Source organism: Pleurodeles waltl, chromosome 5, assembly GCF_031143425.1.
Source record: "Pleurodeles waltl isolate 20211129_DDA chromosome 5, aPleWal1.hap1.20221129, whole genome shotgun sequence".
In the NCBI taxonomy this organism is placed as follows: Eukaryota; Metazoa; Chordata; class Amphibia; order Caudata; family Salamandridae; genus Pleurodeles; species Pleurodeles waltl.
The window spans coordinates 22,459,181-22,747,538 of record NC_090444.1 but is presented as its reverse complement, the minus strand read 5'-3'; the positions used below and the strand labels follow the sequence as shown (position 1 = coordinate 22,747,538).

The 288,358-nt window shown below is 48.6% G+C and overlaps 1 protein-coding gene across 3 annotated transcripts; it reads right to left on the bottom strand.

Moving 5' to 3' along the window:
- Positions 1 to 74,504: 74,504 nt before the first annotated feature.
- On the bottom strand, positions 74,505 to 273,752 carry LOC138295304 (zinc finger protein 37A-like). 3 transcript variants are annotated; one of them, XM_069233515.1, is made up of 9 exons: positions 273,503 to 273,752; positions 252,494 to 252,588; positions 242,377 to 242,503; positions 234,743 to 234,856; positions 228,534 to 228,647; positions 188,174 to 188,272; positions 157,198 to 157,281; positions 87,620 to 87,730; positions 74,505 to 76,643 (listed from the first exon to the last, which is right to left on the bottom strand). In XM_069233515.1, the coding sequence occupies exons 2-9, from the start codon at positions 252,515 to 252,517 to the stop codon at positions 75,877 to 75,879; spliced, it is 1,440 nt and encodes a 479-aa protein (XP_069089616.1). In that variant the 5' UTR covers positions 252,518 to 252,588; positions 273,503 to 273,752; the 3' UTR covers positions 74,505 to 75,876. The 3 variants fall into 3 exon arrangements, with proteins under 3 accessions (XP_069089616.1, XP_069089617.1, XP_069089618.1); XM_069233516.1 differs by having other exon boundaries at positions 273,318 to 273,533; XM_069233517.1 differs by lacking the exon at positions 188,174 to 188,272 and having other exon boundaries at positions 273,503 to 273,600.
- Between the last annotated feature and the right edge of the window lie 14,606 nt (positions 273,753 to 288,358).

Sequence of the window (288,358 nt, the reverse complement as noted above, 5' to 3'; positions counted from 1 at the left end):
AGGGGGTGACCAAAAGAAAGGGGTCACAAAGCCTCCCCAGGGGAAAGGTGTTGAGACATCCAAAAACAAAAATAGTAAAGAGTCTTCTACAGGCCCCCAAAAACCTGCTCAGGAGGGTGGGCCCAGAGCCTCTTCACAATCCAATTTTGGGTACAAGGGTAAAAACTTTGATCCCAAAAAGGCCTGGTGTCGTAGCTGTAATCAGCATGGACACCAAACTGGAGACAAGGCCTGTCCCAAGAAAGGTTCCACTTCAAACTCTACTCCAGCTAACACTGGAATGGCCAGTCTCCAAGTGGGATCAACAGTTTGCCCAGAGCAAATCAGGGGTCACACTGAAGCTACATTAGTCTCTGAGGGTGGGGTGGATTTAGCCACACTGACTGCCTGCCCCCCTAACATGCAAAAATACATAACTGACTAATGGGACAAGTGTAGAAGGCCTGAGGGATACAGGTGCCAGTGTCACCATGGTGACAGAGAAACTGGTTTCCCCTGGTCAATACCTGGCTGGACAAACTTATCCAGTCACCAACTCTGACAATCAGACTAAAGTACATCCCATGGCTATGGTAACTTTAGAGTGGGGAAGGGTCAATGGCCTGAAACAGGTGGTGGTCTCCTCAAATATCCCTGTAGACTGTTTGCTTGGAAATGACCTGGAGTCCTCAGCATGGGCTGAGGTAGAACTGAAAACCCATGCAGCCATGCTGGGTATCCCTGAACTGGTGTGTGTCAAGACAATGGAACAGTGCAAGACTCAGGGTAAAAAAGTGGTGTTGGAGCCTGGAAAAGGGCCCAAACCACCAAGAGAAAAGGAAAGAAGACTGGGGAACCAGTGTGAGAAAGTAGCCTCTTTCTAGCCTTGTTACCCCCACTTTTGGCCTGTTTGTGAGTGTATGTCAGGGTGTTTTCACTGTCTCCCTGGGATCCTGCCAGCCAGGGCCCAGTGCTCATAGTGAAAACCCTATGTTTTCAGAATGTTTGTTATGTGTCACTGGGACCCTGCTAGTCAGGACCCCAGTGCTCATAAGTTTGTGGCCTATATGTATGTGTTCCCTGTGTGGTGCCTAACTGTCTCACTGAGGCTCTGCTAACCAGAACCTCAGTGGTTATGCTCTCTCATTTCTTTCAAATTGTCACTAACAGGCTAGTGACCAATTTTACCAATTCACATTGGCTTACTGGAACACCCTTATAATTCCCTAGTATATGGTACTGAGGTACCCAGGGTATTGGGGTTCCAGGAGATCCATATGGGCTGCAGCATTTCTTGTGCCACCCATAGGGAGCTCTGACAATTCTTACACAGGCCTGCCACTGCAGCCTGAGTGAAATAACGTCCACGTTATTTCACAGCCATTTTACACTGCACTTAAGTAACTTATAAGTCACCTATATGTCTAACCTTTACCTGGTAAAGGTTAGGTGCAAAGTTACTTAGTGTGAGGGCACCCTGGCACTAGCCAAGGTGCCCCCACATTGTTCAGAGACAATTCCCTGAACTTTGTGAGTGCGGGGACACCATTACACGCGTGCACTACATATAGGTCAATACCTATGTAGCTTCACAATGGTAACTCCGAATATGGCCATGTAACACGTGTAAGATCATGGAATTGCCCCCTCTATGCCATCCTGGCATTGTTGGCACAATTCGATGATCCCAGTGGTCTGTAGCACAGACCATGGTACTGCCAAACTGCCTTTCCTGGGGTTTCACTGCAGCTGCTGCTGCTGCCAACCCCTCAGACAGGCATCTGCCCCCTGGGGTCAAGCCAGGCTTGTCCCAGGATGGCAGAACAAAGGACTTCCTCTGAGAGAGGGTGTTACACCCTCTCCCTTTGGAAAATGGTGTGAAGGCAGGGGAGGAGTAGCCTCCCCCAGCCTCTGGAAATGCTTTCTTGGGCACAGATGTGCCCAATTCTGCATAAGCCAGTCTACACCGGTTCAGGGACCCCTTAGCCCCTGCTCTGGCGCGAAACTGGACAAAGGAAAGGGGAGTGACCACTCCCCTGACCTGCACCTCCCCTGGGAGGTGTCCAGAGCTCCTCCAGTGTGCTCCAGACCTCTGCCATCTTGGAAACAGAGGTGCTGCTGGCACACTGGACTGCTCTGAGTGGCCAGTGCCACCAGGTGACGTCAGAGACTCCTTCTGATAGGCTCCTTCAGGTGTTAGTAGCCTATCCTCTCTCCTAAGTAGCCAAACCCTCTTTTCTGGCTATTTAGGGTCTCTGTCTCTGGGGAAACTTTAGATAACGAATGCAAGAGCTCATCAGAGTTCCTCTGCATCTCTCTCTTCACCTTCTGATAAGGAATCGACTGCTGACCGCGCTGGAAGCCTGCAAAACTGCAACAAAGTAGCTAAGACGACTACTGCAACTCTGTAACGCTGATCCTGCCGCCTTCTCGACTGTTTTCCTGTTTGTGCATGCTGTGGGGGTAGTCTGCCTCCTCTCTGCACCAGAAGCTCCGAAGAAATCTCCCGTGGGTCGACGGAATCTTCCCCCTGCAACCGCAGGCACCAAAAAGCTGCATTACCGGTCCCTTGGGTCTCCTCTCAGCACGACGAGCGAGGTCCCTCGAATCCAGCAACTCTGTCCAAGTGGCCCCTACAGTCCAGTGACTCTTCAGTCCAAGTTTGGTGGAGGTAAGTCCTTGCCTCACTTTGCTAGACTGCATTGCTGGCAACCGCGACTTTTGCAGCTACTCCGGCCTCCGTGCACTTCCGGCGGAAATCCTTTGTGCACAGTCCAGCCTGGGTCCACGGCACTCTGACCTGCATTGCACGACCTCCTAAGTTGTTCTCCGGCGACGTGGGACTTCTTTGTACGACTTCGGGTGGGCACCGTTTCACGCATCCTCGTAGTGCCTGTTTCTGGCACTTCTCCGGGTGCTACCTGCTGCTGAGAGGGCTCCTTGTCTTGCTCGACGTCCCCTCTCTCTCCTGGTCCAATTTGGGACCTCCTGGTCCCTCCAGGGCCACAGCAGTGTCCAAAAACGCTAACCGCACGATTTGCAGCTAGCAAGGCTTGTTGGCATTCTTTCGGCGGGAAAACACTTCTGCACGACTCTCCACGGCGAGAGGGATCCGTCCACCAAAGGGGAAGTCTCTAGCCCTTTTCGTTCCTGCAGAAACCTCAGCTTCTTCTGTCCAGTAGAAGCTTCTTTGCATCCACAGCTGGCATTTCTTGGGCATATGCCCATCTCCGACTTGCTCGTGACTTTTGGACTTGGTCCCCTTGTTCCACAGGTACCCTAGATTGGAAATCCACAGTTGTTGCATTGCTGATTTGTGTCTTTCCTGCATTATTCCTCTAACACAACTTCTTTGTCCTTAGGGGAACTTTAGTGCACTTTGCACTCACTTTTCAGGGTCTTGGGGAGGGTTATTTTTCTAACTCTCACTATTTTCTAATAGTCCCAGCGACCCTCTACAAGGTCACATAGGTTTGGGGTCCATTCGTGGTTCGCATTCCACTTTTGGAGTATATGGTTTGTGTTGCCCCTATCCCTATGTGTCCCCATTGCATCCTATTGTAACTATACATTGTTTGCACTGTTTTCTAAGACTATACTGCATATTTTTGGTATTGTGTACATATATCTTGTGTATATTTCTTATCCTCTCACTGAGGGTACACTCTAAGATACTTTGGCATATTGTCATAAAAATAAAGTACCTTTATTTTTAGTATAACTGTGTATTGTGTTTTCTTATGATATTGTGCATATGACACCAGGTGGTACTGTAGTAGCTTCACACGTCTCCTAGTTCAGCCTAAGCTGCTCTGCTAAGCTACCATTATCTATCAGCCTAAGCTGCTAGACACCCTATACACTAATAAGGGATAACTGGGCCTGGTGCAAGGTGCAAGTACCCCTTGGTACTCACTACAAGCCAGTCCAGCCTCCTACAGGAGGCTTCTCTATCAAGGCATCCAAATGCCAGATAGGGCAGGGAACTGTGGTTTATTTGGGACACCTTGTAGGTGGAGGCCAAGTGCAGCCACTCCAGCCTAAGATTCAGACTATTCTGGACTGGGCAGCTCCAAAAACCCAGACTCAAGTCAGGGCATTCCTTGGCTTGACTGGGTACTACAGGAGGTTTGTGAAGGGATATGGATCCATAGTGACAGCCCTCACAGAACTTACCTCCAAGAAAATGCCCAAGAAGGTAAACTGGACTGTAGAATGCCACCAGGCCTTTGACACCGTGAAACAAGCAATGTGCACAGCACCAGTTCTCAAAGCTCCAGATTACTCCAAGCAGTTCATTGTGCAGACAGATGCCTTTTAACATGGGATAGGGGCAGTTTTGTCCCAAACAAATGATGATGGCCTTGACCAGCCTGTTGCTTTCATTAGCAGGAGGTTACTCCCCAGGGAGCAGCGTTGGAGTGCCATTGAGAGGGAGGCCTTTGCTGTGGTTTGGTCCCTGAAAAAGCTGAGACCATACCTCTTTGGTACTCACTTTATAGTTCAGACTGACCACAGACCTCTCAGATGGCTGATGGAAATGAAAGGTGAAAATCCAAAACTGTTGAGGTGGTCCATCTCCCTACAGGGAATGGACTTTATGTGGAACACAGACCTGGGACTGCCCATGCCAATGCAGATGGCCTTTCCAGGTTCTTCAACTTAGAAAATGAAGGCTCTCTTGGGAAAGGTTAGTCTCATCCTCTTTCGTTTGGGGGGGGGGGGGGTTGTGTAAGGAAATGCGTCCTTGGCATGTTTACCCCCTGACTTTTTGCCTTTGCTGATGCTAAGTTTTGATTTGAAAGTGTGCTGAGGCCTGCTAATCAGGCCCCAGCACCAGTGTTCTTTCCCTAACCTGTACTTTTGTTTCCACATTTGGCACACCCTGGCATCCAGGTGAGTCTCTTGTAACTGGTACCCCTGGTACCAAGGGCCCTGATGCCAGGGAAGGTCTCTAAGGGCTGCAGCATATCTTATGCCACCCTGGGGACCCCTCACTCAGCACAGACACACTGCTTGCCAGCTTGTGTGTGCTAGTGGGGATAAAAAGACTAAGTCGACACGGCACTCCCCTCAGGGTGCCATGCCAACCTCACACTGCCTACAGGTATAGATAAGTCACCCCTCTAGCAGGCCTTACAGCCCTAAGGCAGGGTGCACTATACCATAGGTGAGGGCATAAGTGCATGAGCACTGTGCCCCTACAGTGTCTAAGCAAAACCTTAGACATTGTAAGTGCAGGGTAGCCATAAGAGTATATGGTCTGGGAATCTGTCACATACGAACTCCACAGCACCATAATGGCTACACTGAAAACTGGGAAGTTTGGTATCAAACTTCTCAGCACAATAAATGCACACTGATGCCAGTGTACATTTTATTGTAACATACACCCCAGAGGGCACCTTAGAGGTGCCCCCGAAACCTTAACCGACTACCCATGTAGGCTGACTGGTTTTAGCAGCCTGCCACACACCAGACATGTTGATGGCCACATGGGGAGAGTGCCTTTGTCACTCTGTGGCTAGTAACAAAGCCTGTACTGGCTGGAGATGCTTATCACCTCCCCCTGCAGGAACTGTAGCACCTGGTGGTGAGCCTCAAAGGCAGCTAGTGGAGTTGCCCGCCCCCTCTGGCCACGGCCCCACTTTTGGCGGCAAGGCCGGAGGAGTTAATGAGAAAAACAAGGAGGAGTCACTGGCCAGTCAGGACAGCCCCTAAGGTGTCCTGAGCTGAGTTGACTCTGACTTTTAGAAATCCTCCATCTTGCAGATGGAGGATTCCCCCACTAGGGATAGGAATGTTCCCCCCTCCCCTCAGGGAGGAGGCACAAATAGGGTGTAGCCACCCTCCAGGACAGTAGCCATTGGCTACTGCTCTCCCAGACCTAAACACACCCCTAAATTCTGTATTTAGGGGCTCCCCAGAACCTAGGAACTCAGATTCCTGCAACCTAAGAAGAAGAGGACTGCTGAGCTGAAAAACCCTGCAGAGAAGACGGAGACACCAACTGCTTTGGCCCCAGCTCTACCGGCCTGTCTCCCCACTTCTAAAGACACTGCTCCAGCGACGCTTTCCACAGGGACCAGCGACCTCTGAAGCCTCAGAGGACTGCCCTGCATCTAGAAGGACCAAGAACTCCTGAGGACAGCGGCTCTGTTCACCAAAGACTGCAACTTTGCAACAAAGAAGCAACTTTGAAACAACACGCGTTTCCCGCCGGAAGCGTGAGACTTGGCACGCTGCACCCGACGCCCCCGGCTCGACTTGTGGAGAACAATCACTTCAGGGAGGAGTCCCCGGTGACTGCGAGACCGTAAGTAGCCAGAGTTGACCCCCCTGAGCCCCCACAGCGACGCCTGCAGAGGGAATCCCGAGGCTCCCTCTGACCGCGACTGTCTGCTTCAAAGACCCGACACCTGGTAAAGACTCTGCATCCGCAGCCCCCAGGACCTGAAGGATCTGACCTCCAGTGCAGGAGCGACCCCCAGGTGACCCTCTCCCTTGCCCAGGTGGTGGCTACCCCGAGGAGCCCCCCCCTTGCCTGTCTGCATCGCTGAAGAGACCCCTTGGTCTCCCATTGATTCCTATTGCGAACTCGACGCTTGTTTGCACACTGCACCTGGCCGCCCCGTGCCACTGAGGGTGTACTCTCTGTGTGGACTTGTGTCCCCCCCGGTGCCCTACAAAACCCCCTGGTCTGCCCTCCAAAGACGCAGGTACTTACCTGCTGGCAGACTGGAACCGGGGCACCCCCTTCTCCATTGAAACCTATGCGTTTTGGGCACCTCTTTGACCTCGTCACCTGACCAGCCCTGAGCTGCTGGTGTGGTAACTTTGGGGTTGCTCTGAACCCCCAACGGTGGGCTACCTTGGACCCAAACTTGAACCCCGTAGGTGGTTTACTTACCTGCAAAAACTAACAAACACTTACCTCCCCCAGGAACTGTTGAAAATTGCACTGTCTAGTTTTAAAATAGCTATATGTCATTTATGTGAAAACTGTATATGCTATTTTGCTAATTCAAAGTTCCTAAAGTACCTACATGAAATACCTTTCATTTGAAGTATTACTTGTAAATCTTAAACCTGTGGTTCCTAAAATAAACTAAGAAAATATATTTTTCTTTACAAAAACCTATTGGCCTGGAATTGTCTCTTAGTGTGTGTTCCTCATTTATTGCCTGTGTATGTACAACAAATGCTTAACACTACTCCTCTGATAAGCCTACTGCTCGACCACACTACCACAAAATAGAGCATTAGAATTATCTCTTTTTGCCACTATCTTACCTTTAAGGGGAACCCTTGGACTCTGTGCATGCTATTTCTTACTTTGAAATAGTGCATACAGAGCCAACTTCCTACACAGTGCACATGGCCTGTTCGAGCTCCTCAAAAGCTTTCTGACAGCTAGCTGCCCACAATACCTTTTTCGGCATCTTCTTACTAGTGAGATCATTAAGTGGGGCTGCAATGGAGCCATAGTTTTTAATGAATCTCGTGTAATACCCAGTGAGGCCTAGGAAGGCTCTCACCTGGGTCTGAGTTGTAGGGGGAACCCAATCCATGATTGTCTGGATTTTCCCCTGAAGTGGTGCAATCTGTTCTCCACCTACCAGGTTGCCCAGATAAATCACTTTCCCCTGCCCTATCTGGCACGTTGAAGCCTTGATAGTGAGGCCTGCCTTTTGCAGGGCCTTCAAAACTTTCCACAGGTGGACCAGGTGATCATCCCAGGTGGAGCTAAAGACAGCTATATCGACCAGATATGCTGCACTAAAAGCTTCCAACCCTTGCAGGACTGTATTCACCAACTTTTGAAAAGTGGCAGGTGCATTTTTCAAACCAAAGGGCATTACTGTGATTGGTAGTGCCCCCCAATAGTCGAAAATGCAGTTTTTGCTTTAGCATCCTCTGACAATTTGATCTGCCAATACCCTGCAGTCAAATCAAAGGTGCTTAGATACATGGCAGATGCCAGTGTATCTATGAGCTCATCTTCCCTGGGTATAGGGTGAGCATCAGTTTTTGTTACCTGGTTGAGACCTCTGTAATCTACACAAAACCTCATCTCCCTTTTTCCATCTTTTGAGTGAGGCTTTGGTACAAGCACCACAGGAGAGGCCCATGGGCTTTCAGAATGTTCAACCACTCCAAGTTCAAACATTTTCTGAACTTCTTGCTTTATGCAGTCTCTGACATGGTCAGGCTGCCTATAGATTTTACTTTTGACAGGTAAGCTGTCTCCAGTATCAATTGTGTGTTCACACCAAGATGTGGTGCCTGGCACAGTTGAAACGAGTTCAGAAAACTGACCAAGGAGATTTATGCAGTTGTCTTTCTGCTCAGCAGTAAGACAGTCTGCCAAAACTACTCCTTCCACTAAAGCATCATCTTCAGTGGAAGAGAAGAGATCAGGGAGAGGGTCGCTCTCTTCTTCCTGTCCTTCATCTGTTGCCATGAGCAGGGTGAGATCAGCCCTGTCATAGTAGGGTTTTAGGCGGTTGACATGGAGGACCCTAAGGGGACTCCTGGCAGTGCCCAGGTCAAGCAAGTAGGTGACCTCGCCCTTCTTTTCAACAATTAGGTGGGGTCCACTCCATTTGTCCTGGAGTGCTCTTGGGGCCACAGGCTCCAAAAACCCACACCTTCTGTCCTGGTTGGTACTGAATCAGAACAGCCTTCTGGTCATGCCATTGCTTTTGGAGCTCTTGGCTGGCCTGAAGGTTTTTACTGGCCTTTTTCATGTACTCAGCCATTCTGGATCTTAGGCCGAGTACATAGTCCACTATGCCTTGTTTGGGAGCTTTTAAAGGTTGTTCCCAACCCTACTTCACAAGTGTTAGGGGACCTCCTACAGGGTTCCCAAAGAGGAGTTCAAAGGGGCTGAAGCCAACTCCTTTCTGGGGTACCTCCCTGTAAGCAAAAAGGAGGCAAGGTAACAGGACATCCCATCTCCTCCTGAGTTTTTCAGGGAGTCCCATTATCATTCCTTTGAGAGTTTTATTAAACCTCTCTACCAGTCCATTTGTTTGTGGACGATAAGGTGTGGTGAATTTGTATGTTACACCATATTCCTTCCACATGGCCTTCAAGTATGCAGACATAAAGTTGCTACCCCTGTCTGATACCACCTCTTTTGGAAAACCCACCCTGGAAAAGATTCCCAGGAGGGGTTTTGCCACTGCAGGTGCTGTAGTGGTCCTTAGAGGAATTGCTTCAGGATATCTTGTGGCATGGTCCACTACCACCAAGATAACCCTATTGCCTGAAGCAGTAGGAGGGTCAAGGGGGCCAACTATGTTAACCCCTACCCTTTCAAAGGGAACCCCAACCACAGGTAGTGGAATACGGGGAGCCTTTGGAGTGCCACCAGTCTTGCCACTGGCTTGGCAGGTCACGCAAGACTTACAAAAATATTTTGTGTCCTCTGACATCCTAGGCCAGTGAAACAGGGGGAAAAGCCTTTCCCATGTTTTGATCTGGCCCAAATGCCCAGCCAAAGGAATGTCATGTGCCAGAGTTAGGAGGAACTCTCTGTACTGAAGGGGAATGACCAATCTCCTGGCTACTCCAGGTTTTGGGTCCCTTGCTTCTGTGTACAAGAAGTTGCCCTCCCAGTAAACTCTATGTGAGTCACTGACATCCCCATTTTGCTGTTTGAAAGCTTGCTGTCTGAGATACTCTAATGTGGGACAGGATTGCTGTGCCACACTCAGCTCTTCCCTGGCAGGCCCCCCTCCACCCAAAAGCTCGGCAGTGTCAGCTGCCAGCTCATCTGGTGAAGGTTCTGCACAGGGAGGAAATTCTTCTTCCTCAGAAGGTGATTCATCTGCAGAGGGAGGGATAGTGGGTAGGGATTTACCCTTGCTACCCCTAGCTTTGGGGAGCACTTGGTCCATTGTTCCAGGATCCAAGTCACCCTGTCCTTTTTGCTTTTTGGCCTGAGCCCTTGTCAAAGCAAAAATATGCCCAGGAATGCCCAGCGTTGCTGCATGAGCCTCCAACTCCACTTCTGCCCAAGCGGATGTCTCTAAATCATTTCCTAGTAGACAGTCTACAGGTAAATATGAAGCAACCACAACTTTCTTTGGACCAGTAACCCACCGCCCCCCCCCCCTACCCTCCCCCCTGTTGAGATTCACAACAGCCATGGAGTGGCTAAGAGTATTGTTATGAGCGTCTGTCACTTGGTACTGCTGATCAAGGAGGTGTTGTTCAGGGTGTACCAGTTTCTCTATTACCAATGTAACACTGGCACCTGTGTCCCTGTAGGCCTGAACCTCAACACCATTTATTAGGGGAAGTTGCTTGTACTTATCCATATTAAGGGGACAAGGAACCAAGGTGGCCAAATCAGTGGCACCTTCAGAGACTAGCACAGCCTCTGTGGTCTTCCTACCAAGACCAACCCCAACTAAATTACCAAAAGTGAGCCCAGCTACTCCCTTGGATTGGCTATTAGTAGGTTTGCTCCCACCACCACTGCTATTACTAGGGGCATTAGAGATTGCAGTAGGGGTTGTGGTAGTGGGAGATTTGGTGTTTTTCTTTGGACAACTGGCATCCGTTGTCCAATTGCCTTTTACTTTACATAAATAACACCAAGGCTTTTTTACTTGATTAGAAGAAGACTTGGACCTACCACCCCCACCAGAGTGTTTTTGTGGGCCTGGTGAAGACTCAGTATGTTTACTTTTGTCCCCACCCTTGTCAGAAGACTTACCAGCTTTCTTCTTGCCATCCTTGTCACCCCCTGTATGAACTTTTCTGTTCACCCTTGTTCTGACCCATTTGTCTGCCTTCTTTCCCAATTCTTGAGGAGAGGTCAGATCTAGATATTGGTGTAACAGGTCAGACACACAGTTATTCAGAATATACTCTCTCAGAATAAGATTATACAGGCTTTCATAGTCAGAAACTTTACTGCCATGTAACCACCCCTCCAAGGCCTTCACTGAACAGTCAACAAAGTCTATCCAGTCTTGGCAGGACTCTTTTCTGGTGTCTCTGAACTTAATCCTGTATTGTTCAGTGGTTAAGCCAAATCCATCCAAGAGTGCATCCTTCAAAACTGCAAAATGATTGGCATCACTTTCTCTAACAGTAAGGAGCCTATCCCTACCCTTTCCATTGAAAGATAGCCATAGGATAGCAGCCCACTGCCTTTGAGGGACCCCCCGTACCATACAGGCCCTCTCAAGTGCAGCAAACCACTTGTTAATGTCATCCCCCTCCTTGTAAGGGGGAACTATCTTGTGCAGATTCCTGGAATCATGCTCTCTCACGGGTTTACTATCAGGAATACTGCGGTTGCCACCATGGGGTCCAAACCCCAATCTCTGACTCTCCTTCTCCAGGTCTAGGGATTCCCTGTCTAGAGCCAGCTGTTGCTGTCAGCCTGGTCTCTTCCACTCTCAACTTTTTGAATTCCCTTTCTAACATGTTGTCTTCAGGGTGGGTGGGTTGGGAATGTTTAGACACTGAGGATATATTGGAACCAACAGAGGGAGACCTGTCCCTAACAGCTTGCACTCTAACAACCTGGCCTCCAGGAACAAAAGCGTCCCCACTATGATGGGAGCTCCTATTACTACCAACATTGCTAGGTGGTCTGCTAAGGGGCAGATTTGGAAGAGAACCCTGTACACCTCCCTCAAGGGGTTCCCCTGAGTCATAGTGTGAGCTATCTACTAACTTCTCAGATGATGTGCCACCTAGGGACTTATCATTCTCAATGAGCATGTTATACAGAAATTCTCTAGAAGGGTTCTTCCCTACCACTAAACCTCTATCAATGCAGAGACTCCTTAGGCTCTTGAAGTTTAAATTGTCATAAGTTGTATTGAATAATTTAAGAGCAGTACCTACATCAGACATGATAGAAGAAGGTTTAGAGACAGTGAGAAGAGAGAAAAAGTTTCAGGACTTTTTTAAGAACAGGAAAAAAAACGTTTTCAAACTTTTTGGAAACTTTTTAGAAGTTTGGAAGTACTTTTCAGCACTTAGCAGAAAGTGTAAGAGAAGAAAAGTAAAACTTTTTGGTTAGGTGTACATACACTGAACTTGTTTTGTATATTATTCTCTTATGAAAAGTACAAAAAGGCAAAGTGGTAAGTAGTTACAAGTACTTATCCCACCGCTGCACAACCAATGTAGGAGGCTGGCCTGGCTTGTAGTGGGTACCAGAGTTACTTACACCTTGTGCCAGGTCCAGTTATCCCTTATTAGTGTAGAAGAGGTGTTTCTAGCAGCTAAGGCTGATAGAAGGTAGCTATTGCAAAGCAGCTTAGGCTGAACTAGGAGACATGTAAAGCTCCTACTAGACCACTGGTGTCATATGCACAATATCATAAGAAAACACAATACACAGATATACTAAAAATAAAGGTACTTTATTTTTATGACAATATGCCAAAAGTATCTCAGTGAGTACCCTCAGTATGAGGATGAGAAATATACACAAGATATATGTACACAATACCAAAAATATGCAGTAATAGCAAAAGGAAGTAATGCAAGCAGTGTAAAGTTACAATAGATTGCAATAGGAGCACATAGGTATAGGGGCAACACAAACCATATACTCCAAAAGTGGAATGCAAACCACAAATGGACCCCAAACCTATGTGAGCTTGTAGAGGGTCGCTGGGACAGTAAGAAAACAGTGAGGGTTAGAAAAATAGCCCACATCAAGACCCTGTAAGGTAGGTGTAAAGTGCACCTACAACCCCCAGAGAGCACAGAAGTCGTGATAGTGGGATTCTGCAAGGAAAACCAACACCAGCAATGCAACAACATTGGATTTCCGGACCTGAGTACCTGTAAGACAAGAGGACCAAGTCCAAGAGTCGCGACAGTGTCGAGAGTGGGCAAGAGCCCAGGAAATGCCAGCTGAGGGTGCAAGGAAGCTGCCAACAGATGGAAGAAGCTTGGTGTTTTGCAAGAACGAAGAGGACTAGGAACTTCCTCTTTGGAGGATGGATGTCCCACGTCGTGAAGAAGCTTGCTGAGGTGTTCCCACGCAGAAAGACCGCAAACAAGCCTTGCTAGCTGCAAGGGTCGCGGTTAGGGTTTTTGGATGCTGCTGTGGCCCAAGATTGACCAGGATGTCGCCACTTGGATGAGGAGACAGAGGGGGCGCCCAGCAAGTCAGGGAGCCTTCACAGAAGCAGGCAGCACCCGCAGAAGTACCGGATCAAGCACTTAGAAGAGGAATGAACTGGAGTCCACCCGAAGTCAGAAAAGGGAGTACCACGACGCCGGAGGACAAGTCAGAAGGTTGTGCACTGCAGGTTAGAGTGTCGTGGACCGAGGCTTGGCTGTTGTAGGAGGATGGACTGGCTTGTAGTGAGTACCAAGGGGTACTTACACCTTGCACCAGGCCCAGGTATCCCTTATTAGTGTATAGGGTGTCTAGCAGCTTAGGCTGATAGATAATGGTAGCTTAGCAGAGCAGCTTAGGCTGAACTAGGAGACGAGTGAAGCTCCTACAGTACCACTAGTGTCACTTGCACAATATCATAAGAAAACACAAAACACAGATATACTAAAAATAAAGGTACTTTATTTTTATGACAATATGCCAAAGTATCTCAGTGAGTACCCTCAGTATGAGGATAGCAAATATACACAAGATATATGTACACAATACCAAAAATATGCAGTATAGTCTTAGAAAACAGTGCAAACAATGTATAGTTACAATAGGATGCAATGGGGACACATAGGGATAGGGGCAACACAAACCATATACTCCAAAAGTGGAATGTGAACCACGAATGGACCCCAAACCTATGTGACCTTGTAGAGGGTCGCTGGGACTATTGGAAAATATTAAGGGTTAGAAAAATAGCCCACCCCAAGACCCTGAAAAGTGAGTGCAAAGTGCACTAAAGTTCCCCAAAGGACATAGAAGTCGTGATAGGGGATTTCTGCAGGAAAGACACAAACCAGCAATGCAACAACAATGGATTTCCAGTCGAGGGTACCTGTGGAACAAGGGGACCAAGTCCAAAATTCACAAGCAAGTCGGAGATGGGCAGATGCCCAGGAAATGCCAGCTGTAGGTGCAAAGAAGCTTCTACTAGGCAGTAGAAGCTGAGGATTCTGCAGGAACAACAAGGGCTAGAAACTTCCCCTTTGGAGGATGGATCCCCCACGCCGTGGAGAGTCGTGCAGAAGTGTTTTCCTGAAGAAAGACCGCCAACAAGCCTTGCTAGCTGCAAATCATGCGGTTAGGGTTTTTGGATGCTGCTGTGGCCCAGGAGGGACCAGGATGTCGCCAATTGCGTCGGGGGACAGAGGGGGCGTCGAGCAAGACAAGGAGCCCCCTCAGAAGCAGGCAGCACCCGCAGAAGTGCCAGAACAGGAACTATGAAGAGGAGTGAAACAGTGCTCACCCGAAGTTGCACCAAGGAGTCCCACGTCGCCGGAGGGCCACTTAGAAAGTTGTGCAATGCAGGTTAGAGTGCCGTGGACCCAGGCTTGGCTGTGCACAAAGGATTTCCGCCGGAAGTGCACAGAGGCCAGAGTAGCTGCAAAAGTTGTGGTTCCCAGCAATGCAGTCTGGCGTGGGGAGGCAAGGACTTACCTCCACCAAACGTGGACTGAAGAGTCAATGGACTGTGGGAGTCACTTGGACACAGTTGCTGGATTCAAGGGACCTCGCTCGTCGTGCTGAGAGGAGACCCAGGGGACCGGTGATGCAGTTCTTTGGTGCCTGCGGTTGCAAGGGGAAGATTCCGTCGACCCACGGGAGATTTCTTCGGAGCTTCTAGTGCAGAGAGGAGGCAGACTACCCCCACAGCATGCACCACCAGGAAAACAGTCGAGAAGGCGTCAGGATCAGCGTTACAGAGTTGCAGTAGTCGTCTTCGCTACTTTGTTGCTGTTTTGCAGGCTTCCAGCGCGGTCAGCAGTGGATTCCTTGGCAGAAGGTGAAGAGAGAGATGCAGAGGAACTCTGATGAGCTCTTGCATTCGTTATCTAAGGAAATCCCCAAAGCAGAGACACTAAATAGCCAGAAAAGAGGGTTTGGCTACTTAGGAGAGAGGATAGGCTAGCAACACCTGAAGGAGCCTATCAGAAGGAGTCTCTGACGTCACCTGCTGGCCCTGGCCACTCAGAGCAGTCCAGTGTGCCAGCAGCACCTCTGTTTCCAAGATGGCAGAGGTCTGGAGCACACTGGAGGAGCTCTGGGCACCTCCCAGGGGAGGTGCAGGTCAGGGGAGTGGTCACTCCCCTTTCCTTTGTCCAGTTTCGCGCCAGAGCAGGGCTGAGGGGTCCCTGAACCGGTGTAGACTGGCTTATGCAGAAATGGGCACCATCTGTGCCCATGAAAGCATTTCCAGAGGCTGGGGGAGGCTACTCCTCCCCTGCCTTAACACCATTTTCCAAAGGGAGAGGGTGTAACACCCTCTCTCTGAGGAAGTCCTTTGTTCTGCCATCCTGGGCCAAGCCTGGCTGGACCCCAGGAGGGCAGAAACCTGTCTGAGGGGTTGGCAGCAGCAGCAGCTGCAGTGAAACCCCTGAAAAGGCAGTTTGGTAGTACCCGGGTCTGAGCTACAGACCCGTGGGATCATGGGATTGTGCCAACAATGCCAGGATGGCATAGAGGGGCCAATTCCATGATCTTAGACATGTTACATGGCCATATTCGGAGTTACCATTGTGAAGCTACATATAGGTAGTGACCTATATGTAGTGCACGCGTGTAATGGTGTCCCCGCACTCACAAAGTCTGGGGAATTTGCCCTGAACAATGTGGGGGCACCTTGGCTAGTGCCAGGGTGCCCACACACTAAGTAACTTAGCACCCAACCTTTACCAGGTAAAGGTTAGACATATAGGTGACTTATAAGTTACTTAAGTGCAGTGGTAAATGGCTGTGAAATAACGTGGACGTTATTTCACTCAGGCTGCAGTGGCAGGCCTGTGTAAGAATTGTCAGAGCTCCCTATGGGTGGCAAAAGAAATGCTGCAGCCCATAGGGATCTCCTGGAACCCCAATACCCTGGGTACCTCAGTACCATATACTAGGGAATTATAAGGTTGTTCCAGTATGCCAATGTGAATTGGTGAAATTGGTCACTAGCCTGTTAGTGACAATTTGGAAAGAAATGAGAGAGCATAACCACTGAGGTTCTGGTTAGCAGAGCCTCAGTGAGACAGTTAGTCATAACATAGGTAACATATTCAGGCACACTTATGAGCACTGGGGCCCTGGCTGGCAGGGTCCCAGTGACACATACAACTAAAACAACATATATACAGTGAAAAATGGGGGTAACATGCCAGGCAAGATGGTACTTTCCTACACAACCCCCCCCCCAAACGAAGGACAATAAGACTAGTCATTACCTGATGGGTCTTCATTGTCTAAGTGGAAATATCTGGAGAGTCCATCTGCATTGGAGTGGGTACTCCCAGGTCAATGTTCCACTGTATAGTCCATTCCCTGTAGGGATATGGACCACATCAACAATTTAGGATTTTCACCTTTCATTTGTTTTAGCCAAAGTAGAGGTTTGTGGTCTGTCTGAACAATGAAGTGAGTGCCAAACAGGTATGGCCTCAACTTCTTCAGTGCCCAGACCACAGCAAAGGCCTCCCTCTCAATGGCAGACCAACGCTTTTCTCTAGGGGTCAACCTTCTACTAATAAAAGCAACAGGTTGATCCTGGCCCTCAGAATTAAGTTGTGATAGGACTGCCCCTACTCCTAATTCAGATGCATCAGTTTGGACATAGAATTTCTTTAGAGTAACAAGGGCTTTTCAGGACAGGTGCAGAGCACATGGCCTGCTTCAGCTCCTCAAAAGCTTTCTGACAGTTTGCTGTCCATAATACCTTCTTAGGCATTTTCTTTGAAGTGAGGTCATTAAGAGGGGCTGCAATCGAGCCATAGTTCTTTATGAACCTCCTATAGTACCCAGTGAGGCCTAAAAAGGCTCTCACCGGAGTCTGAGTAGTAGGGGGAACCCAATCTATAATAGTTTGGATTTTCCCCTGAAGTGGTGCAATCTGTTCTCCACCAACAAGTTGTCCCAGATAAACCACTTTCCCCTGCCCTATCTGGCACTTTGAAGCCTTGATAGTGAGGCCTGCCTTTTGCAGGGCCTCCAAAACTTTCCATAGGTGGACCAGGTGATCATCCCAGCTGGAGCTAAAGACAGCTATATCGTCCAAATATGCTGCACTAAAAGCTTCCAGCCCTTGCAGGACTGTGTTCACCAACCTCTGAAAAGTGGCAGGTGCATTCTTCAATCCAAAAGGCATTACTGTAAATTGGTAATGGCCTCTGTAGGAGGCTGGACTGGCTTGTAGTGAGTACCAAGGGGTACTTGCACCTTGCACCAGGCCCAGTTGTCCCTTATTAGTGTATAGGGTGTCTAGCAGCTTAGGCTGATAGATAATGGTAGCTTAGCAGAGCAGCTTAGGCTGAACTAGGAGACGTGTGAAGCTACTACAGTACCACTTAGTGTCATATGCACAATATCATAAGAAAACACAATACACAGTTATACTAAAAATAAAGGTACTTTATTTTTATGACAATATGCCAAAGTATCTTAGAGTGTACCCTCAGAGAGAGGATAGGAAATATACACAAGATATATATACACAATAGCAAAAATATGCAGTATAGTCTTAGAAAACAGTGCAAACAATGTAAAGTTACAATAGGATGCAATGGGGAAACATAGGGATAGGGGCAACACAAACCATATACTCCAGAAGTGGAATGCGAACCACGAATGGACCCCAAACCTATGTGACCTTGTAGAGGGTCGCTGGGACTATTAGAAAATAGTGAGAGTTAGAAAAATAACCCTCCCCAAGACCCTGAAAAGTGAGTGCAAAGTGCACTAAAGTTCCCCTAAGGACAAAGTAGTCGTGTTAGAGGAATAATGCAGGAAAGACACAAACCAGCAATGCAACAACTGTGGATTTCCAATCTAGGGTACCTGTGGAACAAGGGGACCAAGTCCAAAAGTCACAAGCAAGTCGGAGATGGGCAGATGCCCAGGAAATGCCAGCTGCGGGTGCAAAGAAGCTTCGACTGGACAGAAGAAGCTGAGGTTTCTGCAGGAACGAAAAGGGCTAGAGACATCCCCTTTGGTGGACGGATCCCACTCGCCTTGGAGAGTCGTGCAGAAGTGTTTTCCCGCCGGAAGGACGCCAACAAGCCTTGCTACACGCAAATCGTGCGTTTGGCGTTTTTGGACGCTGCTGGGGCCCAGGAGGGACCAGGAGGTCGCAAATTGGACCTGAAGAGAGAGGGGACGTCGAGCAAGACAAAGCGCCCTCACTGAAGCAGGTAGCACCCGGAGAAGTGCCAGAAACAGGCACTACGAGGATGTGTGAATTGGTGCTCGCCGAAGTTGCACAAAGGAGTCCCACGTCGCCGGAGACCAACTTAGAAAGTCGTGCAATGCAGGTTAGAGTGCCGTGGACCCAGGCTTGGCTGTGCACAAAGGATTTCCGCCGGAAGTGCACAGGGGCCGGAGTAGCTGCAAAGTCGCGGTTCCCAGCAATGCAGCCCAGCGAGGTGAGGCAAGGACTTACCTCCACCAAACTTGGGCTGAAGAGTCACTGGACTGTGGGGGTCACTTGGACAGCATCGCTGGATTCGAGGGACCTCGCTCGTCGTGCTGAGATGAGACCCAAGGGACCGGTAATGCAGCTTTTTGGTGCCTGCGGTTGCAGGGGGAAGATTCCGTCGACCCACGGGAGATTTCTTCGGAGCTTCTGGTGCAGAGAGGAGGCAGGCTACCCCCACAGCATGCACAAGCAGGAAAACAGTCGAGAAGGCGGCAGGATCAGCGTTACAGAGTTGCAGTAGTCGTCTTTGCTACTATGTTGCAGGTTTGCAGGCTTCCAGCGCGGTCAGCGGTCGTTTCCTTATCAGAAGGTGAAGAGAGAGATGCAGAGGAACTCGGCTGAGCTCATGCATTCGTTATCTAAAGTTTCCCCAGAGACAGAGACCCTAAATAGCCAGAAAAGAGGGTTTGGCTACCTAGGAGAGAGGAAAGGCTACTAACACCTGAAGGAGCCTATCAGCAGGAGTCTCTGACGTCACCTGGTGGCACTGGCCACTCAGAGCAGTCCAGTGTGCCAGCAGCACCTCTGTTTCCAAGATGGCAGAGGTCTGGAGCACACTGGAGGAGCTCTGGACACCTCCCAGGGGAGGTGCAGGTCAGGGGAGTGGTCACTCCCCTTTCCTTTGTCCAGTTTCGCGCCAGAGCAGGGGCTAAGGGGTCCCTGAACCGGTGTAGACTGGCTTATGCAGAATTGGGCACATCTGTGCCCAAGAAAGCATTTCCAGAGGCTGGGGGAGGCTACTCCTCCCCTGCCTTCACACCATTTTCCAAAGGGAGAGGGTGTCACACCCTCTCTCAGAGGAAGTTCTTTGTTCTGCCATCCTGGGCCAGGCCTGGCTGGACCCCAGGAGGGCAGATGCCTGTCTGAGGGGTTGGCAGCAGCTGCAGTGAAACCCCAGGAAGGGCAGTTTGGCAGTACCAGGGTCTGTGCTACAGACCACTGGGATCATGGGATTGTGCCAACCATGCCAGGATGGCATAGAGGGGGCAATTCCATGATCATAGACATGTTACATGGCCATATTCGGAGTTACCATTGTGAAGCTACATATAGGTAGTGACCTATATGTAGTGCACGCGTGTAATGGTGTCCCCGCACTCACAAAGTTCAGGGAATTGGCTCTGAACAATGTGGGGGCACCTTGGCTAGTGCCAGGGTGCCCTCACACTAAGTAACTTTGCACCTAACCTTTACCAGGTAAAGGTTAGACATATAGGTGACTTATAAGTTACTTAAGTGCAGTGTAAAATGGTTGTGAAATAACGTGGACGTTATTTCACTCAGGCTGCAGTGGCAGGCCTGTGTAAGAATTGTCAGAGCTCCCTATGGATGGCAAAAGAAATGCTGCAGCCCATAGGGATCTCCTGGAACCCCAATACCCTGGGTACCTCAGTACCATATACTAGGGAATTATAAGGGTGTTCCAGTAAGCCAATGTAAATTGGTAAAAATGGTCACTAGCCTGTCAGTGACAATTTGGAAGTAATGAGAGAGCATAACCACTGAGGATCTGGTTAGCAGAGCCTCAGTGAGACAGTTAGGCACCACACAGGGAACATATACATGCACACCTATGAGCACTGGGGCCCTGTGTGACAGGGTCCCAGTGACACATACATATAGGCCACAAACTTATGAGCACTGGGGTCCTGACCAGCAGGATCCCAGTGACACATAACAAACATACTGAAACATAGTGATTTCACTATGAGCACTGAGGCCTGGCTATCAGGATCCCAGTGAGACAGTGAAAACAGTGACAAACACCCTGACATACACTCACAAACAGGCCAAAAGTGGGGGTAACAAGGCTAGAAAGAGGCTACCTTCTCACACAACCCCCCCCCAAACGAAGGACAATAAGGCTAACCTTGGCCAGTTGAGACTTTATTGTCTAAGTGGTGATAAGTAGAGAGTAGCTCTGCAATAGACTGGTTACTCCCTTTATCATCCACTATATGGTTACTTCCCTGTGGGGATGTAAACCACCCTGTTTGAAGTTTTTTAGCTAAGCAACAATGTGAAGATGTATTTTCAGAGTTTCTATCAGTAAGTTTTAGTTTAGAGCAGTGGGAATTGTCCACTGAACCTATTTGTAGTGATGGAAATGCCAGACAGGGATGCTGTCTCAGAAAAGCCATAGCTGGGCAAAAACTTTGTCCATCTGGCTGGAAGAGAGAACAGGGATGCTGTTTCTCTTGAGTTGGAGCAGGGCAGGGATGCTGTCCTATGAGCTCCACACTAGGGCAGGGATGCTGTCCTAAGTGTTGTGAGGTAGTGCAGGGTTTCTGCACTAAAGTTTCTCTGGGAGGGTTGGAGGGATGCTCCATGTTAACTAAAATGGTGCTGTTTTTCTCACCAATGTTAGTTATCCCACAGAGAGGTACTTCCACCTCAGGGAGTCCAGCTTTGCCAGCTGATGATTCCCTTGGAACAGGTGCCACCCCAGGAGAGGTTTCTCCCACCACAGGAATGGTATGCTGAATGGTAGGGTGGTTAGGGGATACTGTGATACCCTTTTTACCTGTTGATGGAGAGGGATCCTGAGTTTTCAGGCCTTCTCTCCTTTGCTTTTTCATTTCACTTGAAATGAGAGGGAACAATTCCTCAGGGATGCTCAGCATGGCTGCATGGGCATAAAACTCTACATCAGCCCAACCTGAGGCCTCTAGGTCATTACCTAAGAGACAGTCTACCGGTAAGCTAGGTGATACCACCACCTGCTTAGGGCCAGTAACTCCACCCCAACTAAACTGAATTATAGCTAAGGGAAGAAACTTAGTGGAGTTATGGACATCAATAATTTTATACTGTTGTCCAATGATGTGTTGTTCAGGAGGCACTAGGTTTTCAGTCACCAAAGTGAAACTGGCACCTGTGTCCCTGTAGGCCAAGGCCTCAACACCATTTATTGAAACTGTCTGCCTGTACTTATCCATTGTAAGGGGACAAGCAGCCAGTGTGGCAAGGCCAATGCCACTAGGTGTGACAGAAACTGTCTTGGGACTGATTACATCAGTTTCCACTATGGACCCATAAGTGAACCCAACTACACCCTTTGCTTGACTGTTGCCAGCAGTCCCACACTAGTACCACTACTGCTAGGGGCACTAGAGCTTGATGTATTAGTGTGGTAGGCTCAGGGGGTTTACCTGGACAGGACTTATCCCCTGGCCTATGGCCTCTGTTTTTACACACAAAGCACCAAGGCTTTTTAATGTGTGCAGGTTGGGAAGAAGAGGAAGAATTTGTTTTATCCCCACCCTCTTAAGAGTGTTTAAGATTTGAAGTGGGATCTTTGGTTTTACCCTTATCCCCACCCTTATCTTGAGATTTTTCACCATCTTTCTTCTTATTGCCATCTTTGTCACCCCCTGTATGAACTTTTCTGTTCACCCTTGTTCTGACCCATTTGTCTGCCTTCTTTCCCAATTCTTGGGGAGAGGTCAGATCAGAGTCTACCAGGTACTGGTGCAACAAATCAGACACACAATTATTAAGTATATGCTCTCTCAGGATTGTGTTATACAGGCTTTCATAATCAGTAACTTTACTGCCATGTAACCACCCCTCCAAGGCCTTCACTGAATGGTCAATGAAATCAACCCAGTCTTGTGAAGACTCCTTGTTGGTCTCTCTGAACTTTATCCTGTACTGTTCAGTGGTTAAGCCATAACCATCCAGGAGTGCATTCTTAAGAACTTGGAAATTATTGGCATCATTTTCTTTCACAGTAAGGAGCCTATCCCTACCTTTTCCACTAAATGATAGCCATAGGATAGCAGCCCACTGCCTTTGAGGGACATCCTGTACAACACAGGCCCTCTCAAGTGCAGCAAACCACTTGTTAATGTCATCCCCCTCCTTATAAGGGGGAACTATCTTGTGCAGATTCCTGGAATCATGCTCTTTTGCAGGATGACTATGGGGAATACTGCTGCTGCCACCATGGGTATCTAAACCCAACTTCTGTCTTTCCTTCTCTAATTCAAAAGACTGTCTATCCAAATCCAGCTGTTGCTTTTTAAGCTTCAGTCTGGTTTGTTCCACCCTCAACTTATTGAGTTCCCTCTCTAACATTCTGTCATCAGGGTTGGTGGGAGGGACATTTCTAGAAACAGAGCTATGATGGGAATGAACAGAAGGAGACCTGTCCCTTACAGAAGCCAACTTAACAGCTTGGTTTACAGAAACATTACTACCAGCATGGTGAGAATAAATGCTTTTGCTATGATGTGAGACAACACTATTTCTTTGGTGTGGCTCATCATCATTACCATCTATGCTAGATTGTCTAGTAATGGGCAGGCTAGGAAGTTTCTTTCCTGAATCTTTTCCTGGGGGAGTCCCTGAATCAGATTGGGAACTATTAGGTACTTTTTCAACAGATGGGCCACCTCTGGCCTTATCCTGTTCTCTAAGCATGTTAATTAACAGTTCCAAGGCAGGATTCTTCCCTACACTCAAACCTCTCTCTATACAGACTCCTTGCTCTTTTCCAGCTAAGGTTGTCATATGTAAGTTTGGACAGATCAACACTTTGGCCTGTGCCAGACATTTTTTAGAGAGAGTTAAAGTGATAGAGAAAGAGACAAAAGTTTTCAGAACTTTTTGGAAAGACAGAAAAAAACTTTTTAAACTTTTAAGAACTTTTTGAAAGTTTAGGAGTACTTTTCAGCACTTAGAAAAGAGTGAAAAGAGGAAATGCAAAACTTTTTGGCTATGTGTATATACACTGACCTTGTTTTGTATATTTTTCTCTTATGAAAAGTACAATGACAAGAGTGGTAAGTAGTCTCAAGCACTTATCCCACCACTGCACAACCAATGTAGGAGGCTGGACTGGCTTGTAGTGAGTACCAAGGGGTACTTGCACCTTGCACCAGGCCCAGTTGTCCCTTATTAGTGTATAGGGTGTCTAGCAGCTTAGGCTGATAGATAATGGTAGCTTAGCAGAGCAGCTTAGGCTGAACTAGGAGACGTGTGAAGCTACTACAGTACCAGTTAGTGTCATATGCACAATATCATAAGAAAACACAATACACAGTTATACTAAAAATAAAGGTACTTTATTTTTATGACAATATGCCAAAGTATCTTAGAGTGTACCCTCAGTGAGAGGATAGGAAATATACACAAGATATATATACACAATAGCAAAAATATGCAGTATAGTCTTAGAAAACAGTGCAAACAATGTAAAGTTACAATAGGATGCAATGGGGAAACATAGGGATAGGGGCAACACAAACCATATACTCCAGAAGTGGAATGCGAACCACGAATGGACCCCAAACCTATGTGACCTTGTAGAGGGTCGCTGGGACTATTAGAAAATAGTGAGAGTTAGAAAAATAACCCTCCCCAAGACCCTGAAAAGTGAGTGCAAAGTGCACTTAAGTTCCCCTAAGGACAAAGTAGTCGTGTTAGAGGAATAATGCAGGAAAGACACAAACCAGCAATGCAACAACTGTGGATTTCCAATCTAGGGTACCTGTGGAACAAGGGGACCAAGTTCAAAAGTCACAAGCAAGTCGAAGATGGGCAGATGCCCAGGAAATGCCAGCTGCGGGTGCAAAGAAGCTTCGACTGGACAGAAGAAGCTGAGGTTTCTGCAGGAACGAAAAGGGCTAGAGACTTCCCCTTTGGTGGACTGATCCCTCTCGCCTTGGAGAGTCGTGCAGAAGTGTTTTCCCGCCGGAAGGATGCCAACAAGCCTTGCTACACGCAAATCGTGCGTTTGGCGTTTTTGGACGCTGCTGGGGCCCAGGAGGGACCAGGAGGTCGCAAATTGGACCTGAAGAGAGAGGGGACGTCGAGCAAGACAAAGAGCCCTCACTGAAGCAGGTAGCACCCGGAGAAGTGCCAGAAACAGGCACTACGAAGATGCGTGAAATGGTGCTCGCCGAAGTTGCACAAAGGAGTCCCACGTCGCCGGAGACCAACTTAGAAAGTCGTGCAATGCAGGTTAGAGTGCCGTGGACCCAGGCTTGGCTGTGCACAAAGGATTTCCGCCGGAAGTGCACAGGGGCCGGAGTAGCTGCAAAGTCGCGGTTCCAAGCAATGCAACCCAGCGAGGTGAGGCAAGGACTTACCTCCACCAAACTTGGGCTGAAGAGTCACTGGACTGTGGGGGTCACTTGGACAGCGTCGCTGGATTCGAGGGACCTCGCTCGTCGTGCTGAGAGGAGACCCAAGGGACTGGTAATGCAGCTTTTTGGTGCCTGCGGTTGCAGGGGGAAGATTCCGTCGACCCACGGGAGATTTCTTCGGAGCTTCTGGTGCAGAGAGGAGGCAGGCTACCCCCACAGCATGCACAAGCAGGAAAACAGTCGAGAAGGCGGCAGGATCAGCGTTACAGAGTTGCAGTAGTCGTCTTTGCTACTATGTTGCAGGTTTGCAGGCTTCCAGCGCGGTCAGCGGTCGTTTCCTTATCAGAACGTGAAGAGAGAGATGCAGAGGAACTCGGCTGAGCTCATGCATTCGTTATCTAAAGTTTCCCCAGAGACAGAGACCCTAAATAGCCAGAAAAGAGGGTTTGGCTACCTAGGAGAGAGGAAAGGCTACTAACACCTGAAGGAGCCTATCAGCAGGAGTCTCTGACGTCACCTGGTGGCACTGGCCACTCAGAGCAGTCCAGTGTGCCAGCAGCACCTCTGTTTCCAAGATGGCAGAGGTCTGGAGCACACTGGAGGAGCTCTGGACACCTCCCAGGGGAGGTGCAGGTCAGGGGAGTGGTCACTCCCCTTTCCTTTGTCCAGTTTCGCGCCAGAGCAGGGGCTAAGGGGTCCCTGAACCGGTGTAGACTGGCTTATGCAGAATTGGGCACATCTGTGCCCAAGAAAGCATTTCCAGAGGCTGGGGGAGGCTACTCCTCCACTGCCTTCACACCATTTTCCAAAGGGAGAGGGTGTCACACCCTCTCTCAGAGGAAGTTCTTTGTTCTGCCATCCTGGGCCAGGCCTGGCTGGACCCCAGGAGGGCAGATGCCTGTCTGAGGGGTTGGCAGCAGCAGCAGCTGCAGTGAAACCCCAGGAAGGGCAGTTTGGCAGTACCAGGGTCTGTGCTACAGACCACTGGGATCATGGGATTGTGCCAAACATGCCAGGATGGCATAGAGGGGGCAATTCCATGATCATAGACATGTTACATGGCCATATTCGGAGTTACCATTGTGAAGCTACATATAGGTAGTGACCTATATGTAGTGCACGCGTGTAATGGTGTCCCCGCACTCACAAAGTTCAGAGAATTGGCTCTGAACAATGTGGGGGCACCTTGGCTAGTGCCAGGGTGCCCTCACACTAAGTAACTTTGCACCTAACCTTTACCAGGTAAAGGTTAGACATATAGGTGACTTATAAGTTACTTAAGTGCAGTGTAAAATGGTTGTGAAATAACGTGGACGTTATTTCACTCAGGCTGCAGTGGCAGGCCTGTGGAAGAATTGTCAGAGCTCCCTATGGATGGCAAAAGAAATGCTGCAGCCCATAGGGATCTCCTGGAACCCCAATACCCTGGGTACCTCAGTACCATATACTAGGGAATTATAAGGGTGTTCCAGTAAGCCAATGTAAATTGGTAAAAATGGTCACTAGCCTGTCAGTGACAATTTGGAAGTAATGAGAGAGCATAACCACTGAGGTTCTGGTTAGCAGAGCCTCAGTGAGACAGTTAGGCACCACACAGGGAACATATACATGCACACCTATGAGCACTGGGGCCCTGTGTGACAGGGTCCCAGTGACACATACATATAGGCCACAAACTTATGAGCACTGGGGTCCTGACCAGCAGGATCCCAGTGACACATAACAAACATACTGAAACATAGTGTTTTCACTATGAGCACTGAGGCCTGGCTATCAGGATCCCAGTGAGACAGTGAAAACAGTGACAAACACCCTGACATACACTCACAAACAGGCCAAAAGTGGGGGTAACAAGGCTAGAAAGAGGCTACCTTCTCACAGCCTCCAATGGTTGAAAATGCAGTTTTAGCTTTAGCATCTTCTGATAATTTGATCTGCCAATACCCTGCAGTCAAATCAAAAGTGCTTAGATACTTGGCAGATGCCAGTGTATCTATGAGCTCATCTGCCCTGGGTATAGGGTGAGCGTCAGTTTTGGTTACCTGGTTGAGACCTCTGTAGTCTACACAAAACCGCATTTCCTTCTTTCCATCTTTGGAATGAGGTTTTGGTACAAGTACCACAGGAGAAGCCCATGGACTTTCAGAGTGCTCCACCACTCCTAGTTCTAACATTTTCTGCACCTCTTGCTTTATGCAGTCTCTGACATGGTCAGGCTGCCTATAGATTTTACTTTTGACAGGCAAGCTGTCTCCAGTATCTATAGTGTGCTGACACCAAGAAGTGGTACCTGGCACAGTAGAGAAGAGTTCAGAAAACTGACCCAGGAGATTTATGCAGTGGTCTTTCTGCTCAGCAGTAAGACAATCTGCCAGTACAACACCTTCCACTAGAGCATCTTGTTCTGTGGAAGAGAAGAGATCAGGAAGAGGATCACTGTCTTCTTCCTGTCCCTCATCAGTTGCCATGAGCAGGGTGAGATCAGCCCTGTCATAGTAGGGTTTCAGGCGATTGACATGGAGCACCCTAAGGGGACTCCTGGCAGTGCCTAAGTCAACTAAGTAGGTGACTTCACCCTTTTTCTCAACAATTGTGTGGGGTCCACTCCATTTATCTTGGAGTGCTCTTGGGGCCACAGGCTCCAAGACCCACACTTTCTGCCCTGGTTGGTACTGAACCAAAACAGCCTTCTGGTCATGCCATTGCTTTTGGAGCTCTTGGCTGGCCTGAAGGTTTTTACTGGCCTTTTTCATGTACTCAGCCATTCTTGATCTTAGGCCAAGTACATAGTCCACTATGTCTTGCTTAGGAGCTTTTAAAGGTTGTTCCCAACCCTCCTTTACAAGTGTTAGAGGACCTCTCACAGGGTGACCAAAAAGAAGTTCAAAGGGGCTGAAGCCCACTCCTTTCTGGGGTACCTTCCTGTAAGCAAAAAGGAGGCATGGTAGAAGGATATCCCATCTCCTGCGGAGTTTTTCAGGGAGTCCCATAATCATGCCTTTGAGAGTTTTGTTAAATCTCTCCACCAGTCCATTTGTTTGTAGATGATAGGGTGTGGTGAACTTGTATGTCACCCCACACTCCTTCCACATGGCCTTTAAGTAAGCAGACATGAAATTGCTTCCCCTGTCTGATACCACCTCTTTTGGGAAGCCCACCCTGGAAAAGATTCCCAGGAGGGCCTTTGCCACTGCAGGAGCTGTAGTGGTCCTTAGAGGAATTGCTTCAGGATATCTTGTGGCATGGTCCACTACCACCAAGATAAACCTATTGCCTGAAGCAGTAGGAGGGTCAAGGGGCCAACTATGTCAACCCCTACCCTTTCAAAGGGAACCCCAACCACAGGCAGTGGAATAAGGGGTGCCTTTGGGGTGCCACCTGTCTTGCCACTGGCTTGACAGGTTTCACAGGACTTACAAAAATCTTTTGTGTTCTCAGACATTCTAGGCCAATGAAACAAGGGAACAAGCCTGTCCCAAGTTTTCATTTGCCCCAAATGTCAAGCTAGGGAAATGTCGTGAGCAAGAGTTAGGAGGAACTTTCTGTACTCCTGAGGAATCACCAATCTCCTGGCAGCTCCAGGATTTGGACCCCTTGCTTCAGTGTACAAGAGGTTGTCCTCCCAGTAAACTCTGTGAGAGTCACTGACATCCCCATTTGCTTGTTTGACAGCTTGCTGCCTTAGACCCTCTAGTGTGGGACAGGTCCGCTGTGCCACACTCAGCTCCTCCCTGGCAGGCCCCCCTTCACCCAAAAGCTCAGCAGTGTCTGCTTCCAGCTCCTCTGGTGTAGGTTCTGCACAGGGTGGAAATTCTTCTTCCTCAGAAGTAGAATCCACTGTAGAGGGAGGGATAGTAGGTAGTGCTTTACTTCTACTAGCCCTAGCTTTAGGGAGCACTTGGTCCATTGTTCCAGGATCCAAGTCACCCTGTCCTTTTTGCTTTTTGGCCCGAGCACTGGTTAAAGCAAAAATATGCCCTGGAATGACCAGCATTGCTGCATGAGCCTCCAACTCCACTTCTGCCCAAGCTGATGTCTCTAAATCATTCCCTAATAGACAGTCTACAGGTAAATCTGAGGCAACCACAACTTTCTTTGGGCCAGTAACCCCCCCCCCCCCCCCCCCCAGTTGAGATTTACCACAGCCATGGGGTGGCTAAGGGTGTAGTTGTGAGCATCGGTTACTTGGTACTGGTGACCAAGTAGGTGTTGTTCAGGGTGGACCAGTTTCTCTATTACCATTGTAACACTGGCACCAGTGTCCCTGTAGGCCTGAACCTCAACACCATTTATTAGGGGTAGTTGCTTGTACTTATCCATGTTAAGGGGACAAGCAACCAAGGTGGCTAAATCAATAGCCCCCTTAGAGACTAACACAGCCTCTGTGATCTCCCTAATCAGACCAACCCCGACTAAGTTACCAAAGGTGAGCCCAGCTACTCCCTTAGATTGGCTATTAGTAGGTTTCCTCCCACCACCACTGCTATTAGTAGGGACACTAGGTGTAGCAGTAGGGGTTGTAGTGGTAGGAGGCTTGGTGCTTTTCTTTGGACAACTGGGATCTGTTGTCCAATGGCCTTTTATTTTACATAAATAGCACCATGGTTTCTTTTCTTTGTTTTGATTAGAAGAGGATTTGGGTCCACCACCCCCACCAGAGTGTTTTTGTGGGCCGGATGAAGACTCATTTTTAGATTTGTCCCCACCCTTGTCAGAAGACTTACCATCCTTCTTCTTATTGCCATCTTTGTCACCCCCTGTATGAACTTTTCTGTTCACCCTTGTTCTGACCCATTTGTCTGTCTTCTTTCCCAATTCTTGGGGAAAGGTCAGATCAGAGTCCACCAAGTACTGGTGCAACAAATCAGACACACAATTATTAAGAATATGCTCTCTCAGGATCAAGTTATACAGGCTTTCATAATCAGTAACTTTACTGCCATGTAACCACCCCTCCAAGGCCTTCACTGAATGGTCAACAAAATCAACCCAGTCTTGTGAAGACTCCTTTTTGGTCTCTCTGAACTTCATCCTGTACTGTTCAGTGGTTAAGCCATTACCATCTAGGAGTGCATTCTTAAGAACTGTAAAATTATTGGCATCACTTTCTTTCACAGTAAGGAGTCTATCCCTACCCTTTCCACTAAATGATAGCCATAGGAAAGCAGCCCACTGCCTTTGAGGGACATCCTGTACAGCACAGGCCCTCTCAAGTGCAGCAAACCACTTGTTAATGTCATCCCCCTCCTTATAAGGGGGAACTATCTTGTGCAGATTCCTGGAATCATGCTCTTTTGCAGGATGACTATGGGGAATACTGCTGCTGCCACCATGGGTTTCTAAACCCAATTTCTGTCTTTCCCTCTCCACTTCTAAGCACTGTCTACCAAATCCAGCTGTTGCTTCTTGAGCTTCAGTCTGGCTTGTTCCACTCTCAATCTATTGAGCTCCCTTTCTAACAATCTGTCATCAGGGTGGGTGGAAGGGACATGCCTTGAAACAGAGGTATGGTGAGAATGAACAGAAGGAGACCCATCCCTTACAGAAGGCATCCTAACAGCTTGGTTAACAGAAACATCACTTCTACTGTGGTGAGAAGGAATACTCTTGCTATGATGTGAGACAACACTATCAGTATGGTGTGACTCTACATCAGTACCAACTATGCTAGGCTGTCTAGTAATGGGCAGGCTAGGAAGTTTCTTTCCTGAATCTTTTTCTAGGGGAGTCCCTGGATCAGATTGGGAACCATTAACTACTTTTTCAACAGAAGGGGCACCTCTGGCCTTATCCTGTTCTATAAGCATGTTAACCAACAGTTCTCTGGGGGGATTCTTCCCTACACTCAAACCTCTCTCTATGCAGAGACTCCTTGCTCCTTTCCAGCTAAGGTGATCATATGCAAGTTTAGACAGATCAACAGTTTGGCCTGTGCCAGACATTTTAGAAAGTGTTTAAGTGATAGAAAAAGTGAGAAAACGTTTTCAGAACTTTTAGAAAGACAGAAAAAAAAAACTTTTACAACTTTTTAAGAACTTTTAGAAAGTTTAGAGGTACTTTTCAGCACTTAGAAAAGAGTGAAAAGAGGAAATGCAAAACTTTTTGGTTAGGTGTACATACACTGAACTTGTTTTGTATATTTTTCTCTTATGAAAAGTACAATGACAAAAGTGGTAAGTAGTTACAAAGCACTTATCCCACCGCTGCACAACCAATGTAGGAGGCTGAACTGGCTTGTAGTGAGTTCCAAGGGGTACTTACACCTTGCACCAGGCCCAGGTATCCCTTATTAGTGTATAGGGTGTCTAGCAGCTTAGGCTGATAGATAATGGTAGCTTAGCAGAGCAGCTTAGGCTGAACTAGGAGACGAGTGAAGCTCCTACAGTACCACTAGTGTCACTTGCACAGTATCATAAGAAAACACAATACACAGATATACTAAAAATAAAGGTACTTTATTTTTATGACAATATGCCAAAGTATCTCAGTGAGTACCCTCAGTATGAGGATAGCAAATATACACAAGATATATGTACACAATACCAAAAATATGCAGTATAGTCTTAGAAAACAGTGCAAACAATGTACAGTTACAATAGGATGCAATGGGGACACATAGGGATAGGGGCAACACAAACCATATACTCCAAAAGTGGAATGCGAACCACGAATGGACGCCAAACTTATGTGACCTTGTAGAGGGTCGCTAGGACTATTAGAAAATAATAAGGGTTAGAAAAATAGCCCACCCCAAGACCCTGAAAAGTGAGTGCAAAGTGCACTAAAGTTCCCTAAAGGACATAGAAGTCTTGATAGGGGATTTCTGCAGGAAAGACACAAACCAGCAATGCAACAACAATGGATTTCCAGTCGAGGGTACCTGTGGAACAAGGGGACCAAGTCCAAAAGTCACAAGCAAGTCGGAGATGGGCAGATGTCCAGGAAATGCCAGCTGTGGGTGCAAAGAAGCTGCTACTAGGCTGTAGAAGCTGAGGATTCTGCAGGAACGACAAGGGCTAGAAACTTCCTGTAGGAAGTTGGCTCTGTATGTGCTATTTCAAAGTAAGGAATAGCATGCACAGAGTCCAAGGGTTCCCCTTAGAGGTAAAATAGTGGTAAAAAGAGATAATACTAATGCTCTATTTTGTGGTAGTGTGGTCGAGCAGTAGGCTTATCCAAGGAGTAGTGTTAAGCATTTGTTGTACATACACACAGACAATAAATGAGGTACACACACTCAGAGACAAATCCAGCCAATAGGTTTTGTTATAGAAAAATATCTTTTCTTAGTTTATTTTAAGAACCACAGGTTCAAATTTCACATGTAATAGCTTGTTTGGAAGGTATTGCAGGTAAGTACTCTAGGAACTTTGAATCATTACATTAGCATGAATACTTTTGTCATAAAACACAATAAGCTGTTTTAAAAGTGGACACAGTGCAATTTTCACAGTTCCTGGGGGAGGTAAGTTATTGTTAGTTTTCACAGGTAAGTAAGTCACTTACAGTTCTCAGTTTTTGGTCCAAGGTAGCCCACCGTTGGGGGTTCAGAGCAACCCCAAAGTTATCACACCAGCAGCTCAGGGCCGGTCAGGTGCAAAGGTCGAAGAGGTGCCCAAAACACATAGGCTATAATGGAGAGAAGGGGGTGCCCCGGTTCCAGTCTGCCAGCAGGTAAGTACCCGCGCCTTCGGAGGGCAGACCAGGGGGGTTTTGTAGGGCACCGGGGGGGACACAAAGTAGCACAGAAAGTACACCCTCAGCAGCGCGGGGGCGGCCGGGTGCAGTGTGCAAACACGCGTCGGGTTTCCTTCAGGTTTTAATGGGAGACCAAGGGGTCTCTTCAGCGATGCAGGCAGGCAAGGGGGGGGCTCCTCGGGGTAGCCACCACCTGGGCAAGGGAGAGGGTCTCCTGGGGGTCACTCCTGCACAGAAGGTCCGTTTCTTTAGGGGCTGGGGGCTGCGGGTGCAGGGTCTTTTCCAGCCGTCGGGAAATGGAGTTCAGACAGTCGCGGTCAGGGGGAGCCTGGGGATTCCCTCTGCAGGCGTCGCTGTGGGGGCTCAGGGGGGACAACTTTGGTTACTCACAGTCGTAGAGTCGCCGGAGGGTCCTCCCTGAGTTGGTTGTTCTCCACCAGTCGAGTCGGGGTCGCCGGGTGCAGTGTTGCAAGTCTCATGCTTCTTGCGGGGAATTGCAGGGGTCTTTAAATCTGCTCCTTGTAACAAAGTTGCAGTTCTTTTGGAGCAGTGTCCTCTGGAGTTTCTTGTCTTTTTCGAAGCAGGGCAGTCCTCAGAGGATTCAGAGGTCGCTGGTCCCTTGGAAAGCGTCGCTGGAGCAGGTTTCTTTGGAAGGCAGGAGACAGGCCGGTAAGTCTGGGGCCAAGGCAGTTGGTGTCTTCTGTTCTTCCTCTGCAGGGGTTTGTCAGCTCGGCAGTCCTTCTTATTGTAGTTGCAGGAATCTAAATTCTTAGGTTCAGGGGAGCCCTTAAATACTAAATTTAAGGGCGTGTTTAGGTCTGGGGGGGTTAGTAGCCAATGGCTACTAGCCCTGAGGGTGGGTACACCCTCTTTGTGCCTCCTCCCAAGGGGAGGGGGTCACATCCCTAATCCTATTGGGGGAATCCTCCATCTGCAAGATGGAGGATTTCTAAAAGTTAGAGTCACCTCAGCTCAGGACACCTTAGGGGCTGTCCTGACTGGCCAGTGACTCCTCCTTGTTTTTCTCATTATTTTCTCCGGCCTTGCCGCCAAAAGTGGGGGCCGGGGCCGGAGGGGGCGGGCAACTCCACTAGCTGGAGTGTCCTGCAGGGCTGTGACAAAGGGGTGAGCCTTTGAGGCTCACCGCCAGGTGTTACAGCTCCTGCCTGGGGGAGGTGTTAGCATCTCCACCCAGTGCAGGCTTTGTTACTGGCCTCAGAGTGACAAAGGCACTCTCCCCATGGGGCCAGCAACATGTCTCTAGTGTGGCAGGCTGCTGGAACCAGTCAGCCTACACAGATAGTCGGTTAAGTTTCAGGGGGCACCTCTAAGGTGCCCTCTGTGGTGTATTTTACAATAGAATGTACACTGGCATCAGTGTGCATTTATTGTGCTGAGAAGTTTGATACCAAACTTCCCAGTTTTCAGTGTAGCCATTATGGTGCTGTGGAGTTCGTGTAAAACAGACTCCCAGACCATATACTCTTATGGCTACCCTGCACTTACAAGGTCTAAGGTTTTGCTTAGACACTGTAGGGGCACAGTGCTCATGCACTGGTACCCTCACCTATGGTATAGTGCACCCTGCCTTAGGGCTGTAAGGCCTGCTAGAGGGGTGTCTTACCTATACTGCATAGGCAGTGAGAGGCTGGCATGGCACCCTGAGGGGAGTGCCATGTCGACTTACTCATTTTGTTCTCACTAGCACACACAAGCTGGTAAGCAGTGTGTCTGTGCTGAGTGAGGGGTCTCTAGGGTGGCATAATACATGCTGCAGCCCTTAGAGACCTTCCCTGGCATCAGGGCCCTTGGTACCAGAGGTACCAGTTACAAGGGACTTATCTGGATGCCAGGGTGTGCCAATTGTGGAATCAAAAGTACAGGTTAGGGAAAGAACACTGGTGCTGGGGCCTGGTTAGCAGGCCTCAGCACACTTTCAATTCAAAAGATAGCATCAGCAAAGGCAAAAAGTCAGGGGGTAACCATGCCAAGGAGGCATTTCCTTACACAACCCCCCCCCAAACGAAAGAGGATGAGACTAACCTTTCCCAAGAGAGTCTTCATTTTCTAAGTGGAAGAACCTGGAAAGGCCATCTGCATTGGCATGGGCAGTCCCAGGTCTGTGTTCCACTACAAAGTCCATTCCCTGTAGGGAGATGGACCACCTCAACAGTTTTGGATTTTCACCTTTCATTTGCATCAGCCATCTGAGAGGTCTGTGGTCAGTCTGAACTAGGAAGTGAGTACCAAAGAGGTATGGTCTCAACTTCTTCAGGGACCAAACCACAGCAAAGGCCTCCCTCTCAATGGCACTCCAACGCTGCTCCCTGGGGAGTAACCTCCTGCTAATGAAAGCAACAGGCTGGTCAAGGCTATCATCATTTGTTTGGGACAAAACTGCCCCTATCCCATGTTCAGAGGCATCTGTTTGCACAATGAATTGCTTGGAGTAATCTGGAGCTTTTAGAACTGGTGCTGTGCACATAGCTTGCTTCAGGGTGTCAAAGGCCTGTTGGCATTCTACAGTCCAGTTTACTTTCTTGGGCATTTTCTTGGAGGTGAGTTCTGTGAGGGCTGTCACAATGGATCCATATCCCTTCACAAACCTCCTATAGTACCCAGTCAAGCCAAGGAATGCCCTGACTTGAGTCTGGGTTTTTGGAGCTACCCAGTCCAGAATAGTCTGGATCTTGGGTTGGAGTGGCTGAACTTGGCCTCCACCTACAAGGTGTCCCAAGTAAACCACAGTTCCCTGCCCTATCTGGCATTTGGATGCCTTGATAGAGAGGCCTGCAGATTGCAGGGCCTTTAAAACCTTCTTCAGGTGGACCAGGTGATCCTGCCAGGTGGAGCTGAATACAGCAATATCATCAAGATAAGCTGCACTAAAGGATTCCAACCCAGCAAGGACTTGATTCACCAACCTTTGGAAGGTGGCAGGGGCATTCTTTAAACCAAAGGGCATAACAGTGAACTGATAATGCCCATCAGGTGTGGAGAATGCTGTCTTTTCTTTTGCTCCAGGGGCCATTTTGATTTGCCAGTACCCTGCTGTTAAGTCAAAGGTACTTAAGAATTTGGCAGCCCCTAATTTGTCTATTAGCTCATCAGCTCTAGGAATGGGATGAGCATCTGTCTTGGTGACAGAGTTGAGACCTCTGTAGTCCACACAAAACCTCATCTCTCTCTTTCCTTCTTTGGTGTGAGGTTTGGGGACTAAGACCACTGGGCTAGCCCAGGGGCTGTCAGAGTACTCAATTACTCCCAATTCCAGCATCTTGTGGACTTCCACCTTGATGCTTTCCTTAACTTGGTCAGACTGTCTAAATATTTTGTTTTTGACAGGCATGCTGTCTCCTGTGTCCACATCATGGGTACACAGGTGTGTCTGACCAGGGTTAGGGAAAAGAGTTCAGCAAACTGCTGCAGGACTTTCCTGCAGTCAGACTGCTGTGGGCTAGAGAGGGTGTCTGAGTAGATCACTCCATCTACTGAGCCATCTTTAGGGTCTGATGAGAGGAGATCAGGGAGAGGTTCACTCTCAGCTTCCTCGTCCTCATCTGTTACCATCAACAGATTTACATCAGCCCTGTCATGGAAGAGCTTAAGGCGGTTCACATGGATCACCCTCTTGGGGCTCCTGCTTGTGCCCAGGTCCACCAGGTAGGTGACCTGACTCTTCCTCTCTAGTACTGGGTAAGGGCCACTCCATTTGTCCTGAAGTGCCCTGGGAGCCACAGGCTCCAGAACCCAGACTTTCTGCTCTGGTTGAAATTCAACCAGTGCAGCCTTTTGGTCATACCACAACTTCTGGAGTTGTTGGCTGGCCTCAAGGTTTTTACTTGCCTTTTCCATGTACTCTGCCATCCTTGAGCGAAGGCCAAGTACATAGTCCACTATTTCTTGTTTAGGCTCATGAAGAGGTCTCTCCCAGCCTTCTTTAACAAGAGCAAGTGGTCCCCTTACAGGGTGGCCAAACAGAAGTTCAAAGGGTGAGAATCCTACTCCCTTCTGAGGCACCTCTCTGTAAGCGAAAAGCAGACATGGCAGGAGGACATCCCATCTCCTTTTGAGTTTTTCTGGGAGCCCCATGATCATGCCCTTTAATGTCTTGTTGAATCTCTCAACAAGGCCATTAGTTTGTGGATGATATGGTGTAGTGAATTTATAACTCACTCCACACTCATTCCACATGTGTTTTAGGTATGCTGACATGAAGTTGGTACCTCTGTCAGACACCACCTCCTTAGGGAAACCCACTCTGGTAAAGATACCAATGAGGGCCTTGGCTACTGCAGGGGCAGTAGTCGACCTAAGGGGAATAGCTTCAGGATACCTAGTAGCATGATCCACTACTACTAGGATGTACATATTTCCTGAGGCTGTGGGAGGTTCTAGTGGACCAACTATGTCCACACCCACTCTTTCAAAGGGGACCCCCACCACTGGAAGTGGAATGAGGGGGGCCTTTGGATGCCCACCTGTCTTACCACTGGATTGACAGGTGGGGCAGGAGAGGCAAAACTCCTTAACCTTCTGGGACATATTGGGCCAGTAGAAGTGGTTGACTAACCTCTCCCACGTCTTGGTTTGTCCCAAATGCCCAGCAAGGGGAATATCATGGGCTAAGGTCAGAATAAACTCTCTGAAACCCTGAGGCACTACCACTCTCCTAGTGGCACCAGGTTTGGGATCTCTTGCCTCAGTGTACAGGAGTCCATCTTCCCAATAGACCCTATGTGTTCCATTTTTCTTGCCTTTGGACTCTTCAGCAGCTTGCTGCCTAAGGCCTTCAAGAGAGGGACAGGTTTCTTGTCCCTTACACAACTCTTCCCTTGAGGGTCCCCCTGGGCCCAAGAGCTCAACCTGATGAGGTTCCAGCTCCATAGGCTCAGTTCCCTCAGAGGGCAGAACTTCTTCCTGAGAAGAGAGGTTCTCTTTTTGGTGTTGTGTTGCAGCTGGTTTCCCAGCTGACTTTCCTTTTCTCTTGGTAGGTTGGGCCATTTTTCCAGACTCCAGCTCTACTTTTTCACCCTGTGCCTTGCACTGTGCCCTAGTCTTGACACACACCAGTTCAGGGATACCCAGCATGGCTGCATGGGTTTTCAGTTCTACCTCAGCCCATGCTGAGGACTCCAGGTCATTTCCAAGCAAACAGTCTACTGGGATATTTGAGGAGACCACCACCTGTTTCAGGCCTTTGACCCCTCCCCACTCTAAAGTTACCATAGCCATGGGATGTACTTTAGTCTGATTGTCAGCGTTGGTGACTGGGTAAGTTTGTCCAGCCAGGTATTGGCCAGGGGAAACCAGTTTCTCTGTCACCATGGTGACACTGGCACCTGTATCCCTCAGGCCCTCTACACTTGTCCCATTAATTAAGAGCTGCTGCCTGTATTTTTGCATGTTAGGGGGCCAGGCAGCCAGTGTGGCTAAATCCACCCCACCCTCAGAGACTAATGTAGCTTCAGTGTGACACCTGATTTGCTCTGGGCACACTGTTGATCCCACTTGGAGACTGGCCATTCCAGTTTTAGCTGGATGGGAGTTAGAAGTGGTATCTTTCTTGGGACAGGCCTTGTCTCCAGTTTGGTGTCCAGACTGACTACAGTTTCGACACCAGGCCTTTTTGGGATCAAAGTTTTTACCCTTGTACCCAGAATTGTTTTGTGAAGAGGTTCTGGGCCCACCCTCCTGTGCAGGTTTTTGGGGGCCTGTAGAAGACTCTTTACTATCTTTGTTTTTGGCTGTCTCACCACCTTTCCCCTGGGGAGGTTTTGTGACCCCTTTCTTTTGGTCACCCCCTGTGGAAGTTTTGGACACCCTAGTCTTGACCCAATGGTCCGCCTTCTTTCCCAATTCTTGGGGAGAAATTGGTCCTAGGTCCACCAGATGCTGATGCAGTTTATCATTGAAACAATTACTTAATAGGTGTTCTTTCACAAATAAATTGTACAGCCCATCATAATCATTTACACCATTGCCTTGAATCCAACCATCTAGTGTTTTTACTGAGTAGTCTACAAAGTCAACCCAGGTCTGGCTCGAGGATTTTTGAGCCCCCCTGAATCTAATCCTATACTCCTCAGTGGAGAATCCAAAGCCCTCAATCAGGGTACCCTTCATGAGGTCATAAGATTCTGCATCTTTTTTAGAGAGTGTGAGGAGTCTATCCCTACACTTTCCTGTGAACATTTCCCAAAGGAGAGCACCCCAGTGAGATTTGTTCACTTTTCTGGTTTCACAAGCCCTCTCAAAAGCTGTGAACCATTTGGTGATGTCATCACCATCTTCATATTTAGTTACAACCCCTTTGGGGATTTTCAACATGTCAGGAGAATCTCTGACCCTAGTTATGTTGCTGCCACCATTGATGGGTCCTAGGCCCATCTCTTGTCTTTCCCTTTCTATGGCTAGGATCTGTTTTTCCAAAGCCAATCTTTTGGCCATCCTGGCTAACTGGATGTCCTCTTCACTGGGGTTATCCTCAGTGATTTCAGAGAGGCTGGACCTTCCTGTGAGGGAGCCAGCATCTCTGACTATTATTTTTGGAGTCAGGGCTTGAGAAGCCCTGTTCTCCCTAGATAGGACTGGTGGAGGGGATTCTTCCTCCAGTTCACTATCATCCTCCTCTGTGTTATCCACAGAGGGGTTGGCTCTATCATACTCTGCCAACAGCTCCTGGAGCTGTACTTTGGTAGGTCTGGAGCCCATTGTTATTTTTCTTATGTTACAGAGTGACCTTAGCTCTTTCATCTGGAGATGGAGGTAAGGTGTGGTGTCGAGTTCCACCACATTCATCTCTGTACTAGACATTATTCTTCTAAAAGTTGGAATGCTTTTAAGAATCTAAAACTAGTTCTAGAATCTAATTCAAACTTTTACAAACTTTGAAACTCTAAAGGAAATGCTAACACAAGGCCCTAGCAGGACTTTTAAGAATTTAGAAAACTTTTCAAATTGCAAAAATCAATTTCTAATGACAATTTTGGAATTTGTCGTGTGATCAGGTATTGGCTGAGTAGTCCAGCAAATGCAAAGTCTTGTACCCCACCGCTGATCCACCAATGTAGGAAGTTGGCTCTGTATGTGCTATTTCAAAGTAAGGAATAGCATGCACAGAGTCCAAGGGTTCCCCTTAGAGGTAAAATAGTGGTAAAAAGAGATAATACTAATGCTCTATTTTGTGGTAGTGTGGTCGAGCAGTAGGCTTATCCAAGGAGTAGTGTTAAGCATTTGTTGTACATACACACAGACAATAAATGAGGTACACACACTCAGAGACAAATCCAGCCAATAGGTTTTGTTATAGAAAAATATATTTTCTTAGTTTATTTTAAGAACCACAGGTTCAAATTTCACATGTAATAGCTTGTTTGGAAGGTATTGCAGGTAAGTACTCTAGGAACTTTGAATCCTTACATTAGCATGAATACTTTTGTCATAAAACACAATAAGCTGTTTTAAAAGTGGACACTTAGTGCAATTTTCACAGTTCCTGGGGGAGGTAAGTTATTGTTAGTTTTCACAGGTAAGTAAGTCACTTACAGTTCTCAGTTTTTGGTCCAAGGTAGCCCACCGTTGGGGGTTCAGAGCAACCCCAAAGTTATTACACCAGCAGCTCAGGGCCGGTCAGGTGCAAAGGTCAAAGAGGTGCCCAAAACACATAGGCTATAATGGAGAGAAGGGGGTGCCCCGGTTCCAGTCTGCCAGCAGGTAAGTACCCGCGCCTTCGGAGGGCAGACCAGGGGGGTTTTGTAGGGCACCGGGGGGGACACAAAGTAGCACAGAAAGTACACCCTCAGCAGCGCGGGGGCGGCCGGGTGCAGTGTGCAAACACGCGTCGGGTTTCCTTCAGGTTTTAATGGGAGACCAAGGGGTCTCTTCAGCGATGCAGGCAGGCAGGCAAGGGGGGGGCTCCTCGGGGTAGCCACCACCTGGGCAAGGGAGAGGGTCTCCTGGGGGTCACTCCTGCACAGAAGTTCCGTTTCTTTAGGGGCTGGGGGCTGCGGGTGCAGGGTCTTTTCCAGCCGTCGGGAAATGGAGTTCAGACAGTCGCGGTCAGGGGGAGCCTGGGGATTCCCTCTGCAGGCGTCGCTGTGGGGGCTCAGGGGGGACAACTTTGGTTACTCACAGTCGTAGAGTCGCCGGAGGGTCCTCCCTGAGTTGGTTGTTCTCCACCAGTCGAGTCGGGGTCGCCGGGTGCAGTGTTGCAAGTCTCACGCTTCTTGCGGGGAATTGCAGGGGTCTTTAAATCTGCTCCTTGTAACAAAGTTGCAGTTCTTTTGGAGCAGTGCCGCTGTCCTCGGGAGTTTCTTGTCTTTTTCGAAGCAGGGCAGTCCTCAGAGGATTCAGAGGTCGCTGGTCCCTTGGAAAGCGTCGCTGGAGCAGGTTTCTTTGGAAGGCAGGAGACAGGCCGGTAAGTCTGGGGCCAAGGCAGTTGGTGTCTTCTGTTCTTCCTCTGCAGGGGTTTGTCAGCTCGGCAGTCCTTCTTCTTGTAGTTGCAGGAATCTAAATTCTTAGGTTCAGGGGAGCCCTTAAATACTAAATTTAAGGGCGTGTTTAGGTCTGGGGGGTTAGTAGCCAATGGCTACTAGCCCTGAGGGTGGGTACACCCTCTTTGTGCCTCCTCCCAAGGGGAGGGGGTCACATCCCTAATCCTATTGGGGGAATCCTCCATCTGCAAGATGGAGGATTTCTAAAAGTTAGAGTCACCTCAGCTCAGGACACCTTAGGGGCTGTCCTGACTGGCCAGTGACTCCTCCTTGTTTTTCTCATTATTTTCTCCGGCCTTGCCGCCAAAAGTGGGGGCCGGGGCCAGAGGGGGCGGGCAACTCCACTAGCTGGAGTGTCCTGCGGGGCTGTGACAAAGGGGTGAGCCTTTGAGGCTCACCGCCAGGTGTTACAGCTCCTGCCTGGGGGAGGTGTTAGCATCTCCACCCAGTGCAGGCTTTGTTACTGGCCTCAGAGTGACAAAGGCACTCTCCCCATGGGGCCAGCAACATGTCTCTAGTGTGGCAGGCTGCTGGAACCAGTCAGCCTACACAGATAGTCGGTTAAGTTTCAGGGGGCACCTCTAAGGTGCCCTCTGTGGTGTATTTTACAATAGAATGTAAACTGGCATCAGTGTGCATTTATTGTGCTGAGAAGTTTGATACCAAACTTCCCAGTTTTCATTGTAGCCATTATGGTGCTGTGGAGTTCGTGTAAAACAGACTCCCAGACCATATACTCTTATGGCTACCCTGCACTTACAAGGTCTAAGGTTTTGCTTAGACACTGTAGGGGCACAGTGCTCATGCACTGGTACCCTCACCTATGGTATAGTGCACCCTGCCTTAGGGCTGTAAGGCCTGCTAGAGGGGTGTCTTACCTATACTGCATAGGCAGTGAGAGGCTGGCATGGCACCCTGAGGGGAGTGCCATGTCGACTTACTCATTTTGTTCTCACTAGCACACACAAGCTGGTAAGCAGTGTGTCTGTGCTGAGTGAGGGGTCTCTAGGGTGGCATAATACATGCTCCAGCCCTTAGAGACCTTCCCTGGCATCAGGGCCCTTGGTACCAGAGGTACCAGTTACAAGGGACTTATCTGGATGCCAGGGTGTGCCAATTGTGGAATCAAAAGTACAGGTTAGGGAAAGAACACTGGTGCTGGGGCCTGGTTAGCAGGCCTCAGCACACTTTCAATTCAAAACATAGCATCAGCAAAGGCAAAAAGTCAGGGGGTAACCATGCCAAGGAGGCATTTCCTTACACTTCCCCTTTGGAGGATGGATCCCCCACGCCGTGGAGAGTCGTGCAGAAGTGTTTTCCTGAAGAAAGACCGCCAACAAGCCTTGCTAGCTGCAAATCGTGCGTTTAGGGTTTTTGGATGCTGCTGTGGCCCAGGAGGGACCAGGATGTCGCCAATTGCGTCTGGGGACAGAGGGGGCGTCGAGCAAGACAAGGAGCCCTCTCAGAAGCAGGCAGCACTCGCAGAAGTGCCGGAACAGGCACTACGAAGGAGTGAAACGGTGCTCACCCGAAGTTGCACAAAGGAGTCCCACGTCGCCGGAGGGCCACTTAGAAAGTCGTGCAATGCAGGTTAGAGTGCCGTGGACCCAGGCTTGGCTGTGCACAAAGGATTTCCACCGGTAGTGCACAGAGGCCGGAGTAGCTGCAAAAGTCGCAGTTCCCAGCAATGCAGTCTGGCGTGGGGAGGCAAGGACTTACCTCCACCAAACTTGGACTGAAGAGTCACTGGACTGTGGGAGTCACTTGGACACAGTTGCTGGATTCAAGGGACCTTGCTCGTTGTGCTGAGAGGAGACCCAGGGGACCGGTGATGCAGTTCTTTGGTGCCTGCGGTAGCAGGGGGAAGATTCCGTCGACTCACGGGAGATTTCTTCGGAGCTTCTAGTGCAGAGAGGAGGCAGACTACCCCCACAGCATGCACCACCAGGAAAACAGTCGAGAATGCGGCAGGATCAGCGTTACAGAGTTGCAGTAGTCGTCTTTGCTACTTTGTTGCAGTTTTGCAGGCTTCCAGCGCGGTCAGCAGTCGAATCCTTGGCAGAAGGTGAATAGAGAGAAGCAGAGGAACTCTAATGAGCTCTTGCATTCGTTATCTAAAGTTTCCCCAGAGACAGAGACCCTAAATAGCCAGAAAAGAGGGTTTGGCTACCTAGGAGAGAGGAAAGGCTACTAACACCCGAAGGAGCCTATCAGCAGGAGTCTCTGACGTCCCCTGCTGGCCCTGGCCACTCAGAGCAGTCCAGTGTGCCAGCAGCACCTCTGTTTCCAAGATGGCAGAGGTCTGGAGCACACTGGAGGAGCTCTGGGCACCTCCCAGGGGAGGTGCAGGTCAGGGGAGTGGTCACTCCCCTTTCCTTTGTCCAGTTTCGCGCCAGAGCAGGGCTGAGGGGTCCCTGAACCGGTGTAGACTGGATTATGCAGAAATGGGCACCATCTGTGCCCATGAAAGCATTTCCAGAGGCTGGGGGAGGGTACTCCTCCCCTGCCTTAACACCTTTTTCCAAAGGGAGAGGGTGTAACACCCTCTCTCTGAGGAAGTCCTTTGTTCTGCCATCCTGGGCCAAGCCTGGCTGGACCCCAGGAGGGCAGAAACCTGTCTGAGGGGTTGGCAGCAGATGCAGTGAAACCCCTGAAAAGGCAGTTTGGCAGTACCTGGGTCTGAGCTACAGACCCGTGGGATCATGGGATTGTGCCAACAATGCCAGGATGGCATAGAGGGGGCAATTCCATGATCTTAGACATGTTACATGGCCATATTCGGAGTTACCATTGTGAAGCTACACATAGGTAGTGACCTATGTGTAGTGCACGCGTGTAATGGTGTCCCCGCACTCACAAAGTCTGGGGAATTTGCCCTGAACAATGTGGGGGCACCTTGGCTAGTGCCAGGGTGCCCACACACTAAGTAACTTAGCACCCAACCTTTACCAGGTAAAGGTTAGACATATAGGTGATTTATAAGTTACTTAAGTGCAGTGGTAAATGGCTGTGAAATAACGTGGACGTTATTTCACTCAGGCTGCAGTGGCAGGCCTGTGTAAGAATCGTCAGAGCTCCCGATGGGTGGCAAAAGAAATGCTGCAGCCCATAGGGATCTCCTGGAACCCCAATACCCTGGGTACCTCAGTACCATATACTAGGGAATTATAAGGGTGTTCCAGTATGCCAATGTGAATTGGTGAAATTGGTCACTAGCCTGTTAGTGACAATTTGGAAAGAAATGAGAGAGCATAACCACTGAGGTTCTGGATAGCAGAGCCTCAGTGAGACAGTTAGTCATGACACAGGTAACACATTCAGGCACACTTATGAGCACTGGGGTCCTGGCTGGCAGGGTCCCAGTGACACATACAACTAAAACAACATATATACAGTGAAAAATGGGGGTAACATGCCAGGCAAGATGGTACTTTCCTACAGCTGTGTGTAGGAGGCTGGACTGGCTTGTAGTGAGTACCAAGGGGTACTTGCACCTTGCACCAGGCCCAGTTATCCCTTATTAGTGTATAGGGTGTCTAGCAGCTTAGGCTGATAGATAATGGTAGCTTAGCAGAGCAGCTTAGGCTGAACTAGGAGACGTGTGAAGCTACCACAGTACCACTTAGTGTCATATGCACAATATCATAAGAAAACACAATACACAGTTATACTAAAAATAAAGGTACTTTATTTTTATGACAATATGCCAAAGTATCTTAGAGTGTACCCTCAGTGAGAGGATAGGAAATATACACAAGATATATATACACAATAGCAAAAATATGCAGTATAGTCTTAGAAAACAGTGCAAACAATGTATAGTTACAATAGGATGCAATGGGGAAACATAGGGATAGGGGCAACACAAACCATATACTCCAAAAGTGGAATGCGAACCACGAATGGACCCCAAACCTATGTGACCTTGTAGAGGGTCGCTGGGACTATTAGAAAATAGTGAGAGTTAGAAAAATAACCCTCCCCAAGACCCTGAAAAGTGAGTGCAAAGTGCACTAAAGTTCCCCTAAGGACAAAAGAGTTGTGTTAGAGGAATAATGCAGGAAAGACACAAACCAGCAATGCAACAACTGTGGATTTCCAATCTAGGGTACCTGTGGAACAAGGGGACCAAGTCCAAAAGTCACAAGCAAGTCGGAGATGGGCAGATGCCCAGGAAATGCCAGCTGCGGGTGCAAAGAAGCTTCGACTGGACAGAAGAAGCTGAGGTTTCTGCAGGAACGAAAAGGGCTAGAGACTTCCCATTTGGTGGACGGATCCCTCTCGCCTTGGAGAGTCGTGCAGAAGTGTTTTCCCGGCGGAAGGACGCCAACAAGCCTTGCTACACGCAAATCATGCGTTTGGCGTTTTTGGACGCTGCTGGGGCCCAGGAGGGACCAGGAGGTCGCAAATTGGACCTGAAGAGAGAGGGGACGTCGAGCAAGACAAAGAGCCCTCACTGAAGCAGGTAGCACCTGGAGAAGTGCCAGAAACAGGCACTATGAGGATGCGTGAAACGGTGCTCGCCGAAGTTGCACAAAGGAGTCCCACGTCGCCGGAGACCAACTTAGAAAGTCGTGCAATGCAGGTTAGAGTGCCGTGGACCCAGGCTTGGCTGTGCACAAAGGATTTCCGCCGGAAGTGCACAGGGGCCGGAGTAGCTGCAAAGTCGCGGTTCCCAGCAATGCAGCCCAGCGAGGTGAGGCAAGGACTTACCTCCACCAAACTTGGGCTGAAGAGTCACTGGACTGTGGGGGTCACTTGGACAGCGTCGCTGGATTCGAGGGACCTCGCTCGTCGTGCTGAGAGGAGACCCAAGGGACCGGTAATGCAGCTTTTTGGTGCCTGCGGTTGCAGGGGGAAGATTCCATCGACCCACAGGAGATTTCTTCGGAGCTTCTGGTGCAGAGAGGAGGCAGGCTACCCCCACAGCATGCACAAGCAGGAAAACAGTCGAGAAGGCGGCAGGATCAGCGTTACAGAGTTGCAGTAGTCGTCTTTGCTACTATGTTGCAGGTTTGCAGGCTTCCAGCGCGGTCAGCGGTCGTTCCCTTATCAGAAGGTGAAGAGAGAGATGCAGAGGAACTCGGCTGAGCTCATGCATTCGTTATCTAAAGTTTCCCCAGAGACAGAGACCCTAAATAGCCAGAAAAGAGGGTTTGGCTACCTAGGAGAGAGGAAAGGCTACTAACACCTGAAGGAGCCTATCAGCAGGAGTCTCTGACGTCACCTGGTGGCACTGGCCACTCAGAGCAGTCCAGTGTGCCAGCAGCACCTCTGTTTCCAAGATGGCAGAGGTCTGGAGCACACTGGAGGAGCTCTGGACACCTCCCAGGGGAGGTGCAGGTCAGGGGAGTGGTCACTCCCCTTTCCTTTGTCCAGTTTCGCGCCAGAGCAGGGGCTAAAGGGTCCCTGAACCGGTGTAGACTGGCTTATGCAGAATTGGGCACATCTGTGCCCAAGAAAGCATTTCCAGAGGCTGGGGGAGGCTACTTCTCCCCTGCCTTCACACCATTTTCCAAAGGGAGAGGGTGTCACACCCTCTCTCAGAGGAAGTTCTTTGTTCTGCCATCCTGGGCCAGGCCTGGCTGGACCCCAGGAGGGCAGATGCCTGTCTGAGGGGTTGGCAGCAGCAGCAGCTGCAGTGAAACCCCAGGAAGGGCAGTTTGGCAGTACCAGGGTCTGTGCTACAGACCCCTGGGATCATGGGATTGTGCCAACTATGCCAGGATGGCATAGAGGGGGCAATTCCATGATCATAGACATGTTACATGGCCATATTCGGAGTTACCATTGTGAAGCTACATATAGGTAGTGACCTATATGTAGTGCACGCGTGTAATGGTGTCCCCGCACTCACAAAGTTCAGGGAATTGGCTCTGAACAATGTGGGGGCACCTTGGCTAGTGCCAGGGTGCCCTCACACTAAGTACTTTGCACCTAACCTTTACCAGGTAAAGGTTAGACATATAGGTGACTTATAAGTTACTTAAGTGCATTGTAATATGGCTGTGAAATAACGTGGACGTTATTTCACTCAGGCTGCAGTGGCAGGCCTGTGTAAGAATTGTCAGAGCTCCCAATGGGTGGCAAAAGAAATGCTGCAGCCCATAGGGATCTCCTGGAACCCCAATACCCTGGGTACCTAAGTACCATATACTAGGGAGTTATAAGGGTGTTCCAGTATGCCAATGTGAATTGGTGAAATTGGTCACTAGCCTGTTAGTGACAATTTAGAAAGCAGAGAGAGCATAACCACTGAGGTTCTGGTTAGCAGAGCCTCAGTGAGACAGTTCGTCATCACACAGGAAACAGATACAGGGCACATACTTACGAGCACTGGGGCCCTGCCTGGCAGGGTCCCAGTGACACACAGTCTAAAACAACATATATACAGTGTAATATGGGGGTAACATGCCAGGCAAGATGGTACGTTCCTACAGTAATAGCCTGTTGTACTGCAGGCTTGTGGCCCTAACACTCAGTACACCTAGTAATGGCCTGTGGAACTGCAGGCTTGTGCCGCTCACTCTCAGGACACCTAGTAATGGCCTGTAGCACTGCAGGCTTGTCCTTCCCACTCTCAGGACACCTAGTAACAGCCTGTGGTACTGCAGACTGTTGCCCCTCACACTCAGGACACCTAGTAACAGCCTGTGGTACCGCAGGCTTGTCCTCCTCACTCTCGTGCAGCTAGTATTAACTTGAGTACTGCACGCGCTGTTCCTTACTTTTGGGACATCTAGAAACAGTGGTGTTTTTTTAGAGGGTGTCAGTGTACACTTTTGAACTATGCGTATAATATTCCAGTAAAAATAGGTGCCCATGAAAGTACAGGCAAAAACAAACTTACATACAAGTAAAAATGGGGGTAACATGCCAGGCAAGATGGTACTTTCCTACAGGCAGTCAGCAAGTACTACCCATCAACTGAGCCATCAGCTGCACTGTGGGAGAAGAGGTCAGGGAGAGGGTCACTCCCCTCTTCCTGTCCCTCAATAGTTGACCTGTCATAATAGGGTTTAAGGAGGTTCACATAAAGCACCCTGTGGGGTCTTCTGGGAGTGCCAAGGTCTACCAGGTAGGTAACCTCACCCTTCTCCACAATGGTGTGGCGATCACTCCACTTGTCCTGGAGTGCCCTGTGAGCCACAGGCTCCAGGACCCACACTTTCTGTCCTGGCTGGTAGATAGTTAGGACAGCCTTCTGGTCATGCCATTGTTTTTGTAACTCTTGGCCGGCCTAAAGGTTTTTACTAGTCCTCTTCTTGTAGCCATCCTTCATCTGAGGCCAAGCACATAATCCACAATGTGTTGTTTAGGGGTCTTGAGAGGTTGCTCCCAGTCTTTTCTAACAAGAGCAAGGAGACCCCTAACAGGGTGCCCAAACAGAAGTTGAAATGGGCTGTAGCCAACACCCTTCTGAGGGACCTCCCTATAGGCGAAGAGCAGGCATGGTAACAGGACATCCCATCTCCTTCTGAGTTTTTCAGAGTCCCATTATCATACCCTTGAGAGTTTTGTTAAACCTCTCTACTAAGCCATTCATTTGGGGGTGGTTAGGAGTGGTGAACTTGTAAGTCACACCACATTCTTCCACATGACTTTTAGGTAAGTAGACATGAAGTGTGCACCCCTGTCTGATACCATTTCTTTAGGAAAGCCCACTCTAGCAAAGATACCAAGAAGGGCTTTTGCCACTGTAGGAGCTGTAGTGGTCCTAAGAGGAATGGCCACTGGGTCCTGGTGGCATGATCCACTACCACCAGTATGAATCTGTTCTAGTCCAGGGGGCCAGCAATGTCTACCCCAAACCTCTCAAAGGGAACTCCAACCACAGGAAGTAGAATTAAGGGGGCTTTTCGGGTGCCACCTGTCTTGCCACTGGCTTGGCAGGTGACACAGGATTGACAAAACTCCTTTGTGTCTTTTAGACACGTGGGGGGCAGTGAAAGTGTGGGACAAGCCTGTCCCAAGTCTTGCTTTGCCCCAAGTGACCTGGCAGGGGAATGTCATGTGCCAAGGTCAACAGGAACTCCCTAAACTTCAGAGGGATCACCAATGTCCTGGTGGCACCAGGTTTGGGATCCCTTGACGCCAAATAGAAGAGACTTGTTTTCCCAGTACACCTTATAGGTACCACTGATATCCCCTGCCTCTTTTGCTGCCTTAAGCTCTCCAGTGTGGGAGAAACCTGTTGTTCGCTACTGAGTTCCTCCCTGGTGGGCCCCCCTGCCCCAAAGAGCTCAGCTGTGTCAGCTTGCAGCTCTTCTGGCATAGGTTCCACCCAAGGGGTAGATTCCTCTCTCTCAGGAAATGAATCCTCACTGTAGGCTGGCGCAAGGGGCACCTTCTTACCCTTCCTGCTCTTGGGTTTAGGAAGCTCTTGGATCATTGTTCGAGGCTCCAAGGATCCTTGCTCTTTTTGCTTTTTAGCCTGTGCTCTTGTGAGGGCAAAGATATGACCTGGGATGCCCAGCATTGCTGCAAGGGCCTCCAATTCCACCTCAGCCCAAGCTGAAGTCTCCAAGTCATTCCCTAGTAGACACTCTACAGGTAGGTCTGAGGAAAACACAACCTTCTGAGGAGAGTCACCACCCCCAGCTGAAATCAATAGCTGCCATGGGGCAGCACAAGGTTTTATCATGAGCATCAGTCGCTTGGTACAATCAATCAATCAATATTTGTAAAGCGCGGCTAGTCACCCATGAAGGTCTCACGGTGTTAGGGAGGAGGAGGAGAGGGGCCTCATCCGAAGAGCCATGTCTTGATGTTCTTCCTGAAAATGGTGAGCAACAGGCTTTGTCTGGGGTGCAGGGGGAGGTTGTTCCAGCTCTTTGCTGCAGTGTAGGTGAAAGATCATCCTTCGGCGGTGTTTTTTTGGATGCAAGGGAAGGTGTCCAGGGCCACCTGGGTGGAGCAGTGGAAGACGACGCCGTGGTTTAGGTAGGTTGGTACTGTGTTGTGTATAGCCTTGTACGTGTGGGTGAGAAGCTTGAAGGTGATTCGCTTTGCGACCAATAGCCAGTGGAGGGTCCTCAGGTGTTGGGAGATGTGTTCTCAGCAAGGGAGGTCCAGAATGAGTCTGGCGGTGGTGTTCTGGATGAGTTGAAGTTTTTGATGTTCCTAGTTGAGGTGCCATCGTAGAGGGTGTTGCCGTAGTCAAGCTTGCTAGTAACTGTCCTGCAACAGTCTGCTGGGATCCATCTGAAGGTCTTCAGATGTTTGCGGAGTGTGTGCCACCAGGGGGAGTTACAAGAGTTTACCTGGCGGGTCATGGATAGGGAGGAGTCGAGGATGATTCTTAAGTTGCAGGCGTGCTCGGTCGTTGCAGGGTGGGGTCGCTGAGGGATGTGGGCCACCAGGAGTCATCCCAAGCTGAGATGGCATTTCCGAAGATGATGAGCTCAGTCTTGTCGGAGTTGAGCTTGAGGCAGCTTTCTCTCATCCAGGTGGCAATGGCTTCCATTCCTGAGTGGAAGCTCCTTTTGGCCATGTCCAGGTCTTTGGTGAGGGAAATGATGAGTTGTGTGTCATCGGCATATAACACAACGTCCATACCGTGGCTTCTGACCATGGCAGCAAGAGGGGCTATGTATACGTATGATCAAGTAGGCGTTGCTCAGGAGACATCTGTTTCTCAGTCTCCATAGTGACACTGGCACCTGTTGTAGGAGGCTGGCCTGGCTTATAGTGGGTACCTTGTGGTACTTACACCCTGTGCCAGGTCCAGTTATCTCTGATTAGTAGAATAGAGGTGTTTCTAGCAGCTTAGGCTGATAGAAGGTAGCTATGGCAAAGCTTAGGCTGAACTAGGAGCCATGCAAAGCTCCTACTATACCACTTATATCATATAGCACAATATCATAAGAAAACACAATACTCAAGAGTTACTAAAAATAAAGGTACTTTATTTTTATGACAATATGCCACAAGTATATCAGTGAGTACCCTCAGTAAGAAGGTAAGTAATATACACAAGTTATATGTACACAAACCCAAAACAGGTAAGTAATAGTAAGAAAAGTAATGCAAACAGTGTAGAATTACAATAGGATGCAATAGGTGACCATAGGTCTAGGGGCAACACAAACCATGTACTCCAAAAGTGGAATGCGAATCACGAATGGACCCCAGACCTATGGGAGATTGTAGAGGGTCGCTGGGACTGTAAGAAAACAGTCAGGGTGTCCAAGATACCCCACCCCAATACCCTGAAAAGTAGGAGTAAAGTACCCCTACTACCCCAATAGGACACAATAGTCGTGATAGGGGGTTTCTGCAAGAACCACAAACACCAGCAAAGCACTGGAGATGGATTCCTGGACCTGAGGACCTGCAAGGCAAGGGGACCAAGTCCAAGAGTTGTGATAGTGTCCTGGGGGGGGCAGGAGCCCAGGAAACCCCGGATGAAGGTGCAAGAAGGCTGCCTCTGGGTGGGAGAAGCCGAAGATTCTGCAGCAACGAAAAGAGCTAGGAACTTCTCCTTTGGATGGAAGATGTCCCACGGCGTGCTGGATGTTGCAGAAGTGTTTTCACGCATAAACACCGCAAATAAGCCTTGCTAGCTGCAAGGGTTGTCGTAGAGGTTTTTGGGTGCTGCTGGGGACCAGGAAGGACCAGGATGTCGCCTCTTGGAGGAGTAGACAGAGGGGGCGCTCAGCGACTCAGAGAGCCCCCACAGAAGCAGGCAGCACCTGCAGAAGTACCAGAGCAGGCACTTAGAACATTTGTGAACCGGAGAAGTCTCAGAGTCACAAATGAGGGTCCAACGACGTCGGAGTCCAACTCAGAGGGTTGAGCACTGCAGGACGGAGTGCTGGGGACCCAGGCTAGGCTGTGCACAAAGGAATCCTTGGAGAAGTGCACAGAAGCCGGAGCAGCTGCAAATTACGCAGTAAACAGGTTTGCAGTCTAGCGTGGGGAGGCAAGGACTTACCTCAACCAAACTTGGACTGAAGGATCACTGGAATGTGGGGGTCACTTGGATATAGCTCCTGTGTTCCAGGGACCACACTCGTCAAGATGAGAGGGGACCGAGAGGACTGGTGATGCAGTCTTTTGGTGCCTGCGTTAGCAGGGGGAAGATTCCGTCTACCCACAGGAGATTTCTTCTTGGTTTCCAGTGCAGGGTGAAGGCAGACAGCCCCCAGAGCATACACCACCAGGAAACAGTCGGGAAAGCCGTCAGTATGAGGCGCTACAATGTTGCTGGTAGTCGTCTTGCTACTTTGTTGCGGTTTTGCAGGCATCCTGGAGCAGTCAGCGGTCGATCCTTGGCAGAAGTCGAAGAGGGAAGTGCAGAGGAACTCTGGTGAGCTCTTGCATTCATTATCTGAAGAATTCCCCAGAGGAGAGACCCTAAATAGCCAGAAAAGGAGGTTTGGCTACCAAGAAAGGAGGATTGGCTACCAAGAGAGGTAAGAGCCTATCAGAGGGGGTCTCTGACATCACCTGTTGGCACTGGCCACTCAGAGCAGTCCAGTGTGCCCCCAACACCTCTGTTTCCAAGATGGCAGAGGTCTGGAGCACACTGGAGGAGCTCTGGGCACCTCCCCTGGGAGGTACTGCTCAGGGAAGTGGTCACTCCCCTTTCCTTTGTCCAGTTTCGCACCAGAGCAGGGCTGGGGGATCCCTGAACCGGTGTAGACTGGCTTATGCAGAGATGGGCACCATCTGTGCCCATCAAAGCATTTCCAGAGGGTGGAGAGGCTACTCCTCCCCAGCCCTTCACACCTATTTCCAAAGGGAGAGGGTGTAACACCCTCTCTCAGAGGAAATCCTTTGTTCTGCCTTCCTGAGATGTGGCTGCCCAGACTCCGGGAGGGCAGAATCCTGTCTGAGAGGTTGGCAGCAGCAGCAGCTGCATTGGAAACCCCGGAAAGGCAGTTTGGCAGTACCCGGGTTCTGTGCTAGAGACCCGGGGGATGATGGAATTGTCCCCCCAATACCATTGGGGTGACAATTCCATGATCTTAGACATGTTACATGGCCATGTTCGGAGTTACCATTGTGACGCTATACATGGGTAGTGACCTATGTATAGTGCACACGTGTAATGGTGTCCCCGCACTCACAAAGTACGGGGAATTTGCCCTGAACTATGTGGGAGCACCTTGGCTAGTGCCAGGGTGCCCACACACTAAGTAACTTGGCATCCAACCATCACCAAGTGAGAGTTAGACATATAGGTGACTTATAAGTTACTTATGTGCAGTGAAAAATGGCTGTGAAATAACGTGGACGTTATTTCACTCAGGCTGCAGTGGCAGGCCTGTGTAAGAATTGTCCCTATGGGTGGCAAAAGAAATGCTGCAGCCCATAGGGATCTCCTGGAACCCCAATACCCTGGGTACCTCAGTACCATATACGAGGGAATTCTATGGGTGTTCCAGTATGCCAATGTGAATTGGTGAAATTGGTCACTAGCCTGTTAGTGACAATTTGTGAAGAGAGAGCATAACCACTGAGGTTCTGGTTAGCAGAGCTTCAGTGATACAGTTAGGCATCACACAGGGAACACATACATATAGGCCACAAACGTATGAGCACTGGGTTCCTGGCTAGCAGGGTCCCAGTGACACATATGAAACACACTGACAACATAGGGTTTTCACTATGAGCACTGGGCCCTGGCTAGCAGGATCCCAGTGACACAGTAAAACCACCCGACATATACTCACAAACAAGCCAAAAGTGGGGGTAACGAGGCTAGAAAGAGGCTACCTTCCTACACCTGTGTCCCTGTAGGCCTCAGTCTCATCACCATTAATTAGGGGATGCTGCCTGTACTTACCCATATTACGGGGACAGGCAGCAAGGGTGGCAAAGCCAATGCCCCCATCAGAGACCAAGACAGCCTCAGTGGTCTAACTAGCACTGACCCCACTACACTCCCTAAGGTGAGCCCAGCTACACTCTTGGACTGCCTACTGTTAGTACTCCCACCACAACTGCTATTGCTAGGGGCACTAGGAGTAAAAGTGGGGTTGGTAGACTTGGTGCTTTTCTTAGGACAGGAGCTGTCCCCTGCCCTATGGCATTTGTTTCGGAAAACATAGCACCAAGTCTTTTTGAAGTTTGAAGATGAGGAAGAGGATTTGTCCCCCCCCACCAGAGGAGTTTTGTGGGCCTGGTGAAGACTGTTTTTCTTTGTCCCCACCCCTGTCTCGAGACTTACCTGCTTCCTTCTTTTTGTGGTCACCCCCTGTGTGAGACTTCCTACTCACCCTTGTGCGGACCCATTTGCCTGCCTTCTTTCCCAATTCTTCGGGAAAGGTTAGATCAGGGTCTACCAGGTACTGATGCAGCTGATCAGATACACAATTATTAATTCTCTTAGAATTAGGTTATACAAGCCCTGGTAGTCACTAACTTTGCTCCCATGCAACCTCCAGAGCTTTCAGAGCAGTCTACAAAACCAACTCAATCTTGGGAGGACTGTTTCTTGGTCTCTCTGAACTTGATCCTATACGGTTCAGTAGTCAGACCAAACCCATCTAACAATGCTGATTTCAAAACTGTGTAATTGTCTGCATCCTCTTCTCTGACAGTGAAGTCTGTTTCTACCTTTGTCAGAGAAGGAGAGCCACAATATAACTGCCCACTGCCTCGGAGGGACCATCTGTACCTTACAGGCTCTCTCCAGAGCAGTGAACCACTCATAGATGTCATCACCCACTGTGTAAGGTGGGACTACCTTGTTCAGGTTCTTAGAAGAGTCCACCCTGACGGGGGTGTCCCTGAAACTAAAACTGCTACCACCATGGGTTGCTAACCCCACACCCGCCTTTCTCCCTTCAATGCCAATGCCTCCCTAGCTATGGTCCGCTGTTGCTGCTGCAGCCTCAGCTTGGCCTCCTCCAGTCTCAGTTGCCTGAGCTCCCTGTCTAGGGAGTCCTCACCTGATGTTGACCAGTGGGTCCCCTCAGAGACTGACGAGAGATGAGAATGTGCAGAGGAGGATCTGTTTCTATTTTTGGAAACCCTCTCAACGAGCCCTCTAGGGACAAAGATGGAATTACTTGTGTGACTCCCCTTTCCACTACCAGTATGTGAGTATTTCTAGGTTCTCTCTGATCCTCCCTGGGTATTTCTTGACCCACCTTAGTGACTAAATCTAATCTTTCTAGCACTGGGGGGGGGAGGGGCAGATTCTACTTCTTCCTCCTCCTGGCTACCACATGGTCCTGGTCATCCTGGAGAAGCAGACTCTTATTGGGATTTCTCCCGGTCTTCACTTTTCTCGCAGCACACATCTCCCTTAACTCTTGAAAAGTTAAACCCTAATATTGAGAGTTCAGGGCCTGAAAGGTGAGCTCTACTGAAGACATGTTGTCTAGCTAGAGTGCTGTAGGTGGACCCTAACTACTCGAACCACTAGGCTCCCAGCAAAGTTTGGAGCAAGGCTATGTCAGACCCTAGCTTACCGAAACGTAGGAGACTAAATCCGTAACACTAAGTGTACAGTGTACCTACAGTTAGTAAATGGTCTTTCACATGGAAAGTACTCAGTAACAAAGTTGTAAGGCAATTGAAGGTGCTTATCACGCCACAGCACCACCAATGTACGAAGCTGGCCTGGTGTGCGGTCAGCACCTATGGTGTTATCTCCTTATACCAGGTCCAGGTATCCCCAATTAGTGAGGTGTAGTCAGTGTCTAGGAAGCCAGGCTCTATAGAGGTAGCTGTGGATGAGCAGCCAAGACTTATCTAGGAGATATGCAAAGCTCATGCCATACCACTTATAATCACACAGCACTTACACACATGAAAGAACCACAGTGTTACAAAAATAAAAGTACTTTATTTTAGTGACACAAATCCTAAAATACTGTATATGCAATATTCACACTAGCAGGTGAGTAAACACACTATTATATACACCTTAGTAATCAGAAATGGCCATAGAAAGCATTAGAAAACATTGAAATGACAGGAAACTATAGAGACCCCAGGGAGAGACCAATCCATATACTAAAAAAATAGAATGTGAAAGGCAGACACCCACCTAGGTAAGTAGAATCTGTAGAGGGAAGCTAGAGGAACTAGGAACACCAAAAGCTAAGTACCAGAGTACCCTCCCAGCAACCAGGAGAGAAGAGATAAGTTCCTGGTTGAGGAAACTGTCACTTGTTGCAGTTACCCCCCCCCCCCACACTTTTTGCCTGATATTGATGCTGACTTGACAGAGTGTGCTGGGATCCTGCTAACCAGGCCCCAGCACCAGTGTTCTTTTTCCTAAAAATGTACCATTGTTTCCACAATGGCACATCTCTGGCATACAGATAAGTCCCTTCTAAAAGGTACCAGTGGTACCAAGGGCCGTGTGACCAGGGAAGGTCCCTAAGGGCTGCAACATCTGTTGTGCCACCCTAAGGTACCCCTCACCTAACACATGCACACTGCCAGTGCAGATTGTGTGTGTTGGTGGGGAGAAAAAGGCAAAGTCGGCATGGCATCCCCCTCAGGGTGCCATGCTCACAAAACACTGCCTGTGGCATAGGTAAGTCACCCCTCTAGCAGGCATTACAGCCCTTAGGCAGGGTGCACTATACCACAGGTGAAGGCATGGCTGCATGAGCAATATGCCCCTACAGTGTCTAAGTCCATTCTTAGACATTGTAGTGCAGTGTGGCCATATTAAGTATATGGTCTGTGAGTTTGCCAAAACAAACTCCAAAGCTCTGTAATGACTACATTGAATACTGGGAAGTTTGGTATCAAACTTCTCAGCACAATAAACCCACTCCGATGCCAGTGTTGGATTTATCAAAAAATGCACACAGAGGGCATCTTAGAGATACCCCCTGTATTTTACCCAATCCTCTAGTGTAGGACTGACTGGTCTAGGCCAGCCTGCCACTAGCAGACGAGTTTCTGACCCCCTGGGGTGAGGGCCTTTGTGCCCTTTGAGGCCAGAAACAAAGCCTGCTCTAGGTGGAGGTGCTTCACACCTCGCCCCTTCAGGAACACCTGGCGGTGAGTCTCAAAGGCTCAGGCCTCATCTTACAGTGCACCAGGCACTTCAGCTAGTGGAGATGTCTGCCCGCTGGACAAGCCCCCACTTTGGGCGGCCAGTTCGGCAGGAAACTTGAGAAAAACAAGGAGTGATTACTTCAGCTGGGACCACCCCTAAGGTGTCCAGAGCTGAAGTGATCCCCTCCCTGCAGAATCATCCATCTTGGTTTGTAGGACAGGGACCAATAGGGATAGGAAAGTGCCCCCCTCCCCAAAGGGAGTGGGCACAAGGAGGGTGTAGCCACCCTCAGGGACAATAGCCATTGGCTACTGGCCCCTGACCCTAAAACGCCCCTAAATCTTGTATTGAAGGGCTCCCTGAAGCAAGCTAGTCAGATTCCAGGTGACCTACAAAGAAGAAGAAAGACTGCTAAGCTGAAACCCCAGCAGAGAAGAAGGAAAATGACAACTGCTTTGGCCTCGGCCCTAGCGGCTGGTCTCCTGCTTCAAAAAACCTGCAAAAAGCGGGCCCAGCGACCTCTGCCAACTCCAGAGGACTGCCCTGCACCCAAAAGGACCAAGAACTCCTAAGGACAGCGGCTCTGTCCCAAAGAAACTTCCTGACCCCTGTGCACACCACGGCCGTATCCAGGGGGTCCACCCAGCAAGAAATGGTCCCCAGGTGATTGGAAACAAGAGCCTACCCTGGGTTGACCCCTCCAAGTCCCCACGACGATGCCTGCAGAGAGAATCCAGAGGACCTCCCTGACCGTGAGCTCCGGACAAAGATATCCTAAGCCTAAAGGACACACTGTAACCGCAGCCCCCAGACCTTGGAGAACCTGACCCTTGGTACAGCATCGACCAGGAGGTGGCCCTTTGCCCTATCTGATCAGTGGTGTGCACAAGACACCCCACTGGACCTCGCCTGCAGCGTCTCTGTGACCCGCAGGGTCTCCCATTGATCTACATTGAAAACCAGACGTCCTGTCTGCACCCTGCACTCGGCCGCCCTGTGCCGCTGAGGGTGTGTGTTTGGTGCCTACTTGGAGCCCCTACAGTGCTCTTTCAATCCCCCTTGGTCTGCCCTCTGAGTTGCAGGTACTTAACTGCTGGCTGACCAAGATCCGAGTGCCCCTCGTCTCCATAGGAGCCACGGTTTCTCTTTGACCTGTGCACCCGACCAACCCCGTATTGCTGGTGTATGGGGTTAACTTGAACCCTCAACGGCAGACTACCTAAAACCCAGAGATAGGAACTGTAAGCTGTGTACTTACCTGTTACACGGTTCAATTTTTTCTTTCCCCAGGAACTGTTGAAAAGTGCACTGTACTTTTAAAATAGCTTTTTGCCATTTTAAAGAAAACTGTATACATTGTTGATTCCATTCAATGTTCTAAGTATTACTATGCAATGTACCTTTTATTTTGTGTACTTCCCTGCAAACTAAATCTTGTGGTTCTAGAAATAAATTAACAAAACTTATTTTTCTATATATAATCCTATTGCTCTGGAGTTAAGTCATTGAGTGTGTGTTTCTTCTATTGCTTGTGTGTGTACAACAAATGCTTAACACTACCCTCTGATAAGCCTGACTGCTCGACCACACTACCACAAATAGAGCATTAGTATTATCTAGTATTGGCTGTCAAGCCTCTGGGAAACTCCTGGACTCTGTGCACACTATATCTCATTTGATATAGTACATACAGAGCCAGCTTCCTACACCTGGTTTTTCCCAAACCACAGATAAACTTTTTAAAAGGACAGTGCAAACCGTAAGCAGGACTGGAAGAAAGAGAAAATGGATCCTGACAGAAGAGGACCGGCAAATGAAGGGGATAAAGTCCAGTTCCAGTTGGAGTGTCCGGTTGGGGCAGGAGCCACTACCCACCCTGCTGGAGATGGAGGGCCAATTAGACGGTGGAGACCAGGAGTCAGCTATGCAGCACAGGAGCAGAAGAAGAGTTCCAGAAGTGAAGCAGCTGGTGTCCCACATCGGAAGAAGAGGTGCAGTCCGTCAGTGGTGTGGAAAACACAACAAGCCTTGGGAAAGGCAAGAGTCGCAGATGAAGAGTTGCGGAGCTGCTGGGGACCAAGAAGGTCCAAGGGGTGTCAACCCAAGGAGGGGAGTCCTGGGCAACCCTCAGCAGTGAGGAGAGCCAGAAGTCAAGGATGCAGCCCCCACAGGCAGGAGGCACAGTGAGGCCCACTCAGCACACCTGGAAAGGAGTCCCACATTGCCAGAGCAGCAGGTAGGAGGCTACGCATTGCAGAGAAAAGTGCTGGAGGCCGGGGCTACAGGGAGCGTGAAGATCCCTTGGAAGAAGAGCCAAGCTGCAAGAGTTGCGGTGCACAGTGGTACTGCCCTGGAAGGAGAGGCAAAGATTCACCACCTCCCAAGTTGGACAGCTGGTAGAGAGGACCGAGGGACCACTTCAGACCACCACCTGTGTAGCAGGATCCACACATATTTGTTGTAGAGAGGATCCACATGGCTGGTCGTCGCTGCAGCTGGTGCCTGCAGATGCAGGGGGGTGACTCCTTCACTCCAAGGGAAAGTCCTTCTTGGTGCAGACTGAAGAATTGAGGCTTTCAGAAGATGCACAGCCAGGGAAGTGTTGCAGTTGCTGGAAGGAGCTGGAGAAACAATGTTGCAGAAAGGAGTCGTCGCTGGAGCTGCAGGTTGTAGGTTCCTGTTAAGTCCAGGTGCAGTTCTAGTGGCCAGAAGTTGACCTAAACGTCACAGAGGAGTCTTGCTGGAATCTTGCACGTGGAATCTGAGGACCCATCCAAGAAAGTGACCCTATATAGCCCTAAAAGGGGATTGGTCACCTAGCAGGGTGACCACCTATTAAGAGGGGGGCTGTGATGTCACCTACCTGGCCACTCAGATGCTACCAGTGGCCTCTGCCCACCTTGGATTCAAGATAGCAAAATCAGGTGGCCTTCTGGAGGAGCTCTGGGCATCACCCCAGGGGAGTGGTGACTTCCCTTTCCATTGTCCAGTTTCACGCCAGAGCAGGGACCGGGGGTCCCTGGACTGGTGCAAACTGGTTATGCGAGGGCACCAAATGTGCCCTTCAAAGCATACCAGTGGCTTGGGGAGGCTACCCCTCCCAAGACATGTAACACCTATTTCCAAAGGAAGAGCGTGTTGCTTCCCCCCCACCAAAGGAAATCCTTTGTTCTGCCTTCATGTGCTTGAGCTGTTCAAGCAGCAGGAGTCTGTAAGGGTGGCAGCAGCCAGCAGCGCGGGCTGCCCGGGAAAACCCTGCATACTGGTAGGAGCAAATCTGGGGGTCCTCTAAGGAGCCCCCAGAGTGCATGGAATCATACAACCAATACTGGCAACAGTATTGGGGTATGATTCCCACATGTTTGATACCAAACTTGTCCAGGTTCGGAGTTACCATTACGTAGCTGGACATAGGTAGTGTCCTTTGTCCATTACACAGGTAAAATTTCTTCCCCGCCCTAACGAAGTCCAGGAAAATGGAGCTGGAGTTTGTGGGGGCACCTATGCTCATGGAGGGGTGCCCCCACACACAGGTACTTGCACCATCTGGGGTAGGAGGGCCTGCCGTGGGGGTGACTTACAGTGACCTGGTGCAGTGACCTACAGTGACCTGTAGTGAAAGGGTGCATGCACCTTTTCACGCAGGCTGCAATGGCAGCTCTTCAGACACATTTTGCATGGCCTCCCCTGGGTGGCATAATACATGCTGCAGCCCATGGGGAACCTCTGGTGCCCCAATGCCCTGGGTACCTAGGTGCTCCATACTAGGGACTTACATGGGGGCACCAGTATGCCATGTGTGGGGTGCAGAAAGTCAGGGACAACCAAATTTAGAGGGAGAGAGCACAGTCACTGGGATCCTGTTTAGCAGGATCCCAGTGAACACAGTCAAAAACTCACTGACAGCATGCAAAAAGTGGGGGTAATCATGCCAAAAAGACGGTACTTTTCTATAGTCTGCATAAAGAACGGGGCAGCCTCTCCTAAATGTTCCCTATTTGCTCTTCAAAGGCGGCTTCAGCTTTGAAGCTCGCTTTTTGGGCCAACAACTGCGTTGCTTCCTGCAGGAGGAAGGTAACTCCTCTCTCCAGTACAGGCCCCTATTGTCTCATTTCCTAGAGTCGTTAGGACGTCCCCATAGGAGGACAGAAAAATCTCTTGGGTTCAAGCTCCTTGTGTAACTGGTAAGGGCACAAGACACTGAAGGCAACAAAGTGGCAACTTTGTAAAAGTTGCACACTGTAACTTGTTACATAGATTTTGAGTTGTGTGTCAAATCAGGGTTAATGTAACAAGCTGTTTGATACTTTATCAACTTTGGTCGCACCATTCAACAGTTCGCACAGCTGAGGGGTCAGTGTGTTACTCTGCACTCCCTAACTTACAGGCCATGGATACCCTGGGTATCATATACTAATGACCTACAGGTAAATCAGCCTATACCAATTGGGTATAGCCCTTGTAACATACACGTTTGGGGTCAGGACACTAGCACTGGGGTCTGGTTAACAGGCCTCAGAGCACTCTCAGTCGGAAAACCGGCAGCATCAGTCAATTACCCTGGGGGTGACCATCTGAAGATGGTGACCAAAGGTGGGAGATTCCAGAGGAAGCAGTACGACGTCACAAGAGATGCCAAATTAGGGTCAGTCAACGCCCACCACCAACAAAAAACAAAAATTGAGAGAATTCCAGACCCAACCACTCAATGGTGGGATAATGCACAGCATGTGAATCCAGAAGTGATTCACGCTGCAAAACCCAAGTGAGTCTTTTGACTGCAGACTTGGGTATCCACTGCATGTACATATGTGGACTCAACACCAGAACCTCTGTTCTGCTGTGAGGACTCTACCAAAACTATCCTGAAGCACAGCTCAGAGGCGGCTACTATGCATGGGTACCGGGTTCATAAAATGTAAATGTAAAAGTCAGGCTGTTGCCCATAACTGGAGCTCTTTATTCAACCATGTTATGTAGGGTGTGTTTTAATTTACAGGATGACTTGTACCCATTAAGGAAATGACTTGTGCGTGCATGCTCAAAAAGAGCGTCCCAATGCATTATGCCTTTATAACACTGTATATATATATATATATATATATATATGGAAAATGTCACTTACCCAGTGTACATCTGTTCGTGGGATGAGACGCTGCAGATTCACATGCTTTGCACATCCCGCCATCTAGTGTTGGGCTCGGAGTGTTACAATATGTTTTCTTCGAAGAAGTCTTTTTCGAGTCACGAGATCGAGGGACTCCTCCCATTTCGGCTCCATTGCGCATGGGCGTCGACTCCATCTTAGATTGTTTTACCCGCAGAGGGTGAGGTAGGAGTTGTGTATTACAGTAATATTGCCCATGCAATGGAGTAAACATGTATGTACATAATGTAGTTTGAGGTGATATATTTACAAATTTACAAATGTTCAAGATCAACTTCGAAACGGCTACAGGCTCCCGGGGAGGCGCATGTGAATCTGCAGCGTCTCATGCCACGAACAGATGTACACTTGGTAAGTGACATTTTCCGTTCGATGGCATGTTTAGCTGCAGATACACATGCTTTGCATAGACTAGTAAGCAGTTATCGCCCCAAAAGCGGTGGTTCAGCCTGTAGGAGTTGAAGTTGTTTGAAACAAAGTTCTTAGTACTGCCTGACCTACTGTGGCTTGTTGTGCTGTTAACACATCCACGCAATAGTGTTTGGTAAACGTATGAGGTGTAGACCATGTGGCTGCCTTACATATCTCAGTCACTGGAATGTTTCCTAAAAAGGCCATGGTAGCACCCTTCTTTCTAGTTGAGTGTGCCTTTGGTGTAATAGGCAGTTGTCTCTTTGCTTTGAGATAACAGGTTTGAATGCATTTAACTAACCATCTAGCAATGCCTTGTTTGGAAATTGGATTTCCTGAATGAGGTTTTTGGAAGGCAACAAATAATTGTTTTGTTTTTCGAATTTGTTTGGTTCTGTCAATGTAGTACATTAACGCTCTTTTGATGTCTAACGTATGTAGTGCTCTCTCAGCTACAGAATCTGGTTGTGGGAAGAACACTGGTAGTTCTACTGTTTGATTTAAGTGGAACGGTGATATGACTTTTGGTAAGAATTTTGGATTTGTTTGAAGAACTACTTTATGCTTGTGTATTTGAATAAATGGTTCTTGTATGGTAAATGCTTGAATTTCACTTACTCTTCTTAGAGATGTGATGGCGATTAGAAATGCAACTTTCCAAGTTAAATATTGCATTTCACATGAGTGCATGGGCTCAAAAGGTGGCCCCATGAGTAGTGTTAAGACAATGTTGAGGTTCCATGAAGGGACTGGTGGTGTTCTTGGTGGTATAATTCTTTTTAGGCCTTCCATAAAGGCTTTACTGACTGGTATCCTAAACAATGAAGTTGAGTGGGTAATTTGCAGGTAAAATGAAATTGCGGTAAGATGTATCTTAATGGATGAAAAAGCTAGTTTTGACTTTTGCAAATGTAGTTAGTAGCTTACGATGTCTTTAGCAGATGCATGTAAAGGTTGAATGTGATTATTATGGCAATAATAAACGAACCTTTTCCACTTATTTGCATAGCAATGTCTAGTGGTTGGTTTCCTAGCTTGTTTTATGACTTCCATACATTCTTGTGTAAGGTCTAAGTGTCCGAACTCTAAGACCTCAGGAGCCAAATTGCTAGATTCAGCGATGCTGGATTGGGGTGTCTGATCTGTTGATTGTGTTGAGTTAATAGATCTGGTCTGTTTGGTAGTTTGACATGAGGTACTACTGCCCAAGTTGGTGCTACGAGTAGGAGTTTGAGTTTGTTTTGACTCAACTTGTTTACTAGATATGGAAGGAGTGGGAGAGGGGGAAAAGCGCATGGAAATATCCCTGACCAACTCATCCATAATGCATTGCCCAGAGACTGATCTTGTGGGTACCTGGATGCGAAGCTTTGGCATTTTGCGTTTTCTTTTGTTGCAAATAAGTCTATTTGTGGTGTCCCCCAATTTTGGAAGTACATCCGCAGTACTTGGGGGTGAATCTCCAATTCGTGGATTTGTTGGTGATCCCGAGAGAGATTGTCTGCTAATTGATTCTGAATTCCTGGAATAAACTGTGCTAATAGGCGAATGTGGTTGTGTATCGCCCAATGCCATATTTTCTGTGTCAGGAGACACAACTGTGTTGAGTGTGTTCCTCCCTGTTTGTTTAGGTAATACATTGTTGTCATGTTGTCTGTTTTGACAAGAATGTGTTTGTGGTTTATTATTGGTTGAAATGCTTTTAACATTAGAAATACTGCCAATAGTTCTAAGTGATTTATGTGAAATTGTTTTTGCCGAGAGTCCCATTGTCCATGAAGAACGAGTTACTTACCTTCGGTAACGACTTTTCTGGTGGATACATTAGCTACCTGTGGATTCCTCACCTGATGAATACTCCCATGGCGCCAGCATTTGACGGAAATCTTCTTACTAGTCTCTGCACGTCGACGAGGACGTCACTCTAGCCCACGCGACGCCGTCTGACGTCATACAGGCAATAAGAAGTCCTCGCCGACGTGCCGATGACAGTACCAACATTTTTTACGTGCATGAGAATAATAATAACCCAATGCAATGAAAGAGCAAAGCAACATCTCTTAATATTGTAAATCACACAACATTGCAATAAAATAGCTGTAGATTTAATATAACCTTTTTTTTTTTTTTTTTTTTTAAAACAAATAAATATATTTATACATACGAATCATGTATATACCCAATATATATATAGATTTATATATAAATATACACATATATACAAATATCATACATGCAAAATGTATTGCAACTTTGAAGACCAAAAGGAGCACACTCAAGGATTGCTTGGAGAGACCAAAAAGGCAACGGGGAGGCGGGTGGGACCGTGAGGAATCCACAGGTAGCTAATGTATCCACCAGAAAAGTCGTTACCGAAGGTAAGTAACTCGTTCTTCTGATGGATACAACTACCTGTGGATTCCTCACCTGATGAATAGAGTCCCAAAGCAGTACCACGCCCGGCGGTGGGTGCCTAAATGGTCAAACCAAGAAATCCTGCAGCACTGACCGTGCAAAATGACCGTCCCTTCTGACCTCAGAGTCCAAACAGTAATGTTTCACAAAAGTGTGAAGGGACGACCAAGTTGCGGCCTTGCAGATGTCGACCACAGGAACACCCCTGGCCAAGGCCGAAGAGGCCGACTTAGCTCTGGTGGAGTGAGCTCTAATGCCCTCAGGCGGATCCTTCTTTGACAAAGAGTAACAGATTTTAATGCAAAGAACAACCCACCTGGAGAGTGTTCTCTTGTGGACTGCCTTTCCTCTCCTCTTGCCCACGTATCCGACAAACAGCTGATCCTCCAGCCTGATATCCTTCATTCTGTCGATATAGAAGCTCAACGCCCTTTTTGGGTCCAGGCGATGTAGTCTTTCTTCCTCCTTTGAAGGATGAGGCGGAGGATAAAACGTGGACAAAGTGATTGTCTGAGCCAAATGGAAGGGTGAAACAACCTTCGGAAGGAAAGCAGCCTTGGTCCTCAACACCACCTTATCCCCATAAAACGTTATATAAGGGGGTTTAACCGATAAGGCCTGCAACTCACTCACTCTCCTTGCAGATGTTATAGCTACCAGGAATACTGTTTTAATAACCAAATACCTTAAGGGGCAAGAATGCATAGGCTCAAAAGGGGACCCCATAAGGAAAGTCAGGACCAAGGACAAATCCCATTGAGGCATAACGAATGGTTTTGGAGGATATTGATTCAGAAGACCTTTCAAGAATCTGAGAACAATAGGGGATTTAAATAACGATGGTTGGTCTGGAAGACAAATGAAGGCTGACAAGGCCGACAAATAACCCTTAATGGTAGCTACTGCACAACCTTTCTGCGCTAGAGACAGTGCAAAAGACAAAACATGTGACAGATGAGCATGTAAGGGATCAATCTGTCTCTCTCCACACCACATAACAAATTTAGACCACCTATTAGCGTAGATAGATTTAGTGGAGTGTCGCCTGGCCGCTAAGATAACATCCACTACATCAGGCGGGAGAGAGAAGGAACTCAGGTTGCCCCGTTCAATCTCCAAGCATGTAGGTGCAGACTCTGGAGGTTGGGGTGTAAAACCTGCCCCTGCGACTGCGAGAGGAGGTCTGCCCTGAGAGGGAGACGGAGCGGAGGGCACAGTGAGAGTTGGAGAAGGTCGGAGTACCATACCCTCCTTGGCCAATCCGGAGCTATTAAGATGACTTGGGCCCGGTCTTGGCGAATTTTCCTCAACACTCGAGGAATCAAGGGTATGGGGGGAAACGCGTAAAGCAACTGGTCGCACCAGGTTATCTGAAACGCGTCCCCCAACGCTCCCTGCATCGGATACTGGAGGCTGCAGAATAACGGGCAATGCGCGTTCTCCCGAGTGGCAAACAGATCTATCCGAGGAAACCCCCACATCTGGAAGATTAAACAGACTTGATCTGGATGGAGACGCCACTCGTGGTCTGCCGAGAATTGGCGACTGAGACTGTCCGCACGTACATTCAAGACCCCGGCCAGATGATTTGCCACCAAGCAAATCTGATGGTCCTTTGCCCAGGACCATAGCCGAAGAGCTTCTCTGCAGAGAAGGTACGACCCTACTCCTCCCTGTTTGTTTATGTACCACATCGTGGTAGTATTGTCCGTCAGGACCTGTACCGACTGACCACGAAGGGATGGGAGGAAGGCCTTGAGAGCCAAACGTACAGCCCGTAACTCCAACAGATTGATATGAAACACCTGTTCCTCTGGAGACCAAAGCCCTTTGATCTCCAGATCCCCCAGATGAGCTCCCCATCCTAGGGTGGAGGCATCCGTTATTACCGTGGCCACTGGTGGCGACTGCGCGAACGGCTTCCCCTGTGAAAGATTGTTGCCCGCAATCCACCACTTCAATTCCACAGCAGCATCTCTGGAGATCTTGACAGTACCTTCTAAATCTCCCTTGTGTTGAGACCACTGCCTTCTGAGGCACCACTGAAGAGCCCTCATGTGCCAGCGAGCATGCGTGACCAACAGAATGCAGGAGGCGAACAGACCGAGCAGACGAAGGACCTTGAGGACTGGAACTACCGCTCCATTTCGAAACATTGGAACCAATTCCTGAATATCTTGAATCCGCTGAGACGGAGGAAAGGCTCGACTCAATGTTGTATCCAGTACTGCCCCTATGAACAGGAGGCGCTGAGAGGGCTCCAGGTGAGATTTGGGCACGTTCACCGAAAAGCCCAGGTCGAACAACAACTGGGTTGTTGACTGCAGATGATGCGACACAAGCTCCGGGGACTTGGCTTTGATCAACCAGTCGTCCAAGTAAGGGAATACTGCTATCCCCTTCCTTCTGAGCTCCGCCGCAACCACTGACATCACCTTTGTGAAGACTCGAGGTGCTGAAGTAAGACCAAACGGGAGGACCGCAAACTGATAGTGCTGCGACCCTACCACAAACCGGAGATACTTCCTGTGCGACTTGAGTATCGGGATATGAAAGTAAGCATCCTGCAAGTCGACAGACACCATCCAATCTTCCTTGTTCAACGCCAAAAGCACCTGTGCTAGGGTCAGCATCTTGAACTTTTCCTGTTTGAGGAACCAATTCAAGATCCTCAGATCCAGGATTGGTCTCAACTGACCATCCTTTTTGGGAATCAGGAAGTATCTTGAGTAACAACCTCGACCCTTTTCGTGCTCTGGGACCAACTCTACCGCGCCCTTTGAAAGGAGGACTTGAACCTCCTGTTCTAGCAACAGGAGGTGTTCTTCTGAACAATAAGATGGGCGGGGCGGGATGAGGGGCGGGAACTCCCGAAAGGGAAGGGCGTAGCCTTTTCCCACAATGCCGAGAACCCAAGTGTCCGTTGTGATAGACTTCCACTTGTGGAGAAAACGCTGTAATCTTCCCCCTACAGGAGAGGAGTGAGTGGGAAACGGTGGAAGCCTAAGGCTGCTTCCCCTGCTGCACCCCTCCAGAGGACGAGGAAGAGGCAGAGTGCTGTTGAGAGGCTCCTCTGGTACGGACCCCACCCCTCCCCCTCCCTCTAAATGACCTATAGGGGAGGGAAGAGGCGGGTTGCTGGAACCTCCCCCGAAAGGAAGAGGAATAAGAGCCACGCCCAAATCCCCGAAACCTCCTGAACATTCTAGAAGAGGCAGAGGAAGAAGGAGCTTGCAGTCCTAACGATTTGGCTGTGGCTCTGCTCTCCTTAAATCGTTCCAAGGCTGAATCTGCCTTGGCTCCAAACAGTCTGTCCCCATCAAACGGGAGGTCCAGCAGGGTCGACTGCACATCCGCAGAGAACCCTGAGTTTCGGAGCCAGGCCTGTCTTCTTGCCACCACAGCCGTGCCCATCGCCCTGGCCACCGAGTCGGTCGTGTCCAGCCCAGACTGGATAATCTGGGTCGCGGCAGCCTGGGCGTCCGAGACCACATCCAAAAGACCCTGGGGAAGCTCCGTGAATGAAGACGAAATATCATCCATCAGCGCATGGATGTACCTCCCCAGAATGCACGTGGCGTTGGTGGCCTTCAACGCCAAACTGCATGACGAAAATATTTTCTTGGACTGCGCATCCAGTTTCTTGGAGTCTCTGTCTCCAGGCACCGTCGGGAAGGAACCAGGCGCTGACTTTGAGGAACAGGAGGCTTGCACCACCAAGCTCTCCGGCGTAGGGTGTCTAGAGAGAAAGCCAGGGTCAGATGGTGCAGCTCGATACCTCCTGGCCACAGCCCTATGAACGGCCGAGGAAGACACCGGCTTCTTCCACACCTCCAACACCGGATCCAGCAAAGCCTCATTAAATGGCAAGAGAGGCTCAGCTGCAGCAGAGGCCGGATGCAATACCTCTGTCAGCAAATTCTGCTTTGCCTCTGCCACCGACAAAGGCAGGTCCAAAAAGCTCGTTGCCTTCCTCACCACAGCATGAAAGGAAGCAGCCTCCTCCGTATATTCCCCTGGAGATGAAAGGTCCCACTCAGGGGAAGTGTCCAGCCCACTGGCTGTATCCAGACCATGCGGTCCGTCTCCAGAGTCCTCAATCTCTCCCTCCTCTAGGACTCGCTGGTACTCTTGCTCTTCTAAAAGACGGAGAGCACGCCTCCTCGAATGAAGTCTCTCCTCGATACGCGGAGTCGACATGGCCTCCGCCGACGTCGAAGAACGGCGCCGATCTCCAGAAGCATCTGACGCCGCGTCCGGCGCCACAGGCAGCTTCGGCGCCGAGGCAGGAGCCGGAGGACGAGGTCTTGGAGCCGATGGACCAACCGGAGTCACAGGGCAAAATCCTGACTTCGACGGAGGGGCAACCTCCGGGGCCGAAACATCCGAAGCCACCGGAGCGGCCACCGACGCCGGCACCGGCGCCGAGCCCACATTCCCAAAAGGGAGAAAGGGCATAAAGGGTGCCGGCCGAAGAGGCGCAGGATCACCCAACGAAAAGGCCAAGGGCCCCGAAGGACCAGCCGGAGCAGCTCCTGGAGCCATCTGCTGAAAGATGGCATACATCGCATTAAGGAACGCGGTACTATCGGCTCCAGGAGTGGGAAAAGCCGGATACTGGGGTGCCTGGATCGAGGGCGACCCCGACGCCGGCCTCGACGTCTGCGACGCCGGAGAAAACACAAGAGGCTGCACCACCTCAATCACTGACGCCTGACCAGGTGAAGCCGGTGACGCCGGAGAGGGCAACGGCGTCGATGGATGCGGCGTGACCGTGGGGCTGACCTCCCAAGTCCTCCGACGCCGAGCCGAAGGTGACCTCGAACGAGACTCCTTGCTGGAGTGACGTCGTGAGTCTCTACGGCGCCGGGAGTCTCGATGACGCCGGTGAGACCTTGGCGAAGAAGACTTCTTATGATGTTTCTCCTTCTTCTTTGACTTTGCCATGAATAACTTGGCCTCGCGCTCTTTGAGGGCCTTCGGATTCATGTGTTGACATGAATCGCAAGTCGAGACGTCGTGGTCGGAGCTCAAACACCATAAACAGTCGGAGTGAGGATCTGTAACTGACATCTTGCCCCCACACTCTCGACAGGGCTTGAAACCCGACTTCCTCTGAGACATTGTTACCGCAGAGAAGACTACGCAGCAGACAATACACTGTAACCACGAAGGTAACAGTAACTCCCTCGAAGATAACCGTTTCGAATGCACGGAAAAAAGGGAACTGTCATCGGCACGTCGGCGAGGACTTCTTATTGCCTGTATGACGTCAGACGGCGTCGCGTGGGCTAGAGTGACGTCCTCGTCGACGTGCAGAGACTAGTAAGAAGATTTCCGTCAAATGCTGGCGCCATGGGAGTATTCATCAGGTGAGGAATCCACAGGTAGTTGTATCCATCAGAATGATGTGTTGATTGAGGTGTGCTCCCCACCCTATCATGGAGGCATCTGTAGTTATTACGAATTGAGGCACTGGGTCTTGAAAAGGCCGCCCTTGGTTTAAATTTATATTGTTCCACCATTGAAACGAGGTGTATGTTTGGTGGTCTATTAACACTAGATCTAGAAGTTGACCCTGTGCCTGTGACCATTGTGATGCTAGGCACTGTTGTAAGGGCCGCATGTGCAATCTTGCGTTTGGGACAATGGCTATACATGAGGACATCATGCCTAGGAGTTTCATTACTATTTTGACTTGTATCCTCTGGTTTGGATATATGACTTGTATTACATTGTGAAATGCTTGTACTGTTTGTGGACTTGGTGTGGCAATCGCTCTTGCTGTGTCGATTGTTGCCCCTAAGTATTGCTGTGTCTGACACGGCTGAAGGTGTGATTTTGTGTAGTTGATTGAGAAACCTAGTTTTTGTAGGGTTTCTATGACGTACTTTGTGTGTTGAGAACACCGTTCTAGTTTGTTGGTTTTGATTAACCAATCGTCTAGGTACGGGAACACATGTATTTGCTGCCTTCTGATATGCGCAGCTACTACTGCCAGGCATTTTGTAAAGACTCTTGGTGCAGTAGTTATTCCGAATGGCAACACTTTGAATTGGTAGTGTATTTTTTGGAATACAAATCTTAGGTACTTTCTGTGTGAAGGATGTATTGGTATATGGAAATATGCATCCTTTAGGTCTAGTGTTGTCATGTAGTCTTGTTGTTTGAGCAGTGGGATTACATCTTGTAATGTCTCCATGTGAAAGTGGTCTGATTTGATGTAGGTATTTAATGTTCTTAGATCTAATATAGGTCTTAGTGTTTTGTCCTTTTTGGGTATGAGAAAGTACAGAGAGTAAACTCCTGTTCCTTTCTGTTGTATTGGTACTAATTCTATTGCTCCTTTCTGTAGCAATGCCTGGACCTCTAGTCCTAGAAGATCCATGTGTTGTTTTGACATATTGTGTGCTTTTGGTGGGACGTTTGGAGGGAATTTGAGAAATTCTATGCAATAACCATGCTGGATAATTGCCAATACCCAAGTGTCTGTTGTTATCTCCTCCCAATGTTTGTAAAGATTGCTTAGTCTCCCCCCCACAGGTGTTATGTGTTGGGGATGTGTGACTTGGAAGTCACTGCTTGTTTTGAGGAGTTTTGGGGCTTTGGAACTTCCCTCTATTCTTTTGGAACTGTCCCCCTCTATATTGCCCCCGAAAACTTCCCCGCTGATATTGGCTTTGATAAGTGGGCCTTGCTTGTGAGGTTGTGGCTTCTGTAGGTTGACCTCGAAACTCCCCCCTAAATTGTGTCTTGCGAAATGTGCCTTTGCTCTGTGGGGAGTAGAGTGCGCCCATGGCTTTTGCCGTATCAGTGTCTTTTTTAAGTTTCTCAATAGCAGTGTCCACCTCCGGCCAAAACAACTGCTGTTCATTAAAAGGCATATTCAGCACGGCTTGTTGTATTTCCGGCTTGAATCCTGATGTACGCAACCATGCGTGTCTCCTTATTGTTACTGCAGTATTTACTGTCCTTGCATCTGTATCTGCTGCATCCATTGCTGACCGTATCTGATTATTTGAGATACTTTGTCCTTCATCCACCACTTGTTGTGCCCTTTTTTGGAACTCTTTGGGTAAGTGTTCTATGAAATGCTGCATTTCATCCCAATGAGCTCTATCGTATCTTGCCCGAAGTGCTTGTGAGTTGGCAATGCGCCATTGGTTTGCTGCTTGTGCTGCAACCCTTTTCCCTGCAGCATCGAATTTGCGACTCTCCTTGTCTGGAGGTGGAGCGTCTCCCGAGGTGTAAGAGTTTGCTCTCTTGCGAGCTGCTCCAACAACCACAGAGTCTGGTGTTAATTGCTGCGTAATATAAACAGGGTCTGTTGGCGGTGGCTTGTACTTTTTCTCCACCCTTGGAGTTATTGCCCTGCCTTTCACAGGATCCTGAAATACTTGTTTGGAGTGTTTTAGCATTCCAGGGAGCATAGGTAATCTTTGGTATTGGCTATGAGTGGAGGATAGTGTATTAAACAAAAAGTCATCCTCAATCGGTTCTGCATGCAAGGTGACATTATGAAAAGCAGCTGCCCTTGAGACCACCTGCGTGTAGGATGTACTGTCTTCAGGTGGCGACGGTCTCGCAGGGTAACAGTCTGGGCTGTTATTTGATACCGGAACATCATAAAGGTCTCATGCGTCGGGATCATCTTGACTCATTGCAGTATGAGTCGGGGATTGCATCAGTGGTGGAGTGGCTACCGGTGATGTGTGCATTGATGGTGGTGGAGATGGTGGCGGAGTTGTTTGTCTTGCCACCTTTGCCTGTGGCTGCTTGTCCTTTTCTTGAAAGGCAAGTTTTCTTTTCATTTTAATTGGGGGAAGAGTGCTTATCTTCCCTGTGTCCTTTTGAATGTGGAGCCTCCTTTTAGTGTAGTCTGGCTCCATTGATTCAAGTTCTTGTCCGAACTTATGTCCTTGCATTTGGGAGGACAAACCTTGTTCCTCTGTGTAGGAACCTGTTTTCGGTTCCGAGGCTGGATGTTTCGGAATCAAAACCTTTTCGTCGCCTTTTTGGGCTCCGACAAAATCTTCTTTATTTTCAGCGTCGTGGTGTCTCAGTGCCGACCCATTTCGGTGCCACTGTCTCGGTGCCGAACTTGCTCGGAGCCGCTGTCTCGGGCCCGAGATTGCTGTGTGCCGGTATCTCGACCGGAGTCGGATGACTTCGACACAAGAGTGCCCTTTTTCGGTGCCGATGATCGGTCACCTATTTTTCGGGTTAAGCCATGGCCTGTTGGCGGTGGCGTCCCCTGGGCTTTTGTGGTCTTCTCGTGAGTTTTATGTTTCGACGTCTTACTCACGGTTTTCGGCGTTTCTTCGGGATCAAGCTCGTCTGAGTCCGATTCCTGAATGGAGAAGGTTTCTTCTTCCTCCTCGAAACACCCTTGTCCTGTTGGCGCCGATGCCATCTGCAGTTTTCTCGCTCTTCGGTCTCTTAATGTCTTTCTCGACCGAAACGCTCTACAGGCTTCACAAGTATCTTGCTTGTGCTCTGGAGACAAACACAAGTTACAGACCAGATGCTGATCTGTATACGGATACTTGTTGTGACATTTTGGGCAGAAGCGGAATGGGGTCCGTTCCATCAGCCTTGAAGAGACACGTGGCCGGGCCGACCAGGCCCCGTCGGGGGATGGAAAAAACCCCGAAGGGCCACCGGAGCTCTTCTAAAGTCAGTGTCGATCTATTGTAACTAACCCGATACCGAACGCAAACAATACCGATGATTTTTCCGAGATTCTAACTAACTTTACGACCCGAAACATGGAGCGAAAAGGAACACGTCTGAACCCAATGGCGGAAAAAAAACAATCTAAGATGGAGTCGACGCCCATGCACAATGGAGCCAAAATGGGAGGAGTCCCTCGATCTCGTGACTCGAAAAAGACTTCTTTGAAGAAAACAACTTGTAACACTCCGAGCCCAACACTAGATGGCGGGATGTGCAAAGCATGTGTATCTGCAGCTACACATGCCATCGAACATATATATATATAACTATATATAACAGCTTGCTTACCTGGTTTCCTTTGTCTCTGCCCTAAAGGAGCAGCTGTCTTTGGAGCTGTGGGGGTGGTGCGGTGTCAACATACACTCCCCTGCTCAATTAGTTTTTATCCCATTATATCCAAAGAATTGCTGCTACCTCCTGCCTCCTGTTTTGTGCTGGGCCCACCAACCAGAAGACCTTGACTTAGAAGGTTTGGGCAACATTCATAAATACCTTAACTGGTTGGGCATGTTTGATAATCTGCAGGTAAACAGTCCAGTGCAGCAACTGTGATGAGCCTGCATCGGCCACAATCTGGTTACCACCACCTGTTACTGGCCTGTAGTCTCCCAGGTTAAAGCCCCAGAAGTAAATGGAAGATTTTTCCTCTTCACCCTAACTTGGCTCCTACAAAATGAAGTCTTTTAGATGCAGTTGTTTCAACACAATAGGACGTACCCAGTCACAGAGCAGAGCATATGGCTGCCCACAGGTAGAACCATGACCCCCAGCACGAAAAATCATCCACTGTGCCCACATCCCCACAAAGAGTGAGTTCAGAAAACTATGGCAATACACAAACTCTTCAACATCAGGCAGGCGCAACAACACCCAGGACATGCAGTGCTTCCGTAACCAGTCATGAAATGAGAGGTTTCACACAGAATGCTGGCTTCAGGAACATTTTATACAAGACTTACAGAAAAACCTCTGTTCTATAAAGTAAATGTCCAAAACCACATCAGTCTTTCCCCTTGCGCTCTGAAATAGGTGGTCTCGGATACCACTGATTCTCCACTTTGTTAATTCCCTTGAATGTAGCCTATTTCCTTTAGTTTCCCAGCAATGAGTGGATTACTGACTACCAGCTGTGGTATTTTCTGTTTCTCTGGTTTCAGAGAATCTCCTTCCCATAGTTTCTTGCATTGACAGGATGCATGATCTCCCCACAGTGTCAATTCTCCACTTCAAAGGATCCAGCAGAAGGACTCACTCCAGATACCCTCCCACTGCAGCTTCCTAGAACCTGGGCAGTTATTATTTAAACTCATGGTTGTCTCGAGACCCCTAGTTACTATTCAAATTCATTGTCACCTGGAGATCAGTAGATCAAAGGTTTACAATAAATTCCCCTTCCTAGTTCCAGGGACAGAAGCCTCCACACGGTGAGCTGTTTCCAAGAGTTTGCTCAGATGATGGAATGACTCCATACTCTGGTCTCATTTTCCAAAGCCTTTCAGATGTGAGCACTGTCAGCTTCATTCTCATTTCGCACTTGGTGGAATTTGAAGCATGGCTAATCCCCATAATTAGTTTCATTCTACAGGTTGAAAGCACTGAGGTTCTTGAGACATTTTCAGTGTTCAAGAGATCAGAGAGTTCCAAGGTGTACTTCTGTTTTTCTCAGAGTTTAGAGACATTCAACTCCTTGTTTGCTGGGTTTTACGATGAAATATACTTAATGTCTCTGTTTTCCATCTTCAGACAATGGATGGCCAACGATAGCACCACTTCACTCTGAGCCTGCACAGCCTCATTTGTAGTTTCAACATCTCACCCCACTTCAAAGCGAGGATAGGAGGGTGGAAGGATCCACAGCTTATTCTAATTTTAGTAGCAGTCTGTCATTCTAAAGAACATTTACAAAATAAACCAAGCATATGCATTGGCCTCTCACATTTAATGCATTTAAGCCATGCTCCTGCCACCTACAAATACCTAACATTCTTATCTACGCAGACAGTCTTCCCTTGCCAAGTGAACTCACCGGTGTATAATATGGTGTCCTTCTCACATTATTTTAAAGGGGCATCTTTTGCCTTCAATGATTATGGTGCATGAGATACAAAACTGAGTAATCACTGGTCACCAAAACCTCCTTCTCTATGGGTTAGTGTTTCCAAGTTGAGTGCTTCTTCTACAATACTTTTCTGGTATCTAAATGAACCGGAAATCACACTGATGATCCCGGAAGAATGTCTCTGACCTCAGCGGCCTCCCGGGTACATCACATGACCTAGTTCATCATTACTCCAGTATGTTACTGTGGCCGCTCTCCAGAATGACTGATCTGATGTATCAAGAGATGAGACTTGTAAGTAAAGCTCTGGGTACAGTCAAGGCACTGGTAAGGCCGCACCCTGGAATGGATTCTCTCATGCTTCAGCAGATTGGATTTGTTACTGAAGCGCTTATCACATTCAGAACACTTGTATGGCCGGTTGCCTGTGTGCGTTCTTTGATGAATGGTGAAACTAGAGGCGTGATTGAAGCTCTTCTCACATTGAGTACATTTGTATGGCCGCTCGCCCGTATGGATCCTGTGGTGGGCCTTGAGAGAAGAAACCTGCTTGAAGATCTTGTCACACTCTGTGCACTTGTAGACCTGCACTCTGTGTACCCGCTGGTGAATTTTCAGCTCCGATGGTCTGTCAAAGTTTTTGTCACACTGATGGCAGCTGTAGAGACCTGTTCCACCAGGTTTTCCTGGAGGAGATCCAATCCTGAATGTGCCATCAGGTTCCCGATAGAGAGTGGGCATGGTGTTAGCACTCCTGCGGTGCTGGACAACGGGGATTGCTATTTTGGTGAAATGTCTCTGGATCAGAGCAGCTGTCTCCATTCTCTGCCTTGAAGTCTTCCCCGGATACTGATCGGACCAATACCCAGCTAGGCCTGTGCTTCCCTTATCAGAACGCTGTGCAATGTTGACATTAGCTTTTCCTGAGAAGGGCATCCGGAAACTTCCACGCTCACTATATCCTCCCAGGAACTTCCCATCCACACGTCTCAGCCGAGCTTCATTTCCTGTGGTGATCAAAGCAAAGTTTGGTTTCAATACAAGTGGCTGCATAATCATTAGAAAGATTTAATTTTAAAGGTTATCTGGAAATTCATGCTCTTTTAGCAACTACACCCACTCTGCCCTTCATTTAAACACAGCCTGATCATCCCAAATGTGAGAACTCTTGCATCTTAAAAGAATGTGTAGGAAGTTGGCTCTGTATGTGCTATTTCAAAGTAAGGAATAGCATGCACAGAGTCCAAGGGTTCCCCTTAGAGGTAAGATAGTGGCAAAAAGAGATAATACTAATGCTCTATTTTGTGGTAGTGTGGTCGAGCAGTAGGCTTATCCAAGGAGTAGTGTTAAGCATTTGTTGTACATACACCTAGGCAATAAATGAGGTACACACACTCAGAGACAAATCCAGCAAATAGGTTTTTGTATAGAAAAATATCTTTTCTTAGTTTATTTTAAGAACCACAGGTTCAAATTCTACATGTAATATCTCATTCGAAAGGTATTGCAGGTAAGTACTTTAGGAACTTTAAATCGTCAAAATTGCATGTATACTTTTCAAGTTATTCACAAATAGCTGTTTTAAAAGTGGACACTTAGTGCAATTTTCACAGTTCCTAGGGGAGGTAAGTATTTGTTAGGTTAACCAGGTAAGTAAGACACTTACAGGGCTTAGTTCTTGGTCCAAGGTAGCCCACCGTTGGGGGTTCAGAGCAACCCCAAAGTCACCACACCAGCAGCTCAGGGCCGGTCAGGTGCAGAGTTCAAAGTGGTGCCCAAAACACATAGGCTAGAATGGAGAGAAGGGGGTGCCCCGGTTCCGGTCTGCTTGCAGGTAAGTACCCGCGTCTTCGGAGGGCAGACCAGAGGGGTTTTGTAGGGCACCGGGGGGGACACAAGCCCACACAGAAATTTCACCCTCAGCAGCGCGGGGGCGGCCGGGTGCAGTGTAGAAACAAGCGTCGGGTTTGTAATGGAAGTCAATGGGAGATCTAGGGATCTCTTCAGCGCTGCAGGCAGGCAAGGGGGGGGGTTCCTCGGGGAAACCTCCACTTGATCAAGGGAGAGGGACTCCTGGGGGTCACTCCTCCAGTGAAAGTCCGGTCCTTCAGGTCCTGGGGGCTGTGGGTGCAGGGTCTCTCCCAGGTGTCGGGACTTAGGATTCAAAAGAGTCGCGGTCAGGGGAAGCCTCGGGATTCCCTCTGCAGGCGGCGCTGTGGGGGCTCAGGGGGGACAGGTTTTTGTACTCACAGTCTTAGAGTAGTCCTGGGGTCCCTCCTGAGGTGTTGGATCGCCACCAGCCGAGTCGGGGTCGCCGGGTGCAGTGTTGCAAGTCTCACGCTTCTTGCGGGGAGCTTGCAGGGTTCTTTAAAGCTGCTGGAAACAAAGTTGCAGCTTTTCTTGGAGCAGGTCCGCTGTCCTCGGGAGTTTCTTGTCTTTTCGAAGCAGGGGCAGTCCTCAGAGGATGTCGAGGTCGCTGGTCCCTTTGGAAGGCGTCGCTGGAGCAGGATCTTTGGAAGGCAGGAGACAGGCCGGTGAGTTTCTGGAGCCAAGGCAGTTGTCGTCTTCTGGTCTTCCTCTGCAGGGGTTTTCAGCTAGGCAGTCCTTCTTCTTGTAGTTGCAGGAATCTAATTTTCTAGGGTTCAGGGTAGCCCTTAAATACTAAATTTAAGGGCGTGTTTAGGTCTGGGGGGTTAGTAGCCAATGGCTACTAGCCCTGAGGGTGGGTACACCCTCTTTGTGCCTCCTCCCAAGGGGAGGGGGTCACAATCCTAACCCTATTGGGGGAATCCTCCATCTGCAAGATGGAGGATTTCTAAAAGTTAGAGTCACTTCAGCTCAGGACACCTTAGGGGCTGTCCTGACTGGCCAGTGACTCCTCCTTGTTGCTTTCTTTGTTCCCTCCAGCCTTGCCGCCAAAAGTGGGGGCCGTGGCCGGAGGGGGCGGGCAACTCCACTAAGCTGGAGTGCCCTGCTGGGCTGTGACAAAGGGGTGAGCCTTTGAGGCTCACCGCCAGGTGTCACAGCTCCTGCCTGGGGGAGGTGTTAGCATCTCCACCCAGTGCAGGCTTTGTTACTGGCCTCAGAGTGACAAAGGCACTCTCCCCATGGGGCCAGCAACATGTCTCTGGTGTGGCAGGCTGCTGGAACTAGTCAGCCTACACAGACAGTCGGTTAAGTTTCAGGGGGCACCTCTAAGGTGCCCTCTGTGGTGTATTTTACAATAAAATGTACACTGGCATCAGTGTGCATTTATTGTGCTGAGAAGTTTGATACCAAACTTCCCAGTTTTCAGTGTAGCCATCATGGTGCTGTGGAGTTCGTGTTTGACAAACTCCCAGACCATATACTCTTATGGCTACCCTGCACTTACAATGTCTAAGGTTTTGTTTAGACACTGTAGGGGTACCATGCTCATGCACTGGTACCCTCACCTATGGTATAGTGGTTAGGGCTGTAAGGCCTGCTAGAGGGGTGTCTTACCTATACTGCATAGGCAGTGAGAGGCTGGCATGGCACCCTGAGGGGAGTGCCATGTCGACTTACTCGTTTTGTCCTCACTAGCACACACAAGCTGGCAAGCAGGGTGTCTGTGCTGAGTGAGAGGTCTCCAGGGTGGCATAAGACATGCTGCAGCCCTTAGAGACCTTCCTTGGCATCAGGGCCCTTGGTACTAGAAGTACCAGTTACAAGGGACTTATCTGGATGCCAGGGTCTGCCAATTGTGGATACAAAAGTACAGGTTAGGGAAAGAACACTGGTGCTGGGGCCTGGTTAGCAGGCCTCAGCACACTTTCAATTGTAAACATAGCATCAGCAAAGGCAAAAAAGTCAGGGGGCAACCATGCCAAGGAGGCATTTCCTTACACAACCCCCCCCCAAACGAAAGAGGATGAGACTAACCTTTCCCAAGAGAGTCTTCATTTTCTAAGTGGAAGAACCTGGAAAGGCCATCTGCATTGGCATGGGCAGTCCCAGGTCTGTGTTCCACTATAAAGTCCATTCCCTGTAGGGAGATGGACCACCTCAACAGTTTAGGATTTTCACCTTTCATTTGCATCAGCCATTTGAGAGGTCTGTGGTCAGTTTGAACTAGGAAGTGAGTCCCAAAGAGGTATGGTCTCAGCTTCTTCAGGGACCAAACCACAGCAAAGGCCTCCCTCTCAATGGCACTCCAACGCTGCTCCCTGGGGAGTAACCTCCTGCTAATGAAAGCAACAGGCTGGTCAAGGCCATCATCATTTGTTTGGGACAAAACTGCCCCTATCCCATGTTCAGAGGCATCAGTCTGCACAATGAACTGCTTAGAATAATCTGGAGCTTTTAGAACTGGTGCTGAGCACATTGCCTGTTTCAGGGTGTCAAAGGCCTGTTGGCATTCCACAGTCCAGTTCACTTTCTTGGGCATTTTCTTGGAGGTGAGTTCAGTGAGGGCTGTCACCATGGATCCATATCCCTTCACAAACCTCCTGTAATACCCAGTCAAGCCAAGGAATGCCCTGACTTGAGTCTGGGTTTTTGGAGCTACCCAGTCCAGAATAGTCTGGATCTTGGGTTGGAGTGGCTGAACTTGGCCTCCACCTACAAGGTGGCCCAAGTAAACCACAGTTCCCTGCCCTATCTGGCATTTGGATGCCTTGATAGAGAGGCCTGCAGATTGCCGAGCCTTCAAAACCTTCTTCAGGTGGACCAGGTGATCCTGCCAGGTGGAGCTAAAGACAGCAATATCATCAAGATAAGCTGTGCTAAAGGACTCCAAGCCAGCAAGGACTTGATTCACCAACCTTTGGAAGGTGGCAGGGGCATTCTTTAAACCAAAGGGCATAACAGTAAACTGATAATGCCCATCAGGTGTGGAGAATGCTGTCTTTTCTTTTGCTCCAGGTGCCATTTTTATTTGCCAGTACCCTGCTGTCAAGTCAAAGGTACTTAGAAATTTGGCAGCACCTAATTTATCAATGAGCTCATCAGCTCTTGGAATTGGATGGGCATCTGTCTTGGTGACAGAATTGAGCCCTCTGTAGTCCACACAAAACCTCATCTCTTTCTTTCCATCTTTGGTGTGAGGTTTGGGGACTAAGACCACTGGGCTAGCCCAGGGGCTGTCAGAGCGCTCAATTACTCCCAATTCCAGCATCTTGTGGACTTCCACCTTGATGCTTTCCTTAACATGGTCAGACTGTCTAAAGATTTTGTTCTTGACAGGCATGCTGTCTCCTGTGTCCACATCATGGGTACACAGGTGTGTCTGACCAGGGGTTAAGGAGAAGAGTTCAGGAAACTGTTGTAGGACTCTCCTACAATCAGCTTGCTGTTGGCCAGAGAGGGTGTCTGAGTAGATCACTCCATCTACTGTGCCATCTTTTGGGTCTGATGACAGAAGATCAGGGAGAGGTTCACTCTCTGCCTCCTGATCCTCATCTGTTACCATCAACAGATTGACATCAGCCCTGTCATGGAAGAGCTTAAGGCGGTTCACATGGATCACCCTCTTGGGGCTCCTGCTTGTGCCCAGGTCCACCAGGTAGGTGACCTGACTCTTCCTTTCTAGTACTGGGTAAGGGCCACTCCATTTGTCCTGGAGTGCCCTGGGAGCCACAGGCTCCAGAACCCAGACTTTCTGCCCTGGTTGGAACTCCACCAGTGCAGCCTTTTGGTCATACCAAAACTTCTGGAGCTGTTGGTTGGCCTCAAGGTTTTTGGTTGCCTTTTCCATGTACTCTGCCATTCTAGAGCGAAGGCCAAGTACATAGTCCACTATGTCCTGTTTAGGCTCATGGAGAGGTCTCTCCCAGCCTTCTTTAACAAGGGCAAGTGGTCCCCTTACAGGATGACCAAACAGAAGTTCAAAGGGTGAGAATCCTACTCCCTTCTGTGGCACCTCTCTGTAAGCGAAAAGCAGGCATGGCAAGAGGACATCCCATCTCCTTTTGAGTTTTTCTGGGAGCCCCATGATCATGCCCTTTAATGTCTTGTTGAATCTCTCAACTAAGCCATTAGTTTGTGGATGGTATGGTGTAGTGAATTTATAAGTCACCCCACACTCATTCCACATGTGCTTTAGGTATGCTGACATGAAGTTGGTACCTCTGTCAGACACCACCTCCTTAGGGAAACCCACTCTGGTAAAGATACCAATGAGGGCCTTGGCTACTGCAGGGGCAGTAGTCGACCTAAGGGGAATAGCTTCAGGATACCTGGTAGCATGATCCACTACTACCAGGATATACATATTTCCTGAGGCTGTGGGAGGTTCCAGTGGACCAACTATGTCCACACCCACTCTTTCAAAGGGAACCCCCACCACTGGAAGTGGAATGAGGGGGGCCTTTGGATGTCCACCTGTCTTACCACTGGCTTGACAGGTGGGGCAGGAGAGGCAAAACTCCTTAACCATGTTGGACATATTGGGCCAGTAGAAGTGGTTGACTAACCTCTCCCACGTCTTGGTTTGTCCCAAATGTCCAGCAAGGGGAATGTCATGGGCCAATGTTAGGATGAACTTCCTGAACAGCTGAGGCACTACCACTCTCCTAGTGGCACCAGGTTTGGGGTCTCTGGCCTCAGTGTACAGGAGTCCATCTTCCCAATAGACCCTATGCGTTCCATTTTTCTTGCCTTTGGACTCTTCAGCAGCTTGCTGCCTAAGGCCTTCAAGAGAGGGACAGGTTTCTTGTCCCTTACACAGCTCCTCCCTTGAGGGTCCCCCTGGGCCTAAGAGCTCAACCTGATAAGGTCCAAGCTCCAAAGGCTCAGTTCCCTCAGAGGGCAGAACTTCTTCCTGAGAAGAGAGGTTCCCTTTCTTTTGCTGTGTTGTAGTTGGTTTCCCAACTGACTTTCCCGTTCTCTTGGTAGGCTGGACCATTCTTCCAGACTCCAGCTCTACTTGTTCACCCTGTGCCTTGCATTGTGCTCTTGTTTTCACACACACCAGTTCAGGGATACCCAGCATTGCTGCATGGGTTTTTAGTTCTACCTCAGCCCATGCTGAGGACTCCAGGTCATTTCCAAGCAGACAGTCCACTGGGATATTTGAGGAGACCACCACCTGTTTCAGGCCATTGACCCCTCCCCATTCTAAAGTAACCATTGCCATGGGATGTACTTTTCTCTGATTGTCAGCGTTGGTGACTGTGTAAGTTTTTCCAGTCAGGTATTGGCCAGGGGAAACCAGTTTCTCTGTCACCATGGTGACACTGGCACCTGTATCCCTCAGGCCCTCTATTCTAGTCCCATTAATTAAGAGTTGCTGTCTGTATTTTTGCATGTTAGGCGGCCAGACAGCTAGTGTGGCTAAATCCACCCCACCCTCAGAAACTAGAATAGCTTCAGTGTGGACCCTGATTTGCTCTGGGCACACTGTTGATCCCACTTGGAGACTAGCCATACCAGTGTTACCTGGATGGGAGTTTGGAGTGGAACCTTTCTTGGGACAGGCCTTGTCTCCAGTTTGGTGTCCATGCTGTTTACAGCTATGACACCAGGCCTTTTTGGGATCAAAGTTTTTACCCTTGTACCCATTGTTTTGTGAAGAGGCTCTGGGCCCACCCTCCTGTGCAGGTTTTTGGGGGCCTGTAGAAGACTCTTTACTATTTTTAGTTTTGGTTGTCTCATCACCCTTCCCCTGGGGAGTCTTTGTGACCCCTTTCTTTTGGTCACCCCCTGTTGAAGTCTTGGACACCCTTGTCTTGACCCAATGGTCCGCCTTCTTTCCCAATTCTTGGGGAGAAATTGGTCCTAGGTCTACCAGATGCTGATGCAGTTTATCATTGAAACAATTACTTAACAGGTGTTCTTTCACAAATAAATTGTACAGCCCATCATAATTACTTACACCACTGCCTTGAATCCAACCATCTAGTGTTTTCACTGAGTAGTCAACAAAGTCAACCCAGGTCTGGCTCGAGGATTTTTGAGCCCCCCTGAACCTAATCCTGTACTCCTCAGTGGAGAATCCAAAGCCCTCAATCAGGGTACCCTTCATGAGGTCATAAGATTCTGCATCTTTTCCAGAGAGTGTGAGGAGTCTATCCCTACACTTTCCTGTGAACATTTCCCAAAGGAGAGCACCCCAGTGAGATCTGTTCACTTTTCTGGTTACACAAGCCCTCTCAAAAGCTGTGAACCACTTGGTGATGTCATCACCATCTTCAAATTTTGTCACAATCCCTTTGGGGATTTTTAACATGTCAGGAGAATCTCTGACCCTATTTATATTGCTGCCACCATTGATGGGTCCTAGGCCCATCTCTTGTCTTTCCCTTTCTATGGCTAGGAGCTGTCTCTCTAAAGCCAATCTTTTGGCCATCCTGGCTAACAGGAGGTCATCTTCACTGAGAGCATCCTCAGTGATTTCAGAAATGTGGGACCCTCCTGTGAGGGACTCACTATTTCTGACTAACACAGTTGGAGACAGGACTTGAGGGGTCCTGTTCTCCCTATTTAGGACTGGAGGAGGGACATTGGCCTCCAAGTCACTAATTTCTTCCTCTGTGAGGTCATCATCAGAGGGGTTGGCTTTTTCAAACTCTGCCAACAGCTCCTGGAGCTGAATTTTGGTAGGTCTGGAGCCAATGGTTATTTTTTTGATATTACAGAGAGACCTTAGCTCCCTCATCTTAAGATGGAGGTAAGGTGTGGTGTCGAGTTCCACCACATTCATCTCTGTATCAGACATTATTTTGCTAAGAGTTGGAAGACTTTTTAAAGAATCTAAAACTGTTTCTAGAATCTAATTTCAAACTTTTAACAAACTTTTAAACTCTAAAAAGACAATGCTAAACAGGGACTTAACACACAAGGCCCTAGCAGGACTTTTAAGAATTTAGAAAAATTTCAAATTGCAAAAATGAATTTCTAATGACAATTTTGGAATTTGTCGTGTGATCAGGTATTGGCTGAGTAGTCCAGCAAATGCAAAGTCTTGTACCCCACCGCTGATCCACCAATGTAGGAAGTTGGCTCTGTATGTGCTATTTCAAAGTAAGGAATAGCATGCACAGAGTCCAAGGGTTCCCCTTAGAGGTAAGATAGTGGCAAAAAGAGATAATACTAATGCTCTATTTTGTGGTAGTGTGGTCGAGCAGTAGGCTTATCCAAGGAGTAGTGTTAAGCATTTGTTGTACATACACCTAGGCAATAAATGAGGTACACACACTCAGAGACAAATCCAGCAAATAGGTTTTTGTATAGAAAAATATCTTTTCTTAGTTTATTTTAAGAACCACAGGTTCAAATTCTACATGTAATATCTCATTCGAAAGGTATTGCAGGTAAGTACTTTAGGAACTTTAAATCGTCAAAATTGCATGTATACTTTTCAAGTTATTCACAAATAGCTGTTTTAAAAGTGGACACTTAGTGCAATTTTCACAGTTCCTAGGGGAGGTAAGTATTTGTTAGGTTAACCAGGTAAGTAAGACACTTACAGGGCTTAGTTCTTGTTCCAAGGTAGCCCACCGTTGGGGGTTCAGAGCAACCCCAAAGTCACCACACCAGCAGCTCAGGGCCGGTCAGGTGCAGAGTTCAAAGTGGTGCCCAAAACACATAGGCTAGAATGGAGAGAAGGGGGTGCCCCGGTTCCGGTCTGCTTGCAGGTAAGTACCCGCGTCTTCGGAGGGCAGACCAGAGGGGTTTTGTAGGGCACCGGGGGGGACACAAGCCCACACAGAAATTTCACCCTCAGCAGCGCGGGGGCGGCCGGGTGCAGAGTAGAAACAAGCGTCGGGTTTGTAATGGAAGTCAATGGGAGATCTAGGGATCTCTTCAGCGCTGCAGGCAGGCAAGGGGGGGGTTCCTCGGGGAAACCTCCACTTGATCAAGGGAGAGGGACTCCTGGGGGTCACTCCTCCAGTGAAAGTCCGGTCCTTCAGGTCCTGGGGGCTGCGGGTGCAGGGTCTCTCCCAGGTGTCGGGACTTAGGATTCAAAAGAGTCGCGGTCAGGGGAAGCCTCGGGATTCCCTCTGCAGGCGGCGCTGTGGGGGCTCAGGGGGGACAGGTTTTTGTACTCACAGTCTTAGAGTAGTCCTGGGGTCCCTCCTGAGGTGTTGGATCGCCACCAGCCGAGTCGGGGTCGCCGGGTGCAGTGTTGCAAGTCTCACGCTTCTTGCGGGGAGCTTGCAGGGTTCTTTAAAGCTGCTGGAAACAAAGTTGCAGCTTTTCTTGGAGCAGGTCCGCTGTCCTCGGGAGTTTCTTGTCTTTTCGAAGCAGGGGCAGTCCTCAGAGGATGTCGAGGTCGCTGGTCCCTTTGGAAGGCGTCGCTGGAGCAGGATCTTTGGAAGGCAGGAGACAGGCCGGTGAGTTTCTGGAGCCAAGGCAGTTGTCGTCTTCTGGTCTTCCTCTGCAGGGGTTTTCAGCTAGGCAGTCCTTCTTCTTGTAGTTGCAGGAATCTAATTTTCTAGGGTTCAGGGTAGCCCTTAAATACTAAATTTAAGGGCGTGTTTAGGTCTGGGGGGTTAGTAGCCAATGGCTACTAGCCCTGAGGGTGGGTACACCCTCTTTGTGCCTCCTCCCAAGGGGAGGGGGTCACAATCCTAACCCTATTGGGGGAATCCTCCATCTGCAAGATGGAGGATTTCTAAAAGTTAGAGTCACTTCAGCTCAGGACACCTTAGGGGCTGTCCTGACTGGCCAGTGACTCCTCCTTGTTGCTTTCTTTGTTCCCTCCAGCCTTGCCGCCAAAAGTGGGGGCCGTGGCCGGAGGGGGCGGGCAACTCCACTAAGCTGGAGTGCCCTGCTGGGCTGTGACAAAGGGGTGAGCCTTTGAGGCTCACCGCCAGGTGTCACAGCTCCTGCCTGGGGGAGGTGTTAGCATCTCCACCCAGTGCAGGCTTTGTTACTGGCCTCAGAGTGACAAAGGCACTCTCCCCATGGGGCCAGCAACATGTCTCTGGTGTGGCAGGCTGCTGGAACTAGTCAGCCTACACAGACAGTCGGTTAAGTTTCAGGGGGCACCTCTAAGGTGCCCTCTGTGGTGTATTTTACAATAAAATGTACACTGGCATCAGTGTGCATTTATTGTGCTGAGAAGTTTGATACCAAACTTCCCAGTTTTCAGTGTAGCCATCATGGTGCTGTGGAGTTCGTGTTTGACAAACTCCCAGACCATATACTCTTATGGCTACCCTGCACTTACAATGTCTAAGGTTTTGTTTAGACACTGTAGGGGTACCATGCTCATGCACTGGTACCCTCACCTATGGTATAGTGCACCCTGCCTTAGGGCTGTAAGGCCTGCTAGAGGGGTGTCTTACCTATACTGCATAGGCAGTGAGAGGCTGGCATGGCACCCTGAGGGGAGTGCCATGTCGACTTACTCGTTTTGTCCTCACTAGCACACACAAGCTGGCAAGCAGGGTGTCTGTGCTGAGTGAGAGGTCTCCAGGGTGGCATAAGACATGCTGCAGCCCTTAGAGACCTTCCTTGGCATCAGGGCCCTTGGTACTAGAAGTACCAGTTACAAGGGACTTATCTGGATGCCAGGGTCTGCCAATTGTGGATACAAAAGTACAGGTTAGGGAAAGAACACTGGTGCTGGGGCCTGGTTAGCAGGCCTCAGCACACTTTCAATTGTAAACATAGCATCAGCAAAGGCAAAAAAGTCAGGGGGCAACCATGCCAAGGAGGCATTTCCTTACAGAATGTCACTGCAAATCCCTGGTCCTCTAGTTCACACAGACCCCAGACCTAAAACCCTAGAGGGCTGCAGACCAGCAGCCTGTGGGACAACTGTACAATGATGGGCTGCAATCTTATCAGCGCAAGTGATCAGAGCTGCTCCTCTACCAACAACAGCTTGGCTCAAGATGATTGTACTGATCTCAACTTCATGAACTCATGGCCATTATGCCATATTATTGGTAGTGAAGATGAAACAGCAGGTTAAGCACTCGCTGAAGAGTCCTGATGAGCCTGATGAGACCTACAAGTCATAGGGTTGACTCTAGCCAAGGAAAGCTCAAACAAGAAGGTAGATAGGACTTACGCATGGAGCAGTTATCACGTTCTCTTCCAGCACAGTTTCGTAGATGGTTGGGATACGGTGCTCCTGCTGTCTTAGTCCAGGAGTAGGACTCTGGGGAGGTTATGATGCAGCCTGTAATCACACAAGTACAACATTCAGCTTCTACACTAAAACTGACTCACAACACAGTCAAGAAGATTTTTTTCACTTTGGAGTTATGGCATGCACAGTCTCCAGTTGTGGCAATAGATATTAGGGATATATAAACCGTTATCAAGAGGTTTCCTTGGTTACCTCATTGTCCTGGATATTGTCTGACTTTTCAGATAGTGTTTATCTCGCACCCCTTTTTCTGAAGCACTGGGGTATGGACTTCCTTTATGTACACAAGCGTGATTTTTTTTTTTTTGTATTATCGTTGGTTTCCTTTATTCTTTTTTGACAATTGTTGAGTGTGTGTGTATGTGTGTGTATATATATATATATATATATATATATATATATATATATATACTGACCTACCCTATTTGATGCGTCAGCTTTGAAGTAGTCTTTTTTTTTTTAAGACAAACGTGTTGGGTGTTTTTTTCTTTGCTTTGAATTTGGTACAGAACAGATGGAGTCAACGACCACAATCTGGAATTCTTATTCTTAGGGCTCCTTGTATATCACATTGAACATGTGGAGACAAAGTTAGTAATGTGGACTGTCTAGATGGGTATAACATCCCACTGATATTCCTATATGGTCTTTTTTTTTTTTTTCATTTAACTTTATTTCGGTAAGTAAAAACATACCATAAAAGTACAATACAAGCATCATAAATTGTTAATTTTTTTAATTGGTAGAACACTAAAAAATATAAGCACAGTAAAAATATAAAAGAGATAATAAAGAGTTAAAATTCGAACAGAATGATCACAATATATATCTCCTGAATTTAGAGTGTACCACACAACAAGGACCCTATTCCCTATGCCCATAGTTGTTCAATAATGCAATAAAACAGTGTCTTAATATTAAAAGTTAAATACTAAAATCAGACATCAAAAAGTCAATTAAAGTGCATACATAGATCTAAAAATTAACTACCCAGTCTTATTCTTTAAAATTGCTAGTCTGAGGCGCCTGATTGATTCAAGGAATTTTGCCACTGGTAAAACTACCTCGGCAGATGGATCAGATTTAAAAATTCTCTCAGCATACAAATGAGACCTGGCGCCTATAGATTTGCAGAGCGGGATAATCCAACAAACTCTTTGTTTGTGATATGCATGACAATAAAAGAGAACATGTGAAATAGACTCTTCACGTTGGCAGCCCATCGGGCAGAGCTTGGAACTATTAGTGGAACAATGCCAATTGTACGTTAGGGAACACAGAGGGAGGGACCCTATTCTGAATCTAACAAAAAGAGCTCGCGCAAATGGAGATAATGCTATATCCATATAAGGTTCAAATTCATAGTGGCATTTGAGTAATAAATAATTATCAGACATTGACAGCGGAACAATCTTAGTAAATTGCACAATCTAAGCGTTGTGCCAAAAAGCATCCTTCAGTAGCTGCACAGCATTTTTAGGAATGGAAGAAGGGTCCAACCAATAGGACCCGAAACCTAGATGGAATAAGGATTCTTTGACATAGGTACACCATTTCGTTTTACTGATAGTGTTACTGCCCACCAATTTGAGAAGCCCACAACGAAATGGAGAAAGGGCATCTGTTATCCAGAGCCGGATCCAATATAGCAAGGGCCTTAAAGCAGCAAGCTGCGAAATAGAAAAAAGATTTAAATCCATACGGATGGGCAGAGATGGAGTGCTAGAAGGAACATTTAACAATGATTTAAAAATTGATTTTCCGCCCTTTCCAAATCCGCCAGGTTACAATGGCCCCAAAGTTCAGCACCATATAAGACTGCCCCCGGGCTTGGAATTTATATATTTCAAGGGCGGGAGACATTGCAAACTTGGGAGATCTAGAAGCAAATCTTACAATGCCACCCGCCCTTTGCTTCAGGCACAATAAGGATTTCTGGCGGTGTGCATGCCAAAGGTGTGAGTCTTCCAGTTTGATACCTAAGTAGTCAAAAGTGCCCACTCTTTCCAAAGGAGCACCATCTAGGTATACTGGTCTCTTCATTTTGCACCTACTGTCCCCTAAGACCATATACTTTGTTTTTGCCGAGTTGATTTCCAACCCATGGTCTTTGCAAAACTCCAAAAATCGTGATGGCAATCTGGAAAGGCCCATGGCAGTTCGCAAGAGTAACAGGGTGTCGTCTGCAAACAGTAGACAGGGGAACTTCTGGCCACCCAAATTCGGGGCATCACCATAACAATCTAAGAGGTATGGGATGCAAGCGTTGATAAACAATAAGAATAGGGTGGGCGCAAGGACGCACCCCTGCCTCACACCTCGCGTTGTAGAAAAAGCTGGGGTCAAGTCACCAGCCGAACCCCAGCGCACTCTGGCGTAGTTGTCAGAATAAAGATCTTGGATAACATTAATCAAAGAACCCGGAACTCCAATACTGCTCAAGACCTCCCAGAGCTTAGCACGCGGGACAAGGTCAAACGCAAATTTCAAATCGACAAAGGCCACAAATAAATGGCCTTTGTCTGCGTCTACGGTCTTCCACTTGATGGTAGTAAATCGGAAGCCTGATCGATGGTACTGACCTTGTCCCGGAAACCAGCCTGGAGATGGCTTAAAACCTGATTTTTTGTTATCCAGTGTTTTAATCTGGATAACAACTTGTAAGGAAATGCCTCCTTGGCATGGTTACCCCCTGACTTTTTGCCTTTGCTGATGCTATGTTTTGATTTGAAAGTGTGCTGAGGCCTGCTAACCAGGCCCCAGCACCAGTGTTCTTTCCCTAACCTGTACTTTTGTTTTCACAATTGGCACACCCTGGCATCCAGGTAAGTCCCTTGTAACTGGTACCCCTGGTACCAAGGGCCCTGATGCCAGAGAAGGTCTCTAAGGGCTGCAGCATATCTTATGCCACCCTGGGGACCCCTCACTCAGCACAGACACACTGCTTGTCAGCTTGTGTGTGCTGGTGAGGACAAAACGAGTAAGTCGACATGGCACTCCCCTCAGGGTGCCATGCCAACCTCACACTGCCTATGCAGTATAGATAAGTCACCCCTCTAGCAGGCCTTACAGCACTAAGGCAGGGTGCACTATACCATAGGTGAGGGCACCAGTGCATGAGCACTGTGCCCCTACAGTGTCTAAGCAAAACCTTAGACATTGTAAGTGCAGGGTAGCCACAAGAGTATATGGTCTGGGAGTCTGTCATACACGAACTCCACAGCACTATAATGGCTACACTGAAAATTGGGAAGTTTGGTATCAAACTTCTCAGCACAATAAATGCACACTGATGCCAGTGTACATTTTATTGTAACATACACCCCAGAGAACACCTTAGAGGTGCCCCCTGAAACCTTAACCAACTAACCATGTAGGCTGACTGGTTTTAGCAGCCTGCCACTCTCGAGACATGTTGCTGGCCACATGGGGAGAGTGCCTTTGTCACTCTGTGGCTAGTAACAAAGCCTGTACTGGGTGGAGATGCTTATCACCTCCCCCTTGCAGGACTGTAACACCTGGCGGTGAGCCTCAAAGGCTCACCCCCTTTGTTACAGCACCACAGGGCATTCCAGCTAGTGGAGTTGCCCGCCCCCCTCCGGCCACGGCCCCACTTTTGGCGGCAAAGCCGGAGGAGATAATGAGAAAAACAAGGAGGAGTCACTGGCCAGTCAGGACAGCCCCTAAGGCAACCTGAGCTGAAGTGACTCTGACTTTTAGGAATCCTCCATCTTGCAGATGGAGGATCCCCCCAGTAGGGATAGGAATGTGACCCCCTCCCCTTGGGAGGAGTCACAAAGAGGGTGTAGCCACCCTCAGGGCTAGTAGCCATTGGCTACTGCCCTCCCTGACCTAAACACACCCCTAAATTCTGTATTTAGGGGCTCCCCTGAACCTAGAAGCTCAGATTCCTGCAACCTAAGAAGAAGAGGACTGCTGAACTGAAAAACCCTGCAGAGAAGACAGAGACACCAACTGCTTTGGCCCCAGCTCTACCGGCCTGTCTCCCCCCTTCGGAAGAAAACTGCTCCAGCGACGCTTTCCCCAGGACCAGCGACCTCTGAATCCTATGCGTTTTGGGCACCACTTTGACCTCTGCACCTGACCGGCCCTGAGCTGCTGGTGTGGTAACTTTGGGGTTGCTCTGAACCCCCAACGGTGGGCCACCTTGGACCCAAACTTGAACCCCGTAGGTGGTTTACTTACCTGAAAAAATAAACTCTTACTCCCCCCAGGAACTGTTGAAAATTGCACTGTCTAGTTTTAAAATAGCTATATGTGATTTATGTGAAAACTGTATATGCTATTTTGCTAATTCAAAGTTCCTAAAGTACCTACCTGCAATACCTTTCATTTGAAGTATTACATGTAAATCTTGAACCTGTGGTTCTTAAAATAAGCTAAGAAAATATATTTTTCTACACAAAAACCTATTGGCCTGGATTTGTGTCTGAGTGTGTGTTCCTCATTTATTGCCTGTGTGTACAACAAATGCTTAATACTACCCTCTGATAAGCCTACTGCTCGACCACACTACCACAAAATAGAGCATTAGCATTATCTCTTTTTGCCACTACCTTACCTCTAAGGGGAACCCTTGGACTCTGTGCATGCTATTCCTTACTTTGAAATAGTACATACAGAGCCAACTTCCTGTACATACTGTGTGTGACTTTGACATTGGTGTTGAGTGTTGGCTTTTATTAGCCAATCGTCTAGATACGGGAATACATGCATGTGATGTCTCCTTATATGAGATGCTACTGCAGCTAGGTTTTTTGTAAATACTCTGGGTGCTATTGTTATCCCGAAGGGCAATACTTTGAATTGGTAATGGTTTCCCTGTATTACAAATCTGAGGTACTTCCTGTGAGATGGATGAATGGGTATGTGAAAATACGCATCTTTTAGATCCAGTGTTGCCATGTATTCTCCTTGTTTTTGTAAGGGAACTACGTCCTTGTTTTGCTAGTAGTGCTTGCACCTCTATTTGTAGTAGGTGTAGATGTTGTGCTGACATTTTGTGCGTTCTTGGGGGAAAATCTGGAGGGAAATTTGTGAACTCTATGCAGTAACCATGTTGGATAATTGATAGAACCCCTGTGTCCGTGGTAATGTCTGCCCAATTGTTGTGGTATTTTGTTAATCTCCCCCCACTGGTGATGTGTGTTGGGGGAGTGTGACATTGAAGTCACTACTTGCTACTAGGGGTCTGCTTGGCAGGCTGAAATTGTCCCCTTCCTCTTGGGAACTGTCCCCTGTAGGAACCACAAAACCCCCCTCTCTGGTACTGAGACTGGTAAGTGAGTTTTGTTTGGGAGGTGGATGGCTCTGGGGTTTGGTGTCTAAACCCTCCCCTAAACTGTGGCTTCCTAAATGTCCCCCTATATTGAGAAGAATAGAACACGCCCATGGCTTTGGCCGTGTCTGTGTCTTTTTCATCTTTTCTATTGCGGTGTCCACCTCCGGCCCGAAGAGTTGGTGTTGGTTGAACAGCATATTTAATATCGCCTGCTGTATCTCTGGCTTAAACCCAGAACTTCATAGCCATGCATGCCCCCTGATACTAACTGCTGTATTGACAGTCCGTGCTGCTGTATCAGCAGAGTCCAGTGCAGAGCAGATCTGGTTGTTGGAAATGGCCTGTCCCTCCTCCACCACCTGTTGAGCACGCTTTTGATGCTCCTTTCGTAGATGTTGGATAATATCCTGCATCTCGTCCCGATGTGCTCTGTCGTAACAGGCCAGGAGGGCTTCTGAATTGGCGATACGCCACTGATTGGCCGCTTGCGATGCCAATCTTTTCCCTGCCGCATCAAACTTATGGCTCTCTTTGTCAGGGAGTGGCACATCCCCTGACGATTGTGAATGTGCCCGCTTTCTTGCGTCCCCCACTACAACTGAGTCCGGAGGGAGCTGTTGTGTAATAAACACCGGGTCCGATGGGGGAGGTTTATATTTTTTCTCAACCCTTGGTGTGATGGCCCTTCTTTGCACTGGTTCTTGAAAAACCTGTGTGCATGCTTAAGCATGCCCAGTAACATTGGCAGGCTTTGATACAAAGCATGCGTGGATGCCAGAGTGTTAAACAGAAAGTCATCCTCCACTGGTTCTGAATGCATTGTAACTTTATGAAATGTTGCTGCTCTTGCCAGTACTTGTGTATAAGACTTGCTATCCTCTGGAGGTGAAGGTTTTGAAGGATAGCACTCAGGTCTGTTGTCCGAAACTGGTGGGTCGTATAGATCCCAAGGGTCTGCATCGTCCTGCGTCATCCCAGTATGTGTGGGTGACTGTGCCATTGGTGTACCCACTGGTGACATTTGTGGCGAGTGAAGTGGAGACGTTTGTGGTGAGAACTGAGAGAGTGGTGACTTTTCTCTAACCACTTTGGCTTTTGGTTGCTCAGTCTCATGAAAGGCCAATTTTCTCTCAAACTTGAGCAGAGGGATGGTTTGTATTTTTCCCTGTCTTTTTGGATTTGTAGCCTTGGTTGAGTCTGGTCAAGCTCTTCCAAATCCAATTCTTGCTCGAATCTGTGCCTCTCCTTGAGTTGTTGAGAGCCCCTGCTTTTCCGTATAGGAAGTCTTTTTCGGCTCCGAAGCCGTTTTTTTCGGTACCGAAATCCCCATGGATACTGTCAGTCTCGGCTCCCTGAGGCTTTTCCGAGGCTTGCTCGACTCAACCACACAATGTCGACTCTTTTCGGTGCCGGTTTCTCGACCTGAGTAGGAAGACTTCGGCACTATCTTGGCCTTTTTCGGTGCCGATGATGGTATTTGATCACTGCCTTTTTTGTGGGTCGAGCCATGGCCTTCCGGCAGTGGCGTCCCAAAGGCCTTTTGTTTCTTTAATTGACTTTGGGTCTGGGACGGGGCAGGTGTACTCACTTTTTGTGCCGCCATCGGTGGCCGTTCCCCGTCGGAGTCATCCGATTCCAAACCTTGAATCTAAATTCTAATTCTTCCTCCTCGACGTCGATGTGTTGTGTCGACTTCGATGCCATCTGCAAACGTCTTGCGCGTCAATCTCTTAAGGTCTTTTTGGATCGAAAAGCTTTACAGGCCTCACAAGTATCCTCCCTGTGTTCTGGCGACAAACACAGATTACAGACCGATGCTGGTCTGTATAAGGATACTTGATGTGACACGTCAGACAGAAACGGAAGGGGGTCCGGTCCATGAGTCTTCGACAACGGGTGTGGTCAGGCCAACCAGGCCTCGGTTAAGTGCAGAAGCCCCGAAGGACCGCCGAAGCGGTTGTGTCGTCGGTGCCGGTGTATTTATACTAAAACCAGTCCCAAACGCAAACAATACCGACAGATTTCAATGTTTTTCTAAGTTTTCCCGATTCGAATTACGGAGCGAAGAGGAACACGTCCGAACCCGATGGTGGAAAGAAAACAATCTAAGATGGAGCCGACGCCCATGCGCAATGGAGCCGAAAGGGAGGAGTCACTCGGTCCCGTGACTCGAAAAGACTTCTTCGAAGAAAAACAACTTGTAACACTCTGAGCCTAACACTAGATGGCAGGAACAGTGCACAGCATGTGTATCTGAAGCTACACATACCATCGAACATATATATGTTCATATGCATGTATATATACTGACCTACCCCCTATTTTATGCTTATCCTTTGAAGTAGTGTTTTTATTTTTTATTTTTAAAGAAAAACATGTGTTGGGTGCTTTTTCTTTGCTTCAAATTGGTACAGAACAGATGGAGTCAAAGACCACAATCTGGAATTCTTATTCTTAGGGCTCCTTGTATATCACATTGAACATGTGGAGACAAAGTTTGTAACGTGGACTGTCTAGATGGGTATAACATCCCACTGATCTTCCTATATTCTTGTATGGTCTTGTTATACAAATAAACATGGAGATTTGTTTAAAAATGCATTGAATTGCAAATTCAGAATTTGAGTCATGTTGAGTAAGATTGCTGGCTTGTGCTCTGGACGTCTGTTCATTATAGAAATCTGTTCTGTGTTAGGTCAGGTGAGCGATGAGAGCTGAAGTCCCTGGTCTAGAACTTCAAGAGGTGTCTTCAAGAGCGATTCTCATATTGATTACGAACAGCGGAAAGAACGAGAATCAAGCATCTATACGTGGGCTTTTGTGAGAGGATTTATGTAGCGTCTGGGTTGAGAATCAATAAGGACGACATTGTTACAGCACGCGAGTGTCCTCATATGCCAGGGTCTGGGCTACGAAATGTATGTGTGTGTAGGAAAGTTGATTATTTATGGTCTGGTGTGAGGCCTCACCATGCAATAATGTCACAACCTTTATCATCTGCAGTTAGGTTTCCTTAAGTAAACCCGTAGCTCAGTCCTGGGCAGCTGCGGCACAGAGCAGTCAGTCTTAGTCAAAGGAACACCAGGTAAGTGAGAAACATGACCGTATTTTATCTTACTCTAGGTACCAAAACAACAACAATCTATCAAAGGGAACCGGAGATATGACTGTTAAGAGGTAAATTAATTCTTTCAAATTCCAATAAATCTTTGTAATCAGCGACGTCAGGAGGCGGAAGAACTGGACATTTGATAGGAAACTGCTTCTAGACCCCCCTACATCGAACATATGAAAGAACGGAGAGTGGACCTTTTGGAGGTGAACAGCAATAGTGCCACCGGAGGGACAGTCTGGGGTTCAGTTAAAGTGGGACTCGGGTACGGAACTATCAGCTTCTTCTCATACAGAAGGAAGCAGCAGGCCACAGAGGTTGGAGCATTGCATGCAGAGGTTCTAGACTTAGAAGCAAAACACATGAAGCTTATTATCGGTGGGCAGAACGACCAAGAGATACAGCAGAAAATGGGGGTGATACAGGCTAGGATTAATAGCTGTTACTGAAGAGCTATTGTAGAAACGTTCCTGGCTCGCAGAATTGAGCGCTATGAGTATGAAGAGACTATAGGCAGATTGCTGGCACTTCGCATTCAAACAGCAAGAAGTAAATAGGGGCATTGACACTACAGAAGGGAAAGATGGTAAACTGGCTGACAGTCCCAACACCATAATTAAAGTTTTCGAAGAATATTATAGAGAATTATATCAGGAATCAAAATCTCCCTCTCTAGCTCAGATGGAAGAGTTTCTAGGGGAAATTAGTAAAGACTATCTAGACAGCGAGGAGGTTAAAGCACTGAAGTCTGCCATAACTTTTTACGTTAGAGAAGCCCTTGAAACCCGAGCATCTAAGAAAGCTGCAGTGTCTGATAAGCTCCCAGTAGGAAGCTGGCCCAGTGTGTGGTGTTACACCTTATACTGGGTCCAGGCAAACCTTATAAGATAGTGTTACAGTGTCTAGATAGCCAAGGCTCTCTATAGGTGTAGGAAGTTGGCTCTGTATGTGCTATTTCAAAGTAAGGAATAGCATGCACAGAGTCCAAGGGTTCCCCTTAGAGGTAAAATAGTGGTAAAAATAGATAATACTAATGCTCTATTTTGTGGTAGTGTGGTCGAGCAGTAGGCTTATCCAAGGAGTAGTGTTAAGCATTTGTTGTACATACACATAGACAATAAATGAGGTACACACACTCAGAGACAAATCCAGCCAATAGGTTTTGTTATAGAAAAATATCTTTTCTTAGTTTATTTTAAGAACCACAGGTTCAAATTTAACATGTAATATCTTGTTTGAAAGGTATTGCAGGTAAGTACATTAGGAACTTTGAATCATTTCAATTGCATGTATACTTTTCAAGTTATTCACAAATAGCTATTTCAAAAGTGGACACTTAGTGCAATTTTCACAGTTCCTGGGGGAGGTAAGTTTTTGTTAGGTTTACCAGGTAAGTAAGACACTTACAGGGTTCAGTTCTTGGTCCAAGGTAGCCCACCGTTGGGGGTTCAGAGCAACCCCAAAGTCACCACACCAGCAGCTCAGGGCCGGTCAGGTGCAGAGTTCAAAGTGGTGCCCAAAACGCATAGGCTAGAATGGAGAGAAGGGGGTGCCCCGGTTCCGGTCTGCTTGCAGGTAAGTACCCGCGTCTTCGGAGGGCAGACCAGGGGGGTTTTGTAGGGCACCGGGGGGGACACAAGCCCACACAGAAATTTCACCCTCAGCGGCGCGGGGGCGGCCGGGTGCAGTGTAGAGACAAGCGTCGGGTTCGCAATGTTAGTCTATGAGAGATCTCGGGATCTCTTCAGCGCTGCAGGCAGGCAAGGGGGGGGTTCCTCGGGGAAACCTCCACTTGGGCAAGGGAGAGGGACTCCTGGGGGTCACTTCTCCAGTGAAAGTTCGGTCCTTCAGGTCCTGGGGGCTGCGGGTGCAGGGTCTCTCCCAGGCGTCGGGACTTTAGGTTCAAAGAGTCGCGGTCAGGGGAAGCCTCGGGATTCCCTCTGCAGGCGGCGCTGTGGGGGCTCAGGGGGGACAGGTTTTGGTACTCACAGTATCAGAGTAGTCCTGGGGTCCCTCCTGAGGGGTTGGATCGCCACCAGCCGAGTCGGGGTCGCCGGGTGCAGTGTTGCAAGTCTCACGCTTCTTGCGGGGAGCTTGCAGGGTTCTTTAAAGTTGCTGGAAACAAAGTTGCAGCTTTTCTTGGAGCAGGTCCGCTGTCCTCGGGAGTTTCTTGTCTTTTCGAAGCAGGGGCAGTCCTCAGAGGATGTCGAGGTCGCTGGTCCCTTTGGAAGGCGTCGCTGGAGCAGGATCTTTGGAAGGCAGGAGACAGGCCGGTGAGTTTCTGGAGCCAAGGCAGTTGTCGTCTTCTGGTCTTCCGCTGCAGGGGTTTTCAGCTGGGCAGTCCTTCTTCTTGTAGTTGCAGGAATCTAATTTTCTAGGGTTCAGGGTAGCCCTTAAATACTAAATTTAAGGGCGTGTTTAGGTCTGGGGGGTTAGTAGCCAATGGCTACTAGCCCTGAGGGTGGGTACACCCTCTTTGTGCCTCCTCCCAAGGGGAGGGGGTCACAATCCTAACCCTATTGGGGGAATCCTCCATCTGCAAGATGGAGGATTTCTAAAAGTTAGTCACCTCAGCTCAGGACACCTTAGGGGCTGTCCTGACTGGCCAGTGACTCCTCCTTGTTATTCTCATTATCTTCTCCGGCCTTGCCGCCAAAAGTGGGGCCTGGCCGGAGGGGGCGGGCAACTCCACTAGCTGGAGTGTCCTGCTGGGTTGGCACAAAGGAGGTGAGCCTTTGAGGCTCACCGCCAGGTGTGACAATTCCTGCCTGGGAGAGGTGTTAGCATCTCCACCCAGTGCAGGCTTTGTTACTGGCCTCAGAGTGACAAAGGCACTCTCCCCATGGGGCCAGCAACATGTCTCGGTTTGTGGCAGGCTGCTAAAACTAGTCAGCCTACACAGATAGTCGGTTAAGTTTCAGGGGGCACCTCTAAGGTGCCCTCTGTGGTGTATTTTACAATAAAATGTACACTGGCATCAGTGTGCATTTATTGTGCTGAGAAGTTTGATACCAAACTTCCCAGTTTTCAGTGTAGCCATTATGGTGCTGTGGAGTTCGTGTTTGACAAACTCCCAGACCATATACTCTTATGGCTACCCTGCACTTACAATGTCTAAGGTTTTGTTTAGACACTGTAGGGGCACAGTGCTCATGCACTGGTACCCTCACCTATGGTATAGTGCACCCTGCCTTAGGGCTGTAAGGCCTGCTAGAGGGGTGTCTTACCTATACTGCATAGGCAGTGAGAGGCTGGCATGGCACCCTGAGGGGAGTGCCATGTCGACTTACTCATTTTGTTCTCACTAGCACACACAGGCTTGTAAGCAGTGTGTCTGTGCTGAGTGAGGGGTCTCTAGGGTGGCATAAGACATGCTGCAGCCCTTAGAGACCTTCCTTGGCATCAGGGCCCTTGGTACTAGAAGTACCAGTTACAAGGGACTTATCTGAATGCCAGGGTGTGCCAATTGTGGATACAATGGTACATTTTAGGGGAAGGAACACTGGTGCTGGGGCCTGGTTAGCAGGGTCCCAGCACACTTCTCAGTCAAGTCAGCATCAGTATCAGGCAAAAAGTGGGGGGTAACTGCAACAGGGAGCCATTTCTTTACACAAGCCCCCCCCAGCCCACAGGCCAGGAGACTCAGCCCAAGCTGGGAGAGTCTTCCTAGTCTGTCAGGCGAGGAAGAGTAGGAGAAATAGGCTGGTTAGTTGCAGGGCCTACTCTGCCTTACATCCTTCTGTTCAGGTCATTCCCTTTGGGGAACTGACCCACTTCCACAGTAATAGGACCTAGTCTGAATTGCCTCTTGTCTGCCTCTTCAATGTCTCCACCCATTCTTTCTATTTTGGTCTTAGAGGTGTCCACCTCTGCTAACCTTATCTTGGCCAGGGTCACCCCTAGCTTACCCAGAGAGGTTACCCAGAGCTGGAGTAACCCCACCATGACCAATAGGGTCAGGGGGCCTAACTTGCTATTTGGCATGGGGTCAGACCACCATGCTAAGGATAGTGCAGCCATAAAGGCTAACACCCAGCAGAGGCCACTGACAGCTGTCAGTGCCCAGAACCACACCTTTAGCTCTTCACCTAAAAGGGAAGGGGCTAAGTTACAGGCTTCTTTGGGTTCAGGTTGCCTGTCTGCTGTATTGGAGTGGGGGGTTACCACATCTTGTAGTAAACACCCTTCTTCCACTCTTTCTTCTGTTAGCTGAGGAGCCACCCACTCAGGTTTAACAGTTGTCTGACTAGCCAGGACTTCTTGTGGGTCAGGTTGGACTTTATCAGGGCCATTTTTGGAGTTCTCCCCTACTGGAGCAGAATCTCCTTGGCTTGCTGTAACCTTGGCTAAAGGTTGTCCACCCTTCCTACTCTGTTTTCTTTTCTTCTTCTTCTGGGGCCTGCTTGCATTTACTGCAGAGGCAGGACTTCCAGAATCCTTGGGAGAGGACTGGCACTGGACCAGTTCCTCTCTTGAGCTCTGACTAACCTCTGGGTAGTCATTTCCAAGGAGACAATCAAGGGGGAGGTCTGCACTGACTACTACCCTTCTCCAGCTAAGAGTGCCACCCACTTCTATGGGCACTAAAGCCACAGGCCTCTTAGTGACCCTGTCTAGGCTAACTCTTACCCTGGCAGTCTCACCTGGGATGTACTGGTTTGAGAGCACCAGCCTGTCATGCACAATAGTGTGACTGGCACAAGTGTCTCTCAGGGCAGTGGTTGGGATTCCATTCACCAGTAGGTGGTGGAAGTGTCTGCTTCCCTCTGGAATCTCCAACTCACCTGTTGGGCCCTGTTTCCAGTTGAAGGCTAGGAAGACCTCCTCATCTGAGGAGTCATCTCCCATGGCTACACTGGTTACCCCTGGAGTTTTGTTCTGGGGTTTGTTTTTGGGACAAGAAGTGTCCTTGGTGTGGTGCCCAGACTGTTTACAGTTGTGGCACCATGCCTTAGTGGCATCCCAGTTCTTACCCTGGTACCCACCTTTGTTTTGGGTTGTGTCCTGGGGCCCACCCACCTGTTCTGGTTTTTGGGGGCCTACAGAGGACTCTTTTTCTTTGTTTCTAGTGTCACCCACTTTCTCCTGGGGAGGTTTTGTAACCCCTTTCTTTTGGTCACCCCCAGTGGAAGTTTTGGTTACCCTAGTCTTGACCCAGTGGTCTGCCTTCTTTCCCAATTCTTGGGGAGAAATTGGACCTAGGTCTACCAGATACTGATGCAACTTTTCATTGAAGCAGTTACTTAAAATGTGTTCTTTCATAAACAAATTATAAAGCCCAACATAGTCACACACTTCATTTCCAGTTAACCAACCATCTAGTGTTTTTACTGAGTAGTCTACAAAATCAACCCAGGTCTGGCTCGAGGATTTTTGAGCCCCCCTGAATCTAATTCTATACTCCTCAGTGGAGAATCCAAAGCCCTCAATCAGGGTACCCTTCATGAGGTCATAAGATTCTGCATCTTTTCCAGAGAGTGTGAGGAGTCTATCCCTACACTTTCCAGTGAACATTTCCCAAAGGAGAGCACCCCAGTGAGATCTGTTTACTTTTCTGGTTACACAAGCCCTCTCAAAAGCTGTGAACCATTTGGTGATGTCATCACCATCTTCATATTTTGTTACAATCCCTTTGGGGATTTTTAGGATGTCAGGAGAATCTCTGACCCTATTTAAGTTGCTGCCACCATCGATGGGACCTAGGCCCATCTCTTTTCTTTCCCTTTCTATGGCTAGGAGCTGCTTTTCCAAAGCCAATCTTTTGACCATCCTGGCTAACAGGGGGTCATCTTCACTGGAGTTATCCTCAGTGATTTCAGAGGTGTTGGTCTCTCCTGTGAGGGAACCAGCATCTCTGACTATTATTTTTGGAGTCAGGGTTTGAGGGACCCTGTTCTCCCTAGATAGGACTGGTAGGGGGGAATTTTCCTCCTGGTCACTATCCTCTTCCTCTGAGTTGCCACCCTCAGAGGGGTTGGCCTTTTCAAACTCTGCCAAAAGCTCCTGGAGCTGTATTTTGGTAGGTTTGGGGCCCATTGTTATTTTCTTTATTTTACAGAGTGACCTTAGCTCCCTTATCTTAAGATGGAGGTAAGGTGTGGTGTTGAGTTCCACCACAGTCACATCTGTGCTAGACATTTTGCTTCTAAAAGTTGGAATACTTTTTAAGAATCTACAACTGGTTCTAGAATCTAATTCAAACTTTTACAAACTTTTAAACTCTAAAAGAAATGCTAAACAGGGACTTAACACACAAGGCCCTAGCAGGACTTTTAAGAATTTAGAAAACTTTTCAAATTGCAAAAATCAATTTCTAATGACAATTTTGGAATTTGTCGTGTGATCAGGTATTGGCTGAGTAGTCCAGCAAATGCAAAGTCTTGTACCCCACCGCTGATCCACCAATGTAGGACACCGGGGGGGGTTCAGAGCAACCCCAAAGTCACCACACCAGCAGCTCAGGGCCGGTCAGGTGCAGAGTTCAAAGTGGTGCCCAAAACGCATAGGCTAGAATGGAGAGAAGGGGGTGCCCCGGTTCCGGTCTGCTTGCAGGTAAGTACCCGCGTCTTCGGAGGGCAGACCAGGGGGGTTTTGTAGGGCACCGGGGGGGACACAAGCCCACACAGAAATTTCACCCTCAGCGGCGCGGGGGCGGCCGGGTGCAGTGTAGAGACAAGCGTCGGGTTCGCAATGTTAGTCTATGAGAGATCTCGGGATCTCTTCAGCGCTGCAGGCAGGCAAGGGGGGGGTTCCTCGGGGAAACCTCCACTTGGGCAAGGGAGAGGGACTCCTGGGGGTCACTTCTCCAGTGAAAGTTCGGTCCTTCAGGTCCTGGGGGCTGCGGGTGCAGGGTCTCTCCCAGGCGTCGGGACTTTAGGTTCAAAGAGTCGCGGTCAGGGGAAGCCTCGGGATTCCCTCTGCAGGCGGCGCTGTGGGGGCTCAGGGGGGACAGGTTTTGGTACTCACAGTATCAGAGTAGTCCTGGGGTCCCTCCTGAGGGGTTGGATCGCCACCAGCCGAGTCGGGGTCGCCGGGTGCAGTGTTGCAAGTCTCACGCTTCTTGCGGGGAGCTTGCAGGGTTCTTTAAAGTTGCTGGAAACAAAGTTGCAGCTTTTCTTGGAGCAGGTCCGCTGTCCTCGGGAGTTTCTTGTCTTTTCAAAGCAGGGGCAGTCCTCAGAGGATGTCGAGGTCGCTGGTCCCTTTGGAAGGCGTCGCTGGAGCAGGATCTTTGGAAGGCAGGAGACAGGCCGGTGAGTTTCTGGAGCCAAGGCAGTTGTCGTCTTCTGGTCTTCCGCTGCAGGGGTTTTCAGCTGGGCAGTCCTTCTTCTTGTAGTTGCAGGAATCTAATTTTCTAGGGTTCAGGGTAGCCCTTAAATACTAAATTTAAGGGCGTGTTTAGGTCTGGGGGGTTAGTAGCCAATGGCTACTAGCCCTGAGGGTGGGTACACCCTCTTTGTGCCTCCTCCCAAGGGGAGGGGGTCACAATCCTAACCCTATTGGGGGAATCCTCCATCTGCAAGATGGAGGATTTCTAAAAGTTAGTCACCTCAGCTCAGGACACCTTAGGGGCTGTCCTGACTGGCCAGTGACTCCTCCTTGTTATTCTCATTATCTTCTCCGGCCTTGCCGCCAAAAGTGGGGCCTGGCCGGAGGGGGCGGGCAACTCCACTAGCTGGAGTGTCCTGCTGGGTTGGCACAAAGGAGGTGAGCCTTTGAGGCTCACCGCCAGGTGTGACAATTCCTGCCTGGGAGAGGTGTTAGCATCTCCACCCAGTGCAGGCTTTGTTACTGGCCTCAGAGTGACAAAGGCACTCTCCCCATGGGGCCAGCAACATGTCTCGGTTTGTGGCAGGCTGCTAAAACTAGTCAGCCTACACAGATAGTCGGTTAAGTTTCAGGGGGCACCTCTAAGGTGCCCTCTGTGGTGTATTTTACAATAAAATGTACACTGGCATCAGTGTGCATTTATTGTGCTGAGAAGTTTGATACCAAACTTCCCAGTTTTCAGTGTAGCCATTATGGTGCTGTGGAGTTCGTGTTTGACAAACTCCCAGACCATATACTCTTATGGCTACCCTGCACTTACAATGTCTAAGGTTTTGTTTAGACACTGTAGGGGCACAGTGCTCATGCACTGGTACCCTCACCTATGGTATAGTGCACCCTGCCTTAGGGCTGTAAGGCCTGCTAGAGGGGTGTCTTACCTATACTGCATAGGCAGTGAGAGGCTGGCATGGCACCCTGAGGGGAGTGCCATGTCGACTTACTCATTTTGTTCTCACTAGCACACACAGGCTTGTAAGCAGTGTGTCTGTGCTGAGTGAGGGGTCTCTAGGGTGGCATAAGACATGCTGCAGCCCTTAGAGACCTTCCTTGGCATCAGGGCCCTTGGTACTAGAAGTACCAGTTACAAGGGACTTATCTGAATGCCAGGGTGTGCCAATTGTGGATACAATGGTACATTTTAGGGGAAGGAACACTGGTGCTGGGGCCTGGTTAGCAGGGTCCCAGCACACTTCTCAGTCAAGTCAGCATCAGTATCAGGCAAAAAGTGGGGGGTAACTGCAACAGGGAGCCATTTCTTTACAATAGGTAGCTGTGGTGAGCAGCCAAGACGTATCTAGGAGGAGTATAAAGCACTTGCAATGCCACAGCAATCACACAGTGACCTATCACACATGAAAGGGCCCACATAGTGTTACAAAAATAAATGTATTTTATTACAATAGCACTGAACTAGATTACTTATAGGCAGTGTCCCAACTGGAGGTAAGTACACATTGTTTAAATATATATATCAACACACACACACACACACACACACACACACACACACACACACACACACACACACACACACACACACACACACACAGTAACTCTTTGGAATTAGCATATAGAAACAACAAGCATTGGCAATAAATAGTGGAAAATAGCTACAGCCATATAGGAGGGCCAAACTAAATGCTAAAATAGTGGACTGCGAAGTGAGGTCCCCCACCCAAGGGTGTGGAATAGTTAGAAGGGAGCTGGGAGAACTCTGAACCCCAAGAGGTGAGTACCTACGTGACCCCCAGCCACCAGGAGAGCAGAGGTAAGTTACCTGGTCTTCCCCAAGACCAACAAGGGGACTTGGAGAAGGAAGATTGAAATACAAGGATCAGTCCAGTGGAACCCAACGGTGGATTCCTGATGAAGAGGACCTGCAAAAGACGGGGTCAGAGTCCAGTACACGCAGGGGTGTCCAGGTGGAGCAGGAGCCACTACCTACCCTTCTGTGGATGAAGATCCGGAGTCAACGAGGGAAGGTGAAAATCAGCTGTGGAGCCCAGGAGCTGCAGTGAGGTCCTTGGAGTCGTGCAGATGATGTACCACGCTTGTCACAGGGTTGCAGATGGTTGGTGGTCTGGAAGACCACCAACAAGCCTTGGCAAATGCACATCTGGGCAGAAGGGGGTTTGTATCAGAGAAGAGGACCAGCAAGGTCCAGGGGACTCGACCCCTGGAGGGCAGTCTTGGCTGATCCATAGCTGTCAGGAGAGTCAGCAGTTGCAGCCCCCACAGGCAACTTGTTGGCAGCAGGCAGGAGTCCCACGTCACTGGAGCAGCAGAGGGAAGACTATCCTTGAAAGGATAGAGGGCTGGAGGGTGGGGCTGCTTGGAGTCTGAAGATCCCTTGGAGAAGGAGTCAACAAAGCTTTGGCTGCTGGAAGAGTCGTAGAGCATTGTGGTACTGTCCTGCAAGAAGAGGCAAGGGCTCACCCTTTTTCAAGTTGGATATCAGGTAGAGAGGACCAAGAGGACCACTCAGTATCCACCACCTGTGTTGGAGATTCTTCCTGAAACCGGATGGCAGAAGATACCAGAAGCCGGGTGCCGTTGACTTAGGTCCTTGCGGATTCAGAGGAGTGTCTCCTTCACTACAAGGGAGATTACTTCGTGCTTGCTTCTTTGGTGCAGGTTAAGGGGGTCATTCTGACCCTGGCGGCCGGTGATCGCCAGGGTCACCGACCACGGGAGCACCGCCAACAGGCTGGCGGTGCTCCCGAGGGCATTCTGACCGCGGCGGTTCAGCCGCGGCCAGAAAGGGTAAACCGGCGGTCTCCCGCCGGTTTACCACTGCCCTTGTGAATCCTCCATGGCTGCGGAGCGCGCTCCGCAGCCATGGGGATTCTGACACCCCCTACCGCCATCCTGTTCCTGGCGGGTCTCCCGCCAGGAACAGGATGGCGGTAGGGGGTGCCGCGGGGCCCCCGTAAGAGGGCCCCGCAAAGTATTTCAGTGTCTGCTAAGCAGAAACTGAAATACGCGATGGGTGCAACTGCACCCGTCGCACCCCTGCAACTACGCCGGCTCAATTCTGAGCCGGCGTCCTCGTTGCAGGGGCATTTCCTCTGGGCCGGCGGGCGCTCTTTTGGAGAGCGCCCGCCGGCCCAGAGGAAATGTCTGAATGGCCGCCGCGGTCTTTTGACCGCGGTGCGGTCATTCAGCGGCGGTACCTTGGCGGACGGCCTCCGCCGTCTGCCAAGGTCAAAATGACCCCCTAAGTCTTGACGACCCCAGAGGATGCACAGCCATGGAAATGTTGCAATTACTGGAAGGAGCCGAAGAAACAATGTTGCAAAGCGAGATCATCTCGGGAGTTGCAGGTTTGTTTGGTTTCTGTGAAGTCCAGCAGTGGTTCCGGTGGCCAGGAGTCAAAGAGGTTGATGCAGAGGAGTGGTGGTGGAGTCTTGCACACCAAATCTGGGGACCCACCCGCAAGGGAGCCCCTAAATAGCCCTAACAGGGGCTTGGTCACTCTGAAGGGTGGCCACCCACCTAACAAAGGGGATTCACTGACGTCAGTCTCCTCTCCTGACCAACCAGATGCTCCCAGGGGCCTCTGCACATCTTGTTTTCAAGATGGCAGAATTAAGTGGCCGCCTGGAGGAGCTCTGGGCACCACCCTTGGGGCGGTGATGAACAGGGGAGTGGTCACTCCCCTTTCCTTTGTGTGGTTTCACGCCAGAGCAGGGATCCGGGGTCCCTGGACTGGTGCGAACCGGATTATGCAAGGAGGGAACCAAATGTGCCCTTCAAAGCAATCCAGTGGCGCGCTGAGGCTACACCATCACAGCCTTGTAACACCTATTTCCAAGGGAGAGGGTGATGTCTCCCTCCCCAACAGGAAATCCTTTGTTCCGCCTTCCCCTCCTTGAGCTGGTGAAGCAGCAGGAGGGCAGAAACCTGTTCGAGGGGCTGCCTGCAAACCCTGGGAGACTGGTAGGAGCAATAGTAGGGGTGTCTTCCAAGGAGCCCCTAGAGTACATGGAATCATGCCACCAATACTGGAATTCGAATTGGAGTATGATTCTGACTTGTTTGATGCCAAACATGCCCAGGTTCGGAGTTACCATTATGTAGCTGGACACAGGTAGTGACCTATGTCCAGTGCACACGTAAAATTGCTTCCCCGCACTTATGAAGTCCAGTGCATTGGAACTGGAGTTCGTGGGGGCACCTCTGCTCATGCAGGGGTTGCCCTCGCACACAGAAACCTGCACCCCGCCCTCGGGGCTAGAACGGCCTACCATAGGTGAGACCTGGTGCAGTAACCAGCAGTGAAAGGGTGCATGTAAAGAAATGGCTCCCTGTTGCAGTTACCCCCCACTTTTTGCCTGATACTGATGCTGACTTGACTGAGAAGTGTGCTGGGACCCTGCTAACCAGGCCCCAGCACCAGTGTTCCTTCACCTAAAATGTACCATTGTATCCACAATTGGCACACCCTGGCATTCAGATAAGTCCCTTGTAACTGGTACTTCTAGTACCAAGGGCCCTGATGCCAAGAAAGGTCTCTAAGGGCTGCAGCATGTCTTATGCCACCCTAGAGACCCCTCACTCAGCACAGACACACTGCTTACAAGCCTGTGTGTGCTGGTGAGAACAAAATGAGTAAGTCGACATGGCACTCCCCTCAGGGTGCCATGCCAGCCTCTCACTGCCTATGCAGTATAGGTAAGACACCCCTCTAGCAGGCCTTACAGCCCTAAGGCAGGGTGCACTATACCATAGGTGAGGGTACCAGTGCATGAGCACTGTGCCCCTACAGTGTCTAAGCAAAACCTTAGACATTGTAAGTGCAGGGTAGCCATAAGAGTATATGGTCTGGGAGTCTGTTTTACACGAACTCCACAGCACCATAATGGCTACACTGAAAACTGGGAAGTTTGGTATCAAACTTCTCAGCACAATAAATGCACACTGATGCCAGTGTACATTTTATTGCAAAATACACCCCAGAGGGCACCTTAGAGGTGCCCCCTGAAACTTAACCAACTAGCTGTGTAGGCTGACTGGTTCCAGCAGCCTGCCACACTAGAGACATGTTGCTGGCCCCATGGGGAGAGTGCCTTTGTCACTCTGAGGCCAGTAACAAAGCCTGCACTGGGTGGAGATGCTAACACCTCCCCCAGGCAGGAGCTGTGACACCTGGCGGTGAGCCTCAAAGGCTCACCCCTTTGTCACAGCCCAGCAGGGCACTCCAGCTTAGTGGAGTTGCCCGCCCCCTCCGGCCACGGCCCCCACTTTTGGCGGCAAGGCTGGAGGGAACAAAGAAAGCAACAAGGAGGAGTCACTGGCCAGTCAGGACAGCCCCTAAGGTGTCCTGAGCTGAAGTGACTCTAACTTTTAGAAATCCTCCATCTTGCAGATGGAGGATTCCCCCAATAGGGTTAGGACTGTGACCCCCTCCCCTTGGGAGGAGGCACAAAGAGGGTGTACCCACCCTCAGGGCTAGTAGCCATTGGCTACTAACCCCCCAGACCTAAACACGCCCTTAAATTTAGTATTTAAGGGCTACCCTGAACCCTAGAAAATCAGATTCCTGCAACTACAAGAAGAAGGACTGCCTAGCTGAAAAACCCCTGCAGAGGAAGACCAGAAGACGACAACTGCCTTGGCTCCAGAAACTCACCGGCCTGTCTCCTGCCTTCCAAAGATCCTGCTCCAGCGACGCCTTCCAAAGGGACCAGCGACCTCGACATCCTCTGAGGACTGCCCCTGCTTCGAAAAGACAAGAAACTCCCGAGGACAGCGGACCTGCTCCAAGAAAAGCTGCAACTTTGTTTCCAGCGGCTTTAAAGAACCCTGCAAGCTCCCCGCAAAAGGCGTGAGACTTGCAACACTGCACCCGGCGACCCCGACTCGGCTGGTGGCGATCCAACACCTCAGGAGGGACCCTAGGACTACTCTAAGACTGTGAGTACAAAAACCTGTCCCCCCTGAGCCCCCACAGCGCCGCCTGCAGAGGGAATCCCGAGGCTTCCCCTGACCGCGACTCTTTGAATCCAAAGTCCCGACACCTGGGAGAGACCCTGCACCCGCAGCCCCCAGGACCTGAAGGACCGGACTTTCACTGGAGGAGTGACCCCCAGGAGTCCCTCTCCCTTGCCCAAGTGGAGGTTTCCCCGAGGAACCCCCCCCTTGCCTGCCTGCAGCGCTGAAGAGATCCCTAGATCTCCCATTGACTTCCATTACAAACCCGACGCTTGTTTCGACACTGCACCCGGCCGCCCCCGCGCTGCTGAGGGTGAAATTTCTGTGTGGACTTGTGTCCCCCCCGGTGCCCTACAAAACCCCCCTGGTCTGCCCTCCGAAGACGCGGGTACTTACCTGCAAGCAGACCGGAACCGGGGCACCCCCTTCTCTCCATTCTAGCCTATGTGTTTTGGGCACCACTTGGAACTCTGCACCTGACCGGCCCTGAGCTGCTGGTGTGGTGACTTTGGGGTTGCTCTGAACCCCCAACGGTGGGCTACCTTGGACCAAGAACTGAACCCTGTAAGTGTCCTACTTACCTGGTAAAACTAACAAAAACTTACCTCCCCCAGGAACTGTGAAAATTGCACTAAGTGTCCACTTTTAAAACAGCTATTTGTCAATAACTTGAAAAGTATACATGCAATTTTGATGATTTGAAGTTCCTAAAGTACTTACCTGCAATACCTTTCGAATGAGCTATTACATGTAGAATTTGAACCTGTGGTTCTTAAAATAAACTAAGAAAAGATATTTTTCTATATAAAAACCTATTGGCTGGATTTGTCTCTGAGTGTGTGTACCTCATTTATTGTCTATGTGTATGTACAACAAATGCTTAACACTACTCCTTGGATAAGCCTACTGCTCGACCACACTACCACAAAATAGAGCATTAGTATTATCTATTTTTACCACTATTTTACCTCTAAGGGGAACCCTTGGACTCTGTGCATGCTATTCCTTACTTTGAAATAGCACATACAGAGCCAACTTCCTACATTGGTGGATCAGCGGTGGGGTACAAGACTTTGCATTTGCTGGACTACTCAGCCAATACCTGATCACACGACAAATTCCAAAATTGTCATTAGAAATTGATTTTTGCAATTTGAAAAGTTTTCTAAATTCTTAAAAGACCTGCTAGGGCCTTGTGTTAGATCCTGTTTAGCATTTCTTTTACAGTTTAAAAGTTTGTAAAAGTTTGAATTAGATTCTAGAACCAGTTGTAGATTCTTAAAAAGTATTCCAACTTTTAGAAGCAAAATGTCTAGCACAGATGTGACTGTGGTGGAACTCGACACCACACCTTACCTCCATCTTAAGATGAGGGAGCTAAGGTCACTCTGTAAAATAAAGAAAATAACAATGGGCCCCAAACCTACCAAAATACAGCTCCAGGAGCTTTTGGCAGAGTTTGAAAAGGCCAACCCCTCTGAGGGTAGCAACTCAGAGGAAGAGGATAGTGACTTGGAGGAAAATTCCCCCCTACCAGTCCTATCTAGGGAGAACAGGGTCCCTCAAACCCTGACTCCAAAAATAATAGTCAGAGATGCTGGTTCCCTCACAGGAGAGACCAACACCTCTGAAATCACTGAGGATAACTCCAGTGAAGATGACCCCCTGTTAGCCAGGATGGTCAAAAGATTGGCTTTGGAAAAGCAGCTCCTAGCCATAGAAAGGGAAAGAAAAGAGATGGGCCTAGGTCCCATCGATGGTGGCAGCAACTTAAATAGGGTCAGAGATTCTCCTGACATCCTAAAAATCCCCAAAGGGATTGTAACAAAATATGAAGATGGTGATGACATCACCAAATGGTTCACAGCTTTTGAGAGGGCTTGTGTAACCAGAAAAGTAAACAGATCTCACTGGGGTGCTCTCCTTTGGGAAATGTTCACTGGAAAGTGTAGGGATAGACTCCTCACACTCTCTGGAAAAGATGCAGAATCTTATGACCTCATGAAGGGTACCCTGATTGAGGGCTTTGGATTCTCCACTGAGGAGTATAGAATTAGATTCAGGGGGGCTCAAAAATCCTCGAGTCAGACCTGGGTTGATTTTGTAGACTACTCAGTAAAAACACTAGATGGTTGGTTAACTGGAAATGAAGTGTGTAACTATGTTGGGCTTTATAATTTGTTTATGAAAGAACACATTTTAAGTAACTGCTTCAATGAAAAGTTGCATCAGTATCTGGTAGACCTAGGTCCAATTTCTCCCCAAGAATTGGGAAAGAAGGCAGACCACTGGGTCAAGACTAGGGTAACCAAAACTTCCACTGGGGGTGACCAAAAGAAAGGGGTTACAAAAACTCCCCAGGAGAAAGTGGGTGACACTAGAAACAAAGAAAAAGAGTCCTCTGTAGGCCCCCAAAAACCAGAACAGGTGGGTGGGCCCCAAGACACAACCCAAAACAAAGGTGGGTACCAGGGTAAGAACTGGGATGCCACTAAGGCATGGTGCCACAACTGTAAACAGTCTGGGCACCACACCAAGGACACTTCTTGTCCCAAAAACAAACCCCAGAACAAAATTCCAGGGGTAACCAGTGTAGCCATGGGAGATGACTCCTCAGATGAGGAGGTCTTCATAGCCTTCAACTGGAAACAGGGCCCAACAGGTGAGTTGGAGATTCCAGAGGGAAGTAGACACTTCCACCACCTACTGGTGAATGGAATCCCAACCACTGCCCTGAGAGACACTTGTGCCAGTCACACTATTGTGCATGACAGGCTGGTGCTCTCGAACCAGTACATCCCAGGTGAGACTGCCAGGGTAAGAGTTAGCCTAGACAGGGTCACTAAGAGGCCTGTGGCTTTAGTACCCATAGAAGTGGGTGGCACTCTTAGCTGGAGAAGGGTAGTAGTCAGTACAGACCTCCCCCTTGATTGTCTCCTTGGAAATGACTACCCAGAGGTTAGTCAGAGCCCAAGAGAGGAACTGGTCCAGTGCCAGTCCTCTCCCAAGGATTCTGGGAGTCCTGCCTCTGCAGTAAATACAAGCAGGCCCCAGAAGAAGAAAAAAAGAAAACAGAGTAGGAAGGGTGGACAACCTTTAGCCAAGGTTACAGCAAGCCAAGGAGATTCTGCTCCAGTAGGGGAGAACTCCAAAAATGGCTCTGATAAAGTCCAACCTGACCCACAAGAAGTCCTGGCTAGTCAGGCAACTGTTAAGCCTGAGTGGGTGGCTCCTCAGCTAACAGAAGAAAGAGTGGAAGAAGGGTGTTTACTACAAGATGTGGTAACCCCCCACTCTAATACAGCAGACAGGCACCCTGAACCCAAAGAAGCCTGTAACTTAGCCCCTTCCCTTGTAGGTGAAGAGCTAAAGGTGTGGTTCTGGGCACTGACAGCTGTCAGTGGCCTCTGCTGGGTGTTAGCCTTTATGGCTGCACTATCCTTGGCATGGTGGTCTGACCCCCTGCCAAATAACAAGTTAGGCCCCCTGACCCTGTTGGTCATGGTGGGGTTACTCCAGCTCTGGGTAACCTCTTTGGGTAAGCTAGGGGTGACCCTGGCTAAGATAAGATTAGCAGAGGTGGATACCTCTGACCTCAAAATAGAGAGAATGGGTGAAGACATAAAAAGCACAGACAAGAGGCAGTTCAGACTAGGTCCTATCACTGTGGAAGTGGGTCAGTTCCCCAGAGGGAATGACCTGAACAGGAGGATGTAAGGCAGAGTAGGCCCTGCAACAAACCAGCCTATTTCTCCTACTCTTCCTCGCCTGACAGACTAGGAAGACTCTCCCAGCTTGGGCTGAGTCTCCTGGCCTGTGGGCTGGGGGGGGCTTGTGTAAAGAAATGGCTCCCTGTTGCAGTTACCCCCCACTTTTTGCCTGATACTGATGCTGACTTGACTGAGAAGTGTGCTGGGACCCTGCTAACCAGGCCCCAGCACCAGTGTTCCTTCACCTAAAATGTACCATTGTATCCACAATTGGCACACCCTGGCATTCAGATAAGTCCCTTGTAACTGGTACTTCTAGTACCAAGGGCCCTGATGCCAAGAAAGGTCTCTAAGGGCTGCAGCATGTCTTATGCCACCCTAGAGACCCCTCACTCAGCACAGACACACTGCTTACAAGCCTGTGTGTGCTGGTGAGAACAAAATGAGTAAGTCGACATGGCACTCCCCTCAGGGTGCCATGCCAGCCTCTCACTGCCTATGCAGTATAGGTAAGACACCCCTCTAGCAGGCCTTACAGCCCTAAGGCAGGGTGCACTATACCATAGGTGAGGGTACCAGTGCATGAGCACTGTGCCCCTACAGTGTCTAAGCAAAACCTTAGACATTGTAAGTGCAGGGTAGCCATAAGAGTATATGGTCTGGGAGTCTGTTTTACACGAACTCCACAGCACCATAATGGCTACACTGAAAACTGGGAAGTTTGGTATCAAACTTCTCAGCACAATAAATGCACACTGATGCCAGTGTACATTTTATTGCAAAATACACCCCAGAGGGCACCTTAGAGGTGCCCCCTGAAACTTAACCAACTAGCTGTGTAGGCTGACTGGTTCCAGCAGCCTGCCACACTAGAGACATGTTGCTGGCCCCATGGGGAGAGTGCCTTTGTCACTCTGAGGCCAGTAACAAAGCCTGCACTGGGTGGAGATGCTAACACCTCCCCCAGGCAGGAGCTGTGACACCTGGCGGTGAGCCTCAAAGGCTCACCCCTTTGTCACAGCCCAGCAGGGCACTCCAGCTTAGTGGAGTTGCCCGCCCCCTCCGGCCACGGCCCCCACTTTTGGCGGCAAGGCTGGAGGGAACAAAGAAAGCAACAAGGAGGAGTCACTGGCCAGTCAGGACAGCCCCTAAGGTGTCCTGAGCTGAAGTGACTCTAACTTTTAGAAATCCTCCATCTTGCAGATGGAGGATTCCCCCAATAGGGTTAGGACTGTGACCCCCTCCCCTTGGGAGGAGGCACAAAGAGGGTGTACCCACCCTCAGGGCTAGTAGCCATTGGCTACTAACCCCCCAGACCTAAACACGCCCTTAAATTTAGTATTTAAGGGCTACCCTGAACCCTAGAAAATCAGATTCCTGCAACTACAAGAAGAAGGACTGCCTAGCTGAAAAACCCCTGCAGAGGAAGACCAGAAGACGACAACTGCCTTGGCTCCAGAAACTCACCGGCCTGTCTCCTGCCTTCCAAAGATCCTGCTCCAGCGACGCCTTCCAAAGGGACCAGCGACCTCGACATCCTCTGAGGACTGCCCCTGCTTCGAAAAGACAAGAAACTCCCGAGGACAGCGGACCTGCTCCAAGAAAAGCTGCAACTTTGTTTCCAGCGGCTTTAAAGAACCCTGCAAGCTCCCCGCAAAAGGCGTGAGACTTGCAACACTGCACCCGGCGACCCCGACTCGGCTGGTGGCGATCCAACACCTCAGGAGGGACCCTAGGACTACTCTAAGACTGTGAGTACAAAAACCTGTCCCCCCTGAGCCCCCACAGCGCCGCCTGCAGAGGGAATCCCGAGGCTTCCCCTGACCGCGACTCTTTGAATCCAAAGTCCCGACACCTGGGAGAGACCCTGCACCCGCAGCCCCCAGGACCTGAAGGACCGGACTTTCACTGGAGGAGTGACCCCCAGGAGTCCCTCTCCCTTGCCCAAGTGGAGGTTTCCCCGAGGAACCCCCCCCTTGCCTGCCTGCAGCGCTGAAGAGATCCCTAGATCTCCCATTGACTTCCATTACAAACCCGACGCTTGTTTCGACACTGCACCCGGCCGCCCCCGCGCTGCTGAGGGTGAAATTTCTGTGTGGACTTGTGTCCCCCCCGGTGCCCTACAAAACCCCCCTGGTCTGCCCTCCGAAGACGCGGGTACTTACCTGCAAGCAGACCGGAACCGGGGCACCCCCTTCTCTCCATTCTAGCCTATGTGTTTTGGGCACCACTTGGAACTCTGCACCTGACCGGCCCTGAGCTGCTGGTGTGGTGACTTTGGGGTTGCTCTGAACCCCCAACGGTGGGCTACCTTGGACCAAGAACTGAACCCTGTAAGTGTCCTACTTACCTGGTAAAACTAACAAAAACTTACCTCCCCCAGGAACTGTGAAAATTGCACTAAGTGTCCACTTTTAAAACAGCTATTTGTCAATAACTTGAAAAGTATACATGCAATTTTGATGATTTGAAGTTCCTAAAGTACTTACCTGCAATACCTTTCGAATGAGCTATTACATGTAGAATTTGAACCTGTGGTTCTTAAAATAAACTAAGAAAAGATATTTTTCTATATAAAAACCTATTGGCTGGATTTGTCTCTGAGTGTGTGTACCTCATTTATTGTCTATGTGTATGTACAACAAATGCTTAACACTACTCCTTGGATAAGCCTACTGCTCGACCACACTACCACAAAATAGAGCATTAGTATTATCTATTTTTACCACTATTTTACCTCTAAGGGGAACCCTTGGACTCTGTGCATGCTATTCCTTACTTTGAAATAGCACATACAGAGCCAACTTCCTACAGTGCAGGCATGCAAACACAGTTTGCTTGGGCTCCCATGGGTGGCATAATACATGCTGCAGTCCATGGGAGACCTCTGGGGTACTAGTACCCTAGGTCCCTTATACTAGGGACTTACAGGAGTACACCAGTATGCCAATTATGAGGTGTAAAGAATACCAAAGTGTAGGAAAGTACCATCTTGCCTGGCATGTTACCCCCATATTTCACAGTATGTATGTGTTTTAGTCCATGTGTCACTGGGACCCAGCCAGGCAGGGCCCCAGTGCTCATAAGTATGTGCCCTGTATGTGTTCCCTGCGTGATGCCTAACTGTCTCACTGAGGCTCTGTGTAGGAAGTTGGCTCTGTATGTGCTATTTCAAAGTAAGGAATAGCATGCACAGAGTCCAAGGGTTCCCCTTAGAGGTAAAATAGTGGTAAAAAGAGATAATACTAATGCTCTATTTTGTGGTAGTGTGGTCGAGCAGTAGGCTTATCCAAGGAGTAGTGTTAAGCATTTGTTGTACCTACACATAGACAATAAATGAGGTACACACACTCAGAGACAAATCCAGCCAATAGGTTTTGTTATAGAAAAATATCTTTTCTTAGTTTATTTTAAGAACCACAGGTTCAAATTTAACATGTAATATCTCATTCGAAAGGTATTGCAGGTAAGTACTTTAGGAACTTCAAATCATAAAAATTGCATGTATACTTTACAAGTTATTGACAAATAGCTGTTTTAAAAGTGGACACTTAGTGCAATTTTCACAGTTCCTGGGGGAGGTAAGTTTTTGTTAGTTTTACCAGGTAAGTAAGACACTTACAGGGTTCAGTTCTTGGTCCAAGGTAGCCCACCGTTGGGGGTTCAGAGCAACCCCAAAGTCACCACACCAGCAGCTCAGGGCCGGTCAGGTGCAGAGTTCAAAGTGGTGCCCAAAACACATAGGCTAGAATGGAGAGAAGGGGGTGCCCCGGTTCCGGTCTGCTTGCAGGTAAGTACCCGCGTCTTCGGAGGGCAGACCAGGGGGGTTTTGTAGGGCACCGGGGGGGACACAAGTCCACACAGAGATTTCACCCTCAGCAGCGCGGGGGCGGCCGGGTGCAGTGTAGAAACAAGCGTCGGGTTTGTAATGGAAGTCAATGGGAGATCTAGGGATCTCTTCAGCGCTGCAGGCAGGCAAGGGGGGGGTTCCTCGGGGAAACCTCCACTTGGTCAAGGGAGAGGGACTCCTGGGGGTCACTCCTCCAGTGAAAGTCCGGTCCTTCGGGTCCTGGGGGCTGCGGGTGCAGGGTCTCTCCCAGGTGTCGGGACTTAGGATTCAAAGAGTCGCGGTCAGGGGAAGCCTCGGGATTCCCTCTGCAGGCGGCGCTGTGGGGGCTCAGGGGGGACAGGTTTTTGTACTCACAGTCTTAGAGTAGTCCTGGGGTCCCTCCTGAGGTGTTGGATCGCCACCAGCCGAGTCGGGGTCGCCGGGTGCAGTGTTGCAAGTCTCACGCCTTTTGCGGGGAGCTTGCAGGGTTCTTTAAAGCTGCTGGAAACAAAGTTGCAGCCTTTCTTGGAGCAGGTCCGCTGTCCTCGGGAGTTTCTTGTCTTTTCGAAGCAGGGGCAGTCCTCAGAGGATGTCGAGGTCGCTGGTCCCTTTGGAAGGCGTCGCTGGAGCAGGATCTTTGGAAGGCAGGAGACAGGCCGGTGAGTTTCTGGAGCCAAGGCAGTAGTCGTCTTCTGGTCTTCCTCTGCAGGGGTTTTCAGCTAGGCAGTCCTTCTTCTTGTAGTTGCAGGAATCTAATTTTCTAGGGTTCAGGGTAGCCCTTAAATACTAAATTTAAGGGCGTGTTTAGGTCTGGGGGGTTAGTAGCCAATGGCTACTAGCCCTGAGGGTGGGTACACCCTCTTTGTGCCTCCTCCCAAGGGGAGGGGGTCACAATCCTAACCCTATTGGGGGAATCCTCCATCTGCAAGATGGAGGATTTCTAAAAGTCAGAGTCACCTCAGCTCAGGACACCTTAGGGGCTGTCCTGACTGGCCAGTGACTCCTCCTTGTTTTTCTCATTATTTTCTCCGGCCTTGCCGCCAAAAGTGGGGCCTGGCCGGAGGGGGCGGGCAACTCCACTAGCTGGAGTGTCCTGCTGGGTTGGCACAAAGGAGGTGAGCCTTTGAGGCTCACCGCCAGGTGTGACAATTCCTGCCTGGGGGAGGTGTTAGCATCTCCCCCCAGTGCAGGCTTTGTTACTGGCCTCAGAGTGACAAAGGCACTCTCCCCATGGGGCCAGCAACATGTCTCGGTTTGTGGCAGGCTGCTAAAACTAGTCAGCCTACACAGATAGTCGGTTAAGTTTCAGGGGGCACCTCTAAGGTGCCCTCTGTGGTGTATTTTACAATAAAATGTACACTGGCATCAGTGTGCATTTATTGTGCTGAGAAGTTTGGTACCAAACTTCCCAGTTTTCAGTGTAGCCATTATGGTGCTGTGGAGTTCGTGTAAAACAGACTCCCAGACCATATACTCTTATGGCTACCCTGCACTTACAATGTCTAAGGTTTTGCTTAGACACTGTAGGGGCACAGTGCTCATGCACTGGTACCCTCACCTATGGTATAGTGCACCCTGCCTTAGGGCTGTAAGGCCTGCTAGAGGGGTGTCTTATCTATACTGCATAGGCAGTGAGAGGCTGGCATGGCACCCTGAGGGGAGTGCCATGTCGACTTACTCATTTTGTTCTCACTAGCACACACAGGCTTGTAAGCAGTGTGGCTGTGCTGAGTGAGGGGTCTCTAGGGTGGCATAATGCATGCTGCAGCCCTTAGAGACCTTCCCTGGCATCAGGGCCCTTGGTACCAGAGGTACCAGTTACAAGGGACTTATCTGGATGCCAGGGTGTGCCAATTGTGGGATCAATGGTACATTTTAGGTGAAAGAACACTGGTGCTGGGGCCTGGTTAGCAGGGTCCCAGCACACTTCTCAGTCAAGTCAGCATCAGTATCAGGCAAAAAGTGGGGGGTAACTGCAACAGGGAGCCATTTCTTTACACAAGCCCCCCCCAGCCCACAGGCCAGGAGACTCAGCCCAAGCTGGGAGAGTCTTCCTAGTCTGTCAGGCGAGGAAGAGTAGGAGAAATAGGCTGGTTAGTTGCAGGGCCTACTCTGCCTTACATCCTTCTGTTCAGGTCATTCCCTTTGGGGAACTGACCCACTTCCACAGTGATAGGACCTAGTCTGAATTGCCTCTTGTCTGCCTCTTCAATGTCTCCACCCATTCTTTCTATTTTGGTCTTAGAGGTATCCACCTCTGCTAACCTTATCTTGGCCAGGGTTACCCCTAGCTTACCCAAAGAGGTTACCCAGAGCTGGAGTAACCCCACCATGACCAATAGGGTCAGGGGGCCTAACTTGCTATTTGGCATGGGGTCAGACCACCATGCTAAGGATAGTGCAGCCATAAAGGCTAACACCCAGCAGAGGCCACTGACAGCTGTCAGTGCCCAGAACCACACCTTTAGCTCTTCACCTAAAAGGGAAGGGGCTAAGTTACAGGCTTCTTTGGGTTCAGGTTGCCTGTCTGCTGTATTAGAGTGGGGGGTTACCACATCTTGTAGTAAACACCCTTCTTCCACTCTTTCTTCTGTTAGCTGAGGAGCCACCCACTCAGGTTTAACAGTTGCCTGACTAGCCAGGACTTCTTGTGGGTCAGGTTGGACTTTATCAGGGCCATTTTTGGAGTTCTCCCCTACTGGAGCAGAATCTCCTTGGCTTGCTGTAACCTTGGCTAAAGGTTGTCCACCCTTCCTACTCTGTTTTCTTTTCTTCTTCTTCTGGGGCCTGCTTGCATTTACTGCAGAGGCAGGACTTCCAGAATCCTTGGGAGAGGACTGGCACTGGACCAGTTCCTCTCTTGGGCTCTGACTAACCTCTGGGTAGTCATTTCCAAGGAGACAATCAAGGGGGAGGTCTGTACTGACTACTACCCTTCTCCAGCTAAGAGTGCCACCCACTTCTATGGGCACTAAAGCCACAGGCCTCTTAGTGACCCTGTCTAGGCTAACTCTTACCCTGGCAGTCTCACCTGGGATGTACTGGTTTGAGAGCACCAGCCTGTCATGCACAATAGTGTGACTGGCACAAGTGTCTCTCAGGGCAGTGGTTGGGATTCCATTCACCAGTAGGTGGTGGAAGTGTCTACTTCCCTCTGGAATCTCCAACTCACCTGTTGGGCCCTGTTTCCAGTTGAAGGCTATGAAGACCTCCTCATCTGAGGAGTCATCTCCCATGGCTACACTGGTTACCCCTGGAATCTTGTTCTGGGGTTTGTTTTTGGGACAAGAAGTGTCCTTGGTGTGGTGCCCAGACTGTTTACAGTTGTGGCACCATGCCTTAGTGGCATCCCAGTTCTTACCCTGGTACCCACCTTTGTTTTGGGTTGTGTCTTGGGGCCCACCCACCTGTTCTGGTTTTTGGGGGCCTACAGAGGACTCTTTTTCTTTGTTTCTAGTGTCACCCACTTTCTCCTGGGGAGTTTTTGTAACCCCTTTCTTTTGGTCACCCCCAGTGGAAGTTTTCGTTACCCTAGTCTTGACCCAGTGGTCTGCCTTCTTTCCCAATTCTTGGGGAGAAATTGGACCTAGGTCTACCAGATACTGATGCAACTTTTCATTGAAGCAGTTACTTAAAATGTGTTCTTTCATAAACAAATTATAAAGCCCAACATAGTCACACACTTCATTTCCAGTTAACCAACCATCTAGTGTTTTTACTGAGTAGTCTACAAAGTCAACCCAGGTCTGGCTCGAGGATTTTTGAGCCCCCCTGAATCTAATTCTATACTCCTCAGTGGAGAATCCAAAGCCCTCAATCAGGGTACCCTTCATGAGGTCATAAGATTCTGCATCTTTTCCAGAGAGTGTGAGGAGTCTATCCCTACACTTTCCAGTGAACATTTCCCAAAGGAGAGCACCCCAGTGAGATCTGTTTACTTTTCTGGTTACACAAGCCCTCTCAAAAGCTGTGAACCATTTGGTGATGTCATCACCATCTTCATATTTTGTTACAATCCCTTTGGGGATTTTTAGGATGTCAGGAGAATCTCTGACCCTATTTAAGTTGCTGCCACCATCGATGGGACCTAGGCCCATCTCTTTTCTTTCCCTTTCTATGGCTAGGAGCTGCTTTTCCAAAGCCAATCTTTTGACCATCCTGGCTAACAGGGGGTCATCTTCACTGGAGTTATCCTCAGTGATTTCAGAGGTGTTGGTCTCTCCTGTGAGGGAACCAGCATCTCTGACTATTATTTTTGGAGTCAGGGTTTGAGGGACCCTGTTCTCCCTAGATAGGACTGGTAGGGGGGAATTTTCCTCCAAGTCACTATCCTCTTCCTCTGAGTTGCTACCCTCAGAGGGGTTGGCCTTTTCAAACTCTGCCAAAAGCTCCTGGAGCTGTATTTTGGTAGGTTTGGGGCCCATTGTTATTTTCTTTATTTTACAGAGTGACCTTAGCTCCCTCATCTTAAGATGGAGGTAAGGTGTGGTGTCGAGTTCCACCACAGTCACATCTGTGCTAGACATTTTGCTTCTAAAAGTTGGAATACTTTTTAAGAATCTACAACTGGTTCTAGAATCTAATTCAAACTTTTACAAACTTTTAAACTCTAAAAGACAATGCTAAACAGGGACTTAACACACAAGGCCCTAGCAGGACTTTTAAGAATTTAGAAAAATTTCAAATTGCAAAAATGAATTTCTAATGACAATTTTGGGATTTGTCGTGTGATCAGGTATTGGCTGAGTAGTCCAGCAAATGCAAAGTCTTGTACCCCACCGCTGATCCACCAATGTAGGAAGTTGGCTCTGTATGTGCTATTTCAAAGTAAGGAATAGCATGCACAGAGTCCAAGGGTTCCCCTTAGAGGTAAAATAGTGGTAAAAAGAGATAATACTAATGCTCTATTTTGTGGTAGTGTGGTCGAGCAGTAGGCTTATCCAAGGAGTAGTGTTAAGCATTTGTTGTACCTACACATAGACAATAAATGAGGTACACACACTCAGAGACAAATCCAGCCAATAGGTTTTGTTATAGAAAAATATCTTTTCTTAGTTTATTTTAAGAACCACAGGTTCAAATTTAACATGTAATATCTCATTCGAAAGGTATTGCAGGTAAGTACTTTAGGAACTTCAAATCATAAAAATTGCATGTATACTTTACAAGTTATTGACAAATAGCTGTTTTAAAAGTGGACACTTAGTGCAATTTTCACAGTTCCTGGGGGAGGTAAGTTTTTGTTAGTTTTACCAGGTAAGTAAGACACTTACAGGGTTCAGTTCTTGGTCCAAGGTAGCCCACCGTTGGGGGTTCAGAGCAACCCCAAAGTCACCACACCAGCAGCTCAGGGCCGGTCAGGTGCAGAGTTCAAAGTGGTGCCCAAAACACATAGGCTAGAATGGAGAGAAGGGGGTGCCCCGGTTCCGGTCTGCTTGCAGGTAAGTACCCGCGTCTTCGGAGGGCAGACCAGGGGGGTTTTGTAGGGCACCGGGGGGGACACAAGTCCACACAGAGATTTCACCCTCAGCAGCGCGGGGGCGGCCGGGTGCAGTGTAGAAACAAGCGTCGGGTTTGTAATGGAAGTCAATGGGAGATCTAGGGATCTCTTCAGCGCTGCAGGCAGGCAAGGGGGGGGTTCCTCGGGGAAACCTCCACTTGGTCAAGGGAGAGGGACTCCTGGGGGTCACTCCTCCAGTGAAAGTCCGGTCCTTCGGGTCCTGGGGGCTGCGGGTGCAGGGTCTCTCCCAGGTGTCGGGACTTAGGATTCAAAGAGTCGCGGTCAGGGGAAGCCTCGGGATTCCCTCTGCAGGCGGCGCTGTGGGGGCTCAGGGGGGACAGGTTTTTGTACTCACAGTCTTAGAGTAGTCCTGGGGTCCCTCCTGAGGTGTTGGATCGCCACCAGCCGAGTCGGGGTCGCCGGGTGCAGTGTTGCAAGTCTCACGCCTTTTGCGGGGAGCTTGCAGGGTTCTTTAAAGCTGCTGGAAACAAAGTTGCAGCCTTTCTTGGAGCAGGTCCGCTGTCCTCGGGAGTTTCTTGTCTTTTCGAAGCAGGGGCAGTCCTCAGAGGATGTCGAGGTCGCTGGTCCCTTTGGAAGGCGTCGCTGGAGCAGGATCTTTGGAAGGCAGGAGACAGGCCGGTGAGTTTCTGGAGCCAAGGCAGTAGTCGTCTTCTGGTCTTCCTCTGCAGGGGTTTTCAGCTAGGCAGTCCTTCTTCTTGTAGTTGCAGGAATCTAATTTTCTAGGGTTCAGGGTAGCCCTTAAATACTAAATTTAAGGGCGTGTTTAGGTCTGGGGGGTTAGTAGCCAATGGCTACTAGCCCTGAGGGTGGGTACACCCTCTTTGTGCCTCCTCCCAAGGGGAGGGGGTCACAATCCTAACCCTATTGGGGGAATCCTCCATCTGCAAGATGGAGGATTTCTAAAAGTCAGAGTCACCTCAGCTCAGGACACCTTAGGGGCTGTCCTGACTGGCCAGTGACTCCTCCTTGTTTTTCTCATTATTTTCTCCGGCCTTGCCGCCAAAAGTGGGGCCTGGCCGGAGGGGGCGGGCAACTCCACTAGCTGGAGTGTCCTGCTGGGTTGGCACAAAGGAGGTGAGCCTTTGAGGCTCACCGCCAGGTGTGACAATTCCTGCCTGGGGGAGGTGTTAGCATCTCCCCCCAGTGCAGGCTTTGTTACTGGCCTCAGAGTGACAAAGGCACTCTCCCCATGGGGCCAGCAACATGTCTCGGTTTGTGGCAGGCTGCTAAAACTAGTCAGCCTACACAGATAGTCGGTTAAGTTTCAGGGGGCACCTCTAAGGTGCCCTCTGTGGTGTATTTTACAATAAAATGTACACTGGCATCAGTGTGCATTTATTGTGCTGAGAAGTTTGGTACCAAACTTCCCAGTTTTCAGTGTAGCCATTATGGTGCTGTGGAGTTCGTGTAAAACAGACTCCCAGACCATATACTCTTATGGCTACCCTGCACTTACAATGTCTAAGGTTTTGCTTAGACACTGTAGGGGCACAGTGCTCATGCACTGGTACCCTCACCTATGGTATAGTGCACCCTGCCTTAGGGCTGTAAGGCCTGCTAGAGGGGTGTCTTATCTATACTGCATAGGCAGTGAGAGGCTGGCATGGCACCCTGAGGGGAGTGCCATGTCGACTTACTCATTTTGTTCTCACTAGCACACACAGGCTTGTAAGCAGTGTGGCTGTGCTGAGTGAGGGGTCTCTAGGGTGGCATAATGCATGCTGCAGCCCTTAGAGACCTTCCCTGGCATCAGGGCCCTTGGTACCAGAGGTACCAGTTACAAGGGACTTATCTGGATGCCAGGGTGTGCCAATTGTGGGATCAATGGTACATTTTAGGTGAAAGAACACTGGTGCTGGGGCCTGGTTAGCAGGGTCCCAGCACACTTCTCAGTCAAGTCAGCATCAGTATCAGGCAAAAAGTGGGGGGTAACTGCAACAGGGAGCCATTTCTTTACACTCTGCTAATCAGAACCTCAGTGGTTATGATCCCTCTGCTTTCCAAATTTGTCACTAACAGGCTAGTGACTAAATTTACCCATTCACATTGGCATACTGGTACACCCATATAATTCCCTTGTATATGGTACTGAGGTACCCAGGGTATTGGGGTTCCAGGAGATCCCTATGGGCTGCAGCATTTCTTTTGCCACCCATAGGGAGCTCTGAAAATTCTTACACAGGCCTGCCACTGCAGCCTCAGTGAAATAACATCCACGTTATTTCACAGCCATTTACCACTGCACATATGTAACTTATAGGTCACCTATACGTCTAACCTTCACTGGGTGAAGGTTGGGTGCAACGTTACTTAGTGTGTGGGTGTAGGAGGCTGAACTGGCTTGTAGTGAGTACCAAGGGGTACTTGCACCTTGCACCAGGCCCAGTTATCCCTTATTAGTGTATAGGGTGTCTAGCAGCTTAGGCTGATAGATAATGGTAGCTTAGCAGAGCAGCTTAGGCTGAACTAGGAGACGTGTGAAGCTACTACAGTACCACAAGTGTCACTTGCACAATATCATAAGAAAACACAATACACAGTTATACTAAAAATAAAGGTACTTTATTTTTATGACAATATGCCAAAGTATCTTAGAGTGTACCCTCAGTGAGAGGATAGGAAATATACACAAGATATATATACACAATAGCAAAAATATGCAGTATAGTCTTAGAAAACAGTGCAAACAATGTATAGTTACAATAGGATGCAATGGGGACACATAGGGATAGGGGCAACACAAACCATATACTCCAAAAGTGGAATGCGAACCACGAATGGACCCCAAACCTATGTGACCTTGTAGAGGGTCGCTGGGACTATTAGAAAATAGTGAGAGTTAGAAAATTAGCCCTCCCCAAGACCCTGAAAAGTGAGTGCAAAGTGCACTAAAGTTCCCCTAAGGATAAAGAAGTCGTGTTAGAGGAATAATGCAGGAAAGACACAAACCAACAATGCAACAACAATGGATTTCCAATCTAGGGTACCTGTGGAACAAGGGGACCAAGTCCAAAAGTCACAAGCAAGTCGGAGATGGGCATATGCCCAGGAAATGCCAGCTATGGATGCAAAGAAGCTTCTACTGGACAGAAGAAGCTGAGGTTTCTGCAGGAACGAAAAGGGCTAGAGACTTCCCCTTTGGTGGACGGATCCCTCTCGCCGTGGAGAGTCGTGCAGAAGTGTTTTCCCGCCGAAAGAAGGCCAACAAGCCTTGCTAGCTGCAAATCGTGCGGTTAGCGTTTTTGGATGCTGCTGTGGCCCAGGAGGGACCAGGAGGTCGCAAATTGGACCAGGAGGTAGAGGGGACGTCGAGCAAGACAAGGAGCCCTCTTAGCAGCAGGAAGCACCCGGAGAAGTGCCAGAAACAGGCACTACGAGGATGCGTGAAACGGTGCTCACCCGAAGTTACACAAAGGAGTCCCACGTCGCCGGAGACCAACTTAGAAAGTCGTGCAATGCAGGTTAGAGTGCCGTGGACCCAGGCTTGGCTGTGCACAAAGGATTTCCGCCGGAAGTGCATAGGGGCCGGAGTAGCTGCAAAAGTCACGGTTCCCAGCAATGCAGTCTAGCGAGGTGAGGCAAGGACTTACCTCCACCAAACTTGGACTGAAGAGTCACTGGACTGTGGGCGTCACTTGGACAGAGTTGCTGGATTCGAGGGACCTCGCTCGTCGTGCTGAGAGGAGACCCAAGGGACCGGTAATGCAGCTTTTTGGTGCCTGCGGTTGCAGGGGGAAGATTCCGTCGACCCACGGGAGATTTCTTCGGAGCTTCTAGTGCAGAGAGGAGGCAGACTACCCCCACAGCATGCACCACCAGGAAAACAGTCGAGAAGGCGGCAGGATCAGCGTTACAGAGTTGCAGTATTCGTCTTTGCTACTATGTTGCAGGTTTGCAGGCTTCCAGCGCGGTCAGCAGTCGATTCCTTGGCAGAAGGTGAAGAGAGAGATGCAGAGGAACTCGGATGAGCTCTTGCATTCGTTATCTAAAGTTTCCCCAGAGACAGAGACCCTAAATAGCCAGAAAAGAGGGTTTGGCTACTTAGGAGAGAGGATAGGCTAGCAACACCTGAAGGAGCCTATCACAAGGAGTCTCTGACGTCACCTGGTGGCACTGGCCACTCAGAGCAGTCCAGTGTGCCAGCAGCACCTCTGTTTCCAAGATGGCAGAGGTCTGGAGCACACTGGAGGAGCTCTGGACACCTCCCAGGGGAGGTGCAGGTCAGGGGAGTGGTCACTCCCCTTTCCTTTGTCCAGTTTCGCGCCAGAGCAGGGCTAAGGGGTCCCCTGAACCGGTGTAGACTGGCTTATGCAGAATTGGGCACATCTGTGCCCAAGAAAGCATTTCCAGGGGCTGGGGGAGGCTACTCCTCCCCTGCCTTCACACCATTTTCCAAAGGGAGAGGGTGTAACACCCTCTCTCAGAGGAAGTCCTTTGTTCTGCCATCCTGGGACAAGCCTGGCTTGACCCCAGGGGGGAAGAAACCTGTCTGAGGGGTTGGCAGCAGCAGCAGCAGTGAAACCCCAGGAAAGGCAGTTTGGCAGTACCAGGGTCTGTGCTACAAACCACTGGGATCATGGGATTGTGCCAACTATGCCAGGATGGCATAGAGGGGGCAATTCCATGATCATAGACATGTTACATGGCCATATTCGGAGTTACCATTGTGAAGCTACATATAGGTAGTGACCTATATGTAGTGCACGCGTGTAATGGTGTCCCCGTACTCACAAAGTCCGGGGAATTGGCCCTGAACAATGTGGGGGCACCTTGGCTAGTGCCAGGGTGCCCTCACACTAAGTAACTTTGCACCTAACCTTTACCAGGTAAAGGTTAGACATATAGGTGACTTATAAGTTACTTAAGTGCAGTGTAAAATGGCTGTGAAATAACGTGGACGTTATTTCACTCAGGCTGCAGTGGCAGGCCTGTGTAAGAATTGTCAGAGCTCCCTATGGGTGGCAAAAGAAATGCTGCAGCCCATAGGGATCTCCTGGAACCCCAATACCCTGGGTACCTCAGTACCATACACTAGGGAATTATAAGGGTGTTCCAGTAAGCCAATGTAAATTGGTAAAATTGGTCACTAGCCTGTTAGTGACAATTTGGAAAGAAATGAGAGAGCATAACCACTGAGGTTCTGATTAGCAGAGCCTCAGTGAGACAGTTAGTCACTACACAGGTAACACATTCAGGCACACTTATGAGCACTGGGGCCCTGGTGAACAGGGTCCCAGTGACACATACAACTAAAACAACATATATACAGTGAAAAATGGGGGTAACATGCCAGGCAAGATGGTACTTTCCTACACTGGGCACCCTGGCACTAGCCAAAGTGCCCCCACATTGTTCAGGGCAAATTCCCCGGACTTTGTGAGTGCAGGGACACCATTACACGCGTGCACTACACATAGGTCACTACCTATGAGTAGCGTCACAATGGTAACTCCAAACATGGCCATCTAACATGTCTAGGATCATGGAATTGTCACCCCAATACCATTCTGGTATTGGGGAGACAATTCCATGATCCCCGGGTCTCTAGCACAGAACCCGGGTACTGCCAAACTGCCTTTCCGGGATTTCATTGCAGCTGCTGCTGCTGCCAACCACTCAGACAGGTTTCTGCCCCCCTGAGGTCCAGGCAGCCCTGGCCCAGGAAGGCAGAACAAAGGACTTCCTCTGAGAGAGGGTGTTACACCCTCTCCCTTTGGAAAAGGTGAGAAGGGCTGGGGAGGAGTAACCTCCCCCAGCCTCTGGAAAGGCTTTGATGGGCACAGATGCTGCCCATCTCACCATAAGCCAGTCTACACTGGTTCAGGGATCCCCCAGCCCTGCTCTGGCGCGAAACTGGACAAAGGAAAGGGGAGTGACCCATCCCCTGTCCTGCACCTCCCAGGGGAGGTGCCCAGAGCTCCTCCAGTGTGCCCCAGACCTCTGCCATCTTGGATTCAGAGGTGTTGCTGGCACACTGGACTGCTCTGAGTGGCCAGTGCCAGCAGGTGACGTCAGAGACCCCATCTGATAGGCTCTTACCTTTCTTGGTAGCCAAACCTCTTTTTCTGGCTATTTAGGGTCTCTGCTTTGGGGAATTCTTCAGATAACGAATGCAAGAGCTCATCAGAGTTCCTCTGAATCTCTCTCTTCACCTTCTGCCAAAGGATCGACCGCTGACCGCTGACAGCTCAGGACGCCTGCAAAACCGCAACAAAGTAGCAAAGACGACTACTGCAACCTTGTATCGCTTCATCCTGCTGGCTTTCTCGCCTGTTTCCTGGTGGTGCATGCTCTGTGGGTAGCCTGCCACCTCCTATCACCAGGAGCACTGAAGAAATCTCCTGTGGGACGACAGAATCTTCCCTCTGCAACCGCAGGCAACTAACGACAGCATCACCGGTCCTCTGGGTCCCCTTTCAGCACGACGAGCGTGGTCCCTGGAACTCAGCAACTCTGTCCAAGTCCACAGTCCAGTGACTCTTCAGTCCAAGTTTGGTGGAGGTAAGTCCTTGCCTCCCCACGCTAGACTGCATTGCTGGGTACCGCGTGATTTGCAGCTGCTCTGGCTCCTGTGCACTCTTCTAGGATTTCCTTTGTGCACAGCCAAGCCTGGGTCCCCGACACTCTAACCTGCAGTGCACGACCTCCTGAATTGTCCTCCGGCGTCGTGGGACTCCCTTTTGTGACTTCGTGTGGACTCCGGTTCACTCCTCTTCTAAGTGCCTGATCCGGTACTTCTGCGGGTGCTGCCTGCTTCTGTGAGGGCTCCCTGACTTGCTGGGCGCCCCCTCTGTCTCCTCATCTAAGTGGCGACATCCTGGTCCCTCCTGGGCCACAGCAGCATCCAAAAACCCTAACCGCGACCCTTGCAGCTAGCAAGGCTTGTTTGCGGTCTTTCTGCGTGGGAACACCTCTGCAAGCTTCTTCACGACGTGGGACATCCATCCTCCAAAGGGGAAGTTTCTAGCCCTCTTCGTTCTTGCAGAATCCACAGCTTCTACCATCCGGTGGCAGCTTCTTTGCACCCTCAGCTGGCATTTCCTGGGCATCTGCCCACTCTCGACATTGTCGCTACTCTTGGACTTGGTCCCCTTGTTTCACAGGTACTCAGGTCCGGAAATCCACTTTGGTTGCTTTGGTGGTGGTCTTCCTTGCAGAAACCCCCTATCACGTCTTCTGTGCTCTCTGGGGGTTATAGGTGCACTTTACACCTACTTTTCAGGGTCTTGGGGTGGGCTATTTTTCTAACCCTCTCTGTTTTCTTACAGTCTCAGCGACCCTCTACAAGCTCACATAGGTTTGGGGTCCATTCGTGGTTCGCATTCCACTTTTGGAGTATATGGTTTGTGTTGCCCCTATACCTATGTGCTCCTATTGCAATCTACTGTTACTTTACATTGCTTGAATTACTTCCTTTTACTGTTACTGCATATTTTTGGTTTTGTGTACATATATCTTGTGTATATTTGGCATCCTCATACTGAGGGAACTCGCTGAGATACTTTTGGCATATTGTCATAAAAATAAAGTACCTTTATTTTTAGTATATCTGTGTATTGTGTTTTCTTATGATATTGTGCATATGACACCAGTGATATAGTGACAGCTTTGCATGTCTCCTAGTTCAGCCTAAGCTGCTCTGCTATAGCTACCTTCTATCAGCATAAGCTGCTAGAAACACCTCTTCTACACTAATAAGGGATAACTGGACCTGGTACAGAGTGTAAGTACCCCTTGATACCCACTACAAGCCAGGCCAGCCTCCTACAGCGGTGGGGTAGTTTCCTAACCCTCACTGTTTTCTTACAGTCCCAACGACCCTCTACAAGCTCACATAGGTCTGGGGTCCATTCGTGGTTCGCTTTCCACTTTTGGAGTATATGGTTTGTGTTGCCCCTATACCTATGTGTTCCTATTGCAACCTATTGTAATTCTACACTGGTTGCATTACTTTTCTTGCTATTACCTACCTAATTTTGGTTTGTGTATATATATCTTGTGTATAGTACTTACCTTCTTACTGAGGGTACTCACTGAGATACTTGTGGCATATTGTCATAAAAATAAAGTACCTTTATTTTTAGTAACTGTATATTTTGTTTTCTTTTGATATTGTGCATATGATACAAGTGGTATAGTAGGAGCTTGGCACGTCTCATAGTTCAGCCTAAGCTGCTCTGCTATAGCTACCTTCTATCAGTCTAAGCTGCTAGAAACACCTCTTCTACACTAATAAGGGATAACTCGACCTGGCACAGAGTGTAAGTACCCTTGGTACCCACTATAAGCCAGGCCAGCCTCCTACACAAAGCAACAAAACTTAGAGGAGAGTGCACAATCACTGGGGTGCTGGTTAGCAGGATCCCAGTCAAAACAGTCTAAACACACTGATAAACAGGCAAAAAGTGGGGGTAACCATACCAGAAAGAGTGACTTTCCTACACTGTCCTCAGAGTTCTATCAGGTATTTTTTTTGGAACTGGTACAAAGATACATTTCTAGGGGTTCAGCAGGAGGAGGTTCCCCCCCAGCTTCAAGGTCTGGTACCAACATTGTTATTTTTAAAAAGAAGGGGAAGTCTTCAACAAAACCAATTTCATTAATTAATTCAGATGCCAAACTATACTCTAAAATATTTGTGATCCTGTTAGGGAGGATCATCGCCAAACTGGTTTCATACCCAGGTGGGGTACCACTGAACACATTCGGAGACCAATTACATTATTCGACGTCACAGAAGTCACGTGGGACCCTTTGGCTATGATCCTCCTTGATGCAGAAAAGGCCTCTGACGGGTTTCTAGGGGGTACTTATAGGATGTACTTAGATGAAGAGTGTTAGTGGAAGGTTTAAGTAAGGCCATTAAGGAGTTATATCACAAGCCTACTGCCCAACTTTAGATTATGATTCTTTTATTACGCAACTCCTGAGGAATACGGCCATTGCACCGGTTAGTGTAAAGGGATTTGATACTAAAGTATTAGCTTGCGCAGACAATATGCGGATGATTTACCTCGCGTATCACCAGATCTCTAAAAGCGCTGGCTGAAGTAGAAACAGAGGCTGAAGTGTCTGATGTGCTCTCTGGCTACTTTCTGAGTAAGAAAATACAGATTGTCTGTACCAACAATATTGACAGATGGTTTAGGGTAGAGCACGCAACATATTAAGGTATTAAAATCACTGCTAATGTGGGTAGAATTATTGAAAGTTATTATACTCCAGCACTAGGTAAGGTCAGCCAGGACCTCAGGAGAATCCATGATTTACATATGACATTGGTAGGCAGGTGTAATGTAATTAAAATGAATGTATTACCTAAGGTCCTAGGGCTATTCCGTTGGAGTGAAGCACTATAGTTAAAAAATGTGATTCTGTCTGGATACATTTCATCTGGCAGTATGAAAGAGTTCAGCGGACAATGAAGTATTTGGTTCTTCCCAGAAACAGGGGAGGATGGGCGGTCCCCAATTATAAGTATTTGTGGGCTGCTTTGTTGCAATGTGTGGGGATTCTTATCACGGATTGTGAGAGACCGGCTCCACTATATGCTGAAATACCAACCATTTACGAGCTGGATCTACGGAAGCAAGTCCGACGGTGTTTTGCCAGGAAAATCGATCAAAGTTACTATAAGAGCGTCAAACTTAAAATAATTTGGGCAGCATATAAGTTCTGGAAGTAGCTCAAAGGGAATGACGCAATCACAAGATACAACAGATATACCCCGCTGTGGGGATCACCTATATTTCCCTCAATATTTCACGATGGAGTCTAATATATGGGAAAAAGCAGGGGTGCTGTGATTGGGTGATCTTTGTAGCCATGGCAATCTATGTTTGTTCGGGGATCTCCAATCAAAGTTTGGTCTGGGAGGGAAAACCTTTTTCAAGCACTCACAGACCAGGGATTTTATCTCCAAACTAGGGAGGGGGGCACTGTCTGTAGAAAGGATACTGCTCCTAGAGTTATGATTCAGAGAACTAAGATCGGTCACATTTACCAGGAGTTCAGCGCAGAGAATTAGGATGACCTTGAACTTCACAGGGAGATATGGGAAGCAAGACTGGGAATTAAGGGTATAGATTTGGAGGCGTCGCTTGAGGTCGCCAAGTTAGCTCTGCTTACGGCTACTTTGAGGAGCCAGCATTACAAGTCTATTTTTAGCCTATACCATATCCCTTCCAAGCTGTTTATTTGGGGAAAAGATCCGATGATCGCTGTCATTGAAGTATCGAAGTGGGAGGGTTGCCAGGTATGGAGCATATGTTTTATGGATGCATGCAGCTACAGGAGCTAAAAGAAGGAACTCTGAGCCTTTTGCAGGTGGGCTTGGATGACTAGGTTAGCAACACTCCATCACTGATGTTAATTGTTACTGATCAAACTATCTGTAGGGATAGGGGGATACTTTATTTTGTTTTTATTGCATGTTTCCTCATTGCAGCAGCATGGCTAGACAGTATGCAGAATATGCAGAAGGCCCTCTATAATTGTAAGGGAAAGAAAGCTCGGAAACGCAGGCCCTGATCTGGCCACCAATGGAGCATTGGGTAGAGAATATATTGCTGATAAGGGATTGGCTTGCTTTAAGGGACATTTGATCAAATGTGGAAATCTGGCTATAATCTTGTAGGCTAAGTTATCCAAATACTTCATTGTCTATGTGATTGCTCCAATGACATTTTCTGTACTTTTTCAGCTCAATTTGCCTTCCATGTGTTCATTTCATAGCAAGCACACGCTCCATCTGTCGTTTTTGCTTTTACTGAAATGACATATCATGGCTGGGGCCGGATTTAAAGTTTGGTGGGAAGGTTACTCCATCACAACGGCGGCGGATATCCCGTCCGCCGAAATGTAAACCCATAGGATATAATGGGATTTATGTTTCAGCGGACGGGATATCCGCCACCGATGTGACAGAGTAACCCCCACGCCAGACTCCACATCACGCCCTTAGTTTGTACATTGATTGAATTGGCTAAGGAGTGATTACCTTTGTATTTAGAAGAAGTTTCTCGTATTTTGTTATACAAAAAGATTTTTTTTTAAAGTAATCAGCGAAGCGCTTCTTGAGCCAGTAGCTAGTGCGACCACCAATCTTCTCTTGGACTGGCCCAGTCACGGGGACCATGTAGGTCCAGCGGGACAGTTACCTGTGGGGCTCAGCCAGTCTTCAGGAGCCACACCATTAGTTTGAAATATTCCTGGTTCTGGTGGCATTAACTTTCAGTTTTCCATTGACAGCAGATGTCTTGGTAGTGTCTGAAAGGTTCCTTGACCTAATTGTATCGTATCAGATTACCACGTTTGTCTTTCCCCATGCAGAGCAATTAAAATCAAGTTCATGTGGCTCCTTTTGCGTTTGCTGATGACCCTGTGTCACAGTGGGATTGGGGGAAAACATTATGCAAAAGTCCCTGACCAGTTTACTGAAAGGTCATTCTCCAGGGACAGAGGGCATGGCTCCCTGGAAGCAAGGTTTTGCCATTTTGCGTTCCAAAGTGTTGCAAACTGATCTATTGTTGGTGTACCCCACTTTTAGAAAAACTTTTGCACCTTTTTCTGATTGAGCTCTCATTCGTGCGAGCATGTGGCCTGCCTGCTCAGACTGCCTCGCACTTCTGTTTCCCTGACAGATGTACTGCTAGAATCTCCACGTTCCTCTGAATTGCCCATTTCCAGAGCTGCTAAGCTAACCTTGAGAGGGGTGGAGATTAAGTCCTCCCTTGTTTGTTGATGCAAAACATGGTTGCTGTAATGTCCGTTTGGAATCATATTGTCTTCCCTTGAAGATATTTCACAATCTTTAACTCCAGTATGTTTATGTGCAGCTTCACCTCCTAATTTCTCTTATCTTCAGAGAGCCCAGTGAGCTCTCCCTTCTATATGTGAAGCGGCTGTTGTTATCATTACTGAAGGAGTTGGGTGCAGAAATGGTTTTCCTTGTCTAATGTTTTCTCTGTTGAACCACGCAATCTCCTCCTGAACCTTCTGAGTGACAACCAAGGGGTGTGGAATTTAATAAAATATCTACTCGACCATAGGACAGGTTGCTTGCCTGTAAAAAAATCTACTAGTCCCTTCGGTGCCATGTAGTATGGTGACAAATTATGGCAGCAATCTTATATTAGAGCTCTGATAATAGCCACTTGGATTTTGCCAAGGCTCGTAGTATAGTAGGGCTTGAATACTAGCAATTTCTTTATTTTGACACCTTTTCGAAGATCTACATACTGGGGCGGGAGGTAGCGGTAAGCAATAGTTCCAAGGTTGGAATGTCTTTTTTAGTCTGTGCAAACATATTAACTTGCATGTTTTAAGGGTTTTCACTAGCTCTTCTCTAATCATTTCCCATACCGAGAAAGGTTAGAAATCTACTTCTGACAAGGATCAGAAGTAAAACTTCTTGCAGGGTTGGGAAAAAAGTGGTTAAAGGGAAACTGTAGTAGGCTGGCCTGGCTTGTAGTGGGTACCAAGGGGTACTTACACTCTGCACCAGGTCCAGTTATCTTGAGAATTCTGTGAATTCTTGAGAATTCATGAAATACGCAAATCTGCACTAATGCAAAGAAATACCATGATTGCACTTTTGTGACATTCTTTAAGAATCCGGCTCCTAAATAGGTCTGCTGTTAACCAAGACCATTTGTTTTATTAAAATTATATCTCTATCCATCTATCGGCTGGTTTCACTGTGACCGATCCTACTCAGCGCCTGGATACACTTGCATGTGACAAGTTTCATGCTCTACAAATTCATGTTATACTACATCACAATGATCACAACATCCTCTTTCACAAGGAGCATACCAGAACGCAAAGTAGTTTTGGTCAGTGGCAGGAACTACTACGAAAATGTGTGCTTATTGGGACCAAAAAGTAGTTTTGCTAATATTTTTTACAATGGTGAGGGACCATCAGCTCCCACAACAATAAAGCTATACAAAAGCCATGTCAAAACGAGACTAGCATTGACAAACAAAAAAAAAAAATGACCATCGATGTTGGATCTATTGGCTTTGCCAGTGCATGTTTTTTTTCGTGTTTCCCATAATCCTGTTAAAACAGGTTACACTGACTTTCCATTATGAATAAATTTTGCATGCATGAACACATTTTAGTAAATGATGCTTCAAAGTAAGGGTACCTAAGTTTCAAGGTAGTTTAGCAAAACCTTTTTTCTTAGGTGCATTTTTTGTGAACATTTCATTTCGAAAGCAAAAAAACATCAATCCTGCATTCAAGCTTCTGCAAAAAATTGCATTTAATTAGAGAGCATTCTGGGAGCATTATACGTGGCCTCGTATTTTAAACTTTGCAAACGTGCATACACGCTTTTTTACTGGAACCATTGTCAGAAGTGCAGTAATACAATTTCCTACTTGTCCCAAGGACAAAGTAAACTTGGGAAGTTGTTGTTCTCGACCCCAAGCAATATGTCGGGGACATCGGGCTTTAGGAATTCCACACCCCTGCAACCACTAGATCTTCCCAACTCCTTGTCGACTGAAACCATTGATTTTGAAGTCACTCCTGGATCAGGCTCATATGCATTCTCACATATGGGATCAAGGAAATGCATGATGCCATGTTTCCCAATAATTTCCCCACAGTTCTTGCTGTCTGAGATTGCCCCTTGCGGTAATGGAGAGTCTCCCCAGAAGAGACTGAGTCCTCTTCTCGCTGGAGAACGCCTTCCCCTGAATTGAATTTAAGCTTGCACCCAATAAAATTTTCCCCGTTCTGGAGATGACTTCAATATGTTTAATGAGAAACCCAGAGCGCACAGTGTCTTCCTCATGATTAGAAAGTTCTGCTTGCATTTTTGGCAAGTGTGTGTTCTTACTAACCTGCCGTCTAGATATGGCTATACATGTATACCCATTCTTCTGAGAGTGCTGCCACTGCAGCTAGGCACTTTGTGAATACTCTTGGTGCTGACTTTATTCTGAAGGCTAAAACCTTGAATTGATAATGTTTTCTGTTTCCAATGGAGCATTGGGTAGAGAATATATTGCTGATAAGGGATTGGCTTGCTTTAAGGGACATTTGATCAAATGTGGAAATCTGGCTATAATCTTGTAGGCTAAGTTATCCAAATACTTCATTGTCTATGTGATTGCTCCAATGACATTTTCTGTACTTTTTCAGCTCAATTTGCCTTCCATGTGTTCATTTCATAGCAAGCACACGCTCCATCTGTCGTTTTTGCTTTTACTGAAATGACATATCATGGCTGGGGCCGGATTTAAAGTTTGGTGGGAAGGTTACTCCATCACAACGGCGGCGGATATCCCGTCCGCCGAAATGTAAACCCATAGGATATAATGGGATTTATGTTTCAGCGGACGGGATATCCGCCACCGATGTGACAGAGTAACCCCCACGCCAGACTCCACATCACGCCCTTAGTTTGTACATTGATTGAATTGGCTAAGGAGTGATTACCTTTGTATTTAGAAGAAGTTTCTCGTATTTTGTTATACAAAAAGATTTTTTTTTAAAGTAATCAGCGAAGCGCTTCTTGAGCCAGTAGCTAGTGCGACCACCAATCTTCTCTTGGACTGGCCCAGTCACGGGGACCATGTAGGTCCAGCGGGACAGTTACCTGTGGGGCTCAGCCAGTCTTCAGGAGCCACACCATTAGTTTGAAATATTCCTGGTTCTGGTGGCATTAACTTTCAGTTTTCCATTGACAGCAGATGTCTTGGTAGTGTCTGAAAGGTTCCTTGACCTAATTGTATCGTATCAGATTACCACGTTTGTCTTTCCCCATGCAGAGCAATTAAAATCAAGTTCATGTGGCTCCTTTTGCGTTTGCTGATGACCCTGTGTCACAGTGGGATTGGGGGAAAACATTATGCAAAAGTCCCTGACCAGTTTACTGAAAGGTCATTCTCCAGGGACAGAGGGCATGGCTCCCTGGAAGCAAGGTTTTGCCATTTTGCGTTCCAAAGTGTTGCAAACTGATCTATTGTTGGTGTACCCCACTTTTAGAAAAACTTTTGCACCTTTTTCTGATTGAGCTCTCATTCGTGCGAGCATGTGGCCTGCCTGCTCAGACTGCCTCGCACTTCTGTTTCCCTGACAGATGTACTGCTAGAATCTCCACGTTCCTCTGAATTGCCCATTTCCAGAGCTGCTAAGCTAACCTTGAGAGGGGTGGAGATTAAGTCCTCCCTTGTTTGTTGATGCAAAACATGGTTGCTGTAATGTCCGTTTGGAATCATATTGTCTTCCCTTGAAGATATTTCACAATCTTTAACTCCAGTATGTTTATGTGCAGCTTCACCTCCTAATTTCTCTTATCTTCAGAGAGCCCAGTGAGCTCTCCCTTCTATATGTGAAGCGGCTGTTGTTATCATTACTGAAGGAGTTGGGTGCAGAAATGGTTTTCCTTGTCTAATGTTTTCTCTGTTGAACCACGCAATCTCCTCCTGAACCTTCTGAGTGACAACCAAGGGGTGTGGAATTTAATAAAATATCTACTCGACCATAGGACAGGTTGCTTGCCTGTAAAAAAATCTACTAGTCCCTTCGGTGCCATGTAGTATGGTGACAAATTATGGCAGCAATCTTATATTAGAGCTCTGATAATAGCCACTTGGATTTTGCCAAGGCTCGTAGTATAGTAGGGCTTGAATACTAGCAATTTCTTTATTTTGACACCTTTTCGAAGATCTACATACTGGGGCGGGAGGTAGCGGTAAGCAATAGTTCCAAGGTTGGAATGTCTTTTTTAGTCTGTGCAAACATATTAACTTGCATGTTTTAAGGGTTTTCACTAGCTCTTCTCTAATCATTTCCCATACCGAGAAAGGTTAGAAATCTACTTCTGACAAGGATCAGAAGTAAAACTTCTTGCAGGGTTGGGAAAAAAGTGGTTAAAGGGAAACTGTAGTAGGCTGGCCTGGCTTGTAGTGGGTACCAAGGGGTACTTACACTCTGCACCAGGTCCAGTTATCCCTTATTAGTGTAGAAGAGGTGTCTAGCAGCTTAGGCTGATAGAAAAGGGTAGCTTAGCAGAGCAGCTTAGGCTGAACTAGGAGACATGTGAAGCTCCTACTATACCACTGGTGTCATATGCACAATATCATAAGAAAACACAATACACAGATATACTAAAAATAAAGGTACTTTATTTTTATGACAATATGCCAAAAGTATCTCAGTGAGTACCCTCAGTATGAGAATAGCAAATATACACAAGATATATGTACACAATACCAAAAATATGAAGTAATAGCAAAAGGAAGTAATGCAAGCAGTGTATAGTTACAATCGATTGCAATAGGAGCACATAGGTATAGGGGCAACACAAACCATATACTCCAAAAGTGGAATGCGAATAACGTATGGACCCCAAACCTATGTGAGCTCGTAGAGGGTCGCTGGGACTGTAAGAAAACAGTGAGGGTTAGAAAAATAGCCCACCCCAAGACCCTGAAAAGTAGGTGTAAAGTGCACCTATATTCCCCAGAGAGCACAGAAGTCGTGATAGGGGAATTCTGCAAGAAAGAACAACACCAGCAATGCAACCAAAGAGGATTTCTGGATGAGAGTACCTGTGGAACAAGGGGACCAAGTCCAAGAGTCGCGACAAAGTCGAGAGTGGGCAGATGCCCAAGAAAGGCCAGCTGAGGGTGCAAAGAAGCTGCCACCGGATGGTAGAAGCTGTGGATTCTGCAAGAACGAAGAGGGCTAGAAACTTCCCCTTTGGAGGATGGATGTCCCACGTCGTGTAGAAGCTTGCAGCGGTGTTCCCACGCAGAAAGACCGCAAACAAGCCTTGCTAGCTGCAAGGGTCGCGGTTAGGGTTTTTGGATGCTGCTGTGGCCCACGAGGGACCAGGATGTCGCCACTTGCGTGAGGAGACAGAGGGGGCGTCCAGCAAGACAAGGAGCCCTCTCAGAAGCAGGCAGCACCCGCAGAAGTGCCGGAACAGGCACTACAAACAGGAGTGAACCGGAGCTCACCCGAAGTCACAAAAGAAGATCCCACGACGCAGGAGGACAACTCAGGAGGTTGTGCACTGCAGGTTAGAGTGTCGGGGACCCAGGTTTGGCTGTGCACAAAGGAAATCCTGGAAGAGTGCACAGGAGCCGGAGCAGCTGCAAATCACGCGGTACCCAGCAATGCAGTCTAGAGTGGGGAGGCAAGGACTTACCTCCACCAAACATGGACTGAAGAGTCACTGGACTGTGGGAGTCACTTGGACAGAGTTGCTGAGTTCCAGGGACCACGCTTGTCGTGCTGAGAGGGGATCCAGAGGACCGGTGATGCAGTCTTTTGTTGCCTTCGGTTGCAGGGGGAAGATTCCGTCGACCCACGGGAGATTTCTTCTGAGCTTCTAGTGCAGAGAGGAGGCAGACTACCCCCCACAGCATGCACCACCAGGAAAACAGTGGAGAAGGCGGCAGGATCAGCAATACAAGGTTGCAGTAGTCGTCTTTGCTACTTTGTTGCGGTTTTGCAGGAGTCCTGAGCAGTCAGCGGTCGATTCCTTGGCAGAAGGTGAAGAGAGAGATGCAGAGGAACTCTGATGAGCTCTTGCATTCGTTATCTGAAGAATTCCCCAAAGCAGAGACCCTAAATAGCCAGAAAAGGAGGTTTGGCTACTTAGGAAGGAGGATAGGCTAGCAACACATGTAAGAGCCTATCAGAAGGAGTCTCTGGCGTCACCTGCTGGCCCTGGCCACTCAGAGCAGTCCAGTGTGCCAGCAGCACCTCTGTTTCCAAGATGGCAGAGGTCTGGGGCACGCTGGAGGAGCTCTGGGCACCTCCCCCTGGGAGGTGCAGGTCAGGGGAGTGGTCACTCCCCTTTCCTTTGTCCAGTTTTGCGCCAGAGCAGGGCTGGGGGATCCCTGAACCGGTGTAGACTGGCTTATGCAGAGATGAGCACCACTTGTGCCCATCAAAGCATTAGGGAGAGGGTGTAACATCCTCTCTCTGAGGAAGTCCTTTGTTCTGCCATCCTGGGCCAAGCCTGGCTGGACCCCAGGAGGGCAGAAACCTGTCTGAGGGGTTGGCAGCAGCAGCAGCTGCAGTGAAACCCCAGGAAAGGCAGTTTGGCAGTACCTGGGTCTGTGCTAGAGACCCGGGGGGTCATGGAATTGTCTCCCCAATGCCTGGATGGCATTGGGGTGACAATTTCATGATCTTAGACATGTTACATGGCCATGTTCGGAGTTACCATTGTGACGCTATACATAGGTAGTGACCTATGTATAGTGCAAACGTGTAATGGTGTCCCCGCACTCACAAAGTCCGGGGAATTTGCCCTGAACAATGTGGGGGCACCTTGGCTAGTGCCAGAGTGCCCACACACTAAGTAACTTGGCACCCAACCTTCACCAGGTGAAGGTTAGACATATAGGTGACTTATAAGTTACTTAAGTGCAGTGGTAAATGGCTGTGAAATAACGTGGACGTTATTTCACTCAGGCTGCACTGGCAGGCCTGTGTAAGACTTGTCAGAGATCCCTATGGGTGGCAAAAGAAATGCTGCAGCCCATAGGGATCTCCTGGTACCTCAGTACCATATACTAGGGAATTATAAGGGTGTTCCAGTATGCCAATATGAATTGGTGAAATTGGTCACTAGCCTGTTAGTGACAATTTGGAAAGCAGAGAGAGCATAACCACTGAGGTTCTGGTTAGCAGAGCCTCAGTGAGACAGTTAGTCATCACACAGGGAACACATACAGGGCACACTTATGAGCACTGGGGCCCTGGCTGGCAGGGTCCCAGTGACACATACACTAAAAGAACATATATACAGTGAAATATGGGGGTAACATGCCAGGCAAGATGGTACTTTCCTACAGAAAGCGAACTTAAAAACGGTCAACAGATTTTCACATGAGGAAATCTACAGCTGCATATTTGTTCATGCTAAAACACAGTTCACAAATATTCTCTAGGACTAGGATTTCCTGGTCTACTTCTGTGAATTCTTGAGAATTCATGAAATACGCAAATCTGCACTAATGCAAAGAAATACCATGATTGCACTTTTGTGACATTCTTTAAGAATCCGGCTCCTAAATAGGTCTGCTGTTAACCAAGACCATTTGTTTTATTAAAATTATATCTCTATCCATCTATCGGCTGGTTTCACTGTGACCGATCCTACTCAGCGCCTGGATACACTTGCATGTGACAAGTTTCATGCTCTACAAATTCATGTTATACTACATCACAATGATCACAACATCCTCTTTCACAAGGAGCATACCAGAACGCAAAGTAGTTTTGGTCAGTGGCAGGAACTACTACGAAAATGTGTGCTTATTGGGACCAAAAAGTAGTTTTGCTAATATTTTTTACAATGGTGAGGGACCATCAGCTCCCACAACAATAAAGCTATACAAAAGCCATGTCAAAACGAGACTAGCATTGACAAACAAAAAAAAAAAATGACCATCGATGTTGGATCTATTGGCTTTGCCAGTGCATGTTTTTTTTCGTGTTTCCCATAATCCTGTTAAAACAGGTTACACTGACTTTCCATTATGAATAAATTTTGCATGCATGAACACATTTTAGTAAATGATGCTTCAAAGTAAGGGTACCTAAGTTTCAAGGTAGTTTAGCAAAACCTTTTTTCTTAGGTGCATTTTTTGTGAACATTTCATTTCGAAAGCAAAAAAACATCAATCCTGCATTCAAGCTTCTGCAAAAAATTGCATTTAATTAGAGAGCATTCTGGGAGCATTATACGTGGCCTCGTATTTTAAACTTTGCAAACGTGCATACACGCTTTTTTACTGGAACCATTGTCAGAAGTGCAGTAATACAATTTCCTACTTGTCCCAAGGACAAAGTAAACTTGGGAAGTTGTTGTTCTCGACCCCAAGCAATATGTCGGGGACATCGGGCTTTAGGAATTCCACACCCCTGCAACCACTAGATCTTCCCAACTCCTTGTCGACTGAAACCATTGATTTTGAAGTCACTCCTGGATCAGGCTCATATGCATTCTCACATATGGGATCAAGGAAATGCATGATGCCATGTTTCCCAATAATTTCCCCACAGTTCTTGCTGTCTGAGATTGCCCCTTGCGGTAATGGAGAGTCTCCCCAGAAGAGACTGAGTCCTCTTCTCGCTGGAGAACGCCTTCCCCTGAATTGAATTTAAGCTTGCACCCAATAAAATTTTCCCCGTTCTGGAGATGACTTCAATATGTTTAATGAGAAACCCAGAGCGCACAGTGTCTTCCTCATGATTAGAAAGTTCTGCTTGCATTTTTGGCAAGTGTGTGTTCTTACTAACCTGCCGTCTAGATATGGCTATACATGTATACCCATTCTTCTGAGAGTGCTGCCACTGCAGCTAGGCACTTTGTGAATACTCTTGGTGCTGACTTTATTCTGAAGGCTAAAACCTTGAATTGATAATGTTTTCTGTTTCCCACAAACCCTAGGTACTTTTGGTGCTTTGCATTCATTGGTATGTGCAAGTACACATCCTTTAAGTCTATAGTTGCCATACAATCTCCTTTTTGCAATTCCTGTGAAGTTATCATTTTGAACTTGTGTGTCTTTATAAACTTTTGATGAACCTGGGATCTAGGATTGCACACAGGGATCCGTCTGCCTTTGGTATTAGGAAATATGTTGAGTAATTTCCCTTGCTGATTTCTTGAATTGGGAGCTGTTCTATTACTTGCCTGTTTAACAATTCTCTGACCTCTTTGAGAAGTCAAACTGTTTTCTCCCTTGAATAGATCTTCTGCTTTGGACTTATTGTTGGAGGGAGTTTGTCTAGTTCTATTCAATACCTGAATTAGACCATTTGTCTAAAGTTATTGTTCCTCCACTCCTGGAGAAGGTTCTGTAATCTTCCATCTACTGGTTGGCTGTGATGGTACTTTGAATTGCTGCAGTTTCCTGTCTCTGATGGTATTTGTGACGTAGTTGTTGATGCAGTGCGGTCATTTATCAGCGGGAGCTGTCCCTCCTCTTGCTGGTTGTCCTCTACCTCAAAATGTATTTCTTCCTTGCTGTTTGTACTGCCGGCTTTGTTGTGATGCAGAGATCGGAGTACCACTGGGGAAGCCTTGATGTGAGCTCCCCGACAGGAATGTACCTTTAGAGGCTGGTCTGCTTTCAGGGAAAGACCCCCTTCGAATTCCTCCACGAAACTGTAACGTGCCCATGGACTTTCCTGTTTCATTGACCTTTATTTTTTAGCTGGTAGAGGCCTTCATTAACTGTGTTCCCGAACAGTTGTTGACCAATAAAAGGGGTATTTGCCTGCACTTTAGGCTTGAAACCTGAAATTCTCTGCCATGAGTGACGCCTCAGAGTAAACCCCACCATCAACAGGAGTCTAGAAATGTCCGCTGCATCCAGTGCAGAGTTTAAGTAAGTGTTTGCTGTTTTTCCCACTCTCTACCAGATGTGTGGCCCTTTTTTTTATAGTGCTCTGGGAGATATTTCATTAATTCTCCTATTTCCTCCCAAAGCTGATGTGCATGACTGGTAAGCAAAGCATTGGAATTTGCAAAGCACCACTGGTTTGCCACACTCTGCAATATCCTATGACCCATGAGTTCCATTCTTTTACTTTCTGTATCGGGGTTGCCCTGAAGTCAATGGGATGTTCCCTTTCTTCTGTGCTATGGAAGTTATAATTGAATCACCCAGAATAGTACCTTTAATGTCCCCTGTGTCTTTAGAAGAAAACTTGAGTTTTTCTTCGCCCTCGGCGTGACTGCTCTGCAGGTAGCTTTAAAGTCTTTCCTGCCTTGATCAAGAGTACTTGGTAGCATGGGCAGATAATGGTTTCTTGCCCGGCTTCGCAGCAGTGTCTCTAAAAGGAAACATGACTGGGGCTTCTTCTCCTTCAGTTATACATTAAACTTGTCTGCTTCATTTTTAAAGACAATGTTATACACGCCAAACTCATCTGGGGGTAAGGGTTTGGATGGATTAGTTTCTACTTCCTCATCCAGTGAATTCCCCTCAAGATCTTTCCATTGCATTTCAATATATTCACATTCCTCTGAAAGGTTGATCAATTGCTTGTTCTTCCTCTTCCTCATAAAAGAGTTCTTCCTCTTCTTGAGGTGCTGGTGTGATAGGTCAAATTTCCTCGTCTTCTGCCTCCAAGATCTCCTTCAACATCGACATTTTCGGTGGGATCCTGAACCCCTTTAGACTTTGGTCAAACTTTTTTTCTTTTGTATCACTGCGGCCATTGAGTCCCTTTTCCTTGTTTTCCATTTGAGGGCTCGCTCTTCAGAACTTGTCGTCAAGTGTCTCTTCGGCGTTCAAATCTCTTTCGCCGATTGTTTGGACTGGGCGCTTCGGCGAACTGTCTGCAGTTCAAGCCTTTCGATGAGGAAGCGCACTATGCCTTTCCATCTTACGATCTGTCCACCAGATACCTCTTCAGGGCTCTGTGGGACTACCTTTCATGGGGCGTGCCTGCAGTCAGCTAGCGTTTCCACGCAAAGGCTCGCTTTTGTGCAGGTCGACTCGGGGGGGCCTTAGCGGAGGTCACAGACTATCTGACCTTCTTTCGGCTCTTCTTCGGTGCTTTCTCCTCGACTTCTAGGATCTCCTCATCGAATTTTCTCTTTCTGCAACGTCTTCCTCATTCTCACTTGAAAGTCCCAGATATTTAAGGGATGGTGTAGATTTTTGGCCTTGCAATGAGTGATGAGCCATTCTTTGTTTCGCTCTCACCCTCACTGTTCTTGGAGCATACACGGAGCACAGGTGTTACAATCTTAACTCTGGCGGTTGAGTTAAAGAGATTACACACCGGATGTTTTTCCTTCTGTGCATATAAGTGATGGCAATTCCGACACAATTGGAAGGGTGTTTTTTCCATCCCGCCACGCAGGGAGCCCCCATCCAGGCATTCTCCGCACTCTGTCGAAGTTTTTAAAAAAAATTCTCACTTGACTGTCATCTGCTTCCTGTCCATTATGTTTTCAAGCTTTGATAAAGTTTTAGCTAAAGTTTTTTGGCAAATTTTTGAAGTTTTCCCTCAAGTTGGAGACGTCTCAGCAAATAACATCCAGACACAACGGCGGGAAAAAAGGATTCTGAAGATGGCGACCTAAGGTGGGAACATTCAGAGAAAGTAAGAAGATGTTACAAGGAAATCCCAAATGGAGGTTCCGTCGATGCCTGCATTCAAACAAAAGTAGAAAAAGAAGACGGGCTAAAAATGTAGTAGAAATTCCGGACCCAACCACTAGATGGTAGAATAATGCACTGCATGTGAATCCAGAAGAGATTCATGCTGCAAAATCCCATAAAGGAGAGCTTCAGCACAAAATATCCGGGCAAATCTCTGATGACCCCCCCGCCCCCAACACACTTTATTGAAATCTGTTACCTCTCATAGAACCAACCATAAGATCACAGACTAGATGGGCCCACAGCAGCAAAGAAAATGAGACAATACAAAATACACTACCAACACAAAGAGGTCTCCAGTGCTAATCAGAGATGCAATATAGCAAATTATAACAAGCAGTGGCAAGATCATTAGGCCTTGCTTTTGGGCAATATTGGTTTTTGCTAAATACTTTTAGCAGTGCTGTACAGCATATTTAATCAATTCTATACAGCATGAAAAACCAAAAGGCTTTGACACAGAGAGCTGTATCATTGTGATGCAGGCTATATTCCCTTTTTATTTACTAACCTGAGTAAAAAAAAAAAGACATGCAGAAGCATATTTGTGAAGCAGGTGGTAGGGCGTGGGTGGGGTAAACAACAGGAAAGCATGTTTGGGAGAAGGACCATGGGGGTGGGGGTGGGGGAGGAAGCAACTGGGAGGGCAGGAGGAAATACACAACACAGGAGAGCAACACGGAGCACAAGGTGGAGAAACACACACACACACCTGAGCAATGTGGAGCCGGAGGGCAGGAAGCACAGGAGCAAGGAAGCATGTGAAGGCAACACAGAAGAGGCAGAGAAGCGCACAGGAGAGAGAGCAAAATGGAACATGGCAGAGGGGGGGGGGGGAGGGGGGGGGGAAGAGAAGTATTGAAAATGTCACTTACCCAGTGTTCATCTGTTCGTGGCATTAGTCGCTGCAGATTCACATGTTTAGCACAGTCCAGTCCGCTGCCTGGTGTTGGGCTCGGAGTATTACAAGTTGTTTTTCTTCGAAGAAGTCTTTTTTGGTCACGGGACCGAAGGACTCCTCCCTCTTCGGCTCCATTGCGCATGGGCGTCGACTCCATCTTAGATCTTTTTCCCCGCAGAGGGTGAGGCTGGAGTTGTTTGCTATAAATAGTGCCCATGCAATGGAGTGAATACGTATGTACATAAAAAGTTTATAATAATTATTTACAAATGTACAAATGTTTAAGATTTAAGATTTACTTCTAAACGGCTACAGGCTTCCCGGGGAGGCGGGAGGGCACATGTGAATCTGCAGCGACTAATGCCACGAACAGATGTACACTGGGTAAGTGACATTTTCAGTTCGATGGCATATGTTGCTGCAGATACACATGTTTCGCATAGACTATAAAGCAGTTACCTCCCCTAAAAGCGGTGGTTTAGCCTGTAATAGTTGAAGTAGTTTGGAATAATGTTCTTAGTACAGCTTGGCCCACTGTAGCTTGTTGTGCATTTAGTACGTCTACACAGTAGTGTTTAGTAAACGTATGAGGCGTAGACCAGGTTGCAGCCTTACATATTTCGCTCATAGGAATGTTTCCTAGAAAGGCCATTGTAGCACCTTTCTTTCTGGTTGAGTGTGCCCTTTGGTGTAATAGGCAATTCTCTCTTGGCTTTAAGATAGCATGTTTGAATACATCTGACTATCCATCTAGCAATGCCTTGTTTAGAGATTGGATTTCCTATGTGTGGTTTCTGAAAAGCTATGAACAGTTGTTTTGTTTTCCTGATTAGCTTTGTTCTGTCAATGTAGTACATTAGTGCTCTTTTGATGTCTAATGTATGTAGTGCCCTTTCAGCCACGGAATCTGGCTGTGGGAAGAACACTGGTAATTCTACTGTTTGATTTAAATGGAATGGTGAGATTACTTTTGGTAGAAATTTTGGATTTGTTCTTAGAACTATTTTATTTTTGTGTATTTGAATAAATGGTTCTTGTATGGTAAATGCCTGTATTTCACTTACTCTTCTGAGGGATGTGATTGCAATGAGAAATGTGACTTTCCACGTTAGATATTGCATTTCACAGGAATGCATGGGTTCAAAAGGTGGACCCATGAGTCTTGTTAAGACGATGTTAAGGTTCCATGAAGGAACTGGTGGTGTTCTTGGTGGTATAATTCTTTTTAGCCCTTCCATGAACGCTTTAATAACTGGTATTCTAAATAGAGACGATGAATGAGTAGTTTGTAGGTAAGCAGATATTGCTGCGAGGTGTATTTTTATAGATGAAAAAGCGAGGTTTGCTTTTTGCAAATGTAGTAAGTATCCCACTATGTCCTTTGTAGAGGCATGCAATGGTTGGATTTGATTGGTATGGCAGTAGCAAACACATTTTTTCCACTTAGATGCATAGCAGTGTCTAGTGGAAGCTTTTCTAGCTTGTTTTATGACCTCCATACATTCTTGTGTGAGGTCTAAGTGTCCGAATTCTAGGATTTCAGGAGCCAAATTGCTAGATTCAATGATGCTGGGTTTGGATGCCTGATCTGTTGTTTGTGTTGTGTTAACAGATCTGGTCTGTTGGGTAGTTTGACATGCGGTACTAGTGAAAGGTCTAGTAGAGTTGTATACCGAGGTTGTCTTGCCCATGTGGGTGCTATCAGTATGAGTTTGAGTTGGTTTTGACTCAATTTGTTTACTAGATATGGAAGGAGAGGGAGAGGGGGAAAAGCGTATGCAAATATCCCTGACCAACTCATCCATAGAGCATTGCCTTGTGATTCGCGGTGTGGGTACCTGGATGCGAAGTTTTGGCATTTTGCGTTTTCTTTTGTTGCGAACAAATCTATCTGGGGTGTTCCCCAAATTTGAAAGTAATTGTTCAGAACTTGGGGGTGAATTTCCCATTCGTGGACTTGTTGGTGATCTCGCGAAAGGTTGTCTGCTAATTGGTTTTGGATCCCTGGAATAAATTGTGCTATTAGGCGAATGTGGTTGTGAATCGCCCATTGCCATATTTTTTGTGTTAGGAGACACAATTGTGTTGAGTGTGTTCCTCCTTGTTTGTTTAAATAATACATTGTTGTCATGTTGTCTGTTTTGACAAGAATGTATTTGTGTGTTATTATGGGTTGTAAAGAAATGGCTCCCTGTTGCAGTTACCCCCCACTTTTTGCCTGATACTGATGCTGACTTGACTGAGAAGTGTGCTGGGACCCTGCTAACCAGGCCCCAGCACCAGTGTTCTTTCACCTAAAATGTACCATTGTTTCCACAATTGGCACAACCCTGGCACCTAGGTAAGTCCCTTGTAACTGGTACCCCTGGTACCAAGGGCCCTGATGCCAGTGAAGGTCTCTAAGGGCTGCAGCATGTCTTATGCCACCCTAGGGACCCCTCACTCAGCACAGACACACTGCTTGCCAGGGTGCCATGCCAACCTCCCACTGCCTGTGGCATAGGTAAGTCACCCCTCTAGTAGGCCTTACAGCCCTAAGGCAGGGTGCCATTGGCTACTAACCCCCCAGACCTAAACACGCCCTTAAATTTAGTATTTAAGGGCTCTCCCTGAACCTAGAAACTAGATTCCTGCAACTACAAGAAGAAGGACTGCCTAGCTGAAAACCCCTGCAGAGGAAGACCAGAAGACAACAACTGCCTTGGCTCCAGAAACTCACCGGCCTGTCTCCTGCCTTCCAAAGAACTCTGCTCCAGCGATGCCTTCCAAAGGGACCAGCGACCTCTGAATCCTCTGAGGACTGCCCTGCTTCGACGACGACAAGAAACTCCCGAGGACAGCGGACCTGCTCCAAAAAGACTGCAACTTTATCCAAAGGAGCAGCTTTAAAGACCCTGCAATCTCCCCGCAAGAAGCGTGAGACTTGCAACACTGCACCCGGCGACCCCGACTCGGCTGGTGGAGAACCAACACCTCAGGGAGGACCCCCGGACTACTCTACGACTGTGAGTACCAAAACCTGTCCCCCCTGAGCCCCCACAGCGCCGCCTGCAGAGGGAATCCCGAGGCTTACCCTGACCGCGACTCTCTGAAACCTAAGTCCCGACGCCTGGAAAAGACCCTGCACCCGCAGCCCCCAGGACCTGAAGGACCGGACTTTCACTGCAGAAGTGACCCCCAGGAGTCCCTCTCCCTTGCCCAAGTGGAGGTTTCCCCGAGGAAGCCCCCCCTTGCCTGCCTGCAGCGCTGAAGAGATCCCTTGATCTCTCATTGACTTCCATTGCGAACCCGACGCTTGTTCTAACACTGCACCCGGCCGCCCCCGCGCCACTGAGGGTGAAATTTCTGTGTGGGCTTGTGTCCCCCCCGGTGCCCTACAAAACCCCCATGGTCTGCCCTCCGAAGACGCGGGTACTTACCTGCTGGCAGACTGGAACCGGGGCACCCCCCTTCTCTCCATTGAAGCCTATGCGTTTTGGGCACCACTTTGAACTCTGCACCTGACCGGCCCTGAGCTGCTGGTGTGGTAACTTTGGGGTTGCTCTGAACCCCCAACGGTGGGCTACCTTGGACCAAGAACTGAACCCTGTAAGTGTCTTACTTACCTGGTAAAACTAACAAGAACTTACCTCCCCCAGGAACTGTGAAAATTGCACTAAGTGTCCACTTTTAAAATAGCTATTTGTGAATAACTTGAAAAGTATACATGCAATTGAAATGATTCAAAGTTCCTAATGTACTTACCTGCAATACCTTTCAAACAAGATATTACATGTTAAATTTGAACCTGTGGTTCTTAAAATAAACTAAGAAAAGATATTTTTCTATAACAAAACCTATTGGCTGGATTTGTCTCTGAGTGTGTGTACCTCATTTATTGTCTATGTGTATGTACAACAAATGCTTAACACTACTCCTTGGATAAGCCTACTGCTCGACCACACTACCACAAAATAGAGCATTAGTATTATCTCTTTTTACCACTATTTTACCTCTAAGGGGAACCCTTGGACTCTGTGCATGCTATTCCTTACTTTGAAATAGCACATACAGAGCCAACTTCCTACATGGGTTGAAAGGCTTTTAACGCTAGAAATACTGCTAACAGTTCTAGGTAATTTATATGAAATTTTGTTTGGTGTACGTCCCATTGTCCTTGAATGCTGTGGTGGTTGAGGTGTGCTCCCCACCCTGTCATGGAAGCATCTGTTGTTATAACGTATTGAGGCACTGGGTCCTGAAATGTCCGCCCTTTGTTTAAATTGTTGCTGTTCCACCATAGAAGCGAGAGGTATGTTTGGCGGTCTACCAACACCAGATCTAGAAGTTGACCCTGTGCTTGTGACCATTGTGATGCTAGGCACTGTTGTAAGGGTCGCATGTGTAGTCTTGCGTTTGGGACAATGGCTATGCATGATGACATCATGCCTAGAAGTTTTAGCACAAATTTTGCTTGTATCTTTTGGTTTGGAGACATGGCACTTATTACCTTGTGGAATGCTTGAACTCTTTGTGGACTTGGAGTGGCAATTCCTTTTGATGTGTTGATGGTTGCCCCTAGATATTGTTGTGTCTGACACGGTTCGAGGTGTGACTTTGTATAGTTGATGGAGAAACCCAGTTTGTGAAGGGTTTGTATGACATATGTGGTGTTGTTTGTGCACTTTTTTACTGTGTTGGTCTTGATTAGCCAATCGTCTAGGTAAGGAAACACATGTATTTGTTGTCTCCTGATATGTGCTGCTACTACTGCTAGACATTTTGTGAATACTCTTGGTGCAGTTGTTATTCCGAATGGCAACACCTTGAATTGGTAATGTATTCCTTTGAATACGAACCTTAGGTACTTTCTGTGAGAAGGGTGTATCGGTATATGAAAGTACGCATCTTTTAGGTCTAATGTGGTCATGTAATCTTGCTGTTTGAGCAGTGGAATGATGTCTTGTAGTGTGACCATGTGAAAGTGGTCCGATATGATGTAGGTATTTAGTGTCCTGAGATCTAATATTGGTCTTAATGTTTTGTCTTTTTTTGGAATTAGAAAGTACAGGGAGTAAACTCCTGTGTTTTTTTGTTGTACTGGTACTAACTCTATTGCATCCTTTTGCAGTAGTGCTTTAACATCTAGTCCTAAAAGTTCTAAATGTTGTGGTGACATTTTGCGTGTTTTTGGAGGGATGTTTGGTGGAATTCTATGCAATAGCCATGTTGGATTATTGCTAATACCCAATTGTCTGTTGTAATCTGCTGCCAAGATTGGTAGAATTGGCTTAGTCTTCCCCCCACTGGTGTTGAGTGAAGGGGTTGTGTGACTTGAAAGTCACTGTTTAGGTGGAGGTGTTTTTGGAGTCTGGAATCTTCCCCTACTCCTTGGGAATTGACCCCCTCTATATCCCCTGAAACCTCCCCTTTGGAATGAACCCTGATATGGTGTGGTTCTTGTTTGTTGGCTGGTGGTGTCTGTGGGTTGGCCACGAAACCCCCCTCTAAATGGAGTTTTTCTAAAAGAGCCTCTGCTCTGCGGGGAGTAGAGTGCGCCCATGGCTTTGGCCGTGTCTGTGTCCTTTTTAAGTTTTTCAATGGCTGTGTCCACTTCAGGGCCAAAAAGTTGTTTCTCGTTGAAGGGCATATTAAGGACAGCCTGCTGGATTTCAGGTTTGAACCCTGAAGTGCGGAGCCAAGCGTGTCTCCTTATGGTGACAGCAGTGTTGACTGTTCTCGCTGCAGTATCGGCTGCGTCCATTGAAGAGCGGATTTGATTGTTTGAGATCGTTTGTCCCTCTTCAACTATTTGCTGCGCCCTTTTTTGGTATTCCTGGGGAAGATGGTCTATGAGAAGTTGCATCTCATCCCAGTGTGCGCGGTCGTATCGGGCTAGCAGCGCTTGAGAATTTGCGATGCGCCACTGGTTGGCTGCCTGTGATGCTACTCTTTTTCCTGCCGCATCAAATTTTCGGCTTTCTTTGTCCGGAGGTGGGGCGTCGCCAGATGTATGGGAATTTGCTCTCTTGCGAGCTGCCCCTACTACTACGGAGTCAGGTGGTAACTGCAAAGTAATAAACACTGGGTCTGTGGGTGGTGGTTTGTATTTCTTATCCACCCTTGGGGTGATGGCTCTTGATTTTACGGGCTCTTCAAAAATTTGTTTTGCGTGCCGTAACATCCCTGGTAGCATTGGGAGACATTGATATTGGCTATGTGTAGCCGAGAGGGTGTTAAATAAAAAATCATCCTCTATAGGATCGGAATGCAGTTGGACATTGTGGAATTCTGCTGCCCTAGCCACCAGTTGCGAGTATGAGGTACTGTCCTCTGGCGGTGACGGCTTTGTGGGGTATGAATCGGGATCATTGTCCGGCACTGGGGTGTCGTATAGGTCCCAAGCGTCTTGATCCTGATTATCTTGACTTACAGTAGTTTGCGCTGGTGAGTGCATTTGTGGCGGAGTTTGTGCCGGCGATGCCTGTTGTGGTGGAGAGGGCGGAGGCGTGACTTTTTTAACCACTTTGGCTTGTGGTTGTGCGTCATCCTTGAGAAATCCGATCCTTCTTTTTCTCATTATTGGGGGAAGAGTTGATATCTTCCCTGTGTCTTGTTGGATGTACAGTCTCTTTTGTGTGTAGTCTGATTCTACACTTTGGAGCTCTTGTCCAAATCTGTGCATCTGGCCACTTATCCCTTGTTCCTCTGTGTAGGAAGGAGGTGTGGAACTTTTCGGCGCCGAGAGAGAATCTGTTTTCGGCTTCGGTACCGACTGAATTTTTGTGGCTTTCGGCAGTGTGTCTCGGTGCCGATGTTTTTCGGTGCCGGCATCTTGTTTTTGCTTCTCGGAGCCGCTATCTCGGCTCCGAGGTTGCTCCATGGCGGTCCCTCGACCAGAGTCGGGTGTCTTCGCTATGGGCGTGCCCTTTTTCGGCGCCTTCGACGGGTCGCCGGTTTTATGGGTCGAGCCATGGCCTGTTGGCAGTGGCGTCCCCTGGGCTTTTGTTTTTTCGATGGTCTTTATTTTCGACGTCTTACTCACTGTTTGTTGTTGTTGTTCGACGTCGGAGTCTCCGGATTCTGAGTCCGGAACCGAGAATGTTTCCTCTTCGTCGTCGAAACGTTGTTTTGTCGGCGTGGACGCCATTTGTAGACGCCTGGCTCTTCGGTCCCGGAGTGTTTTTCTGGACCGGAAGGCTCGACAGGCCTCACAGGTATTCTCCTTGTGCTCGGGGGACAAGCACAAGTTACAGACCAAGTGCTGATCTGTATAAGGATACTTACTGTGACATTTTGGGCAGAAACGGAACGGGGTCCGTTCCATCGGCTTCGATGTCGCACGCGGTCGGGCCGACCAGGCCCCGATGGGGGATCGAAGCTACCCCAAAGTCTTCCGATGATCGGTGTCGATGTACCTAACTATCCCGATACCGAACGGAACAATACCGACGCTTTCTTCCGAGATTCTGACTAACTTTCCGAACCGAAACACGGAGCGAAAAGGAATACGTCCGAACCCGACAGCGGAAAAAAACAATCTAAGATGGAGTCGACGTCCATGCGCAATGGAGCCGAAGAGGGAGGAGTCCTTCGGTCCCGTGACCAAAAAAGACTTCTTCGAAGAAAAACAACTTGTAATACTCTGAGCCCAACACCAGGCAGCGGACTGGACTGTGCTAAACATGTGTATCTGCAGCAACATATGCCATCGAACATAAGGGAAACAGCTAAAAAAAAAAACACTCACACTCTGGGCATGCTTAACCAAAAAGAAAAAAGTAGTGCTTAACAGTGGAGGGACAAACACAAGAGGAGAAATGAAAGCCCACACAAGTGAACGGATAAAAAGTAAGCTAAAGGGGGGGTGACAAAACCAAACACTGATAAGCAAAGGGTGGTCTCTAAGCCCATTGTAAGCTGACAATAGGTCTTTTTGCAATTAGACAGTTTACAAGACCAACAGTGAGCGTCTATCACTCTCACTTTTTCACTGATCACACCAATAAATGCTGTCTTCCACAATATGATAACTGCCCCTCGTGGTCATTACACAACACATGGAAACACCTCCACAGAGCCCTGAAGCAAAGACAACCCTTTCAACCACACCCCCACGTGGTGTAACGTGCTGCCCTCATCGATATGTGATTGATTCTGCACCTCACATAGGGGTAGTACACGTTGTGCAATTAACGTAATAGAATGCAATACATTGTGCGCTTCTAAATCCTCAACCTCAAGTGACGGGAAAGAAGTATGTCTTTTTCAACTGCACGATAAGGCCAGCAGTGGTTAGAAGCACAGGACAGTTTTTTAATTCAGTCTGAATTATACATCTGAGCTGGAGAGCAGGCGGCTGCAGGGCAGTGCTGATATACTTGTCATAATGCACTTATTGATTAGTTAAGAAACAGGCCTATTGGAGGTGTTCCTCTCTGCTATAGACACAGTAAAAAACCTACCTTTAGCTCCACAGCTCTTCTTTGTATGCACGTCAATATCCATACAAGGCATGAACAATCATCAAACTGTTAAAAGAAATACAAGGTGTCCACTAAACCTTTTTCTTAAGTAGTGGAAAGCTATATTTTAAGTTTAAGTGTTTGAATTTTACTTTCCCCTTGTTTTCACTGCTGTCTCTTTGGTTTTCCCCCCGTTTTTGTGTACTTTCTCCTTGCTTCACCTTCGTTTCTCACTGCTTTTTCCTTGCTTAATCCCCCGCTTTTTGTGCAGCCTCCCTACGCGACTCTAGACCATCACCTCACTTCTGCAATTCCGAAGGGCCCTCAAGACCTGGGTGTGCAGAAGAGCCTCTGGGACCTGCAAGCGCCTGGATGCTTTACAAATCCTGATTGACTGATTTTCCCAAAATTGTTGCACACAATTTGCCTTCTGTGATGTAGCTGTACTGTGTCGGAGTCACCCAGATATACTATTGAGCTTGCTATATGAGTGACTCAGGCATTAACATTATGGCCCTTAGAGATGTAACACTGACCTATGACTAACTCTCCCAGTCTATCAATCAATCAAAAAAATGTATAGAGCGCGCTACTCACCCATGAGGGTCTCAATGCGCAAGTGGGGGTAGGGGTGGGTGAGGGGGGGTTACTGTTCGAACAGCCATGTCTTGAGGTTTTTTCTGAAGAGTAGGTCGTCTTTGGTTTTGCAGAGGTTGGTGGGGAGGGAGCTCCAGGTTGTGGGGGCGAGGTAGGAGAAGGCCCTGCCTCCTGTGGTGGTTCGTTGGATGCAGGGGACCGTAGCTAGTGCAAGGTCGGCTGATCGGAGGTTGCCAGTGGGAGTGTGGAAATTCACTCTTTCGTTGAGGTAGGTCGGGCTGGTGTTGTGGAGGGATTTGTGTGCATGAATGAGGATCTTGAAAGTGACTCTCTTGTCTATGGGGAGGCAGTGAAGAGATCGGAGGTGTGGTGAGATTCGTGGCGGGGGAGGCCGAGGACGAGGCGTGCGCTCTGTGTTCTGGATTCTCTGGAGTTTGTGTTTGAGTTTGAGTGTGGTGCCGGCGCAGAGGGCGTTACCGTAGTCAAGTCTGCTGCTGATGAGTGCATGGGTGACTGTCTTCCGGGTCTCTGGGGGAATCCATTTGAAGGATTTTTTATTTTTTTTTAGAGTGCGGAGTGTGTGGAAGCAGGAGGAGGTTAGTGCATCGATTTGTTGTGTCATGGAGAGGGAGGGGTCCAGGATGATGCTGAGGTTGCGTCCATGGTTTGCGGGGGTGGGTGCGGGGCCTCGGGCGGTGGGTCACCAGGAGTCGTCCCATATGGTTTTGTTGGGGCCGAAGATGATGATCTTGGTTTTGTTGGAGTTAAGCTTGAGGTGGTTAGTTGTCATCCAGTTGGCGGTGTCGAGGAGAGCAGCGTGTAGGTTGGTTTTGGTGGTGGTGGGGTTGCGGGTGAGGGAGAGGATGAGTTGGGTGTCATCTGCTTAGGAGAGGATGGTGATTCCGTGGGGTCGGAGGATGTTGGCTAGGGGGATCATGTAGAGATGATTCTGATAGGCGATCTGAACCAGCCTTACCGTCACACACAGTTTACCAGATTTACTATCAGTTTACAGGTGTTTCTCACATGGCAGTCATGTCTACATTTCATAAGCAAATCCAGCATGCATTGGTTAGCTCTGCCACATTTTAGAGGAGGCCCCAGCAGTACTGCCAAGATGCTCCATTTTACATGCAACACATTCAGACAGTGTGGTCATTTCAGACATCAGAACTCTGCCTTCTGGAACTAGTAGCTTTTCTTTTTCGGACTCCAAATTCTCAGCATATTAAGTGCTGCAACATAATACGGCAAGAAGGGCTGTGTTTGTCAGACCAAACATAGGGTCATAGGGTCATGTAGCAGACAGAGTAACGCCTGTTCCCCAGGCCTACCAATCATTCAGAGGTAAGTAGCAGCCAGTCCAACATGCGATAAAATACAAATAATGTTATTAACAAGCCACTCAGGCATGGTTTGCCTTTGTTAATGTATTAAAAAAATCATAATAATTCAACATGTAGTCCTCTCAGTACATATAAGAAAGGCATGTACAGAAGAGGCCAGTACTAGTTCACCGACACCTAGATCTCAACGTAAGATACAATTATAAAAAACGAGCATACAGGGTTTGAAAAGTGATGCCTTTCATGATGTGTCAACTGTTCCAAGAGACAATCATTCAATGCAGATGCAACACTAAGATCTGATACATACTTTCGTCCTCCAAGTCGTCCTGGCTGTTGTCGTCGTAGGTATCCGGCTCGTTCTTGAATCCCACAGATGCAATGACTGGATAATCTGGTGTGAAGACACAAAACAAGGTTCTGCATCAGAAGGAAGGCGAAGATTATCGTCAAAAAACGGGTGATTGAGGATCTAAGTGACTGAAGGAGTGGTACGCACAAGAAACCGGCCATCAGATACTGGCACCTTTAACTTTTGATGTGTCGGCCACCGCTGCCCATGGGATAGCTAACTCTTGTTACCGGTATCATACAATTCGAAGAACCCTGTTACAGACATCATGCACATCACACAAATGCTATCGGTCTCTAAGGAACTTGTTATTAACATCACATGCATGCTGAAGATCTTGTTACACTTGCTGTGTATTGTTTATTAACACCAGACACAAGCTAATGACCATGCTATTAACACCACACACAAGCTAAGAAGCTTGTTATTCACACCAGGCACATGCTGTCTAAGGAGCTTGTTATTATAACCACCCACATGCTAAGGAGCTTGTTATTAACACCACGCACATGAGGTCTAAGAAGTGTTTTATTAACACAACACACATGCTGTCTAAGGAACTTGTTATTATAACCACCCACATGCTAAGGAGCTTGTTATTCACACCAGGCACATGCTGTCTAAGGAGCTTGTTATTAACACCACACACATGCTGTCTAAGGTGCTTGTTATTATAACCACCCACATACTAAAGGGCGTGTTATTCACACCAGGCACATGCTGTCTAAGGAGCTTGTGTTTAACACCACACACATGCTGTCTTAGAAGTTTGTTATGAACACCACCCACATGCTGTCTAAGGAGCTTGTTATTATAACCACCCACATGCTAAGGAGCTTGTTATTCACACCAGGCACATGCTGTCTAAGGAGCTTGTTATTCACACCAGGCACATGCTGTCTAAGGAGCTTGTGTTTAACACCACACACATGCTGTCTTAGAAGTTTGTTATGAACACCACACAAATGCTGTCTAAGGATCTTATTATAACCACCCACATGCTAAGGAGCTTGTTATTAACACCACACACATGCTGTCTAATGAGCTTGTTATTAACACAACACACATGCTAAGGAGCTTGTTATTAACGCCACTCACATGCTGTCTAAGGAGCTTGTTATTAACACCACTCACATGCTGTCTAAGGAGCTTGTTATTAACACCACACATGCTAAGGAGTTTGTTATTAACACCATGCACATGATGTCTAAGAAGCGTGTTATTAACGCCACATACATGCTCAGGAGCTTGTTATTAACACCACACACATGCTAAGGAGTTTATTAACACCACACACATGCTGTCTAAGAAGCGTGTTATTATAACCACCCACATGCTAAGGAGCTAGTTATTAACACCACACTCATGCTGTTTAAGGAGCTTGTTATTAACACCACACACATGCTAAGGAGTTTCTTAACACCACACATGATGTCTAAGAAGCGTGTTATTAACACCACACACGCTTAGGAGCTTGTTACTAACACCACACACATGCTAAGGAGCTTGTTATTAACACCACACAAATGCTGTCTAAGGATCTTATTATAACCACCCACATGCAAAGGAGCTTGTTATTAACACCACACACATGCTGTCTAATGAGCTTGTTATTAACACCACACACATGCTAAGGAGTGTGTTATTAACACCATGCACACGATGTCTAAGAAGCGTGTTATTAACACCACACACATGCTGTCTAAGGAGCTTGTTATTAACACCACACTCATGCTGTTTAAGGAGCTTGTTATTAACACCACACACATGCTGTTTAAGGAACTTCTTATTAACACCACACACATGCTGTGTAAGAAGCGTGTTATTAACACCACACACATGTTGTCTAATGAGCTTGTATTATTAACACCACACACATGCTGGCTAGCTTGTTATTAACACCACACACATGTTGTCTAAGGAGCTTCTTATTAACACCACACACATGCTAAGGAGCTTCTTATTAACACCACACACGTTGTCTATGGAGCTTCTTATTAACACCACACACATGCAAAGGAGCTTGTTATTAACACCACACACAGGCTGTCTAAGGAGCTTGTTATTAACACCACACTCATGCTGACTAATGAGCTTGTTATTAACACAACACACATGCTAAGGAGCTTGTTATTAACGCCACTCACATGCTGTCTAAGGAGCTTGTTATTAACACCACTCACATGCTGTCTAAGGAGCTTGTTATTAACACCACACATGCTAAGGAGTTTGTTATTAACACCATGCACATGATGTCTAAGAAGCGTGTTATTAACGCCACATACATGCTCAGGAGCTTGTTATTAACACCACACACATGCTAAGGAGTTTATTAACACCACACACATGCTGTCTAAGAAGCGTGTTATTATAACCACCCACATGCTAAGGAGCTAGTTATTAACACCACACTCATGCTGTTTAAGGAGCTTGTTATTAACACCACACACATGCTAAGGAGTTTCTTAACACCACACATGATGTCTAAGAAGCGTGTTATTAACACCACACACATGCTAAGGAGCTTGTTATTAACACCACACAAATGCTGTCTAAGGATCTTATTATAACCACCCACATGCAAAGGAGCTTGTTATTAACACCACACACATGCTGTCTAATGAGCTTGTTATTAACACCACACACATGCTAAGGAGTGTGTTATTAACACCATGCACACGATGTCTAAGAAGCGTGTTATTAACACCACACACATGCTGTCTAAGGAGCTTGTTATTAACACCACACTCATGCTGTTTAAGGAGCTTGTTATTAACACCACACACATGCTGTTTAAGGAACTTCTTATTAACACCACACACATGCTGTGTAAGAAGCGTGTTATTAACACCACACACATGTTGTCTAATGAGCTTGTATTATTAACACCACACACATGCTGGCTAGCTTGTTATTAACACCACACACATGTTGTCTAAGGAGCTTCTTATGAACACCACACACATGCTAAGGAGTTTCTTATTAACACCACACACATGTTGTCTATGGAGCTTCTTATTAACACCACACACATGCTGTCTAAGAAGCGTGTTATTATAACCACCCACATGCTAAGGAGCTAGTTATTAACACCACACTCATGCTGTTTAAGGAGCTTGTTATTAACACCACACACATGCTAAGGAGTTTCTTAACATCACACATGATGTCTAAGAAGCGTGTTATTAACACCACACACGCTTAGGAGCTTGTTACTAACACCACACACATGCTAAGGAGCTTGTTATTAACACCACACAAATGCTGTCTAAGGATCTTATTATAACCACCCACATGCAAAGGAGCTTGTTATTAACACCACACACATGCTGTCTAATGAGCTTGTTATTAACACCACACACATGCTAAGGAGTGTGTTATTAACACCATGCACACGATGTCTAAGAAGCGTGTTATTAACACCACACACATGCTGTCTAAGGAGCTTGTTATTAACACCACACTCATGCTGTTTAAGGAGCTTGTTATTAACACCACACACATGCTGTTTAAGGAACTTCTTATTAACACCACACACATGCTGTGTAAGAAGCGTGTTATTAACACCACACACATGTTGTCTAATGAGCTTGTATTATTAACACCACACACATGCTGGCTAGCTTGTTATTAACACCACACACATGTTGTCTAAGGAGCTTCTTATTAACACCACACACATGCTAAGGAGCTTCTTATTAACACCACACACATGTTGTCTATGGAGCTTCTTATTAACACCACACACATGCAAAGGAGCTTGTTATTAACACCACACACAGGCTGTCTAAGGAGCTTGTTATTAACACCACACTCATGCTGTCTAATGAGCTTGTTATTAACACAACACACATGCTAAGGAGCTTGTTATTAACGCCACTCACATGCTGTCTAAGGAGCTTGTTATTAACACCACTCACATGCTGTCTAAGGAGCTTGTTATTAACACCACACATGCTAAGGAGTTTGTTATTAACACCATGCACATGATGTCTAAGAAGCGTGTTATTAACGCCACATACATGCTCAGGAGCTTGTTATTAACACCACACACATGCTAAGGAGTTTATTAACACCACACACATGCTGTCTAAGAAGCGTGTTATTATAACCACCCACATGCTAAGGAGCTAGTTATTAACACCACACTCATGCTGTTTAAGGAGCTTGTTATTAACACCACACACATGCTAAGGAGTTTCTTAACACCACACATGATGTCTAAGAAGCGTGTTATTAACACCACACACGCTTAGGAGCTTGTTACTAACACCACACACATGCTAAGGAGCTTGTTATTAACACCACACAAATGCTGTCTAAGGATCTTATTATAACCACCCACATGCAAAGGAGCTTGTTATTAACACCACACACATGCTGTCTAATGAGCTTGTTATTAACACCACACACATGCTAAGGAGTGTGTTATTAACACCATGCACACGATGTCTAAGAAGCGTGTTATTAACACCACACACATGCTGTCTAAGGAGCTTGTTATTAACACCACACTCATGCTGTTTAAGGAGCTTGTTATTAACACCACACACATGCTGTTTAAGGAACTTCTTATTAACACCACACACATGCTGTGTAAGAAGCGTGTTATTAACACCACACACATGTTGTCTAATGAGCTTGTATTATTAACACCACACACATGCTGGCTAGCTTGTTATTAACACCACACACATGTTGTCTAAGGAGCTTCTTATTAACACCACACACATGCTAAGGAGCTTCTTATTAACACCACACACATGTTGTCTATGGAGCTTCTTATTAACACCACACACATGCAAAGGAGCTTGTTATTAACACCACACACAGGCTGTCTAAGGAGCTTGTTATTAACACCACACTCATGCTGTCTAATGAGCTTGTTATTAACACAACACACATGCTAAGGAGCTTGTTATTAACGCCACTCACATGCTGCCTAAGGAGCTTGTTATTAACACCACTCACATGCTGTCTAAGGAGCTTGTTATTAACACCACACATGCTAAGGAGTTTGTTATTAACACCATGCACATGATGTCTAAGAAGCGTGTTATTAACGCCACATACATGCTCAGGAGCTTGTTATTAACACCACACACATGTTAAGGAGTTTATTAACACCACACACATGCTGTCTAAGAAGCGTGTTATTATAACCACCCACATGCTAAGGAGCTAGTTATTAACACCACACTCATGCTGTTTAAGGAGCTTGTTATTAACACCACACACATGCTAAGGAGTTTCTTAACACCACACATGATGTCTAAGAAGCGTGTTATTAACACCACACACGCTTAGGAGCTTGTTACTAACACCACACACATGCTAAGGAGCTTGTTATTAACACCACACAAATGCTGTCTAAGGATCTTATTATAACCACCCACATGCAAAGGAGCTTGTTATTAACACCACACACATGCTGTCTAATGAGCTTGTTATTAACACCACACACATGCTAAGGAGTGTGTTATTAACACCATGCACACGATGTCTAAGAAGCGTGTTATTAACACCACACACATGCTGTCTAAGGAGCTTGTTATTAACACCACACTCATGCTGTTTAAGGAGCTTGTTATTAACACCACACACATGCTGTTTAAGGAACTTCTTATTAACACCACACACATGCTGTGTAAGAAGCGTGTTATTAACACCACACACATGTTGTCTAATGAGCTTGTATTATTAACACCACACACATGCTGGCTAGCTTGTTATTAACACCACACACATGTTGTCTATGGAGCTTCTTATTAACACCACACACATGCAAAGGAGCTTGTTATTAACACCACACACAGGCTGTCTAAGGAGCTTGTTATTAACACCACACTCATGCTGTCTAATGAGCTTGTTATTAACACAACACACATGCTAAGGAGCTTGTTATTAACGCCACTCACATGCTGTCTAAGGAGCTTGTTATTAACACCACTCACATGCTGTCTAAGGAGCTTGTTATTAACACCACACATGCTAAGGAGTTTGTTATTAACACCATGCACATGATGTCTAAGAAGCGTGTTATTAACGCCACATACATGCTCAGGAGCTTGTTATTAACACCACACACATGCTAAGGAGTTTATTAACACCACACACATGCTGTCTAAGAAGCGTGTTATTATAACCACCCACATGCTAAGGAGCTAGTTATTAACACCACACTCATGCTGTTTAAGGAGCTTGTTATTAACACCACACACATGCTAAGGAGTTTCTTAACACCACACATGATGTCTAAGAAGCGTGTTATTAACACCACACACGCTTAGGAGCTTGTTACTAACACCACACACATGCTAAGGAGCTTGTTATTAACACCACACAAATGCTGTCTAAGGATCTTATTATAACCACCCACATGCAAAGGAGCTTGTTATTAACACCACACACATGCTGTCTAATGAGCTTGTTATTAACACCACACACATGCTAAGGAGTGTGTTATTAACACCATGCACACGATGTCTAAGAAGCGTGTTATTAACACCACACACATGCTGTCTAAGGAGCTTGTTATTAACACCACACACATGCTGTTTAAGGAACTTCTTATTAACACCACACACATGCTGTGTAAGAAGCGTGTTATTAACACCACACACATGTTGTCTAATGAGCTTGTATTATTAACACCACACACATGCTGGCTAGCTTGTTATTAACACCACACACATGTTGTCTAAGGAGCTTCTTATTAACACCACACACATGCTAAGGAGCTTCTTATTAACACCACACACGTTGTCTATGGAGCTTCTTATTAACACCACACACATGCTAAGGAGCTTCTTATTAACACCACACACATGCTGTCTAAGGAGCTTGTTATTAACACCACACACATGCTGTTTAAGGAGCTTGTTATTAACACCACACACATGCTGTTTAAGGAACTTCTTATTAACACCACACACATGCTGTGTAAGAAGCGTGTTATTAACACCACACACATGTTGTCTAATGAGCTTGTATTATTAACACCACACACATGCTGGCTAGCTTGTTATTAACACCACACACATGTTGTCTAAGGAGCTTCTTATTAACACCACACACATGCTAAGGAGCTTCTTATTAACACCACACACATGTTGTCTATGGAGCTTCTTATTAACACCACACACATGCAAAGGAGCTTGTTATTAACACCACACACAGGCTGTCTAAGGAGCTTGTTATTAACACCACACTCATGCAGTTTAAGGAGCTTGTTATTAACACCACACACATGCTGTTTAAGGAACTTCTTATTAACACCACACACATGCTGTGTAAGAAGCGTGTTATTAACACCACACACATGTTGTCTAATGAGCTTGTATTATTAACACCACACACATGCTGGCTAGCTTGTTATTAACACCACACACATGTTGTCTAAGGAGCTTCTTATTAACACCACACACATGCTAAGGAGCTTCTTATTAACACCACAAACATGTTGTCTAAGAAGCGTGTTATTAACACCACACACATGCTGTCTAATGAGCTTGTTATTAACGCCACACACATGCTAAGGATCTTGTTATTATAACCACCCACATGCTCAGGAGCTTGTCATTAACACCACATACATGCTCTCTAATGAGCTTGTTATTAACACCACACACATCCTGTCTAAGGAGCTTGTTATTAACACCACACACATGCTGTCTAAGGAGCTTGTTATTAACACCACACACATGCTGTCTAAGGAGCTTGTTATTAACACCACACACATCCTGTCTAAGGAGCTGGTTATTAACACCACACTCATGCTCAGGAGCTTGTTATTCGCACCACACACATGCTGTCTAAGTAGCTTGTGTTTAACACCACACACATGCTGTCTAAGAAATTTGTTATTAACACCACACAAATGCTGTCTAAGTATCTTATTATAACCACCCACATGCTAAGGAGCTTGTTATTAACACCACACACATGCTGTCTAAGTAGCTTGTGTTTAACACCACACACATGCTGTCTAAGAAGTTTGTTATTAACACCACACAAATGCTGTCTAAGTATCTTATTATAACCACCCACATGCTAAGGAGCTTGTTATTAACACCACACACATGCTGTCTAAGGAGCTTGTTATTAACACCACACGTGCTCATGAGCTTGTTATTAACACCACACACATGCTAAGGAGTTTGTTATTAACACCATGCACATGATGTCTAAGAAGCGTGTTATTAACGCCACATACATGCTCAGGAGCTTGTTATTAACACCACACGCATGCTAAGGAGCTTCTTATTAACACCACACACGTTGTCTATGGAGCTTCTTATTAACACCACACACATGCTAAGGATCTTGTTTTTATAACCACCCACATGCTAAGGAGCTTCTTATTAACACCACACACATGTTGTCTATGGAGCTTCTTATTAACACCACACACATGCTAAGGAGCTTCTTATTAACACCACACACATGTTGTCTATGGAGCTTGTTATTAACACCACACACATGCTAAGGAGCTTCTTAACACCACACACATGCTGTCTAAGAAGCGTGTTATTAACACCACGCACATGCTAAGGATCTTGTTATAATAACCACCCACATGCTAAGGAGCTTGTTATTAACACCATACACATGCTAAGGATCTTGTTTTTATAACCACCCACATGCTAAGGAGCTTCTTATTAACACCACACACATGTTGTCTATGGAGCTTCTTATTAACACCACACACATGCTAAGGAGCTTCTTATTAACACCACACACATGCTGTCTAAGAAGCGTGTTAACACCAAACACATGCTGTCTAATAAGCTTGTTAACTCCACACACATGCTAAGGATGTTTTTATTATAACCACCGACATGCTGAGGAGCATGTTATATTAACACCACGCACATGAGGTCTAAGAAGCGTGTTATTAACACCACACACGCTGTCTAAGGAGCTTGTTATTAACACTGCATACATGCTCAGGAGCTTGTTATTAACACCACACACATGCTAAGGAGTTTGTTATTAACACCACGCACATGAGGTCTAAGAAGCGTGTTATTAACACCACATACATGCTCAGGAGCTTGTTATTAACACCACATGCATGCTAAGGATTTTATTAACACCACACACATGATGTCTAAGAAGCGTGTTATTAACACCACACACATGCTGTCTAAGAAGCTTGTTATTATAACCACCCACATGCTCAGGAGCTTCTTATTAACACCACACACATGCTGTGTAATGAGCTTCTTATTAACACCACACACATGCTGGCTAGCTTGTTATTAACACCACACATGCTCAGGAGCTTGTTATTAACGCCACACACATGCTAAGGAGTTTATTAACCCCACGCACATGATATCTAAGAAGCGTGTTAATAACACCACACACATGCTAAGGAGCTTCTTATTAACACCACACACGTTGTCTATGGAGCTTGTTATTAACACCACACACATGCTAAGGAGCTTCTTAACACCACACACATGCTGTCTAAGAAGCGTGTTATTAACACCACACACATGCTAAGGATCTTGTTATTATAACCACCCACATGCTAAGGTGCTTGTTATTAACACCACACACATGCTAAGGAGTGTGTTATTAACACCACACACATGCTGTCTAATGAGCTTGTTATTAACATCACACACATGCTTTCTAAGGAGCTTGTTGTTAACACCACACATGCTCAGGAGCTCGTTAACACCACACACATGCTAAGGAGTTTGTTATTAACACCACACACATGAGGTCAAAGAAGCGTGTTATTAACACCACACACATGCTTAGGAGCTTCTTATTAACACCACACACATGCTGTCTAAGAAGCTTGTTATTAACACCACATACATGCTCAGGAGCGTGTTATTAACACCACACACGCTAAGGAGTTTCTTAACACCACACATGATGTCTAAAAATCGTGTTATTAACACCACACATGCTCAGGAGCTTGTTATTAACACCACACACATGCTTTCTAAGAAGCTTGTTATTAACACCACACACATGCTTTCTAAGGAGCTTGTTATTAACACCACGCACATGAGGTCTAAGAAGCGTGTTATTAACACCACACACATGCTGTCTAAGGAGCTTGTTAATAACACCACACACATGCTGTCTAAGGAGCTTGTTAATAACACCACACACATGCTGTCTAAGGAACTTGTTATTAACACCACACACATGCTGTCTAAGGAACTTGTTATTAACACCACACACGCTTTCTAAGGAGCTTGTTAATAACACCACACATGCTCAGGAGCTTGTTATTAACACCACGCACATGAGGTCTAAGAAGCGGGTTATTAACACCACATACATGCTCAGGAGCTTGTTATTAACACCACACACATGCTAAGGAGTTTATTAACACCACACACGATGTCTAAGAAGCGTGCTATTAACACCACACACGTTTAGGAGATTGTTATTACCACCACACACATGTTGTCTAAGGAGCTTGTTATTAACACCACAGATATGCTGACTAATGAGTTTGTTATTAACACCAGGTACATACTGTCTGAAGAGCTTGTTATTAACACCACACACATGCTAAGAATCTTGCTATTACCATTATACACATGCTAAGCTATTTGTTATTAACATCGTACACATGCTAAGGAGCTTGGTATTAACACCACAGATATGCTGACTAATGAGTTTGTTATTAACACCAGGTACATACTGTCTGAAGAGCTTGTTATTAACACCACACACATGCTAAGAATCTTGCTATTACCATTATACACATGCTAAGCTATTTGTTATTAACATCGTACACATGCTAAGAAGCTTGTTATTAACACCACACACATGTTGTCTTTGAAGTTTGTTATTAACACCACACACGCTAAGAAGCTTGTTATTAACACTATACACATGGTACGGAGCCTGTTATTAAAACCACACACATATTGTCTAAGAAGCTTTTAATACCATACACATGGTGCCTTAACATCCACCAATAATGTTTTTCTGGAATAACCTGCAAGTCTTTTGGTACAATCTCTAAATTGGGTGCTGCACTGGATTATGAATGGAGAGGCTGCCCCCATTTTGTGTCATTCATGTGTGTCCTTAGTTTACCAGCTGGTTTATTTGGCCACCTCTGCTGATGACTGCTTTTATTTTTTGGACAGACTGTTGGTGGGTATGTTTTCATTTAGAAAGCAGAATTTCTTGTCCTACGGCTGATCACCAAGAGGCAGCCGAAGAAATGGTGTGTGTAAAGAAATGGCTCCCTGTTGCAGTTACCCCCCACTTTTTGCCTGAAACTGATGCTGACTTGACTGAGAAGTGTGCTGGGACCCTGCTAACCAGGCCCCAACACCAGTGTTCTTTCCCCTAAAATGTACCATTGTCTCCACAATTGGCACAACCCTGGCACCCAGGTAAGTCCCTTGTAACTGGTACCCCTGGTACCAAGGGCCCTGATGCCAGGGAAGGTCTCTAAGGGCTGCAGCATGTCTTATGCCACCCTAGGGACCCCTCACTCAGCACAGACACACTGCTTTCCAGCTTGTGTGTGCTAGTGGGGATAAAATGACTAAGTCGACATGGCACTCCCCTCAGAGTGCCATGCCAACCTCACACTGCCTGTGGCATAGGTAAGTCACCCCTCTAGCAGGCCTTACAGCCCTAAGGCAGGGTGCACTATACCACAGGTGAGGGCATAGGTGCATGAGCACTATGCCCCTACAGTGTCTAAGCAAAACCTTAGACATTGTAAGTGCAGGGTAGCCATAAGAGTATATGGCCTGGGAGTCTGTCAAAAACGAACTCCACAGCTCCATAATGGCTACACTGAATACTGGAAAGTTTGGTACCAAACTTCTCAGAATAATAAACCCACACTGATGCCAGTGTTGGATTTATTAATAAATGCACACAGAGGGCACTTAGAGATGCCCCCTGTATTTTACCCAATTATTCAGTGCAGGACTGACTGGTCTGCACGAGTTTCTGACCCCATGTGGCGAGGGCCTTTGTGCTCTCTGAGGACAGAAACAAAAGCCTGCTCTGGGTGGAGGTGCTTCACACCTCCCCCCTGCAGGAACTGTAACACCTAGCAGTGAGCTTCAAAGGCTCAAGCTTCGTGTTACAATGCCCCAGGGCACTCCAGCTAGTGGAGATGCCCGCCCCCTGGACACAGCCCCCACTTTTGGCGGCAAGTCCAGGAGAGATAATGAGAAGTCACTGGCCAGTCAGGACAGCCCCTAAGGTGTCCTGAGCTGAGGTGACTCTGACTTTTAGAAATCCTCCATCTTGTAGAAGGAGGATTCCCCCAATAGGAATAGGGATGTGCCCCCCTCACCTCAGGGAGGAGGCACAAAGAGGGTGTACCCACCCTCAAGGACAGTAGGCATTGGCTACTGCCCTCCCAGACCTAAACACACCCCTAAATTCAGTATTTAGGGGCACCCCAGAACCAAGCAAACTAGATTCCTGCAACCTAAGAAGAAGAGGACTGCTGAGCTGAAAAACCCTGCAGAGAAGACGGAGACACCAACTGCTTTGGCCCCAGCCCTACCGGCCTGTCTCCCCCCTTCGGAAGAAAACTGCTCCAGCGACGCTTTCCCCAGGACCAGCGACCTCTGAATCCTCAGAGGACTGCCCTGCTCTAGAAGGACAAAGAAACTCCCGAGAACAGCGACCCTGTTCACCCAAGCCTGCAACTTTGTTTCCAAAGAAGCAACTAAAGGACAACAGCATTTCCCGCCAGAAGCGTGAGACTTGCAACTCTGCACCCGACGCCCCCGGCTCGACTTGTGGAGAAACAACACTTCAGGGAGGACTCCCCGGCGACTACGAGACGTGAGTAACCAGAGTTGCCCCCCCCCTGAGCCCCCACAGCGACGCCTGCAGAGGGAATCCCGAGACTCCCCCTGACAGCGACTGCCTGACTCCCAGATCCCGACGCCTGGAAAAGACTCTGCACCCGCAGCCCCCAGGACCTGAAAGATCGGAACTCCAGAGCAGGAGTGACCCCCAGGAGGCCCTCTCCCTTTCCCAGATGGTGGCTACCCCGAGGACCTCCCCCCTTGCCTGCCTGCATCGCTGAAGAGACCCCTTGGTCTCTCATTGATTTACATTGGAAACCTGACGTGTGTTGGCACAGTGCACCCGGCCGCCCCGTGCTGCTGAGGGTGTACTTTCTGTGCTAACTTGTGTCCCCCCCGGTGCCCTACAAAACCCCCCTGGTCTGCCCTCCGAAGACACGGGTACTTACCTGCTGGCAAACTGGAACCGGGGCACCCCCTTCTCCATTGAAGCCTATGCGTTTTGGGCACCACTTTGAACTCTGCACCTGACCGGCCCTGAGCTGCTGGTGTGGTAACTTTGGGGTTGCTCTGAACCCCCAACGGTGGGCTACCTTGGACCCCAATTTGAACCCCGTAGGTGGTTTACTTACCTGCAAGAACTAACAATAACTTACCTCCCCCAGGAACTGTGAAAATTGCACAGTGTCCACTTTTAAAATAGCTATATGTGTATTATGTAAAAAGTATATATGCTATAGTGATTATACAAAGTTCCTAAAGTACTTACCTGCAATACCTTTGAAATGAAAATGTCACTTACCCAGTGTACATCTGTTCGTGGCATCAGTCGCTGGAGATTCACATGTTCTGCATAGCTTGCCATCTGGTGTTGGGTCGGAGTGTTACAAGTTGTTTTTCTTCGAAGAAGTCTTTCGAGTCACGGGACCGAGTGACTCCTCCTTCTGTCTCCATTGCGCATGGGCGTCGACTCCATCTTCAATTGTTTTCCCCGCAGAGGGTGAGGTAGGAGTTGTGTTGTAGTAATAGTGCCCATGCAATGGAGTGACTAAGTATGTACCTATTTAAGGTTAAAATAATATATATACAAATGTACAAAGTTGAAGCTAACTTCCGAACTGCTACAGGCTCCCGGGGAGGCGGGTGGGCACATGTGAATCTCCAGCGACTGATGCCACAAACAGATGTACACTGGGTAAGTGACATTTTCAGTTCGATGGCATCTGTCGCTGTAGATACGCATGTTTTGCATAGACTAGTAAGCAGTTATCTCCCCAAAAGCGGTGGCTCAGCCTGTAGGAATGGAAGTGGTTTGAAATAATGTTCTTAACACGGCTTGACCTACTGTGGCTTGCTGTGCGGATAGCACGTCTACACAGTAGTGCTTGGTGAACGTGTGTGGCGTAGACCATGTGGCTGCCTTACATATTTCTTGCATTGGGATGTTTCCTAGAAAGGCCATTGTAGGAAGTTGGCTCTGTATGTGCTATTTCAAAGTAAGGAATAGCATGCACAGAGTCCAAGGGTTCCCCTTAGAGGTAAAATAGTGGTAAAAAGAGATAATACTAATGCTCTATTTTGTGGTAGTGTGGTCGAGCAGTAGGCTTATCCAAGGAGTAGTGTTAAGCATTTGTTGTACATACACATAGACAATAAATGAGGTACACACACTCAGAGACAAATCCAGCCAATAGGTTTTGTTATAGAAAAATATCTTTTCTTAGTTTATTTTAAGAACCACAGGTTCAAATTCTACATGTAATATCTCATTCGAAAGGTATTGCAGGTAAGTACTTTAGGAACTTCAAATCATCAAAATTGCATGTATACTTTTCAAGTTATTCACAAATAGCTGTTTTAAAAGTGGACACTTAGTGCAATTTTCACAGTTCCTAGGGGAGGTAAGTATTTGTTAGGTTAACCAGGTAAGTAAGGCACTTACAGGGCTTAGTTCTTGGTCCAAGGTAGCCCACCGTTGGGGGTTCAGAGCAACCCCAAAGTCACCACACCAGCAGCTCAGGGCTGGTCAGGTGCAGAGTTCAAAGTGGTGCCCAAAACACATAGGCTAGAATGGAGAGAAGGGGGTGCCCCGGTTCCGGTCTGCTTGCAGGTAAGTACCCGCGTCTTCGGAGGGCAGACCAGGGGGGTTTTGTAGGGCACCGGGGGGGACACAGGTCCACACAGAAATTTCACCCTCAGCGGCGCGGGGGCGGCCGGGTGCAGTGTAGAAACAAGCGTCGGGTTCGCAATGTTAGTCTATGAGAGATCTCGGGATCTCTTCAGCGCTGCAGGCAGGCAAGGGGGGGATTCCTCGGGGAAACCTCCACTTGGGCAAGGGAGAGGGACTCCTGGGGGTCACTTCTCCAGTGAAAGTCCGGTCCTTCAGGTCCTGGGGGCTGCGGGGGCAGGGTCTCTCCCAGGCGTCGGGACTTTGGATTCAAAGAGTCGCGGTCAGGGGAAGCCTCGGGATTCCCTCTGCAGGCGGCGCTGTGGGGGCTCAGGGGGGACAGGTTTTGGTACTCACAGTATCAGAGTAGTCCTGGGGTCCCTCCTGAGGTGTCGGGTCTCCACCAGCCGAGTCGGGGTCGCCGGGTGCAGTGTTGCAAGTCTCACGCTTCTTGCGGGGAGCTTGCAGGGTTCTTTAAAGCTGCTGGAAACAAAGTTGCAGCTTTTCTTGGAGCAGGTCCGCTGTCCTCGGGAGTTTCTTGTCTTTTCGAAGCAGGGGCAGTCCTCAGAGGATGTCGAGGTCGCTGGTCCCTTTGGAAGGCGTCGCTGGAGCAGGATCTTTGGAAGGCAGGAGACAGGCCGGTGAGTTTCTGGAGCCAAGGCAGTTGTCGTCTTCTGGTCTTCCTCTGCAGGGGTTTTTCAGCTAGGCAGTCCTTCTTCTTGTAGTTGCAGGAATCTAATTTTCTAGGGTTCAGGGTAGCCCTTAAATACTAAATTTAAGGGCGTGTTTAGGTCTGGGGGGTTAGTAGCCAATGGCTACTAGCCCTGAGGGTGGGTACACCCTCTTTGTGCCTCCTCCCAAGGGGAGGGGGTCACAATCCTAACCCTATTGGGGGAATCCTCCATCTGCAAGATGGAGGATTTCTAAAAGTCAGAGTCACCTCAGCTCAGGACACCTTAGGGGCTGTCCTGACTGGCCAGTGACTCCTCCTTGTTTTTCTCATTATTTTCTCCGGCCTTGCCGCCAAAAGTGGGGCCTGGCCGGAGGGGGCGGGCAACTCCACTAGCTGGAGTGTCCTGCTGGGTTGGCACAAAGGAGGTGAGCCTTTGAGGCTCACCGCCAGGTGTGACAATTCCTGCCTGGGGGAGGTGTTAGCATCTCCACCCAGTGCAGGCTTTGTTACTGGCCTCAGAGTGACAAAGGCACTCTCCCCATGGGGCCAGCAACATGTCTCGGTTTGTGGCAGGCTGCTAAAACTAGTCAGCCTACACAGATAGTCGGTTAAGTTTCAGGGGGCACCTCTAAGGTGCCCTCTGTGGTGTATTTTACAATAAAATGTACACTGGCATCAGTGTGCATTTATTGTGCTGAGAAGTTTGATACCAAACTTCCCAGTTTTCAGTGTAGCCATTATGGTGCTGTGGAGTTCGTGTTTGACAGACTCCCAGACCATATACTCTTATGGCTACCCTGCACTTACAATGTCTAAGGTTTTGTTTAGACACTGTAGGGGTACCATGCTCATGCACTGGTACCCTCACCTATGGTATAGTGCACCCTGCCTTAGGGCTGTAAGGCCTGCTAGAGGGGTGTCTTACCTATACTGCATAGGCAGTGAGAGGCTGGCATGGCACCCTGAGGGGAGTGCCATGTCGACTTACTTGTTTTGTCTTCACTAGCACACACAAGCTGGCAAGCAGGGTGTCTGTGCTGAGTGAGAGGTCTCCAGGGTGGCATAAGACATGCTGCAGCCCTTAGAGAGCTTCCTTGGCATCAGGGCCCTTGGTACTAGAAGTACCAGTTACAAGGGACTTATCTGGATGCCAGGGTCTGCCAATTGTGGATACAAAAGTACAGGTTAGGGAAAGAACACTGGTGCTGGGGCCTGGTTAGCAGGCCTCAGCACACTTTCAATTGTAAACATAGCATCAGCAAAGGCAAAAAGTCAGGGGGCAACCATGCCAAGGAGGCATTTCCTTACACAACCCCCCCCCAAACGAAAGAGGATGAGACTAACCTTTCCCAAGAGAGTCTTCATTTTCTAAGTGGAAGAACCTGGAAAGGCCATCTGCATTGGCATGGGCAGTCCCAGGTCTGTGTTCCACTATAAAGTCCATTCCCTGTAGGGAGATGGACCACCTCAACAGTTTAGGATTTTCACCTTTCATTTGCATCAGCCATTTGAGAGGTCTGTGGTCAGTTTGAACTAGGAAGTGAGTCCCAAAGAGGTATGGTCTCAGCTTCTTCAGGGACCAAACCACAGCAAAGGCCTCCCTCTCAATGGCACTCCAACGCTGCTCCCTGGGGAGTAACCTCCTGCTAATGAAAGCAACAGGCTGGTCAAGGCCATCATCATTTGTTTGGGACAAAACTGCCCCTATCCCATGTTCAGAGGCATCAGTCTGCACAATGAACTGCTTTGAATAATCTGGAGCTTTGAGAACTGGTGCTGAGCACATTGCCTGTTTCAGGGTGTCAAAGGCCTGTTGGCATTCCACAGTCCAGTTTACTTTCTTGGGCATTTTCTTGGAGGTGAGTTCAGTGAGGGCGGTCACAATGGATCCATATCCCTTCACAAACCTCCTGTAGTACCCAGTCAAGCCAAGGAATGCCCTGACTTGAGTCTGGGTTTTTGGAGCTACCCAGTCCAGAATAGTCTGGATCTTGGGTTGGAGTGGCTGGACTTGGCCTCCACCTACAAGGTGTCCCAAGTAAACCACAGTTCCCTGCCCTATCTGGCATTTGGATGCCTTGATAGAGAGGCCTGCAGATTGCAGAGCCTTCAAAACCTTCCTCAGGTGGACCAGGTGATCCTGCCAGGTGGAGCTAAAGACAGCAATATCATCAAGATAAGCTGTGCTAAAGGACTCCAAGCCAGCAAGGACTTGATTCACCAACCTTTGGAAGGTGGCAGGGGCATTCTTTAAACCAAAGGGCATAACAGTAAACTGATAATGCCCATCAGGTGTGGAGAATGCTGTCTTTTCTTTTGCTCCAGGTGCCATTTTTATTTGCCAGTACCCCGCTGTCAAGTCAAAGGTACTTAGAAATTTGGCAGCACCTAATTTATCAATGAGCTCATCAGCTCTTGGAATTGGATGGGCATCTGTCTTGGTGACAGAATTGAGCCCTCTGTAGTCCACACAAAACCTCATCTCTTTCTTTCCATCTTTGGTGTGAGGTTTGGGGACTAAGACCACTGGGCTAGCCCAGGGGCTGTCAGAGCGCTCAATTACTCCCAATTCCAGCATCTTGTGGACTTCCACCTTGATGCTTTCCTTAACATGGTCAGACTGTCTAAAGATTTTGTTTTTGACAGGCATGCTGTCTCCTGTGTCCACATCATGGGTACACAGGTGTGTCTGACCAGGGGTTAAGGAGAAGAGTTCAGGAAACTGTTGTAGGACTCTCCTACAATCAGCTTGCTGTTGGCCAGAGAGGGTGTCTGAGTAGATCACTCCATCTACTGTGCCATCTTTTGGGTCTGATGACAGAAGATCAGGGAGAGGTTCACTCTCTGCTTCCTGATCCTCATCTGTTACCATCAACAGATTCACATCAGCCCTGTCATGGAAGAGCTTAAGGCGGTTCACATGGATCACCCTCTTGGGGCTCCTGCTTGTGCCCAGGTCCACCAAGTAGGTGACCTGACTCTTCCTCTCTAGTACTGGGTAAGGGCCACTCCATTTGTCCTGGAGTGCCCTGGGAGCCACAGGCTCCAGAACCCAGACTTTCTGCCCTGGTTGGAACTCAACCAGTGCAGCCTTTTGGTCATACCAAAACTTCTGGAGCTGTTGGCTGGCCTCAAGGTTTTTGGTTGCCTTTTCCATGTACTCTGCCATTCTAGAGCGAAGGCCAAGTACATAGTCCACTATGTCCTGTTTAGGCTCATGGAGAGGTCTCTCCCAGCCTTCTTTAACAAGGGCAAGTGGTCCCCTTACAGGATGACCAAACAGAAGTTCAAAGGGTGAGAACCCTACTCCCTTCTGTGGTACCTCCCTGTAAGCGAAAAGCAGACACGGCAGGAGGACATCCCATCTCCTTTTGAGTTTTTCTGGGAGCCCCATGATCATGCCCTTTAATGTCTTGTTGAATCTCTCAACCAAGCCATTAGTTTGTGGATGGTATGGTGTAGTGAATTTATAAGTCACTCCACACTCATTCCACATGTGCTTTAGGTATGCTGACATGAAGTTGGTACCTCTGTCAGACACCACCTCCTTAGGGAAACCCACTCTGGTAAAGATACCAATGAGGGCCTTGGCTACTGCAGGGGCAGTAGTCGACCTAAGGGGAATAGCTTCAGGATACCTGGTAGCATGATCCACTACTACCAGGATATACATATTTCCTGAGGCTGTGGGAGGTTCCAGTGGACCAACTATGTCCACACCCACTCTTTCAAAGGGCACCCCCACCACTGGAAGTGGAATGAGGGGGGCCTTTGGATGCCCACCTGTCTTACCACTGGCTTGACAGGTGGGGCAGGAGAGGCAAAACTCCTTAACCATGTTGGACATATTGGGCCAGTAGAAGTGGTTGACTAACCTCTCCCACGTCTTGGTTTGTCCCAAATGTCCAGCAAGGGGAATGTCATGGGCCAATGTTAGGATGAACTCTCTGAACAGCTGAGGCACTACCACTCTCCTAGTGGCACCAGGTTTGGGGTCTCTGGCCTCAGTGTACAGGAGCCCATCTTCCCAATAGACCCTATGTGTTCCATTTTTCTTGCCTTTGGACTCTTCAGCAGCTTGCTGCCTAAGGCCTTCAAGAGAGGGACAGGTTTCTTGTCCCTTACACAGCTCCTCCCTTGAGGGTCCCCCTGGGCCCAAGAGCTCAACCTGATAAGGTTCAAGCTCCAAAGGCTCAGTTCCCTCAGAGGGCGGAACTTCTTCCTGAGAAGAGAGGTTCCCTTTCTTTTGCTGTGTTGCAGTTGGTTTCCCAACTGACTTTCCTTTCCTCTTGGTAGGCTGGGCCATTCTTCCAGACTCCAGCTCTACTTGTTCACCCTGTGCCTTGCACTGTGCTCTTGTTTTCACACACACCAGTTCAGGGATACCCAGCATTGCTGCATGGGTTTTTAGTTCTACCTCAGCCCATGCTGAGGACTCCAGGTCATTTCCAAGCAGACAGTCCACTGGGATATTTGAGGAGACCACCACCTGTTTCAGGCCATTGACCCCTCCCCATTCTAAAGTAACCATTGCCATGGGATGTACTTTTCTCTGATTGTCAGCGTTGGTGACTGTGTAAGTTTTTCCAGTCAGGTATTGGCCAGGGGAAACCAGTTTCTCTGTCACCATGGTGACACTGGCACCTGTATCCCTCAGGCCCTCTATTCTAGTCCCATTAATTAAGAGTTGCTGTCTGTATTTTTGCATGTTAGGCGGCCAGACAGCTAGTGTGGCTAAATCCACCCCACCCTCAGAAACTAGAGTAGCTTCAGTGTGGACCCTGATTTGCTCTGGGCACACTGTTGATCCCACTTGGAGACTAGCCATACCAGTGTTACCTGGATGGGAGTTTGGAGTGGAACCTTTCTTGGGACAGGCCTTGTCTCCAGTTTGGTGTCCATGCTGTTTACAGCTATGACACCAGGCCTTTTTGGGATCAAAGTTTTTACCCTTGTACCCATTGTTTTGTGAAGAGGCTCTGGGCCCACCCTCCTGTGCAGGTTTTTGGGGGCCTGTAGAAGACTCTTTACTATTTTTAGTTTTGGTTGTCTCATCACTCTTCCCCTGGGGAGTCTTTGTGACCCCTTTCTTTTGGTCACCCCCTGTTGAAGTCTTGGACACCCTTGTCTTGACCCAATGGTCCGCCTTCTTTCCCAATTCTTGGGGAGAAATTGGTCCTAGGTCTACCAGATGCTGATGCAGTTTATCATTGAAACAATTACTTAACAGGTGTTCTTTCACAAATAAATTGTACAGCCCATCATAATTACTTACACCACTGCCTTGAATCCAACCATCTAGTGTTTTCACTGAGTAGTCAACAAAGTCAACCCAGGTCTGGCTCGAGGATTTTTGAGCCCCCCTGAACCTAATCCTGTACTCCTCAGTGGAGAATCCAAAGCCCTCAATCAGGGTACCCTTCATGAGGTCATAAGATTCTGCATCTTGTCCAGAGAGTGTGAGGAGTCTATCCCTACACTTTCCTGTGAACATTTCCCAAAGGAGAGCACCCCAGTGAGATCTGTTCACTTTTCTGGTTACACAAGCCCTCTCAAAAGCTGTGAACCATTTGGTGATGTCATCACCATCTTCATATTTAGTTACAATCCCTTTGGGGATTTTCAACATGTCAGGAGAATCTCTGACCCTATTTATGTTGCTGCCACCATTGATGGGTCCTAGGCCCATCTCTTGTCTTTCCCTCTCTATGGCTAGGATCTGTCTTTCCAAAGCCAATCTTTTGGCCATCCTGGCTAACTGGATGTCCTCTTCACTGGAGTTATCCTCAGTGATTTCAGAGTTGTTGGTCCCTCCTGTGAGGGAACCAGCATCTCTGACTATTATTTGTGGAGTCAGGGCTTGAGAAGCCCTGCTCTCCCTAAGTAGGACTGGAGGGGGGGAATTTCCCTCCAAGTCACTATCTTCATCCTCTGAGTTGCCATCCTCAGAGGGGTTGGCCTTTTCAAACTCTGCCAAAAGCTCTTGGAGCTGTACTTTGGTAGGTTTGGGGCCCATTGCTATTTTCTTTAGTTTACAGAGTGACCTTAGCTCTCTCATCTGTAGATGGAGGTAAGGTGTGGTGTCGAGTTCCACCACATTCACATCTGTGCTAGACATTATGCTTCTAAAAGTTGGAATACTTTTTAAGAAACTAAAACTGGTTCTAGAATCTAATTCAAACTTTTAACAAACTTTTAAACTCTAAAAGAAATGCTAAACAGGATCTAACACAAGGCCCTAGCAGGTCTTTTAAGAATTTAGAAAACTTTTCAAATTGCAAAAATCAATTTCTAATGACAATTTTGGAATTTGTCGTGTGATCAGGTATTGGCTGAGTAGTCCAGCAAATGCAAAGTCTTGTACCCCACCGCTGATCCACCAATGTAGGAAGTTGGCTCTGTATGTGCTATTTCAAAGTAAGGAATAGCATGCACAGAGTCCAAGGGTTCCCCTTAGAGGTAAAATAGTGGTAAAAAGAGATAATACTAATGCTCTATTTTGTGGTAGTGTGGTCGAGCAGTAGGCTTATCCAAGGAGTAGTGTTAAGCATTTGTTGTACATACACATAGACAATAAATGAGGTACACACACTCAGAGACAAATCCAGCCAATAGGTTTTGTTATAGAAAAATATCTTTTCTTAGTTTATTTTAAGAACCACAGGTTCAAATTCTACATGTAATATCTCATTCGAAAGGTATTGCAGGTAAGTACTTTAGGAACTTCAAATCATCAAAATTGCATGTATACTTTTCAAGTTATTCACAAATAGCTGTTTTAAAAGTGGACACTTAGTGCAATTTTCACAGTTCCTAGGGGAGGTAAGTATTTGTTAGGTTAACCAGGTAAGTAAGGCACTTACAGGGCTTAGTTCTTGGTCCAAGGTAGCCCACCGTTGGGGGTTCAGAGCAACCCCAAAGTCACCACACCAGCAGCTCAGGGCTGGTCAGGTGCAGAGTTCAAAGTGGTGCCCAAAACACATAGGCTAGAATGGAGAGAAGGGGGTGCCCCGGTTCCGGTCTGCTTGCAGGTAAGTACCCGCGTCTTCGGAGGGCAGACCAGGGGGGTTTTGTAGGGCACCGGGGGGGACACAGGTCCACACAGAAATTTCACCCTCAGCGGCGCGGGGGCGGCCGGGTGCAGTGTAGAAACAAGCGTCGGGTTCGCAATGTTAGTCTATGAGAGATCTCGGGATCTCTTCAGCGCTGCAGGCAGGCAAGGGGGGGATTCCTCGGGGAAACCTCCACTTGGGCAAGGGAGAGGGACTCCTGGGGGTCACTTCTCCAGTGAAAGTCCGGTCCTTCAGGTCCTGGGGGCTGCGGGGGCAGGGTCTCTCCCAGGCGTCGGGACTTTGGATTCAAAGAGTCGCGGTCAGGGGAAGCCTCGGGATTCCCTCTGCAGGCGGCGCTGTGGGGGCTCAGGGGGGACAGGTTTTGGTACTCACAGTATCAGAGTAGTCCTGGGGTCCCTCCTGAGGTGTCGGGTCTCCACCAGCCGAGTCGGGGTCGCCGGGTGCAGTGTTGCAAGTCTCACGCTTCTTGCGGGGAGCTTGCAGGGTTCTTTAAAGCTGCTGGAAACAAAGTTGCAGCTTTTCTTGGAGCAGGTCCGCTGTCCTCGGGAGTTTCTTGTCTTTTCGAAGCAGGGGCAGTCCTCAGAGGATGTCGAGGTCGCTGGTCCCTTTGGAAGGCGTCGCTGGAGCAGGATCTTTGGAAGGCAGGAGACAGGCCGGTGAGTTTCTGGAGCCAAGGCAGTTGTCGTCTTCTGGTCTTCCTCTGCAGGGGTTTTTCAGCTAGGCAGTCCTTCTTCTTGTAGTTGCAGGAATCTAATTTTCTAGGGTTCAGGGTAGCCCTTAAATACTAAATTTAAGGGCGTGTTTAGGTCTGGGGGGTTAGTAGCCAATGGCTACTAGCCCTGAGGGTGGGTACACCCTCTTTGTGCCTCCTCCCAAGGGGAGGGGGTCACAATCCTAACCCTATTGGGGGAATCCTCCATCTGCAAGATGGAGGATTTCTAAAAGTCAGAGTCACCTCAGCTCAGGACACCTTAGGGGCTGTCCTGACTGGCCAGTGACTCCTCCTTGTTTTTCTCATTATTTTCTCCGGCCTTGCCGCCAAAAGTGGGGCCTGGCCGGAGGGGGCGGGCAACTCCACTAGCTGGAGTGTCCTGCTGGGTTGGCACAAAGGAGGTGAGCCTTTGAGGCTCACCGCCAGGTGTGACAATTCCTGCCTGGGGGAGGTGTTAGCATCTCCACCCAGTGCAGGCTTTGTTACTGGCCTCAGAGTGACAAAGGCACTCTCCCCATGGGGCCAGCAACATGTCTCGGTTTGTGGCAGGCTGCTAAAACTAGTCAGCCTACACAGATAGTCGGTTAAGTTTCAGGGGGCACCTCTAAGGTGCCCTCTGTGGTGTATTTTACAATAAAATGTACACTGGCATCAGTGTGCATTTATTGTGCTGAGAAGTTTGATACCAAACTTCCCAGTTTTCAGTGTAGCCATTATGGTGCTGTGGAGTTCGTGTTTGACAGACTCCCAGACCATATACTCTTATGGCTACCCTGCACTTACAATGTCTAAGGTTTTGTTTAGACACTGTAGGGGTACCATGCTCATGCACTGGTACCCTCACCTATGGTATAGTGCACCCTGCCTTAGGGCTGTAAGGCCTGCTAGAGGGGTGTCTTACCTATACTGCATAGGCAGTGAGAGGCTGGCATGGCACCCTGAGGGGAGTGCCATGTCGACTTACTTGTTTTGTCTTCACTAGCACACACAAGCTGGCAAGCAGGGTGTCTGTGCTGAGTGAGAGGTCTCCAGGGTGGCATAAGACATGCTGCAGCCCTTAGAGACCTTCCTTGGCATCAGGGCCCTTGGTACTAGAAGTACCAGTTACAAGGGACTTATCTGGATGCCAGGGTCTGCCAATTGTGGATACAAAAGTACAGGTTAGGGAAAGAACACTGGTGCTGGGGCCTGGTTAGCAGGCCTCAGCACACTTTCAATTGTAAACATAGCATCAGCAAAGGCAAAAAGTCAGGGGGCAACCATGCCAAGGAGGCATTTCCTTACAGCCATGGTAGCACCTTTTTTTCTGGTTGAGTGTGCCCTTGGTGTAATGGGCAGTTGTCGTTTTGCTTTAAGGTAGCAGATTTGGATGCATCTAACTATCCATCTGGCTATACCTTGTTTTGATATTGGGTTTCCTGCATGAGGTTTTTGGAATGCAATAAATAGTTGTTTAGTCTTTCTGATGTTTTTCGTTCTGTCAATGTAGTACATTAATGCTCTTTTGACATCTAATGTATGTAGTGCCCTCTCAGCTACGGAATCTGGCTGTGGGAAGAACACTGGTAGTTCCACTGTTTGATTTAGGTGGAACGGTGAAATAACCTTTGGTAAAAATTCAGGATTAGTCCTTAGGACGACTTTATTTTTGTGTAGTTGTATAAAAGGTTCTTGTATTGTAAACGCCTGAATTTCGCTTACTCTTCTTAGAGATGTAATGGCGATGAGAAATGCAACCTTCCAGGTTAGGAACTGTATTTCACAAGAGTGCATGGGTTCAAAAGGTGGACCCATGAGTCTTGTTAAGACAACATTTAAGTTCCATGAAGGAACAGGTGGTGTTCTTGGTGGTATAATTCTTTTAAGGCCTTCCATGAATGCTTTAATGACTGGTATCCTATATAGGGAAGTTGAATAGGTAGTCTGCAGGTATGCAGATATTGCTGCAAGGTGTATTTTAATGGAAGAGAAGGCTAGGTTAGATTTTTGTAAGTGAAGCAAGTAACCCACTACATCCTTTGGAGTTGCGTGTAAAGGTTGGATCTGATTATGATGGCAGTAGCAAACAAACCTCTTCCATTTACTTGCATAGCAGTGCCTAGTGGACGGCCTTCTGGCTTGCTTTATGACTTCCATACATTCTTGGGTAAGTTGTAAGTGTCCGAATTCTAGGATTTCAGGAGCCAGATTGCTAGATTCAGCGATGCTGGATCTGGATGTCTGATCTGTTGGTTGTGTTGTGTTAACAGATCCGGCCTGTTGGGCAATTTGATGTGGGGTACTACTAATAGGTCTAGCAGTGTTGTGTACCAGGGTTGCCTTGCCCAAGTTGGTGCTATTAATATGAGTTTGTTTTGACTCAATTTGTTTACCAGATAAGGAAGGAGAGGGAGAGGAGGAAAAGCGTAGGCAAATATCCCTGACCAGTTCATCCATAGGGCATTGCCTTGGGACTGCCTGTGTGGGTATCTGGATGCGAAGTTTTGGCATTTTGCGTTCTCTTTTGTTGCAAACAAGTCTATTTGAGGTGTTCCCCAGAGTCTGAAGTAAGTGTTTAGAATTTGGGGGTGAATTTCCCATTCGTGGACCTGTTGGTGATCTCGAGAGAGATTGTCTGCAAGTTGATTCTGGATCCCTGGAATAAACTGTGCTATTAGGCGAATGTGGTTGTGAATTGCCCATCGCCGTATCTTTTGTGCCAGCAGGCTCAACTGCGTTGAGTGTGTCCCCCCTTGTTTGTTTAGATAATACATTGTTATCATGTTGTCTGTTTTGACAAGAATGTATTTGTGAGTTATAATTGGTTGGAAAGCCCTTAATGCTTGAAAAACTGCTAGCATTTCTAGGTGATTTATATGCAGTTTTGTTTGATGTACGTTCCATTGTCCTTGTATGCTGTGTTGATCGAGGTGTGCTCCCCCGCCTGTCATGGAAGCATCTGTTGTTATTACGTATTTTGGCACTGGGTCTTGGAAAGGCCGCCCTTTGTTTAAATTTATACTGTTCCACCATAGAAGCGAGAGGTAAGTTTGGCGGTCTATCAACACCAGATCTAGAAGGTGACCCTGTGCTTGTGACCATTGTGATGCTAGGCACTGTTGTAAGGGCCTCATGTGCAGTTTTGCGTTCGGGACAATGGCTATGCATGAGGACATCATGCCTAGGAGTTGTAATATCATCTTTGCTTGTATTGTTTGTGTTGGATACATGCGTTGTATGATCTTGTTGAAATTTTGAATTCTTTGTGGACTTGGAGTGGCTACTCCTTTTGTTGTGTCTATTATGGCTCCCAGGTATTGTTGTACTTTGCACGGCAAAATGTTGGATTTTGCAAAGTTGACGGTGAAACCTAGTTTGTAGAGGGTTTGTATGATTTGATTTGTGTGGTGTAAGCACTTTGTTAGTGAATTGGTTTTGATTAGCCAGTCGTCTAGATACGGGAATACATGTATTTGCTGCCTTCTGATGTGTGCAGCCACTACTGCTAGACATTTTGTAAAGACTCTTGGTGCGGTTGTTAAACCAAAAGGCAATACTTTGAATTGGTAATGTATTCCTTTGAATACGAACCGTAGGTATTTTCTGTGCGATTGATGTATTGGTATATGGAAATACGCGTCTTTGAGGTCTAAGGTTGTCATGTAGTCCTGTAGTTTTAGCAATGGTAACACTTCTTGTAGCGTGACCATGTGAAAGTGGTCTGATTTGATGTAGGTGTTTAGTATTCTGAGGTCTAGGATTGGTCTCAGTGTTTTGTCCTTTTTTGGTATTAAGAAGTACAGTGAATAGACTCCTGTGTTTGTTTGTGTGTTTGGTACTAATTCGATTGCATTCTTTTGCAATAGTGCTTGAACTTCTATTTCCAGAAGTTCGGAATGTTGTTTTGATAAATTCTGTGCTTTTGGTGGTATGTTTGGAGGGAATTTTAGGAATTCTATGCAATAACCATGTTGGATAATTGCTAAGACCCAAGTGTCTGTAGTGATTTCCTCCCATGCTTTGTAATAATAACCTATTCTTCCCCCCACTGGTGTTGTGTGGAGGGGGTGAGTGACATCTGAGTCACTGCTTGGTTGTAGGGGTTTTGGGGCTTTGAAATTTTCCTCTTTTCCTAGGGAATTGCCCTCCTCTGTATTGGCCCCGAAAGCCTCCCCTGTACTGTCCCTGGTAGCTGGACGGTGTTGCCTGCGAGGTGCTGGCTTGTGTGGCCTGACCCCGAAACCCCCCTCTAAAGGGTGTCTTGCGGAAGGTGCTGTAGGTTCCTCTGCTCTGCGGGGAGTAGAGTACGCCCATGGCTTTATCAGTGTCATTGTCTTTTTTTAGTTTTTCGATTGCCGTGTCCACTTCTGGTCCGAACAGTTGTTTTTCGTTGAATGGCATATTGAGCACTGCCTGCTGTATCTCTGGTTTGAACCCAGACGTTCTTAGCCATGCGTGCCTTCTAATGGTCACAGATGTATTAATTGTTCTTGCAGCTGTGTCTGCTGCGTCCATAGAGGATCGTATCTGGTTATTTGATATGTTCTGTCCTTCCTCAACCACCTGCTTTGCCCTCTTTTGTAGTTCCTTGGGTAGATGCTCGATGAGGTGTTGCATCTCATCCCAATGGGCTCTGTCATAGCACGCAAGTAGTGCTTGAGAGTTAGCGATGCGCCACTGGTTTGCAGCTTGTACTGCGACTCTTTTCCCAGCTGCATCGAACTTGCGGCTCTCCTTATCTGGGGGTGGTGCATCCCAAGATGTGTGGGAGTTGGCTCTTTTCCGAGCTGCTCCTACTACGACGGAATCTGGTGGCAGCTGTGTGGTGATGAAAACAGGGTCTGTAGGAGGTGCCTTATATTTCTTTTCCACCCTTGGCGTTATTGCCCTACTTTTGACCGGCTCCTTGAAGATTTCCTTTGCGTGCCGAAGCATACCTGGCAGCATAGGCAGGCTTTGGTAGGAGCTGTGGGTGGAGGAGAGGGTGTTGAATAAAAAGTCATCCTCGACTTGTTCTGAGTGGAGGTTTACGTTGTGGAATTGTGCTGCTCTAGCCACCACTTGAGAATATGCTGTGCTGTCTTCTGGTGGTGAGGGCTTTGTTGGATATGCCTCCGGACTGTTGTCCGACACTGGGGCGTCATATAAGTCCCAAGCGTCTTGATCCTGGTCACCTTGGCTCATGGTGGTGTGAGCCGGGGAATGTGACGGAGTTTGTGCTGGTGAGACGTTAATTACAGGTGGAGGAGAGGGTGGCGGAGTCACCTTTTTCACCATTTTTGTTTGTGGCGCCTGGTCTGTTTGAAACTCCAGTCTCCTTTTTCTCCTAATAGGGGGAAGGGTGCTTATTTTTCCTGTTCCCTGCTGTATGAAAATACGTTTTTGCGTATGGTCCACTTCGGTGGATTGCAGCTCTTCCTCAAACCTATGCTTTCATATCTGAGAGGACAGTGATTGCTCCTCTGTATAAGAGCCTGGACCTGGGTCGGTTACGGGTTGTTTCGGCACCGAAACCCTGTCTGTATCTTTTTTCGGCTCCGAGGTGGCTTTTTTCTTTTTGGAGTCGAAACCTCTCGGCGTCGATCTTCGTCGGTGCCGCTGTCTCGGCGTCGAGCCGTTTCTACACCGCTATCTCGGTGTCGTTGCTTTTCTCCAGCACTTTCTCGATCCCGAGAAGGCTGCGTGCCGGTGTCTCGACCGGAGTCGGACGATCTCGGCACTGTTTAGGCCTTTTTCGGTGCCGATGGTCGGTCACTGAATTTATGGGTGGAGCCATGGCCTGGTGGCAGTGGCGTCCCCTGGGCCTTGTCACTTTTCTTATGTGTTGTTTTCGACGTCTTACTCACGGTTCTTTGATCGTCGAATTCCTCTGAGTCCGATCCGTGGATCGAAAAGGTTTCTTCTTCCTCTCGTTCCTCGAACTCTTGGTGCGCTGTCGGCGTGGACGCCATCTGAAGTCTCCTGGCTCGACGGTCACGGAGTGTCTTTCGGGACCGGAACGCGTGACAGGCCTCGCAAGTCTCCTCACTGTGCTCAGGTGACAGGCACAGGTTACAGACCAAATGTTGGTCTGTATACGGGTATTTGTTGTGGCATTTGGGACAAAAACAGAACGGGGTCCGTTCCATCGGCGTTGTTCTACACGCGGTCGGGCCGACCAGGCCCCGACGGAGGATCGAAAACTACCCCGAAGGGCACCGGAGCGCGTCGATCTTCGATGCGGTGTTGAATCTAACTACGCCGATCCCGAACGCAACAATACCGACGAAAATCTTCCGATATTTACTAACTTTCCGTTCCGAAACTCGGAGCGACAGGAACACGTCCGAACCCGATGGCGGAAAGAAAACAATCGAAGATGGAGTCGACGCCCATGCGCAATGGAGACAGAAGGAGGAGTCACTCGGTCCCGTGACTCGAAAGACTTCTTCGAAGAAAAACAACTTGTAACACTCCGACCCAACACCAGATGGCGAGCTATGCAGAACATGTGTATCTACAGCGACAGATGCCATCGAACTGAGATATTACATGTAGAATTTGAACCTGTGGTTCTTAAAATAAACTAAGAAAATATATTTTTCTATACAAAAACCTATTGGCTGGAATTGTCTCTGAGTGTGTGTTCCTCATTTATTGCCTGTGTGTATGTACAACAAATGCTTAACACTACTCCTTTGATAAGCCTACTGCTCGACCACACTACCACAAAATAGAGCATAAGTATTATCTCTTTTTGCCACTATCTTACCTCTAAGGGGAACTCTTGGACTCTGTGCATACTATTCCTTACTTTGAAATAGTGCATACAGAGCCAACTTCCTACAGTGTGCTTTATTATATGTACTTGTTTTTCAAAGTTTGTAATTATACCTGCATCTAAAATGTTGCATACATCATTAAAGTGGTTCTGTGGTGTTTCTTCTCTAGGTTTTGCATTCAGATGTTTTTCTCTCCATTTATTATTCAACCAGAACTATTATTTCAATTCTGGATCTGCGGTCTCTTCCATTAATATTGTCATCTAGGTATTTCGTTTTCATTTCCTAAGAAAGGTTATTAGCATTTTCCTCCAAAAAACTGTCTTTGAGGACTGCACTCATTCCCCGTACAAAGCCTGTGCACAGGGATCATCACATGCCGTGAGCACACCCTGTGTATGTGGGATTCCACTCTGCCGAGGTTTTCTGACTGAAACTAATGTTGACTTCTCTTTCACATGCCCTGCTTCAGCCATTAAATCTCTTTCTTTCAACTGTTGTTGAATGTGTCTTTGTCTGGACGCACATCTGTGCCTACACTTTCTAACGGTGCTACAGGCAGTGCAGATCTGCCGCTCGAGCTTGGAGGGAGAATGGAGGAAACAGCAGGGAGCTAGGCAAGAGGAAATTCAGATTTAAAACTACATTCATTTGGGGAAAGACAGGTTATAAGGATGCTCAGTAGAAAGAAAGCAAGACTGGAGAGAAATGTATGTGGAGGGAGAAAGGTGAACCACAAAGAGTATCTGTAGGGGCAGTTCAGTACTTGGTTCTCAGGTTCTGCTCTCACACATACCTGGGCTGCTTTCAAGGTCCTCGGAGTTTGGGGGCACCTTGGGCCGAGGTTTGTTGTCTTTTATATTTACTGTTTCAGCAGGGCTCATCTGACGGATATCTATGAAAAAGAAACAGAAGAACGGAGGGTTCATCAGAGATCACGTGAGGTGCACGCATTACTCCTGCCTATCGGTACTTTACAGCTGTACAACATCCTGTGTGTTATGGGATATTGTGAGAGAGCACAAGCAACAGCAAGCTAAGTAGCGGGAAGAAGTACCCATCACCATGAATATCGCTTTACTGGCTTGACAGTGAAGCTGTCACCAGACCTTATGAGATCCACAAAAAAAGCTAAGAAGTACTCCCGAGATAGGGGCACTGCCTTTAGCCACATATTGTCCGCCCTGCCTCTGACAGGGCGGGTGCTGTGTGCTTCCACTGAAGGGCAGTGTTTGTATTACAATTTAGGTCTTGTGGAAGCTTATGCTCAATACAGCAGGAGTGATTTTGTTATAGTAACAAGCCAATGATCAAAGCTAAACGCCTGATCAGTTTATTACACAAAGTTGTGACAAAGAAAGTAGTCCAGACAAATTTATTGTGAAAATGTAGGAAGCTGGAGTAGGCAGGTAGCCTCTTTCTAGCCTTGTTACCCCCACTGTTGGCCTGTTTGTGAGTATATGTCAGGGTGTTTTCGCTGTCTCACTGGGATCCTGCTAGCCAGGGCCCAGTGCTCATAGTGAAAACCCTATGTTTTCAGTATGTTTGTTATGTGTCACTGGGATCCTGCTAGCCAGGACCCCCAGTGCTCATACGTTTGTGGCCTATATGTGTTCCCTGTGTGGTGCCTAACTGTCTCACTGAGGCTCTGCTAACCAGAACCTCAGTGGTTATGCTCTCTCTGCTTTCCAAATTTGTCACTAACAGGCTAGTGACTAAATTTACCAATTCACATTGGCATACTGGTACACCCATATAATTCCCTAGTATATGGTACTGAGGTACCCAGGGTATTGGGGTTCCAGGAGATCCTTATGGACTGCAGCATTTCTTTTGCCACCCGTAGGGAGCTCTGACAATTCTTACACAGGCCTGCCACTGCAGCCTGAGTGAAATAACGTCCACGTTATTTCACAGCCATTTACCACTGCACATAAGTAACTTATAAGTCACCCATATGTCTAACCTTCACTTAGTGAAGGTTGGGTGCCAGGTTACTTAGTGTGTGGGCACCCTGGCACTAGCCAATGTGCCCCCACATTGTTCAGGGCGAATTCCCGGACTTTGTGAGTGCGGGGACACCATTACACGCGTGCACTGGACATAGGTCACTACCTATGTACAGCGTCACAATGGTAACTCTGAACATGGCCATGTAACATGTCTAAGATCATGGAATTGTCACCCCAATGCCATTGTGGCATTGGGGAGACAATTCCATGATCCCCCGAGTCTCTAGCACAGACCCGGGTACTGCCAAACTACCTTTCCCGGGGTTTCACTGCAGCTGCTGCTGCTGCCAACCCCTCAGACAGGTTTCTGCCCTCCTGGGGTCCAGCCAGGCTTGGCCCAGGAAGGTAGAACAAAGGACTTCCTCAGAGAGAGGGTGTTACACCCTCTCCCTTTGGAAAAAGGTGTCCGGGCTGGGGAGGAGTAGCCTCCCCCACCCTCTGGAAATGCTTTGATGGGCACAGATGGTGCCCATCTCTGCATAAGCCAGTCTACACCGGTTCAGGGATCCCCCAGCCCTGCTCTGGCGCGAAACTGGACAAAGGAAAGGGGAGTGACCACTCCCTTGACCTGCACCTCCCATGGGTGGTGCCCAGAGCTCCTCCAGTGTGCTCCAGACCTCTGCCATCTTGGAAACAGAGGTGCTGCTTGCACACTGGACTGCTCTGAGTGGCCAGTGCCAGCAGGTGACGTCAGAGACCCCTTCTGATAGGCTCTTACCTGTGTTGCTAGCCTATCCTCCTTCCTAAGTAGCCAAACCTCCTTTTCTGGCTATTAAGGGTCTCTGCTTTGGGGAATTCTTTAGATAACGAATGCAAGAGCTCATCAGAGTTCCTCTGCATCTCTCTCTTCACCTTCTGCCAAGGAATCGACTGCTGACTGCTCAGGATGCCTGCAAAACCGCAACAAAGTAGCAAAGACGACTACTGCAACCTTGTATCGCTGATCCTGCCACCTTCGACTGTTTTCCTGGTGGTGCATGCTGTGGGGGTAGTCTGCCTCCTCTCTGCACTAGAAGCTCCGAAGAAATCTCCAGTGGGATGACGGAATCCTCCCCCTGCAACCCAAGGCACCAAAAGAACTGCATCACCGGTCCTCTGGGTCGCCTCTCAGCACGACGAGCGTGGTCCCTGGAACTCAGCAACTCTGTCCAAGTGACTCCCACAGTCCAGTGACTCTTCAGTCCAAGTTTGGTGGAGGTAAGTCCTTGCCTCCCCACGCTAGACTGCATTGCTGGGTACCGCGTGATTTGCAGCTGCTCCGGCTCCTGTGCACTCTTCCAGGATTTCCTTTGTACACAGCCAAGCCTGGGTCCCCGACACTCTAACCTGTAGTGCACAACCTCCTGAGTTGTCCTCCGGCGTCGTGGGATCTCCTTTTGTGACTTCGGGTGAGCTCCAGTTCACTCTTCTTCGTAGTGCCTGTTTCTGCACTTCTGCGGGTGCTGCCTGCTTCTGTGAGGGCTCCATATCTTGCTGGGCGCCCCCTCTGTCTCCTCACGCAATTGGCGACATCCTGGTCCCTCCTGGGCCACAGCAGCATCCAAAAACCCTAACCGCGACCCTTGCAGCTAGCAAGGCTTGTTTGCGGTCTTTCTGCGTGGGAACACCTCTGCAAGCTTCTTCACGACGTGGGACATCCATCCTCCAAAGGGGAAGTTCCTAGTCCTCTTCGTTCTTGCAGAATCCACAGCTCCTACCATCCGGTGGCAGCTTCTTTGCATCCTCAGCTGGCATTTCCTGGGCATCTGCCCAATCTCGACTTTGTAGCGACTCTTGGACTTGGTCCCCTTGTTCCACAGGTACTCTCGTCTGTAAATCCACCTTTGTTGCATTGCTGGTGTTGGTCTTCCTTGCAGAATTCCCCTATCACAACTTCTGTGCTCTCTGGGGAATATAGGTGCACTTTACACCTACTTTTCAGGGTCTTGGGGTGGGCTATTTTTCTAACCCTCACTGTTTTCTTACAGTCCCAGCGACCCTCTACAAGCTCACACAGGTTTGGTGTCCATTCGTGGTTCGCATTCCACTTTTGGAGTATATGGTTTGTGTTGCCCCTATACCTATGTGCTCTCATTGCAATCTATTGTGACTGTACATTGCTTGCATTGCTTTCAATTGCTATTACTGCATAATTGTGGTATTGTGTACATATATCTTGTGTATATTTGCTATCCTCATACTGAGGGTACTCACTGAGATACTTTTGGCATATTGTCATAAAAATAAAGTACCTTTATTTTTAGTATATCTGTGTATTGTGTTTTCTTATGATATTGTGCATATGACACCAGTGTTATAGTAGGAGCTTTGCATGTCTCCTAGTTCAGCCTAAGCTGCTCCCCATAGCTACCTTCTATCAGCCTAAGCTGCTAGAAACACCTCTTCTCCACTAATAAGGGATAACTGGCCCTGGTACAGAGTGTAAGTACCCCTTGGTACCCACTACAAACCAGGCCAGCCTCCTACACTGTACACCTGTTCTTTCACTCTCGGGGTGAGAGCTAGGTGGGTTCCATCAATGGCACCTATCACATGGGGTGTGTTAGAAAAGGCACAAAATCCAGACTTGATGGCAGGGAGTTCAGCCCTCTGGGGAAACTGGATGTAGGAAGTGGCTATGTATATACTATTTCAAATTAAGAAATAGTGTGCACAGAGTCCAAGGGTTCCCCTTAGAGGGAAGATAGTGGCAAAACTAGATAATTCTAAAGCTCTATTTTGTGGTAGTGTGGTCGAGCAGTAGGCTTATCAGTGGGTAGTGTTAAGCATTTGTTGTACACACTCAGGCAATAAATGAGGAACACACACTCAAAGACTTACTCCAGGCCAGTAAGTTTTTATATTGAAAATTAAAATGTCACTTACCCAGTGTACATCTGTTCGTGGCATCGGTCGCTGTAGATTCGCATGTTTTGCATAGCTGCCATCTGGTGTTGGGCCGGAGTGTTACAAGTTGTTTTTCTTCGAAGAAGTCTTTCGAGTCACGGGACCGAGTGACTCCTCCTTTTGTCTCCATTGCGCATGGGCGTCGACTCCATCTTCGATTGTTTTTCCCCGCAGAGGGTGAGGTAGGAGTTGAATTGTAGTAATAGTGCCCATGCAATGGAGTGACTAAGTATGTACCTATTTAAGGTTGAGATGATACATATACAAATAGTTGAAGGTAACTTCCAAACTGCTACAGGCTCCCGGGGAGGCGGGTGGGCACATGCGAATCTACAGCGACCGATGCCACGAACAGATGTACACTGGGTAAGTGACATTTTCAGTTCGATGGCATCTGTCGCTGTAGATACGCATGTTTTGCATAGACTAGTAAGCAGTTATCTCCCCAAAAGCGGTGGCTCAGCCTGTAGGAGTGGAAGTAGTTTGAAATAATGTTCTTAATACGGCTTGACCTACTGTGGCTTGTTGTGCGGATAACACGTCTACACAGTAGTGCTTGGTGAATGTGTGAGGCGTAGATCATGTGGCTGCCTTACATATTTCTTGCATTGGGATGTTTCCTAGAAAGGCCATGGTAGCACCTTTCTTTCTGGTTGAGTGTGCCCTTGGTGTAATGGGCAGCTGTCGTTTAGCTTTAAGGTAGCAGATTTGGATGCATTTAACTATCCATCTGGCTATACCTTGTTTTGATATTGGGTTTCCTGCATGAGGTTTTTGAAATGCAATAAATAGTTGTTTAGTCTTTCTGATGTTCTTTGTTCTGTCAATGTAATACATTAATGCTCTTTTGACATCTAATGTATGTAGTGCCCTTTCAGCTACGGTATCTGGCTGTGGAAAGAACACTGGAAGTTCCACTGTTTGATTTAGATGGAACGGTGAAATAACCTTTGGCAAAAATTTAGGATTAGTCCTTAGGACGACCTTATTCTTGTGTAGTTGTATAAAAGGTTCTTGTATTGTAAACGCCTGAATCTCGCTTACTCTTCTTAGGGAAGTAATGGCGATGAGAAATGCAACCTTCTAGGTTAGGAACTGTATTTCGCAGGAGTGCATGGGTTCAAAAGGTGGACCCATAAGTCTAGTTAGGACAACATTTAGGTTCCATGAAGGAACAGGTGGTGTTCTTGGTGGTATAATTCTCCTAAGGCCCTCCATGAATGCTTTAATGACTGGTATCTTATATAGGGAAGTTGAATAGGTAGTCTGCAGGTATGCAGATATTGCTGCAAGGTGTATTTTAATGGAAGAGAAAGCCAGGTTAGATTTTTGTAAGTGAAGCAAGTAACCCACTACATGTTCTGGAGTTGTGTGTAATGGTTGTATTTGATTAATATGGCAGTAGCAAACAAACCTCTTCCATTTACTTGCATAGCAGTGCCTGGTGGATGGCCTTCTGGCTTGCTTTATGACTTCCATACATTCTTGGGTAAGTTGTAAGTGCCCGAATTCTAGGATTTCAGGAGCCAGATTGCTAGATTCAGTGATGCTGGATCTGGGTGTCTGATCTTTTGGTTGTGTTGTGTCAACAGATCTGGCCTGTTGGGCAATTTGATGTAGGGTACTACTGATAGGTCTAGCAGCGTTGTGTACCAGGGTTGCCTTGCCCAAGTTGGTGCTATTAATATGAGTTTGAGTTTGTTTTGACTGAGTTTGTTTACCAGGTAAGGAAGGAGAGGGAAAGGAGGAAAAGCGTAAGCAAATATCCCTGACCAGTTCATCCATAGGGCATTGCCTTGGGACTGTTTGTGTGGGTATCTGGATGCGAAGTTTTGGCATTTTGCGTTCTCCTTCGTCGCAAACAAGTCTATTTGAGGTGTTCCCCAGAGTTTGAAATAGGTGTTCAGAATTTGGGGGTGAATTTCCCATTCGTGGACCTGTTGGTGATCTCGAGAGAGATTGTCTGCGAGTTGATTTTGGATCCCTGGTATAAATTGTGCTATTAGGCGAATTTGGTTGTGAATTGCCCAACGCCAAATTTTTTGTGCTAGCAGGCTTAACTGCGTGGAGTGCGTCCCCCCTTGCTTGTTTAGATAATACATTGTTGTCATGTTGTCTGTCTTGACGAGAATGTATTTGTGAACTATTATTGGTTGGAAAGCTTTTAGTGCTTGAAAAACTGCTAGAAGTTCTAGGTGATTTATATGCAGTTTTGTTTGATGTACGTTCCATTGTCCTTGTATGCTGTGTTGATCGAGGTGTGCTCCCCACCCTGTCATGGAAGCATCTGTTGTTATTACGTATTGTGGCACTGGGTCTTGGAGAGGCCGCCCTTTGTTTAAATTTATGTTGTTCCACCACAGAAGCGAGAGGTAAGTTTGGCGGTCTATTAACACCAGATCTAGAAGATGACCCTGTGCTTGAGACCACTGTGATGCTAGGCACTGTTGTAAGGGCCTCATGTGCAGTCTTGCGTTTGGGACAATGGCTATGCATGAAGACATCATGCCTAGGAGTTGTAATATCATTTTTGCTTGTATCTTTTGTGTTGGATACATGCGTTGTATGATGGTGTTGAAATTTTGAATTCTTTGGGGACTTGGAGTGGCTACTCCTTTTGTTGTGTCTATTATGGCTCCTAGGTATTGTTGTACCTTGCACGGCAGAATGTTGGATTTCGTGAAGTTGACGGTGAACCCTAGTTTGAAGAGGGTTTGTATGATCTGATTTGTGTGATTTGAGCACTCTATTAACGAATGGGCCTTGATTAGCCAGTCGTCTAGATATGGGAACACATGTATTTGCTGCCTTCTGATATGTGCAGCGACTACCGCTAGACATTTGGTAAAGACTCTTGGTGCGGTTGTTAATCCGAAAGGCAGTACCTTGAATTGGTAATGTATTCCTTTGAATACAAACCTTAGGTATTTCCTGTGCGATGGGTGTATTGGTATATGGAAATACGCGTCCTTGAGGTCTAAAGTTGTCATGTAGTCGTGTAGTTTTAGCAATGGTAATACTTCTTGTAGTGTGACCATGTGAAAGTGGTCTGATTTGATGAATGTGTTCACTATTCTGAGGTCTAGGATTGGTCTCAGCGTTTTGTCCTTCTTTGGTATCAGAAAGTACAGTGAGTAAACTCCTGTGTTTATTTGTGTGTTTGGCACTAATTCGATTGCATTCTTTTGCAATAGTGCCTGCACTTCTATCTCCAGGAGATTGGAATTATGTTTTGTCAAATGTTGTGCTTTTGGTGGTATGTTTGGAGGGAATTGTAGAAATTCTATGCAATAACCATGTTGGATAATTGCTAGAACCCAAGTGTCTGTAGTGATTTCCTCCCATGCTTTGTAATAATGACTTATTCTTCCCCCCACTGGTGTTGTGTGGAGGGGGTGAGTGACATGTGAGTCACTGCTTAGTAGTAGGGGTTTTGGGGCTTTGAAATTTTCCTCTATTCCTAGGGAATTGCCCTCCTCTATATTGTCCCCGAAAACCTCCTCTGTACTGTCCCTGGTAACTGGACGGTGTTGCCTGTGAGGTGCTGGCTTGTGTGCTCTGACCCAGAAACCCCCCTCTAAAGGGTGTTTTACGGAATGTGCTGTAATTCCCTCTGCTCTGCGGGGAGTAGAGTGCGCCCATGGCTTTAGCAGTGTCCGTGTCTTTTTTGAGTTTCTCAATCGCTGTGTCCACTTCTGGACCGAACAGTTCTTTTTCGTTAAAAGGCATATTGAGAACTGCTTGCTGAATCTCTGGTTTAAATCCAGACGTTCGGAGCCATGCATGCCTTCTGATAGTTACAGATGTATTAATTGTCCGTGCAGCTGTATCTGCAGCGTCCATGGAGGAGCGGATTTGGTTGTTGGAAATGGTCTGTCCCGCCTCAACCACTTGTTTTGCCCTATTTTGTAGGTCCTTGGGCAGATGGTCAATGAGATGTTGCATCTCATCCCAATGGGCTCTGTCATAGCGCGCAAGTAGTGCCTGGGAGTTAGCGATGCGCCACTGGTTTGCAGCTTGTGCTGCGACTCTCTTACCAGCTGCATCGAACTTGCGGCTTTCTTTATCTGGGGGTGGTGCATCTCCAGATGTGTGGGAGTTGGCCCTTTTCCTAGCTGCTCCTACAACGACAGAGTCTGGTGGCAGCTGTGTAGTGATGAAAGCTGGGTCTGTAGGAGGCGCCTTATACTTTTTTTCCACTCTTGGTGTGATTGCCCTACTTTTGACCGGCTCCTTAAAGATTTCTTTTGCGTGCCGGAGCATACCAGGGAGCATAGGCAGGCTTTGGTAGGAGCTGTGGGTGGAGGAGAGTGTGTTGAATAAAAAGTCATCCTCGACCTGTTCTGAGTGGAGGCTTACATTGTGAAATTGTGCTGCTCTAGCCACCACTTGAGAATACGCAGTGCTGTCCTCTGGTGGAGATGGCTTTGTAGGGTATGCCTCCGGACTGTTATCTGACACTGGGGCGTCGTATAAGTCCCATGCGTCTTGATCTTGGTCACCCTGGCTCATGGTGGTGTGAGCTGGGGAATGTGATGGAGTTTGTGCTGGTGAGACGTTAATCACAGGTGGAGGAGAGGGTGGTGGGGTAACTTTTTTCACCACTTTTGTTTGTGGTGTTTGTTCAGTTTGGAACTCCAATCTTCTCTTTCTTCTAATAGGGGGAAGGGTGCTTATTTTTCCTGTCCCCTGCTGTATGAAAATACGCTTTTGCGTATGGTCTACATCAGTTGAGTGTAGCTCTTCCTCAAACCTATGCTTTTGCATTTGGGAGGTTAGCGAGTGCTCTTCTGTATAAGAGCCTGAAACTGGGTCGGTTGCAGTTTGTTTTGGCACCGAAACCCTGTCTGCATCTTTTTTCGGCTCCGAGGTGACTTTTTTCTTTTTCGGGGCCGAAACCTCTCGGCGTCGATCTTCTTCGGTGCCGCTGTCTCGGCGTCGAGCCGTGTCTACACCGGTATCTCGGTGTCGATGCTGGTCTCCAGCACTTTCTTGGTCCCGAGAAGGCTGCGTGCCGGTGTCTCGACCGGAGTCGGGCGATCTCGGCACTGTTTGGGCCTTTTTCGGTGCCGACGGTCGGTCACCGAATTTATGGGTCGAGCCATGGCCTGGTGGCAGTGGCGTCCCCTGGGCCTTGTAAATCTTCTTCGGAGTGGTTTTCGACGTCTTACTCACGGTTTGTGTATCGTCGAATCCTTCGGAGTCCGATTCTTGGATCGAAAAGGTTCCCTCCTCTTCTTGTTCCTCGAACTCCCGGTGGGCTGTCGGCGCGGACGCCATCTGAAGTCTTCTGGCTCGACGGTCTCGGAGTGTTTTTCGGGACCGGAACGCACGACAGGCCTCGCAGGTGTCTTCACTGTGCTCAGGTGACAGGCACAGGTTGCAGACCAAGTGTTGGTCTGTATAGGGGTATTTATTGTGGCATTTGGGACAGAAACGGAACGGGGTCCGTTCCATCGGCGTTCTTCTGCACGCGGTCGGGCCGAAGGGCACCGGAGCTCTTCGATCTTAGACGCAGTGTTGAATCTAACTACCCTGATCCCGAACGCAACAATACCGACGAAAATCTTCCGAAATTAGCTATCTTTCCGTTCCGAAACTCGGAGCGACAGGAACACGTCCGAACCCGATGGCGGAAAAAAAACAATCGAAGATGGAGTCGACGCCCATGCGCAATGGAGACAAAAGGAGGAGTCACTCGGTCCCGTGACTCGAAAGACTTCTTCGAAGAAAAACAACTTGTAACACTCCGGCCCAACACCAGATGGCAGCTATGCAAAACATGCGTATCTACAGCGACAGATGCCATCGAACATATTTTTTCTTAGTTTATTTTAAGAACCACAGGTTCAAGATTTACATTAAACACTTTAAATGTAAGTTACTTCACTTAGATACTTTAGGAACTTTGAATGAAAACAATATCATGTACAGTCTGTAAAAATAGTAATAAGCTATTTTCAAAGTGGACACTTCAAGTGCAAAAATCAACAGTTCCTGGGGGAGGTAAGTAAAGGTTAGATTAGGAGGTAAGTAAAACACTTACAAGTCTCAGTCCAGAGGCATAGGCAGCCCACCGTTTGGGGGTTCAAGGACCCCAAAGTTACCACACCAGCAGCTCAGGGCCGGTCAGGTGCAGAGGTCAAAGAGGTGCCCAAAACACACAGGCGACTATGGAGAACAGGGGTGCTCCGGTTCCAGTCTTCCAACAGGTAAGTACCTGCGATCTCGGGGGGGCAGACCAGGGGGGTTTTGTAGAGCACTGAGGGGAGGGGGGGGGGGGGAAGGGCACAAGTAGGCACACAGAACACACCCTCAGCGGCACAGGGGGTGCCGGGAGCAGTGTGCAAAGCAGGTGTCGGGTTTCAGGTAGGAAACAATGGAGGGACCCAGGGGTCACTCTAGCGGTGCAGGCAGGTACGGGGGGCTTCTCGGGACAGCCACCAGCTGGGCTCGGCAGAGGGTCGCCTGGGGGGTCACTCCTGCGTCGAAGTTCAGTTCCTTCAGGTCCTGGGGGCTGTGGGTGCAGTGTTGGTTCCAGGCATCGAGTCCCTTGTTACAGGCAGTCGCGGTCAGGGGGAGCCTCTGGATTTTCTCTGCAGGCGTCGGGGTGGGGGCTCAGGGGGGGTCGTCTCTGGTTACTCACGGGCTCGCAGTCGCCGGGGAGTCCTCCCTGAGGTGTTGGTTCTCTGGATCTCAAGCCGGGGGCGTCGGGTGCAGAGTGGGAAGTCTCACGCTTCCGGCAAGAAACGTGAAGTCTTTGGAAGTTGCTTCTTTGCGGCAAAGAAGTAGCTGGTTTTCAACAGGGACGCTGTTCATAGGAGTTTCTTGGTCCTTTGGTCCATGGCAGTCCTCTGAGGCTTCAGAGGTCGCTAGTCCCTGACAGATGCGTCGCTGGAGCAGGTTTTCAAAGTTGGAGACAGACCGGTAGGGATGGGGCCAAAGCAGTTGTCGTCTTCCTCCTTCTCTGCAGGCTTGTAGGTCAGCAGTCCTTCTTGTTTCTTCAGGTTGCAGGAATCATTTCCTGGGATCTGGGGTGCCCCTAAAAACTGAATTTAGGGGTGTGTTTAGGTCTGGGAGGGCAGTAGCCAATGGCTACTGTCCTTGAGGGTGGCTACACCCTCTTTGTGCCTCCTCCCTGTGGGGAGGGGGGCACATCCCTAATCCTATTGGGGGAATCCTCTAAAACCAAGATGGAGGATTTCAAAAGGCAGGGGGCATTTTAGGGACCGTCCTGACTGGTGGGTGACTCCTCCTTGTTTTTCTCATTATCTCGCCCTGGACTTGCCGCCAAAAGTGGGGGCTGTGTCCAGGGAGCGGGCATCTCCACTAGCTGGAGTGCCCTGGGGCATTGTAACACGAAGCTTGAGCCTTTGAGGCGCACTGCTAGGTGTTACAGTTCCTGCAGGGGGGAGGTGTTAAGCTACTCCACCCAGTGCAGACTTTGTTTCTGGCCTCAGAGAGCAGAAAAGCTCTCACCCCAGGAAGGCAGAAACTCGTCTCAGTGGCAGGCTGGCACAGACCAGTCAGTCCTGCACTGAAGGATTGGGTAAAATACAGGGGGCATCTCTAAGATGTCCTCTGTGTGCATTTTTTTATAAATCCAACACTGGCATCAGTGTGGGTTTATTATTCTGAGAAGTTTGATACCAAACTTCCCAGTATTCAGTGTAGCCATTATGGTGCTGTGGAGTTCGTTTTTGACAAACTCCTAGACCATATACTTAATATGGCCACACTGTACTTACAATGTCTAAGAATGGACTTAGACACTGTAGGGGCATATTGCTCATGCAGCTATGCCCTCATCTGTGGTATAGTGCACCCTGCCTTATGGCTGTAAGGCCTGCTAAAGGGGTGACTTACCTATGCCACAGGCAGTATTTTGTAGGCATGGCATCCTGAGGGGTATTCCATGTCGACTTTGCCTTTTTCTCCCCACCAACACACATAATCTACAATGGCAGTGTGCACGTGTTAGGTGAGGGGTCCCTTAGGGTGGCACAATATATGCTGCAGCCCTTAGGGACCTTAGTACCACGGGTATCTTTTACAAGGGACTTATCTGTGTTCAAGGGATGTGACAATTGTGGAAACAATGGTACATTTTTATTGAAAAACACTGGTGCTGGGGCCTGGTTAGCAGGGTCTCAGCACACTCCTCAGTCAAGCCAGCATCAGTATCAGGCAAAAAGTGGGGGGTGACTGCAACAGGGAGACATTTTCCTACACTGGACATATGTCTGCAGGTGTTGTACAAATGCATCCAGGAATCTGGACAGGATGAGGCTAAACAATGGCTGTGAGAACCCTGCACCCATGCCCACTGCCACCTGAAATGATCCCGTAGCCAAAAAATGGAGTACAGATAGCACTTGCACTTCAGTAGGGATGGCATGCCGATTTCGATTAGCCTGTTTCAGTACAGGATCCAGTAAAGCACATAGGTCCTGGATTGTTGAACGATTGAGTCTGTAGGTGACAATTATGTTACGTTCCTCCATGGTATCCAAATCAACAAGAGGTCTGTACACAGATGGGGCCCTCCCTCGCCACATGGGTCTGTACCTATGGGGAGGAAAAAACACATATGAGGGACACACATACACATGCAAAACATGTTGTGAATGAATAACTGGTGTACAATACGTAGGTTACATATACAAGCGATGTATGATGTACAACTGTAGGCACATGTATACAGTGAAACCTCTGGTCTAATGTGAGGAACAGACACTCATGTGGGCAGGCGACTAAGGGCTGGGATTTGAAGACCCTGAATGGGGCCCCTGACCAGGAAATATGTACGTGGTGCTAGCAAAATGGCAGCCTCCTGCCATCCAGATATGAAGGAGTGGAAGTGACTTAATTCTGCTGGAGGTAGTTGTCATGGCGGAAGGCGGTGTTCACTGCCGTGCACCCATTCGTTGGTTTACATGGTTGTCAATGGGGAAACTGGGCCTATCATGATCGGCGGTGACGGTGCACACCGCCACGGACAGTACGCCATGTCATCACCCCAATTTCACTTGACTCCCGATTCCCGTGCTTGCAAGTACTCCACTGAGTGTGCTGCTGTGTCCTGACTCTGGTTACTCCAAGGGCACGAGCTACAGGGGAAAGGGCCCCAGCCTTCACCACGGAGGAGCTGGAGAAGCTGGTGGACGGGGTCCTACCACAGTATGCCAAGTTATATGGGCGACCAGAGGAGCAGGTGAGTTGGCGGTTGTCTTGCATGGATGTGTGTGATGGTGGCGGATGCCTGTATGCATGTGTGCTCGATTTGCAACTGCACAGGCGTAGATTGTGTGGCATGTACTGTTAGTGATTTGGTAAAATTATCCTGTGAAGTTTCCATCCCGTAGGGGACAACATGTCAGCTGTATCAGATAGGCATTTCTTGTCTCGTCTGTTTTTCTCTGTCTGTCCCATACAGGTCAGCGCCCATCAGAAGAGGGGACTCTGGCAAGCCATCACCAAGGAGGTGCGGACCCTGGGGGTCTACAACCGGCGGAGCACCCACTGCAGGAAGCGGTGGGAGGACCTGCGGCGCTGGGCCAGGAAGACCTGCGAGGCCCAGCTGGTGAGGTCCTCCCAACAAGGAAGGGGTGCCCGTCGGACCTGGACCCCCCTAATGTTTCGCATTCTGGCGGTGGCATATCTGGATTTGGATGGGCTCTTGAAGGCAGCACAGCATCCACAAGGGGGTGAGTACCAACACTGTTTAATACCACTTTGATGGATGTGTTGGGTGCTGTGGTATGTATGCTGTCTAGTGCCAGTCACTCTGACAGGTGTGTTCCAGCAGTCCTGCTCCCCATGGGCACGGAAATAGTGTAGGGCAGGTGTCAACGGTCACAATAGGCCCTTGGGGGTTGATCTACCTGTACTGTAGGATTCGTTGTGGGCACACTGACTAGTGGGTGCACTGGCTGGCCATGCTTCCCCACGTGTGTAATCCACACAGTTTATCAGGTCCAAGTTTCATGTGGGAAATGAGTTATAATCTGGGGTAGTGGCCACTAGTCAGGGGCATAGACATGACTACTGTTGTAGGTGCTGCATGTAGGTGAATAAGCTGGATGGGAGTGTGTGTGCACCAAGTATGTACATCCATTCAGGTATTTACAGATTTATCTCATGTTTTGGCTCCCCACCCCGTGCTCTTGTGTTCTTTGTGTACATCAGCATCATCTGGCGAGGGAGCAGTGGCACCGGCGAGTGGGGATGCAACGTCCCACGGTTCCAAGGAGGCAGAGTCGGCGGAGGCCAAGGGGACCAGTGGGTTGGAGGGTGAGGGGAGTACCACTGGGGAGGCAACTACCACTGGCGGTAGTGACTCTGATACCGTCTCCGATAGGAGCTCCCTGGTGGTGGCGGACCCTAGTGGGCCCACCCATTCTTTGTCAACTTCCGCCACCCCGCATGCCATCACCGCCTTTCCCAGTTGCTCCCCACCCAGTTGCCTGGGCCCGCTCACCCAGGAGGGTGGGCGTCTCCTTCGCCCCAGGCAGCTCATCCCCTTCCCCAGTCAGCCCTGCTGAACTCATGGAGGAGGCTACTGACCTCCTGAGGACCATCTCTGTAGGGCAGACAACCATCGTGAATGCCATCCAGGGGTTATGTTATGCTATGTTAATGTGTTTTATATAGCGCCATACTACCTGGAGGCTTTGTAGCGCTAGGAAGGACCCTGGCATTATAACAAGCTGGAGAAATAATGGAACGTCAAAAATAATAAATGGAAATAAATACTAAATTAGAATTAAAAAAGCCATGTTTTAATGGCCTTCCGAAATTCCAACTCCTGTCTGATCACACGGATGTTGAGGGGAAGCGAATTCCACAGTTTGGCTCCCTGATATTTCAAAGATCTACCACCCTAACTTGCTTTTTTATTTTTATTTGGGGAACACGACTAAGGATTTGGGAGAAGATCTTAGAGCTCTTGTAGGGGCATAAAATGAGACTAAGGTTTTCAGTTGATGTGGACCTCTATTATACAGAGCTCTATGAAAAACACATAAAGACTTAAACTTGATTATTTTCCCTACTGGAAGCCAGTGCAAAGTGGTCAGAGCTTGCTTGGCCGATGTATACTTAGGCATGTTAAACAGTAACCGAGCAGCCGCTTTTTGTACGGTTTGTATCTGGGTTAGCATCCCAGATGCAGCAATGCAATGCATACCTGGAGGGCATTCACTGTGCCATGTCTGGCCTACAGAGATCTTTTCAGGCTCTGGCCTCCCCCTTAGCGGCAGCCAGTGTCCCTGGTCTTTCCATCCCCCCTCCAACCACCTCTACCCCTTCCAGCACCCCACTCCCTTCACCCTACCCACGCACACACCTCAACACACAAGAAGCACACAGAGAAACACAAGCACCACACTTCCCACCACAGGCATACACACAGCCAACATGCAAAGGCACACATGTCAACATCCACTTCCCCCAGTGTGTCCACCTCTCCCACCTCACTGTCTGTCACCTCAACATGCACACCCAGAAGCACTGCACCCTCAGTCACTGCTGCTGGCCCCATTCTTAAGGTCACAACATCTGACATCCAGTCATCTACCCGACACAACACCTGCACTCACCACAACTACATTGACTGACACATGCAGCACACTCACCAGAGATGCAGACACCCAGACAACATCCATTTACAATAGCAGCCGGTCTTGTCCCACTGTGTCCACCCCCACCTCCCAAGACACTCAAAAATTCACAGGCACCCACTCAACACACATCAGCATACTGTACAGGCACCTGCATCCATGTCCAGCACACCTACACCTGGTACAACCCCTCCCTCTACCTCCACTCCCACACCTTCCTCCATATCCACCCCAACTGCCCCTAAGAAACTTTTCCTCTTCTGTGTTGATCCCTTTGAACCCACTGGCCCACCCCGTCTCATCCCTAAACATGCCAATCTCCTTCCCCTGTCCACTCCTTCATCGTCCAAGTCTGCCCTTCCCATTCCTGTGCCCCTTCCCCAGAGAGGAAGAAGCCCGGTGTTGCCTCGGGTCCCTCTGCCACCCCCTGGTCCAAACACACTCCCCCCACCTTCCAAGGGCAAACCCAAACCCCCTCCACCTCCCAAACCTAAGCCCAAGCCCACCCCTTCCAGACATAAATCTCCACCCCGCCACACCCTGCCCCTGTTCCCTGAGGTGCCTGGCTGCCCCATTGATGTCCCTTTACGGTGGAGTACCATGTGCACATGTGGGAGTCAAGTCCAGCCCATTTGGGCCCTTCAGGGTATTCTCCATGGACTGGCCAATGGCCTTATTTGGACATTGCTATTTTGCTTTTGTATTAAAGTTTGTGTGCCCAGTGGTGCTGTTGGCACAATATAGAGACGTGGTTCGTCGTTTCATTGTGGGGGTGTGGGGTGCACATGTGTGTATTTTGGGCAGGTCTTTGTTGCCTTGTGTCGGGTACGTACCTCTTATTCTGGTGTGTATGGCTTGTAATTGTGGGAGGGGTTGGGAGTGTGTTGTAGGGTGGGTGTGTAACTGTGCCCTTTCTTCCCATGTTAACTAGGTTGCTGTACTTACCGTTGTCGTCTTCGTCAGCGGTCTCGGTCGTGGAGGTATATTGCAAGGAGCAGGACTGGCATTATTTCCAACTCTCTCTCCATGTCTGCTTCGTCATGTTGTGTGTGCCTACGGTGAGTGTTTCCTTTTATTTGGTTTGTTTCCGCCACGCAAACCCGCCCCGGAACTGACGGCGGTCTTGTGCTTCATTATTTGTTGGGCGGGTGGGGCCTTTCCGTCGGCCTGTGGGCGACCTCTTCCGTCGTTGCGGCACTCAAATGATGACGGTGTGTGGATGGACTGCTGCTTGTTTCTCATGTGCTTCATTATTTGGTAGTCAGGACCGCCACCCTGTTGGCGGTAGTTACCACCGGCGGAGTGGTGATTGCCACCATGTTCATAATGAGGGCTTATGTTTCAGCAAGCTGACTTTTCACACTGCAATTAAGCAATCATTAAACAATACTGACTACTGTACATTTATAATGAAAAGCAAAGGATTTTAAATAAATTAATGTATGCAACACAATGAGGAGTAACCTAATGAGGAACAAAAATGAAGAGTCTATCAATGTTGGTGGTTGGTTTGAGGGTCATTTACATTCCGATTCCTTCCGTGGGACAATGGGTCAGTCAATGGCTCTGCTGCGCTATCCTAAGGTAGGCTCTAGGTAGCCCATAAGTCAGAGTGCCATGTAAGTAAAAGGCAGGACATGTACTTTTAAGTTTTACCTGTCCTCGTAGTGAGAAACTTCCAAAGTCGTTTTCACTAATGTGAGGTCTGCTCCTCTCATAGGCCAGCATTGGGAATTCCCTTATACACTTTAAAGTGGTAATTCCTGATCAGAAAGGAGCAGCTACATCATGTTTTATATCTTTGGAATGGTAATGATAAATCCTCTTGACTGGCCAAGTCGGATTTAACATTACCATTTTAGAAATGCCACTTCTAGAAAGTGGACATTTATCTGCTTTTACTGCTCTATGTGCCTTACAGCCTGTCTCTAATACACATCTGGTCTGTGCTGGGTGACAGCTCCCTTAATGCCTTTCATCCAGATATCCACAAGCAGAGGGCTGTCAACTGCATCTGCATACTGATGGTCTTTCTGGGCAGGAAGGGTGGCGGGGCTCACACACTTCAAAGGGTAGTGTCCTAACCTCACACAAAGGACTGATAACCCCCACCAAGGGTGACCTATACGTAAGAAAGGGGGAGTTTAAGGCTTGGCAAGTGGCTTTAAATGCCAAGTTGAAGTGGCAGTAAACTGCACACACAGTCCCTGCAACGGCAAGGGACTGCCTATGTGGGTGGCACAATCACTGCTGCAGGCACACTAGTAGCATTTAATTTACAGGCCTTAAGCACATGTAGTGCACTTTACTAGGGCCTTACAAGTAAATATGCCCAATGGGTATGAGTGAATATTACCATATTTTAAGAAGCGAGCACAAGCACTGGCTAGTCCTAAATCCAGCAAAAATGAGGTCAGAAAAAGGAGGAGGAAGGCAAAAAGTTTGGGGTGACCCTGTAGGAGGCTGGCCTGGCTTGTAGTGGGTACCAGAGGTACTTACACCTTGTGCCAGGTCCAGTTATCCCTTATTAGTGTAGAAGAGGTGTTTCTAGCAGCTTAGACTGATAGAAGGTAGCTATAGCAAAGCAGCTTAGGCTGAACTAGGAGACATGTAAAGTTCCTACTATACCACTGGCGTCATATGCACAATATCATAAGAAAACACAATGCACAGATATACTAAAAATAAAGGTACTTTATTTTTATGACAATATGCCAAAAGTATCTCAGTGAGTACGCTCAGTATGAGGATAAGTTATATACACAAGATATATGTACACAAACCAAAATTATGCAGATAATAGCAAAAGGAAGTAATGCAAGCAGTGTAAAGTTACAGTAGATTGCAATAGGTGCACATAGGTATAGGGGCAACACAAACCATTTACTCCAAAAGTGGAATGCGAACCACGAATGGACCCCAAACCTATGTGAGCTTGTAGAGGGTCGCTGAGACTTTAAGGAAACAGTGAGGGTTAGAAAAATAGCCCACCCCAAGACCCTGAAAGGTAGGTGTAAAGTGCACCTACTACCCCCAGAGAGCACAGAAGTCGTGATAGGGGGATTCTGCAGGAAGAACAAACACCAGCAATGCAACAACAGTGAATTTCTGGACCTGAGTACCTGTAAGACAAGGGGACCAAGTCCAAGAGTCGTGACAATGTCGAGAGTGGGCAGGAGCCCAGGAAATGCCAGCTGAGGGTGCAAGGAAGCTGCCACCTGTTGGAAGAAGCTTGGTGTTCTGCAAGAACGAAGAGGACTAGGAACTTCCCCTTTGGAGGATGGATGTCCCACGTCGTGAAGAAGCTTGCAGAGGTGTTCCCACGCATAAAGACCGCAAACAAGCCTTGCTAGTTGCAAGGGTTGCGGTTAGGGTTTTTGGATGCTGCTGTGGTCCAGGAGGGACCAGGATGTCACCACTTGGATGAGGAGACAGAGGGGGCGCCCATCAAGTCAGGGAGCCCTCACAGAAGCAGGCAGCACCCGCAGAAGTACCTGAACAGGCACTTAGAAGAAAAGTGAACCGGAGTCCACCTGAAGTCTCAAAAGGGAGTCCCACGATGCCGGAGGACTACTCAGAAGGTTGTGCACTGCAGGTTAGAGTGTCGGGGACCCAGGCTTGGCTGTGCACGAAAGAAATCCTGGAAGAGTGCACAGGAGCCGGAGCAGCCGCAAATCACGCGGTACCCAGCAATGCAGTCTAGCATGGGGAGGCAAGGACTTAACTCCACCAAACTTGGACTGAAGAGTCACTGGACTGTGGGAGTCACTTGGACAGAGTTGCTGAGTTACAGGGACCACGCTCGTCGTGCTGAGAGGGGACCCAGAGGACCAGTGATGCAGTCTTTTGTTGCCTGCGGTTGCAGGGGGAAGATTCCGTCGACCCACAGGAGATTTCTTCAGAGCTCCTGGTGCAGAAAGGAGGCAGGCTACCCCCAGAGCACGCACCACCTGGAAACAGTCGAAAAAGCCGGCAGGATGAAGCGATACAAGGGTGCTAGTAGTCGTCTTGCTACTTTGTTGCGGTTTTGCAGGCGTCCTGAGCAGTCAGCGGTCGATCCTTTGGCAGAAGGTGAAGAGGAAGATGCAGAGGAACTCTGGTGAGCTCTTGCATTCGTTATCTGGTGAGATCCAAAAAGCAGAGACCCTAAATAGCCAGAAAAGGAGGTTTGGCTACCTAGGAAGGAGGACTGGCTACCAAGAGAGGTAAGAGCCTATCAGAAGGAGCCTCTGACGTCACTTGCTGGCACTGGCCACTCAGAGCAGTCCAGTGTGCCACAGACACCTCTATTTCCAGGATGGCAGAGGTCTGGGACACACTGGAGGAGCTCTGGGCACCTCCCCTGGGAGGTGCAGGTCAGGGGAGTGGTCACTCCCCTTTCCTTTGTCCAGTTTCGCGCCAGAGCAGGGCTGGGGGATCCCTAAACCGGTGTAGACTGGCTTATGCAGAGATGGGCACCATCTGTGCCCATCAAAGCATTTCCAGAGGCTGGGGGAGGCTACTCCTCCCCAGCCTTCACACCATTTTCCAAAGGGAGAGGGTGTTACACCCTCTCTCAGAGGAAATCCTTTGTTCTGCCTTCCTGGGCCAGGGCTGCCTGGACCCCAGGAGGGCAGAAACGTGTCTGAGGGGTTGGCAGCAGATGCAGTGGAGACCCCAGAAAGGCAGTTTGGCAGTACCCGGGTTCTGTGCTAGAGACCCAGGGGATCATGGAATTGTCCCCCCAATGCCAGAATAGCATTGGGGTGACAATTCCATGATCTTAGACATGTGACATGGCCATGTTCGGAGTTACCATTGTGCGCTGTACATAGGTAGTGACCTATGCATAGTGCACACGTGTAATGGTGTCCCCGCAATCACAAAGTCTGGAGAATTTGCCCTGAACGATGTGGGGACACCTTGGATAGTGCCAGGGTGCCCACACACTAAGTAACTTTGCACCCAACCTTCACCAGGTGAAGGTTAGACATATAGGTGACTTATAAGTTACTTATGTGCAGTGAAAAATGGCTGTGAAATAACGTGGACGTTATTTCACTCACGCCGCAGTGGCAGGCCTGTGTAATAATTGTCTGAGCTCCATATGGGTGGCAAAAGAAATGCAGCAGCCCATAAGGATCTCCTGGAACCCCAATACCCTGGGTACCTAAGTACCATATACAAGGGGATTATATAGGTGTACCAGTGTGTAAGGAAATACCTCCTTGGCATGGTTACCCCCTGACTTTTTGCCTTTGCTGATGCCAAGTTATGAGTTGAAAGTGTGCTGAGGCCTGCTAACCAGTCCCCAGCACCAGTGTTCCTTCCCTAACCTGTACATTTGCCTCCACAATTGGCACACCCTGGCATCCAGGTAAGTCCCTTGTAATTGGTACCCCTGGTACCAATAGCCCTGATGCCAGGGAAGGTCTCTAAGGGCTGCAGCATGTCTTATGCCACCCTGGGACCCCTCACTCAGCACAGACACACTGCTTGCCAGCTTGTGTGTGCTGGTGGGGAGAACATGACTAAGTCGACATGGCACTCCCCTCAGGGTGCCATGCCAACCTCACTCTGCCTATGGCATAGATACGTCACCCCTCTAGCAGGCCTTACAGCCCTAAGGCAGGGTGCACTATACCATAGGTGAGGGCATAAGTGCATGAGCACTATGCCCCTACAGTGTCTAAGCAAAACCTTAGACATTGTAAGTGCAGGGTAGCCACAAGAGTATATGGTCTGGGAGTCTGTCATGCACGAACTCCACAGCAGTTGGTATCAAACTTCTCAGCACAATAAATGCATACTGATGCCAGTGTACATTTTATTGTGAAATACACCCAGAGGGCATCTTAGAGATGCCCCCTAAAAACATACCGACTTCCAGTGTGGGCTGACTAGTTTTACCAGCCTGCCACACACCAGACATGTTGCTGGTCACATGGGGAGAGTGCCTGTAGCAGTGGGCCAGGTGATAATAAGGATTGGGATGCTTGGGTGGGTGTGCAATAGTGAATTTATTAACAGTTCTTTAAAGTCTTTTGCTTTGTTCAACAATATAGGGGTGTGGTGCTCCTTCTCATAGAATGTCTCTTCTCTCTCTTTTCCAAGGTCCCCTCTTGACCGGCGAAGATGTTCTTTTCGTGCTCCCAGACGCACCGGAGAGAGGAATGAAAATGAAGTTAAGTCGAGGTTGTACAGGGGTATCAGTTCGTATTAATTGTGAACAGTCACCTTTTTGTGATCTTTCAGAAATAGGGATTGAAGTGCTTTTTAAGTTTGTCTAGTTTAAGGAAGTCTTTAGTTTTAAGACCCCTTTCCTTTATCCTGCTCCTCTCCTTTCTGCCCCCTCCAAATTCCTCCCTCCCCTCTCTCCCCACTATCCCCCCCTCCCTTCCTGCAGTCACTCCCCTTTTTGAAAGAGACTGTCCTTTATGAAGGACCGTACCTTAGTTAGCCACGTCCCTCCTGGGACGTGGCAGGGTGCGCGCGTTGCTCCTCTACTCTTCTCCCACGGTTGGCCGGTTGTTTTCTGGGGAACCTCGTTGTTCCCGATCTTCCTCCCGTCTTCCGTTTCCTTCCTCTCTTTCCTCCCTGTATCGGCGTTCTGTCCTTCCTTCTCCTCCTCCTTCCTCCGCGCGCCGAGTCCATCGTCCCTTTCAGTGTTTGGTGATTTCCGGCGTCTTCGTTGCCCTGGGAACTGGGCAGGTCGTCGTCCCGGTTGTGGATGTAGAGCATTGTTCGCAACTCTGGGCCGTCAGGAGCCGCGTTATCCGATAACCAGCTACAGTGCCTTTGTCACTCTGTGGCCAGGAACTAAGCCTCTACTGGGTGGAGGTGCTTCTCACCTCCCCCTGCAGGAAATGTAACACCTGGTGGTGAGCTTCAAAGGCTCACCCCCTTTGTTACAGCGCCACAGGGCATCCCAGCTAGTGGAGATGCCCGCCCCCCTCCGGCCACGGCCCCACTTTTGGCGGCAAGGCTGGAGGAGATAATGAGAAAAACAAGGAGTCGTCACTGGCCAGTCAGGACAACCCCTAAGGTGTCCTGAGCTGAGGTGACTTCCCCCAATAGGATTAGGGATGTGCTCCCCTCCCCTCAGGGAGGAGGCACAAAGAGGGTGTAGCCACCCTCAGGGCTAGTAGCCATTGGCTACTAACTCCCCAGACCTAAACACACCCCTAAATTGAGTATTTAGGGGCCCCCAGAACCAAGCAAGATAGATTCCTGCAACCTGAAGACGAAGAAGGACTGCTGACCTGAAGCCCTGCAGAGAAGACGGAAAACACCAACTGCTTTGGCCCCAGCCCTCCCGGCCTGTCTCCCCACTTCAAGAAAAACTGCACCAGCGATGCGTCCCCCAGGGTCCAGTGACCTCTGAAGCCTCAGAGGGCTACCCTGCATCTAAAATGACCAAGAACTCCCAAGGACAGCGGCCCTGTTCCACAAAGTCTGCAACTTTGCAACAAAGAAGCAACTTTTAAAGACCACACGTTTACCGCCGGAAGCGTGAGACTTTCCACTCTGCACCCGGCGCCCCCGGCTCGTCCTGCGGAGAACCAACACTACAAGGAGGACTCCCCGGCGACTGCGACCCTGTGAGTAGCCAGAGTTGACCCCCCCCCCCCCCGAGTCACCCAAGCGACGCCTGCAGAGGGAATCCAGAGGCTCCCCCTGACCGCGACTGCCTGCTTCAAAGAACCCGACGCCTGGGAAACACACTGCACCCGCAGCCCCCAGGACCTGAAGGATCCGACCTCCAGTGCAGGAGCGACCCCCAGGTGGCCCTCTCCCTTGCCCAGGTGGTGGCTACCCCGAGGAGCCCCTCCCTTGCCTGCCTGCTTCGCTGAAGAGACCCCTGGGTCTCCCATTGAAACCTATTGCAAACCTGACGCCTGTTTGCACTCTGCACCCGGCCGCCCCTGTGCCGCTGAGGGTGTACTTTTTGTGCTGACTTGTGTCCCCCCCGATGCCCTGCAGAACCCCCCTGGTCTGCCCTCCGAAGTCGCAGGTACTTACCTGCTTGCAGACTGGAACCAGGGCACCCCTTCTCCATTGAAGTCTATGCGTTTTGGGCACCACTTTGACCTCTGCACCTGACTGGCCCTGAGCTGTGGTGTGGTAACCTTGGGGTTGCCCTGAACCCCCAACGGTGGGCTACCTTGGACCCAACTTTGAACCCTGTAAGTGCTTTACTTACCTGACAAACTAACAAATACTTACCTCCCCCAGGAACTGTTGAATTTTGCAGTGTCCAATTTTAAAATAGCTTATTGCCATGTTTGCCAAAACTGTATGTGCTATTGTGATGAATCAAAGTTCCTAAGATACCTGAGTGAAGCACCTTTCATTAAAAGTATTGTTTGTAAATCTTGAACCTGTGGTTCTTAAAATAAACTAAGAAAATATATTTTTCTATATTGTAGGAAGTTGGCTCTGTATGTGCTATTTCAAAGTAAGGAATAGCATGCACAGAGTCCAAGGGTTCCCCTTAGAGGTAAAATAGTGGTAAAAAAATAGATAATACTAATGCTCTATTTTGTGGTAGTGTGGTCGAGCAGTAGGCTTATCCAAGGAGTAGTGTTAAGCATTTGTTGTACATACACATAGACAATAAATGAGGTACACACACTCAGAGACAAATCCAGCCAATAGGTTTTTATATAGAAAAATATCTTTTCTTAGTTTATTTTAAGAACCACAGGTTCAAATTCTACATGTAATATCTCATTCGAAAGGTATTGCAGGTAAGTACTTTAGGAACTTCAAATCATCAAAATTGCATGTATACTTTTCAAGTTATTCACAAATAGCTGTTTTAAAAGTGGACACTTAGTGCAATTTTCACAGTTCCTAGGGGAGGTAAGTATTTGTTAGTTTTACCAGGTAAGTAAGACACTTACAGGGTTCAGTTCTTGGTCCAAGGTAGCCCACCGTTGGGGGTTCAGAGCAACCCCAAAGTCACCACACCAGCAGCTCAGGGCCGGTCAGGTGCAGAGTTCAAAGTGGTGCCCAAAACACATAGGCTAGAATGGAGAGAAGGGGGTGCCCCGGTTCCGGTCTGCTTGCAGGTAAGTACCCGCGTCTTCGGAGGGCAGACCAGGGGGGTTTTGTAGGGCACCGGGGGGGACACAAGCCCACACAGAAATTTCACCCTCAGCAGCGCGGGGGCGGCCGGGTGCAGTGTAGAAACAAGCGTCGGGTTTGTAATGGAAGTCAATGGGAGATCTAGGGATCTCTTCAGCGCTGCAGGCAGGCAAGGGGGGGGTTCCTCGGGGAAACCTCCACTTGGGCAAGGGAGAGGGACTCCTGGGGGTCACTCCTCCAGTGAAAGTCCGGTCCTTCAGGTCCTGGGGGCTGCGGGTGCAGGGTCTCTCCCAGGTGTCGGGACTTTGGTTTCAAAGAGTCGCGGTCAGGGGAAGCCTCGGGATTCCCTCTGCAGGCGGCGCTGTGGGGACTCAGGGGGGACAGGTTTTTGTACTCACAGTCTTAGAGTAGTCCGGGGGTCCCTCCTGAGGTGTTGGATCGCCACCAACCGAGTCGGGGTCGCCGGGTGCAGTGTTGCAAGTCTCACGCCTTTTGCGGGGAGCTTGCAGGGTTCTTTAAAGCTGCTGGAAACAAAGTTGCAGCTTTTCTTTGGAGCAGGTCCGCTGTCCTCGGGAGTTTCTTGTCTTTTCGAAGCAGGGGCAGTCCTCAGAGGATGTCGAGGTCGCTGGTCCCTTAGGAAGGCGTCGCTGGAGCAGGATCTTTGGAAGGCAGGAGACAGGCCGGTGAGTTTCTGGAGCCAAGGCAGTTGTCGTCTTCTGGTCTTCCTCTGCAGGGGTTTTTCAGCTAGGCAGTCCTTCTTCTTGTAGTTGCAGGAATCTAATCTTCTAGGGTTCAGGGTAGCCCTTAAATACTAAATTTAAGGGCGTGTTTAGGTCTGGGGGGTTAGTAGCCAATGGCTACTAGCCCTGAGGGTGGGTACACCCTCTTTGTGCCTCCTCCCAAGGGGAGGGGGTCACAATCCTAACCCTATTGGGGGAATCCTCCATCTGCAAGATGGAGGATTTCTAAAAGTTAGAGTCACTTCAGCTCAGGACACCTTAGGGGCTGTCCTGACTGGCCAGTGACTCCTCCTTGTTGCTTTCTTTGTTCCCTCCAGCCTTGCCGCCAAAAGTGGGGGCCGTGGCCGGAGGGGGCGGGCAACTCCACTAAGCTGGAGTGCCCTGCTGGGCTGTGACAAAGGGGTGAGCCTTTGAGGCTCACCGCCAGGTGTTACAGCTCCTGCCTGGGGGAGGTGTTAGCATCTCCACCCAGTGCAGGCTTTGTTACTGGCCTCAGAGTGACAAAGGCACTCTCCCCATGGGGCCAGCAACATGTCTCTAGTGTGGCAGGCTGCTGGAACCAGTCAGCCTACACAGATAGTTGGTTAAGTTTCAGGGGGCACCTCTAAGGTGCCCTCTGTGGTGTATTTTACAATAAAATGTACACTGGCATCAGTGTGCATTTATTGTGCTGAGAAGTTTGATACCAAACTTCCCAGTTTTCAGTGTAGCCATTATGGTGCTGTGGAGTTCGTGTAAAACAGACTCCCAGACCATATACTCTTATGGCTACCCTGCACTTACAATGTCTAAGGTTTTGCTTAGACACTGTAGGGGCACAGTGCTCATGCACTGGTACCCTCACCTATGGTATAGTGCACCCTGCCTTAGGGCTGTAAGGCCTGCTAGAGGGGTGTCTTACCTATACTGCATAGGCAGTGAGAGGCTGGCATGGCACCCTGAGGGGAGTGCCATGTCGACTTACTCATTTTGTTCTCACTAGCACACACAGGCTTGTAAGCAGTGTGTCTGTGCTGAGTGAGGGGTCTCTAGGGTGGCATAAGACATGCTGCAGCCCTTAGAGACCTTTCTTGGCATCAGGGCCCTTGGTACTAGAAGTACCAGTTACAAGGGACTTATCTGAATGCCAGGGTGTGCCAATTGTGGATACAATGGTACATTTTAGGTGAAGGAACACTGGTGCTGGGGCCTGGTTAGCAGGGTCCCAGCACTCTTCTCAGTCAAGTCAGCATCAGTATCAGGCAAAAAGTGGGGGGTAACTGCAACAGGGAGCCATTTCTTTACACAAGCCCCCCCCAGCCCACAGGCCAGGAGACTCAGCCCAAGCTGGGAGAGTCTTCCTAGTCTGTCAGGCGAGGAAGAGTAGGAGAAATAGGCTGGTTAGTTGCAGGGCCTACTCTGCCTTACATCCTTCTGTTCAGGTCATTCCCTTTGGGGAACTGACCCACTTCCACAGTGATAGGACCTAGTCTGAATTGCCTCTTGTCTGCCTCTTCAATGTCTCCACCCATTCTTTTTATTTTGGGTTTAGAGGTATCCACCTCTGCTAATCTTATCTTGGCCAGGGTTACCCCTAGCTTACCCAGAGAGGTTACCCAGAGCTGGAGTAACCCCACCATGACCAATAGGGTCAGGGGGCCTAACTTGCTATTTGGCATGGGGTCAGACCACCATGCTAAGGATAGTGCAGCCATAAAGGCTAACACCCAGCAGAGGCCACTGACAGCTGTCAGTGCCCAGAACCACACCTTTAGCTCTTCACCTAAAAGGGAAGGGGCTAAGTTACAGGCTTCTTTGGGTTCAGGTTGCCTGTCTGCTGTATTGGAGTGGGGGGTTACCACATCTTGTAGTAAACACCCTTCTTCCACTCTTTCTTCTGTTAGCTGAGGAGCCACCCACTCAGGTTTAACAGTTGCCTGACTAGCCAGGACTTCTTGTGGGTCAGGTTGGACTTTATCAGGGCCATTTTTGGAGTTCTCCCCTACTGGAGCAGAATCTCCTTGGCTTGCTGTAACCTTGGCTAAAGGTTGTCCACCCTTCCTACTCTGTTTTCTTTTCTTCTTCTTCTGGGGCCTGCTTGCATTTACTGCAGAGGCAGGACTTCCAGAATCCTTGGGAGAGGACTGGCACTGGACCAGTTTCTCTCTTGGGCTCTGACTAACCTCTGGGTAGTCATTTCCAAGGAGACAATCAAGGGGGAGGTCTGTACTGACTACTACCCTTCTCCAGCTAAGAGTGCCACCCACTTCTATGGGCACTAAAGCCACAGGCCTCTTAGTGACCCTGTCTAGGCTAACTCTTACCCTGGCAGTCTCACCTGGGATGTACTGGTTTGAGAGCACCAGCCTGTCATGCACAATAGTGTGACTGGCACAAGTGTCTCTCAGGGCAGTGGTTGGGATTCCATTCACCAGTAGGTGGTGGAAGTGTCTACTTCCCTCTGGAATCTCCAACTCACCTGTTGGGCCCTGTTTCCAGTTGAAGGCTAGGAAGACCTCCTCATCTGAGGAGTCATCTCCCATGGCTACACTGGTTACCCCAGGAATTTTGTTCTGGGGTTTGTTTTTGGGACACGAAGTGTCCTTGGTGTGGTGCCCAGACTGTTTACAGTTGTGGCACCAGGCCTTAGTGGCATCCCAGTTCTTACCCTGGTACCCACCTTTGTTTTGGGTTGTGTCTTGGGGCCCACCCACCTGTTCTGGTTTTTGGGGGCCTACAGAGGACTCTTTTTCTTGGTTTCTAGTGTTACCCACTTTCTCCTGGGGAGTTTTTGTAACCCCTTTCTTTTGGTCACCCCCAGTGGAAGTTTTGGTTACCCTAGTCTTGACCCAGTGGTCTGCCTTCTTTCCCAATTCTTGGGGAGAAATTGGACCTAGGTCTACCAGATACTGATGCAACTTTTCATTGAAGCAGTTACTTAAAATGTGTTCTTTCATAAACAAATTATAAAGCCCAACATAGTCACACACTTCATTTCCAGTTAACCAACCATCCAGTGTTTTGACTGAGTAGTCTACAAAATCAACCCAGGTCTGGCTCGAGGATTTTTGAGCCCCCCTGAATCTAATTCTATACTCCTCAGTGGAGAATCCAAAGCCCTCAATCAGGGTACCCTTCATGAGGTCATAGGATTCTGCATCTTTTCCAGAGAGTGTGAGGAGTCTATCCCTACACTTTCCAGTGAACATTTCCCAAAGGAGAGCACCCCAGTGAGATCTGTTCACTTTTCTGGTTACACAAGCCCTCTCAAAAGCTGTGAACCATTTGGTGATGTCATCACCATCTTCATATTTTGTTACAATCCCTTTGGGGATTTTTAGGATGTCAGGAGAATCTCTGACCCTATTTAAGTTGCTGCCACCATTGATGGGACCTAGGCCCATCTCTTTTCTTTCCCTTTCTATGGCTAGGAGCTGCTTTTCCAAAGCCAATCTTTTGGCCATCCTGGCTAACTGGATGTCCTCTTCACTGGGGTTATCCTCAGTGATTTCAGAGGTGTTGGTCTCTCCTGTGAGGGAACCAGCATCTCTGACTATTATTTTTGGAGTCAGGGTTTGAGGGACCCTGTTCTCCCTAGATAGGACTGGTAGGGGGGAATTGTCCTCCAAGTCACTATCCTCTTCCTCTGAGTTGCCACCCTCAGAGGGGTTGGCCTTTTCAAACTCTGCCAAAAGCTCCTGGAGCTGTATTTTGGTAGGTTTGGGGCCCATTGTTATTTTCTTTATTTTACAGAGTGACCTTAGCTCTCTCATCTTAAGATGGAGGTAAGGTGTGGTGTCGAGTTCCACCACATTCACATCTGTGCTAGACATTATGCTTCTAAAAGTTGGAATACTTTTTAAGAAACTAAAACTGGTTCTAGAATCTAATTCAAACTTTTACCAAACTTTTAAACTCTAAAAGAAATGCTAAACAGGATCTAACACAAGGCCCTAGCAGGTCTTTTAAGAATTTAGAAAACTTTTCAAATTGCAAAAATCAATTTCTAATGACAATTTTGGAATTTGTCGTGTGATCAGGTATTGGCTGAGTAGTCCAGCAAATGCAAAGTCTTGTACCCCACCGCTGATCCACCAATGTAGGAAGTTGGCTCTGTATGTGCTATTTCAAAGTAAGGAATAGCATGCACAGAGTCCAAGGGTTCCCCTTAGAGGTAAAATAGTGGTAAAAAAATAGATAATACTAATGCTCTATTTTGTGGTAGTGTGGTCGAGCAGTAGGCTTATCCAAGGAGTAGTGTTAAGCATTTGTTGTACATACACATAGACAATAAATGAGGTACACACACTCAGAGACAAATCCAGCCAATAGGTTTTTATATAGAAAAATATCTTTTCTTAGTTTATTTTAAGAACCACAGGTTCAAATTCTACATGTAATATCTCATTCGAAAGGTATTGCAGGTAAGTACTTTAGGAACTTCAAATCATCAAAATTGCATGTATACTTTTCAAGTTATTCACAAATAGCTGTTTTAAAAGTGGACACTTAGTGCAATTTTCACAGTTCCTAGGGGAGGTAAGTATTTGTTAGTTTTACCAGGTAAGTAAGACACTTACAGGGTTCAGTTCTTGGTCCAAGGTAGCCCACCGTTGGGGGTTCAGAGCAACCCCAAAGTCACCACACCAGCAGCTCAGGGCCGGTCAGGTGCAGAGTTCAAAGTGGTGCCCAAAACACATAGGCTAGAATGGAGAGAAGGGGGTGCCCCGGTTCCGGTCTGCTTGCAGGTAAGTACCCGCGTCTTCGGAGGGCAGACCAGGGGGGTTTTGTAGGGCACCGGGGGGGACACAAGCCCACACAGAAATTTCACCCTCAGCAGCGCGGGGGCGGCCGGGTGCAGTGTAGAAACAAGCGTCGGGTTTGTAATGGAAGTCAATGGGAGATCTAGGGATCTCTTCAGCGCTGCAGGCAGGCAAGGGGGGGGTTCCTCGGGGAAACCTCCACTTGGGCAAGGGAGAGGGACTCCTGGGGGTCACTCCTCCAGTGAAAGTCCGGTCCTTCAGGTCCTGGGGGCTGCGGGTGCAGGGTCTCTCCCAGGTGTCGGGACTTTGGTTTCAAAGAGTCGCGGTCAGGGGAAGCCTCGGGATTCCCTCTGCAGGCGGCGCTGTGGGGACTCAGGGGGGACAGGTTTTTGTACTCACAGTCTTAGAGTAGTCCGGGGGTCCCTCCTGAGGTGTTGGATCGCCACCAACCGAGTCGGGGTCGCCGGGTGCAGTGTTGCAAGTCTCACGCCTTTTGCGGGGAGCTTGCAGGGTTCTTTAAAGCTGCTGGAAACAAAGTTGCAGCTTTTCTTTGGAGCAGGTCCGCTGTCCTCGGGAGTTTCTTGTCTTTTCGAAGCAGGGGCAGTCCTCAGAGGATGTCGAGGTCGCTGGTCCCTTAGGAAGGCGTCGCTGGAGCAGGATCTTTGGAAGGCAGGAGACAGGCCGGTGAGTTTCTGGAGCCAAGGCAGTTGTCGTCTTCTGGTCTTCCTCTGCAGGGGTTTTTCAGCTAGGCAGTCCTTCTTCTTGTAGTTGCAGGAATCTAATCTTCTAGGGTTCAGGGTAGCCCTTAAATACTAAATTTAAGGGCGTGTTTAGGTCTGGGGGGTTAGTAGCCAATGGCTACTAGCCCTGAGGGTGGGTACACCCTCTTTGTGCCTCCTCCCAAGGGGAGGGGGTCACAATCCTAACCCTATTGGGGGAATCCTCCATCTGCAAGATGGAGGATTTCTAAAAGTTAGAGTCACTTCAGCTCAGGACACCTTAGGGGCTGTCCTGACTGGCCAGTGACTCCTCCTTGTTGCTTTCTTTGTTCCCTCCAGCCTTGCCGCCAAAAGTGGGGGCCGTGGCCGGAGGGGGCGGGCAACTCCACTAAGCTGGAGTGCCCTGCTGGGCTGTGACAAAGGGGTGAGCCTTTGAGGCTCACCGCCAGGTGTTACAGCTCCTGCCTGGGGGAGGTGTTAGCATCTCCACCCAGTGCAGGCTTTGTTACTGGCCTCAGAGTGACAAAGGCACTCTCCCCATGGGGCCAGCAACATGTCTCTAGTGTGGCAGGCTGCTGGAACCAGTCAGCCTACACAGATAGTTGGTTAAGTTTCAGGGGGCACCTCTAAGGTGCCCTCTATGGTGTATTTTACAATAAAATGTACACTGGCATCAGTGTGCATTTATTGTGCTGAGAAGTTTGATACCAAACTTCCCAGTTTTCAGTGTAGCCATTATGGTGCTGTGGAGTTCGTGTAAAACAGACTCCCAGACCATATACTCTTATGGCTACCCTGCACTTACAATGTCTAAGGTTTTGCTTAGACACTGTAGGGGCACAGTGCTCATGCACTGGTACCCTCACCTATGGTATAGTGCACCCTGCCTTAGGGCTGTAAGGCCTGCTAGAGGGGTGTCTTACCTATACTGCATAGGCAGTGAGAGGCTGGCATGGCACCCTGAGGGGAGTGCCATGTCGACTTACTCATTTTGTTCTCACTAGCACACACAGGCTTGTAAGCAGTGTGTCTGTGCTGAGTGAGGGGTCTCTAGGGTGGCATAAGACATGCTGCAGCCCTTAGAGACCTTTCTTGGCATCAGGGCCCTTGGTACTAGAAGTACCAGTTACAAGGGACTTATCTGAATGCCAGGGTGTGCCAATTGTGGATACAATGGTACATTTTAGGTGAAGGAACACTGGTGCTGGGGCCTGGTTAGCAGGGTCCCAGCACTCTTCTCAGTCAAGTCAGCATCAGTATCAGGCAAAAAGTGGGGGGTAACTGCAACAGGGAGCCATTTCTTTACATATATAAAAACCTATTGGCCTGGAATTGTCTTTTGGGTGTGTGTTCCTCATTTATTGCCTGTGTGTGTACAACAAATACTTAACACTACCCTCTGATAAGCCTACTGCTCAACCACACTACCACAAAATAGAGCATTAGAATTATCTCTTTTTGCCACTATCTTACCTCTAAGGGGAACCCTTGGACACTGTGCATGCTATTTCTTGTTTTGAAATAGTATATACAGAGCCAACTTCTTACACAGTGTGCCAATGAGAATTGGTACATTTAGTCACTAGCCTGCAGTGACAAATTTAGAAAGCAGAGAGAGCATAAACACTGAGGTTCTGGTTAGCAGAGCCTCAGTGATACAGTTAGGCAACGCACAGGGAACACATACAGGGCATATACTATGAGCATTGGGGTCCTGCCTAGCAGGATCCCAGTGACACAGGGGCTAAAACATACATACATACAGTGAAAATGGGGGTAACATGCCAGGCAAGATGGTACTTTCCTACAATAAGCCAGTCTACACCAGTCCAGGGATCCTCCAGCCCTGCTCTGGCGTGAAACTGGACAAAGGAAAGGGGAGTGACCACTCCCCTGACCAGCACCTCCCAGGGGAGGTGCCCAGAGCTCCTTCAGTGTGTCCCAGACCTCTGCCATCTTGGATGCAGAGGTGTGAGGGCACAATGGACAGCTCTGAGTGACCAGTGCCAGCAGGTGACGTCAGAGACCCCTCCTGATAGGCGATTACCTTTCTCAGTAGCCATTCCTCCTCTGTGGGCAATTTCGGGTCTCTCCTCTGGACTATTCCTCAGATAACGAATGTAAGAGCTCACCAGAGTTCCTCAGCACTTCCCTCTTGGACTTCTACCAAGGATCGACCGCTGACTGCTCCAGGACGCCTGCATAACCGCAACAAAGTAGCAAGAACACTACCAGCAACATTGTAGCGCCTCATCCTGCCGGCTTTCTCGCCTGTTTCCTGGTGGTGCATGATCTGGGGGTCACTTGCCTTCAACCTGCACTGGAAGCCAAGAAGAAATCTCCTGTGGGTCGACAGAATCTTCCCCCTGCAAACGCAGGCACTAAACTTCTACATCACCGGTCCTCTGGGTCCCCTCTCATTCTGACAAGCGTGGTCCCTGGAACACAGGAGCTGGGTCCAAGTGTCTCCCACAGTCCAGTGACCCTTCTATCCAGATTTGGTGGAAGTAAGTCCTTGCACTCCACGCCAGACAGTAATCCTGTGTACTGCGTAAACTGCAGCTGCTCGGGCTTCTGTGCACTTTTGCAAGACTTCCTTCGTGCACAGCCTAGCCCAGGTCCCCAGCACTCCGTCCTGCATTGCCCAACTCGCTGAGTTGGACTTGGACGTCGTGGGACCCTCCTTTGTGACTCTGAGTCGACGGCTGTCCTCAGATCTTCTAAGTGCCTGTTCGGGTACTTCTGCGGGTGCTGCCTGCTTCTGCAACGGCTCTCTGAGTTGCTGAGCGCCCCCTCTGTCTCATCCTCCAAGAGGTGACCTCCTGGGACTTCCTGGGCCCCAGCAACACCCAAAATCCTCGACCGCGACTTTTGCAGCTAGCAAGGCTTGTTTGCGGTCTTTTTGCGTCGAAAAAACTCTGAATCCTCCAGCGCGCCATGGGACATCTTCTTACCAAAGGAGAAGTTCCTGGCACTTTCTGTTGTTGCAGAATCTTTGGCTTCTTCCACCCAGAGGCAGCCCTTTTGCACCTTCAGCCGGGGTTTAGTGGGCTCCTGCCCCCCCGCCCCCCCGGACACTTGCGTGACTCTTGGACTTGGTCCCCTTCCTTTACAGGTCCTCAGGTCCAGGAATCCCTCTTCAGTGCTTTGCTGGCAGTTGCTGTTCTTGCAGAACCCCCTATCTCGACTTTACTGTCTTTCTGGTGTAGTAGGGTAAATGTACTCCTAATTTCCAAGGTTTTGGGTTGAGGTTTTGTAGGGAAGTACCATCTTGCCTGGCATGTTACCCCCATATTTTCACTGCATATTTGTTGTTTTAGTTGTATGTGTCACTGGGACCCTGCCAGCCAGGGCCCCAGTGCTCATAAGTGTGCCCTGTATGTGTAACCTGTGTCATAATTCACATTGGCATACTGGAACACCCTTATAATCCCCTAGTATATGGTACTGAGGTACCCAGGGTATTGGGGTTCCAGAAGATCCCTATGGGCTGCAGCATTTCTTTTGCCACCCATAGGGAGCTCTGACAATTCTTACACAGGCCTGCCACTGCAGCCTGAGTGAAATAACGTCCACGTTATTTCACAGCCATTTTACACTGCACTTAAGTAACTTATAAGTCACCTATATGTCTAACCTTTACCTGGTAAAGGTTGGGTGCTAAGTTACTTAGTGTGTGGGCACCCTGGCACTAGCCAAGGCGCCCCCACATTGTTCAGGGCCAATTCCGAGGACTTTGTGAGTGCGGGGACACCATTACACGCGTGCACTACACATAGGTCGCTACCTATGTGTAGCTTCACAATGGTAACTCCGAATATGGCCATGTAACATGTCTAAGATCATGGAATTGCCCCACCAATGCCATCCTGGTATTGGGGAGACAATCCCAGGATTCCCCGGGTCTCTAGCACAGACCCGGGTACTGCAAAACTGCCTTTTCAGGGGTTTCGCTGCTGCTGCTGCCAACCCCTCAGACAGGTTTCTGCCCTCCTGGGGTCCAGCCAGGCTTGGCCCAGGAAGGCAGAACAAAGGACTTCCTCAGAGAGATGGTGTTACACCCTCTCCCTTTGGAAAAAGGTGTTAAGGCAGGGGAGGAGTAGCCTCCCCCAGCCTCTGGAAATGCTTTCATGGGCACAGATGGTGCCCATTTCTGCATAAGCCAGTCTACACCGGTTCAGGGCCCCTCAGCCCTGCTCTGGCGCGAAACTGGACAAAGGAAAGGGGAGTGACCTCTCCCCTGACCTGCACCTCCCCTGGGAGGTGCCCAGAGCTCCTCCAATGTGCTCCAGACCTCTGCCATCTTGGAAACAGAGGTGCTGCTGGGACACTGGACTGCTCTGAGTGGCCAGTGCCAGCAGGTGACGTCAGAGACTCCTTCTGATAGGCTCCTTCAGGTGCTGCTAGCCTATCCTCTCTCCTAAGTAGCCAAACCCTCTTTTCTGGCTATTTAGGGTCTCTGCTTTGGGGAATTCCTTAGATAACGAATGCAAGAGCTCATCAGAGTTCCTCTGCATCTCTCTCTTCACCTTCTGCCAAGGAATCAACTGCTGACCGAGCTGGAAGCCTGTAAAACTGCAACAAAGTAGCAAAGACGACTACTGCGACCTTGTAACGCTGATCCTGCCGCCTTCTCGACAGTTTTCCAAGTGGTGCATGCTGTGGGGGTAGTCTGCCTCCTCTCTGCACTAGAAGCTCCGAAGAAATCTCCCGTGGGTCGGCTGAATCTTCCCCCTGCAACCGCAGGCACCAAAGAACTGCATCACCGGTCCTCTGGGTCTCCTCTCAGCATGACGAGCGAGGTCCCTTGAACTCAGCAACTCTGTCCAAGTGACTCCCACAGTCCAGTGACTCTTCAGTCCAAGTTTGGTGGAGGTAAGTCCTTGCCTCCCCACGCTAGACTGCATTGCTGGGAACCGCGTGTTTTGCAGCTACTCCGGCTCCTGTGCACTCACCGAGGATTTCCTTTGTGCACAGCCAAGCCTGGGTCCCCGGCACTCTAACCTGCATTGCACAACCTCCTGAGTTGTCCTCCGGCGGCGTGGGACTCTCTTGTGCAACTTCGGGTGAGCACCGATTCACTCCACTTCGTAGTGCCTGTTCCGGCACTTCTGCGGGTGCTGCTTGCTTCCGAGTGGGCTCCTTGTCTTGCTGGACGCCCCCTCTGTCTCCTCACGCAATTGGTGACATCCTGGTCCCTCCTGAACCACAGCAGCATCCAAAAACCCTAACCGCGACCCTTGCAGCTAGGAAGGCTTGTTTCCGGCCTTTCTGCAGGAAAACACTTCTGCACGACTCTTCACGACTCGGGACGTCCATCCTCCAAAGGGGAAGTTTCTAGCCCTTGTCGTTCTTGCAGAATCCATAGCTTCTACCATACGGTGGCAGCTTCTTTGCACCCACAGCTGGCATTTCCTGGGCATCTGCCCACTCCCGACTTGATAGTGACTTTTGGACTTGGTCCCCTTGTTCCACAGGTACTCTCGTCTGGAAATCCATCGTTGTTGCATTGCTGGTGTTGGTCTTTCCTGCAGAATTCCCCTATCACGACTTCTGTGCTCTTTGGGGAACTTAGGTGCACTTTGCACCCACTTTTCAGGGTCTTGGGGTGGGCTATTTTTCTAACCCTCACTGTTTTCTTACAGTCCCAGCGACCCTCTACGAGGTCACATAGGTTTGGGGTCCATTCGTGGTTCGCATTCCACTTCTAGAGTATATGGTTTGTGTTGCCCCTATGTGCCCCCATTGCATTCTATTGTGACTATACATTGTTTGCACTGTTTTCTAAGACTATACTGCATATTTTTTGGTATTGTGTACATATATCTTGTGTATATTTGCTATCCTCATACTGAGGGTACTCACTGAGATACTTTGGCATATTGTCATAAAAAATAAAGTACCTTTATTTTTAGTATATCTGTGTATTGTGTTTTCTTATGATATTGTGCATATGACACTAGTGGTACTGTAGGAGCTTCACTTGTCTCCTAGTTCAGCCTAAGCTGCTCTGCTAAGCTACCTTTTCTATCAGCCTAAGCTGCTAGACACCCCTATACACTAATAAGGGATACCTGGGCCTGGTGCAAGGTGTAAGTACCCCTTGGTACTCACTACAAGCCAGTCCAGCCTCCTACAGGTATCTTGAACACCCTTAGTGTTTTCTGACACTCCCAGCGACCCTCTTCAACCTACACTAGGCCTGGGGTCCATTCGTGGTTCGCATTCCACTTTTAGAGTATATGGTTTGTGTTGCCCCAAGGCCTATTTCTACCTACTGCATTCTATTGTGATTCTACATTGTTTGCACTATTTATCTAACTGTTACTTACCTGTTTTTGGTTTGTGTACATATAATTTGTGTATATTATTTACGTCTTAAGTGAGTGTATCCTCGGAGATACTTTTGGCATATTGTCACTAAAATAAAGTACCTTTATTTTTAGTAACTCCGAGTATTGTGTTTTCTTATGATATTGTGCATATGATATAAGTTGTATAGTAGGAGCTTTGCATGTCTCCTAGTTCAGCCTAAGCTGCTCTGCTATAGCTACCTCTATTAGCCTAAGCTGCTAGAACACTACTAATCTACTAATAAGGGATAACTGGACCTGGCACAATGTGTAAGTACCATCAGGTACCCACTATAAGGCCAGCCTCCTACAATATGTCAGTGAATTAGTGGTTTTCGTTAATTCACAAGAACTTACAGATGTAGACCAGGAAATCGTACTCCTAGAAAATATTTGTGAACTGTATTTTAGCACGAGCAAATATGCATGTGTAGATTTGCTCATGTGAAAATCTATTGAGCATTTACAAGTTCACTTTCCCTCCAACCACTTTTTTCCCAACCCTGGAAGAACTACTACTTCTGCAATTGTCAGGAGTACATTTCCAACCTTTCTCATTGTGGGAAAAGACAAGAGAAGAGCTGGAGAAAATGCTTAAAACAAGCAGTTTAGAAGGTTTGCACAGACTTGATTCCAGCCCTAGAACTATTGCTTACTGCTTTCTCGAGCCCCAGTATGTAGATCTGCGTAAAGGTAGCAAAATAAGGAAATTACTTTAGTAGGTATTGAAATTGCAAGTATTTAAGCCCTACTATAGTAGTAGCCCTGGCATAATCAGAGGCTATTATCAGAGCTCTATCATAATGAAATTGCTGCCATAATTTGTTGCTGCACTACATGGCACCAATGGGACAAGTAGGTTCTTTTACAGGAGAAACAGATTTAAGAACCAACCTGCCTCATGGACAAGTAGATATTTTATTAAATTCCACACCCCTGAAAGCTGCAGCACTTGTGTGGCTGGGCCTAGTGTCCATGACAGGAACAGATCAAACCAAAGACAATAAGAGCTCTTGGGACTCTAATGACCTTGGTTGGATCCGATCCGTTCCTGTCATTTTTCCAGGCAGCAACCTACCCAAGCACAAAAATTGCAGCTGTTCACCATTGCAAGGGGGGTGACACTGGAAGTTAGCCAAGCTCTCCTGGCCCATTTGTAAAAACAACAGCCAAAACAATCAAATGTCCTCTTGCTTGCCATTGGCATTGGATGCTTTTGTCTGCAAGGGAGCAGAAAGACTGTTGAGGTTTTATGGGTGAGTGTGGAGCCTGATGTTAGGCTGGGAAAGGGGAAATATTGATTAGGGGTAATTATCCCACCTGTCTGTAAAATGAGGAGGGCTGAGGGTTAGGGCAGAAAGCCCCATTTACTTGGGGCGGGGGCATAGCCATTCCCATGCTGGGCAGCCCCACTCCTATTTTAAAAACAAACAATGCGTGGCTTCTAGTGGGCTTTCTTACCCCCCCCCCCCCCCCCCCAAGGGGACAGATCGGGGGTAATTACTCCTATCTGCACCCCACAGTGGAGATAAAGACTGTGTACTGCATTTTATGGGGGTGGGGGGCATGGCCATGCTGGGCATCCCCTAGTCCTGAAATATAAAATATAAACATATAAAAGGAATCCATGGTGTCTGGTGGGCTTTCTGCCCCCAGGGGTCCAGGTGGGGGTTAAGTGCCCACATCTGACCACAGGAGGGAGGGGGGCAGAAAGATTGTTCCAACATTTCTTTGGAGATGGGGGCATGGCCATACGCATGCAGGACAGTCCCACCCCTACAATAAGAAAATAAATAATTTGTGTCTAGTGGCCATTCAGCACCCCCAATCAAAATGGGATAACTGCCCCAATCTGCCCCCCCGCCCCCAATGGGGCAGAAAAACTATTTTGCTGTGTTTATGGGGTTAGAGGAATTTCCTTCCTCGTGTACGAGGACAGCCTGGAACTGTCCTCAGCACATTAGGGCCAGTGCAGAGGATGGCTTGGAGCCCGTCCCCTACACAATGGAGTTAAGAAACCTACTACTGAGCCATTGTTTTCTTCCTCTCCTTTTCTTAAGATCTCAAGTTTCTCGTCATAAACAGTCTTGGGCCTTATTCACTTTTTGGCTTATGGGATACTGTGTCAAGGAGTAATGGATATTCGTCGGTCATATAACTAGTGCCACAGGGGCCTTATACAGAGTTTGGCGGTTGAGATATTCTGCCAAAACGTGGCAGATAGTTTGTCTGTCGCATTACAAGTGACATAGGCTATAATGGACTTCTAATACGGCGGATAGGACATCCGCTGATCTTGTGATGGAGTTTGCCAAACTTTAAATAAGGCCCTTAGTCTCTCGCATGCCTCCAACTCACCGCAGCCCCCCATCACAACCACCAAATTCCTAAGCTCATCATTTTCAACCAATACTTTTCATAACGTTGACCATGATGCACTCCTACAACCATACCACCACTGTCTTCGCTTAACCATTAATATTCCTGGTTATCTTCGGACATAGCTAACCAGGCCTGCTCAGTTATCCTGGTACTAGATTCACTTTACTTCCACCACAATTTATTCAGCGATACAGTGGGGTCTGCCACCATGTTTTCTTCTCTTCTTCCTCTATGCAACAAGACATACCTTGGATCAAATTACCGTAACATTTCATTATTGTTTACAAAAAAAAGTTACCTTTTGGTCAACTCACTCCAAAGTGCATTCCCTGTTTTTTTACTGTTATTTGCTTGTGGACACTCACTCACTGCTCCGTGCTCATTCAAGCAAAATAAGCTTCAGCAATTATCATTTCACTGGAGTAAATGGTTGCATTATCTAGCCACATCTTTCAAGCAGCCTCAGCAACAGCAGAGGTCCGTTTTTGTCACCAACATCCAGTAAACACCTACACTGGCTGGTGAGAGAGCAACAGGCTCTACCCCTTCTGGGCATAAAGAAACAAGGGTACCCACTGGATGGATACAAAGAGAAAGCAAAAATTATTGGTACATTATATATCACTACTTACCTGAAGAAGAGTGGTGCTTCTCTCTTCCCACCGAGCAGCGATTGTTTTTGTAAGACGGCTCGTCTTTCTGTTTAATCCGCAATAAGATATCCGGTGTAATGATGGGAAATGACGCTAAAGAAGAAAAAACACTCAGCGTTACAACTTAAGGAACCCTCAAAACTGTCAGGCACAAAGAACAAGAGGAAGACTGATCTGAAAGCATATCAGAGAGAGAACAGATGAGGGTACTCAACATATTCAGATGTCTGCATTAGATAAATGCATAAAACACAATGCATCAGATATTAGACGAGTTCAGCAGCACAAATCAAATGTTAGCCAATAAACAAGCATTATTTAACTCATCTGACAAGTACTGCTGCTGTGCTTGAAAACAAAGGAAACACACACTACCGAGAGCTCGCTGAATTCTCAAGTACCTCCTACTTATTGTTTAACTTTCAGGGGCGGCCGAACCCAGAGTCACACCCAGAACTAACGCTAGGCAGTTCAGAATAATCAACAGCAAACGTGACGTGACCGCACAATTCAATGCTGTCAGTGCATTCTGCTCCCACACCCTGGCGATGCTGAGGAAAGATCGTCAAATGGCACCCAAGCAACACTAGGAAACTTTCACTCATACCCTAGTCAAACTTCGCACAACTCGGCAGCCAGACTCGTCCTCAACCACCCACCAGCCTTCACATCACACCAAACCTCAGGGTACTACACTGGCTCCCAATACACAAAAGTACTCAATGCAAAGTCCTTATACACACATTCATCGCACTACACAACTCCGAACCCACCTACCAGAGTAGTCGCATCCCCTTCCACCAACCTCCCAGACCCCACCAATCTGCAGAACTCCTGCTCACACACATCACACGCATACACAGAACCAGATCAGGAAGTCGAGCATTCTCCTACATCGCCCCTAAAGCATGGCACGACCTTTAACTTCACTTAAGAGCCGCCGCCTCTCTTCTTCAATTCTATAAGAAGATGCAGACCTGGCTTTTCAGTTAACGAACCTACCAGTGGCAGGGCTAGGCGCGCACACCTGCTACACTCAAGGATACCCCTGCAAGATGCGCTTTTCAAATACACACAACATAACCATTGCTCCAGACAATTAAATTCAAATCCCAGAATTCTAAGTGCTAGCTGAAAAGCAATGACTTACTCCGGACAATGTTAGGTCATCTTTTTGACCTTAGGTACTCACAAGAGTAACTCACTGCCCTCTCCCATTATATTTGTACATTGATCAACCAGTCCTTTACCCATTCATGCAGGAAATAGATGCTGTATGTGTGTGCACCTTTTGGCACGGGTTGAGGTCATGTGTGGAGCTTATGCAATAACCGTGGCCACAGCAACTACAATCCATTTTCTATTTACTGCTTCTGAGTGGTACCAAAGATGAGGAGTAAGAGCACGCACAGATGATGCGATGACCAGGGCTCCTCCAGCACATTCCAGAGATCCTTCGTAGAGGGTGTAGGAAGTTGGCTCTGTATGCACTATTTCAAAGTAAGAAATAGCATGCACAGAGTCCAAGGGTTCCCCTTAGAGGTAAGATAGTGGCAAAAAGAGATAATTCTAATTCTCTATTTTGTGGTAGTGTGGTCGAGCAGTAGGCTTATCAGAGGGTAGTGTTAAGCATTTGTTGTACACACACAGGCAATAAATGAGGAACACACACTCAGAGACAATTCCAGGCCAATACGTTTTTGTATAGAAAAATATATTTTCTTAGTTTATTTTAAGAACCACAGGTTCAAGATTTACAAACAATACTTTAAAGGAAAGGTATTTCACTTAGGAACTTTAGGAACTTAGAATTAGCAAAACAGCATATACAGTTTTCACACAAATGGCATATAGCTATTTTAAAACTAGACAGTGCCATTTTCAACAGTTCCTGGGGGAGGTAAGTGTTTGTTAGTTTTGCAGGTAAGTAAACCACCTACTGGGTTCATGTTTGGGTCCAAGGTAGGCCACCGTTGGGGGTTCAGAGCAACCCAAAAGTTACCACACCGGCAGCTCAGGGCCGGTCAGGGGCAGAGGTCAAAGTGGTGCCCAAAACGCATAGGCTTCAATGGAGAAGGGGGTGCCCCGGTTCCAGTCTGCCAGCAGGTAAGTACCCGCGTCTTCGGAGGGCAGACCAGGGGGTTTTTGTAGGGCACCGGGGGGGGGGGGGGGGGGGGGGGGGGGGGGGGGACGGGGGACACACAAGCCCACACAGAAAGTACACCCTCAGCGGCACGGGGGCGGCCGGGTGCAGTGTGCAAACAAGCGTCGGGTTCTCAATAGAAATCAATGTGAGACCAAGGGGTCTCTTCAGCGATGCAGGCAGGCAAGGGGGGGGCTCCTCGGGGTAGCCACCACCTGGGCAAGGGAGAGGGCCACCTGGGGGTCGCTCCTGCACTGGAGGTCAGATCCTTCAGGTCCTGGGGGCTTGCGGGTGCAGTGTCTTTACCAGGCGTCGGGTCTTTGAAGCAGGCAGTTGCGGTCAGGGGGAGCCTCGGGATTCCCTCTGCAGGCGTCACTGTGGGGGCTCAGGGGGGTCAACTCTGGCTACTCACGGTCTCGCAGTAGCCGCGGAGTCCTCCCTGAAGTGATTGTTCTCCACAAGTCGAGCCGGGGGCGTCGGGTGCAGAGTGCCAAGTCTCACGCTTCCGGAGGGAAACGTGTGTTGTTTCAAAGTTGCAGTCTTTGGTGAACAGAGCCGCTGTCCTCGGGAGTTCTTGGTCCTTCTAGATGCAGGACAGTCCCCTGAGGCTTCAGAGGTCGCTGGTCCCTGTGGAAAGCGTCGCTGGAGCAGTGTCTTTAGAAGTGGGGAGACAGGCCGGTAGAGCTGGGGCCAAAGCAGTTGGTGTCTCCGTCTTCTCTGCAAAGTTTTTCAGCTCAGCAGTCCTCTTCGTCTTAGGTTGCAGGAATCTAGCTTCCTAGGTTCTGGGGGCCCCTAAGTACTCAATTTAGGGGTGTGTTTAGGTGTGGGGGGTTAGTAGCCAATGGCTACTAGCCCTGAGGGTGGCTACACCCTCTTTGAGCCTCCTCCCTGAGGGGAGGGGGGCACATCCCTAATCCTATTGGGGGAATCCTCCATCTGCAAGATGGAGAATTTCTAAAAGTCAGAGTCACCTCAGCTCAGGACACCTTAGGGGTTGTCCTGACTGGCCGGTGACTTCTCCTTGTTTTTCTCATTATCTCCCCTGGACTTGCCGCCAAAAGTGGGGGCTGTGTCCAGGGGGCGGGCATCTCCACTAGCTGGAGTGCCCTGGGGCATTGTAACACGAAGCCTGAGCCTCACTGCTAGGTGTTACAGTTCCTGCAGGGGGGAGGTGTGAAGCATGCTGTAGCCCTTAGAGACCTTCCCTGGCATCAGGGCCCTTGATACCAGGGGTATCAGTTACAAGGGACTTACCTGGGTGCCAGGGTTGTGCCAATTGTGGAGACAATGGTACATTTTAGGTGATAGAACACTGGTGATGGGGCCTGGTTAGCAGGGTCCCAGCACACTTCTCAGTCAAGTCAGCATCAGTATCAGGCAAAAAGTGGGGGGTAACTGCAACAGGGAGCCATTTCATTACAGAGGGTCACACTTTTGTGTATGGACGAGAAGAGACAGAGTCCCTCTGAAGCCAGGGAGGGTAAACATGCCTTGTTCAGGCCCATTGCTCTGCGTTTGCAACAGCCAATCTCCCCAAGTTAACAGCTAGGTAAGCCTCCCTTTTTTGTACAGTTTCTGGGGTTCCTTTTGGCTGGTGACTCCAAGCCCCCCACCCAACCCCACTTTCCTTCTACAACCTCGTTGCTTTAGGTCGACCAGTGTGAATGGAACAAATAAAATGGCAGAACTGCCTAGAACCGGACTTAGATCTGACGGCTGAATTAGACAAGTACCGTCTGCAACCTCAGTATAAAGTTGAGGCAGAAAAAACAGTGTGCCACGGTTTTAGGCCCGTTTGGAGATTACCAAGAACCTGCAGCGTGCTTATTGCCCACACACTGTTTACTACTTGTTAGCTATATTGTCACTTTCATTTGTATGCTTCTTATTTAATGGGATTTTTGTCCTCTTTGTTCTGTTTTGTGGTTCTCTCTCCAATGGGGCACAGCTTCTTTACCATGTTCTGGCTGGGCTGATCCATCCCAGCGTCTTTTTTAGAGAGGCAGGGGGTTGTTGGAGCAAATTGCTGCTGGTCCCATCGCCTTAAGGTGCTTTCTGCTACTTCTATTTTGTTTTTATAAGTGAACTTATGTGTTAAGACCCATGTGAGTGCACGTCATCACATATGAAAGGGTCTGCAAAATGATGCAGCAAATGAGCCGCATGATCACACTTTTTTTTGTCCATGCTGTACATCATTCCCAAACCAGTGGCGCCTGAGGAACTCTTGTGAATCAGGGTTTTGGTGGCCACCGGCCACTACCGACAGAACCCAGGAAAATGTCAAGAAGGCTGCCAGGAGGAGCTGTATAGTTCGTATTTCAAAGGAGAGAGCTGACTGCTGAAGAAGGGCACTGATTTTTCCCATTCATTAGGAAGACGCTGCTCAGAATGATAGGGCTTTGAAGAGGCCAAAACAGGATGTGCCAAAGGCACCCACTCTAGCCTCAGGGAAGGAACCTGCGCTGCTCTGTGAGAGTGGGGCCCAGGGACCTAAAGTGACCCACCAGTGAGAATGGAACTGTGTACCCCGTCAAAATAGGGCACTAAGGAACTCATGTCCTCTTGAGCTGTACTTGGCACTACTGACTGGATCACTGCCCACAGTCCCGCAAAAAAAGTAGAGGAGAACCAAACTCAAAAGAGAGGCTTGCACCTATAACTAATTACCGACCAAGATCACCAGGGGAATTCACCTTGCTTCTTTTAAGTTGTGGGTTGTGCATTTGGGCCAGAGGAAGAACCCAAGCTGCAAGATCTGTTGAGCTGTGAGCACTGCAACTGCACTGCAACCTCCTGGACAGATGTGGCCACTGCTGGCTTAGCATCAATAACAAAGATGCCACTTGGGCAACCATTCACAGAGGAAGGATCACTGCTCCTTGCGCACCCTGGGTTGTGCTTTGCGCACCACGATGAGCACCTGTGATTCTGCCAGCAAAACACAGACATGGACGAAGACACAAAAAAAACTGCATGCCTGGGAAATTCAGGAGAGGAAAGCAGGATCTCCACCCATCAGGGAACAACTATTCCAATGTACAATCTAACACACTGTCAGCAACACCCTCCTCTCCCCACCCCGAGATCCTTAAGATAACAGACCCTTCCAAGGGAGGCCCCAGTGACTCGAAGGATATTAGTACTATCAGCTGTAGTTGTTTTTTTCAGCCACATTATTTACATCATTTGTTTGTGATTTGGACAAAATACTTTAGTTGGACGTTCAATTATTAAGGGTTTATGGAGTTCTGAATCTTGAACCCCACACCACCTCCTTGCACAACCCTTGGAGTGTTCAACTCTGCTACCTTGTGAGGTCAAGTGCTGAAGGTTTGTACTTGGTGCTCGGTTTTGGCCTCAACTGTCAGGTTGAGCCCCAAGACACCAGTGGTAAAAGGTTCAGACTGTCACAATTAAAACCCAGTAACACCAGAATGAGCCTGGAATCCTGAAAAAGCTCCTGCTTACAGCCACACAGTAACTGGGTGAGGAGAGAGGAGATACAGTTAACTAGACACTTAGTAAGAGAGCAGAAAGGCACATCAAGTGCCAGACCTACAGAAGGAGGCTGTGAATACAGGGCAGTGGATGGAAAAGTAGCAGACAGTGCTACAGATGTTGAGAGGACCGGGCAGACACATCGCTCTAGATACCGAAGGTGAGATATGGGCAGTGGCACAAACCTCCAGGCAGACACATCACTCCAGATACAGAAGAGAAGAGATGGACAATAGAACAAACCTCCCAGCAGGCACTTAGATCCCCAGATACTGAGGAGGAGAGGTGGACAGTACCACAAACCTCCCAGCAGACCCCCAGACACTGAGGAGGAGAGGTGGACAGTGCCGCAAACCTCCCAGCAGACACCGAGGATGAGAGATGGGCAGTGCCACAAACCTCCAGGCAGACGCAGAGGACGAGAGATGGGCAATGCCACAAACCTCCAGGCAGACACCGAGGAAGAGAGATGGGCAGTGCTACAAACCTCCGGGTAGACACTTTGCATAACTGGTAAACCCATTACGTAAAGGCTCCTTCGTACCTGTGCTCTTCTCCTTCAGGGTTTCTCTTCCATGTGAGTCGCGGCAGGCTCGCAGATGCTGCTCTTCCTCCTTCCTCAGATGCACCAGCACGTCTGGGTTGGCGATGGTGTAACCTGCCACAAAAAGACGCTGTGTTAGGTATCAGCAGTAGACAGAGAACCTGATCAGCAGATCTCCAAGAGGAGGAATGTACAGACGAGCTGTACAGAGTCAAACTAAATGCAGACAATCAAAGAGAGTACTGAAACAGAAAAGAACTTTGACAAAACAAGAAACTGACTGACACTCGGAGAGCTCTGAGGAAGTGCAGCGAAAAACAAGTAGAAATCTAGTTGCATAAACAAAGAGCCCTAGTAAGGTCAGGATCACACAAAGCAAAGTATTCCAGAAAGAGAAAACTGAAAGAGGAGTAGAGACAAACTCTATAATAGACCAATCGAATAACAAGTTAGCTTCACAGTGCTTTTCAATCCAGTGTTTTGTCCCACTACTGTTCTCTGCCCAATGAGCGGCATCCCCAAGTCATATCACAACTGGTTAAGGGACGTCCCAGTCATGCTAACCTCTCCACTTCCCCTCCTCCAAACCCCATCTCTAGCCCCTCCAGTTAAATCACCCCCAGGGAGGCGTTTTATAGGGGACCCCGAGACACCTGTCAGAGTAGCAGGTCGAGCGGTCAAAGCTTAGGATAGTGGTTAGAAACTCATAAAAGTGAGCACACAATAAATAAAAATGTCAATGTCAGGTTACAGCTGAAACTTTAATGAATCAGATTCTTTATATCTGCAAATAAAAAAAAGAGAATGTGTAACCATATAAAAAGAAAACCATAAGGTCATAGCAATTTCTAGGGCTAAAGTATACCCGTAAACCTTTTTAGAGTTTTTAGACACAAGGCTTTCTATTTCCTCAAACAGTGTCTTTGATCAAGTCTAGTTGTCTATGCTTGAAAGCCAGGCTAGTTACCTTCAGATTTACACAGTCAGGAGAATGAGCCAAGAATCCATCAACGCATCGCTATATAAACTACACACGTGGACCACAGAGATAGCTCTCTCTAAGCTCATGCACAGCATTCAGGCAGGACAGAGAACCTGAGATCACCGAAGTCGTTGAGGGTTTGTGGCAGTGTTTGCCTTTTCTTTTTTAATCTATTTTATTAGTTTAAAACATTTCAACTGTAACAATTACAGAGGCGGGTGTAGCGTGTAATACAATGTCAAAGACATAATCAAGGGGAATGCATACATGACGATTAGGCACACAGTTAAAGCAGCATCTACAATATATCTTATGGGAAAGCCACCCATGTCATTTGTGTTCATAATACCTTAATCAGTTAGACCGATAATAACAATTACCATTACAGGTGCGCATGTCACGTGAGTGGTGGGGGTCAACGCCATACAACCATGATTCTTCCAGACCTAGCCCTTAGGGTCCAAATCATTTAACCCCCAATTTTGGCAGAGATCGGTATATTTCAATACTTCCAATGGAGCTCACATCAGGCAAGTATTATCCTGCTCTAAGCATGTGTGTTTGAGAGTAGTTAGTGTAGATATTCTGGTGGTCCAAAGGGGAGAGCAGGTGTGCGTGCGCAAGGAGTCCAACGAGTTTTTGACCTCCTAACGGCAGGTGAATACCGTCCTTAGCCTCAAGTGTCGTTATGAGCTTGTTCCATGTATCATAACCTGTGCTCAATTGACCACTATCGCAAAGGGATTTCAGTACGTGCCTCTGTTCGCACCCATTTCAGTGTCAGCTGGCGCCAAGCGGTAACCTCTGGTGGCGTGGGCGCTTTCCAGGTCATGGCATTTGTCTTTTGTACATAATAAATGTTAGGTCCGCAAATCTGGGGCGATGCTCGGCGTGTATGGGCTGTGGACGAATACCCAATAGGCAGGACATTGGGGTGGGGTCAAATACCCGGTCTGTTATGTCAGATACATTGCCACTATTACCTGCCACACGCTCAACAATAAGGGACAGTCCTATAGCATATGGTAAAATCCTGCCTCAGGAGTCCCGCAGCGTGGACAACAAGGGGACGAAGCAGGGAACATGTGTTTAATACGGGTGTGGAGACAGATATGTCTGATGAATGAAGTTAAACTGCGTGTACCGGAATCAGGAATTACGGGATACCCTCCTTACTTGCTGGAGAGCCTCTACCCATGTTTTAGTCGAAACGGGCTGTGGGAGAACCACATTCCATCTATCGAGTGCAACTTTCAGTTGTGTAGTACCGGGGGCCAACTACGTGCCACAAAGGAGTGTTATTACTTTTTTTTGCCGGCGCCTGATAACAGTGTGTAAAGGATAAGAGAGTGTGGAGGTTCTGTACCACTGATTCCCCAAGCCGCTCTGAGCAATCAGTAGACAGCATGATATGTCAGGAAGTGGCCCGAACTCAAGACAGGTGAGGTCCCTGATGGCCTTGAATGACGTGAGGGCACCACTGTCTCCATCCGTGCTTCTGTCCAGGGAGTAAGGTCATGGGATCTGGACAGATGCGTGCTTCCTGGCATTTAGTCAATGGGAATTAAGGGGGAGTACGGAGGAAAGGGGGATCTGCCCTGCACATAATGGCACCAACAAGCATGGGCAGATTTCATTAAAATGTGGGCGCACACACGATGTTTATCTTCACCCCATGTGAGTCCCAAGAGTAAACCCTTCAGCCCCCGAAAAAAGTTCCTGGGTACAGTTATGGGCAGCGCTGCAAAAAAATACAACAGTCTTGGGAGGATCAACATTTTAGCTACTGCTACTCTTCTCAAGGGTGATAACGGTAGGAAACTCCAGAAATGGAGAGATCCTCTCATTGAGCGAAGCATGCGGCCCAGATTCCCATCCCTAAAGGTGTCCACTGAGTGATACACCTGAATGCCCAAATATTTAAAAGAGTCGAAGCACCAAGGTATAAAGTAGGTGGGAAGCGCATCCCTGAGTGTGGCCGGTAATTTGGTTAAGGGAAAAAGACAAGACTTGAACCAACTGAGCCGAAGACCCAACAATGACTCGCAGGTGTCGAGCAGAGACATCACTTCAGGCACAGATGTCTCGCCATGCCTAAGGTATATCAATGCATCATAAGCATAAAGAGTCAGTTTATGATGAGAGTCCATCCACCGAATCCCAAACTGCGGTGCTCGCAGACAAAGACGACCAGCTACAGGCTCCATCATGAGCGCAAACAGTAGGGGCGACAACAGACAGCCCTGTCTAGTGCCTCTACCAATCAGAAAGCTCTCCGAGATTAGTCTGCACGTCTTCACACTGGCCGACGGCTTATCATATAGGGTTCAGAACCATCTTAAGAATCCCTGCCCAAAGCCCATACGGATCAATGTAGCACACAGGAATTCCCAGCATAAAGTATTAAATGCCTTTTTGATATCAAGGGATATAGCCACGCTATCATATGCTGTGGGTGAGGGGTCATGTAGGATACACAATAGTCTCCTTATATTAAGGAACATGTTACGACCCGGTATGAATCCCGCTTGGTCCTCATGAACCAGACCATGCACCAAGGGGATAATCCTGTCACCAAGAACCTTGCCCAATATTTTACAATCAAGGTTTAGGAGGACTAACAGTCTGTAGGAGTGCACATCAGTGGTTATCACAACCCAGTTTAGGCAGCACTACTATTAGCGCCTCCTGCTGTGAGCCCGGAAGCTCCCTCGTGTCCATGCTTCCACAAACACTTTCATTAGGGGTTGGACAAGGTGCGCTGAGTGGGTGGCATTATACTCTTTCGGTAGGCTGTGCGTACCAGGTGTTTTATTACGAGCTATCTGGGAGATACCTAATCGCATTTCCTCCAGTTGTAGGGGCTCTTCAAGGGTCGCTTTCTGAAGAGGGGAAGCTTTGCTTGGGGGGGAAATGTTCAGGAACACCCCCATCTGTTGGGGAGCAGCTGCCACATCTGCTTGGTATAGCGCACTAGAATAGTCACGGAAGACATCATTAACAGCTGTATTCCTATAGGCTAGCTTAATTCCCCCGATTGGGGCATGCTGGCCTTCTTTGTGAATTAACCACAGCAGCAATCTGCTTGAACAGTCACCCACTGCATGTAGGCGGGTTAAATCATATTGATAGTCATGTCGGCATAGCCATAGGTTAGCATTGTTAAATAATTTCACCAATACGCAAAGCCGGTTTGCAGTTTCTATTTCCAGGGCCTGCATGTCCTTCTCTAGTGCAGCCTTTGTGTCAGATGTCCAATATGAAATATGTCATAGAGCCCTCTGTCTTTATCCTAGGATCCCAAACATTGGGAGGTCCTCCTGCTGACTGTGCCTCGCAGGTGCGGAAACGAACAGTCAAGTTCCACATTGGGTACGCAATTAAAGTCGTCTCCCCATAGGCACGGGGCTAGCAGATTCCCGAGGCGGGCAGGAGTAAGGGTATTAAAGAAGTCGCCCTGAGCAAAATTAGGTGCATAGACCCTCACAATAGACAACGGTGTACGTCTAACAGTCCCTCCAGCACGATGTGCCGACCCCCGTATCCACCCTCTGGTACTGCTGAACGAATGGTACCCCTGGCGCAATCCATACCATGATCCCTCGAGCAAATGCGGAGGACGAGGTGCCATATACCTGCTCCTGCCACCAGTTCCTTAATTTCAGCAACTCGCTATCTATGAGATGCGTTTCCTGTAATATAGCAATATGCACATTGTGACATTTAAGGAATGAGTGAATTTGATATCTTGAAACTGGTGTGGCCATGCCACGCACATTCCATGACAGGACTGTATAGCGCCGAGTGATATTATCATTGTGGGTTCCCATAGTAAAATGAGGTCATTAAGCATATGTGGCATTTCCTCACAGGGGAGGTTATGTTCACCCACAACCGTGTATCGTATGTATAGTGACATTTCAATCTCCCACCTTACGACCCTCTGGACCATAATCTGTACTACGCCCTTACTCTGCAACATCAACTCAAATAGAACCAATTCAACTATTCCAAACAGCAAGCCCCAAAGCTCGTGGCACAGAGGCTCACTGTCAATCACCCAATAGGGTGACAAGCTTGTCCTCTGCAGGCCTCCGCCTCAGCCCTGCAAAAGAAAACAAATTGTCATAATAAAGGCCACATCCATGAGAACCTACAGTTCGGACGTGAGCAACCACCTAATACCAGCCCAGATGCCCTCGTTGGTAGCCAGCAGTACCACATAAGGTTGCAGATGATCTAACAAGAGGCGACCGTGGTAGCCAGCCATCCATAGAAGTAGTGTTAGGGACATATCCCAGCAGTTATTGCTAGAGTGCGCTTCTTCATTACATGGAAAGCGTATAGATGCTCATTCCGTTAATAAGCACTATGTAGTTCATTCTAAATATAGTCATCAGAGTTCATCTGCTGTTGGGTGGGTGACATCCAGGCCTTTAGCCATTCCAGGTGAGTGGAGCAAGAGCTCCCAGTGTCTGAGTCTGGGTACTTCCGAGGGCTGTCCTGTAGTGAAGCAAGGCATTTTCAGTGTGGAGGGTTGTTTCCTGTAGCAACTCTTTCTGCTGCTGCTTGGGATTTAGTGGGTTTTATTTGAGGACTGTTCCAGGAGTGACTGTGGGCAGCAGGCGTCAACCAATCCTCCTGGTCTTGGTCCCCTGACAAGGATTGAGCTATGCCTTTGGTGTACATCCATGTCCAGGCACCTGCAGGTGTGGAAAATAATGGGAGTCCTCTTATCAGCAATCACTCGAAGCTTGGCTGGAAACATCAGGGCATATACTTAATGTTATGTTTACGTAGGTGTTGTTTGATTTTCATGTAGGAATTACATTGACTTTGCACTTCCGCTGTAAAGTCTGGGTAGGCCGTGATGTTGGCGCTCTCATATTGTTTAGGGCCCCGTTTCTGAAAACATTGCTAGATCACATGTGTGCCTCTATAACTGAGGAAACTGGCTATGAGCGGGCGATGGGGTGCCCCTGGCAGCGGCAGCCTGCCGGGTATCCTGTGGGCACGTTCTATCGAGAAGATTATTGGTATTTTCCCTTTTAGTGCTGTGGTCATGAGCCACTGCTCTAGGAACAGTTCTGCACTATGGCCTTCCACGTTCTCTAAAACCCCATGAATCGTACGTTATTTCGACGACAGCGTCCTTCAGTATCTTCCGCTCTGCAGTGTAAGTTTGCCACCTACGTGTCAAGCCTCTTCATTTGTTCCTGCAGTTCCTGGACAGTGGGGCCTATGGTGCAGATGGTCGACTCCGTTTCCGCCATCCTATCAGTCAGTTTACAATGGCCAGCTCCGAGTAGACTGACATCCTGAGAGACTGGGTCTATCCTGTTTTCCAGCTACAGTTTTGTGTCCAATACAGTATTTTCTCGAACTGGCTTGAGTGGGACTGAGGCTGCGTGTAATGTCAATGGGACCTCCGTTGTTGTCAGCGGGGCAGGAGGTATCCTGTGATGATCTGATGGCCCTAGGTTTCCCCATCATGTCGCCTTGTCACTCCTCTCTTCTAGCACCAGTTCGGCTAGTTACCAATGGATTCACTGATGATAGACCAAATCCACTGAAGCACCCCGGCTACAGTGGTGAAAAGATCACACCAGAGATTAACTATATGTCACAGAATAGTATTTATGGTGGCCCCCTTTTGAAGACCATATCTGTATGTTCAGGATGAATGCATCAGGCTGTGCAGCCACCTTCAGCAGTCCCTCGCCAAGCTTTCCGCAACCAGCGACACCCACCAGGGGTCCACGCGTTTTACTGGCCTCTATATCTGGGGGTCGTGTCTAGGGTGAGGTGCAGGATCTGTAGCATATGTCGCTGGGGCAGGGTCTGTTATTTAGGCATGCAGGACTGTCCAATAACTCCTGTGGAGCCTTCCGTGACAAAAGAAAAAAAAAGGGTGGGGGGTTGCTCTCTATCCACCCTTCTGGATTCTCTCAGGGAGAGTTGGTGTTCCCCGCGTTGGTGCTGTTTGCACAGGAGGATTCGGTCTCGGCTGAGGGCTGTCCCTTCATGCCTGTTACGTGCCCTTTTGGCCTCCCTGTAGATTTGGGCAAAGGACGTTGGCTTCCTTTATCACAGTGTGCTTCACACTTCAGCATTCCTACCCACTGTTGCTGGGCAATGCATGGTTTCTTGTGACCAGATTCGTTCTCCTTTCCGTGGAGGCCGTCGGCATCTGCAGTTACCACTGGCAATCACGGGCCTTCGATCTGCTCCGCGTCCACCGATGAGTATGCTAGTCCCACCCAGTGACCAATGCCTGGTAGCATTATTTGCATGTCCTGGACAATGGGAGAGCAATGGGGCCAATCACAGCCCCGCAGCGATCTCACCTCACCAGTGTAAGTCGTGCCGTCCGACCCGCGGAGCACTCGGCACGTCTTCTGTCGCCACTGATGAACACAGTGCAGGGATGGGTGAGCTGTTCCGATTCTCGTGCCTTGCCCACCTCCGACCGCTATTTTCCCAGTTCCCACAGTCAGATGGGCATGTTGTTTCAGACATTTTCCAGGGCAGAGGACAGAGCTCCGTTTTAAGCATCCGTCATGGCCAACATCTTGGCCCCCAGTGTTTGCCTTCTTTACTCGAACACCAAAAAGAAGCACAGCATATAGATGTAAGTGAACATGCAGCTTACCTAGAGAGAGGAGAGCTGTGTGCACCTCTTCCACCACATTCCGATACAGCTCCTTCTGCCACTCTTGCAAGTGCCCCCACTCCTCCTCAGAGAAATAGACTGCCACATCATGGAAGGTCACGGACCCCTGGTGGAGAAAGATAAATACCACAAAAAACTCTGGATGAGGTGATGATATCAGTGCTGGTAAATCCAGGCTGCAGATCCCTGAAACTGTACAGTGTGAAGAGACGCTCTGCAGGCTTCATGCATGCACCATTGAATCAATCAATCAATCAGGATTTGTTAAAATGCTGCAAACCACCCATGAGGGACTCAAGATGCTGAAATCTCATCACTCACCACTGCAGCCCTTCTTATATCGACCATACACGACTCATTCAATCAATATGGATTTATAAAGTGCTGAAAATCACTCGTGAGGGTATCAAGGTACTGATACCTCGCCACTGAGGCATTTCTAACCACAAGCATTCGTGCATGCACCACTCAATCAGGATTTATAAAGCGTGGCAAGTCACCTGTGAGGGTCTGAAGGTGCTGACTGCTCACCACTGCTGCGCTTCTAACCACAAGCATTCGTGCATGCACCACTCAATCAGGATTTATAAAGCGTGGCAAGTCACCTGTGAGGGTCTGAAGGTGCTGACTGCTCACCACTGCTGCGCTTCTAACCACAGGCATTCGTGCATGCAGCACTCAATCAGGATTTATGAAGCGTGGCAAGTCACCTGTGAGGGTCTGAAGGTGCTGACTGCTCACCACTGCTGCGCTTCTAACCACAGGCATTCGTGCATGCACCACACAATCAGGATTTATAAAGCGTGGCAAGTCACCTGTGAGGGTCTGAAGGTGCTGACTGCTCACCACTGCTGCGCTTCTAACCACAGGCATTCGTGCATGCAGCACTCAATCAGGATTTATAAAGCGTGGCAAGTCACCTGTGAGGGTCTGAAGGTGCTGACTGCTCACCACTGCTGCGCTTCTAACCACAGGCATTCGTGCATGCAGCACTAAATCAGGATTTATAAAGCGTGGCAAGTCACCTGTGAGGGTCTGAAGGTGCTGACTGCTCACCACTGCTGCGCTTCTAACCACAGGCATTCGTGCATGCACCACTCAATCAGGATTTATAAAGCGTGGCAAGTCACCTGTGAGGGTCTGAAGGTGCTGACTGCTCACCACTGCTGCGCTTCTAACCACAGGCATTCGTGCATGCACCACACAATCAATCAGGATTTAGAAAGTGCTGCAAATCACCCGTGTGGGTCTCAAGGTGCTAAAACCTCACCACTGAGGTGCTTCTAACTGCAGGCATTCGTGCATGCACCACTCAATCTGGATTTATGAAGCGTGGCAAGTCACCTGTGAGGGTCTGAAGGTGCTGACTGCTCACCACTGCTGCGCTTCTAACCACAAGCATTCGTGCATGCAGCACTCAATCAGGATTTATAAAGCGTGGCAAGTCACCTGTGAGGGTCTGAAGGTGCTGACTGCTCACCACTGCTGCGCTTCTAACCACAAGCATTCGTGCATGCACCACTCAATCAGGATTTATAAAGCGTGGCAAGTCACCTTTGAGGGTCTGAAGGTGCTGACTGCTCACCACTGCTGCGCTTCTAACCACAGGCATTCGTGCATGCACCACACAATCAGGATTTATAAAGCGTGGCAAGTCACCTGTGAGGGTCTGAAGGTGCTGACTGCTCACCACTGCTGCGCTTCTATCCACAGGCATTCGTGCATGCACCACTCAATCAGGATTTATAAAGCGTGGCAAGTCACCTGTGAGGGTCTGAAGGTGCTGACTGCTCACCACTGCTGCGCTTCTAACCACAGGCATTCGTGCATGCACCACTCAATCAGGATTTATAAAGCGTGGCAAGTCACCTGTGAGGGTCTGAAGGTGCTGACTGCTCACCACTGCTGCGCTTCTAACCACAGGCATTCGTGCATGCACCACACAATCAATCAGGATTTAGAAAGTGCTGCAAATCACCCGTGTGGGTCTCAAGGTGCTAAAACCTCACCACTGAGGTGCTTCTAACTGCAGGCATTTGTGCATGCACCACTCAATCTGGATTTATGAAGCGTGGCAAGTCACCTGTGAGGGTCTGAAGGTGCTGACTGCTCACCACTGCTGCGCTTCTAACCACAAGCATTCGTGCATGCAGCACTCAATCAGGATTTATAAAGCGTGGCAAGTCACCTGTGAGGGTCTGAAGGTGCTGACTGCTCACCACTGCTGCGCTTCTAACCACAGGCATTCGTGCATGCAGCACTCAATCAGGATTTATGAAGCGTGGCAAGTCACCTGTGAGGGTCTGAAGGTGCTGACTGCTCACCACTGCTGCGCTTCTAATCCAAGCATTCGTGCATGCAGCACTCAATCAGGATTTATGAAGCGTGGCAAGTCACCTGTGAGGGTCTGAAGGTGCTGACTGCTCACCACTGCTGCGCTTCTAACCACAGGCATTCGTGCACGCACCACTCAATCAGGATTTATAAAGCGTGGCAAGTCACCTGTGAGGGTCTGAAGGTGCTGACTGCTCACCACTGCTGCGCTTCTAACCACAAGCATTCGTGCATGCACCACTCAATCAGGATTTATAAAGCGTGGCAAGTCACCTTTGAGGGTCTGAAGGTGCTGACTGCTCACCACTGCTGCGCTTCTAACCACAGGCATTCGTGCATGCACCACACAATCAGGATTTATAAAGCGTGGCAAGTCACCTGTGAGGGTCTGAAGGTGCTGACTGCTCACCACTGCTGCGCTTCTATCCACAGGCATTCGTGCATGCACCACTCAATCAGGATTTATAAAGCGTGGCAAGTCACCTGTGAGGGTCTGAAGGTGCTGACTGCTCACCACTGCTGCGCTTCTAACCACAGGCATTCGTGCATGCACCACACAATCAATCAGGATTTAGAAAGTGCTGCAAATCACCCGTGAGGGTCTCAAGGTGCTAAAACCTCACCACTGAGGTGCTTCTAACTGCAGGCATTCGTGCATGCACCACTCAATCTGGATTTATGAAGCGTGGCAAGTCACCTGTGAGGGTCTGAAGGTGCTGACTGCTCACCACTGCTGCGCTTCTAACCACAAGCATTCGTGCATGCAGCACTCAATCAGGATTTATAAAGCGTGGCAAGTCACCTGTGAGGGTCTGAAGGTGCTGACTGCTCACCACTGCTGCGCTTCTAACCACAAGCATTCGTGCATGCAGCACTCAATCAGGATTTATTAAGCGTGGCAAGTCACATGTGAGGGTCTGAAGGTGCTGACTGCTCACCACTGCTGCGCTTCTAACCACATGCATTCGTGCATGCAGCACTCAATCAGGATTTATAAAGCGTGGCAAGTCACCTGTGAGGGTCTGAAGGTGCTGACTGCTCACCACTGCTGCGCTTCTAACCACAAGCATTCGTGCATGCAGCACTCAATCAGGATTTATGAAGCGTGGCAAGTCACCTGTGAGGGTCTGAAGGTGCTGACTGCTCACCACTGCTGCGCTTCTAACCACAGGCATTCGTGCATGCACCACTCAATCAGGATTTATGAAGCGTGGCAAGTCACCTGTGAGGGTCTGAAGGTGCTGACTGCTCACCACTGCTGCGCTTCTAACCACAAGCATTCGTGCATGCACCACTCAATCAGGATTTATAAAGCGTGGCAAGTCACCTGTGAGGGTCTGAAGGTGCTGACTGCTCACCACTGCTGCGCTTCTAACCACAGGCATTCGTGCATGCACCACTCAATCAGGATTTATAAAGCGTGGCAAGTCACCTGTGAGGGTCTGAAGGTGCTGACTGCTCACCACTGCTGCGCTTCTAACCACAGGCATTCGTGCATGCACCACTCAATCAGGATTTATGAAGCGTGGCAAGTCACCTGTGAGGGTCTGAAGGTGCTGACTGCTCACCACTGCTGCGCTTCTAACCACAGGCATTCGTGCATGCACCACTCAATCAGGATTTATAAAGCGTGGCAAGTCACCTGTGAGGGTCTGAAGGTGCTGACTGCTCACCACTGCTGCGCTTCTAACCACAGGCATTCGTGCATGCACCACTCAATCAGGATTTAGAAAGCGTGGCAAGTCACCTGTGAGGGTCTGAAGGTGCTGACTGCTCACCACTGCTGCGCTTCTAACCACAGGCATTCGTGCATGCACCACACAATCAATCAGGATTTAGAAAGCGTGGCAAGTCACCTGTGAGGGTCTGAAGGTGCTGACTGCTCACCATTGCTGCGCTTCTAACCACAAGCATTCGTGCATGCACCACTCAATCAGGATTTAGAAAGCGTGGCAAGTCACCTGTGAGGGTCTGAAGGTGCTGACTGCTCACCACTGCTGCGCTTCTAACCACAGGCATTCGTGCATGCAGCACTCAATCAGGATTTATGAAGCGTGGCAAGTCACCTGTGAGGGTCTGAAGGTGCTGACTGCTCACCACTGCTGCGCTTCTAACCACAAGCATTCGTGCATGCACCACTCAATCAGGATTTATGAAGCGTGGCAAGTCACCTGTGAGGGTCTGAAGGTGCTGACTGCTCACCACTGCTGCGCTTCTAACCACAAGCATTCGTGCATGCACCACTCAATCAGGATTTATGAAGCGTGGCAAGTCACCTGTGAGGGTCTGAAGGTGCTGACTGCTCACCACTGCTGCGCTTCTAACCACAGGCATTCGTGCATGCACCACTCAATCAATCAGGATTTATAAAGCGTGGCAAGTCACCTGTGAGGGTCTGAAGGTGCTGACTGCTCACCACTGCTGCGCTTCTAACCACAGGCATTCGTGCATGCACCACTCAATCAATCAGGATTTAGAAAGTGCTGCAAATCACCCGTGAGGGTCTCAAGGTGCTAAAACCTCACCACTGAGGTGCTTCTAACTGCAGGCATTCGTGCATGCACAACTCAATCAATCAGGATTTATAAAGCGTGGCAAGTCACCCGTGAGGGTCTTAAGGCGGAGAATCCTCATCACTCACCACTGCAGTACTTCTAACCACAAGTGCCCATACATGAATCAATCAACCAATCAGGATTTGGAAAGTGCTGCAAGTCACCAGTGTAGGAAGCTGGCCTGGTGTGTGATGGGCACCTAAGGTATTTACACCTTATACCAGGTCCAGGTATCCCCTATTAGTGTAGTGGAGTCAGTGTCTAGAAGCCAGGATCTATGGGGTAGCTGTGGATGAGCAGCCAAGGCTTATCTAGGAGACATGCGAAGCTCAAGCAAAACCACTGTAGTCACATAACACCCACACACATGAAAGAAAACACTCAGTGTTACCAAAAATAAAGGTACTTTATTTTTAGAACACAATATCACAAAGTACTAGAGAGGCAACCGTCCAACAGGAGGTAATACACTCATTATATACACTAGTAAACAGTAATAGGCATAGAAAAGGTTAGAAAACAGTGCAAATGTAGATAACCAATAGTGACCCTAGGGAAAGCCCAAACTATATACTAAACAATATGGAATGCGAACACAGGACCTCCGCCTATGTAAGTGGAATGTGTAGAGGGGAGCTGGGAGTACTAGAAAACCACAGAGGTAAGTAACCCTGTACTCCCCAGCGACCAGGAAAGCAGGAATAAATCAGTGGAATTTCCCCAAACTACCCCAAAGGAAGGAAAAGAAGAAAAGACACCCAGAACAGACTGCAAGAAACCAGTGGCGGATTCCTGGAGAAGACGACCTGTCCAAAAGTGTCAGTGGAGTCCAGGAGGAGTAGGAGCTACTACCCACCCGGCTGTACTTGAAGGAGTTGGTCAACGGTGAGGAAGAACAGGTCAGCACTGCAGCCCTGGAGCCGGAGAAGAGTTTCTAATGGATGCAGAAGATGTCCCACACTGGAGTGAAGATTTCTGACAGGTGCAGCTGCAGGAATTCCACCAACAAGCCTTGGCAAAGGCAAGTTTGTGGTTAGTGGAAAAGTGGAGCTGCCGGGGTCCCGCAAGGCCCAAGAGGACTCAACCCAGGAGGGGAGAGTCAAAGGGGGCCTGCAGCAACAGAGAGAGCCCACAGGAGCAGAGGCAGCACCCACAGGAGTCCCACAGGATGGGGACAAAAGTTGCAGAAGGAGCCCACGCAGCACTACAGAAAGGGATCCCAAGTCTCAGGAGAACCACGTAGAGGGCTGTGTGTCGCAGGAAGGAAAGCTGGGGAATGGTGCTACACGTCGCCTGAAGATCCCTTGGAATAGATGCAAACAAGCCTTGACAGCTGCAAGAAACACTGTACATCGGGGTACCGTCCTGAGTGGGAGGGCAAGGGCTTACCTCCATCAAAGTTGGACAGCTGGCAGAGAGGACATAGAGGACTATTCCAGAACACCAACCGGGATGCAGGATTCACGCAGCTCAGGATAAGAGGAGATCCTCACAGCAGGTCGTCGTTGAAGCAGGTGCCTGCGGAGGCAGGGGAGTGACTCCTTCACTCCAAGGGAGATTTCTTCAAGTGCAGACTGAAAACACGCCGCCCTAAGTAGATGCACAGCCGGTGGAAATGTTGCAATCGCTGGCAGGAGCCCTTGAAACAATGTTGCAGAAGAGTTCTTCTTGGATGGAGCTTGTCGGGTCCTGGAGGTTCCAATCGCAGTTCCGGAGGCCAGAAGTCAAAATGAAGGTTGCAGAGGAGCCCTACTGGAAATATTGCAGGTCGAATTAGAGGACCCAACCAGGAGAGAGACCCTAAATAGCCCTGAAAGGGGGATTGGTCACCTAGCCAGGTAAGCACCTATCAGGACGGGGCTCTGACGTTACCTGCCTGGCCTGGCCTGGCCACTCACATGCTCCCAGAGTTCCCTGCCAACCTTGGAAACAAGATGGCAGCACCAAGGGACCCTCTAGAGGAGCTCTGAGCACCAACCCTGGGGTGGTGATGGACAGGGGAGTGGTCACTCCCCTTTCCATTGTCCAGTTTCGTGCCAGAGTGGGGACTAGGGGTCCCTGAACCGGTGTGGACTGGTTTATGCATGGGGAGCACCAAATGTGCCCTTCAAAGCATACCAGTGGCTTGGGAAGGGTTCCCTTTCCAAGCCAGTCGCACCTATTTCCAAAGGGAGAGGGTGTTACCTCCCTCTCCCAAAGGAAATTCTTTGTTCTGCCTTCCTGGGCTTGATCAGATCAAGCAGCAGGAGGGCAGAAACCTGTCTGATGGGTGGCAGCAGCTTGGGCTGCCCGGAAAACCCCGTAAGACTGGTGGTCGCAATGCTTAGGGTCCTCTAAGAAGCCCCCAGAGTGCATGGAATCATACTTCCAATCCTTGCAACAGTATTGGGGTAAGATTCCAACATGTTCGATACCAAACATGCCCAGGTTCGGAGTTACCATTCTGTAGCTGGACATAGGAAGTGACCTATGTCCAGAACAAGCGTAAAATGGCGTCCCCGCACTCACAAAGTCCAGGAAAATGGACCTGTAGTTTGTGGGGGCACCTCTGCTAGTGCAGGGGTGCCCACACACGCAGGCACCTGCACCCTGCCCTCTGGGCTGCGAGGGCCTACCCTAGGGGTGACTTATAACGGGTCCATGCACCTGTTTCACGCAGACTGCAATGGCAGGCCTGCAGAACCCTTTGCATGGGCTCCCTGTGGGCAGCAGAATAACTGGTGCAGCCCATAGGGATCCCCTGGTACGCCAATGCCCTGGGTACCTAGGTACCATATACTAGGGACTTACACAGGAGGACCAGTGTGCCAATTGAGGGAGGGAAAAGGTACAGTTACCAGAATTTACAGGAGAGAGCATAACCACTGGGGTCCTGGTTAGCTGGGTCTCAGTGGACACAGTCAAACACACTGACAACAGGCAAAAAATGGGGGTAACTATGCCAAGAAAGAGGGCACTTTCCCACAACCTGTATAGTCTCAAGGAGCTGAAACCTCACTCCAGCGGCACTTCTAACCACTGGTCTTCATGCATGCACCACTCAATCAATCAATCGGATTTATAAAGCAAGGGAAACCACCCATGAGAGTCTCAGGGGGCTGAAACACCACCACTCACCACTGTGGCGCTTCAAACTACAAGCATTGATGCATGCACCACTCAATCAATCAATCGGATTTATAAAGCGCAGCATCACCTGTGAGGGATTTAAGGCCATTAAATCTCACCATTGCAGCGCTTCTAACCAGAGGCATTCACGCATGCACCACTCAATCAATCAGGATTTATAAAGCAGGGGAAACACCCATGAGAGTCTCAAGGGGCTGAAACCTCACACCTCACCACTGCGGCGCTTCTAACCACAAGCATTAATGCATGCACCACTCAATCAATCAATCAATCAGGATTTATAAAGTGCTGCTTATTATCTGTGAGGGCCCAGATACCTCACAACTCACTACTGAGGACTATACTGAGGGTAACACAGTACAAGCAACTATGATATATTTATCAGTTTGGAATTACATGCATCTATTTCCACACAGCAGCAAAGCATGAACCAATTTTTACAATGAGAACACAGGAAATGAGCAACTTTTTTTCTGCATTTCAGAATGTTCGGCTGCACTAGACTCGCATTTATAAACCTCCAACTGCCTTACATAGCTGTAGTTAATTGCTCTGCCAGACCCCTAGCAATAATGTTTATTTTTAGCAATTCACCTAACAAGAGCTGCACTCAGAAGCTGGGAATGATTTTACAAACTAGTCCTCTCTACGTTGTGCTTTCATAAACTAGGTTTAGCTTGAAACAAACTAGTACTTCAGTCTTTCTGCTCTACCAGAGCTCATCCACCAAACACAACCATAATTTCCGGTTCCGGACAGATGCTGGCTTTGATTTCCACTGACCAAAGGTAGGAACGAGGCCACTGGTTCCTGGCATAACATAGGGATCCTCTGTGAATGTGGACACAAAGGCTGTTAAAATCTGAGGTCCCCGTCCTGCGACAAGTGGGTAGATTGTGATTCACTGAGAATCAGAGCACTCACCTCACCACTAAATGCGTAGAATGGCAATAGGTTCACCTTAGTATTTAGGGCCAGATGTAGCAAGGTTCCAAATTGCGAGTTGCAATTTGCGAGTCCCAGCGACTCGCAAATTGCAACTCGCAATTTGGAATGCAGAAAGGTGTCTCAGACACCTTCTGCGAGTTGCTATGGGGTCGCAAAGACCCACCTCATTAATATTAATGAGGTGGGTCGCAATTTGCGACCCCATAGCGAGTCAGGGCACTCACGGGGATGGTGGCCTGCTGGAGACAGCAGACCACCATGTCCGTGACTGCTTTTACATAAAGCAGTTTTTTTTTTTTCAAAGTGCAACCCGTTTTCCTTAAAGTAAAACGAGCTGCACTTTGAAAAAAAAAAAAACGAAACCTTTAGTTTCGGTATTTTTCAGGGCAGGTAGTGGTCCATTGGACCACTGCCTGCCCTGAAAAATATATTTTTTTGCCAGACACAAATGGGAAGGGGTCCCCTGGGGACCCCTTCCCGTTTGCGCCTGGGTTACCATCCACTTCAAGTGGATGGTAACTGCGCTTTCATTTGCGACCGCAATCGCGGTCGCAAATGAAAATGCATACCATTGCGAGTCGCAAATAGGAAGGGAACACCCCTTCCTATTTGCGAGTCGGAAATGCATTTTGCGAGTTGGTTCCGACGCGCAAAATGCATTTCTACATAGCTAAGTGGCTTTAGCGATTCGCAAACAGCAATTTTCGCCGTTTGCGACTCACTAAAGCTTTGCTACATCTGGCCCTTAGTTACTTTGTACCTTATGTTTAGAAACAAAAGAAAACTGTTATCCTTTTCTAATGTCATCTCATTTCACTTACCTTGGAGTAGAGTCCTTCCAAATTATTAAAAATCCAAGTGCTCAGCGTCTAGTCAATCATAGGTTATGCATAGAATGCAGTACAGTAGAGTAAATGCATAAAGCCTGAAAATTCATACGAAAAGATGGAGATTCATCAGTTACCACTTGAAACATGTCATTCTTGCAAGTGACAAGGAGTTTTAAGTTAGGTGCCACACCCTTCTGTGTAATACATTTCTGATTGTCACATCTTGAAATCCCAGGGAAGACTAGAGGTGGTCACAACTGGTTTGCCAGATTACCAGAATGCAGAAATGAGAGCTCTTACCTGTTTTGATGCCCGAGAAGACATTATCCACTTAAGCTGTTAAAGCGTCAGAGTGAAACCTCCAGCTTTGTTGTTCTTTCTAATGCAGGATGAGCCTGTGTGGAAAGAGACGAGCAGCAATTATCTCTATAGAAAGGACAGGAAATGTGGAATAATCATAGACATGGCAGAAAAATACCAGTTTGTGATCATCAATAGGATGAAAGAACAGGTCAACCAGACCTGCTTACCAGCCAGGGACAATAAGATATCCTGAGGCTTTTCACGCGTTATACTACAACCGAGTTGATGAGCCAAATGTCTTTGTGCAGGGAAGCCAGAGCTGTCCTTGGGCAAGGTGCAGCATGGACAGTCAGTAGAGGATGACATGGAGGGAGCATTTACAGAAATGAAATTAGTAGGGGAGTCATTAGAACATACAACGTTTTCCTACATTTCATCAATCATTTATGGGCTAGGTAAAGAGGGGCTTGTAAACCTGTACACGACATCCGTTGAACATGTCATACACGGAGAACTTAGGAAGGGAACAAAAGGTAGCATCCATTTTAAAACAAGGAATGACTTGTGAAAACAAACACATGTAACTGAAATGTGATGAGCCACCCACTTCCACCAATGTTTCAGTGCATTATGACCAACATACAAAATAAGTCTAGCATTATAAGAATTGAGAAATATTTAAATAAATGGATCTACAGTCAGGCAACATGTATTTATTGCCCTTTCTGGAGGGTTATCTGGTACAACTGGCTTACACCTGTTTGCCATATTTAATTTACCTGTAAGTCCCTTGTAAAGTGGTATACCATATACCCAGGGCCTCTAAATTAAATGCTACTAGTAAGGCTGCAGTGCCACCCACAGAAGTAGCCTTTCAAACGTGTCTCAGGCTTGCCACTGCAGAGCCTGAGGGCAGTTTACTGCCACATTGACCTGGCAAGCCAAACTACTTGCAAAGACCTAAACTCCCCTTTGAATACACCTATGTCACCCCCAAGATAGGCCCTATGGGCAGGGTGATGTGTATGTAAAAGGTAGGACATGTACATATATGTTTTACATGTCCTAGTAGTGACCGTCTATTTTGTTTTATACTACCAGGGGCGCTCCTCTTACGGGGTCGCATTGGGAATTCCCATATATATTTTTAAGTGGTAATTTGTGATCTGTAAGGAGAAGCTTGGGCATGTTTGAAATGGTAGCAAAAAATCCTGCTAACTGGTGTAGCTGGATTTTACATCACTATTTTAGAAATGGCACTTTTAGAAAGTGGGTATTTCTCTGTGCTTGTGACGCCAAGTACTTTGCAGCCTGACTTCAATCCACATCTGGGGCAGAGTGACAACTCCACTTGGTGCACACTTTCAAGACAGCCATCACACAGGAGGGGCTGGGTGTGACAAATATTCATCTCGGGCTGGGAAGAGGGAGGGTCGTTCACACCTTACATGTCAATATTCTGTGTCCTGCCCTCACACAATGGACTGATTACCCACCTACTGATGTCTGGAGACAGAGCTGGGTTGAAAGGGGACTGAGTTACCCTTGAAAGGGCTATTTTGAAGTCACTCCCTGAACAAAGACATTTTGGAGTATAAGAACAGGGGCTCAGACCTCATGATTTAAGAGAACTTTGGGAACTGAGACTGAACTTCTGTCAGAAGGACTGCTGAGCTGCATAAGAGAATCATCTGGACTGCTCTTCTGTTGTTGCCCTACTGCCTGTTGGGTGGCATAAAGGACTCCCTGGATTGCTTTTCTACTTGTTGCCCTGCAACCAGCTGTTCCCTGACTTTGGGTGAACTCAGGAGGAATCGCCAGAAAGTTTATCTGCTTCATTGTGCTGGCCTGCCTGCCTGCCCCTTCCTGCCCACCAAGTGCCTCCTAAGCCCCTTGCTCTTTGACTTCCCCTACAATAAAGTGCATGGTGAGTGCTTAATTTTTCTATTTACTGTTCCCCCAAGACAGCACGCAGTGAGCGCTTCATTTTTACTCTACTAACGCGTGTTGAGTGTTCCAACGTTACAGTAACCAGTACATGCTGAAGCGCTTCGCTTTTACGGTAACAGTGCATGCCCATTTGGTGCTTCCCTAAGCACTGCTACATGCCCAGATTTCACAAGGCGCAGACGGAGTATTACGGCAAGCACGGCCCCCTCTAGTGAGGGGACTGAGACATAAAATGCTTAAAAGGGGAAAGTGCCACCTAATGGCACAATCTTCCCAGAGGGGCATTTGTCGGCTGTGTGGAACACCCCAGTGGGGACTCCTTCTATGGAGAATCCGCTCTGACGGAGACCAACATCAGCCATGTGAAATCCCTCTCAACGTGGCTCCTCATTTTGCAAGGAAAGTGTCTGGTGGCTGCTGAAGTACCTATGCCGAAGACCCAACCAGAGGAGCCTTAGCATGACACCAGAGACAGGCTCATCTTCACGGTGTGGACCAGAAGCGGTCCCAGCAAGTTGTTGGCTCCTTTCGTTTTAACTAGAGCTGGTCCACTGTCTACATTGTGCTAGGTGGTCACGCTGTGCCCCTTACAACTGGGGATACAGTCACCACTACTATGGCTGCCCTCAGGTCAGCGAAGCCCACATTGAGCCCCCTGCCATTCGTTAATACTCGTTCCGCGGGAACCCTGATGGCAGGGAGGACCATGGAGGCCTCCCCACATTTTCCCGGGTGTATATAGCCAAATAGCAGCAGAGCATTCAAAAGGGTGAATAGGATTCAGGGACAAGGAGTAAACACAGCTACGCACAATGCCACAGGGGGCACCCCTGTTCTCTGGGGGTGCTGTCAGTACTGGGGGGTGGCAGAGGACATGGTTGGAGCAATTTTCAGGTTTAACTCTTGTGAGCGTTCTGCATGTGGAGGAGGTTGTCGCTCAATTCCAGGGTCAGTAGTAGAATACCAGTGCCGGATTCATTGTGCTGCAGGAGTAGGGACTGGCACAGAGTTCTAGGTCAGTAGTAGAATACCAGTGCCGGATTCAATGTGCTGCAAGAGTAGGGACTGGCACACACTTCTAGGTCAGTAGTAGAATACCAGTGCCGGATTCAATGTGCTGCAGGAGTAGGGGCTGGCACACACTTCTAGGTCAGTAGTAGAATACCAGTGCCAGATTCAATGTGCTGCAGGAGTAGGGGCTGGCACACACCTCTAGGTCAGTAGTAGAACACCAGTGCCAGATTCAATGTGCTGCAGGAGTAGGGGCTGGCACACACTTCTAGGTCAGTAGTAGAACACCAGTGCCGGATTCAATGTGCTGCAGGAGTAGGGACTGGCACACACCTCTAGGTCAGTAGTAGAATACCAGTGCCAGGTTCAATGTGCTGCAGGAGTAGGGGCTGGCACAAACCTCTAGGTCAGCAGTAGAATACCAGTGCCGGATTCAATGTGCTGCAGGAGTAGGGGCTGGCACACACATCTATGTCAGCAGTAGAATACCAGTGCCGGATTCAATGTGCTGCAGGAGTAGGGGCTGGCACACACCTCTAGGTCAGCAGTAGAATACCAGTGCCGGGTTCAATGTGCTGCAGGAGTAGGGACAGGCACACACCTCTAGGTCAGTAGTAGAATGCCAGTGCCGGATTCAATGTGCTGCAGGAGTAGGGACTGGCACACACCTCTAGGTCAGTAGTAGAATACCAGTGCCGGATTCAATGTGCTGCAGGAGTAGGGACTGGCACACACCTCTAGGTCAGTAGTAGAATACCAGTGCCGGATTCAATGTGCTGCAGGAGTAGGGGCTGGCACACACTTCCAGGGTCAGTAGTAGAATACCAGTGCCGGATTCAATGTGCTGCAGGAGTAGGGGCTGGCACACACCTCTAGGTCAGTAGTAGAATACCAGTGCCGGATTCAATGTGCTGCAGGAGTAGGGGCTGGCACACACCTCTAGGTCAGTAGTAGAATACCAGTGCCGGATTCAATGTGCTGGAGGAGTAGGGACTGGCACACACCTCTAGGTCAGTAGTAGAACACCAGTGCCGGATTCAATGTGCTGCAGGAGTAGGGGCTGGCACACACTTCTAGGTCAGTAGTAGAATACCAGTGCCGGATTCAATTTGCTGCAGGAGTAGGGGCTGGCACACACTTCTATGTCAGTAGTAGAACACCAGTGCCGGATTCAATGTGCTGCAAGAGTAGGGGCTGGCACGCACTTCTAGCTCAGTAGTAGAACACCAGTGCCGGATTCAATGTGCTGCAGGAGTAGGGACTGGCACACACCTCTAGGTCAGTAGTAGAACACCAGTGCCGGATTCAATGTGCTGCAGGAGTGGGGACTGGCACACACCTCTAGGTCAGTAGTAGAATACCAGTGCCGGGTTCAATGTGCTGCAGGAGTAGGGGCTGGCACACACCTCTAGGTCAGTAGTAGAATACCAGTGCCGGGTTCAATGTGCTGTAGGAGTAGGGGTTGGCACACACCTCTAGGTCAGTAGTAGAATACCAGTGCCGGATTCAATGTGCTGCAGGAGTAGGGGCTGGCACACACTTCCAGGGTCAGTCGTAGAATACCAGTGCCGGATTCAATGTGCTGCAGGAGTAGGGGCTGGCACACACCTCTAGGTCAGTAGTAGAATACCAGTGCCGGATTCAATGTGCTGCAGGAGCAGGGGCTGACACACACCTCTAGGTCAGTAGTAGAACACCAGTGCCAGGTTCAATGTGCTGCAGGAGCAGGGGCTGGCACACACCTCTAGGTCAGTAGTAGAACACCAGTGCCTGATTCAATGTGCTGCGGGAGTAGGGGCTGGCACACACCTCTAGGTCAGTAGTAGAACACCAGTGCCGGATTCATTGTGCTGCGGGAGTAGGGACTGGCACACACCTCTAGGTCAGTAGTAGAACACCAGTGCCGGATTCATTGTGCTGCAGGAGTAGGGGCTGGCACACACCTCTAGGTCAGTAGTAGAATACCAGTGCCGGATTCATTGTGCTGCAGGAGTAGGGGCTGGCACACACTTCTAGGTCAGTAGTAGAATACCAGTGCCGGATTCATTGTGCTGCAGGAGTAGGGACTGGCACACACCTCTAGGTCAGTAGTAGAACACCAGTGCCGGATTCATTGTGCTGCAGGAGTAGGGGCTGGCACACACCTCTAGGTCAGTAGTAGAATACCAGTGCCGGATTCATTGTGCTGCAGGAGTAGGGGCTGGCACACACTTCAAGGTCAGTAGTAGAATACCAGTGCCGAATTCAATGTGCTGCAGGAGTAGGGGCTGGCACACACTTCCAGGGTCAGTCGTAGAATACCAGTGCCGGATTCATTGTGCTGCAGGAGTAGGGGCTGGCACACACTTCCAGGGTCAGTCGTAGAATACCAGTGCCGGATTCATTGTGCTGCGGGAGTAGGGGCTGGCACACACCTCTAGGTCAGTAGTAGAACACCAGTGCCGGATTCAATGTGCTGCAGGAGTAGGGACTGGCACACACCTCTAGGTCAGTAGTAGAACACCAGTGCCGGATTCATTGTGCTGCAGGAGTAGGGACTGACACACACTTCTAGGTCAGTAGTAGAATACCAGTGCCGGATTCAATGTGCTGCAGGAGTAGGGGCTGGCACACACCTCTAGGTCAGTAGTAGAATACCAGTGCCGGATTCAATGTGCTGCAGGAGTAGGGGCTGGCACACACCTCTAGGTCAGTAGTAGAATACCAGTGCCGGATTCATTGTGCTGCAGGAGTAGGGGCTGGCACACACCTTTAGGTCAGTAGTAGAATACCAGTGCCGGATTCATTGTGCTGCAGGAGTAGGGGCTGGCACACACCTCTAGGTCAGTAGTAGAACACCAGTGCCGGATTCATTGTGCTGCAGGAGTAGGGGCTGGCACACACTTCTAGGTCAGTAGTAGAATACCAGTGCCGGATTCAATGTGCTACAGGAGTAGGGACTGGCACACACCTCTAGGTCAGTAGTAGAATACCAGTGCCGGATTCAATGTGCTGCAGGAGTAGGGGCTGGCACACACCTCTAGGTGAGTAGTAGAACACCAGTGCCGGATTCAATGTGCTGCAGGAGTAGGGGCTGGCACACACCTCTAGGTCAGTAGTAGAACACCAGTGCCGGATTCAATGTGCTGCAGGAGTAGGGGCTGGCACACACCTTTAGGTCAGTAGTAGAACACCAGTGCCGGATTCAATGTGATGCAGGAGTAGGGGCTGGCACACACCTCTAGGTCAGTAGTAGAATACCAGTGCCGGATTCAATGGATGCAGGAGTAGGGGCTGGCACACACCTCTAGGTGAGTAGTAGAATACCAGTGCCAGGTTGTGTGTGCTCCGGGAGTAGGGGTTGTCACTGACCGGGGTCAGTAGTAGAACACCAGTGCCAGGTTCAAGGTGCTGCAGGAGTAGGGACAGGCACACACCTCTAGGTCAGTAGTAGAACACCAGTGCCGGATTCATTGTGCTGCAGGAGTAGGGGCTGGCACACACCTCTAGGTCAGTAGTAGAATACCAGTGCCGGATTCAATGTGCTGCAGGAGTAGGGGCTGGCACACACCTGTAGGTCAGTAGTAGAACACCAGTGCCGGATTCATTGTGCTGCAGGAGTAGGGGCTGGCACACACCTGTAGGTCAGTAGTAGAACACCAGTGCCGGATTCATTGTGCTGCAGGAGTAGGGGCTGGCACACACCTGTAGGTCAGTAGTAGAATACCAGTGCCGGATTCAATGTGCTGCAGGAGTAGGGGCTGGCACACACCTCTAGGTCAGTAGTAGAATACCAGTGCCAGGTTCAATGTGCTGCAGGAGTAGGGACTGGCACACACCTCTAGGTCAGTAGTAGAACACCAGTGCCAGATTCAATGTGCTGCAGTAGTAGGGACTGGCACACACTTCTATGTCAGTAGTAGAATACCAGTGCCGGACTCATTGTGCTGCAGGAGTAGGGGCTGGCACACACCTCTAGGTCAGTAGTAGAATACCAGTGCCAGGTTCAATGTGCTGCAGGAGTAGGGGCTGGCACACACCTCTAGGTCAGTAGTAGAACACCAGTGCCGGATTCAATGTGCTGCAGGAGTAGGGGCTGGCACACACTTCTATGTCAGTAGTAGAATACCAGTGCCGGATTCAATGTGCTGCAGGAGTAGGGACTGGCACACACCTCTAGGTCAGTAGTAGAATACCAGTGCCGGATTCAATGTGCTGCAGGAGTAGGGGCTGGCACACACTTCCAGGGTCAGTAGTAGAACACCAGTGCCGGATTCAATGTGCTGCAGGAGTAGGGGCTGGCACACACCTTTAGGTCAGTAGTAGAACACCAGTGCCGGATTCAATGTGATGCAGGAGTAGGGGCTGGTACACACCTCTAGGTCAGTAGTAGAATACCAGTGCCGGATTCAATGTGATGCAGGAGTAGGGGCTGGCACACACCTCTAGGTGAGTAGTAGAATACCAGTGCCAGGTTGAGTGTGCTCCGGGAGTAGGGGTTGTCACTGACCGGGGTCAGTAGTAGAACACCAGTGCCAGGTTCAAGGTGCTGCAGGAGTAGGGGTGGTGTTCACTCCTAGTGCAACAGGAGAATATCAGTACCAGGTTAATGATGTTGCAGGAGTAGGTACGCACTTCTAGGGTCAGCAGTAGAATATCAGTGCCAGAGAAGGGGTTGGTGCACTCTTCTAGGGCAGGGTCAGGGTGGTGTCAGGGTGCTGCAGGAGTGGGGGGTGGTGCTTTGTTTTATGCTTCAGCGGCGTAGTGGGGCTCATTAGGGGGTCACTGCTAGGGTAAGGAGTCTGTGGTTATTCTCTCTACCTCTGTTCTCCCAGGTGTGTGGGTGTGGAAACTGCTGGACTATGAGCTCTGCAACTCTGCCTTCATGGCTGATGCCAAGGGGCAGGAGAGGGGGGGGGGGTAAAAGCACTGACCTCCTACCAATAAAAGGGACAAACCATCAGCAATCTCCACTCCCACATCACACTCAATTAGGATATATCAACAATCCAAATAAATGATCAAATAAAACACAATCATAGCAGTACAAAAGAACACATACATCTGCTATAAGCATCCAGGAACTAACTTGCATAACATACACCTTCCAAGTAAACCTTTAGCAGGCTCTGGTACGCAGAATGTAGTCAGCTAAGGGACAAATACAGGCAGACATTTTGTTGGGATGAAAATGTCCTCTACATTATGCTGTACTCTGTTGAACTAGCAGGGGGACCTAAAATCCCTCCCTTCTTTCCAGTGTGATTACTGTCTCACTGGGCTGAGAGGGGCTAGCAGTGGTGGCCACATTTGGTCTGGCAGACGGGACGGTCCTTTGGCTTATCGAGTTTGAGGGAGGGAAGTCTACAGGCATTTCTCATTAAAAGGGACAAGAGTCTCAAACAGGTCCTTTACTTAACCCATGAAGGATGTGTGTGTATTCACTACAAATGAATGAATCAGGGTTAGTGTGATGTCTTTTGTTGGATTTGAACAGGGAATTACTTTTGGACCTTCTGTGTGGGTGGGTGAAGAAATGAAAATCTGACATGCACAGAACCCCACCCCTTCTGAAGGAAGGCAGGCAGGCTCTAGCAGCTGGGTTTGGGGAGGAGTCGCTCTGAGGTATAATCGCAGCAGCTATTTCTCTGCTTCTCCTTCCCAGCGATGCTATCGAAGTCTGTCTTTGCAGTGGCCTCTTCCTAGTTCGTGCCTTTTTCTCACAACCCCTGCAAGGCACACCCAACTCCACTACCTTTCCCTGCAGATCAAATACTATGGCTGGGACAGCCTGTGTAAGCTATGGCACTACTAATGAGACATAACTGAAACAGACTGGGGCTTCTAGAGTTCACAGCCAGGGATAAATATTTGGCAGAAACCTGGGTCAGTGTGCCAGACAAGGCCCTCTGCAATGACTTGTGTATGTCGCCAGACAAGGGCTCTGCGATGACTTTTATGTGTCACCAGACAAGGGCCTCTGCAATGACCAGTGTATGTGTCTGATATGACTTGCATGCATCACCAGACATGGTCCTCTGCAATGACTTGTGTGCATCATCAGAAAAAGGCCTCTGATAGGACTTTTACGCATTATCAGACCAGGGGCTGTGCAATGACCTGTGCACATCACCAGACAAGGGCCTCTGCGATGACCTGTAAGCATTACCAGACAGGGGCCTCTGCAATGACTTGTACGCATCACCAGACGGGTTTCTGCAATGAGTTATACATGTCACCAGACAAGGGCCTCTGTGATGAGCTGTAAGCATCACCAGACAAGGGCCTCTGGAATGATGTGTACCCATCACCAGACAGAGGTCTCTGCAGTGACTTGTACGCATCACCAGACAGGGTTCTCTGCAATGAGTTATACATGTCACCAGACAAGGGCCTCTGTGATGAGCTGTAAGCATCATCAGACAGGGGCCTCTGCAGTGACTTGTACGCACCATCAGACAGGGGTTCTCTGCAATGAGTTATACATGTCACCAGACAAGGGCCTCTGCAATGACTTGTACGCATCATCAGACAGGGGTCTCTGCAATGACTTGTACGCATCACCAGACAGGGGTTTCTGCAATGACTTGTACGCATCACCAGACAGGGGTCTCTGCAATGACTTGTACGCATCACCAGACAGGGGTCTATCTGCAATGACTTGTACGCATCACCAGACAGGGGTTTCTGCAATGAGTTATACATGTCACCAGACAAGGGCCTCTGTGATGAGCTGTAAGCATCACCAGACAAGGGCCTCTGGAATGATGTGTACCCATCACCAGACAGAGGTCTCTGCAGTGACTTGTACGCATCACCAGACAGGGGTTTCTGCAATGACTTGTACGCATCACCAGACAGGGGTCTCTGCAATGACTTGTACGCATCACCAGACAGGGGTCTCTGCAATGAGTTTTACATGTCACCAGACAAGGGCCTCTGTGATGAGCTGTAAGCATCACCAGACAAGGGCCTCTGGAATGATGTGTACCCATCACCAGACAGAGGTCTCTGCAGTGACTTGTACGCATCACCAGACAGGGTTCTCTGCAATGAGTTATACATGTCACCAGACAAGGGCCTCTGTGATGAGCTGTAAGCATCATCAGACAGGGGCCTCTGCAGTGACTTGTACGCACCATCAGACAGGGGTTCTCTGCAATGAGTTATACATGTCACCAGACAAGGGCCTCTGCAATGACTTGTACGCATCATCAGACAGGGGTCTCTGCAATGACTTGTACGCATCACCAGACAGGGGTTTCTGCAATGACTTGTACGCATCACCAGACAGGGGTCTCTGCAATGACTTGTACGCATCACCAGACAGGGGTCTATCTGCAATGACTTGTACGCATCACCAGACAGGGGTTTCTGCAATGAGTTATACATGTCACCAGACAAGGGCCTCTGTGATGAGCTGTAAGCATCACCAGACAAGGGCCTCTGGAATGATGTGTACCCATCACCAGACAGAGGTCTCTGCAGTGACTTGTACGCATCACCAGACAGGGTTCTCTGCAATGAGTTATACATGTCACCAGACAAGGGCCTCTGTGATGAGCTGTAAGCATCATCAGACAGGGGCCTCTGCAGTGACTTGTACGCACCATCAGACAGGGGTTCTCTGCAATGAGTTATACATGTCACCAGACAAGGGCCTCTGCAAAGACTTGTACGCATCATCAGACAGGGGTCTCTGCAATGACTTGTACGCATCACCAGACAGGGGTTTCTGCAATGACTTGTACGCATCACCAGACAGGGGTCTCTGCAATGACTTGTACGCATCACCAGACAGGGGTCTATCTGCAATGACTTGTACGCATCACCAGACAGGGGTTTCTGCAATGACTTGTACGCATCACCAGACAGGGGTTTCTGCAATGACTTGTACGCATCACCAGACAGGGGTCTCTGCAATGAGTTTTACATGTCACCAGACAAGGGCCTCTGTGATGAGCTGTAAGCATCACCAGACAAGGGCCTCTGGAATGATGTGTACCCATCACCAGACAGAGGTCTCTGCAGTGACTTGTACGCATCACCAGACAGGGTTCTCTGCAATGAGTTATACATGTCACCAGACAAGGGCCTCTGTGATGAGCTGTAAGCATCATCAGACAGGGGCCTCTGCAGTGACTTGTACGCACCATCAGACAGGGGTTCTCTGCAATGAGTTATACATGTCACCAGACAAGGGCCTCTGCAATGACTTGTACGCATCATCAGACAGGGGTCTCTGCAATGACTTGTAACGCATCACCAGACAGGGGTTTCTGCAATGACTTGTACGCATCACCAGACAGGGGTCTCTGCAATGACTTGTACGCATCACCAGACAGGGGTCTATCTGCAATGACTTGTACGCATCACCAGACAGGGGTTTCTGCAATGAGTTATACATGTCACCAGACAAGGGCCTCTGTGATGAGCTGTAAGCATCACCAGACAAGGGCCTCTGGAATGATGTGTACCCATCACCAGACAGAGGTCTCTGCAGTGACTTGTACGCATCACCAGACAGGGGTTTCTGCAATGACTTGTACGCATCACCAGACAGGGGCCTCTGTGATGAGCTGTAAGCATCACCAGACAAGGGCCTCTGGAATGATGTGTACCCATCACCAGACAGAGGTCTCTGCAGTGACTTGTACGCATCACCAGACAGGGTTCTCTGCAATGAGTTATACATGTCACCAGACAAGGGCCTCTGTGATGAGCTGTAAGCATCATCAGACAGGGGCCTCTGCAGTGACTTGTACGCACCATCAGACAGGGGTTCTCTGCAATGAGTTATACATGTCACCAGACAAGGGCCTCTGCAATGACTTGTACGCATCATCAGACAGGGGTCTCTGCAATGACTTGTAACACATCACCAGACAGGGGTTTCTACAATGACTTGTACGCATCACCAGACAGGGGTCTCTGCAATGACTTGTACGCATCACCAGACAGGGGTCTATCTGCAATGACTTGTACGCATCACCAGACAGGGGTTTCTGCAATGAGTTATACATGTCACCAGACAAGGGCCTCTGTGATGAGCTGTAAGCATCACCAGACAAGGGCCTCTGGAATGATGTGTACCCATCACCAGACAGAGGTCTCTGCAGTGACTTGTACGCATCACCAGACAGGGGTTTCTGCAATGACTTGTACGCATCACCAGACAGGGGTCTCTGCAATGACTTGTACGCATCACCAGACAGGGGTCTCTGCAATGAGTTTTACATGTCACCAGACAAGGGCCTCTGTGATGAGCTGTAAGCATCACCAGACAAGGGCCTCTGGAATGATGTGTACCCATCACCAGACAGAGGTCTCTGCAGTGACTTGTACGCATCACCAGACAGGGTTCTCTGCAATGAGTTATACATGTCACCAGACAAGGGCCTCTGTGATGAGCTGTAAGCATCATCAGACAGGGGCCTCTGCAGTGACTTGTACGCACCATCAGACAGGGGTTCTCTGCAATGAGTTATACATGTCACCAGACAAGGGCCTCTGCAATGACTTGTACGCATCATCAGACAGGGGTCTCTGCAATGACTTGTACGCATCACCAGACAGGGGTTTCTGCAATGACTTGTACGCATCACCAGACAGGGGTCTCTGCAATGACTTGTACGCATCACCAGACAGGGGTCTATCTGCAATGACTTGTACGCATCACCAGACAGGGGTTTCTGCAATGAGTTATACATGTCACCAGACAAGGGCCTCTGTGATGAGCTGTAAGCATCACCAGACAAGGGCCTCTGGAATGATGTGTACCCATCACCAGACAGAGGTCTCTGCAGTGACTTGTACGCATCACCAGACAGGGGTTTCTGCAATGACTTGTACGCATCACCAGACAGGGGTCTCTGCAATGACTTGTACGCATCACCAGACAGGGGTCTCTGCAATGAGTTTTACATGTCACCAGACAAGGGCCTCTGTGATGAGCTGTAAGCATCACCAGACAAGGGCCTCTGGAATGATGTGTACCCATCACCAGACAGAGGTCTCTGCAGTGACTTGTACGCATCACCAGACAGGGTTCTCTGCAATGAGTTATACATGTCACCAGACAAGGGCCTCTGTGATGAGCTGTAAGCATCATCAGACAGGGGCCTCTGCAGTGACTTGTACGCACCATCAGACAGGGGTTCTCTGCAATGAGTTATACATGTCACCAGACAAGGGCCTCTGCAATGACTTGTACGCATCATCAGACAGGGGTCTCTGCAATGACTTGTACGCATCACCAGACAGGGGTTTCTGCAATGACTTGTACGCATCACCAGACAGGGGTCTCTGCAATGACTTGTACGCATCACCAGACAGGGGTCTATCTGCAATGACTTGTACGCATCACCAGACAGGGGTTTCTGCAATGAGTTATACATGTCACCAGACAAGGGCCTCTGTGATGAGCTGTAAGCATCACCAGACAAGGGCCTCTGGAATGATGTGTACCCATCACCAGACAGAGGTCTCTGCAGTGACTTGTACGCATCACCAGACAGGGTTCTCTGCAATGAGTTATACATGTCACCAGACAAGGGCCTCTGTGATGAGCTGTAAGCATCATCAGACAGGGGCCTCTGCAGTGACTTGTACGCACCATCAGACAGGGGTTCTCTGCAATGAGTTATACATGTCACCAGACAAGGGCCTCTGCAATGACTTGTACGCATCATCAGACAGGGGTCTCTGCAATGACTTGTACGCATCACCAGACAGGGGTTTCTGCAATGACTTGTACGCATCACCAGACAGGGGTCTCTGCAATGACTTGTACGCATCACCAGACAGGGGTCTATCTGCAATGACTTGTACGCATCACCAGACAGGGGTTTCTGCAATGAGTTATACATGTCACCAGACAAGGGCCTCTGTGATGAGCTGTAAGCATCACCAGACAAGGGCCTCTGGAATGATGTGTACCCATCACCAGACAGAGGTCTCTGCAGTGACTTGTACGCATCACCAGACAGGGGTTTCTGCAATGACTTGTACGCATCACCAGACAGGGGTCTCTGCAATGACTTGTACGCATCACCAGACAGGGGTCTCTGCAATGAGTTTTACATGTCACCAGACAAGGGCCTCTGTGATGAGCTGTAAGCATCACCAGACAAGGGCCTCTGGAATGATGTGTACCCATCACCAGACAGAGGTCTCTGCAGTGACTTGTACGCATCACCAGACAGGGTTCTCTGCAATGAGTTATACATGTCACCAGACAAGGGCCTCTGTGATGAGCTGTAAGCATCATCAGACAGGGGCCTCTGCAGTGACTTGTACGCACCATCAGACAGGGGTTCTCTGCAATGAGTTATACATGTCACCAGACAAGGGCCTCTGCAATGACTTGTACGCATCATCAGACAGGGGTCTCTGCAATGACTTGTACGCATCACCAGACAGGGGTTTCTGCAATGACTTGTACGCATCACCAGACAGGGGTCTCTGCAATGACTTGTACGCATCACCAGACAGGGGTCTATCTGCAATGACTTGTACGGATCACCAGACAGGGGCCTCTGCAGTGACTTGTACGCATCACCAGACAGGGGTCTATCTGCAATGACTTGTACGGATCACCAGACAGGGGCCTCTGCAGTGACTTGTACGCATCACCAGACAGGGGTTTCTGCAATGACTTGTACGCATCACCAGACAGGGGTCTCTGCAATGACTTGTACGCATCACCAGACAGGGGTCTATCTGCAATGACTTGTACGGATCACCAGACAGGGGTTTCTGCAATGAGTTATACATGTCACCAGACAAGGGCCTCTGTGATGAGCTGTAAGCATCACCAGACAAGGGCCTCTGGAATGATGTGTACCCATCACCAGACAGAGGTCTCTGCAGTGACTTGTACGCATCACCAGACAGGGGTTTCTGCAATGACTTGTACGCATCACCAGACAGGGGTCTCTGCAATGACTTGTACGCATCACCAGACAGGGGTCTCTGCAATGAGTTTTACATGTCACCAGACAAGGGCCTCTGTGATGAGCTGTAAGCATCACCAGACAAGGGCCTCTGGAATGATGTGTACCCATCACCAGACAGAGGTCTCTGCAGTGACTTGTACGCATCACCAGACAGGGTTCTCTGCAATGAGTTATACATGTCACCAGACAAGGGCCTCTGTGATGAGCTGTAAGCATCATCAGACAGGGGCCTCTGCAGTGACTTGTACGCACCATCAGACAGGGGTTCTCTGCAATGAGTTATACATGTCACCAGACAAGGGCCTCTGCAATGACTTGTACGCATCATCAGACAGGGGTCTCTGCAATGACTTGTACGCATCACCAGACAGGGGTTTCTGCAATGACTTGTACGCATCACCAGACAGGGGTCTCTGCAATGATTTGTACGCATCACCAGACAGGGGTCTATCTGCAATGACTTGTACGCATCACCAGACAGGGGTTTCTGCAATGAGTTATACATGTCACCAGACAAGGGCCTCTGTGATGAGCTGTAAGCATCACCAGACAAGGGCCTCTGGAATGATGTGTACCCATCACCAGACAGAGGTCTCTGCAGTGACTTGTACGCATCACCAGACAGGGTTCTCTGCAATGAGTTATACATGTCACCAGACAAGGGCCTCTGTGATGAGCTGTAAGCATCATCAGACAGGGGCCTCTGCAGTGACTTGTACGCACCATCAGACAGGGGTTCTCTGCAATGAGTTATACATGTCACCAGACAAGGGCCTCTGCAATGACTTGTACGCATCATCAGACAGGGGTCTCTGCAATGACTTGTAACGCATCACCAGACAGGGGTTTCTGCAATGACTTGTACGCATCACCAGACAGGGGTCTCTGCAATGACTTGTACACATCACCAGACAGGGGTCTATCTGCAATGACTTGTACGCATCACCAGACAGGGGTTTCTGCAATGAGTTATACATGTCACCAGACAAGGGCCTCTGTGATGAGCTGTAAGCATCACCAGACAAGGGCCTCTGGAATGATGTGTACCCATCACCAGACAGAGGTCTCTGCAGTGACTTGTACGCATCACCAGACAGGGGTTTCTGCAATGACTTGTACGCATCACCAGACAGGGGTCTCTGCAATGACTTGTACGCATCACCAGACAGGGGTCTCTGCAATGAGTTTTACATGTCACCAGACAAGGGCCTCTGTGATGAGCTGTAAGCATCACCAGACAAGGGCCTCTGGAATGATGTGTACCCATCACCAGACAGAGGTCTCTGCAGTGACTTGTACGCATCACCAGACAGGGTTCTCTGCAATGAGTTATACATGTCACCAGACAAGGGCCTCTGTGATGAGCTGTAAGCATCATCAGACAGGGGCCTCTGCAGTGACTTGTACGCACCATCAGACAGGGGTTCTCTGCAATGAGTTATACATGTCACCAGACAAGGGCCTCTGCAATGACTTGTACGCATCATCAGACAGGGGTCTCTGCAATGACTTGTACGCATCACCAGACAGGGGTTTCTGCAATGACTTGTACGCATCACCAGACAGGGGTCTCTGCAATGACTTGTACGCATCACCAGACAGGGGTCTATCTGCAATGACTTGTACGGATCACCAGACAGGGGCCTCTGCAGTGACTTGTACGCATCACCAGACAGGGGTCTCTGCAATGACTTGTACGGATCACCAGACAGGGGTCTCTGCAATGACTTGTACGCATCACCAGACAGGGGTCTATCTGCAATGACTTGTACGGATCACCAGACAGGGGTCTCTGCAATGACTTGTACGCATCACCAGACAGGGGTCTATCTGCAATGACTTGTACGCATCACCAGACAGGGGTTTCTGCAATGAGTTATACATGTCACCAGACAAGGGCCTCTGTGATGAGCTGTAAGCATCACCAGACAAGGGCCTCTGGAATGATGTGTACCCATCACCAGACAGAGGTCTCTGCAGTGACTTGTACGCATCACCAGACAGGGGTTTCTGCAATGACTTGTACGCATCACCAGACAGGGGTCTATCTGCAATGACTTGTACGCATCACCAGACAGGGGTCTCTGCAATGAGTTTTACATGTCACCAGACAAGGGCCTCTGTGATGAGCTGTAAGCATCACCAGACAAGGGCCTCTGGAATGATGTGTACCCATCACCAGACAGAGGTCTCTGCAGTGACTTGTACGCATCACCAGACAGGGTTCTCTGCAATGAGTTATACATGTCACCAGACAAGGGCCTCTGTGATGAGCTGTAAGCATCATCAGACAGGGGCCTCTGCAGTGACTTGTACGCACCATCAGACAGGGGTTCTCTGCAATGAGTTATACATGTCACCAGACAAGGGCCTCTGCAAAGACTTGTACGCATCATCAGACAGGGGTCTCTGCAATGACTTGTACGCATCACCAGACAGGGGTTTCTGCAATGACTTGTACGCATCACCAGACAGGGGTCTCTGCAATGACTTGTACGCATCACCAGACAGGGGTCTATCTGCAATGACTTGTACGCATCACCAGACAGGGGTTTCTGCAATGAGTTATACATGTCACCAGACAAGGGCCTCTGTGATGAGCTGTAAGCATCACCAGACAAGGGCCTCTGGAATGATGTGTACCCATCACCAGACAGAGGTCTCTGCAGTGACTTGTACGCATCACCAGACAGGGTTCTCTGCAATGAGTTATACATGTCACCAGACAAGGGCCTCTGTGATGAGCTGTAAGCATCATCAGACAGGGGCCTCTGCAGTGACTTGTACGCACCATCAGACAGGGGTTCTCTGCAATGAGTTATACATGTCACCAGACAAGGGCCTCTGCAATGACTTGTACGCATCATCAGACAGGGGTCTCTGCAATGACTTGTAACGCATCACCAGACAGGGGTTTCTGCAATGACTTGTACGCATCACCAGACAGGGGTCTCTGCAATGACTTGTACGCATCACCAGACAGGGGTCTATCTGCAATGACTTGTACGCATCACCAGACAGGGGTTTCTGCAATGAGTTATACATGTCACCAGACAAGGGCCTCTGTGATGAGCTGTAAGCATCACCAGACAAGGGCCTCTGGAATGATGTGTACCCATCACCAGACAGAGGTCTCTGCAGTGACTTGTACGCATCACCAGACAGGGGTTTCTGCAATGACTTGTACGCATCACCAGACAGGGGTCTCTGCAATGACTTGTACGCATCACCAGACAGGGGTCTCTGCAATGAGTTTTACATGTCACCAGACAAGGGCCTCTGTGATGAGCTGTAAGCATCACCAGACAAGGGCCTCTGGAATGATGTGTACCCATCACCAGACAGGGGTCTCTGCAGTGACTTGTACGCATCACCAGACAGGGGTTTCTGCAATGACTTGTACGCATCACCAGACAGGGGTCTCTGCAATGACTTGTACGCATCACCAGACAGGGGTCTCTGCAATGAGTTTTACATGTCACCAGACAAGGGCCTCTGTGATGAGCTGTAAGCATCACCAGACAAGGGCCTCTGGAATGATGTGTACCCATCACCAGACAGAGGTCTCTGCAGTGACTTGTACGCATCACCAGACAGGGTTCTCTGCAATGAGTTATACATGTCACCAGACAAGGGCCTCTGTGATGAGCTGTAAGCATCATCAGACAGGGGCCTCTGCAGTGACTTGTACGCACCATCAGACAGGGGTTCTCTGCAATGAGTTATACATGTCACCAGACAAGGGCCTCTGCAATGACTTGTACGCATCATCAGACAGGGGTCTCTGCAATGACTTGTACGCATCACCAGACAGGGGTTTCTGCAATGACTTGTACGCATCACCAGACAGGGGTCTCTGCAATGACTTGTACGCATCACCAGACAGGGGTCTATCTGCAATGACTTGTACGCATCACCAGACAGGGGTTTCTGCAATGAGTTATACATGTCACCAGACAAGGGCCTCTGTGATGAGCTGTAAGCATCACCAGACAAGGGCCTCTGGAATGATGTGTACCCATCACCAGACAGAGGTCTCTGCAGTGACTTGTACGCATCACCAGACAGGGTTCTCTGCAATGAGTTATACATGTCACCAGACAAGGGCCTCTGTGATGAGCTGTAAGCATCATCAGACAGGGGTCTCTGCAATGACTTGTACGCATCACCAGACAGGGGTTTCTGCAATGACTTGTACGCATCACCAGACAGGGGTCTCTGCAATGACTTGTACGCATCACCAGACAGGGGTCTATCTGCAATGACTTGTACGCATCACCAGACAGGGGTTTCTGCAATGAGTTATACATGTCACCAGACAAGGGCCTCTGTGATGAGCTGTAAGCATCACCAGACAAGGGCCTCTGGAATGATGTGTACCCATCACCAGACAGAGGTCTCTGCAATGACTTGTACGCATCACCAGACAGGGGTCTCTGCAATGACTTGTACGCATCACCAGACAGGGGTCTATCTGCAATGACTTGTACGGATCACCAGACAGGGGCCTCTGCAGTGACTTGTACGCATCACCAGACAGGGGTCTATCTGCAATGACTTGTACGGATCACCAGACAGGGGCCTCTGCAGTGACTTGTACGCATCACCAGACAGGGGTTTCTGCAATGACTTGTACGCATCACCAGACAGGGGTCTCTGCAATGACTTGTACGCATCACCAGACAGGGGTCTATCTGCAATGACTTGTACGGATCACCAGACAGGGGTCTCTGCAGTGACTTGTACGCATCACCAGACAGGGGTCTATCTGCAGTGACTTGTACGGATCACCAGAGAGGGGCCTCTGCAATGACTTGTACGGATCACCAGAGAGGGGCCTCTGCAATGACTTGTACGGATCACCAGAGAGGGGCCTCTGCAGTGACTTGTACGCATCACCAGAGAGGGGCCTCTGCAGTGACTTGTACGCATCACCAGACAGGGGTCTCTGCAGTGACTTGTACGCATCACCAGACGGGCCTATAAAGTTGGCAGCTGAGCTGCACGCTATGTACTGAGTTGAGTGACAGCCAGACCCGAGCGTCCTGTGACGTACCCGGCAGGTTCACTGCGAAGAAGGGGCTAAATAGAAGTTACTGAACCTGCACTGGGAACAGTAAGTGCTGTGACGCCTAATAATCTATCGAACCGATTAACCGATTATATACAGATTTGGAACGCAACGTCCACTGCGGATAGCCTTGTGGTCACAGCGGAGCGATGTGAAGTGCAGCAGCTGAAGGATGAAGAGCGGAGGAGGCCCTGTCAGTGTGTCGTTTTCTGTCCCTTTGGCTGCAGACACCACACACGTCCGGTTCACACAAGATCCCTGCCATGGCCAGGTGGGGCTCACTCCCGGGGGCTCACTCCCGTGCGCTCACTCCCGGGGGCTCACTCCCGTGCGCTCACTCCCGTGCGCTCACTCCCGGGGGCTCACTCCCGGGGGCTCACTCCCGGGGGCTCACTCCCGTGCGCTCACTCCCGGGGGCTCACTCCCGTGCGCTCACTCCCGGGGGCTCACTCCCGGGGGCTCACTCCCGTGCGCTCACTCCCGGGGGCTCACTCCCGTACGCTCACTCCCGGGGGCTCACTCCCGTGCGCTCACTCCCGGGGGCTCACTCCCGTGCGCTCACTCCCGGGGGCTCACTCCCGTGCGCTCACTCCCGGGGGCTCACTCCCGTGCGCTCACTCCCGGGGGCTCACTCCCGTGCGCTCACTCCCGGGGGCTCACTCCCGTGCGCTCACTCCCGGGGGCTCACTCCCGTGCGCTCACTCCCGGGGGCTCACTCCCGTGCGCTCACTCCTGGGGGCTCACTCCCGGGGGCTCACTCCCGGGGGCTCGCGGACAGTCGGGGGGGGCGGGGGTAAACGATGCACCGGGGGGCAGAGCCTGGCCTTGTGTGGGTGCGCTGCAGGGGCCCCACCTCTGCAAGGGGCGGATCAGCAGGGTCCCAAGATGTATAAGATGTATATTGGGGGGGGCAGAAGGGGCCCCAGCTCTTCACAGGGGGGTTCAGCAGGGCCCCCAGGTCTTTACGGGGTGTCAGCGTGACGCCGGGGTGCCTCAGGCCCGGGCCCCCCCGCGCCCGCCTCCCAGGGCGTCACTCACCGCCGCCCCCGGCTCCGCACCAGCCCTTTGTGCCCCGCGCAGACCCTCGGCGGCCTTCGAACCGGAAGTGATTGTCTGCATTAGAGGAGGGACCCGGGCAGCGGCGGCACCGGGGCACGTCACACGCGCGTCACTTCCGCCCGCTCCTTGCCGGTGTTCTGACGCTTGACGCTCCCCCGTCCGAATCTGCACCCCCTACGTCAGAGGGGGCTTGTTCAGTCAGCTCCTTCCTGAATGTTTCAGCTCGGGTGCCCGTCTCCGCTCCCCCAGCGCGATGTTGCGCATGCGCGAGCGCTCACAGCAACACAGATTCAAACGAGGTGTTTAACCCCTTCGCTGCCAATGTTTAACCCCTTCGCTGCCAGTGTTTAACCCCTTCGCTGCCAGTGTTTAACCCCTTCGCTGCCAATGTTTAACCCCGTCGCTGCCAGTGTTTAACCCCTTCGCTGCCAGTGTTTAACCCCTTCGCTGCCAGTGTTTAACCCCTTCGCTGCCAGTGTTTAACCCCGTCGCTGCCAATGTTTAACCCCTTCGCTGCCAGTGTTTAACCCCTTCGCTGCCAGTGTTTAACCCCGTCGCTGCCAATGTTTAACCCCTTCGCTGCCAGTGTTTAACCCCTTCGCAGCAACACAGATTCAAACGAGGTGTTTAACCCCGTCGCTGCCAGTGTTTAACCCCTTCGCTGCCAATGTTTAACCCCTTCGCTGCCAGTGTTTAACCCCTTCGCTGCCAATGTTTAACCCCTTCGCTGCCAATGTTTAACCCCGTCGCTGCCAATGTTTAACCCCTTCGCTGCAACACAGATTCAAACGAGGTGTTTAACCCCGTCGCTGCCAGTGTTTAACCCCTTCGCTGCCAGTGTTTAACCCCTTCGCTGCCAGTGTTTAACCCCGTCGCTGCCAATGTTTAACCCCTTCGCTGCCAGTGTTTAACCCCGTCGCTGCCAGTGTTTAACCCCGTCGCTGCCAGTGTTTAACCCCTTCGCTGCCAATGTTTAACCCCGTCGCTGCCAATGTTTAACCCCGTCGCTGCCAGTGTTTAACCCCGTCGCTGCCAGTGTTTAACCCCGTCGCTGCCAGTGTTTAACCCCTTCGCTGCCAATGTTTAACCCCGTCGCTGCCAATGTTTAACCCCGTCGCTGCCAGTGTTTAACCCCTTCGCTGCCAGTGTTTAACCCCTTCGCAGCAACACAGATTCAAACAAGATGTTTAACCCCGTCGCTGCCAATGTTTAACCCCTTCGCTGCCAGTGTTTAACCCCTTCGCTGCCAATGTTTAACCCCGTCGCTGCCAGTGTTTAACCCCTTCGCTGCCAATGTTTAACCCCGTCGCTGCCAATGTTTAACCCCTTCGCAGCAACACAGATTCAAACAAGATGTTTAACCCCGTCGCTGCCAATGTTTAACCCCTTCGCTGCCAGTGTTTAACCCCGTCGCTGCCAATGTTTAACCCCGTCGCTGCCAATGTTTAACCCCTTCGCTGCCAGTGTTTAACCCCTTCGCTGCCAATGTTTAACCCCTTCGCTGCCAGTGTTTAACCCCTTCGCTGCCAGTGTTTAACCCCGTCGCTGCCAGTGTTTAACCCCGTCGCTGCCAATGTTTAACCCCTTCGCTGCCAGTGTTTAACCCCGTCGCTGCCAGTGTTTAACCCCTTCGCAGCAACACAGATTCAAACGAGGTGTTTAACCCCGTCGCTGCCAATGTTTAACCCCTTCGCTGCCAGTGTTTAACCCCGTCGCTGCCAATGTTTAACCCCTTCGCAGCAACACAGATTCAAACGAGGTGTTTAACCCCGTCGCTGCCAATGTTTAACCCCTTCGCTGCCAGGACTTTTCCTTCTCGGGCGCCAGGGATTTTTTTGTCTATTTGAGGCTCTTCGCTTTTAGGCCCTCATAACTTTTTGTCTATATAAGCTACGCAAGCCAAATTTTAGTCCTTTTTTCCCCACATCCCAGGGATTCTACAGGTACCCAGACTTTTTGGGTTCCCCTGAAGGAGACAAAGAAATTTGCCAAAATGCAGCAAAAATTTCGTTTTTTCAAACAAGTGAAAAAAGGGCTGAAGATGAGGGCTCGTGTTTTTTCCTTGAAAATGGCATCAACAAAGGGTTTGCGGTGCTAAAATAACCATCTTCACAGCTTTCAGGAACGGGCAGACATGAATCAGAAAACGCAGTTTTTCAACCAATTTTGGCATTTTACTGGGACATACCCCATTTTAATGTAGACAAAATTTATAATTCACCAAGGGGTCATTTGTGTAGATCCTACAGTGTTTTCCTACTGAAATAACAACATAAATAAAAAATAATAAAATTGACGTAAAAAAAAAACAACTGTTTTTCTCCACGTTTTACTCTGTAACTTTTTTCTGCGAAGTTAGATTTTTTAAAGCAATATACTGTTACGTCTGCTGGACTCTTCTGGTTGCGGGGATATATTGGGCTTGTCGGTTCATCAATAACCCTAGGTACCCAGAGCCAATAAATGAGCTGCACCTTGCAATGGGTTTTCATTCTATTCCGGTCGTACATCAATTCATTTGCTGAAATATAAAGATCGAAAGATAGGATTCAAGAAAACCTTTGTATTTCCAAATTGGCCACAAGATAAGGTGTTGAGAAGCAGTGGTTATTTGCACATCTCTGAATTCCGGGGTCCCATACTAGCATGTGAATTACAGGTCATTTCTCAAATAGATGTCTTTTTTACACACTGTCTTACATTTGGAAAGAAAAAATGTTGAATAAGACAAAGGCCAATAACACTTGTTCTTCTATTCTGTTTTCCCACAAGTCTCCCGATAAAAATGGTACCTCACTTGCGTGGGTAGGCCAAGTGCCTGCGACAGGAAACGTAACATGGACACATCACATTTTTACATTGAAATTTTACGTGTTTTTTGCAAAGTGCCTACTTGTGGATTTGGGCCCCTAGCTCATTCAGCACCTAAGAAAACCTAGCAAACCAGGACATTTCTTAAAACTAGACACCTATGGGATTACAGAATGGGTTGGCTTGTGGGGCACTCACCAAGTTCCTTTACCCAGAATCCTTTGCAAACCTCACAATTTGTCCCAAAAAAAACATTTTCCTCTCATTTCAGTGACAGAAAGTTCTGTAATCTGAGAGGAGACACAAATTTCCTTGCACCCAGCGTTCCCCCAAGTGTCCTGATAAAAATGGTACTTCACTTGTGTGAGTAGGCCTAGCACCTGCAACAGGAAATGCCCCAAAACACAACGTGGACACTTCACATTTTCCTAAAGCAAACAGAGCTGTTTTTAGCAAAGTGCCTAGCTGTGGATTTTGTCTTCAAGCTCAGCCGGCACCTAGGGAAACCTACCAAACCTGTGCATTTCCCCCAAGTCTCCCGATAAAAATGGTACCTCACTTGTGTGGGTACTCCTAGGTCTTGCGACAGAAAAACCCCCAAAACACTATCTGGACACATCAAAATTATTAAATACAAAACTACCTGTTTTGGTGGGGAGGGGGGCACCTGCGTTTTTGTTCCTGGATTCAGCAGCCATCTAGGAAAACCTACCAAACCCAGACATTTCTGAAAAATAGACACTAGAGGGAGTGCAGGGTGGTTTGACTTGCGTGGATCCTCCAATGTTTTCTTATCCAGAATCCTCAGCAAACCTCACATTTAGCTAAAAAATCTAAATTTTCCAACATTTCTGTTTGGGATCACCCCACCGGGACAAATTTCCTACCACCCAATGTTCCCCTCAGTCTCTCGTTAAAAATGATCCCTCACTTGTGTAGGTGGGCCAAGTGCCTGTGATAGGGAAGAGCCAAAAACATGTGGAAATCGAGGGGGAAACAAAGCGGGTCCAAAAAGGCAGATTGAAATAAAAAAAATGTTGTCTGACAAATGCAGCATAATTTTTATCGGTATAGATGAGACAATGTTGAGAGGTAGGAGGTTTGTGTATTCCTGCAGATTCCGGAAGGTTCCATCACAAAAATGTAGTAGAAATGTGTGATTCCCAGCAAAGTTGGAGGTTTGCAAGGCATTGTGGGAAAGAAAATGGTGTGGGGTGTATGTGAAGCACACTATCCTGGAATCAACTAGATGTTAAGTTTTCAGATGTGTCTAGGTGTTGTGGATGTTTATAAATGGCAGCGTCCCAAAGTCCAAAAAGCGCAGCCCTCAACATTCCAAGTGGCACACTTTTGAGAGTTACCAAGCTCTCATGGCCCAAACGTAAAACCAAGACCCAAAATAATTGGGGGGGGGGACAGGAATGGCCTAAAAGTAATTAGGCCCCACCGGGAGTGACCCTTGACTAAGGGGTGGCTCCCCACATATAAAAAATAAAAAAGAAACAAAAAAATAAGTTATCCCTGGTCTCTAGGGGTTTTCTGCCCACCCTGGGGGCAGATCGTCCTAATTATATTAGGCCGATCTGCCACCGTGGGGGCAGAAATGGCCTACAAATGTTTTGCCCCTCCTTGGGAGCGGCTGTTGCACAAGGGGCCACTCCCCTTCTGAGTAACTATAAAAACAATAAAAATTCCCTGGTGTCTAGTGGTTTCTGCCTCCCTGTGGGCAGTAATGGCCTAAAAATAATTTGCCCCCCCCAGGGGGTGACCCTTGCCTAAGGAGTCACTCTCCACATATAAAAAAAAAAATATATATATATCCCTGGTGTCTAGGGGCTCATATTAGGCCGATCTGCCCCCATGGGTTGGTGGGACTGGGCAGAAATGGCCTAAAAATGTTACGGGCCCCTAGGGAGCGACCCTTGCCCAAGGGGCCGCTCCCCTTATGTGTCAGCATGCTAAAAAAATAAAATTCCCTGGTGTCTAGTGGTTTCTGCCCCCAGGTGGGGCAGAATTGGCCTAAAAATAATTTGGCTCCCGGGGAGTGACCCTTGCCTAAGGGGTTGCTCCCCACACATAAAAAAAATAAATAAACAAAAAAATTATCCCTGGTGTCTAGGGGCTTTCTGCCCCCGGGGGCAGATCGGCCTAATTATATTAGATCTGTCTGCCACCAGGGGCGGCAGAAATGGCCTAAAAATAATATGGACCCCTAGGGAGCGATCCTTTCCCAAGGGGCTGCTCCCCTTATTGACAGTACCTAAAATAAAAATTCCCTGGTGTCTAGTGGTTATTTCGGCTGCCCAATCGCATTGCGATCAAACAGCAGAAATGCTGTGAGAGACAAGAAAGGTAAGGTCTTTCCTTTCCTTTCTTGTCCCTCCCGCCCCACCTCCCGGTCGGAAGAGAAATGCAAAAGCATTTCTCTTCCGGTGTTCTAGCTGTCTGCGCATTCCCGTCTGTCTGCGCATCCCCGTCTGTCTGCGCATCCCCGTCTGTCTTCGCTCCCCCTGATGTCAGAGGGTGCTCAGGAATACCGCTGCTGCCTGTATGTTTGAGTTTGTACGTCTGTCGGTGCCTCCCCAAACGTGATGTTATACAGGCATATCGCTGGATGAAATACTTATCCTTGCAAGGTCACACAATCTGTCCAATAGTCGCAGAGGACATGGATGCTGCCCTAGCGCGATCTGCTCCGGCACCAGGCCAGGCCAAATTGGGCCCAGTAAAGGAAGAACGGGTTGACGCCGTCCAAGGATGCTACAATCAGCCGCATGTGGCTCGACCACCGAGAATGGAGAAAAAGAGGTACGGTAGCTGTGGTCTAGAGCACAGGATACCAGGAATATGCCCTGCCAAGGGAAAGAACTTCTCCAAATGTGATAAGCCCAACGATTTTGCCAAAGTTTTCTGAGGGAGGTGGCCCAGATCCGTGACCATGTTGGCCCGGAAGGCGGCAATAAAGCAAGTTACGCCAGACGATGGCACTGGGATGGTGGCGGTTGACGCATACCCAGGCAACAAACCCTACGAGGATGATGAAGATAAGGAGATATTTGTTGTTTCGTTTGCTGACAGGTTGGACCAGAGGTGGAGACCACCACCCATGTGTACCATAACGGTAAATGGCACGACAGTGCTCATAGACACTGGGGCGTCAGTAAACGTTATGGATGTGGAACAATACAGCAAGATATCTCCCCCACCAGAGCTCACACCATGCTGGACCAAGATATATGCCCATAGGGGCGTGGACCCTTAACCCCGGCGAGGGGCGATAGAGGTTACTGTTGGTAGTGAGCGCCGTTCGACACATGCCAAATGCCATGTGTTGGAAGGCAAGAAAGGAACCCTTCTCCGATGCCACACGGTGGAAGACCTGGAGCTAGTGTTTTTCGCCTGGCAAGTCCACGACTCCCTGGCTGAGGCGGTGCTGGCCCATTTCCCGGAGTTGTTTCAGGGGCTAGGAAAACTGAAAGGAAAGTAGTTCCAGTTACATGTTGATCCTGCAGTACGACCCATTGCCCTAAAGCACCGGCGGGTGACTTTCCACTTACGAGCCCAGGTGGAGAGTGAACTACAGACAATTGAGGAGTGGGGGTCATAGAGAAGGTGACCGGCCCGACGCCCTGGGTGTCGCCACTCGTCATCGCCCCAAAGCCTAAGCAGCCTGACACCATTCGCCTGTGTGTGGGCATGCGCCTTCCCAACATTGCCATAAATTGAGAACGCCACATCACACCCACCATGGATGATATTGTTGTGGATCTTAACAGAGCCCAGTGGTTCTCTAAGTTGGACCTATACTCGGGATACCATCAGCGGGAGCTAACCCCAGAAAGCCGTAACGTCACCACATTCTCAAACCAGGTGGTGCTGCGACGTTACAAGTGCCTTAGCTTTGGGGGCTCTTCGGCCGTGCATATCTTCCACAATGCCATACGGGAGACACTGTCCGGTTTGACCGGTGTCATTAATCGACATCTTAATTTTCTCCAACACGTTAGAGGAACATCAAAAACAGCTGAGAGCCACTCTCCAGAGGTTAGCAGAAGCAGGACTAACGTTGCACCGGAAGAAATGCGCCTTGTACCACAACTCCATTGAATTTTTTTGGTTACATCTTTGCAAGGGAACTTCTGAAGGTTGACCCCAAGAAAGTAGAGGCCATCCAAGGAGCAGCCTTACCTCGCAACGCCACTGAAGTCAGGAGCTTCCTCGGTATGGCAACGTACTATGGGAGGTTCATCCCCAATCTGGCCACACTTTCCGAACCTCTTCGACAGCTCACGAAGGCCAACACCCCGTGGGAGTGGGGCATAGAAGTGGACAAGGCGTTCCAAGCAGTCAAAAGTTCACTGTTGGACTCTGTGGTCATGGCATACTTCCACCCGCACAAGAAAACGGAAGTCATGGTGGACTACAGCCCCATTGGGCTCGGAGCCGTATTGCTGCAGGACAGAGCCAACAGCAGTGGACGCCAGTGGCCTATGCCAACATGGCCCTCTCGGCAACGGATGCCCGGTATGCGCAAATTGAGCTGGAAGCGCTGGCCATACGACGGGCCTGTCAGCATTTCAACTTGTATTTTTGAGGGCACAAATTTATGATGGTTACCAACCACAAACCACTGGTATCCCTCTTTGCGGGCACGGCCCGAATTGCCCTGCCAAGAATTGAAAGGTGGGCGGTGCTCCTCCAGCCCTACCGGTTTTACATTGTCTACTGGCCTGTAGTCAACAATCCTGCAGATTACTTATCACGCCATCCGTTGCGGCCACGCTCGCAGGTAGAAGAAGAGGAGGAGGATGGACGGACAGAGAGTTTCGTAAACATGATTGTGAACCTAGCATGTCCCACAGCGCTGATGGTGACGGAGATCATTGATGCCTCAATCCGAGATGCAGTCATCGGCTGAGCCAATCGGTCATGGAAATGTTTCCTTGACAAGAAGTACGATTTTGACTCTGAGGAGCGCAAGACGATGCAGTGGATTTTGAATGTGAGGGCTGGAGCTCTCTGTGAGTCCAGAAGGTCTTCCTCTCCAGGGCCAGCGCTTAGTAATACCCCGCAGTCTACACCTTAGAGTTGTAGAATTAGCTTACCAGGGTCATCAGGGGACAGCGAAGACTGTTTGCGTGAGAAGGTGTGGTTCCCCAGGATGAACGCCATGGTAGATGACCTGATACCAACAGGTGATCCCTGTGCGATCACCGCTCGAGATCCCGTCCTTGCTCCAGTGATGACCAAACCTCCCAGCACTCGACCATGGCCCCGGGTAAGCCTGGATTTTGGTAGTTTTCCTGATGGATGGCTGACGGCTGTCATGACTGACTTGTGCGCCTGGTTCCCGATGGTGGAACTGGTGACGTCCACGGCATTTGAGCATGTCCATCCTGTCTTGGAGAAGGTTTTCGCTCTCCTGGGTCTGCTGGAGGACATAACAATGGACAATGGTCCTCCATTTCACGGCCAGGAGTTTCAGGTTTTGTTCGCCATATCACACTGGTGAATTACCCCTCAATAACCCCAGGCAAACGGGGATGTTGAGCACTTCATGTGGACTTTGAACCCTGCTTTACGAACTGGAGTAAGTCAACAAGAGAACGCCAAGATATGCCTGCATGCGTTCCTGAGGGCATACCGGCAGACACCCCATAGCACGACGGGGTGTGCCCCGGCAGCGTTGATGTTTCTTTCGCCACCACAGGACTGCAGATACGCTGATGAGCAGTGGAAACCTACTGAATTGGATATACTCAAGACGCAGGAGAAGCGAAAACAGACCAATGTCTAGGCCAGCAAGAGGAGAAGGGCGAAACATTCTGACCTAAAAGTGGGGGAATCCGTCATTCTGAAGGATCGCCACCCAGGTTGGAAGTTCCGTACCCCTTTTGAACCTGACATCTAGATAGTCGAGAAGAACGCTGGGACCATCGCTGCTGCCACAAAAGTGGGGCGTCAGGTGACCCGGAATGTGTCTTGGTTCTTGAGGGTGGAGCCTTGGGATGGCGATTCAGGAGCTGACCCGCTGGAGGAGAGTGGCGAAGAGCTTGAAGGAGGCTACGTTTCACAGCCAAGTTCTCCAGATGAATGCTGACCAGGAAGTGACGGAGGTCCCAGCAGAGATCTCGAAGGGTCCTGTTCCCCATATCGGGGACCCGCACGAGGGCTGAAGCAGAGCGGGAGAAGTGAAAGGTACGACCTGCTGCCCAACCCTGAACCCAGCCAAAGTCTTAAGAGACTTCATGTGTTTAAAAGAAAAGTGACTGGTGTGCATGTACAGCCAATAACTCCTGCTGTTATCTTCTTTTCCTTTCTCTCTCTTTTCTTTTGTATCTCTGGTTGTTATTGTTATTCATATGCCTTGTTCGAGGGTGAATGTTTTTGTAGTAGTTCACTAAAACATGTGGGGGAAGTAGACAATCACCCGGGCTCTCCCCTACATTGTTGCCTGCTCTGTGACACCATACGTTGTCCGGGGCGGAGGTTATAAAATAAAGAGGTGCCCGGCTTGCGCGGTATTGGCACACTAGTTAACTGTACAGCTTGCTCCAACGAGGTTTTGTTCCCCCATTAGGCCGTACAGTCCACAGTCAGCGCGACGCACCCAGCCGTGCTACAGTAACTAGAACCTCCGCCCCGCCATGCAGTTATGTCATCGAACATTTTCCTACAAATGTTATGGCCACACATCAATTTTGTTATAACAGATGTAATGAGTGCTGTAATATATGGGTTAATTATCAGCACACGGCGAGTGCACAAGTTATATTTAACCTCTATCATATTATTTTACTTTTAGCCCTGCGGAAGTGGTGGTCTCCAGGGTGTGGGGGCTAGGCGCAGCCCTTGCATAGTTACTAAGCTTAGCCCTGGGGAGGTGGTGGTCTCTTGGGCTTCTAAAAGCACTAGTAGGGGGGATCCTGTGTGCCCCCATCCTATTTTTAAGCCATAATGCCCTGAGGACCTGGCCAACCCTGGGGAAAAATAACTGTGAAACTTGGGAGACCATTTTTTTAAACCTCTGCAAAATCTACAGATCCAGCCGCAGATTTTGCAGATATTTAAAAACAAAATACCTTTAAGCCCTGGTGGGGTCCCAGGGGGACCCCTGGACCAAAGCTAGTCTGTTAGACTATACATATCCCGTTACATTTTCTTTTTATGTTTTTATTGGGACTCTGGGAAGCTGAATTCCACTGGTGCCTGGAAGAATGTATGGGATTTAGGAGTGTACGTACGTCTGATGTCTTAGGGGTCACCTCCTCTCCATTCTTAGGTCTGCACTACCCACAGTGCATTTACTGCCTCTGCAATATATACAGCATACCTTTTGGGGTTTGTAGCCTATTCATTGCTTGCTGTTGGACCGGACGCAAAAACGACAAGGTGATGGATGGAATGCTTGAATTAATCCCGGCCCATGGAAATTGCTCGGGCAGCATCCCATTACAACATTTCTTTTGCCCACCATGCCACCATATCACCCCAGTTTGGAACCTGCCATATGCAAAGCAGTTTTTACCCTACTGCTCAAGGAACAGTCCAGCCTGAAATGCCAGGCCAGATCCTCCCTGGACCATAAACAAGCATTCTGGGACCGTTTTTAGGGTATCACCACCTATGGGCCAGGCTAGCTTGAATTCAGTGGCACAGTGACCACAGGATAAACATCTGGGCATAAGCTTCCTACGTAGGGCAACACCACACCACTCCACTTTACACTACTCCTCCCTACAACACTCTACATCACTTCACTCTGCAACACTCTGCTCCACTCTATGCCCTTCTACTCCATGCAAGCCTCACTTCATACCGTGCTACTCCACTCCAAGACACTCCACTGTAAGACTTTCTATGACACGGCTCGCCACTCCACTCCACACCGCTATACTCCATTCTACCCCACTCCACTCCAATTCAATACAACCCAATCTACCCCACTCCACTGCACTACAATCTATGCCACTCCACTCAAACCTTCCATTTCAATCTACCATACTCTAAATTACCCAATCTACTCTGCTCCAGTGTATCACACTCCATGTTAACCTACCCCCACTCTACTTCAGTCCAATCCACCCCACTGTACTCCACTACAGTTTAGCCCACTCCACTCTAATCCCCTTTACCACTCTGTATTTAACCTCAATCTACCCCACTTCACTCCAATCAATCCCACTAAAAATGTACCACACACCACTGCAATCTAACCCACTCCACCCCAATCTACGGCATTACAGTCTAGTGCAGTATACTCCACTACAATCTACTTCACCTCAATTTACTCCACTATACCCTATTCTTATCCACTCCAACCTACACTATTCCACTATAATCTAACCCACTTCAAACTACTCCACTCCAATCTACTCCAGTATACCCCAATCCACTATTCCCCAATTTACCCCATTCCAGTGTATCTCAGTCCACTCTACTGCAGCCTACCCGGATATACCTCAATCCTATCTACCGCAATCAGCACAGACTTATTCCTTTGAGACGTGCATCAGCTGCAAGGTGCTTCATTTGCATCTATCTTTACTTATATAGCTGAGCTGTTGTCTTAATGTATCAATGCTCATGCTGTATGACAGTTTATTCACACCTCATGATAGTATATTTCATTAGTGTGTAGCTCACTCTTGCAGGGATGCATTTCTTGCACTTACCTTGTTGGAGACTCAATAGTAGCCAAGCCTGGTTTGTGTTTATGTAACTTTCTTGACATAGAGAGGTAGGCCTCTTTTTGCCCTTGGTTGTGTGACCTTAGCTGTTCTTGCTAGTCCAGTTGATGCCTTGTTATTTGTTGTTTAGCAGGGCTCCTTCTCTGCCCCACCATCTCCTAGCACCGTTTTTGGTCTGCAGTTGCTCTTTTCATTGCTCAGCTCGGCCCCTAGGCACTGTTACTCGATGCTTGTTGTCGGTTATGTCTTGGCTGGTGGGTCTGTGTGTTTCTTTTGTACTCTTTGCATTTTATTTTGCCCTTTTATTGTTGTCCTACTGCTACTGCATTGACTTAATAGTGTCTTATTCAAATTCCAACATGTAGTCCTCTTTTGTACTTGGTGTACTCCTCTGTGTCTATGGCCGGAATATTGCTATTCCTCTTTTTCTCATAAGTCCATGTATATCTGTGGGTTCCAGTATGGCTCCACTCCACTCAATGCAACTGCAAGCCACACAGTGCCACTTCACTATACTCAGTGCCTCACCACTTCACACCTCACACCACATAATGACTACACTCCATGCCACTATACTCCAAGCCACACAATGCCACCCTACACCACACAATTACACCGCTCTTAATACCACACCACACAATACCAACTCCACTCCACCAGCACTAAGCCACTCCACCCTACACCACTGATCTTCAAACTTTTTAACCCCAAGCCCACACAGACACATACACCCACACAGACACACACACCCACACCAACTTTTTCACAATTATTCTATTCAATGTGCAATGTTTAAACTTTTTTAAATATTGCAGATAACTTGTGTTACTGTTATAAAAAATGCAATCAAATACATGATGCCAACCATACTATTCTGGTCAGGCATGTACTGCTCATTTTCTTCAGCTTAAGACACAGCACGGTTCTCACCATAATGCTTCTCTTGGCCATAGCCTGGTGCCTCACCTCCCTGGGATCATTTGAGGCCCCCCCAGGGGAACCCACCTCCCAGTTTGAAGGCCCCCTGTTCTACACAATGGCACCGTACTTCACTCCTCTAAGTGCAACTCCACACTACTTAATGCCACTCCAGTACACTCCAAGCCACACAGTGCCACTCCATCCCACAATGTACCACACTACTCTAATCCACACAATGCTACTCTTTTACATGTTGCACAATGCTACTTCAAACCATGCCAGTCCACTAAATGACAATACACTACACTCCAGGCCACAAAATGACACTTCCCCCAAGCCAAGGCACTCCACTTCAGTCAGTGCACTATACTTATTGCAACATAACATAAGTCCACTTAATAACATTTCACTCCTCTATACTCCACTCCACACAGTGCCATGCAACACAATGCCACTCCACTCCTTCTAAATCAATATAGTTTACATATGTGCAGGAGCAGTGCGTGGTGGGGGCGGCTGGTGCAGGGGTGAAGAAAAATTTATAATTGAAGAAAAAAAACTTACCTGAATGCGCTGCCGCCATCACCACCACCAAGCATCACCTCTTTCCTTGGCAACAGGCACAGGCTCCCAGCCTGCCCTGCGGCCAATCTAAATGTTACCATCATGACACAAGTGTTCAGATTTGGGGGAGTGCCAAGCCAGGGTGCTCCTAGGCAGACTGTGAGAGTCTGCCTGTTCTCTCCAACCCAGCACTGCATTGCTGGATTGGACAGAGCTTAGTGCGCATGTATGTTTGCCCAGCCTGAGACGGCCGGCTAACATACATGCGTACTGAGGGGGAGTACTGAGTATTCCCCCTCTGTGCTCGTCAGGGCCCGTGGCCCCACCCCTTCTACAATACAACAATAATAAACATAGTTCATTATTGCTGTATTGTAGAGGTTTGCCAGCTGCCGCTGCTGGCGGGGGCGATGCTCCTCCGACCTAACGGAGGTTCCACCCCTGCATATGTGAGATCTATTGATTTTGCAAATGCTTGTTTTGCAACACCTTTGGCGTTCCGTAATCTTTGTGTTCCCTGGAGGTATAATGAGGGCAGATCTTCCAGTCTTTCCCACGGGTGAGTGAGAAGGACCATTAGAGTCCAAGGGGCTGGAATTCTGGTCTGAGGCGGGCGGTCTCCAAACATATTTTACTTTCATATTTTTAGATACATCTTTGAGTGCAATGGGTTTTTAACCACCCCTCATGCCCCCACCTCCAGAGATCATGACGGTTGGACTGTGGGTAATCCTCCAATATCATTGATAACTGTATTCGCAGCAACTGATGCTGTGACTGTGTGTTATGCGTCATATCATTTTAAATGCTTTTATTTGTTCTCTTTTTAAGTTAAATCAGAGTTTAACTTGTTGTGGAGCAAAATATACATGTCAGATTAGAGGCTAACCGTAAACTTTTATACGTCAATACAGGTGTTGGAAATATGGCTGAAGGTGGTCTAGTCTTTTCAAGGGCAGAAACAGACACACTTGCCACGATTCTTAAGGAAGTTAATTATATATGAAGATCTCAACCTTTAACACTACTCTACTAGACATGGCACCCAATGTAAAATATTTCATATTAGAACTGATTTTTATTCATCAACATGTAGATAACACTAATAAAAGTATAGATGAAATATATCATGTCTATGGTCAACCGCCTGATTGGGGTACAGATATTGCCAGGTTACAGTAGAAGTTAACCAATTTGAAAGTCCGTGGAGATATACATATTATGTCCATCCTATATTAATAGGCCTCACTTTTCCGGGCAATCTGTAAAATATTTCCGACATGATGATGTCATGTCAGATGGCTATTTTGTTCTTCGGTGAGTCTGACTGCCAGGGTACATTACAGAGCCTTATTGTGTGAGCCCTCTGAAATTCTAAATCTGCAATACTCAAACGTCCTATTACCTAACATTACATGGACGCTCTGGCAGAAAAGGTCTAGGTTGAGTTTTTGATGCCCTGTTGCTAGAACATGGCAAAGAGAAATCAAGACCGCCCCCCTCCCCCCGGAAAGAATAACTCATGGAAGGATTATAATAATTACCTTTTCATCAAGGTTCAGTTATGTCTATGGTATGCTGTGGCTTACAATTGCTAAATCTTTATTGACGAGTGTTGAAAGAATGATAAAACAATTCGTATTGGGGGTCAACTAAACCTAGGACCCGAGGACTAAACTATAGGCTCACACAGAGGCTGAAGGCCTGCGTCTCCTAAAATGTGTTTTTATTATAGGGCTAGTCATCTGTCACAGATTGTATCTGATAAGTGCAAAATGAGATTGCAGAATGAATCCTATGTGCAGACAACTGGAGTTTTTTATGTTGCTAAGAAACTCTGCACTGGACT

What these genes read in the sequence shown, in the direction of transcription:
- LOC138295304 (XM_069233515.1), bottom strand. Translation starts at nt 252,517, where the DNA reads ATGTCTTCTCGGGCATCAAAACAG. An exon ending in CTTCTCGGGCATCAAAACAG is followed by an intron (nt 242,504 to 252,493) that starts GTAAGAGCTCTC and finishes TTTCTCCACCAG; the next exon opens with GGGTCCGTGACCTTCCATGA. An exon ending in GGACGACTTGGAGGACGAAA is followed by an intron (nt 87,731 to 157,197) that starts GTATGTATCAGA and finishes GTGTGATTACAG; the next exon opens with GCTGCATCATAACCTCCCCA.